The following is a 288,358-nucleotide window of genomic DNA, read 5'->3' as shown; positions in this document are numbered from 1 at the left end:
AATTGGGTGCCCCCCATGTGATTCGGTGATGTTATCAGTTTGGGGGGAGGATAGTGGTTCAAGAAGTTAGCCTTTCCACTTCATTTCCTCCATTTCCTCCCTCATTTCTGCCTCAGTGACTTTATCCAACGTGCCTCACTGCTTGCACCATCCTGAGAACATCCCCAAATTAGATCCTCCTACACAGCTTCCCACTTATCTGAGGTGGTCGTAGGATCCTGGCACCTTTCACCACCCTCCCAAGGGGTATCATCGCGCATGAGAAACTTAGTGCGCTGGTGCCAAGCGAAAGAGAAATACATCCCCAGTTGCCATGCAACCCCTTAGCAACGCGGCTCCTCTTTCCCCCCGTTTCCCGGCCTGCTTTCTTTTGCCTCATTATTTATCATAATTGTCTGTGTGAGCATAAAGTATTTTAAATGAACTGACAGATTGGGGATGGAATGAAACCAGAAATGTAGGATACATTTTTTTAAAAAGGCAAGAGAGGGAGAGAAAACCCACCCAGGCCTTGTGAACGGAAGCAGTAGTTCAAAACCGGAGCTGGTGTGATCTTTTATCAGTTCTTACTTTGGTTTGATTTGGAAAGTGTGCTTTTTGGAAGATAGAGAATGTCCTGATACTCACTGGTACACTTTGGCAGCTGATGAAATGCAAAGCCTGTGCATGCCTTGATCTGTGGAGAAATTAATGTGTGGTGGGGAACAGGAAATGATGTCACATCTGCCGACCGCCTTAATGTCCAAGTCTTCAGGGTCACCATACTGGTGGAGGCTAGACTTGTGCTTCTAAACATGCAGGGTGGTGCCATTTGTGTGTGATATGTATGTACGTAAGTGCCATCAAGTCACAGTTGACTTATGGTGACCCCAGCAAATAACGTGCACAGGAATTGTACAACTAAGAATGTCAGAAGAGTCCTGCTGGAACAAAGCAACAAATCTTCAGGTGGGGACTGGAGATCTCCTAGGACTACAACTTATCTCCAGATGACAGGGATGAATTCCTCTGGAGAAAATGGTTGCTTTGGAGGGTGGAGGCAAGGGAAAGGCAAAGATGGTTTGCCATTGCCTTCCTTGGTGGTCTCCCATCCAAGTAGCAACCCTGCTTAACTTCTGAGATCTGACAAGATGGGTCTATACCGTGCCACCATCCCTCCTGACATGATACATAATCCTGAATCAATGGGAAACACGTATCATTCCAAGTTCCCAGTGGTTGCATTTACCTGAGTGGATTCTCTTTTGAAGGTGAGAACACCAGAGGTCTATCATTTTTATTTATTTACTTCATTTGCACCCCAATTTTCTCCCCACCGAGGGTTCAAAGCAGTCTTAAATCATTTCCCTTGGGGTCAGGCAGCAAATTTTCTCCAGGCCAGTTTGGCCAGGGAACCTGGAGGTTTTTGCAATCTTCTGGGCATGGAGCAGGGGTCACTGGGGATGTATGTGTGTGACGGGAGTGGTATTTGTGAAGTTCCTGCATTGTGCAGAGGGTTGGACTAAATGATCCTGGAGGTCCCTTCCAGTTCTATGATTCTGATTCCTCTCCTTTATTCCTGTGAAGTAGCTTAGGCTGAGAGTATCTGACTGGCCTGTGGTCACCCAGCAAGTTTCCATGGCATGAGTGGGGATTTGAACCCAGGTCTCCCAGATACTAGCCCAGCACTTAGCCACTACAGCACAAGTGTATCTCATTTATCTACAAAACATGGCTATACAGCACAGGATGAGGCCCTCCTGCAGGGTGGCAGACCGGCTCTTAACCAAGTCAGTGAAAATCCAATGGACCCCATCCAAAGTAAGGGAAGGCTGAGGATGCTACATTTGGATCCATTAGTACCCGAAAGACCAACAAGATGCTCAAGAAGAAGAAGATTGGATTTATATCCCGCCCTCCACTCCGAGTCTCAGAGTGGCTCACAATCTCCTTTACCTTCTTGCCCCACAACAGACACCCTGTGAGGTAGGTGGGGCTGAGAGCTCTCCCAGATGCTGCCCTTTCAAGGACAACTCCTATGAAAGCTATGGCTGACCCAAGGCCATTCCAGCAGGTGCAAGTGGAGGAGTGGGGAATCAAACCCAGATAAGTCCGCACACTTAACCACCACACCAAAATGGCAAGGTTAGCCCTGGCCTGGATCTTGTCAGATCTCAAAAGCTAAGCAGGGCCAACTCTGGCAGGTACTTGGATAGGAGACCTCCTTGGAATACCAGCAGTCAGGAGGACAGGGGCAGGCTTTATTCAGCCACTTCCTTGAATATCCTCCTTGCCCGCAGAATCATAGAGTTGGAAGGGACCTCCAAGGTCAGTCACCAGAGGTTGCCATGACTTCCAGGTACACACATACATACAAGCACGCACATACAAACACATGTACATTTAAAAAAAAAAAAAAGATGTACACTCCTTTGTCAGACAAGTCTTGCTGTTCTATTGCAGACCAATCCAGCCGGGTGACCCTTCCAGGGTTGTCGTCAGGATAAAATGGAGGAGAGGAGAAAGCGGCAAGCTGTTCTGGGAGCCTACTGGGGAGAACAACAGGGTACAAATGAATTGAATAAATTCAACAGAGGCGAATCAAATTGAAAGCATAAACCACACTTTTCCAGGAAGCCGAGGAACAAGCAGAGCAGGAAGGCGCCAAGTTCTTCTCTGCTGTTTGACCCCCAACTCGTACGTGGAACTCAGCTGCCCTTCAAATGAAAGTTCTGTCTTGCTATTGTGGCTAGCAGTCATCCCTAGACTGATCGTCTGGCATGAATGTGCACCACTCCACTTTTGATTAGTACAAACCAGCAGCCGCCACCCCATCTGGTGCTAGTGAATTCCATAAATTAGTCATGCATCATCTGATGTGGTTAGTGTGTTGGACTGGAACCTAAGAGACCCCACACTGCCATGGAAACTGACTGGGTGACCTTGGACTAGTCACATACCCTCTCTCAGCCCAACCTCCCTCACAGAATTGTAAGGATAAAATGTAGGCGGGGAAGACCCATGCTTTGGGTCCCCACTGGAAAGAAAAGTGGGGCATAGTGGAAGGTGGTAAATAAATTTGGGGGCAGTTAAGAAGCCCTGCTTTGGTTTCTTCCATTCCTGCAAAGTGGTTCAGGAACAGAGAGCCTATGGCTAAAGGCTGATGGTATGATGGTATGTTGACTTGCCAAGAGGTTTTCAAGGCCAGTGGTTTTCCATGGCTTCTCTCCGCAGGGTCTTCCTTGTGGTAGCCTCCCATCCAACACCAACCCTGCTTAGTTTACAGGATCAGGTTCAGCCGTGCCACCTTCCCTCCCCAGGCTGACGGTAAACCACTCTAAACTTCTGGAAATGGCAAAGTTTTAAAAGACTTTGCCAGGCCACCATTTGTTTCTCACATGCAGAGTTGTTGCTTTTGCAAAAAAGAAAGCAGGGATGTCCAGTACTTTGGAGTGTGTTGTGTGTTCTTGCGATGCTGTTCCCATTTGGCGGTGATGGCAGCAGCCTCCTTGTGGGAGATGGGGAAAGCACACCCGAAACAAGGGAAGCAAATGTTTTGCCAACTGTCTGCAGTGTGTTGTTGCTCGGCTGTTGTCTGTTTCTCCGGTTGCTATGGCAATGCCAAAGAAGACAGGCCAGGAGATTGGTGTGTGATGGAGGGGGGGCGGGTAGAGATGGAGCAGATGACTCAAATCTCCCTGTTTTTAATTCTTCTGCTTCTTTCCTTGTGTTTGGTTTCTTTCTAGTAAGTCAGAAATTGACTTCCTCCTGCAGAAAGTTTTGATTTTTAAAAAGATTTTTCTTTTCAAAACGCCTATAGCACATGGCATTATTAATGTATGGAACCAGCTCGGGGGTGGGGGGGCTTTCAAAAGGAGTTAGATGAGAATAAAAGGGGGGTTGAATCGCTTTTAGCTTTGGATCACTATTAGCTTCAAGAGCAAGCTGGAACTTCCATGTCCAGAGGAGTATCCTCGGGGCAGGGTATCAGATGCTAGAAACATAGAACAGGGGAAGGCAGTTACCTTCAGACCAATGTTCCCTCTAAGTTGCAGAGTTTTGTGAGCAAAAATTCTACTTTGTGAGCTACTGGTATTAACGTTGTGAGCTACTGGAACTCTCTGTCTGGGGCAGTGATGCTCTGTATTCTTGGTGCTTGGGGGGCACAGTGGGAGGGCTTCCAGCCCCACTGGAGGACCTCCTGATTGCACTTGGGTTTTTTGGCCACTTTGTGACACAGAGTGTTGAACTGGATGGGCCATTGGCCTGATCCAACATGGCTTCTCTTATGTTCTTACTGGCATTAAAGTTGTGAGCTACTGCATAAATTATTGCCCTCTGGGGTCCTCCTTCCTGAGCTAAGACAAAAATGTGCAAGCTAGAAGCTAAAATCTGTGAGCTAGCTCACACTAACTCAACTTAAAGAGAACACTGCTTCAGACCTCTCCTATGAAGTTCCCAAAAGCATCTGACTGGCTGTTGTGAGATGCAGATCTGGGGTCCATCCATTAAGACAGCATTTATGTTCTTGATAGTCGTGATAGTTAGATGGAACCTCCATGTTCAAAGGCAGTCTACCAGTGAATACCAGCTGCTGGGGACAAACCAGAGGAGGAATGTTGCCTTCTCATCCTGCCCACAAACTTCTTGGGAGTGTCTGACTGGTGATTGTTAGAACCAGGAAATTGGATTAGATGGTCTGATCCAGCCAAGGATGTTAATGACATTTGCCTTCCCATTTGTATGCTGCTGTGAAAGCATTCAAGGTGCTTTACATAACATTAACCTGTAACTTTTTTGTCATCAGTCACTTTTGTATCGTTTCTCTGTCTGTGCACTCCAAGCTGTTGACATCTTTTTTTTTTAAAAAAAAAGCATTTTTTTTTTAAGCAAACTAGCAGAATCTCTCAAGGCACTTGATAGCATGAGCTCTGGAGCTGGTGCTGTACAACAACCCTGTAAAGTAGGCTAGAATTCTCATCCCCATTTTGTGGAAGGGGAACTGTCTTGCCTGAAGTCACATGTTCATGACGGAGATGAGACTTGAATGGAAGACAGCTTAGTTCAGACACAGGAAACGGAAGCACTCTGGAATCAAGGGAGCAGCATGTCTTTCACCCTGGCCTTTGAGGTTCAGCGGAAGAATTCCAAAGGCTGACTGGGACGCTGCTGAACTGGAGTTCGCATGAAGATACTAGATGCTATCAGATTGGACTCCACAGGGACTTGAAGTGGTTGGCTCACTGCAAAAAAAAAAAATGTTTATTGGGTTTATGTTAATCAGTTCTTTGAAACAGGACCCTCTTCTAAACTTATCGTACTTCTTGGGAGCCACTTGCAAAGTACTCCACCCTACTTCCCCCTCCACATAAAAATGCAATAATTTATTTATTTGATTTATCATTTGCCTTTCTCACTGACACTCAAGGCGGATAACAGTACAGAAAGAGGGGGGGGGAATAGTAATCAAACAGCACAGGACATCCAATGAACAAATCAAAAAGCAGAGTACAAAATTTAATAACAATCTGAGCAGCAATTATACAGTGTAAGATATGCAATAAAACATGTAAATGAGATTAAGAATAAATTTTTTTTAATGACAACATGACAACAATGCCCAGGCCAGCATAGTGCAAGCAATGCATGAGGTGTGAACAAGTTCATATTTTATTTTTCATTTACAGTATTTATAAATAGAGAGCTTTACTGAACAACAGGATATATTCCCTGGCCATTTTGCATATTACACAGAGGCAAAGCCAAATTTTCCATTGAGCCTCCTGGAGTCACCTCCTCTCCTAGCTCACCTTATCCTGCTTCTTCCCTCCCGGCCTCATGACCACCTGCAAGAGAGTCGTGACCTGCATTTGGGTTCCGAACCACAGTCTGAGAACCAATCATGTACACCAATCAGATTCATCCTGCTTTCCCCACCATTGGGAGTGGTGGACATACCCACATGGAGTGGATTCTTTATTCTTTTGACAGGTTCGTGTTTTAATCTGTGCTCCTGGGAAATGGGGCCTTCCAGTCTCTCTTTGCAACAATTGTCCCCGTTGCAGTTGTTTGTAGCTTTGTGGATATATATATCTGCCAACAGAATGTAACACTTCATCCATCCAGTAAAGTAGGTTCTGGCTTCTGCAAAACTCTCTGTTATTATCAACAGGATGACAAACAAAGTCCCCCCTCTGGAATATGCCCATCATATCTGTTGGTTGTCCTCTTTTGGTTGCTGCCTATTCCTCCCCACATAAGGATATACCGTACTTATGATGCCCCATTGTCGGAACCAGGGGTGGCCAAACTGTGACTTGGGAGCCACGTGTCTCTTTCACACATATTGTGTGGCTTTAGAAGCCCCCACTACCGCACTGGCTCCCCACTGGAGAAGGCATTTGTCTCTTTAAATCACTTCTCCAAGCCAAGCCAGTTGGTGGCTTGGAGAATGCATTTAAAGTTGCTTTATTTCCACCTCTCTCTCCCTCCCCATCTGTTTGCCTTCCTTCCTTCCTTCCTTCCTTCCTTCCTTCCTTCCTTCCTTCCTTCCTTCCTTCCTGCAGCTCTCAAACATCTGATGTTCATGTCTTGTGGTTTTCAAACATCTGATGTTTCTTCTTTGTGGCTCTTATACTGAGCAAGTTTGGCCACCCCCACACAAATGCTTCCTCCTGTTTCCCCTTTTGCATCACTGTTCGCTGTCACAGAAAGCTCAGTTGTGCTCTGTATTTACTTACTCCAATGTTGCCCTGTTATCCACAGATTTCAAAGCTGAGAAGGTGACTGGTTTTTCTGGTTCAAAAGATACTGGGGAGGAGGGATAGTCTTTCTAACAGTTTAGAACAGGTCCCAGATGTTTAAAAAGGTAAAGGTAGTCCCCATGCAAGCACCTGTCGTTTCAGACTCTGGGGTGATGTTGCATCATGATGTTTTCGTGGCAGACTTTTTACAGGGTGGTTTGCCATTGCCTTCCCCAGTCATCTACACTTTCCCCCCAGCAAGCTGGGTACTCATTTTACCGACCTCGGAAGGATGGAAGGCTGAGTCAACCTCAAGCCAACTACCTGAACCCAGCTTCTGCTGGGCTCGAACTTAGGTCGTGAGAAGAGAGTTTGACTGCAGTACTGCAGCTTTATCACTCTGTGCCATGGGGCTCTTCATGCCCCAGATGTTACAAGATGTTAAATGACCAGCTTTGCACTGCATAGCACCTCAGTGTCCATGTGCAGACTTTGGTGCGGCTGCGCACTATAGACAAGACGAATCCATTCACCACTCAGAGGGAGCTGAATCCTGAAAAAGGACAAAGTGAGAGCCTTACAACATTTTAACAAGGCATCCCTTAAAGACATCAGTGGGCCGGAAATCAGAACAGTGATTCCCAAGGGGTATTTTCCAGAAAACGTGGACTGACTTAGGGACAGTTGGAGGGTATTCTATTAATTGCTATTACTATTTAAACTTTTGAAAAAGGGGGATTGTGATTTCTTGCTTTAGTAGACATTGTAGATTTTAATGCATTTTTTTTTGAGGGGGTGGCATTGACTGCCTTGTTAATGTTTGGGAGCAAGATTCAAATCCAGTAATGCCTTAAAGAGCCAGTTTGGTGTAGTGGTTAAGTGTGCGGACTCTTACCTGGGAGAACTGGGTTTGATTCCCCACTCCTCCACTTGCAGCTGCTGGAATGGCCTTGGGTTAGCCATAGCTATCGCAGGAGTTGTCCTTCAGAGGGCAGCTTCTGGGAGAGCTCTCTCAGCCCCACCCACCTCACAGGGTGTCTGTTGTGGGGGGAGAAGATATAGGAGATTGTAAGCCGCTCTGAGTCTCTGATTCAGAGAGAAGGGCGGGGTATAAATCTGCAGTCTTCTTATTAGAGATTTGCAGAGTTAAAGCTTCCTTCTTCAGATATGTATCTCGCAACAGGAACTTGTCCTGTGAGCCGCCCTGAGCCTGCCTTGGCGGGGGAGGGTGGGATATAAAAATAAATTTATTATTATTATTATTATTATTATTATTATTATTATTATTATTATTATTATTATTATTATTATTATTAACTTTAACAAAAGCTTTCAGTACCCTGTTGGTTTCTAAGGTGGACTTGAATCCTGTCCTTCTCCTGCAGGCCAGCATGGCAACCCACCCCAAACCATATCTCGTAGGGCCTTGTAACACTGTCCTTCTGGAAGAGATGCACAGATGTGTCTTAGCAACTTGTTGGCTGAATAATCTCCCTGTTCCAGGAAATGAAATTGAAAGCCCTGCTGGATCTCCATCAACTGCCCGGGGCTCAGCCACAGTTGTGAAAGAGAAGAAGTTAAGAGTTGACCGATACCGAAAGATGAAAATGAGAAACCAGCATCCTGGACAAATCTAGGTTGTTTAGCATGCAGCAGTTCTGCAGGTGTGGCTCAGCGGAAGAGCACCTGCTTTGCATGCAGAAGGTCCCCGGTTCAATCCCTGGCATCGCCAGCAAAAAGACACCAGGTGTGCAGAAAGACCTTTTCTCTCTCTGAGTCCCTTGGAGATATGCAGCCAGTCAGAGGAGATGACAAGCGGGTTGATTAAAAAAAATTCACAATGGCAATAGGGGAAAACCCTGTAATTTGGAATTTACATTCAGCTGCCTTCTACTGAATCAGAACCTTTGATCCAGCAAAGTCAGTATTGTCCACTCAGACTGGCAGCAGCTCTCCAGGGTCTCAGATATTATCAACTCAGATTGGCAGCAGCTCTCCATGTTTCAGGTAGAGGTCTTTCACATCACCTACACCTGGTCCTTTTAAATAGAGATGCCAGGGATCAATACTCCCTCTCAGCTGTGGAGTCTTCTGAGCAAAAATTCTACTTTGTGAGTTACTGGCATTAAAGTTGTGAGCCACTCCATAAGTTAGTTTGCTCTGGGGCCATTTTTCCTGAGCTAAGACAAAAATACATGAGCCGGAAGTTAAGAAACCTGTGAACTAGCTCACACTAACTTAGCTTAGAGGGAATAGAACAAAGTAGGAGTCCAGTATCACCTTTAAGACCAACAAAGTTTTATTCAGAATGTAAGCTTTCGTGTGCTTGCACACTTCTTCAGACGAGGAATGAGGAACAGTGAACAGAGCTACATATAGCTGGTGGACAGTGGTTTAGAATGTAAAGTGGTACAAAGTTAAAATCCAATGGCAGAATAGTAAAATTAACAAATTGAGAAAACCCTTGATCTGGGTAGCATTAGTGTGGGAAAACAATAAAACAGTAACATGTCAGAATGTCTGTTAATTGTTCTATTGCTTTTAAGCCTGGGCCAAAATGAGGGCATTTCTTTCTCAGAAGTTTTCCCCATACAACTAATTTACTTTTTACCGTGTAACATACATATAAACATCATTCTAGTTTGCCATTAGAAAAAAATCAGGGCTTTTTTTGAGCAGGAATGCAGTTCCGGCTGGCTTGGTGTCAGAGGTGTTTGGCCTAATGTGCAAATAAGTTCCTGCTGGGCTTTGTCTGCAAAAAAAAAAAGTCCTTTGCAAAACAATGGCGCCATTAGGGGATGTGGTCTGATATGCAAATAAGTTCCTGCTGGGCTTTTTCTACCAAAAAAAGCCCTGAAAAAATACATTAAAATATAGTGGAAGATGGGTTCAGTATATGCCCACCTGGCTCCATCAGCTTAGAGAGAACACTGCCAAGGACTGAACCTGGGACCTTCTGCGTACAAAGCCGCAGCCTTTCCACTGAGCCACAGCCCTTCCCTGAGTCTATCTTCATGACTCAAGTTGGAACCCCTCTCTGGTTGGAAAGCACAAAATGTTCAGAACCACCCAGAGCACTGAAAGCTCCACAGAACATAGTGGGCATCCCTTCTTCCTGTATGCTCTGACTCCTGCAAAACTGAAATGATAATATTGGGATTCTTCTTCCCCAGAACTGCCTATGAGGGTTAGTTCACTTTAGCCTTTTGGTCAGAGAAGATCTGGATTCCTTTCTGACAGTGCCAAGGTTGCTGTTTAGGCCACCTTCTGCCTTCTCCCCCACCCCCCACCCCTTGCGTGTTCTTTCTGCCTTGGCGTCCTTCATTTCTCCTTCACGGATCTGAGAGTCTTCAGCGATGCATCCTTTGATCATTCAGAGCTTCAGCGGTGGATTCTCAACCTCTCCCCCCCCCCCCCCCGCTCTGTTCTCCAGTAGTCGTACGCAGAGCTTGGCCTAGTTTCTCTTTTCCTTTTAGCCTCTTGCTTTGCTGTTACAAGTGGGGCATAAGCTGATGGGAAGTAGATTGACAGAGCTCTCAAGCCAAACTCACACTAGACAGGGTTGACTCTAGAGCCACTTGTTTACTGTAAAAACTGGCTGGTGGTTACCGCATCCTTTGGGGACTCTGGATTGCTGTAGCTGGAGTTTTTGCCAGGTTTTCAGGGTGGGGTGGGCAGAAATTACCTGCCAGGGGCACAGGTGTACATGCGCACTTGCAGATTCACACATGCCCAGGGTTTTCCCCTTCCTCCTAGATAAGGGAACAGGTCACACAACAGGCATCTCCTTTGCACTCTTTTGGGGGAATGCCATGGCTCAATGGCAGAGCATCAGCTCGATATAAAGAAGGTACCAGGTTCAATCCCCAGCACCTCCAGTCTAAAGGATGAGGTATTTGGTGATGCAAAAGACCTCTAACGGTGACCCTGGAGAACCACTGTCAGTCTGAGTAGACAATACTGACTTTGATGGACCAAGGATACAGCCAGGGTTCAAACCGTGGCCTCTTGAGTACAAGCAAAAGAGTGAGTTGTGCTCAGTTCCTTGACTAGGGATGCCAGATCTCTTGGATTTACAACTGACTTCCAGACTATAGAGATTAGTTCTCCTGGAGAAAATGGCTGCTCTGGAGGGCGGAGTCCACAGCATTATACCCTGCTCAAATCCCTTCCCTCTGCAAACCTTTCCCCTGTAGGATCCACCTCCAAATCTCCAGAAATTTCCCAAACCAGAGCTGACAACCCTGGTTCCTTCCCTGGGAAGTCACACAAGGGCTTCTGGGAAAATCTCCTTGTTGGCTCAGAGAGGCACCCAGGTGGAAAGCGTGTGTTCTTTCCTCATTGGGCATGGAAGGCCCCTCCCTGAAGATATCGTCACTCTTTGTGACTAGTTGCTGTATGGCTCTTGCTTGCCTCTGTCTTGCACAGAAACGTCCCAAGCCTTCTGCTTTTACCCCTGACATTTCCCGGTCATTGGGTCCCTCTGGACATCATCCTGAAGATAAGATTTCAGGCATCTGACACAGAGGACACCTGTCTGTGACTGCTTCTGACGTAATAAACCTGTTGGTTTTGCAGGAGCCATGAGATGCCTGTAGGGCCAGCCCTGCCACTTGGCAAACTAGGCGATTGCCTAGGGCGCCAGACTTCTGGGGTTGCCAAATTGGGTGCCCCCCCATGTGATTTGGTAATGTTGCCAGGGCACCAGAAGTTAGCCTTGCTTATGGTGCCAGATGGTCTAGGGCCGGCCCTGAATGCCTGTCAGCGGGATTGGTTCTGTTCACTTAGAGCTCAGTCAAGAACGAGATTCTCTTTCCCACTCTGTGTGAAACAGAGCTGGCAAAATGAAGGAGGTTGTGTTGTTACCACTACCAGTTGTTGCTGTTGCAGGGGGTCACTGTGCTTATCTGATGAAGGGAGGGTTGACTCTTGAAAGCTCATGCCCTGAAATCTTTTTTTCCTTCCACGTTCAAAGGCCCTAAGCAGGGTATAATGCCATAGAGTCTGCCTTCCAAAGTAGATCAATTGTAATAGCAGGAGATCTCCAGGTGCCACCTGGATATTGGCAGCCTTAGCTTATCTTGTAGACTGTTGTGTCTTGCAATGAAATCCGGAAGTTCTGCACAGCGATGCGACAGAGGTGACCAGAGGAAGTCCCCTGGTCACTGGGTGTAGCGCGTGAAAGTACTCCGCCAATTAAGATCTGTGGCGGGAAGTTTGACTGGCCAGGATTGGACTGGGCCAGTTGGAGGGCTGTTCCGGGTATTGTATATAAAGCGGGACCCGGCCCGCGTTTCGTTCTCTTGTGATGTACCAGCTAATAAAGTATGTTGCCTTCAACACGTCTCGTCATCGAGTACATTACATAGACATTTGCACGAAAACATCCCAGGCAGGCCTTCTCTCTGCCTTTTGAGCCCATGGTTGGTTTTCTGCCCATCCTCCCACTGGAGGGTAATACGTCATGGATCTTTGGAACTGCATCCACAAAACCTAACATCTCTTGTTGGCTTTGATAAGCTGGGACATGCTTTGGTTTAAATGTTCACACCCAGACAACCCTAGATGTGTTTTTAATTTCCAATTAAGGCTGCCAAGCTGGGCCAGTCTGCTGGTCCATCTATTCCAGGGATGGCCAAACTGTGGCTAGGGAATCACAAATGGCTCTTTCACACATATTGTGTAGCTCTTGATGCCCCTGCTGCCCCATCAGCTGGCTTGGAGAAGGTATTTGTCTCTTTAAATCATTTCTGCAAGCCAAGCCAGCTGGCAGCTTGGAGAATGCATTTAAAGTTGTTTTCTTTCCACCTCTTCTTCCTCCTTCCCCCATCTTCCTTCCTTCCTTCCTTCCTTCCTTCCTTCCTTCCTTCCTTCCTTCCTTCCTTCCTTCCTTCCTTCCTTCCTTCCTTCCTTCCTTCCTTCCTTCCTTCCTTCCTTCCTTCCTTCCATCCATCCATCCATCCATCTCTCAAACATCTGAGGGTCATGTCTTGTGGCTCTCAAACTTCTGATGTTTATTTTATGTGCTTCTTATGTTAAGCAACATAGCTATTCATTGTGGTCTACTCTGTCTGGTAATGGATGCTGAGATTTCAACTGGTTCCAGAGGTGTGGGCATGTTTTCCAGCACCTACTTCTGGGATCCTTTGAATGGAAGCGTCAGGAATTAAAACTTGGGCTTTCTGCAAGTCCAGCAGGTACACTCTGAGCTTTGCCCCTCTAAATTGCCCCATCCAGATATGGTTGGGCTAGGGCATCTTCAACCATAGAAGCAAATCTTCCTTAGAGTGTGCTTGTTTAGAATCATAGAGTTGGAAGGGATCCCCCAGGGTCATCTAGTCCAACCCACCTTTCTCCCTAATGGGGAACCACAGTGGCTTTCATCATTCTCCTCTCCTCCATGTTATCCTCACAACAACCCTGTGAGGTAGGTTAGGCTGAGAGAATGTGTGTGACTGGCCCCAAGGTCACCCAGCCAGCTTCCATGGCAGGCTGAGGATTCGATCCAGCACTCTGAGTGTAAGTGATCCCAAACAAAGGACAGGCAGGGCTGGCCCGAGACTGTCCGGCACCCTAGGCAAAGCTAACTTCTGGTGCCCCCCCCCCACTGATAACCACTGAGTCACATGTGGGCCGCCCAGTTTGGTACTCCCAGAAGGCCAGCACCCTGGGCAATCACCTAGTTTGCCTAGCAGCAGGGCTGGCCTTGAGGACAGGACACCAAATGCTGAGGTAATTTTCAAAGGAACCAAACCACCCCCTGTGGTGATGTTTTGTTCTGTTTTCAATAGATACGTGCAGGTAGGGCTTTTTTTCTGGGGGAATGCGACATAATGGAGTTCCAGAACCGCTTTGTGGAAACAAAATTATCAAATGTTTAAAAGTTCATGTGTTTCTCCTTCATTTCCCCCTTGAGAGTTCTGGCATCTCTTTTTCCAGAAAAAAAAAGTCCTACATGCAGGGGCTGCCAGGGTTCAAGAGCAGGGTGGTCTGGAAAAGGCAGAGCCCCTTTTAGTGTGGGATGCCCTTGCTGAGATGACAAAGGCACCTGACAAAGGGGTGAAGCGCAAGCTTCAATGAATCACCGATGCCCGGGCAGCAATCCTGCCTCGTCATAAAGAGGGGCCTATAAGGTTTTCCCCTCACAACACCCTATGAGGTGGGTTAGACTAAGATGTAAGCACTGTCCCAAGGTAACCCTCTGGGCTTCATAGCTTAACAGGAGTTTGAATCCAGCTCTTTCCAGACCTAGGCTAGCCACTATACAATACTGTTTCTCAGCACCCATTTCTGATAAGGAGAATGACACCCTGAATGGGTTAAATCCAAGGCCCTGGTAACCTTGTCCTCCAGATCCGGTAAACTGGCTGATCCAGTACTTTTCCGTCCTCCCACGCCTTGGGTTTATGCTCCCTGTAGATCAGCCAGATGAGAAGCGGATGAGACCGAGCAGGGGTGACAATCAAGATGTCACAGAGTTGTCAGGCATGGCCATTTTGGACACCCAGGGAGGGGAAACCGTGCCAGTGAGTCACAGATGAAATCCCAAGGGCAGCTCTGACACCTTATCCAACCTCCCTGGCTGAGGGGAAGGTGGAACAAAGTGCCTCAGCAGAAAGACTGGTCCCCTTTGGGACAGGTGGGGTCCCTCCGGCCTTCAAATCTGTGGAACGAGTTTAACTCCATTGCTGAGGGCCATCATTCCCTCCGGCTGAGGGGAAGTGCTGGGTGGCAACCCTCAGCACAGGAAACAAAAACTTATTTCTCAAAAAGGTTGATTGTTTTTAAAGGGGGAAACATACATTTCAAAGGTTATTACAGTGTTCCCTATAAGCTGCAGAGTCTTGTGAGCAAAAATTCTACTTTGTGAGCTACTGGCATTAAAGCTGTGAGCTACTGGCATTAAAGTTGGGAGCTATTGTATAAATTAGTGTGCTCTGGGGTCATCCTTCCTGAGCTAAAACAAAAACACTAACTCAGCTTACAGGGAACACCGGCTGTGACGGATAACTCTGTTGTCTGCCCAATTTGTTACCGAGCTCAATTCAAGGGATCGACTATCACATGCAAAGCCCTTCATGGCCTGAGCCCCTGGGATCACTTCTCCCCCATGCTTTGCCACAACAGCTCCGCTCACATGAGCAGGGGCTTCTGCAGTTGCCAACCTGCAAATGGGTGCAATCAACAGCTGCCCGTACCTGTACCATCTCTGTTGTGGTCCCCCACCTCGTGGAATGGCCTGCCCAAAGAGGAGGTCAGGAAAGCGCTCACTCTTCCGGCCTTGTACAAGGTGTGTGGTCTCTTTAAATGTGATGGCCAGAACTCCCTTTGGAGTTCAATTGTGCTTGTCACAACCTTGCTCCTGGCTCCACCCCTTAAGTCTCCTGGCTCCACCCCCAAATATTTCTTAGTCAAACCTGGCAACCCTATTCCAGGCTTAGAAAATCCCAATACACTTCTTATTGACTGTCCTGTTTTATTGATTGTATTGATTCACTTGGTGTAATCTGCCTTGAGCCCCTGTGAGAAAGATGGACTATAATTACATTTGCAGTCTAATCCTGTAGGATGACCAGGAGCCCTGTGGCGCAGAGTACTAAAACTGCAGTACTGCAGTCCTAAGCTCTGCTCACGATCTGAGTTCGATCCCCGGCGGAAACTGGGTTTTCAGGTAGCCGGCCCAAGGTTGACTCAGCCTTCCATCCTTCCGAGGCCAGTAAAACGAGTACCCAGCTTGCTGGGGGGAAAGTGTAGATGACTGGGAAAGGCAATGGCAAACCACTCCGTAAAAAGTCTGCCGTGAAAACATTGTGAAAGCAACATCACCCCAGAGTTGGAAATGACTGGTGCTTGCACAGGGGACCTTTCCTTTCCTGTAGGGTGATATACGTGTCTAAGCCCATTCTTTTTGATGGACTTGCGGCGGTGGAAAGTGACATCACTTTGCAGGCAACTTATGGTGACCCTGTAGGGTTTTCAAGGGAAGAGCAGTACAGAGGTGGATTGCTATTTCCTGCCTCGGTGTAGAGGCCCTGGACTCCCTTGGGGGTTTCCCATCCAAGCACTTCTTGACGAGATCAGGCTACCCAGGTCAGGGCTCAATGGGACTGAGAAGGGGATAACTCTGTTTAGGGTTGCGCTGTCAGATGCCTTTCTTCCGTCATGGAGCTCACGGCAATTTAAATGTGATTCCCAGAGAGGCAGCTCCAGTCTTCTGCAGCACCAAAATTAAACAAGAATCTTATGTCATCTTAAAGGTGAACAGGATTGCATTCTGTCATCAGGTTTCATGGACTACTGTTCAGTCCATCCAGAGCTGTATTTATATACTAGCTAAAACTGTTTAGGACCTCAGATCATGGTGAGTGGAAAGATGCAAGAAGCGCCAATAAGTTGCCATGGACTTCTGGTGATCCTGAAGAGCTTGGGGAGTGTTATGTTCTGTCTGCAAGTGTTGGTAACTGAAGCGCTTCATTACCTGCCAGGATGCTGATGACTGTATTCTGATTGGCTGTTCTCTTGAACAGGCCAATAGGGATGCAAGGCATGTAACTATCAACATGCGAATGAAGGATCCTGGAGAGACCCATAGGTTGGATTGCCACCAACTAACGGGGGGAGTGTCATTCCTTCCCCAACTGTATATATTGCTGTTTTGTCTGCTTGTTCTCCAGTTCGGTTCTGCTTAATAGTTATGTTGGTTACCCATGATTGAACTCACTGTTTTACAGGGGGCAAGAGACATTTGGAGGTGGTTTGCCATAGCCTGTCTCTGCATAGTGACTCAGGCCTTCCTTAGCAGTCTCACATTCAAGTCCGAACCAAGGCTGACTCTGCTTAGCATCCAAGAGTTGACATTGGGCTAGTCTGGGCTGTCCATTATGAGAGGTCTCTAAATACAAAAGATTAATAAAATAACTAAATTACTTGGGGGGGAGCAATGCTACAGAGCCTTTCAAACCTGGCATGCTTTAGGGCTTAAATTGCTAAATGCATGTAGTGGGAGAGGACTCAGCAGATTTACATATGCACTCCTCTGTAGTTAAAATGAGGGGGTGGTAAACAATAGGGTCAAAGGGTCAGTGGATGTACAGCGTGGGATCTAATTTAGTAAAATTAAACTGTAATTTTTATGTAAAATACAGAGACCACAACACTAGCAGCAGCTGATGATAATACACTCCTCTCTTGTTATGCCTGAGGAATTTCAAGTCCTTGTTATATCTTTGAACAATGGTGCCAAACTTCTTGATGAATTCTATTTTCACGCTTTCACATTGGGGCCTCCCTTTGAAGTTCTTTTGTAGAGAATGGTTGTCAACTTCTAGATGGGGCCTTGAGATCTCCTGGAATTCCAACTGAGCTCCAGACTACACAGAGCAGTGCCCTAGGGTTGCCAGTTGAGTTGGGAAGTGTAAGTGCCAACAAATCACATAAGATTTCCAGGGCAAGAGACATTCAGAGGTGGTTTGCCATTGCCTGCCTCTGTGTCATGATGCGGGCATTCCTCGGCAGTCTCCCATCCAAAAAGTGAACAGGGCTGACCCTGCTTAGCTTTCTACAGCTGATGAAATCAGGCTAGCCTGGGCAGAGGTCTATCTGGCTATTAGCCACAGTGTATTGTTGGAACTCTCTGTCTGGGACAGTGATACTCTTTATTGTTGGTGCTTGGGAGGGGCACAATGGGAGGGCTTCTAGTGTCCTGGCCCCACTGATGGACCTCCTGATGGCACCTGGGGTTTTTGGCCACTGTATGACACAGAGTATTGGACTGGATGGGCCATTGGCCTGATCCAACATGGCTTCTCTTACATTCTTATGTTCTTATATAGGTCGGCACAGGTTGGGAAATACCTGAAGATTTTAGGGGTGGAGTCTGAGGAGGATGAGGTTTAAGGAGGGGAGATACTTCAATGGCGTATAGGAGTCCACCTTCCAAAGTGGCCATTTTTCCCCAGGTGAATTGATATCTCTTGTCTAGAGATCAGTTGTTATCCCAGGAGATCTCTAGCTACCACCTGGAAGTTAGCTATCCTACTGCCCCAGGAGAAAATGGCTGCATTGGAGGGTGGAATCAGTGGGATTATGCTTCCTCCCCAAATCCCACCCTCCCCAAGTTTCACCCTCAAATCTCCAAGAATTTCCCAACCTAAAGTTGGTGACTGCATATGGAGATCCATAATTTTCAAAAGTTTGGGTGGAGATCTGTGACAGGCACTGTCTGCCTCTGTGTCATGACACTGGTATTCTTTGGCGATCTCCCTTCCAAAAAGTGACCAGGGCTGACCCTGCTTAGCCTTCTACAGTTCTGCTGCTACTTGAAAATGAATGGATTCTGGGAGACAATTAAAGAAATCATGTTTATGCCAGAAGTTTTAAAATTTGGCATTCTTTACAAGAACATGTATTGCTTTTGTCTGTTACTGTACTGTATGTTTTACAATTTGGGCAGTCTTTGTGAACAGTGGTATCGAAATCTAAATACACTTGGAGCTGGAAGTGTGGCAGCTAAACTGACAGGCACCTGGGTTTAATCTTGAGTGGAAATGGGCTCCGTGGGAAGGCCTAGACCAGACAGATGTGGCAGGCCTTCGTTCTGATTATGTAGATATCGGTGCAGCCTCTGTGTGGAGCAGAAGTTTTTGATATTTTAAAAAGAAAGAACGACAAAGGAAGAAAAAAGCTGCAGGCTGGGCATCACAGTGTCTCAATGTGGAGTCTGTGACATCTGTGGGGGGGCTCTCTTGCCCTTTTTAATCAAAATTGTTATTGGGGGTCGGACACCTCTCGAGCTGCCCTCCCCGTTTGCACCCCGACATCGGCTTCTAACGTTTTTCATTTGTTAGATGGCGAACCTTCTTAAAATTAATGAACATAAGGTTGTCACGGTTGCCACAGCGACAACGCATCACCTTGGCAACCGCAGCGATGCAGAGCCGGTGGAGTTTAATAAAGGGTCACGTTAGCAAACACGGGGAGAAGCGAGAAGAGAGAGAAAGAGAGAGAGTGAGAGAGAGAGAGAGGAGAGGTGGGAGAGAGAGAAGGAGTCAGATCACTCCCACGGAAAAGTGGCAGCCGGCTCAAGGCCTGGAAACTGCCAACTGCCTCCCACATTCATCCATCCTTCCGCGCCACACTGAGAGAAGAGAGGAGGATGCGGGGTTTGCTCGAAGCGATGGACTCTCCCCACATTCAATACACATTTCCCTTTGGGGTCAGCTAATGGGTTTTGCCATCCGCAGAGATGAGGGAGAGGTGTGCATGGAGCTGAATCTTTCTTTCTTTCTTTCTTTCTTTCTTTCTTTCTTTCTTTCTTTCTTTCTTTCTTTCTTTCTTTCTTTCTTTCTTTCTTTCTTTCTTTCTTTCTTTCTTTCTTTCTCTCTCTCTCTCTTTCTCTCTCCCTCCCTCCCTTCCTTTTCTTTTCTTTTGCTCTAGCAACTCATTCACTAATCTCCACTTAAAACCAGTCCCTTCTGCAAGGAGACCGGCAGGGCCAGCCCTGCCACTAGGCAAACTAGGCGATTGCCTAGGGTGCCAATCTTCTGGGGGGCGCCTAATTGGGCACTCCCCATGTGACGGTGATGTTATCAGTGTGTGGGGGGGCACACCACAAGTTAGCCTTGCGTAGGATGCCAGACAGTCTAAGGCCGGCCCTGGAGACTGCGCTACTAGCCCTGCAGATTAAAATGAACCTCCATATGCAGAGTCAGTCAGCCTGAATACCAGTGCCAGGAGGCACCTTCAAATAAGAGGAGGAAGAAGAAGATATTGAATTTATATCCCTTCCTATACTCTGAATCTCAGAGTCTCAGAGTTGTCACAATCTCCTTTACCTTCTCTCCCCCCCCCCACACACACAATAGACACTCTGTGAGGTATGTGGGGCTGAGAGAGCTTTTACAGCAGCTGCCCTTTCAAAGACAACTCCTGTGAAAGCTATGGCTGACCCAAGACCATTCCAGCAAGTGCAAGTGGAGGAGTGGGGAATCAAACTCAGTTCTCCCAGATAAGAGTCCACACACTTAACAACTATACCAAACTGGCTCTTCTAGGGAAGCCAGCCTCTCCAGGTGGGACCTGGGGATCCCCTGGAATTGCAACTCATCTGCAGACTACACAGATCACTTCCCCTGAAGAAAATGGCTGTTTGGCGGGTGGACTCTATGGCCTTGTACCCCACTGGGGTCCCTGTCCTCCCCAGCCTCCATCCCCAAATTTCCAGGAGTTTTCCAACCTAACCTGGATCTGGCAACTTTACTCTCTCTCCCTTGCCGTGGTCAGGGGGGACCTGGAAACCCTGCCCTGCCCTATCTATGCCCTGCTTGTTGGCCCTTTGTGAGACAGGATTAGGGTTGCCAATCCCCAGGTGGGGGCAGGGGATCCCCCGGTTTGGAGGCCCTCCCCCCACTTCAAGGTCATCAGAAAGCAGGGGGAAGGGAGGGAAATGTCTGCCTGGAACTCTATTATTCCCTATGGCTACTTATTCCCATAAGAAATAATGGAGAATTGATCCACAGGTATCTGGGGCTCTGGGGTGGCTGTTTTTTGAGGTAGAGGCGCCAAATTTGCAGCATAGCATCCAACGCCACTCTTCAAAACACCCTCCAAGTTTCAAAAAGATTGGACCAGGGGGTCCAATTCTATGAGCCCCCAAAGAAGGTGCCCTTATCCTTCATTATTTCCTATGGAAGGAAGGCATTGAAAAGGTGTGTGGTCCCTTTCAATGTGATGGCCAAAACTTCCTTTGGAGTTCAATGATGCTTGTCACACCCTTGCTCCTGGTGCCACCTCCAATGTCTCCTGGCCCCACCCCCAAAGTCTCCTTGCTCCACCCCCAAAGTCCCCAGATATTTCTTGAATTGGACTTGGCAACCCTGAACAGGATAATGGACTAGATGAACCACTGGCCAGATCCAGCAGGGCTTTTAAAGTCTTAAAAACAGTGTAGAAGAAACACAGATCTCTGGACCCTTCTAATATCATTGGAAGTTGCCTTGTATGGAATCAGACTATTAGTACATCTCAGCTTGGGCTGTCCCTTTTGACTGGTGAAACAGAAATATAGAAGAAAGGACCCCAAGGGTCACCTAGACCAAGCCCCTGCACAATGCAGGAAATTCACAGCTACCTCCCTCATTCCCTCAGTGACCCCTGCAGTTGCCAGCCCCCAGGTGGGGCCTGGAGATATCCCGCTTTTACCACTGATCTCCAGCTGGCAGAGATCAGGTCCCCTGGAGAAAATGGCTGCTTTGAAGGGTGGACTCTATGGCATTCTATCATGCTGAGGCCCCTCCCCTCCCCAAACCTTGCCCTCTCCAGGATCCACCCCCAAAGTCTCCAGGTAGTTTCCAACACAGACCTGGTGGGTGGTTTGCTGGTCTTTTGACTGGGTGGGGGGCAGCCCAGGAGAGCCCCAGGCGAGACCTGCTTGGGTTGGCTGGATCTCTAGCCAGCCTAAGCAGGCCTTGCTCATCCGGGGCTCTCCTTTCTTGCATTGGGTTGCTTTTGGCTGGGGGTGGTGATGGCATATACTAATAAGTTATGCTAATGAGCTCCACCACCTATTTTTCTACAAAAGGACCCCTGCTAAACTCACAGTGAGTCACAGAACCAGCATTTCTGTCAGATGGCCATCTCGCCTCTGCTTTAAAGCCTCCAAAGATGGTGGTGGCTAGAGTCCCTCCCAAATGGCATTAGGGACTCCAGGAATGGATCTCAGGCAGAGAAAGGTCTCTCCATCCACCTGATACAGATCCTTGAACTAGCGATGGACATATATGGACATATGAAGCTGCCTTTTACTGAATCAGACCCTTGGTCCATCAAAGTCAGTATTGTCTACTCAGACTGGCAGCAGCTCTCCAGGGTCTCAAGCTGAGGTTTTTTCACACCTATTTGCCTGGACCCTTTTTTGGAGATGCCAGGGATTGAACCTGGGACCGTCTGCTTACCAAGCAGATGCTCTACCCACTGGGCCACCGTCCCTCCCCCAATTTATGCCAGGAATGAACCTCAGATCTTCTACATGAGGAGCAGGTGGCCTCTCCCTGTGCTATGAGACCTCCCACTAGGTCAGGATTAATACAAAACAGAGCCGAGGTAGCCTATAAAACCGTTGAGCCCAGCATGATGTGCTTAGACAGGTGCTCAGCCACATGTCTTCCTAACTATGCTGTGCTTGTAATTGGGGATGCTGGGGGATGAACGTTTCATCTACAAGTCGTTCTTTCGGTCCAGGAACCTGTTCCTCATTAACCTGTCTGCCACGGAACCACAGTGTGCTGCAGAGCATTCTGGGGCACGTTCCAGAGTACATGATTGGTTCGTTATCAAACACCAGCCACATCTCATGGGCGTTAGAGGTGACCTCAGAAGTCCTCTGCATTCTTCTGCAGCCGCACTCTAAGGGGAAATAACGGTGAAGCGATTTTCGGGAAGCTCGTATGATGTTCCTGACCTGTTTTCGCAGATTTTTAATTGTTGCCCGGTCTGCTGTGCATCAGCTCCCTGCTGACCTTTTCTTTACAAAGCGTGTCATGTTTGTTTTACTAGTAGGACAGCTGAGATCTTGCCAGGAGCCCCTGGCAGTGTCGATAGAGCAGTACAGGGTTCAGGGACTGGTTTTAAAAATGTATTATCCTGCACGATCCCAAGGCGGCTGACAGCAATCAGTAATAAAACAGGCATTGATGAAAAACATGAGTAAAACATAGCAGTCATGTGTAACCATCATCAAAACAAGTAACTTCCCCCATCCCCCACCCTCCCTGGAAAAAGCTACCAGCAACTAGAAGCCAAGAAATCAATGAACACAGCACCAGATCAGCAAGCAATAAAAAAAAATTGGCTGGCAGGGAAAGAGACCAAAAATTTATATTTTTCCAGCTGCAACCAATGTTCCCTCTAAGCTGCAGAGTCTTATGAGCAAAAATTCTACTTTGTGAGCTACTGGCATTAAAACTGTGCGCTGCTGCGTAAATTATTGTTCTGTGGGCCAGGGTCATCCTTCCTAAGCTAAGACAGAAATGTATGAGCTGGAGGCTAAAAATCTGTGAGCTCGCTCAACGCTAACTCAGTTTAGAGGGAACACTGCTTGCAACATAACCAATCAAGATCCAGAGTGAACTAGCCCTGGCTTGGATAGCCCAGGCAAGCCTGATCGTAGAAATTAAGCAGGGCTGATGCTGGCAAATATTTGGATGGGAGATCTCCAAGGAATACCAGGGCTGAGCCCACAGAGGCCAGCAAGCAAGCCACTTCTCTGAAATGTCCACAATCCAGTAAGGGTCACCAAAAGCCAACCATGACTTCCAGGCACACACACACACAAACAAATATTCACCAGAATAATGATAATAAAAGATCCATAAGAACATAAGAGAAGTCGTGTTGGATCAGGGCAACATGTCACACAGTGGCCAAAAAGCCCCAGGTACCATCAGGAGGTCCATCAGTGGGGCCAGGACACTAGAAGCCCTCCCACTGTGGCCCCCAAAGCACCAAGAATACAGAGCATCACTGCCCCAGACAGTTCCAACAATAGAGTTCCAATCCAGAATGAGCTAAAACAGGGGTGTCGAAGTCATTTGTTATGAGGGCCGGATCTGACATAAATGAGACCTTGTTGGCAGGCCCAGTGCTAGAGGTGCCCGCGCCTCTAACTTCCGCCCCTCCATAGTTTCTGTATTCACATATGCCCTGCGCCCGTGTGCCCGGATGACATCACAGCCACGCCCCCAAACTCTTCTGAAGCTTCCCGAGCCTCAGGAGGCTTCGGAAGGGGAGGGCAGGCACGCTCTGAGCCAGTTGTTTTGGTTTGGACTCTTCCGAAGCCTCCCGAACCTCAGGAGGCTTCAGAAGAGTTGGGGAGAGGGCAGGCACTCACTGCCATGCCCACCCCGGACTCTTCCAAAACCTCCGGAGCCTCGGGAGGCTTCGGAAGAGTTGGGGGGTGGGCATGCGGGGGAGGTGGCAGGCAAGTGCGGGGAGGTGGCAGCGCGCGGCGGTGCTCAGGGAGGCAGCGGGCGAATGCAGGGAGGCAGCGGCAAGTATGCTCAGGGAGGTGGCGGTGGCCACAAGGAGGCGGTGGGCAGGAGGAGGCAGTGGGTGCGGTGAGAGGGGGCGTCTCATGGCCCCCCTAGGCCAAGTGGCGCCAAAGGCGGCCGCCTACTTGGCCTACTCCCATGCACTGGCCCTGCTTCTTGGGCCAGGCCATGTCAGATTGGGCTGAGCCATGTCAGGCCGGGCCATGTGTGTACCTATTTAAGATTAGGTTAGGGTTGCCAAGTCCAATTCAAGAAATATCTGGGGACTTTGGGGGTGGAGCCAGGATACTTTGGGGGTGGAGCCAGGAGACATTAGGGGTGGAACCAAGATCAAGGCTGTGACAAGCATAATAGAACTCCAAAGGGAGTTCTGGCCATTTAAAGGGACGGCACACCTTTTCAATTCCTTCCTTCCATAGGAAATAATGAAGGATGGGGCACTTTCTTTTGGGGCTCATAGAATTGGACTCCCTGGTCCAATCTTTTTGAAACTTGGGGGGTATTTTGGGGAGAGGCACTAGATGCTATACTGAAAATTTGGTGCCTCTACCCCAAAAGACAGCCCCCCCAGAGCCCCAGATATCCGCGGATCAATTCTCCATGATTTTCTATGGGAATAAATCTCCATAGGGAATAATAGAGTTCCCAGAAGACATTTCCCTCTCCTCCCCCCGCTTTCTGATAACCCTGAAGCGAGAGGAGGGCCTCCAAACCGGGGGCCATCAACCCACAGGGACTTTTCTCACCCGCCTTCATGACCAATCTGTCCCAGGGCTTTTTTTGTAGCAGGAACTCCTTGCATATTAGGACGCACACTCCTGATGCAGCCAATCCCCCTGAAGCTTACTAAAAGCCCTGTAAACTCTTGGAGGATTGGCTACATCAAGGGGTGTGGCCTAATATGCAAATGAGTTCCCACTACAAAAAAAGCCCTGCCCATCTTTAATTCTGTATTCCAACTTTATTGCATGCTTTGTTGTACATAAGATAAGGCTCAATGCAATCTTGTTATCCTGTTTTACTATCTGCATTATGCTGTGTTTTAATGTACAGCTCTCTAATTTTGCTGATAGTACAGCACTTGCATTATACTGTTCTTGCTACAGTATTTTTACTTGCAATCTGCCTTCAGTCAGGTCTTCCACTATAACAGCTGAGGTCCTGCTAGCAGCCCCTGACCCCTACCACTTTTGGGTAGGTGGGGATAATAACTGTTGGTCCAAGTAGGGATGCCAGCCTCCAGATGGGACCTGGGGATCCCCTAGAATTACAACTCATCTCCAGATGATAGAGATCAGTTTTCTTGGAGAGCCAGTTTGGTGTAGTGGGGAACTGGGTTTGATTCCCCACTCCTCCACATGCAACTACTGGAGTGACCTTGGGTCAGTCATAACTCTGTGAAAGCTGTTCTGGAAAGAGCAGTTTCTGTCAGAGCTCTCAGCCCCACCTACCTCATACGGTGTCTGTTGTGGGGAGGAGAAGGAAAAGGAGATTGTAAGCCGCTCTGAGACTCCAAGTGAAGGGCAGGGTGTCAATCCAATCTCCTCCTCCTTCAGAAAATGGATGGATTGGAGGGTGAACTCTGTGGTATTGTACCTTACTTAGTACCCTGTCTTCCCTAGGCTCCATTCCCAAATGGAGTTTCCCAACCTGAACCTGGCACCTTATCCCCCCCATCCCCTGCTGGTGGCCAGGTGGGGGGCCCTAGTCCAATGACATGATGTCTCTTGTGTGAGCCTGAAAGTTATGTCATCACTCCAAGGTGACATTCTAGGATTTCAGTGGAACTCTGTGGTAAAATCTCGGCGTTGTAGTGGAACTCTAGAGCTTCACCTCCCCCCCCCCAATGCTATTATGTTACTTCTGGGTCATGTAGGAAGTGACGTGGCACCACTGAAGTGATGATGATTTGCATTCCTGCCCCCCCTCCAATAAAGTTGTCAGGTCTGTGATGGAAAACACCCGGAGACTTTGGGAGTGAATCTAAGTGGTTTGGAGAGAGGAGGGGCCTCAGCATGGTACAATGCCATAGATTCCAACCTTCAAAGCAGGAAAACTGACCTTTGCCAGCTGGAGATCAGTGGTAAAAGTGGGAGATCTCCAGGCCTCACCAGGAGGCTGGCAATCCTACCCCCAAACCTCCTGTTAGTTGCCAGTACTTAGCTGCCAATCTTAGTTTGAATAAGAAAGGCCAACTATAAATGAAGTAGGAGTGCCAGATTGCAAAACCAACATCATGCAATGCTCTAGGGATTTCCCAGATCTAGATGAGGACGATGGTGTCTACATCCGCTATCGCACCGATGGCAGCCTGTTCAACCTGAGGCGACTAAAGGCACACTCCAAGACAATGGAAAAACTCATCCGAGAGCTACTGTTTGCTGATGATGCTGCACTCGTCTCCCACTCGGTATCAGCTCTGCAGCATATGACGTCCTGCTTTGCAGAGGCTGCCAAGCTATTCGGCCTAGAAGTTAGTCTGAAGAAGACAGAAGTTCTCCACCAGCCTACACCCCAGGAAGATTATCACCCTCCCTGCATCACTGTGGGTGAATCAGTTCTGAAGACAGTCCAGCAGTTCAGCTACCTGGGGTGCATCATCTCCTCAGATGCCAAGATCGACAAGGAGATTGACAACACGCTGGCAAAGGCAAACCGTGCATTTGGCCGACTGCACAAAAGAGTGTGGAGCAACAAGCATCTGAAAAAAGGCACAAAGATCAATGTTTACAAAGCGGTTGTGATGACAACCCTCATCTATGGCTCCGAATCGTGGGTTTTATACCGTCATCACCTGCGACTTCTTGAGCGCTTTCATCAGCGCTGCCTTCGCACCATCCTCAACATCCACTGGAGTGACTTTGTGACCAACACTGAAGTCCTCAAGCGGGCAGAGGTTACCAGCATCGAGGCACTGCTTTTGAAGACGCAGCTGCGCTGGGCAGGGCATATTTCTAGGATGGAAAACCACCGCCTTCCCAAGATTGCCCTGTATGGCGAACTCTCCACCGGCCATCGAAATAGAGGGGCACCAAAGAAGAGGTACAAGGACTCCTTGAAGAAATCCCTTAGCACCTGTCACATCAACCATCACCAGTGGTCTGACCTAGCCTCAGATCGCAAAGCATGGAGGCACACCATCCACCAGGCTGTCTCTTCCTTTGAGAACACACGCATAGCTGGTCTTGAGGACAAAAGGAGATTGAGGAAGAATCGCACTGCTACAGGACCAACCCTAAATCAGACTTTTCCCTGCAGCCGCTGTGGCCGGACCTGCCTGTCCCACATTGGTCTTGTCAGCCACCAGCGAGCCTGCAGCAAACGTGGACTATTGCACCCTTCTTAAATCTTCGTTCGCAAAGCCAAGCCGAGAGAGAGAGAGAGATGTTAACATCCACAAAAATCTACAGAAAAGTGTGAATTCTTAGAGAACTAAAATTAAGTAAATGAAAAATGTACAAGGTGCCACAGCAGAAAAGGCCTTGCGTCTCATTATTGTGACCATACATCTGAGGGTACACAGAGCAGGGCTTCTGCAGTAGACCTTAACTGGAGAACAGGTTTGTATAGAAACAAATAATCATCTAAGGAGGAATGTGCCTTAAACAACAGTGCAGACAAACTGAGCATTTATGGGGCACGAAGCTGTGATGTAGCAAGTTTGGCTCTGACAAAACTGAACTTAATGGTCAGTAACTGGGGTTGAGAGATATATTGGATGAACTTCTGTGACATCACATCATAGTTTTTTCCACCAAAGGCTGCTGGCAGGTCATTTTTTTTAAAAAACCTCTGGTCTGTCTCTTGCAGTCTGCTCTGGCAGGGGTGGGGGTGGGGGGAAGGTTGGTGACTCTTAGAGCAGGCAGACATCCTGATGGACCGCTCTCGGGCGTTGACGGATCTTTCACTGTAATTAAGCCAGCAGGGAACCAAAAATAGCACAGAGATCATCTACTGAACGCGGGAAGGATATTTAAGGGGAAAGGACAGTTCTTGGAGTCTCTTTTCTTCTTTCCTTCCTTCCTTGTAATGAACCAAAAGAGCCTCTCATTTTAGAGGAATGAGCCTGCTTCGGCGGGGAGGGCGGGGTATAAATAAAAATTTATTATTACTATTATTAGGAAGGTGGTTTTTTCCGGCTAGGTCATAGACAGCAATGAGTGGAGGCTTTCAGTGTGCTGTTTTATAAAAAAAATGCAATTAATTATTGTATGCCTAATGCACCGTCCCATGAACCGTACTGCTATGGCTGACTGTCTTTATAAGGTTAATACCCCAGCATGGTCAGTTGATGTATTTGTGAGACAGAAGAGAGAAAGAGCAACAGCAGCCAGCAATTGGGGAAACAGACAGATATAGTAAGGGTTGCCAACAGTTTGGGAAATTCCTGGAGATTTGGGGGTGGTGTCTGGGGAAGGCGGGGTTTGGTGAAGAGGGATCTCAGTGAGGTATATTTCCAGAGAGCCAGCATGGCGTAGCGTTTAAGAGCGGAGGACTTCAGTCTGGAGAGCTTGGTTTGATTCCCCACTCCTCCTCCACATGAAGCCTGCTGGGTGACCTTGGATGACCTTCTCTCAGAACTCCCTCAGCCCTGCCTCCCTTACAAGGTGCCTGTTGTGGGGAGAGGAAGGGAAGGCAATTGTAAGCTGCTTTGAGGGTAGAGAAAAGTGAGGTATATAAACCAGCTCCTCCTTCTCCTCCTCCTTCTTCTCCACCCCACCAAAGCTGCCATTTTCACCAGGAACAGATCCCTGTAGTTTGGAGATTAGCTGGATTCCAGGAAGTCTCTAGGCTGTACTTGGAGATTGGCAACTCTCAATGCTGGACCAATTCACACCAGGCAAGATATACTCATCACCTGCTGGGCCTACACCTCTGGTGACCTGGGCCAAGCCAAATCCTGAGAACCATACCACGGTCAAGTGCAGGCCCAGGAGGGGATGCCATTTATGGCAGCCAACTTCCAGGTTGGGTAGGGATGGCAGTCTCCAGGAGGGACCTGGGGATCCCCTGGGATTACAGCTCATCTTCAGACTACAGACATCAGTTCCCCTGGAGGAAATGGATGCTTTGGAGGGTGGACTCTGTGGCATTGTACCTCACTGAGGTCCCTGCCCTCCCTTGGCTCCACCCCCAAATCTCCAGGTTTCCGAACTGGATCTTGCAATCCTACTCCCCCATCCTTCACCTTTGGCTGGGGAGAACCTGGCAACCGTAGACCTGGGGAAACTGGTTTCCAGACTACCCTGAAGGAAATGGATGCTTTGGAGGGTGGACACCCCATTGGGAAGAAAGGGAAGATATGGGAAGTTAAATATTTATATAAATAAATACTTACCGTTTGTGATGTTTCTTTAGATCTTTTGTCTGCTCTGGAATTCCCAAAGGGTATAATCTCTTGGTTGCTAAATCTTTTTCCTTTCTAATACATCACTGAGAAAACTACTCTTCAAGACCATGATAAGACCCTGCAAAAAGATCTTCTGTTACCCTTCACTTACCCCCCAATTATTCTTCCTTCTCTTTTGGCTCCTCCTTCAAAATCCTGCACAAATGAGCCTGCCAGTTTTCTCTGGGTTCTTCCACCTTTTAAAGTGAAAAGGAGGAGGAGGAGGAGGAGGCTGGATTTATACCTCACTCTTCACTCAGAGCGGCTTACAATCTCCTTCCCTTCCTCTCCCCACAACAGACACCCTGTGAGGTAGGTGGAGGTGCAAGAACTCTGAGAGAACAGCTCTTGAGAGGAACAGCTCTGAGAAAACCGTAACTAACCCAAGGTCACACAAGCAGCTGCATGAGGAGGAGCGGGGAATCAAATATGCTTCTCCCAGATTAGAGATAAGAACATAAGAGAAGCCATGTTGGATCAGGACAATGGCCCATCCAGTCCAACACTCTGTGTCACACAGTGGCCAAATATATATATATATATATATATATATATATATATATATACACACACACACACACACACACACACACACACACACATTATGGCTAATAGCCACTGATGGACCTCTACTCCATATTTTTATCCAATCCCCTCTTGAAGCTGCCTATGCTTGTAGCCGCCACCACTTCCTGTGGCAGTGAATTCCACATGTTAATCGCCCTTAGGGTGAAGAAGTACTTCCTTTTATCCGTTTTAACCTGACTGCTCACCAATTTCATTGAATGCTCACGAGTTCTTGTATTGTGAGAAAGGGAGAAAAGTACTTCTCTCTCTACCCTCTCCATCCCATGCATAATCTTATAACCTCTATCATGTCACCCCATGTTTCTCCAAGCTTAAGAGCCCCAAGCGTTTTAACCTTTCTTCATAGGGAAAGTGTTCCAAACCTTTAATCATTCTAGTTGCCCTTTTCTGAACTTTTTCCAATGCTATAATATCCTTTTTGAGGTGCGGTGACCAGAATTGTACACAGTATTCCAAATGAGACCGCACCATCGATTTATACAGGGGCATTATGATACTAGCTGATTTGTTTTCAATTCCCTTCCTAATAATTCCCAGCATGGCGTTGGCCTTTTTTTATTGTAATCACACACTGTCTTGACATTTTCAGTGAGTTATCTACCACGACTCCAAGATCTCGCTCTTGGTCAGTCTCTGCCAGTTCACACCCCATCAACTTGTATTTGTAGCTGGGATTCTTGGCCCCAATGTGTATTACTTTGCACTTGGCCACATTAAACCTCATCTGCCACATTGACACCCACTCACCCAGCCTCAACGGATCCCTTTGGAGTGCCTCACAATCCTCTCTGGTTCTCACCACCCTGAACAATTTAGTGTCATCTGCAAACTTAGCCACTTCACTGCTTACTCCCAACTCCAAATCATTTATGAACAAATTAAAGAGCATGGGATCCAGTGCTGAGCCCTGTGCCACCCCACTGCTTACTGTCCTCTGCTGCGAAGACTGCCCATTTATACTCACTCTCTGCTTCCTATTACTCGGTCAGTTTTTGATCCACAAGAGGACCTGTCCTTTTACTCCATGACTCTCAAGCTTACTAAGGAGCCTTTGATGTGGAACTTTATCAAAAGCTTTCTGGAAGTCAAGGTAAACAACATCTATTGGGTCTCCTTTGTCCACATGTTTGTTCACCCCCTCAAAGAAATGTAACAGGTTAGTGAGGCAAGATCTTCCCTTACAGAACCCATGCTGAGTCTTCCTCAATAACTCGTGTTCATCAATGTGCCTACTCATTCTGTCCTTGATAATGGTTTCTACCAACTTTCCTGGTATTGAAGTCAGACTGACTGGATCTTCCCCGGATCTCCTCTGGAGCCCTTTTTAAAGATGGGGGTGACATTTGCTACCTTCCAGTCCTCAGGAATGGAGGCAGATTTCAATGAAAGATTACATATTTTTGTCAGGAGATCCACAAGTTCAACTTTGAGTTCTTTCAGAACTCTTGGATGTATGCCATCTGGACCTGGTGACTTATTAGTTTTTAATTCTTCTATCAGTTGTAGGACCTCCTCTCTTGTCACCTCAATCTGACTCAGGTCTTTCAACACCCCTTCCAAAATTAGTGGTTCTGGAGCAGGCAAACGCTTCTGATCTTCCACAGTGAAGACGGAGGCAAAAAATGCATTCAGCTTCTCAGCCATTTCCCTATCCTCCTTCAGTAATCCTTTGACCCCTTGGTCATCCAAAGGCCCCACTGCCTCCCTGGCTGGTTTCCTGCTTCTAATATATTTGAAGAAATTTTTATTGTTAGTCTTTATGGTTTTTGCAATATGCTCCTCATAGTCCCTTTTTGCCTGCCTGATCACAGTCTTGCATTTGATTTGTCACAGCCTGTGTTCCCTTTTATTAATCTCACTTGGACTAGCTTTCCACCACTTAAAGGAGTCCTTCTTACCTTTTACAGCTTCTATTACTTTGTTTGTTAACCACGCAGGCCTTTTCTTATTTCTGTTTGTGACTTTCCTAACTTGTGGTATATATTTTATCTGAGCTTCTAGGATTGTGGTTTTAAATAGCCTCCAAGCTTCCCCAAGGGTTTTGACTGTATTTACCTTTCCTTTCAGTTTCCTCTTCACATGCCTCCTCATCTCAGAGAATTTACCCCTTTTAAAGTTAAACGTGGTTGTGCTGGTCTTTTGGGGCAACTCCCTATTTATACAAATGGTGAAATCAATAACGTTATGGTCACTGCTCCCAAGCGGTGCAATCACTTTTACATCTCTCCCCAAGTCTTGGGCATTACTTAGGACCAAATCTACGATCGCCCTGCCCCGGTAGGTTCAGAGACCATCTGCTCCATAGCACAGTCATTGAGAGCATCTAGAAACTCAGTCTCTTTCTCTCGACCAGAACACATATTGACCCAATCAATCTGCGGGTAGTTAAAATCACCTATTATGACGCAGTTTTCATGTTTAGCCATTATCTTTAATCTTTCCATCTATTATAATTGCCCTCTATCTTTTGATTTGGTGGGCGATAACAAATTCCCATAGTTAAATTTCCTTTTGGGCCCTCTATTTCAACCCAAAGCATTTCTAGAAGGGAATTTAATTCTCTGACCTCAGTCTTACTGGACTGTATACCCTCTCTGACATACAGAGCCACCCCTCCCTATCCTTCTGATATAACTTATATCCAGGAATCACCGCGTCCCACTGATTCTCCTCATTCCACCAAGTTTCTGAAATTCCCACAATGTCTATGTTTTCTCCCAACACTAAACATTCCAACTCACCAATTTTATTTTGAACACTTCTAGCATTTGTATATAAACATCTATAATTTCCCAGGCAACCTAGGCCCGCAACCTTCCTCCTGCCACCTCGAGACTTTGGCAGACAGTCCATACTGTTTGTCACCATCTCAGTGGAGAACTCTGATCCATTGCCCGGTAGAAAAGTAACAGCTAACCCTTCATCTCTTTGAGATGAGTCCTCCTGTACCAGAGACATTTCATCTCTGTCGGCTTTCCCCCAAGATTTAGTTTAAAACTGCTCTGCCACCTTTTTGATTTTAAGCGCCAGCAGCCTGGTTCCATCCGGGGGCAAGTGAAGACCGTCTCTTTTGTACAGCTCCCGCTTGTTCCAGAAAGCATCCCAGTGCCTAACAAACTTAAACCCTTCCTCCCTCCACCATCATCTTGTCCACACATTGAGACTTCTAATTTGTGCCTGTCTCTCCAGCCCTGCACATGGAACAGGTAGCACTTCTGAGAAGGCTACCTTGGAGGTCCTGGCCTTAAGTCTCCTGCCTAGCAGCCTAAATTTTTCCTCCAGGACCTTACGACTGCATTTCCCTACATTGTTGGTGCCAACATGCACCACGACCACTGGTTCCTCCCCAGCACTGTCTATCAGCCTATCTACTACATGCGTAATGTCCACTACCTTAGCACCAGGCAGGCAAGTCACCATACGGTCAGTATGCGGTTTTGCCACCCAGCTGTCTACTTGCCTAAGGATTGAATCACCAACTATCAAGACCTCCCCACTCTCTCCCTGCCCATGGATGGTTCCTTGGCGCGAATGGATACCCGCTCATCAACTGAAGAAGAGGTCCTTACTGAGGGCACATTCCCCTTATCCTCAGCACGGTGCCCCGTTCCCTCTCGACCCTCATGCTCCCTGGCAGCAATCGGGCTGTCATGTTCAGAGTGAGACTCATCTTATACGTCCCCAAGAGTCTTCTCCGAGTGCATAGCTGACTGTCTCTGCTTCTCCAGGTCAATCGCCTTGGCCTCAAGGGTACAGACTCGTTCCCTGAGGACCAGGAGCTCCTTGCATTGAGAACACACCCAAGACTTCTGTCCTGTGGGCAGATAGTCATACATGTGACACTCAGTGCAAAACACTAGAAAGCCCCCACACACTCCTGCTGGCATTCTACCTTCATGATAGCTTTTTAAAAAATATACAGTCCCCTTTTAAATCCTGTTTGTTTATGTGGCTCCCCTTCTGGAGGGTCAACTTACCTTATTGGGAACACAAGGAAAATAGGGATCCGGATTCCTGGCCCTTACACAGCCCCCAGGCAACGAGCCACAGGCCAAGAGCCCTTTAGCTCTCTGGCAAGGCACAGCTTAATAATGCAAAGAGGGTGGGGAACACAGCCACTCCTAATCAATCATCAACAATCACCTTCAGCCCACTCAAACCAAACAAACAACAGTTCCCCAGCAACCACAAACTCAGAATTTTCAGCAATCACACAGTCACACAAACTCAGAAATTCTCAGCAACTTCCTCAGCTGTTTAGAAAGCCAAAACTCACTGTTACAGAACTTCTTCTTTGCTCTCTCTCAGAGCTCTCTGAAATGTGCTCAGCCTCTGGCAAGGCGCAGCTTAATAATTAAGAGATCTCAGCTCTTAACCACTACGCCAAACTGGCTCCAGGTAGGACCTAGGTCAGGATCCTTGCTGAATTACAAATGACCTCCAGATTAAAGAGAATTCTTCCCAGGGTTGTCAGTTCCAGGTTGGGAAATACCTAGAGATTTTGTAGATGGATCCTGAGGAGGGCAGGGGAGGGACTACAGGGGTATAATGCCATACAGTCAACCCTCCAAAGTAGCCAGTTTCTCTAGGTGAACTTATTTTTGTCATTTGGAGATCAGTTGCAATAGCAGATCTCCAGCCACCACCTGGAGGTTGGCAAGAATAATTGCTCCCCAGGAGGAAAATGGCAGTTTTGAAAGGTGGAATCTGTGGTGTCACATCCCTGATGTTGAGCTTTCTCCTCTCCACAAACTCTGTCCTTGCAAGCATCAACCGCAAATCTCCAGGAATTTCCCAAACCACAACAGGCAACCTTAAACCAAAGGTCCATGTAGGCCAGCACCCGGTTTCAATAAGCAGGGCCTAAAGACCAAACCTTCCCAGCAATATGGAGGTACCATTTAGTCAGGATGGAGAGTAGCTGTGGATCTATGAATTTGTCTGATGTCCTTGTAAAGCCATTTTAAAATGAGTGACAGGCAGGGCTTTTTTTCTGGGGGAATGTGGTAGAACAGAGTTCCAGAACCTCTTTGTGGAAACAGAATTCTAACAAAATGTTTAAACGTTCATGAGGGGCACCTGTGTGTTTCTCCTTCATTTCCCTCTTGAGAGTTCCAGCACCTCTTTTCCCAGAAAAAAAAGCCCTGGTGACTGTCAATCACTATTTTGTTGCGGGGGGGGGGAGGGGTCACTGCTTTATGTTCCAGTTGATCATTAAGCTCCATATGTGCTGTATGACGAAATATTTCCCTTTCTCTTCCAGAATATTCTATCCAACAATTCCATTGGTTGATTCCCACATTGTAGTACTGGAAAAACAAATCTCTTTTTTCCACTTTCTCCTCTAATTTTTTATCAGCCTGTAACATGAGCTCTCCCTCTCTCTCAAGGTTTGCTTTTTCCAACTTTCTTTAGGCCACAGATGAAAACATAATTATTTCATAAGGCTTTTGATTGAATTTTGGGAGATCCATTTACTTGCCTTCTTCTCACAGTGAGACTGCCTCTCTCCGTCAGCTTTTGAAGATCAGATGGCGACTATTTTTCTCATTTTAATTTTCTTCCTAGCTTTATCTTCCGTTGAAGGTTTTTTGTTTTATCCTGGCTGTTTTTAAAATTTAGTGTAAGCTGGTTTAATCTTTAGGCAAAATTGGAGAGTTTCTTTTTAGAAAATTATTACTGTTGCTATTATTATTGCATTCATTTAAAACATTCCCTGCCCCCCCTCCACCGACAGCTCAAAGCACCTTTTAATCCATTTGAAACACTAACAAAATAAACTTCTAAAATGGAATGTTTTGTAAAGAGCCAGTGTGGAGTACTGGCTAAGAGTGTCAGGGTTTGAATCCCTGGTCAAGCCATGGAAGCTTGCTGGGTGATCTTGGGCCAGTCACACACTCTCAGCCTAATTTACCTCACAGAGTTATTAATGCAAGACCATAAGAGGAGCCCTGCTGGTTCAGACTGATAGTCCATCTAGTCCAGCATCCTATCTCACTCACACAGTGGCCAACCAGTTCCTTCGGATGACCAACAGCAGGGCACAGAGGCTGAGGCCTTCCCCTGATGTTGCCTCCTGGCTATGAGATTCAGAGGATTAGTGCCTCTGAACGTGGAGGTTCTCCTCAGTCACCATGACTAACAGCCACTGATAGATTCTATCTAATCCCCTTTTAAAGCTGTTTATTCCCATGTTTACATCCTCTGGCAGTGAACTCCACCTGTTGTGAGGATGAAATGGAGAAGAGAATGATGTAAGCCGCTTTGGGTGTCACTTGGGGACAAAGGCAGAGTACAAATGAATGAATTAAATAATCAGCTCAGGACAGACACCTTTTCATTTTGTTACAAATCAATTTGGAGATTCATACACTGCTGCTGCCACTGCCACCCTCTGTCCCTGGTATCTCAAACTCTCTCACTGTCAGACCCCTCATGCACTCAAGTAAATGTCTGCCCTAATTTTGCCGCCCTGAGCCTGCCTTGGCGGGGAGGGCGGGGTATAAATAAAAACTTATTATTATTATTATGGCATCATCTTTCCAGGGTCTCAGTCAACGTTCCTGCTAAACCAACCCCCCTGAGGGGAGCAGTTTCCTGTCCCGAGGAGAATAGAACTGTGGTAATCTTAAACTGAGCAATGGACAGTGTGGCTCCAGATCTCTGCTAAGCGGGGCTTCCTGTATTCATGAGTGGCCGCACTCATGCACACAGCTTAGAGGGAACACTGGTCTCAGCTCAACATCTTTCACATCACCTCCTATTTGACCCTTTTAATGGGAGATGTCCAAGATCAGGCCCATAACCAAGACTTTCCCCCCAGGGGCCACTGGGAAGGGCACTAATTTAATTTAATTCAAAGGCAGGCATCAGCCATTCCCATTGTATCCAATGGAGAAGTTGAGCCACTGCTGCAGCACAACTCCAGAGAGGGGGTTTAAAAGTTTAACCCCCCTCTCTGCTCAGCTGGTAGGTGGGAGTCAGAGAGGGGAAGTGCAGAGGGAGACAGTATGGGGGAGAAACCGCATGGTTGACATAGGTCACCCTGTACTCCCTCGCCCTCCAGGGAGAGGGAGGGAGAAGCAGCAGGCTGGGGTAGGGGCACTCCTAATTTGAGAAGGGGCACTGCCCCTAATGCGCACTGCTGGCTACAGCCCTGCCCAGGACTGAACCTGGGACCCCCTGAACCAAAACCCCACTCCAGTGCTACCACATTGAATCACAAAAATATTTGGCTACCAACACGTCTGACTGCACTGAGAACAGCAGTTGCCCAGCTATGTGGGACTGAGGGACTGGGAATGAGGCACAGACCAGCAGGGTGCCATGGACAGCTGGCTGAGGGAAAGCCCCTCAGTCGCCCAGAGCTGAACCTGAATCCCTTGTCCCCGTCTCCCCTTCTGACCCAGCCTCCTCCTCTCCAGCCAAAGAGCTTAGCCGCCATATTACGTAACCAAGGAGCTGTTAATCGGTCTGAGAATGGCCACCAGCCAGTGTTTGGCATTAAGCTGGTGCAAAGGATGGCGGGAGAGCAGCCTGTACAGCTAATGGGAGAATCTCATACCGGCAAATGACAAGTGGAGCAGGCTGAATCCACAGGATGGGGATATAAACAGAGAAGCTAAGGAACATGTTGAGAAATGGCTTTGGCAGACCCATGCAGGTGCCCATTCTGACTTTTCCGACCTCATCACAGGGCCCAGAATGCTTTCACAACCTATCTTGAGGGCTGGAAACTCCCCCTCCCCTTTAAAAATGAATGAAATCTCTATGAGCTGATCTCTGCCCTAATTTCTTGCTTTTTTGCACAACATGATTGCAAAGCCGCAGAGGGCACAGTGGCCAAATGGGTAATCTTAGTAGGGTTGCCGACCTCCTGGTGGAGCCTGGAGATCTCCTGAGATTACAACTGTTCTCCAATTAAGAAGTATCAGTTCCCCTGGAGAAAATGGCTGCTTTGGAAGGTGGACTCTACAGCATTATACTGTGCTCCCTCCTTTCTCCCAAGGTTCCACTCTGATCTCCAAGAATTTCCCATCCCAAAGTTGGCAACCCAGATATTATAGGTCACCAGCTGTCAAAAAGGCACAGTGGGGATTGTGCAGCTGTAACAATTGTGTAGCAGAAAGAACCCTGGGTTGTTCTGTGGGGGGCAGAGAAATGATGCACCCCCTGAAATTCCCCAGTCAGCCTGGCTATTAAAACAACAGCAGCTCTGTTTGGTGAATTTATTTCAAGATTTTATATTCCCACCCTTTCATAAAGCTTTGCATGACGACAAATTAAAACCATGTTTGTGCTGCGAAGAACAATAATAAAATACATGTCACCCGACAAATCTACCCAGAAAACCACAACTCTCAATAAAGCCATTTTTAATCATTTCCAGCATGCCACATTCAAGCCCGAAACAAAGGGCTACACCTTCCGAGTCAAATACCTCCTGCTAGTCAAACATGTTTTTATGATTGGCACAATGAAAGTCGGCAAATTGATTCGTTCCTCTGAAATTACTGTCTCTCCTGTTTATCCATTTCCCTTTTCTGTTTTAGGGCTGATATGGAACATAAACTTGAACTTGACTCTCCTTGCAGAGAGCCAGTTTGGTGTAGTGGTTGAGTGTGCAGACTCTTATCTGGGAGAACCGGGTTTGATTACCCACTCCTCTGCTGATGTGACATTGAGTCAATTTGCCAGTTTGGTGTAGTGGTTAAGTGCACGGACTCTTATCTGGGAGAACCAGGTTTGATTTCCTACTCCTCCACTTGCACCTGCTGAGATGGCCTTGGGTCAGCCATAGCTTTCATAGCTGTCCTTGAAAGGACAGCTGCTGTAAAAGCACTCAGCCCCACCTACCTCACAGGGTGTTTGTTGTGGGGGGGGGGAGGTAGAGGAGATTGTGACTGCTCTGAGATTCAGAGTATAGGGCGGGATATAAATCCAAAATCTTCTTCTTCTTCTTCAATCACACGTTCTCGCAGAGCTGTTCCTCTCAAGAGCAGTTTCTGTCAGAGCTCTCTCAGCCTCACTTACTTCACAGGGTGTCTTGTGTGGAGGGAAGGGAAAGGAGAATTGTAAGCTGCTCTGAAACTCCTTTGGGTAGTGAAGGGTGGCGTATACATCCAGTCTCCTCTTCTTCTTGCAGACAGAGTGGCCCGGCCTGCCTTCCAAAAGCCTGGTAAAGGTGCGACCCCTCAGACTGAGTCTGGGGAAGCACATTCTAGAAAGCAACAGAGTACCCTCCTGAGCAATCTGAGGCAGTACATACCACCTGCCACTAGGGGGTGCTTAACTGAAGTTAATGTACCAGACGGTACATACAAGGAGAGGCAGGCTTGTTATCTTTCCAGGGCAGCAGCAAAATTTTATTTCTTGATTTAAATATTTTTACCCCCTTTCCCTCTTTGCTCAAGGTGGCCAATAGCACACTATAACCACATTAATTTCCACTTTGTACTAATGGTCTGTCCTCCCTCATTTTATCCTCAAAATAGGCCCATGAGATAAGTTCAGATGAGATGAGAGTGTCACCTGGAAATAGGGTTGTCGACTCTGGTCTGAAATATTCCAGCAGATTTGTTGTGTTGGCGGTAGAGGGGGGGAATCTGAGAAAGGATCTCAGAATCTGGGCTATACCATAGAGTCTTCCATCTAAAACTGCCATTTTCTCCAGGGGTGGCAATCAAAGCCGGGACCACGGAGGTTACTGTAAAAGAAAACACCTCAAAGCCTCTCCTTGTAACAAAAATAATACTCCTTATTATTCCTACTTATCCAGTATTTACTAGTAACACACACAGTGCTTACAGTGATAGCCAAACATAATATAAACAAACATATTTATACAACACAAAATCCCTCCGGAACGGAAAGCACACGCTGCTCCTACTGTATGATGGGTCAATGTCCTATAGAAAAAATATGGAGCTGTAATACAAGTCCGACAATATCCAAGACCAGTCCAGTATTGTTTCGAGTGCAGAGACTCTTCTTGGGACCGTCTTATTGTTGATTCTTTTAATTTTTGTCTCACTTTCATGGCTTTATTTTCATTTCTCCTTGGAACGCCTGCAAATTATCTTCATATCCTTCTGAAATGGCATTCTGGGGAGGGGAGGGATCTTTTTCTTTGGGACACATCTAGCTGCTAGGAAGATAGAAGAGGGTGCCAAAGCGAAGTTATCTCCTTTCTGGACTTTCACAATCTATCTTGAGGGCTGGAAACTCCCCCCCCCCAAAAAAAATTAATACTATTTCTCTATGCTGATTTCTGCTGGGATTGTATGGAGAACAGGGTTAAGTCAAGATCTTTTCTTATCTATCAAAGGCCTTGTACCTCTATGTCCCAGTATTTCCTTTGGACAGCTCCTTGCTGTGTTCCACCTTAGTGTAATGTTTTGATTTAAGTCAAGGACAACTAACCCAATATAATTATTCATTTAAAAAGTTGAAATCCGGTGGCACCTTTAAGACCAACAAAGTTTTATTCTGGGTATAAGCTTTCACACATGCACATTTCTTCTGATAGGTATGTGAAGAAATGTGCGTGCATGTATGCACACGCAAGTTTATACCCTGAATGACTTTGTTCTACAGTGTGTATATATTTAGCCACAGTGTGTATGTATATGTGTGTGTGTGTATAATTTTTTTTTTTTGGCCACTGTGTGACACAGAGTGTTGGACTGGATGGGCCATTGGCCTGATCCAACATGGCTTCTCTTATGTTCTTATGTACTGCTTCAGACCAACATAGCTGCCCACCTGAAGCTAATTTATTTTTATTTTATTTTATTTTATTGGATTTATATCCCACCCTTTCCGCCGAAGCAAGCTCAGTTAGTGATTTACTTCATTACTTCACCTTTCTTGTCAATGAGAATCCAAACGGGCTTACATTGTTCTTCTTGCCTCCATTTCATCCTCACAAGAACAACTCTATGAGGTAGTTTAGATTGAGAGTGTGGGACTGGCCCAAAGTCAACACAGCAAACAAGCTCCCATGGCAGAGAGAAAACTCAAACCTAAATTTCCCAGATCCTAGACCACGGGTGGCCAAACTGCAGTTTGGGAGCCACATGTAGCTCTTCAAAGCCTCCACCATCCTGTCAGCCGGCTTGGACAAGGAATTTATCTCTCTTCTCTAAACCAGAGGTCCCCAACCCCCAGGCCATGGACCGGTACCAGTCCATGGCTGTCAGTTGTATAATTATTTCCTTATATATTACAATTTAGTAGTAGTAGTAATAATAATAATAATAATACATTGGATTTATATCCTGCCCTCCACTCCGAATTTCAGAGTTTCAGAGTGGCTCACAATCTCCTTTACCATCCTCCCCCACAACAGACACCCTGTGAGGTGCGTGGGGCTGAGAGAGCTCTCATAGAAGCTGTCCTTTTCAAGGTCAACTCTGGGACAGCTATGGCTAACCCAAGACCATTTCAGCAGCTGCAAGTGGAGGAGTGGGAAATCAAACCCTGTTTTCACAGATAAGAGTGCACACACTTAACCACCACACCAAACTAATAGAAATAAAGTGCACAATTGTATCATCCCAGTCCGTGGAAAAATTGTCTTCCACAAAACCGGTCCCTGGTGCCAAAATGGTTGGGGACCGCTGCTGTAAACCAAGCCAGTTGGTGGCTTGGAAAATGCATTTAAAGTTTTCTTTCCACCTCTCCTCATAAGAACATAAGAGAAGCCATGTTGGCTCAGGCCAGTGGCCCATCCAGTCCAACACTCTGTGTCACACAGCGGCCAAAAAAGTTATCTATCTATCTATCTATCTATCTATCTATCTATCTATCTATCTATCTATCTATCTATCTATCTATACATACATACATACATACATATGCATATATATACACACTGTGGCTAATAGCCACTGATGGACCTCTGCTCCATATTTTTATCTAACCCCCTCTTGAAGCTGGCTATGCTTGTAGCCGCCATCACCTCCTGTGGCAGTGAATTCCACATGTTAATCACCCTCCCCCCATCTATGTGCTTTCCTTCCTTCTTGTGGTTCTCAGACATCTAATGTTCATGTCTTGCAGCTCTCAAACATCTGATGCTTATTCTATTTTGGCTCTTAAGCAAGTCTGGCCACCCTTCTCCTAGACACACACATACACACACACACACACACACACACAACAAATAAAATAAATCAGTGAATGTTATGTTCTAAAGCAAATGTCCCTGATCCTTTACAGAGCAACAAGATGGCAGGTCTCTGCTCTGAAGAGCTTACAATCAATAATTTGATCCAGGGAAAACAACAAAGAGAGGAAATGACAATGGAGGTGAAGATAGGGAGAAGAATGCTGTTAGGCCTTGGACTTTCCAGTGGAAATCTTTATAGTAGCTTTACAGCTGCTTTGCAGTGCTGTGGGCAGGGCTGAATTAAACCCTTTGGCGGCCCCTAGGCAGTCAAAATCTTGGGCGGGGGGGGGGGGGGAGCCTCACAAATTATCTCAGAGTTGGAGCACCTGCCTTACCGCCTGTGGCCGCTGCTGCAGCCACCTTCTCAAAAGTCCCTTTGACAAAGCTGTAGGGGAGAGGCAGAGAGAAGCAAACTTGGTGATGATGCCAGCAGCAGCCGCACCAGGCAAATCAGGCAAAGAGCAGCTCAGTTGCTGGCTGCACAGGCTGGGAGGGCTGCAAGCAGGGGGGGAACTGCGGGGAGCAGGGAGAAAGCTAGCCCGGGGTCCCTAAAAACATGGGAGCCCATAGGTCAGTGCCTACTTGGCCTAATTGTTAATCCAGCCCTGGTTGTGGGTTGGCTGTCTGCATTCCATTTTCAGGCAATAGCTGGTTCGCTGATTTCATCTAAAGGATGCAGGAAGAATTAGGCCTGAAAAGGACAATCTGGAGAATTTTGTCATTTGTTTGCTCAGTCTTAAGGTTTTTCCTCTCTACATCTTCAAGATCCATTTTGAAAATAAATAGTTCCTAGATCAGAGTCTCCATTTTCTCGCACCACGCAACAAAACAATAAACAGTTAAGTGGATGTGTGCTTCAGTGGAGTGTGTGTGAGGACGAAGGGAACCTTGCCAAGAGCTTAGCGGAGAAGGCTCCCAGAGAGTGACACAGATGACTAAACAGGCAAGGCAAACACTGTCCCAATGAAGCATTCTGTGCGACTCAAAAGTCTGCAGACTGTAACCCCCAACAGAACCTGGCTCAGTCAATAGGGTTGCTAGCTCTGAGTAGGGGAATATCTGGAGATTTTAGGGGTGGAGCCTGGGGAGGGCACATTTTGGGAAGGGGAGGAACCTCAGCAGGGCACAATGCCACAGAGTTCACCCTCTAAAGTAGCCATTTTCTTCAGGGGAATGGATCTTGGTGAGCTAAAGATCAGTTGTAACAAAGGGGGATCTCCAGGTGGCACCTGGAGATTGGCAACTTTACATAGAACCCACCCTCCAAAGCTGCTGTTTTTTTTTCAGGGGAACTGATCTTGGTCACTGGAGATCAATGATAATAGGGAAAGACCTCCAGCTGCTACCTGGAGCTTGGCGACCCTACCAGTCAACTGCTATCTCTTTGATGGTTAAGATTTTTTTTCCTTTTAAAAGATAATAGCATTGTTGCAGAGATGTTCCTAAATGGGGCAGCGGTGGCTTCGATTTGCTGGAAGCTTTCCCCCCCCCCCCCACCCCCTACAGTTCAAGAAAAGCTGGAGAGGCAGAGGGTGGGAGAGACTTTGTTGCTCACCAAAAAAGGCAAACTCGGAGAGGCCAGACTGCAAGATGTAGCCAGCGGGAGGGAGGGAGGGAGGGAGAGCCGGTTCATTGGAGATTTAAGACGCTGTGCATTTTTATTCCGTGAGAGAGCCTTCTTTCACAGCCTCGCTCGCTGATAAGCGGCACCAGTGCTGGGCTGAAGTCCTCAAGAGTGGAACAAAACTTTCCAGGCCAATAAATACACCAGGGATAAGAGTGGTGGGAAAACAAACGGCGAAGGCCGGAAGAGTGGGAAAGGATACCATCCATGGGAGTGAGCGCTGACAGTGGTTCCGTGCAATGTGAAGCAGTTGGGGTGGGGGTGGGGGGGTGAGTGGATCAACGTTGGATCAAGGGTCTGGCCAGGGTCGTAGCCAGCGGGGTGGGGGGGGCACAGGGATGGTTCCCCCTATAGAATCTGCAGCACCCCTACTCAATCTTCCCTTTCACTGATGAGGGAAGATTGGGCGGAGTGTGCTGCAGATTCTATAAGGGAACTGCCCCTGTGCCCCCTCCACTGGCTACGGCTCTGGGTCTAGCTTTCAGCCCCAGATCATTGGGTAGGGTTGCCAAGTCTAATTCAAGAAATATCTGGGGACTTTGGGGGTGGAGCCAGGAGACATTGGGGTGGAGCCAGGAGCAAGGGTGTGACAAGCATAATTGAACTCCAAAGGGAGTTCTGGCTATCACATTTAAAGGAACCCAACACCTTTTTAAACGCCTTCCTTCCATAGGAAATAATGGATAGAAGCATCTTCTTTTGGGGCTTATAGAACTGGATCCCCTGGTCCAATCTTTATGAAACTTGGGGGGTATTTTGGGAAGAAGATCTGGATGCTATACTGAAAATTTGGTGCCTCTGCCTAAAAAAAACACAGCCCCCCCCTCCCCGAGCCCCAGATACCCGTGGATCAATTTTCCATTATTTACTATGGGAATAAGTCTCCTTGGAAATAATAGAGTTCCAGCAGACATTTCCCTCCCCTCCCCCTGCTTTCTGATGACCCTGAAGTGGGGGGAGGGTCTCCAAACCAGGGGATCCCCTGCCTCCACCCGGGGATTGGCAACCCTATCATAGGGGCTTTTTTGTTTGGGCCCCTCCATCAACTTATCCCAATTTGTGTAGTCTGCACACACAGGGCTGGCTCTGCCACAAGGCAGACTAGGTGACTGTCTAGAGTGCTGGCCTTCTGGGGGCACCAAATTGGGAGCCCTCCCCCAATGACTTGGTGATGTTATCAGTGCAGGAGGAGGGGTGCCAGAAGTTAGCCTTGCCTAGGGTGCCGGACAGTCTAGGGCTGGCCCCCCACCCCCACCCTTATATGGGTTTGCTCCAAAGTAAGTCCTACTGGACTGGAACCCAGAGCTGGGAAAGATAATTGCTCACACATCAAGCGGAGCTCGTAAAATTTTGAGCCAAAGTTGACCCTGAATTTCTCTTAAAAGAAATATCAGGGTGAGTTGGGAGGGTCTTTGTGAGGGAAAAACATCTTAGGAAATTCTGTCAGAGTTCCAAGAAGACAAACACAGTTTTGTTAAGTCATGTTCATGTCTCTTGCCCTCTCCATCTGCTAGATGACAGTGCCCAATTGGGGTCCTATGCACTCTAGACTTAGTGCACTGTCTAAAACTCATCTCCAACTTTCCTAGCATACGTCACATAAGAAAACAAATAGAGCCCTGCCAGATCATACCAGTAGTCCACCTAGTGCAGCATCCTGTCTCACAGTGGCCTCAATCGGTTCCTTGGGACAGCTAATCACAGAGGTTGAGGCCTTCCCCTGATTTGCCTCCTGACACTAGGATCCAGAGACTTAGTGCCTCTGAATGTGGAGGTTTCCCTCAGTCGCCATGACAGCCACTTTGGTGTAATGGTTAAATGTGCAGATTCTTATCTGGGAGTACCAGGCTTGATTCTCCACTTCTCCACATGCACCTGCTGATGTGACCTTAAGTCAGCCACAAGTTCTTGTAGAGCTGTTCCTCTCAAGAGCAGTTTGTGTCAGAGCTCTCTCAGCCCCACCTACCTCACAGGGTGTCTGTTGTGGAGGACGGGAAGGGAAAGGAGATTGTAAGCTGCTCTGAGACTCCTTTGGGTAGTGAAAGGTGGCACATAAATCCAATATCCTCCTCCTCCTCCTTTTCTCCTCCTCCTCCTCCTTTTCTCTTCCTCCTTTGCTAGTAGTCATGGACAGATTCATTAATCTATCTCCTGCAGCCACCATTTAAATCCTTTGGCAGCAAATTCCAAATTTTAATCACGCTCTGTAATGTAACATATTTCCTTTTGTCTATCTGAACACACCGCCCATCAGTTTCATTGGATGCCCTCAAGTTCTATTAATTTGGGAAAGGGAGAAAAAAAAATTATCTTTCTCAACTCTCTCTACCCCATGCATAATTTTATAAACCTCTATCATGCCCCCCCCAGACACCTCCTTTCTTTAAGAACATAAGAAGAGATGGTTCCAATAATTTGGTAAGAAATGCAGACAGATTCTAATTAATGCTGGCTTTTTTATTTTCAAAAGTAGAGCAACTAAGCCTGTTGGTAGGCTTGCCAAGCTCCATTTGGGACCTGGAACTCTCCCAGAATTACAACTGATCTCCAGGCTATAGAGATCTGATCCAATGGAAGAAAATTGCTGCTTTGGAGGGTGGATGAAGGGTCTATGGCATCAAACTGGAGACCCAGTTCGGTGTAGTGGTTAAGTCTGCGGACTCTTATCTGGGATAACTGGGTTTGATTCCCCACTCCTCCACTTGCACCTGCTGAAATGGCCTTGGGTCAGCCATAGCTCTGGCAGAGGTTGTCCTTGAAAGGGCAGCTGCTGTGAGAGTCCTCTCAGCCCCACCCACCTCACAGGGTGTCTGTTGTGGGGGAGGAAGATAAAGGAGATTGTGAGCCGCTCTGAGACTCTGAGTGGAGGGCAGAATATAAATCCAATGTCGTCCTCTTCATACCCAACTGAGGTCCGTCCCTTCCCCCAATCCCACTCTCTCCAGCCTTCACCTCCAAAATCTCCAGGAGTTTCCCAATTCTGAATTGGCAACCCTGCATTTAGCTAACCAAGCTTCAGGTGGTGGCTGGAGAGATCCTGGAATCTCAATTGATCTCCAGATGACAGAGACTAATTGCCTTGCAGAAAACGGCAGCTTTGGAAGACAGACTCTATGGTATTATATCCATCTAAGGTCCCCCCTGTTCCCAAAACCCACTCTCCAAAGGCTCCATCTCCAAAATCTCCAGGAATTTCCCAAACCTGGAACTGGGAACCCTACCTGTAGCTCTTGATGCAGTCAACTGATTCTGGGTTTTCCCTTCATACCCTGAAACACCCACTGACTCTGCCCATCTTGTTTAGACTTAAACATCTTGCTGGGAAAAAAGAGTTCTGTGGAACATGAATGCTTGCCCACTACCTGGGAATGTTTTAGCTGGTTTTAAATAAAAGGCTCACACTACAACTATTTTTAGAGGGTACTTTAAAAATGGCTTTAATGAGATTTTTTTTGGAACTTGGGCAGAGAGCCAGGATATAAATTGAATACATAAAGAAGTTGGCGAGAAGAGTGTTGTGGCGTCTTTAGAATGTCAGAGTAGGGCAGGGAAGAAATGTAGGGTTCAAATTTCTATTAATCAGAGTCCAATTACGTGACTCTGAAGTTGTGGGGCTGGAACTCCAGGTGGATAATCTGATACTGAAAAACTGCCAGCACCCCCTATGGGCTGGGGAATGGAAGAATTAATTAACCACCACCTCCTTCACTGCTCTTTTGAGTAAAAACGCTCTCTTAGGCTGTGTTAAACTTGAGAAGGTGAGGCACAAAACAGACCTGGTAGAGATATCTCCCCACACACATTGGGGCTTCACAGCATGAGGGAGATATTTTTGATGGGGAGGGGCTGTGGCTCAATAGTAGAGTATCTGTTTGGCATGCAGAAGGCCCCAGATTCAATCCCTCCAGTTAAAAAGATCAGGTGATATGATCCCCATCTTCAAGTACTTGAAGGGCTGTCATATAGAGCAGGGGTGGCCAACAGTAGCTCTCCAGATGTTTTTTGCCTACAACTCCCATCAGCCCCAGCCAGCATGACCAATGGCTAGGGCTGATGGGAGTTGTAGGCAAAAAAACATCTGGAGAGCTACCATTGGCCACCCCGATATAGAGGATGGTGCAGAATTGTTCTCTGTTGCCCCAGAAGGTCGGACCAGAACCAATGGGTTGAAATTAAATCAAGAGTTTCCAGCTAAACATTAGGAAGAACTTCCTGACAGTTAAAGTGGTTCCTCAGTGGAACTTCCTCAGGAGGTGGTGGGCTCTCCTTCCTTTGAGGTCTTTAAGCAAAGGCTAGATGGCCATCAGCCAGCAATGCTGATTCTGCGAATAAGGCAAATCATGAGGAGGAGGACAGGAAGGGTTGCATCGGTGCTTAGTTCTTGTCTTGTGGCCCTTTCTTACACGCCCAGGGAAATGCAGATTGACACTTTGGGGTCAATCAACAATATTTCTCCAGGCCAGTTTGGCCAAGGATTCTGGAGGTTTTTGCCATCTTCTGGTCATGGAGCAGGGGTCACTGGGTATGTACGTGTGTGGGGAAGATATGTGTGAAGTTTCTGCATTGTGTAGGGGGTTGGACTAGATGACCCTGGAGATCCCTTCCAACTCTATGATTCTAGGAGGAAGGAGGTGATGTGAAAGACCTTTGCATGAGACCCTGGAGAGCCACTGCTGTTCTGAGTAGGCAATACTAAATTTGATGGACCAATGGCCTACAGCATACATATACAGCATGTGTTTGTGTATGATTTGGGAAAATGGCATAGAAGAGTTAACTCCCTCTTCCCCAGTGCATAGGTATGCCAACCTCTAGGTGGTAGCGTTGCCAAGACCAATTCAAGAACTATCTGGGCACTTTGGGAGTGGAGGCAGGAGTCTTGGGGGGCGGGGAGCCAGGAGCAAGGTTGTTGTGACAAGCATGGCTGAACTCCAAAGCGAGTTCTAGTCATCACATTTAAAGGGACAGCACACCTTTTAAATGCCTTCCCTCCTTTGGAAATAATGATGGATAGGGGCACCTTCTTTGGGGGCTCATAGAATTGGACCCCCTGGTCTAATCCTTTTGAAATGTGGACGGTGTTTTAAGGAGAGGCACCATATGCTATGCTGCAAATTTGGTGTCTTTGTTTCAAAAAACACCCCCCCCTCGGAGCCCCTGATACCTGCAGATCAATTCTCCATTATACCCTATGGAGACCAATTCTGAGTAGGCAATACTAAATTTGATGAACAATTGAATAATGGAGTGCCCAGTAGACATTTCCCTTCCCTCCCCCGCTTTCTGATGACCCTGAAGTGGGGGGAGGGCCTCCAAACCTGGGGACCCCTGCCCTCACCTGGGGATTGGCAACCCTACTAGGTGGGGGCTGGAGATCTCCTGGAATTACAACTTTCGACTTATGGAACTCCAGCATGGAGGTTGCCATAAGCAGTGAAGCTCAGTGGGTGATGTTTTGTTTAACCGACCTCATAGGGTTGTTGTGAGGGGTCAAATTCAACCGGAAAGAACCACCCACACTACCCCGATCACCTTGGAAGGGTGGGATAAAATGTAAGGAAGGGGCGGACCTAGGGGAACCAGTGTTCCAGTATTCTGCACGTGTTGCCAGATACTGGGCTCTTGTTGCACTGGAGCGATCATCCTTCTCTTGGGTTGTCTGCACAGGAAGCCATCTTGAGGTAGGGGTTGTAGTGCCAGACTAGGATAAACCCAGGAGTCCTGGGTTCAAATTCCCACTCTGCCAGGGAAGCTCACTCAGTGACTTCGAGCCAGTCACAATCTGCCGGCCTAACCTACCTCACCGGGTTGCTGTTGAGGATAAAATGGAAGCAGGGAGAATGAGGTTGCAGGTCATTTTGGGTCCCCACTGGCCAGGAGGCAAAAAGAGGGGGAAATAAAGAAAATGTGTGTGTGTTAAGTGCGGCTTCTGACTTATGATGATTATATGAATTACTGACCTCCAATGGCATTCTATCCTTTAACAGCTTTGCTCAGGTCTTGCAAAAGGAGGGCCGTGGCTTCCTTGCTTGAGTCAACCCATCTCATGTTGGGTCTTCCTCTTTTTTTCCTGCTGCCTTCAGCTTATCCTACAATTCAAAAACTGGGAGGGGAAAAAATAAGGAAAATCTAGCTGGGAATGATGCTGTGGGGCAATGCTAGGTGCATATCCAGGTCTGAGCAAGGAGGCTTTAATCATGGCTGGTGACAAAACGGCCACCAAGCAAGCAAGCTCTCAGTCTCTCGCCTCCCCCTCCCGCGCTTGCCATTTGCAGCTGCTGCTGGAAGGCGAAACAGCTGCCTGCCTCTTTAAATCTCTCTCTCCCACGTGCTGTCTGGTTGTGCTGGAGACGGTGACGCACTTGCAACGTCAATGGATGCTATGGGAGAACTGAGACTTGGAAAGCGGGGGGGGGGAGGAGGGAGAGAGAGGGGGGGGAAGAGAGAAGCTTATTTGCATTAAAGGGCTGCATTTGGGAAGCCTGGAGCTGGCCTCGGTGGGGGAAAGGGCAGCACCCCTCTTGCCCTGTAAGCGGGCGGGGGGAAAGGGCCCCAATTTGTAAAATACCCCCCCTTCCAAGTCGAGATCCTTCCTCCTAACTATGGTCAAACTCCCTATTCCTTCCCCCTTGCTGTCTGTTCACCCTCCTCGACCTGCAGTAAACACTGTGTTCTTCCGCCCGGCAGGCTGAAAATAATCCCCGGCTGTCACTCAGTCACATGCCCCCGTTGGGCGGCAGGAGAGGGCAGGGAGGAGAGAAGAGGCACGTGAGCAGCGTGCGTGGAGGGCGCCCGGAGACTTGCCAAGCAGACCAGCTGTGCCACCCGTGTCTGCACGGTCATTCCTTTGCAAGGAGTGTCAGTGTTTTGATTCCCCTCCCCTCCACCTTGCTCCTGTTCCCTGGCTCAGTAATACAGCATCCGCTTGGCATGCAGAAGGCCCCAGATTCAATCCCCAGCATCTCCAGTTGAAAGTAGCGGAGAGGAGGTGATGTGGAAGACCTCTGCCTGAGACCCTGGAGAGCCGCTGCCAGCCTGGGTAAACAATGGACTCCTGGTCTGATTCGGTATAAGCAGGGCCTTTTTTGTAGAAAAAGCCCAGCAGGGACTCATTTGCATATTAGGCCACACCCCCTGGCATCACCATCGTTTCAGATGGTGCTTTTTTTTTTTTAGCAGTTCAGCAGGAACTCATTTGCGTATTAGGCCACACATCCTGACACCAAGCCAGCCGGAACTGCATTCCTGCTCATAAAAAGCCCTGAGTATAAGGCAGCTTCATGTTTTCATAGGATATCCCCTCAGCCACAACATCTGGATGCCCGGAAATATAACAGGTGAAGTTTCTCCATGCACAGAGCAGAATGGTGGGAGAAGCTTTCACCACTACTTCACTGCCATTAAAAAAATTGTTAAAAGGCTAAAGATCTTTCCAAAATCTTCCTCATCCGAGTTTTCTCCTTGGACTTTGCAGTTCCAAATAATGGGCTCTTACTATCATATTACAAGCAATGTTCCTTCTAAGCTGAGTTAGTGTGAGCTAGCTCTCAATTTTTAGCCTCCAGCTCACACATTTTTGTCTCAGCTCAGGGAAAACGGCCCCAGAGCAAACTAATTTATGCAGGAGCTCACAACTTTAGGGCCAGTAGCTCACAAAGTGGAATTTTTGCTCACAAGACTCCACAGCTGAGAGGGAACATTGACAAGTCTTCCATAGTTTCTGATTTCTGAATAGTGTACTGAGATCTGTGCATGCGCGGTTTCCCATAGGCTTCACTTCTTTACATTCGTTTGTGTTTCCCCCGCACACTCTGCATTCCTAAGGAGCAGGTGTGCATTAATAAAACACTGTGGAAAAGTACTGTGAGTGAACATAAGGCTGTCTATCATGGTTCTTTTGTGTAGAGTTTTACTGATGCTCAGGTGTCAATCAGTGTGGTGGTAAAAAGTGCTGTTAAATCACAGAGGTGGCTTCAGGCCTGTAGCCACAGGGGGGCCTGTGGGGGCACTGCCCCCTGACTTCTGGTCAGGAGGCCCTCTGGGGTGCGGCCTGCTCTTTTTCTTTTTTTGCCAGAAGAAAGCTTATAAAAAGCGGAGAGCCCTACAGTAGATGGGAAAGGGTGCCCCCTCACTTTTTAAAAAGCCCCCTGACTTAAAATCCTGGCTATGCCCCTGGGTGGCTTGCTGTTGCCTGCCTCCCCGTCACGACCCTGGTTTTCCTTGGAAGTCTTCCCATCCGAATACTGGCCAGGGCTGACCTTGCTGAGAGCTGATGAGATCAAGCTAGGCTGGGTTATCCAGGTCAGGATGTCCATCCATACAACATAAAAGGAATATTGATGTAGCCACTGGAGTGTAGCCACGAACAAGATTGCTTTCTTTCTAATGTTTTATCATTGTATGCATGCACACCAATAACAGCGACGGAAAGAAGAAGCAAATGAATGGAAGGAGCTGAAATCTGGCCGATGGTGCATGGTCCAGTTCTGGAATCTGATTATAAATTCTCCTTCTTAAAACACAAGATAAATTCCACAATGATACAGGCATGGAATGGATGGGAATCAACCGTTGATGTCAGTCACGTCATATATCTAAAATCAGCACAAAGTTTGAGTCCTCCTAAGTATGCGCGCACTCGAAGGCTTCTACCCGGAATAAAACTTTGTTGGTCTTAAAGGTGCCACTGGATTCAAACTTTGTTCTGCTGCTTCAGACCAACATGGCCTCTTACCTGAATCTCTCTAAAATCAGAAACCCTCACAACAACCCTGTATGGTAGACCAGGGCTAGCAATGTTTCAGTGCACAGGACAGAGAAAGCAGCATTTTCAAGACCACCTGAATAAATTTGCCAGTGTTTCAACAGGCCTCTGGTGCTGTGCCTAACCGTGAGTAGCAAAGCTGGTGTGAAATCCACTGTGGAGTAGTGGCGAGTGGAAGGAGGTCCATATTCATATTTTTGTTTAGACATGGAAGCTCTCTTGGTGAACTTGTGTGTTTATGTATTTGCACCCTGCTTTATTCCCCGTGGGGCACCCAAAGAAGCTTACAACACTGTTGTTCTCCATTTTACCTTCACTCTTTAGCCTACCTGACAGGGTTGTTGTGAGAATAAATTGGGCAGGGGAGAGTCATGTGCCATTGCTCAAAGGAAGGATGGGATACCGATGTACGGATAAAATTATCTGTGGATTTGGGCCTTTCCTGCCTTCTTAAAGGCACCAACACAGGTTTGAGTCCGTTTTCCACTGGTTGTTTGGCAACCTCATCTCGATGGAGTTAGCAGTTGGCAGTCAGAGTTAAAACTGCTCATGAGAAGAGATCTACCAGCACTGTTCCTTACATTTCTAATGATGATTGGTTGCCTCGATGGGATTGCTTAGGATGCAACTTCAAGAGAGAAGCCGGTGCTTTATCAACCTCCTCTGCTTATTTGTTGAAAACATTTCTGTGCTGCCTTTCAAGAGAGGGAAGGCAGGCAGCACAATATAGCCCAGCCTCAACAGAGCTCAGAAGTTAAGCAACATTTGGAAGGGAGAGACTACCAAGGAAGACCCCACAGAGGAAGGCAGTGGCAAACCACCTCTGCTTTTCATGTGCCTTGAGAGCCCCTTGCTGGGGTCTCCATAAACTGGCTGCTCTTCACACACACATACACTCTTCCACTCAATTCAGGGCCCCCAAGGCAGTGAACATTAAAACATTTCAAACATTAAAAGTAGTTAAAACATAAATATATCCTGAGTCTGACCTGGATAGCCCAGGCAAGCCCGATCTTGTCAGATCTCAGAAGTTAAGCAGGGCCGACTTGGACAAGAACCTCCAAAAGAATACCAGCAGTCAGGAGAACAGGGGCAGGCTATACTCAGCCACCTTCCTGAATATCCTTCGGGCCCTCAGTAGAGGTCAGTCATGAGAGGTCACCATGACTTCCATGTGCACATACACACACACAACCAACCCCCCCCCCCACAAATATGCATAAAATTTCAAACAAATAAAACAGATAAACACACAATAGCATAAAAACACACAAATAGAGGGGGTTGCAAAGGATTAGTGAGAGGACGTGAACTAAACATAAAAAATATCTTCACCCATGCGTAGAAAAAAAGATAGAGGTAGACAGACAAATCTCCCTGGAGAGGGAGTTCCAAAGTTTTGATGCCATGACCGAGAAGGCCCTCTCCTGGGTTGCTGCTCATCTATTCTTGGATGATGGGGGCACCTGAATCAGGGCCTCTAAAGATGATCAGAATGGTCCGGTTGATTCATATGGAAAGAAAGCAGTCCTTAAAGTATTCTGGCTCTGAGCCATAAGGACCTCTAAAGATCAATGCCAGCTCCTTGAATTAAGCCCAGAAGCTAACTGGGAGACAGTGTAGGTGGAAGAAAACTAGGGTGACGGTCCTGACAGCCCACTCCAGTCACTGTTCTAGCTCCAGCATTCTGTACCAACTGTAAGCTGAGGCAGCGGGCGTCCTATTCCACCAACTATTCTATCAGTCGGCCTCCCTTGTTATGACATCATGCTTTATAGCCTGTTGAGGTGCTGAATCTGATTTTAATGCCATGGCTTCTTCTTGGGCCAAAAACTGTATTTTGTGGAATGTGCCCTTTCCATCGGTGATGCACCTTATTTGGTTTTATTGTTCTGTTGTTTTGGTTTTAGTGTATTGTTTTAAATTTGACTTGTTGGTTTTATTGTCTAATCTATGTTGTGATCTGCCCTGAGCCCATTATGGGAAAGGGTGGAATATAAGTTTTCTAAATAAATAAAAATTCTGGATGTTACCAAGGTATGCATCACAAAGGGAAGATCTTTCCTGCCCAGCAAAGGTCACAGCTGGCTTTCCAGCCAAAGATGGTGAGAAGCACCCCTGGACGTTGCTGCCACCTGTTTATTCAGCAGGAGGCCAGGATCCAGCAGCATTGCCTGACTACATTGCCTTGTGAGAGTCAGTTCGGTGTAGTGGTTAAGTGTGTGGACTCTTATCTGGGAGAACCAGGTTTGATTCCCCACTCCTCCACTTGCACCTGCTGGAATGGCCTTGGGTCAGCCATAGCTCTGGCAGAGGTTGTCCTTGAAAGGGCAGCTGCTGTGAGAGCCCTCTCCAGCCCCACCCACCTCAAAGGGTGTCTGTTGTGAGGGGAGAAGACATAGGAGATTGTAAGCCACTCTGATTCAGGGAGAAGGGCGGGATATAAATCTGCAATTCTTCTTCTACAAACGTTCTTCTTTAGGGAGAGTGCAACCCCATTTAGAACAGGAAACCCCCTCAATTTCTAGTTGAATCCTTCCACCCACCAATTACACCTCCATTTTATTGGGATTAAGTGTCGCCTTGTTCTTCCACTTGCTGCCATAGACTAGCTTGAAAGGCCTTGGAGTGGAAAGGCAGTGCAAAAATGGATAAATTAAATCTATTACTATAAAAAAATCCTTGATTTTTAAAGTGCCCCCCCTTTTGGAGTAGTTCAGGCTCTCCATAACCTTCTGCTTGCCACTAGAGGGCAACAGAAAGTCACAACCTCTGTGATCATTTGCCCCCCCCCCCCTCCCATTTACTTCAGGGCTACTTTTGGAGGCTGGAGTAATGGAAGGGGGCAGGACAGCTGATGCCATGCTGTATTTGCAATTCATATAACCATTTGCATGAGGGCAACACCCTAAGGCGACAAACAGTGACACTACTTAAAATCTAGTTGTCTGTTTCTAATTTGCATTTCTCCACCTTGCCCTGAGACTTGGGTTCTTCATGGAACAAAACATGTTTCTAGTTCTTCCCCCCCCCTCCAGGAGAAAAAGTTTGGCAACTTTGTTTTCCAAGCGCAGGAGATGAAGTGGACTAATGTGTGAACATGCATAAATAACACTTGCATAAAAATGACAAATGAAGTGTTACAGATTTCTGGGACTGATTCAACAACTCCAGGGGTGGACCAACCAGGGCAAAGTGGTCAAGCCATCTGTTCCTCTCCATTTGTGATCTGTTCTTGAGTTGGATGCTTCCCAGAGAGTAGCTTCTCTGCAGGGCTTCTTTTGTAGCAGGAACTCCTTTGTATATTTAGACCACATCCCCCTGATGTAGCCAATCCTCCTGGAGCTTACAGTAGACCCTGTGCTAAGAGCCCTGTCAGCTCTTGGAAAATTGGCTACATCAGGGGTGTGTGGCCTAATATGCAAATTAGTTCCTGCTTCTCTGTATGGAAGACCATCTTGGACCGTTTAGTATTGTCTGCTCCAGCTGACAGCAGCTCTCTGTGTTCCCATGCTAAGAAAGGTTGCTCTCAACACTGGATTCAGGTCCTGTAGCACCTCAGAGACCAACACAGTTTTGGGGGTATGAACTTTCAAGGGTCAAAGCTCCCTTTGTCAGACTCTTGAACATTCATACCCTCCCCCAATCTTGTTTGGTGCTAGTGTAAGGCAGGGGTTAAAAGCAGGAACTAATTTGCATATTAGGCCACACCCCCTGATGCCAAGCCAGCCGGAACTGCATTCCTGCTCCAAAAAAGCCCCGAGAGCAGCAGATTCTAATCTGGGAAAACTGGGATTGAGTCCCCATTCCTCCACATGCAGTTGCTGGTGTGACCTTCGGTCAGTCATAACTGTCTCAGAGCTGTTCTCTCAAGAGCAGTTTGCCAGAGCTCTCTCAGCCCCATCTACCTCACAGGCAATTTTCCCTCTAAGCTGCAGAGTTTTGTGAGCAAAAATTCTATTTCGTGAGCTACTGGCATTAAAGTTGTGAGCCACTGGCATTAACGTTGTGAGCTACTGCATAAATTAGTGTGCTCTGGGGTCATCCTTCCTGAGCGAAGACAAAAATGTGTGATCTTGAGGCTAAAAATCTATGAGCTAGCTCATGCTGCAGGGACCCTGATGACATAACTCTGCTGACCCATTATCCTACACCATCTGGGAGATGTATGGGAGGAGTGGAGGCAACTGATATCACCAACTGCAGAACTGGAGTTTGTTTTTAGACTGTTATATTAGATTGTATATTGTTTTATTATATGTATCTGATTTTAACCTTGTATTATTGACTGTTGTTACCTGTCCAGAGCCCATTTGGGAAAGGTCGGGATATAAATTGAAACTAATAAATAAAATAACTCTTAGAGGGAACACTGCTCACAGGGTGTCTGTAGTGGGGAGAGGAAGGGAAGGAGATTGTAAACCACACTGAGACTTCAAGTGAAGGGCATGGTATAAATCCAACCTCCTCCTCCTCATAGAATCATAGAGTTGGAAGGGAGCTCCAGGGTCGTCTAGTCCAACCCCCTGCACAATGCAGGAAATTCACAAATACCACCCCCTAAATTCACAGGATCCTCATTGCTGTCAGATGGCCATCTCGCCTGTGTAAAAACCTCCAAGGAACGACAGCCCACCACTTCCTCAGGAAGCCTGTTCCACTGAGGAACCGATCAGGAAGTTCTTCCTAATGTTGAGCCTGAAACTTTTTTAATTTCAACCCACTGGTTCCGGTCCTACCTTCTTTGAAAACAGCACAAATTTAACTGAGCAGGGCTAACCCTAGACTGTCTCACACCTTAGGCAAGGCTAACTTCTAGCACACCCCCTGCATTGATAACATCACCGAATCACATCGGGGGGGGGTGCCCAATTTGGTGCCCCCAGAAGGCCTGCGCCCTAGGCAATCATCTAGTTTGCCTAGTGTCAGGGCCAGCCTTGTAACTGAGGCAGGTAAACTGTCAAGTGCTTGGCAGGGGGACAGTGGGAGGGCTTCTAGTGTCCTGGCCCCGTTGATGGACCTCCTGATGGCACTTGGTTTTTTTGGCCGCTGTGTGACACAAAGTGTTGGACTGGATGGGCCATTGGCCTGATCCAACATGGCTTCTCTTATGTTCTTATGTAAGCGACTGACCCAAAGTATAGAATCATCGAGTTGGAAGGGACCTCCAGAGTCACCATCAGGGTAATCCAGCAAGCTTCCACAGCAGTGTCAGGATTTGAACCTGGGTCTCTGTCTACCAGCTCTCTTGATCTGGATCAAGCCTCACCTCAACCATAAACTCCCTGGGGGGCCTAAAGTGAGCCTCTCTCTCTCAGCCTCCCATCTGCTACATGGGGATAATAATACCGGCCTACTTTACAAGGCTAAGATGTGGGATTAGATATTGGTCTAATCCAATATGACTTCTCTTATGTTCTTCTGCTATTGGACCCAAATCTAGATGTTCTACTGCCCTCATGACTACAGCTGGAACCTTCTGCAAAATATCATCTGCACAGCTCAGCTACAGGCATTCCTGAGTACTGACATACACGTCGTTACTTATTATTCTCTTCTGGGCACATGAAGCTGCCTTGTATCAAGTCGGACCATTGGTCTTCCAAGATCACTACTGTCTGCTCTGACTGGCAGCTGCTCTCCAGTGTCTCAGGCAGATGTCTTTCCTTTCAGCTCCTACCTGATCCCTGTAGTTGGTGATACTAGGGATTGAACTTGGGATCAGTGTTCCCTCTAAACTGAGTTAGTGTGAGCTAGCTCACAATTTTTTAGCCTCCAGCTGAGACCTTTTTGTCTCAGTTCAGGGAAAATGGCCCCAGAGCAAACTAATTGATGCAGTAGCTCATAACTTTAATGCCAGTTGCTCACAAAGTAGAATTTCTGCTCACAAGAGAAGTTCACAGCTTAGAGGGAACATTGCTTGGGATGCTCCACCACTGAACTGTGTCCCCACCCCCGGCACATTTCTGGGCTGCCTCTCTTGAAAAAAGCTTGTGACATGCTATGAGAACCCTTCCCCCCAATTAATATCAATTTTAAAAGCTAAATGGCAGACCAGACCAATAACTCCAGGATGCCCTTAACAGAACTGCCTGATACGTATTTATTTAATTCATTTATACCCCTCCTTTCTCCTTCAAGGGGAACCCAAAAGCAGCTTCCAACTCTCCTCCATTTTATCCTCACAATAACCCTGTGAGATAGGTTGGGTGGAGAGCTTGTAACTGGCCCAATATCACCTAGCAAATTTCCATGGCACCAGCAGGGACTTGAACCTGGGATCTCCCAACTCCCAGTCTTAACCACTATGCCACACTGCTCTACTCCATTGATCCCTCCAGGGCTGTACAGGCTGTGGCTGGCAGCATCGCAGTCAGGGTGTCAAGTGGACAGGTAGGGTGGGCAACCTACAGGTGGGGCCTGGAAACCTCCTGTAATTACAATGGACCTCCAGTCTGCAGAGATCAGTTTCCCCTGGAGAAAACAGGGTGGACTCTATGGCAACATACTCTGCAGAGATCCCTCCCTTCCCCAAACCCCATCCTCCCTAGGCTGAATGCCCAAATCTACAAGAATTTCCTAACCTGGCTGTGATCACACACACACACACACACACACACACACAAACACACTTTCAATGCACTTTCCAACTGGATTGTATGTATGTATGTATGTGTAGAGTATCGGACTCAGCGCAAGCGCCGCGCGACCTGAGGGCGCACGCAGGTCGCCGTGCGCTGCGCGGGAAAAGCCCCGCCAATCCAGACCAAGGGCGGGAAGTTTAACTGGCCAGGATTGGGCTGGCCAGCGAAGGGGATGTTCCGGGATGCATGTATAAATTAGCGGACCCGGCCGCGTCTGCCCGGTTCTGTAATGTACCAGCGAATAAAGAATAAGCTTCCACCACGACTCGTCTCCCAGTACATTACACTGGCGACGAAGGTGGGATCTAGCTAGGTCCGGCCGCCCGAGGGGAACCAGACCTGGCCGGAGACGAGGAAGGTGGGGACCGCAGGACCGCACAGCCCGCCGCCACCATGGCGAACCCGAGTGTAACGACGGGCCATCTTGCGGAATTCAACCCGGAACACCCCGAGAGATGGGAGACCTATACGGAACGAGTCGCGTGCTACCTGCGGGCGAACCTGATCGACGACGACGACCGAAAGAGAGACGTCCTGCTGAGCGTCTGTGGAGAAGAAACTTTCGAGATCGCACGCGGTCTCTCCGCTCCGGCGAAGCTGACCGAGAGGACCTACGGAGAGGTCGTGAGGCTCCTCACGGGCCACTTTTCGCCCCAACCGTCCATCGTCGCCCGCCGGTTCCTCTTCCACAAGAGGGACCAGAAGGCGGGGGAGACAGCGGCGGTCTACCTGGTGGCCCTTCGGCAGATCGCCGGAAACTGCAGTTTCGACAAGAGGGACGAAGCCCTGAGGGACCGATTTGTCTGGGGCCTCCGGGACGAGCGACTGCAGCAGAAGCTCTTCGCAAAAGAGGAGCTCACCCTACAACAAGCCTTCAACGAGGCGACGGCGTTCGAAAGGGCCACCAAGGCGTACGGCCAGCCACGAGGGGAGGCAGTCCACCAGGGAGAAACGGAGCCGGAGGACCGAGCAGAGGAAGAAGCGTTCCAGCTCCGGCGGCCTCAAAGAGCGGACACACGGGCCCCCGCGAGACAACGAGCGACGGAGAGGGCCACCGCCACCACCGGTTCCCGGTGCGCCAGCTGCGGCGACCCCCACGAGCGGAGGGACTGCCCGTACCGAAACCTGGACTGCCGCAGCTGCGGGAAGACAGGCCACATCGCCCGGGCTTGCCGGGCCAAGAACAGCCGCCGCCAACCGTCAGCGCATCACGACTCCATGGACACACACACGACGGCATCCACCAGTCTGCAGGTATTGAGCTTGCCCCTCTCGGCCCCAGACAAGGTCAAAATGTCAGTCCTAATCGAGGGCGCCCCCTGCATCATGGAAGTAGACTCGGGGTCCTCCATCTCTATCATTTCGGAGGAAACCCTCAAGAGACTATGTCCCAGCCGCCGCCTCCAAACGAGGCCAGTGGACTTCGTACTGAGGGACTTTCAGAAGAACCCAGTACACATCGTGGGGTGGGCCCGGGTGCATGTAGAAAGAGGGGGTTTTAAGGGGCCCCTAGACATCCTAGTGGTCAAGCGCCAACTGACCACACTCCTCGGGTTGGCTTGGTTCAAACCACTGGGGATCCAGCTGGTGGGGGTGGACCACGTGCAGACCAGCCATTTCGACGGGGTCTGCCGGGAGTTCCCAGAGGTTTTCGACGGGTCCTTGGGGAGCTACAAGGGCCCGCCCATCACCCTACCGATCGACCCTATGGTCAGGCCCATAAGGCTCAAAGCGAGGCGCGTTCCGTTCGCCCTCAAACAAAAAATAGAGGCAGAGCTGGACCGCCTCACAGCCCAGGGCGTCCTAGAGCCGGTAACGTATGCAGAATGGGAGACCCCCATAGTAACGCCGGTCAAGCCCAACGGGGAAGTAAGGATCTGCGCTGACTACAAGTGCACGATAAATAAGGCACTGCAAGACAACCCCTATCCAGTCCCGGTAGTCAGCCATGTCCTGGCAGCACTAGCCGGGGCGAGGGTTTTTGGGAAGCTGGACTTAGCACAAGCATACCAGCAACTGCCGGTCGACGCTAAGACAGCGGAGGCACAGACGATAGTGACCCACAGGGGTGCGTTCAGGGTTAAACGGCTGCAGTTCGGGGTTAGCGTAGCTCCGGGGATATTCCAGAGCATAATGGACTCTCTTCTCAAAGGGATCCCCGGAGTTCAACCCTTCTTTGACGACGTTTTAATCGCCGCCCCCACCGATGGAGAGTTCGGCTGCCGCCTGCGAGAGGTCCTCAGACGGTTCCAAGCGGCGGGGCTGAAAGTCAAAAAGGAGAAATGTTTGTTGGGAGTTCCGCGGGTGGAGTTCCTGGGGTTCGCCGTGGACGCGGCTGGAATTCACCCAACGGCAGACAAGACCAGGGCCATAGTTCAAGCCCCTGCCCCCAAATGCAAAGCAGAACTACAGAGTTTTTTAGGTTTATTGAACTTTTACCACGCATTCTTGCCCCACAAGGCCGCCGTGGCGGAGCCGTTACACCGTTTGTTAGATAAACAAGCCCCGTGGGTCTGGGGTAAACGCCAAGCAGCGGCGTTCCAGGCGGTGAAAGACCTCCTGGTCTCTAACGCGGTACTTCATCACTACGATGAAAACTTACCCCTGATCCTGGCTTGCGACGCCTCTCCCTACGGAGTAGGAGCGGTCTTAGGGCACCAACTCCCGGGCGGGGGAGAGGTGCCAATCGCTTACTACTCCAGGACTCTGTCCCCGACAGAGAGGAACTACGCCCAGATCGATAAGGAGGCCCTGGCGATCGTGGCGGGGGTGCATAAGTTCAACGACTACCTCTACGGTAGGCGCTTCACCATCGCTACTGACCACAAGCCGCTCCTCGGCCTCCTAGCCCCCGATCGTCAGACCCCCCAAATTCTGTCTCAAAGGGTTTTAAGGTGGAACCTGTTCCTGAATTCTTACACGTATACGCTGATACACCGCCCCGGTAAAGCTATGGGTCACGCAGACGCCCTCAGCCGCCTCCCGCTACCCGCGACGGACCCAGATCCCGCCCCGGCACACGGAGTGATGCTCATAGAGTCGCTCCCCGAGCGCCCCCTGCACGCGAGCGAGGTGGCTCGGGCGACCGGGAGAGACCGCGTCCTCGCACGGGTCAGGGACTGGGTGGGAAGGGGGTGGCCCTCGGGCAAAGCGGAAGAAGCCTTCCGGCCGTTCGCGTCCAGGAAGGACGAGCTATCGACACACAAGGGGTGCATACTCTGGGGTAGCAGGGTGGTGGTCCCCCCCCCCTTGCGCAGGCAGGTATTGGAGGATCTCCACGAGACCCACCCGGGCATCGTGAGAATGAAAGCCCTGGCACGGAGCTACGTGTGGTGGCCAGGCATGGATGAGGAAATAGAAGGGTGGGTAAGAAGGTGCCAACCATGCCAGGAGTCCAGACCCAACCCGCCGTCCGCCCCGACCCACAGGTGGGAATCGAACGGGCGGCCATGGTCCCGCCTCCATGTGGATTTCGCGGGGCCGCATCAGGGCCAGATCTTCTTTATACTGGTGGACGCATACACGAAATGGTTGGAGGTAATCCCGGTGGCCTCGACCTCCACCGCAGCAGCAGTCCGGGCGCTCAGAAGGGTCCTCTGCACACACGGGATCCCCGACACACTAGTAACGGACAATGGCACAGCATTCACCTCCCGGGAATTCCGGGAGTTCACCGACAGATACCTTATAAGGCACATAAGGTCCGCCCCATTCCATCCAGCCACCAACGGCCAGGCGGAGAGGATGGTGCGGACCACCAAGGAAGCCCTGGGCCGTATAGTACAAGGGGAATGGGACTACCGCCTCTCAGCCTTCCTGTTCCACAACAGGATCACCCCAAACCCCATAACCGGTTTCAGCCCCGCAGAACTGCTCATGGGGAGGAAACTGACCACTCGTTTAGATAGGCTACACCCGGACAGGGCGCCAGAGGTCCGCGGGACCCCCGAGGTCAGGGAGGCAGTGAGAGGGTTCTTCCCGGGCGATCCAGTATATGCGAAAAACTTTTCAAGCGGCCCCGAGTGGTTAGCGGGAAGGGTTTTGAGGGTGACAGGCTCCCGGTCCTACGAGGTAACCACCGCCGGAGGCCAGGTGCTGAGACGGCACATCGACCAGCTGCGCCGCCGCACCCCACCCGAGGAGTCAGTAGAGGGAGAAAGCAGGGAACCGCCGGTCACGGTACCGCCAGAAGAGGCGCCGCCAATACAGGAGCTACCAACGTATGATGCCCCCGGAGCCGCGGAACCAGAACCGGAGCCAGTACCCGACGCGGGCGGGCAACAGCCAGAAACGGCGCCTCCCACATCGGGATCGGGCCCCCCACCGACGGCAACCCCGAGGAGATCAACACGGGAGCGCCGAACACCAGGGTACCTAAAGGACTATGTCGTTTAAACTAGGAGGGGAGGAGTGTAGAGTATCGGACTCAGCGCAAGCGCCGCGCGACCTGAGGGCGCACGCAGGTCGCCGTGCGCTGCGCGGGAAAAGCCCCGCCAATCCAGACCAAGGGCGGGAAGTTTAACTGGCCAGGATTGGGCTGGCCAGCGAAGGGGATGTTCCGGGATGCATGTATAAATTAGCGGACCCGGCCGCGTCTGCCCGGTTCTGTAATGTACCAGCGAATAAAGAATAAGCTTCCACCACGACTCGTCTCCCAGTACATTACAGTATGCATGCATGTATTTTAGGTCATTTATAGTCTGCCGTATCCCAAGGAGCAGCCCCGTGGTGCAGAGTGGTAAAGCTGTAATACTGCCGTCCGAACTCTCTGCTCACGACCTGAGTTTGATCCCGGCGGAAGCTGAGCTCAGATAGCGGGCTCCAGGTTGACTCAGCCTTTCATCCTTCCGAGGTCAGTAATATGAATACCAGTGTAGATGACTGGGGAAGGCCATGGCAAACCACCCCGGGAAAGTCTGCCGTGAAAACGTTGTAATGCGACGTCACCCCAGAGTTGGAAGCAACTGGTGCTTGCACAGGGGACTACCTTTACCTTTTTTATCCCAAGGAGGGCTCAGGGCAGATAACAACATTATAAAAACAATATGAATAACAGTTAAAACATGTGAATAAAACAAAAGACAATTCAATCATAGACAGTTTTAGATGGTGGCTCAGTTGACACATGTACAGCCTAAGAATCAGTTTGCACATGTTGTATGGACTACGAATCAGTCCTACATTCTAAGAATCAGGCACAGCAAAGGTAATTTAATATTATGACAGGGGTGGTACTACAGCATAGGGCCAGCCAATGGAGTAGAATGCCCGATGGTGTAGGATGCCCGCTGTACAGTGTGAACTGGCAAAATCCAGTTGGGAAGTGAATTGAAAGTGGATTGAAAGTGCATTATTTAGTGTGTGTGGTTGCCTGAGTAGCAAACTCAGTTCACAGGGTCTTTTTTCAACAATGGAGCCCCTGAGAAGTGGAAGATTGAACCTGGGGGGGGGGGGGCTTCTGAACTACCTCACCATCTATGGAGTGTGAAATTCCTGTAGATTTCAGGGGTGGAGTGTGGGGTATGGCAGGGTTTGGGGAGAGGAGAGACCTCAGGGGGGTTGGAATGCCATAGATAGAGCCCACCTTCCAAAGCAGCCATTTTCTCCATGGGAATGAATCTCTGGAGACCCATTAGGGTTGCCAATCCCCAGGTGGGGGCAGGGGATCCCCCGGTTTGGAGACCCTCCCCCCCGCTTCAGGGTCGTCAGAAAGCGGGGGGAGGGGAGGGAAATGTCTGCTGGGAACTCGGTTACTCCCTATGGAGTTTTATTCCCATAGAAAATCATGGAGAATTGATCTGCGAGTATCTGGGGCTCTGGGTGGGCTGTTTTTTGGGGTAGAGGCACCAAATTTTCAGTATAGCATCTAGTGCCTCTCCCCAAAATACCCCCCCAAGTTTCAAAAGGATTAGACCAGGGGGTCCAATTCTATGAGCCCCAAAAGAAGGTGCCCCTATCCATTATTTCATATGGAAGGAAGGCACTGAAAAGGTGTGCCGTCCCTTTAAATATGATGACCAGAACTCCCTTTGGAGTTCAATGCTGCTTGTCACAGCCTTGATCTTGGCTCCACCCCTAATGTCTCCTGGCTCCACCCCCAAAGTCCCCAGATATTTCTTGAATTGGATTTGGCAACCCTAAGACCCGTAGTAATTCTGGCCGATCTCTAGCCATGATCTGGAGACTGGCAACCCTATTAAATCTGTGTGCGGTTGCAGCCTCCCAGGCCTGTGTGCCAGCACAGCTAAGCCAAAGGCCCGCACAGGAAGTTAAGCCCTTCTGAAAAGAGACTTCCGATAGTGTGGGACTTTGGGGGGGGAGCCGTCGCACGAATCTCTTTAGCCTCGAAGCTCTTGAGGGAACCGGGCTGTGTAATTGCCCAGCCTGGAGGTGATCCAAGAGATTGTGGAACACAAGAAAACAATTAGTGCAAGGAAGGGAGTCTGGGGAACATGATTGATTTGTTTTAGCTGCGTCGTGAGTCTCTTTCTCTCTTCGTGCTTTAAAATGCCGCAAAGTCGAAGCGGCCGGGCCTGGGCAGCCAGGGCCCCTCTGGGCAGAGAGCTGGCCTTTTTTTCCTGCAGCAGCGACAGTTGTCAGGATCCTGCCATGTGAAGTAGGCCTTCCTTCCTTCCTTCCTTGGACTGCTCCGTTCTCTTTCCTGCAGGAGCCCCAGAGAAGACTGACCAAGGGGGGTGGAGTGGGGATGATTTCTGGTTCCAGCAAGGAGTTTTAGGCCATGGGGGTGCATGGGGCTTGGAAGCTGTTCAACTCTGAAGTTTTGTTTTACGGTTGAATCTCCAATGGCATCTTCTGTTGCTCCAGGTTTCTAGGATAAACTTCGGGAAATATGAGCTTCTGCTGGAAAGGCTGCACAGAACTTATTCTCCAAGCTGTACATGGCTGGCGTGTGTGAATTCCTGCAAAGCTGCTTTCTCAAGCTGCAAACAGAGGATTTTTTTTTCTTTTCAGGCTCCACAGTGGTTAATGAAACTTTCCTTGCTCCAAATGACTGGGGGGTTTTGGGGAGAGGCAGGCAAGTTGTACTGTGGAGAAGATTTGTGCACATTATTATTATTTTTAAAACGAGGATAATAGGAAAGTCACACAAGGATAGGGTTGCCAGGTCTGTGCTGGAAAATACCTGGAGACTTTGGGGTGGATCCAGGAGAGGGTGGAGTTTTGAGAGGAGAGGGGCCTCAGCATGGTCCAACGCCATAAAGTCCACTCTTCAGAGCAGCCATTTTCTCCAAGGAAGCCGATCTCTGCTAGCTGGAGATCAGTTGTAAGAGCTGGGGATCTCCAGGCCCCACCTGGAGGCTGGCAACCCTATGACAAGCATTTTAATTATCACTCCAGCCTCTGATGCTGCCCCCACCACTTCAGTGCAAGGGGGTTCAGTTCAGGGGAGGAGCCATGGTTACCCACCACTTTGGCATGCAGAAGCTCCCAGGTTCAATCCCCAGCATCTCTATTTAAAAGGACCAGGCAGTAGGTGATGAAAAAGACCTCTGCCTGAGACCTGCAGAGCTGCTGCCAGTCTGAATAGACAAGGCTGGCCTTGATGGATCAAGGATCTGTTTTGGTGTAGTGGTTAAGTGTGCAGACTCTTATCCGGGAGAACCGGGTTTGATTCCCCACTCCTCCACTAGCAGCTGCTGGAATGGCCTTGGGTTAGCCATAGCTATTGCAGGAGTTGTCCTTGAAAGGGCAGCTTCTGGGAGAGCTCTTTCAGCCCCACCCACCTCACAGGGTATCTGTTGTGGGGGGAGAAGATATAGGAGATTGTGAGCCGCTCTGAGTCTCTGATTCAGAGAGAAGGGCGGGGTATAAATCTGCAGTCGTCTTCTTCTTCACATGCTCAGTGCGTATGTGGAGCCCCCATTCACAAATTATGATTTGCCCACTTGAAATATCTCTTTGTCTGCTCCACAGCCTTCTCCCTACCCTCATCTGGTTCAGCATCTTGTTTTCCAGACTGAAGCTCCTAGGAAGTCCATCGATGGTCCTGAAAGTAGCAAACCAGGGTACAGTGAAGGGTCTATGTGGAGCCTGGAGATTTCCTAGAATTACAACTGATGTCCAGATGACAGAGATCAGTAACCCTGGAGAAAACAGCTTCTTTGCCGGGGTTTGTGTGTGTAGACTTTATGGCATTATGCCCTACTGAGGTCCCTGCCCTCTGCAAACCCTGACATCCCCAGGCTCCACCCCCAGAGCTCCAAGAATTCTCCAGCTAGGAGCTGGCCACCCTAATATGATGAAGAAGAAGATATTAGATTTATACCCTGCCTGACACTCTGAATCTCAGAGCAGCTTACAATCTCCTTTACCTTCCTCCCCCACAACAGACACCCTGTGAGGTAGGTGGGGCTGAGAGAGCTCTTACAAAAGCTGCCCTATCAAGGACAACCCTGCGAGACCTATGGCTAACCAAGGCCATTCCAGCAGCTGCAAGTGGAGGAGTGGAGAATCAAACCCGGTTCTCCCAGATAAGAGCCTACATACTTAACCCCTGCACCAAACTGCTGCTTGACTGAACCTAAGAAGAAGATGACTGCAGATTTATACCCCACCCTTCTCTTTGAATCAGAGACTCAGAGCAGCTTACAGTCTCCTATATCGTCTCCCTCCACGACAGACACCCTGTGAGGTGGGTGGGGCTGAGAGGGCTCTCACAGCAGCTGCCCTTTCAAGGACAACTCCAGCAATAGCTATGGCTAACCCAAGACCATTCCAGCAGGTGTAAGTGGAGGAGTGGAGAATCAAACCTGGTTCTTCCAGGTAAGAGTCCGCACATTTAACCACTACACCAAACTGTCTCTCTACCAGAATTGGGTCTGGGATCAGGGCATAGATAGGGGGGATGTAAGTAGCCTCAAGTTTCATCAGGGAAGACAGGCAGCTCTTTCCAAGTAAGTTAAGTTTCAAGGTACACTGCTTGTGGACATGAAGGTTCTATTGAGCCATCATGGCCAATAACCAGTGATGCTGTTATCAGTACCTGTCTCTTGATCGCTTAATATTAAGAGTCAGCCAGTGTCTAGAAGCACCGGGCTGGTGACAGACATGGGTGTTCCTTGGGCCCGAAAAATAGGATTGCAGTTTACTGAAGGAAGAAGACCTCTGGCCTGCTCTTATGCGTTGAACAGCATCATTATGTAGAGATCATGCAGCGAAGCTCTTTGAGGCATTGGAAGTCAACACTATTGCACCCTGCTGTCTGCAGTATGAGCTGCTGTTAAAGACAGAGGAGCAGGGGCTGGCAAAAAAAGTTGGCACCCTTGTTTGAACTGCAGCCGCTGAAACAAACTCTCCTAAACTAGTGTTTGGCAGTTCTGGGTTGGGAAATTCCTGGAGACATGGGGGTGCAGAGTTTGGGGAGTGGATAGGCCTTAGTGGAATATAATGCTATAAAGTCAGAATATCCATTTCCTCCAGGGGAACTGATCTCTGTTGCCTGGAGACCAGTTGTCATTCTGGGAGTGTCAGGGCACAGCTACTTCAGATTAAAGAGGGAGGGCAAAACAACATAATTCTTCTGCATAGCAAACTAACATAGCAAACTAACTAGGGAGGGACGGTGGCTCAGTGGTAGAGCATCTGCTTGGGAAGCAGAAGGTCCCAGGTTCAATCCCTGGCATCTCCAAAAAAGAGTCCAGGCAAATAGGTGTGAAAAACCTCAGCTTGAGACCCTGGAGGGCTGCTGCCAGTCTGAGAAGACGATACTGACTTTGATGGACCAAGGGTCTGATTCAGTAGAAGGCAGCTTCATATGTTCAACACATCAGGGAGAAGATGAGGCCAGAACTTTTCTGCCTCGTTTTCTCCATACAGAGATTTCCTGCCACTAACATGCTAGCTTCTGCCCGCAGTAGGAGCACTGTTCCCTCTAAGCTTCAGAGTCTTGTGAGCAAAAATTCTACTTTGTGAGCTACTGGCGTTAAAGTTGCAGACATGTTGCACCTTTAAGACCAACTAAGTTTTATTCAGAATGTAAGCTTTTGCATGCTCTAAGCAGACTTCATCAGATGTCTGATGAAGTCTGCTTAGAGCATATGAAGGCTTCCATTCTGTATAAAACTTAGTTGGTCTTCAAGGTGCAACTTGTCTTCTGCTTTGTTCTGTTGCTTTAGACCAACATGGCTGCCTACTTGGATCTATGGCATTAAAGTTGTGAGCTGCTGCATAAATTAGTGTGCTCTGGGGTCATCCTTCCTGAGCTAAGACAAAAATGTGTGAGCTGGAGGCTAAAAATCTGTGAGCTAATTCAGTTTAGAGGGGACACTGGAAGTGGCTCCGATTTACCATCCATGACATTTGTGTGTGTGTTAAAGGCCATGGCACTGCTTCCAATTTAGGGTGACCCTATGAATTAATGACCTCTGTAACATCCTGTCATTAATAGCCTGGCTCAGGTCTGGTTCAGGACTTATAAACTGGGGGTCACGGCTTCCTTGATGGAGTCCATCCATCTCATGTGGGATCTTCCTCTTTTCTGGCTGCCTTCCATTTTTTCCAGCATTATTGTTTTTTCCAGTGACTCGTGTCATCTCATAATGTGGCCAATGTACAACAGCCTCCGTTCATTGGAGAGAAAGACCAGAAGAACAAAACCAAAAAGTGAGTAAGATATAAAAATAAAAACACAGCCCCTAGCCCCACAGACACTGGCCAATCTAGAAACCTGAACAGTACAAGAATGCCAAAGAAGAGTGTTCCTTCTAAGCTGTGGAGCCTTATGAGCAAAAATTGTACTTTGTGAGTTATTGACATTAAAGTTGTGAGCTACTGCATAGATTAGTTTGCTCTGGGGCTATCCTTCCTGAGCTAAGACAAAAATGTGTGAGCTGGGGTCTAAAAAATGGTTAGCTAGCTCACACTAACTCAGCTTAGAGGTAACACTGAAGAAGACTGAAGGTAATTCATGACTTCCACAGAAAGCAATTAATCATAGCAGAGCACACAAAGACCAATTGTGGATTCGATAAGACTGTAATCTTTCATCATAGTAAATTAAACCAGGGCCTCTTTGTTAATGTTGATTGTTGAGAGAAATCATATCACCATTTTTTTTTTTAAAAATGTAAGGCATTTGTTTTGTTTTCCTTCCCCTGTTGTTAACCCTGTTGTTGAGTGTTTATCAGTATTCAGGTTTCTGATGACATGAAGAAAAAGGAGTGGGATCAGGTCCATATCTACGATTTTTTTCTAGATGGGGCGCTGGGGGACACTAATTAATGAAGTATAAACAAGAGGAGGGGGCAGGGACCAGGAGAGGGTGTATCTGGCAGATCTGGGAGGGGTGCCCCCCATGGCCCCCGCCAAGTTATGGCCCTGAGTGGAATAGCAAGCACTTTTATCGGATTTCCCCCCAACTTCTGGAGAGAAAGTGGCCCCATGGCCCAGAGAGGTAAAGCAGCAGTACTGCAGTGCTGTGGTCTGAACTCTCTGATCACAACCTGAGTTCGATTCGGCGGAAGCTGGATTCAGGGAGCCGGCCCAAGGTTGACTCAGCCTTCCATCCTTCCGAGGTCCATAAAATGAGTTCCCAGCTTGCTGGGGGGGGAGTGTAAAAAGACTGGGGAAGCCAATGGCAAACCACCCCGTAAAAAGTCTGCTGTGAAAACGTTGTGAAAGCAACGTCACCCCAGAGTCAGAAATGACTGGTGCTTGCATAGGGGACCTTTCCTTTCCCTTTGGAAAGGAGCCCTTTCCCCAAATTAAAATTTCACTCAAACTTCAAAAGCTTTACCTTTTTGCATGTTGAAGAGCAGCACTTTTTTTTAATAGCAGGAACTTCTTTGCATATTAGGCCACACACCTCTGATGTAGCCAATCCTCCTGGAGCTTACAGTAGACCCTATAACTAAGAGCCCTGTAAGCTCTTGGAGGATTGGCTACATCAGGGTTATTTGGCCTAATATGCAAAGGAGCTCCTGCTACAAAAAAAAAAAAAGCCCTGTGGAAGAGTAAAAACACACCACCCTCCCTCCCTCCCCTGGTTTTTGCAAGCCTCCTCAAAGTGGGCGATTTCCTTGCATATCTACATCAGAAGCAACTGAATTATCTAAACATGCCTAGGGAGAGGAATAGTTGTTTATATACCCACACATAGATTTAGGGTGAGTGGAAGGAAGCCAACACAAAGCACTGACATGCTGAGATACTGCGGGCATCCTCCTTGGAAGGGTGCATAATTCCTGCTGTACTGCTACATCAGCATTTTGAGGCATCGAGTGCCACCTAATGCAACCGCAAGCTGAGACTGGAAGGCAACAAGGCTGCAGGAGTATCTCATGCAGAGAAGCAACAAACAGCCTCCTATCAGAACAGCAAATTCTGTTTGTTGGAAGTGATCCAGGGGAGGGTTACCAACCTCCAAGTTGTCACTAGGGATCTCCCTAAGGATGCAGGCTCTTGATTCAAAAACATCTGGAGGTTTGGGGAGTGGAGTCTGAGGAAGGGCAGGACTTCAATGCCATAGAGCCCACTTTCCAAAGTGGCCATTTTTCTCCTGGTGAACTGATCTCTATTGCTGGGAGATCAGTTGTAATGCTAGGAAATCTCCAGCCACCACCTGCAGATGGCCAGTCTTGGATCTCCCAAAATTACAACTGGTCTCCAGAGGACAAAGATCAGTTCTCCATATAGAAAATGGCTGTTTTGGACGTTGGTCTCTGTGGTATTTATACTCTGCTGAAGTCTCTCTCTCTCTCTCTCTCCCTAAGCCACACCCTCCCTAGACTCCACCCCCTAAATTTCCAGGAATTTCCCAACCCAGAGCTGGCAATTTTCACACCCAGTGCAGAGACCCATGCTTCCTAGGAGGAGGCAAGGCCAGTGCAGGAATTCATTTAGAGATACAGCAGGCAGCCTCCTCGGGATTCATCAGCACTATTTAGACTGCGTCTTTTACCATGCTAAATAAAGGCGAGTTCAAAACCATAGGAACGACCTCGATTTTAAAAGGTGGAGACCCAAAAAAGAGAGAAGAGAACCCTGAAGTCGTAACTATCCTTGTCATTCTCTCCATACACCACTTTGGCTGAAAAATATTTGCAACAGAAAAGAGGGCCTCCTTCGGTACGTGTCCCTTTAAGCACCGCTTCTGCTGGCTGATCCCCAGGCGGAAGGATATAGATCAGGGCGCGCTGCAACCTAGCTTGGATGGAAGTGGGGGGGTAAAGAGGTGGATGCGACTTTTTATTTTTTTGGAGCCTCCATTGGCTCCTCCCATTCTTTCCATGGGCCTTGCGATTGGGTACCATCTGCTCGCTTCCTCTGCCCCCCCCTTCCACTTCCCAATAGCTGGGTTGCGCTCGGGTAACGTTGTAGCTTTCCCTCCGGGTTGTGCAATATAGTTGCCTGCCTCTCTCTGTATTTATTGTTATTATTTTTTTTGGGGAAAAAAAAGCTGCCGCCAGGAAGGAGGAAGGAGAGAAAAAAGGGAAGAAATTAAAATAAAACAACCCAATAGGATTGCAACAGTCAGTGACCCAGGGGGAAGAACTTTAGCTGAGAGAGACCGAGATTGTACCTTGGTTACATTTTTGGAAGCGCCCCCCTTCTAATAATTTTTTGGGTTATTATTATTATTATTATTTTTAAAAAGAGGGCCATTAAATAGCTTTTTAAAACCCTCTTTTCTTATCCATCCTTTTCTCGGAGATCGGCTGCTCTGGGAGGTGGGGGGAGCCCAGAGAGGAAGGAAAGAGGAAAATAAAAACAAGGAGGTAAGTGAAACTTACATGGTTTCTTGGGGGGGGGGGGGGTTGTCAGTTTCTTAGTGTTGTGGATGATTTCTCTCTTCCCTCGGTTTGTGGCGGCGGTGGGGTGGGGGGAAGAAAAGCAGAAAGCAGGATGATAACCAGCCAAGCTCTTTCTCGGAGGGGAGCGGGAGATCCGGCGCACCGGGGATTTCGTTTCTCCGTGTGTTGCGGCGTGCGGGTGTGTGTGTGTATAGAAGATTGGAAAAGCAGAAAGGTGAGAATCGCCAAGGGCTCTTCGAGTTCCGCTTGTCATTGTTTGTTTGTTTGTTTCCAAAACAAAACTAGTTACCAAAATGGTGCAGGGAAAGAGGGGGGGGAATGGATCAGGAAGAAGCAGAAAGCCAAGGGGGCTCTTTTTTTCTTTTTTTTTTTGACGGGGGGAGGTCACTGATTACAAAGAGGCAAGGCAAAACACAGCAAAGGAGCGGTTTTCAAAAGGGGGTGGGGAAACTACACGTCTAGGGGGGCATATTGAGTAAAAGAACTGTACACTGGAGAGGAAGGCGCGTGTTTGTGGAAAGGGGGGGGGTGAGAAAGTGTACTGGAAAAGGGGCACAGACATCCAACTGAGTGATGCCAAGTATTAGATCAAGTATCTTGCTGTGGGGGAGGGAAGCCTGCAGGTTTGGGGTGGTTTGATTGGAGAGGGGGAGGCTTAATTTTAGGGTGTCAGGGAAGAGAAAGGAACTTTAGAGAGTGACGGGGAGAGGGCGAATTGTTGGAGAGGGTGGGGAGGAGTGCTCCTGCTCTCAGAGTTTTCCAGGGGATGGATCTTGGAGAATCTTAGGCAGGCTGAGGGACTGTAGGTGATCCCAGGAGAGCAGAAAGGTTGGGAGGGAACAGCTGCTTTGGAAGATCAGTCCCACGGAGTCAGTGGATGTGAACTGGGGAAGAAAGATGGGGTGGGGGCGCCTGTGATTTCATAGCTGTAGAGAATGGCATTTGTAGATGAAGGAAGACTGAGGGGGGGAGTGATTTATGGACCTGTCTTGAGCAGCAGGGCTTGGGAAAAGCTGGAGAAGGCATGAGAAAGAGGATGGCCAGGAAATAAGTGGGTGGGTGGGAGTTAGCACTTTAGCTAGCCTGGGAAATCAGAGGATGAGAAGTGCAGAGGAAAACTTGGGGTCTGGATGCGGCTTAGTAGCTGGTAGGAATAGTCCAGATGTGTGGGGTTTTGGGGATCAGTGTGTATGTGTATGTGCGGTGTGGGGGGGGGCGGAATCGTCAGAGAGAGCATCCTGAGAGCAAAAAGCCAGTTATTGTTTCCTTATGGAAAGTGTCCTGCTGTGCTTTTAGAAACAGGCAAGTTGACTTTGGAGGGCTTGGTTGTTCCCATTTGACAGATGGGCAACTGAGGCTGGAAAGCAGGTGACACTCGAATCCAGATCTCCTGGATCCCGCCTTTGTGTCCTGTTTTCTCTGGCTCCTGATAAGGATGCTGGCTGTCAGTTTTGTTGTGTGTTTGGGAGGCAGGAAAGATGACTGGCAACCTGTTTGCTTTGAGACGTCAGGGAAAGGAGCGGTTAGAGAGTGAAAGAAAAAGGGCTTCTGATTTTGGCACTCAAACCGCTGTTTCCAAATAATATGGGGGGGGGGGCTAAGTGTGTGTGCGGATGGTGCTGTTGAGCTGTCAGAATGGGTCAGGCCGTTAACCAGGCGGGCTGAAAATATTGTTTCAGAGGCGGCCTGTCCTGTAGCGAAATGAGAACACAGCTGCAGAGGAAATACAGATCAGCTTGGGCTGTAGGTATTGACTGAGGCATGCGTATTTGCTGGTAGCTTATAGCGTTGTCTCCAGGCCCGTTCCTTAAAAACATTACAAGTCCTGAACATTTTATCTTATGTAATGGAGTGGGAGCCCAGAAGCCTTCTGTTCAAATCTCATTTTGTCCGCTGACGAGATATCTGTTGTCAGGTCAGACTCCCCCCGCCATCTGTCCTAATTTTTCGGTTCTTTTGTATATTTTTAATGGACAGCCAAATAGAGACACCATAGTTCAAGGCAGTGTACCTTCTGGTTTGGGGAGGGGGTGACTGGGGGAAGTGACTGTTGCCTTTTTAATGTATTTAGCAGATTCAGGCCTTGTCTATGAACATCTGGCTGGCTGTTGTTGGTAAACTAGATTCTGGGCTGCACTGGCCCTTACTTTGATCCAGAAATCTTCATATCAGTCTACCTTACAGAGCTGTTGCAATAATGACCGAAATAAGAGTTTTGGGCATTTATGAGGAGGGGGAAGCCTATGCAAATGACTGCAATTTTTAATGAAGAAGGCATTCCAAAGCTGCATACAGAGGCTTGACTCCTATACAGGAAAACTTGGCTGGCTGATCTCTGAAGCAATTATACATCACTTGATTTAATTTGTAGCTTTGAATCGGTCCCTTTTTCTCTCTCCTGTTTCTCTGGTTGTACAATTGTGCAAACATCTGTTTTATACAGAGCAGGGGCCAGAATGAAGGGTTCAGTGTGACTCTGATGATTTGCAGGTTATCCCACTGTTATTTGTTGGTTCTGTAAAAGTTTTGTTACTTTGGAGGGGGGTTGGTGGTAACTCGCCTTCTGGGAGATGACCAGGGCATTTTGATGAGCCCTGACCATTATGCCCAGGAAGCTATGGCTGCTCCCCACTGGAACCCCCCCCCCCCCGCCTCCCGCTCCCAATGACATTTACTTTGATGGCTGACAGAGCCCATGACTTGGTTCCTGGCATTTAAAAACCAACTAATGAAATATAGTCTCTGTGTAAGCAATATTTCCAGAGGTGCCTCCTTTCAGGTGAGGGTGACGCATGTGGTTTATACAGTGCAGATGGGGCTGCGGACGACCGAGATGACAATATTTGGTTGTCAATGGGGTGTGTTTGTCTTGATAAACAGAGATTCCGGAGCGTGGCTGCCCCGTCCCAGTGCCTGTTGTGGAGACTGATGGCTCTTTACATCCTTCTCTAGTTAGAGAGACTGATGACTTGTTCCTTCTCTAGTTAAAGAGAAGGTAGTTGTGGGGGATTGTGGGTGGATGACAGAGAACATTCTGCCATTTGCCAGCAGCTGGAACCAGGCGCCAGGCCGAAGAGGGTGTTAGAAGGGGACTGTTCTGAGAGAGATCTCTTCCCTGGGGGCGTCAGATTCTTTTCCCCTCAAGCGTTAAGGTGTTTTTATCTCTTAGGAGGGTCTTTTTGGAAGGCAGGGGTTGGTCGAAGAACATGGTCGGCTTGTCCTGCTGGGTGCCAGCACCGTTGAGGGTGACAGCAGGGAGCGAAATAATATTTTGAGGACTGCTTGTTGTGGCAACAGGATTTGCTGTGATGGGGGAGGCCGGGCTTTGAAAAGGCTGAGCGATTGTCTCATGTCTCGGGAGCTGAACGATGGAAACCGGGGCCTGCTTTGTAGCCAATATGTCTACAGTTGTGTGCACACACACTCTGTTTCTCTTGCTCTGTTTCCCTTATGCGTGGTGTTGTCTGCCTCCCCTTTCCGTCTGCTGTCTCTGTCATGTGCTTGCGCAAATACAGATAACACACTCACACGCTCCCCTTGGTCTGATGTTGTCTGCGTGTTTTTGTTTTCAAACTGTTTCCTCTCTGTGTTGTCTGCCTATACTCATTTCCCTTGGGTGTTTGGGGCTCTCTTGCACACACAAACACACTCCACAAGCACAAATTGTTACTCGGTCAGCTGTCATTTGTCTCTGGTGTCCAGTCCTCCTTCGGTTCTTATTATCTGTCTATCTCTGAACAATTGCTGCGTTTCTGGGCACATACAGTATTCTCACCCCCACCCCAGCAGTAACCAGAGCTTGCCTTCTGCACACACTTAGCGTTCATGTTCCTGGCTGTAACTGGAGGTGCCTTTGGCCAAACTGAAACGGATTCAGGTGTGTGAAAGGGGAAACAGCCCCCAAGGCTGCTGTGTGTTTCTGTCTGTATTTAAACGCAGTAGTAACTTGAGAAGACTTTCTGCTTAGGTGCACATTCCTGGCTGCTACTGATGTCTCCCTGCCCCCCCCCCTTTGTTCAGGTGTAGAAAAGTACAACTGAGTTCCTCCAGGCCACCATTTGAACCCTACTTTGCTCCGGTGTGCTGACCTAACTTACGAGAGAAAATCCCTACCCTCAGTTTAGACTCTTAGATGGTCAAATGCTACACTTTCAGATTTATTTTGTTTTGCACCTCACATGTACCAAATTTCATTTCCCCAGGAGGCCTGGAAATCTTTTAACCATTCCAGAGTACGCTTCTTCTTCTCTCCCCCCCCCCCACCCCCAGAGTAGGCTTCTTGGTTTTTGGTGGTGGAAAGTGCCATCAAGTCACACAGCTGACTTATGTAGGAGTCAAGTTGCACCTTTAAGACCAACGTATTCAGAATGTAAGCTTTTGTGTGCTCTAAGCACACTTGGTCAGTGTGCGTAGAGCACACGAATGCTTACATTCTGAATAAAACTTCGTTGGTCTTAAAGGTGCAACTTGACTCCTATTTTGTTCCACTGCTTCAGACCAACGGCTGCCCACTTGGATCTATCTACAGCTGACTTATGGTGACCCCGTGGGGTTTTCAAGGCAAGAGATGTTCAGAGGTGGGTCGGCCATTGTCTGCCCCCATGTCCCAATTCTGGTATTCCTTGGAAGTCTTCCGTCCAAATACCAGCCAGGGCCAACGCTGCTTAACTTCTGAGATCTGACAAGATTGGAACAGTTGTTGCGTGTCCTGGACCATGTGAGTAGGCCAAAATTACAGATCTCTGGAAGCATCGTAACCAACTGAAGTACTTTTGGCTCACCTTCTTCAGAGCCCATGGTGTGCTTCTGTCCTACTGTAAGTCTCCCCAACCATCTATAAATAGGTTATATTGAGCTGTACATAGTAATGATTCAGTACTTGCACAGGGACTACCTTTACCTTTATACCCAGATTCAGGGCTCCAGCTCAGGGGGAAGTAACCATGCTGATACTTGAGAAAGGGAGATTTGATACCTGTTGTTTGCAGAATGAGGTCGTAGAATGATGGGAGGGATCACAGCTGGTGGTGACAGCTACATGCATAGATGGCTTCAAGAGGAGATTGGATAAACATGCAGAGCAGAGGTCCATCAGTGGCTATTAGCCGCAGGGTATAGATGGAACTCTCTGTCTGGGGCTAGTGATGCTCTGTATTCTGGGTTCTTGGGGAGGACAACAGTGGGAGGGCTTCTAGTGTCCTGGCCGCACTGATGGACCACCTGATGGCACCTGGTTTTTTGGCCACTATGTGACAGAGTGTTGGACTGCATGGCCTTCGGCCTGATCCAACATGGCCTCTCTTATGTTCTTATCACATTTTGGGGTGCATGTTTTGCAGAACAGTCCCTTGCAGTAGGGAGAGCCCACTCAAAAGTAACTTTCTTCCAGTTTTTATTTATTTATTGTACGTGAGTCTACCCTCCCCCCTTCTCCCCAATCAGACCTGAAGCATCTTACATTGTCACCCTCTCCTCCCTTTTATCCTCACAGCAGCTACCTGGCTAGGTAGGTTAGGCTGAGAGTATGTGACTGGTCCAAGGTCACCCAGCGAGCTTCCCTGACAGAGCAGGCATTTGAACCTGCCTCTCTCTATTCCTGGCCCAGCCCTCTAACAACTACACCACACTGACTTTTACATAGACAAGGAGTCGAAAAAATGGTATCTCCCAGGGCCAGTCTGAAGCGACATAGCCCATTCAAACTTGCCTGTGGACGTTCCTGCTTCATTCTTCTTTTGCTGATGGAGATCCAACTTGAGTGAGTGACGCCGCAAAGCATCTTAAATATGTTTAATTACACAGTTAATTGTTCAGTTGTTTGACACGTTGTGCAGTTCCCTTCCCATTCATGTTTTCCTTCAGGATTCTGGAAATGCGACTCAGCATTCATATTGAACGTCCATTGTTCAAAGCACTTGTACATCATGTACAGTAATCCCACACCTTAGCCTTGTAAAGTAGGCCGGTATTATTATCCCCATGTAGCAGATGGGAGGCTGAGAGAGAGAGGCTCACTTTAGGCCCCCCAGGGAGTTTATGGTTGAGGTGAGGCTTGATCCAGATCAAGAGAGCTGGTAGACAGAGACCCAGGTTCAAATCCTGACACTGCTGTGGAAGCTTGCTGGATTACCCTGATGGTGACTCTGAAGGTCCCTTCCAACTTGATGATTCTATACTTTGGGTCAGTCGCTTACATAAGAGAAGCCATGTTGGATCAGGCCAATGGCCCATCCAGTCCAACACTTTGTGTCACACAGCGGCCAAAAAACCCCCCAAATGCCATCAGGAGGTCCACCAGTGGGGCCAGGACACTAGAAGCCCTCCCACTGTTCCCCCTCCCCCAAGCACTTGACAGTTTACCTGCCTCAGTTACAAGGCTGGCCCTGCCACTAGGCAAACTAGATGATTGCCTAGGGCGCAGGCCTTCTGGGGGCACCAAATTGGGCACCCTCCCCCCATGTGATTCGGTGATGTTATCAGTGCAGGGGGTGTGCTAGAAGTTAGCCTTGCCTAAGGTGTCAGACAGTCTAGGGCTAGCCCTGCTCAGTTAAATTTGTGCTGTTTTCAAAACACACCTGATTGTATATTAGTGTACCAGTCATGGATTTTCCTACCAGGTCCTGGGAATTTGGGTTTCTGATTATGGATGGTAGGAGGGGTACTGTATTTTTGTTGTTGTTGTTGTTATTCTCCCCTGTGGGCAACTCAAAGCACGATGTTGTTCTCCTCTCCTCCATTTAATCTTCACAACAAGCCTGTGAGGTTGTTGAGGCTGAGAGTGTGTGACTGGCCCAAGGTTACTCAGCCAGTTTCCATGGCAGAGTGGGGATTTTAACTGGGCTTCTCAAATCCTTGTCTGACACTCCATTCACTGTGCCACGCCAGCTCTTTATTCCTTACTCTTACTAATACAGTTTCCAGGGTTCCTTGGGGAAAAGATGAATGATTAACCAATACATTTTGTATTAGGGTGACTTGTTTTGGAGACTCAAGAAGCTCCAGAAGGGTCTAACTCTGTGATGGAATGCAAGATTTGCATACAGAAGGTCTCAAGTTCAATTCTGGATGCTCCCATTGACGTATCTCAAGGAGTAGAACAGGGACAGGCCTCCTCTTCTGTTTGAGACCTTGAGGGAAGCATCTGGCTGTCAGAGCAGGCAGAGTACACAGCTTAAGAGCGCATAAACACCATGGACCTGCCTGTACTTTGTGTCAAACCATTGGTCTCTCTGCATCAACGTTGTCTACTCTGACAGGCAGTGGCTGTGTGAGGTCTCAGGTAGAGGTCCTTCACATCGCCTTCTATCGGAACTGAAGATGCTGGGGATTGAACCTGAGACCTTTTGTATGCAAAGCTGGTGCCCTACCACTGAGCCACAGGTTCTTGATAAGGACATAAGAAGAGGCCTCCTGGATCAGACCAGTGGTCTGTCTAGACCGGCACCTTGTTTTTAACAGTAGCATCATGATAGTTTCATATGCTCGAAGCAAGTTGCCGTATAACAGGGTTTGATGTGGCATCTGAATGAAGCTAGTGACCTGCTGAGGATGCGAGTAGAGCAATTTGAATTTGGGCCTCCTTCTTCTGAGTCCCATTATTCCCTATTGGCCAAATCCTTGGTGAAGGAATATAAACAGAGTCTAAAAATGCTTTGTTCCTATTCTCACTCCGACAAGCAAGCAATTCATTTGTCCTTAAGGCAGGTAAGCCAATTTTGGCTGGCTCCTCTGTTCCTGAGTGAGCACAGTTCTTGTTTATACAAGAGATGCTTTAGCTGCAAATGTGGTTTTTAAAATATAAACTTGGTATAACTCTAAATCGGGAGCGTTTGGGTTTCCTGCTGGGATGTCTGTTGCTGTCTGTCTTTTTTTTTTTGTCTTGGGCGTCAAATCTGCTGTTGTCTTTATCTCTCGATTCTTCCTTCCATCTGCAAGATTTGATGGCAGGCCTGCCTCTTGTCTCTCTAAACCTGAGCTCTGGGCTTTGGCTTCCTCTTGTTCTCTTGTGCTCCTCTTCCTGTTTCCTTTCCCCGCTGTTTTATTGTCAGCATCAAAGAATTGGTTGTAAAATATACGTAGGAGCTCGCTTGGTTTGGCACAATGGGCAATGTTGTTGTGAAGACATCCATCCGACTGCTTTTATTGAATGTTTTTCGGAGTCTTTGCTTCCTGGTGCGGTTGTAGCCTGGGCAGGCAGCAGTAAGATTTGTTGGTGAAATGCCTGACTAAATGTCCCAGCTGAGGGCTCTGCCGGGGATAAAGAAAATAAATGAAGCAGGTTTGGGGTGCATCTTTGGCAAGATCTAGTGACCAATAACCCAGGTTCCTCACCATGGTCTGTCCACCAAGAAACTCAGGTTAATGTATGTAGATTATTTTCACACTAGTCCTGTCAGGGAGGTTAGATTGAGAGACAGCCGCTTTTATGTAATTATTAGTGGAATAATCCTTAAACATTCTTGTGCAGCTCCAGAAAAAAAGACTTCCACATCCCAAACAAATAGGATTCTCAACCTCCAGGTAGTGATCTCCTACAATTACAACTGAACACAGAGATCAGTTCACCTGAAGAAAATGACTGCTTTGGAAGTTGGACTCTATGACATTCTTCTCCAAACCCTGTGATACTTGGGCTCCACCCCCAAAATCTCCTGATATTTCACAACCTGGAGCTGGCAAGCAAATCATAGTATGTTTTGGAAGAACTGGCAAACTGTGATTTGTTGTTTTTAATCCTGTTTTATGTGCAAACTGGAGTCTGTTTTTTAAAATTTTAAAATGAGGTGTGTTATACATCTGACCTGGTTAAGGCACTGTATTAAACCTTGTTTAAAGTGTGCGTAACTATTTTTTTTTTTTAAATTAGAAATCTGTCCTTTTCTAAGTTGTTTGGGGCAGAGTATGTGATCCTCTCCTCTTGTTTTATCCTCACAACAATCCTGTGAGGTAGGTTAGGCTCAGAAAAAGTGACTTGCTCATAGATGCCCAGTGAATGTCATGGGGCGGTGTGGATTTGAACTAGGGCCTCTCTGATCATAGTCCAACATAAGAAAAGCCCTGCTAGATCAGAGCAGTGGTCCATCCATTCCAGAATCCCATTCCTTACAGAGGCCAGCAAGGTGATCTAGAGGGCCAGCTGAAAGGCACAGAGTGCCTCCTAGTACTGGGATTCAGAGACGAACTGCCTGTTATAACCCTTTAACTTCTACAACACTGGCCCTGCATTGCATTGCAATGGCATGGTGTGATGACCAAGATGACTGACAGTGGTTTGTAACTGACCTGAAAACCGGGTTCTGAAGTGTGTTTGCAAATGGTGGTTTGTACTAATAATGGTATTATTGTGATGTCTGAATTGACAAGCTGCACAGACGACTGTCACTTCCTCTCAGGAGTGATTTTGATAATCTGAGAGGCTCCAAGATAGGGTTTCTTTGTCTGTTTGGAAGCTCAAACCATTGGTTTGGTTTGTAAATGGTGGTTAGCAGATGTCTTAGCTGGGCCAGTAAGTTTCGTGAAGGAAGGGGGATTCGAACTCAGCCTTCCTCACACCCAGTCCACCATTCTCGGTCCAGTAATATTGTCTAGTAGTAGTAGTGAGAATTCTTTGGTAACCAACCAGCCCTACCCTCTAAGTAGTTAGGATGACATCACCCGCAATATAATAGCAAATTTGTATGCAGCTTGACAAGTTAAAGCATTGTGGCTTAAAAATAAGCAGATTTCTTTTAATTTTTTAAAAAATTAGGATTATATATTTACTTTATTTATTTTCCATCTTTCTCCACAAAGGGGGCCTCAAAGTGCCATACGTTCTTCTGCTCTCCTCCATTTTATCCTCACAACAACCTTGTGAGGTAGGTTAGGCTGAACCCATTTATCTTTTTAGTATGCAGTTAACAGTTTAAAGTCTGTATGTGATTGCCTTTGTGAAATAGCTTATATTAAGAGTGTGTGGTGGGTTTAACTCAACAGCAGGCAGGCCTTTCAAATGTAATATCAGAGTTTCCTGTAAGCGGGAAGAAGCTAGAACTTATTTGTTTTACTAGCTTTTTTTTTTAAATTGATCCCCCTTCAAAATGTGGCATTCATGTTGCCCCCCCCCCCCCCCATTTTATCTTCACAGCAACCCTGTGGGATAGAGATCAAGCTGAAAGACAATAACTGACCCAGGATCATCCTGTGAACTTTGTATCAAAATGTGGATTTGAAGCCTGCCTGGGCCTGGTCTTAGTTTTATACTTGGACACTACATTATTCTGCCTCTCCAAATGGGAAAGTTTGGTTGAGTCTCTTGTCTGGAGTTTCCTTGCTAGGTAGTGATTTGGGGGAGGTGGGATGGCAAATGGTGATAAGTTTGGCCTGCCATTGTGAAGCGTCCTGAAACACGAAGATGGTTGCTTGAACTCGTAGGTCTTTCCGGTTTAACAGTGAAGTTCCCCTATACTGTACGCATCACTGAATTGTCCCGTTTCTCAAGGCTGCCCTCATGCCCTATCCCCTTTGAGGTCTGTCTATGGAAAACCCACAGTCCTTAGATTGCTGTTTGCTTATTACTTAATATAGAGTCAAGGTAGGCGATGTGGTTGGAGTAGAAAGGCCTGGGTTCAAACTCTTTGCTCAGTCATCATTGGATGACCTTGAGTCAGATGTTTTCTCTCAGCCTGACACTACCTGACAGGATTGTTGTGAGGGTAAAAAGGGAAATGAGAGTACACTGCTCTTTGGTGGAAGGGTGAGGTAAACATGTAACAGGTGATATATGTTTACAGTATTCACTGAGGCTTTTAGGCATCTGTGAATTGCTGACTCTAATCCTTTAAAAAGCCATCTAATCTGTTAGCCATATCTTGTGGCAGTGAATTCCATAAGATAATGACACGTTGTGTGGAGAAGTTACTTTCTTTTGCCTGTCCTGAATGCACTGCCTACCAACTTTTCAGGTTTTAGTCCCTTCTAGAAGTCTCTGAAGGAGGGGTAGAAGAGAGAAAGATATATCTTGTCTCAAGGGCATGTGTGTTTGGAAGTATGTCCATGACCCCTAAGAGTCACACATTGGACAGCCTACCTTTTGTTGCAACTGAAGAAATTAATTTTGAACAGTCAGTAATAGAAGTCAATTTTTAAAAAACATATCCTTAAGCAAAAAATAATAATCAAAAAACAAATGCTGTCTTTGCTTTTAAACTAGAACGAAGCATAGAGTAGTCTAGCAAGACTGTTGGGTTTCTCAGCTGGAACATAGAATCTTCGACACAAAGAGCTTTAATTGCCTGAATTAACATATTTACAACTTAACTACTCAAAATTAATGGCTCTATTCATTACATAACACTTCTAGCATTCAGAATGATTTACAGACCTTATGTCATCCAGTTTTCCAGCACCCCCTGCAAGGTAGGTCATGAATAATATTCCCATTTTACAGATGAGACACTGAAGCTAGAAGCTAGTGGGTTGTTCAATACCTTTTTGTTTAAGATGTGATTTCAGCCCAGGACCAGCACTGTTTGTGGGGCCCAGACATGCCAACCTCCAGGTGGGGCCTGGGGATCTCCCACTTTTACAACTGATCTCCAGCTGGCAGAGATCAGCTCCCCTGAAGAAAATGGCTGCTTTGAAAGACAGACTCTATGGCACTGGAGCCTGCTGAGGCTCTTCCCCTCCCCAAACCCCACCATCTCCCGGATCCACCCCCAAAGTCTCCAGGTATTTTCCAACACAGACATGGCAGCCCTAGCTCCTAGTAACTATCAAAATCCCTCTCAGTAAACAGCAAAGTGTGTCGGGTAGAAATATAATTGGTGCGTTTGTCAGAGCTGTGGCCTTTCTCATTGGGAAGAACAATGGAAGGCTAGATTTGGCTGATTTTGTTATTAATTTTATCTTGTAACTGCAATTTTACGTTGTTTTGTGTCTTAGAATCTGCAAGGGCTAGAGACAGGCTTGGAAAGGAAAACAGGATGCGGGAATCTGGTCTGGTTTACCCAGAATCTGAGCAAAACTGGGGCATGTGGTTCAGACGGCAACCTTTTGTCACCAGGCTTCATAGCAATTCTAATACCAGCGGCTGTCTCTTTCAAGGCAGCCCGGTCTCTTTATAAATCAGCTTCTGAGACCAATGCCATGCAGCTCCTTTCTGCTGTGTTTACATTGAGGCAGGGGCCTTTTGAGGCTGAGGAAGCTGTAAAAGGGTGCCAATGAGTCTTTTATTACAAGCGTGCATTATATAACTCTTTTGGAAAGGGGGTTAATAAAGGGTGTTTTGGAGCTAAGCATCAGCCTGAATAGATAGTTATTATAAGAACACCAGTAGTTATGAGTGACCTTTCAGCAATGGCTTGGCCATTTTATTAAAGTGCCTCCTAATCATTAATTTAACCCCTTTTTATAAGCTGTGAAATGCTCCATGACCAGAAAGGCTCCCAGCAGCTGCTTTGCGAGGCCATGTAAGCCAAAAAATCAAGCAAAACAGAATTAAAGAGGGCACTGCAAGATCATGAGGTAGAAGTTTTAAGATTCTAATTGCAATTCGGTCTTCTTCGGAGTATTAATAATTGAAATAATAGTTATGCAGCATTTTCCATATGCGTGGAACTATGCACAGGAGTGCAAGCCAAAACAAAACAAAATGATATCAAAGATTTCAGGTTTTCACGGCTGTTAACATCATTGGGGAGGAACTGTGGCTCAGTGGTTGAGCATCTGCTTGGGAAGCAGAAGGTCCCAGGTTCAATCCCTGGCATCTCCAAAAAAGGGTCCAGGCAAATAGGTGTGAAAATCCTCAGCTTGAGACCCTGGAGAGCTGCTGCCAGTCTGAGAAGACAATACTGACTTTGATGGACCCAGGGTCTGATTCAGTATAAGGCAGCTTCATATGTTCATTAGGGTTTGTAGAATCTTTCGGGCTCAAGTGGCGTGTTCTACTGGAGAAAGTTTCTCCAGTAGAACATGGCACTGGAGCCCAAAAGATTCTACAAACCCTAATAAAAACAAAATGACATAAGAAGAACTGTGCTGGATCAGTCCAAATGTCTTTCTAGCCCAGCATCCTGTTTCCAAGGGGGACAGCCAGGTGTCCCTGAAAAGCTCCCATTTCTGACGTGATGGTGGTGGCTGTCTCTGATAGTTTGCTAGAAGTGGAGGGCCAGTGGATGTACATTGCCTCTGTTTGTGGAGGTTTCATTCAGCTATAAGACTAATAGCAGATTCTTATGGAAAGGATCTAAGTACGGCCTGTTGGATCAGCATACTGTTTCTAAGAGCAACCAGATCACGCCCCTAGAAAGCCCTCAAGCATGGCAAGTAGGCAGTTGTTTTGCCCCTCATCCCTGCTGTCTAAAGTTGTACTGCCTCTGAACATGGAGGTTCCATTTAACTTTCCATTAGTAGGTCAGTTCTCCGTGCTTTCCTCTTGTCCCGTATTAAAGCTATCTAAAGCAGCCCTTAGCCTCGAAGAGCTTATGATCTACATTTAGACAAGGACAAAGGAAACATTACAGCTTCCCATTAGTAGGGTTGCCAATTCCCAGTTGGGGGTAGGAAATCCTCTGGTTTGGAGGTCCTCCCCTCACTTTAGGGTAATCAGAAAGCAGGGAGGAAGGGAGGGAAATGTTGGCTGGCACTCCATTATACCCTATGGAGATATAGGGTATAATGGAGAATCAATCCGTGGGTGTCTGGGAGGGGGCTGCTTTTTGAAATAGAGGCACCACATTTTCAGCATAGCATCTGGTGCCTCTCCTCAAAACACCTCCCAAGTTTAAAAAAGATTGGACCAGGGGATCCAGTTCTGTGAGCCCCAAAAGAAGGTGCCCCTATCCTTCATTATTTCCAAATGGAGGGGAGGCGTTTAAAAGGCACATGATCCCTTTAAATGTGATGGCCAGAAGTTGTTCAGTTGTGCTTGTCAAAACCTTGCTCCTGGCTCCACCCCCAAACTCTCTGGCTCCACCCTCAGATTCCCCAGATATTTCTTGAACTGGACCTGGCAACCCTATCCCAGTTTGACAAACCTACTTCCTGCTTACAACATCTGAAAGGATGCAGAAAGCGGAATGGAAGAAACGAAAAGATTCTTTAGGGAAACCCCAATTGTTGGGCATTTAAGCAGCACCCCCCCCCCCCCCCCGGTGTTCCTAGTCCTTATGTTTACAAAGACGAGTGGGTGGAATATTGGAAGTATTTATTTATTTCAAATATAACATTTGTATCCTGCTTTGCTGCTAGGGTTAGCAACTCCATGTTGAAAATACTTGGAGATTTGGGGGTGGAGCCTTGGAGACTGGGATTTAGGGAGGGGAGACACCTCAGTAGGATATAATGCCATGCTGTCTGTCTTCCAAAGCAGCCATTTTCTCCAGAAGTGGAATAAATGTTTTAAATAAATAAACAATTAACATAGTCTGGAGATCAGTTGGAAGTTTAAGAGACCTCCAGACCCCACCTGGAGGCTGGCAACCCTACACTTTCTGCTCTTACAAGGACCGCAAGGCAGCTAGCAATGTAAAAAAATAATAATGAAGACTTATGTGCTGTAAGATTGTCCTGGTTTTGAATGCCCAAATTCTGGGACTGAAGCTTTGGACCTTAAGTTCTGTGCTTTTCCTCTGTGTGCTTCTTGGTCAGTTGTTATCACTCCATGGTTTGAAGGCTAGATTACGATATTCTCTGCTGTAATTGCTCCTTTACGTGTGTGTAGCTAGCCTGACTCAAGATCTGGCCTTGAGTTAAGAAACAAAGCTCCACCTCCCCATGTCTTGGAAAATGTCTGGGACCTGTTTGTCTTTTTCTTATTATACAGGTTACTCCTGCTTGAGGGTGATGTCAGGAAGAGGAAAATTGGATTTCCTCTGATGAGCAGTGAGGAGAGTTTGAAGTGAAAGGATGTGTTCCCTGCAAATATTTTGCAGTTTCCGTCCTCTCTTCTTACCTAGGGGACACTGGGAATGACTTGACTGCAAACAGCCATGGTAGTTTGGAATCCGAGAATGAATTACCATTTAGCCAAGGCTGCCGTCTTGTGCAAACAGTTCCTTTGTGGGTTTGTGTTCCTTTGTGAGTTTGTGTTTTAGCACTTCTTCCCCTTTGGAATTATGAGTGTCACAAAGAAGACTTGCTGGCATGGGAAGCGTAAACTTGGAATTGGGGGTTTCTTGAAATTTTTGGTGCTCCTTCTTACGCTTCCAAGAATCGCATTTTGTTGGTAGTTGACAGGTGCCGTTTTGTAGAAAAAGAAGTGTCGGAGCTCATTAGCACAACTCATTTGCATATGGCACACACCCCGGACATCACTGGAAGATGTACTAAATTATATCAACTCTGCATCTACCTTAAAATGCTTCTTCGATTATAATTGTCCTAATAAAACCTTACTCCCATCATACTTTTAAAATTATTTTCTCCTATGTGGCCCTAATAAGAGCCCGTGGCGCAGAGCGGTAAAGCTGCAGTACTGCAGTTGGAGCCCTCTGCTCACAACCTGAGTTCGATCCCAGCGAAAGCTGTTTCAGGTAGCTGGCTCAAGGTTGACTCAGCCTTCCATTCTTCCAAGGTCGGTAAAATGAATACCCAGCTTGCTGGGGGGAAAGTGTAATGACCGGGGAAGGCAATGGCAAACCAAAGAAGTCTGCCGTGAAAATGTTGTGAAAGCAACGTCACCCCAGAGTCGAAAACAACTGCTGGTTGCACAGGGGACTACCTTTACCTTTTTATGTGGCCCTAATAAAATCTTACTCCCATCATACTTTTTAAATTACTTTCTCCTATGTGGCCCTAGAAAGCCATCTGTCCACTTTATATGTTTTGGTTATTTTCCCATTTTTTTTGTGAGGGGAAATATTAGAAAGTTTGTCAAATCTTAGAATCCAGGGAAATTCTCACCGGGACAATGAAGCCCTGAAATAAGTGTGTGTGTGTGTGTGTGTGTGTGGGGGGGGGGTTAAGAAAGAAAGAACACAATAAAAACTTGAGGTTCCGGAGCTCCGCTCCTGTGAGCTCCTGCCAAAATGAGGCCTGGTACTAGTCAACATTGTGTCAGAGGGCCATGAAGGTACTGCAGCCACAAGCCAAATGCAGTGATGCTCAAAATCTCGTGATTACTCCCACAGCTCTTGAGATTTCTGACAGGCATCGTAAACATGAGAGCCACCACTGGGAAGGTCTGAAGTCAACAATCCCAAGGTTTTCTTAATTTGACATTAATCTCAGTTTTAGATGGGCTGTGGTGCTTTCTGTGGTTAGTGTGGGAGTCTGGGATTTGTACTGTTTTTTAAATTCCCTCCCCTGCCTCTTTTCCAGGCAAGCCAGTTGTTGTGAATACTTTCCCCTCCCTGTCCTATCATAGCGGTGACTTGAGCTTAGTTGTTGCAGAGATAGTCAAATGGTGTCAGGGCTGTACCAGAATGTGGGTGGGGATTTGCATGTTTTGGATTCATCTCTAACAGATCCTCTGTTCAAACAGTTCCCTGCACAGAGAAATCTAGGTGCTAAAGGTTACTTTTATTGAAGGAGGCGGTGTTTTATGAGCGTGTGGTTGTTTTTATGCTTTTGAATTACTGTGTTATATTTTTGTAAGCTATCCATGGCTTTGAAAAGGTGACACTGAAACATTTTAATAAAGCTCAATGTCAGTGAGAAGGGTCTAGCTTTGTTTTCTCCCTGATGTGCTAATGTTCTACATGCAGGGATGTTTATTTTGTAGAGAACATCCAGCCGCGTGAATCTGCCATGTGAAGTGGTACAGCCTAGATGATCATTGATTGGCTCAGAAAAGATGAAAGCGCTTTAAGCACACTGAGCCACTTGGGGCCTTGAATATATGCTTGGTGATCATCACTGGAGCCATTGTGGTGTTTGGCAGTAGATAGCACTGCCCTGAGGAAACTTTTCCCTTCTGCTGCCAGTACATAGAGTTCCCTGGAGCAGTGGTCTTCATCCTTTCCAGACTCTCAGCGCATTGAACATGTGACTGGAAGTCATATTAGAGCCATGTGATGGGGAGACAAACTTGTGACTTCATGAGTGTTGAGGCTGGGACCATGGGCAGCAGCCCAAGAGAGACAAGGACAGGAAATGGAAACCAATAACCAGGAAGAGTACTGTACTGAGAAACAAGTGAAGGGTCAGAGTCACATAGGAGTTCTCTTTTTGTACCTCTCTTACTGGGGATGCAACGAGAAACAGAAGGAACAACTGCTTGGTCTCGGAGCCAGTTTGGTGTAGTGGTTAAGTGCGCAGACTCTTATCTGGAAGAATTAGGTTTGATTCCCCACTGATCCACCTCATTCCTCCACTTGCAGCTGCTGGAATAGCCTTGGGTCAGCCATAGCTCTTGCAGGAGTTGTCCTTGAAAAAGCAGCTTCTGTGAGAACTCTCTCAGCCCCACCTACCTCACAGGGTGTCTGTTGGGGAGGGGGAAGGTAAAGGAGATTGTGACCGCTCTGAGACTGAGATTCTGAGTATAGGGCAGGATATAAATCTAATTCTTCATCATCATCATCATCATCAAAAAAGGGGTTTGAGACACAGCAGGTTGAAATTTTAGAGTCTCCCTTAAGGGGAGGAGCCTAGAAGATAAAGGGTGGTGGGAGGCCTGAGTAAAGTCTGGTTGAATAGCAACAGATTGGAGAGCCAGTGTAGTGGTTAGATTATCATAGGTTTGCCAGCCTCCAGGTGGGGCTAGGAGATCTCCCAGAATTACCACTGATCTCCAGACAACAAAAATCAGTTCCCTTGGAGAAAACAGCTGCTTTAGAGGGTGGACTTTATGGCCTTATGACCTACTGAGGTACCACCCAAACCAAACCCCACCCTCCCTTGGCTCACCAAGAATTTCTCAACCCAGAGGTGGCAATAGCCTTGCCAGTCCCCGGGCTCCAACAGCCCCCTCCCCCCCAGTTTTGCAGGCTTCTCCCCATCACCAGCCATCTGGCAGACAGGGGAAAGCCCCACTCCAACAGCCACCATGTGCCTTTAAACCTTGCTGGGCTTAGAAGATACTTGCAACTGTTTTGGAGTGTGTGTGTGCCTTTAAATCTCAGCAGCAGGAAAACAGGGAGTGGGGTGAGCAAGCAGAGCCACCACTGTGTGAAACTGTGAGAAAGGCAAAGAGCAGAGTTCCTCTGTTTTACATTAGCTTCAGAAGTCATTTCAATAGTGAAATGGATAGGAACGAGTTAGCTAGAACCCAATTACGGGATGGAGGAAAACTTCACCCCCTAGACTGCTCTTCTTTCCTGTTCCTCCCTGAAGAAGCTGGTTGAAATACAGAGACTCCTGTGAGTAAATTGCCATAGTGAGATCACTAAAGTGTGGGCTTGCAAATTCTGTTTATTTTATTTATTTGTTTGTTTAATTTATATCCCGCCCTCCCCGCCAAAGGCAGGCTCAGGGCAGCTCACAAATTAAGGGTCACACAATCACATTATTGTGACCAATAGGATAAAATATAAAAACAATTATTAAACATTTTGGTTGTTTTGTGAGTGTGTGTGTGTCCCTTTAAAAATGCTTCTAAAGCCTTATAAGAGGACTTGTGGGGGTATGACAAATTTCACTTTCATTTAGTGGAAGTGTGGCTGCCAGGGTAGGCAAAAAAATGAGGTTGAGGAAATAAAGACTGTATTCATTCAGGGAAACTGCACTGCTGTATTTTTATTTAGGGAATGGGAAAGTCTCCTGGCTTCACCCTCAAAGTCCCTAGATATTTCCTGAGTTGGACCTGGGAACCCTACGTTGGAGTGTTGGAATGGCACCTGGGAGACCCAGATTTGAATCCCTACTCTGCTATGGAAGCTTGCTAGGCCACTCATACTCTCTCAGCCTAATCTACCTGCCAAGTAGGGCTTCCAGCTCCAGGTTGGGAAATACCTGGGGATCTGGGGGCAGAGCTTGAGGAGGGCAGGGCTTGGGGAGGAGAGGGACTTGAATGGGATATAATGCCAAAGAGAACACCTTCAAAAGCGGCCATTTTCTGCAGGAGAACTGATCTCTGTCACCGGGAGATCAGTTGTAATAGCAGGAGATCTCCAGCCATCACCTGGAAGTTGACAACCCTACGCACAAGAAGATAAAATGGAGGAGAGGAGAATGCTGTAAACCACTTTGGGTCCCCACTGGAGAGAAAGGCAGGGTATCAATGAACCTGGCCAAAGCCTGACCAAAGACTGAAAGTTCTCAAGACTAGCTGAGGGTGGCATTTCCCCTCTGATTCTGGCCCCCTCCCTGGTTTTATTATTTTGTGCAGGAGACACTGAAAAGGAAGCTAAAAATCCAGAGTCAGATCCCCAACAACTTCAAATAGAGTCTGACCCTGCTGTGATCAGTAGCACCAGCCGTGGTGGGGTCATTGCTTGTCGTGTGACCCACACAGTTGGCTTCTTGAACTGGGGATAGCAGTTTCCCAGTGTGGAGTTAGGATGTGTGTGTGTTCTTTGCATCCTACTTTGTAATTTTTTTATTTATTACATTTATACCCCCACGTCCTGATTAAATGCTCTGAGGAGGTTACAGATAATTTTAAAAGATCCAGCTGATTGTTTAGCATTTCCAGAGAGCATTTTGATTTCCAATAGGAGAGATTTACACACTTGCTTCACTCTTGTATTCATTTATAAGTAGGTTTTTAAGTTGGCCTTTCCAGGAGCCTAGAGTGAGATATGTGCTTTCCCACTCTCATTCTTGTAACAATTCTGAAATAACTTAATTTCCTAGGTGCATGGGAGGATGATTCAGATTAGGACCACAGTGTGTGGGGAGAGTGGGTTTGAGCATCCCTCGCCTGTGTCGGTTAGGGTTGCCAGCCTCCAGGTGGGACTTGGGGATTCACCAGGAATTACAGCTGACCTCCTGGCTACCAAAGTAATGTCCCCTGGAGGAAATGGCAGCTTCAGAGGGTGGACTGTATGGCATCGGGTCTCTGATGAGTTTACTCTGCTCCCCAAACACTGCCCCCTGCAGGCTGTATCCCCAGATCTCCAGGAATTTTCCGAGCTGGACTTGGCAATCCTGGTTACAGTTTCCTGACCTGAAGTGGTGCCAGGAAGTTCCTGTTTAGGAAACTTATATTTTCGAATTGGTTACGTTTTAAGTTTTTCAAATGAGGAATTAAAATTGGGGCCCTTTCAGGTTGAGAAAATGGCACAGAGGTAAGACCTTTCCCTGTGTGGTTCCAGTTGGAAACAGGCCTCTGTGCACCCGGGAAGATCTTCATATGTTGTGCATATGAAGCGATCTTATATTGAGTCAAACCATTGTTTTGGCCATCTGTCAGCAATGCTGATTCTATGAATTTAGGCAGATCGTGAGAGGGAGGGCAGGAAGGGATGAGCTAGGGCTCAGCTCTTGTAGCCCTTTCTTATATGCCCAGGGTAATGCCAGTTGCCACTGTGGGATCAGGAAGGAATTTTCCTTGAGACCAAATTGGCCCAAGGATCCTGGAGGCTTTTAACCTTCTGCTTGGTATAAAGGTAAAGGTAGTCCCCTGTGCATCCCTTGGGGTGATGTAACTTTCATGATGTTTTCACAGCAGACTTTTTACGGGGTGGTTTTGCCATTGCTTTCCCCACTCATCTACACTTTCCCCCCAGCAAGCTGGGTGCTCATTTTACCGACCTTGGAAGGATGAAAGGCTGAGTCAACCTTGAGCCGGCTACCTGAACCTTGTTTCTTCCAGGATCGAACTCAGGTAGTGAGCAGAGCTTGGACTGCAGTACTGCAGCTTACCACTTTGTGCCATGAGGCTCTCCAGCTACTTGGTGTAGAGCAAGGTTTTTAACCTTTTTCTAATTATAGTGGAGGGAAGGGAAGATTCTTGCGTTGTGTAGCAGATTGGTGACCCTTGGGGTGCCTTCGAGTTCTGTGTTTTTATATTTCATCCAGCCTTGTATTTTCTATTTTCCCAAAAGGCAGAAAAATGAGTTTCTCATCAGGTGCTAGTTTTGATTCTTACCCCCGTCCCCCCAAAACAACCACCACCACCAGGGAGGCTGGGGATTGAACCTGGGACTTTGGCATGCATACCAAGCAATCAGCCTCTGGTCCATGTGGCCCACAATCACCTGAACCTCCGATGGCAAAGGTGGTGCTCTGAGCAGGGCCAGCTCTGAAGATGCAGAAGCAATGGGGTTAGTGTGGTGATCTGAGAAATGGCCTATCGACTGCAGCAAGCTGCTTTCTGTAAATTTCAACTTCGGTGCTGATTCTTGCTGGGCTGGCAGTTTTTTTGGGATTGTAAGGCTGTGGTGTTTGGCATGTTTTGCTGGCTGGGAGTCTATGACTTGCATGCATAAGAAGGTTCTCTCATGAGGCTCTGCATATCATATCCATAAAAACGGCTTCTCACAGAACCCAGGTTGACTGGAAATTTTGATGCATTAAGTCACTAATTTACATTACCAGCTGAGGCCCTCTGAAAATTCCCAGGCGGGGGGAGGGAGATGGTGGAATTGGCACCAGGCTACCAGTGGGTTCAGCCTCATCTGTGAGAACCGTGACCTCTTCTTCCCTGCTGGACGCTTGCCCTTTCCATTTTTATTTAAAAAAGAAGAATCAACTTTTATTTCGTTTGCTGGGTCGATCACAGACGTAAATCAATCCGCAGCAATCCGTATTCTGGTTCAAATTTGATTTGGGGCACCTGGGTTTGAAATGTTTCCCTTTTTAAAAATGTATTTGTATTAATGTATCATGGAGAATTTCAAAAGGCACAAACGGAGATATCTGCATGCCATAGTGGGATGAATCTGGCACCCTCAAAACGTTGGGAAAAGCAGATGCCACATGAGCTTATAGGAAGGACAAGGGGGAGGGAAAGAGCTACTAACTTTTGGTCCATAAAGCACTGCCGTTGCTGAGTCACTCAGTGTAGGTGTGACACACTGGGCAGTCTTTATTCAGTTTCAGAAGAGGGAGAGGATTAGATTGGCTTGGCTTAATGTGGTGGCTGAGAGACTGAACCATGAATCAGGAAGCACCTTGGTTTGAATACCCCCTCTTCTTACTGAGTGCCCCTTTGTTTTATTTTATTCTTTTATAAAATTAAATGTAAACTGAAAAGACAAGCATACTGACATAGCCGTGTCTGGACCTGGCACCTATAGGCTAGCAAGAAGGGAACCAGTTGAACCTCCTGGGGCAAGGAGTTCCACAAGCTTTGTGTAAGGTTGCCCAGTCCAGGTTGGGATATTCATGGAGATTTATGGGTGGAGCCTGTGCCTTGGGGAGGGGAGAGACCTCAGCAGGGTATAATCCTATGGAGTCCACCTTTCAAAGCAGCTGTTTTCTTCAGGGGAACTGATCTCTGTAGTTTGGAGATCAGTCATGATTTCAGGAGATTTCCAGGACCTACCTGGAGGTTGGTAATCCTTGCTGGGGCATTGTTGCGAAGGCACTATCCCCACCAAACGTCTGATGACCATGGGGTACACAGCAGAGCTACTGTTGACAGGCTGTTGAATAGGGAGATACAGGTAAGGGTAAGCCTTATGCAGGCCAGTTTGATGTAGTGGTTAAGTGCACATACTCTTATCTGGGAGAACCGGGTTTGATTCCCCACTCCTCCACTTGCAGCTGTTGGAATGGCCTTGGGTCAGCGATGGCTGTCGCAGAGCTTGTCCTTGAAAAGGGCAGCTTCTGTGAGAGCTCTCTCAGCCCCACCTAACTCACAGGGTGTTTGTTGTGGGGGAGGAAGATAAAGGAGAATGTGAGCCGCTCTTGGACTGAGAGATTCAGAGTGAAGGGTGGGATATAAATCCAATAACATTTTCTTCTTGGTCCATCAAGGTCAGTATTGTCTAATCGGACTGACACAGCTCCCCAAGGTCTCAGGCAGAAGTCTTTCACATCACCTGCTACGTGATCCTTTCCACTGTAGATGCTGGGGTTGAACCTGGGACCTTCTGCATGCATAGCAGATGCTTTAGCAATAACCCATACACGCACACACACACACCCAGCTCTCCTTGGAGGGGTAAGGACACTGTCTTGCTTTGCAGGATTGTTGTATGGACAGAAACAAGATAATGCTCATGAAGGACTTAGAGCAGGGGTTTCCAAACTTGCTTAACATAAGAGCCACATAGAATAAACATAAGATATTAGAGAGCTGCAAGGAAGGAAGGAAGATGAGGGAGGGAGAGGTGGAAAGAAGGCAACTTTAAATGAATTTTCCAAGCTGATGGTTGCCTTGTCTTGGATAAGGGGTTTAAAGAGAGAAATGGCTTCTCCAAGCCGGGCAACGGGGGCTCCCGAGCCACGGTTTGGCCACCTCTGACTTAGAGCATTCTGTGGAATTACATAAATGTCAATGTATTGTTGTTACTGGTTGCAAGCAGGTAGCTGTCACACAGTTCTGTAGAATGGGGTGGACCGTCTGTGTGTGAGGGATTGGAATGTTCTAAATTTATTTTTGGACTCACAGAGTGATTAAGGAAGTATCTTCGGGGGTATTTTAAAATTACCCTCCTGTGCTGGGATAAGGCTATGCATGAGCAGGAAAAGTGGTGGTGTCCCCCAACCTTCAGTTAATACGTGTTTGTTTTGGGATTGAAATTGAGAGCATACGGTACTTGGAGTACACAAGGGTAATAATTGCCTGCCTTCAGACCATTCTGTGGATTTCTGTGTGAGCTCTGTGTGTGAATGTGGAGGAAGTGAGTTCCATTATTTGGGCTCATGAAGGAATGTAACTCTCAGCCTTCTATCTTTCAGAAGCAAATTCCTTCATCTTTCTCTATTCATCTGGAGTGATTAGATCATTCAGTTGCACATCTGCCTTTGAAGACTGATTGGAAGGAGGTCTGGCCCAAATGGTAAATCATTCAGGGAGGCAGTGGCAGCCTCCTGTGTGTTTCTGCGTGAGTCCCTGAACTGGGCACGCTTCCTTATTGGTAGAGTTAGAACAGTGGGTCATAAGACACCACAAGTGGGAAGGTAATCCTTTTGCTTTTCTGTTAGCAGAAACAATTGACGTGATCATCGTGGCTAAAGAGACTGAATTGTGAGAGGCCTACTTTTGCGATGGGTGCTTTGGGGTTTCTGGAGCCTTTAATTAGTTAACGAACTTATTTCTTATTGCTTGCAAACAGTTCTCTCGGGAATGCATTTCTGAGGAGAGAGAAAGGGAGAGGTGTGTGTCTGATTTCAGAAGCTTTTCCGGCACTGTGTGGGAACTCTTCTAGCACACTCTGGTGCTGGGCATTTGTCGGCCCCAGATCTGGACATTTTGGGTGTGGGAGAGCCAGTTTTTCCCACTCTGCCAATCTGGCAGACTCTAAGGAACTGACAGTGTTCCTGCTGCTGGAGCCACGCACCCTGCCTTAGGATACAGATTGCTCTGGGAGAAGGTTGACCTCTTTCAAGAGCTGGCGAGCTTTGCTTAGTCTGAAGTGCTTTGGGGTTGTATGGCTACCCTGGCTTGACCTTGGTGTCTTTCAGAGTGAGCTGGCAGGCACCCTTTAAGGAGAATATAATCAATAATAGGGAGCACTCACTGACTTATGTAAGTGTTGTAGTCACAGGCCTTGGAGCTGTTGAAGAGGGAGGGAAGGTTAGGGCCATGGTGACAGGTACACCTTCTGAGCTTGTAAACTGAGGCTTGGAGGAAGCAGTGAATGACCTTGGGTAAGGTCACCCCTCCAGTGGCTGTTGGGAGCTAGAATTAGAATCCCAATGGAATCTAGGCTGCTGGTTGCCCAACCATAGACAACTTTGCTTGCTTCAGAGATGCGGAAAAACGGCTTTTCTTTACAGACATGTTGGGAAATGAAAGCAGCAGAATGTATCCCTCTCCTCTCCGCCCCCCCCCCCCCAGCACTATCTGTCTTTTAGAAATTGCAATAGCTGTTTCCTTCCTTTTTGAGATGTTGGTAATTTAAGTAAAATTATCTGATTTCCACTCCCACCCCCCTCTCTAGTTACTGTCTTTCCCCTTTCCATCATCTTCAGTGCTAGAATTTCAGAGGCTGATTACTTAGCATCCTTACAGTTCCCATGGCAACTCTTTTAAAAAAAATATTCAGACAAATCGTAGGATTTTTTTATTATTATTGGGTCATCTGGCAGTAAAAGTGTGAAGAGGGAAGAATGGGCCGCCAATTCTTCACATGGTACTTAGCAAAAGTTATGAAAATAGTATCATTTCACAAGCCAGGGTTTTTTTACACAAACAGATAGACACACACACACACACATATAAAAATAAAAGACCGTCGGTTTATATACCACCCTTCTCTCTGAATCAGAGTCTCAGAGTGGCTTACAATCTCCTTTATCTTCTTCCCGCATAACAGACAGCCTGTGAGGTAGGTGGGGCTGAGAGAGCTCTCCCAGAATCTGCCCTTTCAAGGACAACTCTTGTGAGAGCTATGGCTAACTCAAGGCCATTTCAGCAGCGGCAAATGGAGGAGTGAGGAGTCCAACTCAGTTCTCCCAGAGAGTCCACACACTTAACAGCTACACCAACTACAGCTACACCAACTACGGCACACTTAACCACCATACCAAAATAATAAATCCTTTTTCCTTCAGTATCCTTTGGGGAAGGTATTACAATCAGAAGTGGGTTTTCTCTCAAGTTTTTCTTTTTAAATCTCCTCAGAACCTGCCAAAGACATTAGAAAGGCTGAGGCACAAAATAATTTGAACACTTTTGCCATCTGAATATGCTCAACTCCCAGGCCTTGGTTTGCCTCATGAAAGGGCCAGCCCCAGTTTGACTCTGCTCCTTGAGGAGGATTACAGTCAGGGGTTATTAAATTAAATGTATGCAGATGTCATTATCCTGCATCCATCACCTATGTCCATGTGCTCTGGCGTAGTTTTTTCCCCTTCTCTTCTCAGTAAGCTTTCTTTTCTCCCTCTTTTGAGGGGATAGTGCAGAGGCAAGCAACCTTTTTAACCCAAGTGCCAAAACAAATGCAGCTGCTTCTGTAAAGAGGGTCAGTGTGCTGACAAAGAAAATGATAGGCGGGAGACAAGGGCAGTACTTAGCCAGACACATTTGAAGAAAGCCAGGCCCCAGTGTGGCCAGTGTCTTGGGATTAGCGTTGCCAGAGCCATGTTTGGAGCCTCCTGGAGATTTGGAGGTGGAGCCTGAGGGGGACACAGGGACCTCAGTGGGGTACAAGGCCATAGAACCCACCCTCCAAAGCATCCATTTTCCCCAGGGGATTTGATCTCTGTCATCTGGAGATAAGATGTAATCTTGGGGGATCCCCAGGTCCCACCCGTAGCCTGGCATTTCCTACTCAGGTTTCATCTTGACTGATGGGTGTACAGGTCTGGAGGTGGGGGAATGACAGGCCTAAACCATGATTGTTGCTTTCTCCTGCACCGCTGTCCCCACAGTGCCGCCAACACCTTTGTTCAACTGAGTTGATTGCTTGGGTGGAGACGTGTTCTGAAGTGCCAAGGAAAGTGGTCTGGTGTGCAACTATTGGCACAAGCACACAGGCTACCTCTGTGCTAGAGTGATGGCAAGTGAACTGGCTGGAATGTTGTATTGAGGTGTGGGAAAATCCAGGTTAGGATCATTGCTCATCTTCCAGAGCTCATTGGATGGCTGTGCAAATAGGCCATAGTTGGTTCTGACAACGGAAATCTTGGAAATTTGGCCATGGTGTTTAGAGAGGGGAAGGAACTCTGCAGGGATGTGATTCCATACCACCTGCCCTCTGAAGCTGCATTTCCTGCAGGGGAACTGGTCTCTGGCCTGGAAATCAGCTGTAATTCTAGGAGGCCCCACCTGGGGGTTGGCAACCTTACATACAAAAGTGCTGTCTTGGGGTGTAAGGTTTATTTTATTTATTTTCAAGATTTGTGTGCTGCCGTTCTGCCAGATCAGGGCCAGCAAGGCTTCCTCCTTGTGGTCTTCAGGAGAAGGATTAACACCTTGAGATGGGCTTAAATCCATGGGGGCAGTTTCATACTATCTGCCTCTCACAGGAGGGCTTCTGTTTGTTCAGAAACAGAAAGGGTTCCAAGGTCCAAGTGTGTGCTTTCCTGAGAACCTCACAAGGCAAAATCTCAGGTTTGGATGGTGAAGTTTGAAGTTCAAGCCCGGGAGTCTTTTTTACCCTCTGCATAGTTGCCATTCCCCTAACAAGTCAATAGGGGCTTTTGTAAATTAGGCATTTCCCATTGTAGGGGAATAATGTTTCCTGTTTGGATTCTGTGCACACCTCTTATTTGGATCAATAGCTGCCCTAGAGCACCAGCTTTTATCTAACAAAAGAATGAATACCAGTCCAGAGGTAAGAGGCAAAATGTGCAGGCAGTATTCTGCCCAATCTGCGCTTATTGGTTAGGATAAATGGAAAGCAGGTAGGACTTGTTTCTCACTAAAAGCCTGGGTTTGAAGTCTTTCTTGCAGTTTTTAAAGATCGTTCTAAGTTGCCTCTCTGTTTTGTGGATGGCGCAGTTCCCCAAAATAAATACTTTTTTGCTCCACGCCCCCAGAGCTGCTGTTGTGGATGGCAAGCACCCAACTCTGTTGATTTGATTCCCTCTAACTTCACTTGTGTTTATATTTGGTCCCTGAGGAAATAAAATGGGAGGGAATTTTTAAAATTAATGTTATTGTTATTGTTTTTGTGATGGGTTTCTTCCCCTCCCCCCCTTTCAGGAAACAGCAGAACAATCTAACCTCTCCAGTAGATTTCCATTTTATGGAAATGTTGCTAATCTCTTGTGACTGAGTGTTTAGTATTGGATTAGAACACTTCACGGAGCAATAGTAATGGCGATATTTAGGAAGTACTGTTGAAGCTGTAAATACCTATGGAGATGCTGGGGAGCAGTGATGGATGATTTATTAGCATGAAGAAAATTCTATGTTCGGTTCCTGGCTCTCCAGTTAAAAGGATCAAATAACAGATGACGTGAAGGACCTCTGCCTGAGACCTTGGAGATCTGCTGCCAGTCAGAGTAGGCAATACTGACCTTCATAAACCAGTGGTCTTCGCCAATATCGCAGCCTGATTTGTCCAGTTTGTCCCTGGCTTTTGAAGGCTGCCCACAGTCAGTATTTGGATGGGAGATCAGCAAGGAAGACATGGATTGCTATGCAGAGGAAGGCAATGGCAAACCGCCTCTGTCTTTTTGTATTGAAAACCCTATGAAAAGAGATCACCATGAAACTGTTGCGGCTCAATGATACCTTCTTCTCAGTATAAAGTGGATTCTCGTGATGTGCTTCTCATATGCAAATTTCACAGCAACCCTGTAAGGGCAGGTTACCATTAGTTATCCACGTTAAAAATGTGAGCTAAGAGAAAATAGCTTTCCAAATATCACCCAATGACCACATGGCTGAACTGAGATTTGAATGTCTATTGTGCTGTTAACCACTATGCCAGCTAGCGATGCTGACAGTAATCTGGCGAGTTTGATTTCCGATGCGGATGTTGTCATTCAGATGGTTATCCTGAGGCCACCTTCTGTCTGATTCAATCTGATTTATTTTCTATTGGGAAACCAATGTTGTTGGCAGCTCGGTGTGCTAACCAATGCACAATCTAGCCAGGGGTTTACAAACAGGGATGTGCGTTTGATTAGGCATCTAATTGAAAGTGCACAACACCAACCACATTTAGTTGTGAAAAAGCATAGTGGGAAATCTGAACAAAATAGACCAAAAGGGTTGGGATATCAGAAATTAGAACCCAGAATGCTTGTAACTCAGGTAGCTTATGCATGAGCACTATCAGCAAGAACAATTCTGCTGATTCCTGCCCCTCCTCCCCCAAGTTGGGTGTTTCAGTCTCTGGCAGCTGCACACCTGGATAAAATTGTGGCTTAATTAATCTTGTGCAGTCCAACAATCTCTATTTACCAGGGACAGCCCCTATTTTTTGGTACTTGGCTCTGGTAAATCATTGTCACAGCGGTCATAGGGTATTATTTGTCTATAGAAATGCCTTGTTAAAACTATTACTAGTTGCTGGTGTCACTGGATTTCAGAATTCAGTTCTCTTTTCAGGGTCTGTAGAAGTTCATTCTGAATGCATCTTCTGACTTGAGCACCTGCGTGTAAATATGTGTGCATCATCACCTATGTGCTGTGCAATGCACAGCCTACTGGTACTGAAGTATATTATGAACTGTTGTTGACATGTGGTAGGGCAGAATTACACTTTCCTTTAACCAAACAGCATCACCCTCTTGACTTTAACATCAGCAGAAGGCTAGAGTAAACAAATACAGCAGAAAGGATAATTATCTTTGATATGATCATAGCATAGAGTTGCCAATTATTTGTTAAGAAATTCATGGATAAAATTGGAGATTTGGGGGTCAAGGTTGGGGAAGGTGAGGTTTGGGAAGCGGAGAGACTTCAGTGAGGTTTAGTGTCATAGACTCCACTTTGCAAAGCAACCATTTTCTCAAGGGGAACAGATCTTGGTCACGTGGAGATCAATTATAATAGCAGGCAGGGGTCATTTCATAGAAAAAGAGGTGCGGGAGCTCATTAGCATAACTCATTTGCATATTCCACACACCCCTGACATCACCAGAAGGTGGACTAAATTATATCAGCTCAGCATCTACCTTAAAATGCTTCTTGAATTAGAATTATCATAATAAAACCTGACTCGCATCATACTTTTAAATTACTTTCTCCAATGTGGTCACAGTGGCATGATGATTTCCATCTGTCTGCTTTATATGTTTTGGTTATTTTCCCAATTTTTTTTTTTGGGGGGGGGGGTATTAGAAAGTTTGTCAGATCTTAGAGTTCAGCAAAATTCTCACAGGGGGTTTGAACAATGGAATACAGAAGCAAGTATTTTTGGGGGGGTGGGGTAAGAAAGAAGGAGCACAATAGAGTTTAGAGGTTCCAGAGCTCCACTCCTATGAGCTCCTGCCCAAAACAAGGCCTGATGCCGGAGTTCTCCAGATGCCACCTGGAAGTTGGCCACTCTATAATAGGGGTATTTCAAATGCGTTTACTCAGTTATCCTGATGCTAACTTGTTCAAGAACATAAAAGTTGCCTTGCAGAATCAGATGAAGGTCCACCTAGTCCAGAACCCCAACAACTAGCAAACACTGAGTAGTCTACCAGAAATTGGCTTGCGGTCCATTAAATCCTGTCTTCTGTCCTCTGTGATAGAGGCTTCAAGAGTCCTGACATTTTACTTCAAGTGGTGCTCATAAATCTGACTTATTTTTCTGTTTTGCTGTTTTTCTCAAGCTCCTTTTAAGATCATGATTCTCTCTCCTTCCCCTCCTGTTAGTCAGAAGACTTTCAAGAAGCAGAAAAAAACAGTGTTTTCTCTTTTCATCTTGAAATTGATGCATCGAGCTGTATTAACTCATAGTTGTTTGTGTCCCCCCCCTAAAAAAAAAAAGAAAAGAAAAAAGACCAGTTATCTCTTGGATGACATGTTGAGCCAAATTTTTAGCAGGATTCTTGGGAAAAACTTAAAACTTCTCAAGGTCACCTGCTAGCCTGCCCAAGGCAGTGCAAAACCCTGGTTTCAGATGAGGCCTAATGGGTTGTCATGGCAACCAAGCCATTCCTCTAGTAACCAAGAGGTTTTATTATTGCTCCTGCCCAAATTTAGGACAAGTGAAGCACAAACATGCATTTATAGGCTTTGAGAGAAGCGATGAGTCTTCATGTTTTGGTTTTTTAAAAAAAGGTTAAAATAGCAACCCTAACTGGGTTGGCCAGCTCTTTCTCCCTGTGTGACCTAATGCTTTGAAAGGCTGAAATGGAATGAAGGGATTCATGGGTGGGATCTTGTGGTGAAGAGCTAGGAACAGGACAGGCTTCTGATAGAGCAGGGGAATAACTTCAAGTGCATTCTCTTAGGAGGTATAGAAATAGGTGACCAATGTTTGTGTGTATCTCAAAAATTATTATTGCAGAACTGAGAAAGGTACAAAAAAAGGCAACCGAAATAATGGTTGCAGCCTCTTCCCTTCAGTGACAAGCTAAAAGGTTGGAGGCTTTTCAGTTTAGGAACATGACATTGAGGAGGAAGACATGATAAGAAGTTTATTTAAAGTTATGCATGATATGGAGAAAGTGGATAGTGAGAATATTTTCTCCTTTCCCTACGATTAGGATTGCCAGGTCCGACTCAGGAAATATCTGGAGACTTTGGGATAGAATCAGGAGACTTCCCCATTCCCTAAATAAATAAGAATATAGAAGATGATATTGGATTTATATCCTGCCCTCCACTCTGAAGAGTCTCTGAGCGGCTCACAATCTCCTTTACCTTCCTCCCCCACAACAGACACCCTGTGAGGTGGGTGGGGCTGAGAGGGCTCTCACAGCACCTGCCCTTTCAAGGACAACCTCTGCCAGAGCTATGGCTGACCCAAAGCCATGCTAGGAGGTGCAAGTGGAGGAGCGGGGAATCAAACCCGGTACTCCCAGATAAGATTCCGCACACTTTACCACTACACCAAACTGGCGTAAAATAAAAACACAGCAATGAAGTTTCCCTGAATACAGTCTTCATTTCTCATTTTTTTTTGCCTATCCTGGCAGCAGCACTTCCACTAAATGAAAGTGAAATTTGTCATACCCCCACAAGTCCCCTTGTCAAGCTTTGGAGCATTTCCAAGCATAGCTTTTTTTAAAGGGACACACATGCACACACACTCACAAAGCAGCCAAAATAAACAGAGTTTGTAAGCCCACACTTCCGTGATTTCACAGGGGCAATTTACTCACAGGACTTGCTGAATATAACAATCTGCTGTATTTAAACCAGCTTCTTCAGACAGGAAAAGGAAAGGAGGAGCAGCCTAGGGAGTGCAGTTTTCCTCCATTCCAAAATTGGGTTCTAGCTAACTCTTTCCTATCCATTTTACTATAGAAGTTACTTCTGAAGCGAATGCAAAACAGAGGGACTCTGCTCTCTGCCTTTCTCACAGTTTCACATACTGGTGGCTCTGCCTGCTCACCTCACACCCTGTTTTCCTCCTCCTGAGTTTTAAAGGCGCACACACACTCCAAAACACAAACAGTTGTAAGTGTCTTTTAAGCCTGGTGAGGTTTAAAGGCGCATGGTGGCTGGCTGGTGGTGGGGCGGAGCCTGCAAAACTGGGGGACACACCACTGGGACCTGGGGATTGGCAATCCTACCTATGATCCTGGAGCTTGTGGGAAGCCAGTGAAGTTGAGAGACTATAGGTTGCCAAACTCCAGGTGGGGCCTGGAGATCTGGAATTACAACTGATCACGAGACCAAAGAGATTGTTACCCCAGAGAAAATGGCTGCTTTGAAGGGTGGATTCTGTGGCATTATACTCTGCTGAGGGCCCTCCCCTCCGCAAACTCCACTTTCACCAGGCTCTGCCCCATATCTCTAGGAACTCCACAGCCTGGAGTTGGGCACCCTTGTGGCAGAATGTCTTTTTTGCATGCAGATAGTCTTATCATTAACCTCCCCTGTATATTCAGAACAGACAAAAGAGTGTACTTGATGTGACACATCATGAATGTGTAGGATTCACTGCCACAGTATGTAGTGAGCTTAGATGGATGATACGTCTATTGGTTATTACACATGATAGCTAATATATATTCCAATTATCCCTGAGACATCTGGGAATAGGGCTTGGTGATGTCATGGCACTAAACCTGGTGGTGTCACTTTGAATTAAGGTTGCCAATCCCCTGAAATTACAACTAATTTCCAGACTACAGAAAGCTTCCCTGGAGGAAATGGCACAGAGGGCAGACTTTATGGCATCACATCCTTTTGTATGCTTACAACCTGTTGGTCTTCAAGCATTGATAAATGGCTCTAAATGGAAACGGCATCACATCCCTGGTGAGCTCCCTGCACCAACTTTAAATCTCCAAGAATTTCCTAAACTGGTTAGTAAATCTACATTGAATAGCAGTATTAATTTTAGAACAAAGTTTGAGTCCAGTGGCACCTTCAAGACCAAGAAAGTAAATATCAGCCTGTACCTGTGCAAGTGTCTTTGTCAGGTTGATGGAATTCCATTCCATGAGGCTTAATATGGTGCCTTCCATGAAAATCGATCCAGGTAGGCAGCCATGTTGGTCTGAAGCGATAGAACAAAGCTTGAGTCCAGTGGCACTTTTAAGACCAACACGGCTACCCATCTGAAAGTATTAAATTTAGTACTTCTACACGGACAACTAGGAACTGTATCACATGAATGTGTGTAGTTACAGTGATTCGGCCTTGAAGATCTGGTTTATTCATTTTTTCTGCCAAAAATAAAACCTTTTTTTTTTAAAAAGTGTAAATCAACTTCTCACTAAATGTAAATTGCAAATGGGAGGCAACGATCTGGCACAAAGAGCTGAAATGCATTTTACATATGCACTAAATATCACCTGCGGGTGTGAAGAATTAGCCTAATAAGAAGCCATCAAGTATGGGGGCTGCACTGAAGCTTGGAGAATGATCCTGGAAACTAGAGTCTCAAAGACAAAATCTTGAGACCTGGCAGTGTTATTGATATAGTATGGCTGCTGGCTGAGGAATCCTGAGGTAAACGGGAAGGATTTCAGGAAGCTGGGACATTCTCAGGGAAAGTGCTTGATTTTACTTCAAAAACATTTTGTGTGTATTGGGAGGAATCTTCCCTGGCAAATCTGCAGAGGACCTTCAAGGAGAGTTTCTTCATGGTGGTATTTCTCAGAGATGGCTTAGATTACTCTAATGCATTGGAAAGCAACTTCTTCCAGCTGGTTCACTCATTGGTGAGGTGCATCAAATTGCTGGTAGCTCAGATGTGATGGTGAAATCTGATTTGGAGTGGGTTGTGTATGTGTACACATATCTCTGGATAAATGTATTTATGAAGTGGCAATTTAGCCTAGTATTGGGAAATTGTTCCTAGAAGGAGAAGATTGAGGGCCACACCTTGATACTTTTTGGACACTAAGGTTCAGGTCTTGTCAGCTACACCCTATCCTTATAGTTCACTATGGTTCAGGTTTTTTCAGCTATATCCTATCCTTATAGTTTGCTGTGACCCCCATCTATATCCTTCCTCTCCTAGCTGGTAAGTGTGGGGAATGCCAAATCTCAGGAGGCCATAGAACACATGAAGCTGTGTTATACTCAGCCAGACCTTGGCCCATCAAGGCTAGTATTGTCTGTTCTAACAAGCGGTAGCCTTCCAGAGTTCAGGATGAGGCCTTCCACATGATCTGCCAATGCTGAGATTGCACCTGGAACATTCTGAATAGGTGCAGATACTCTACCTGAACCATGGCCCTCAGCCTGGACTGCGGTTCCTGAAACCTTTCTTCCTGAGACCCAATGTCCAACACATCAGAATTATGCATTACATGTCTTAGGTGGCACATAATTTTTCCCTGTTTACCAGACAGACTCTATTTCTTAGTTTCTGTTAATTTACATTAATCTCCCTATTTTTCCTCTATATTTTTGTATGATTCCTTTGAACGTTTTTGTTAATGTGTTAACCTTTAATGAGTAATTTTTAAATAGTTTTTTTTTTAAATCAGGGCTTTTTATTTTAGCAGGAACTCCTTTCCATATTAGGCCACACACCCCTGGTGTAGTCAATCACAGGGCTTAGTACAGGGCCTACTTTAAGTTCTTGGAGGATTGGCTGCATCAGATTATATGGCCTAATATGCAAAGGAGTTCCTACTTCCCAAAAAAAGCCCTGTTAAAAATTATATCCCATCTTGCCTGTCTTTATTAAAGGCAGATTGCGCTAACAGCCATAAACGCATTGCAATACAAAATGTTGATAGCCCCCCTTCATTGGCAGTCTTTTTATAATAAAAAAGGAAAATTCTGCACCAAAAGATAGTCCAGTCTTTCTCAACAGTGTGGAAAACATCTGTCGGAAAACAGTAGTTGTTCACTCGGGAAAACCCTCTAAAATAAATCATCCCGTTTCTTCCCTATGGTGTCTAGAAGTGACGTTTCAGAGTGGGGAATGGAGGTATCTTTTCTTTAGTGTGCAGCCTTGTCAACATATATGCACAAGCACGGAGCCATTTCACACCCTGTGGTGGCGAACGGTTGATGACATCATGTAGAGCAATTCCCTCCCCAATGTATATCATATCATTAACCATAATTCCCTCAGCTTTTAAATTGGCAGAACACAACCGTGGCTCAGTAAAGCTCATAGCAGGTGGAGTAGAACGTTCAGCAATGTGTAAGAGTGGCAGGGTGTGATTGTTGGTATGAAAATCGAGGTGTTAGAAGCTTGTTCCTAATTTTGGCTGTGAAATCTTGGAGGCTATTAGCTGCTGGTGTAAGCTGAGAGAGAATAGCGTTTCTCTGTCTCTGTGGTGATAAGAAGTCATGTTGCTGATTTCTCCACACTTGAAGACCGCAGTCTGCTGTAACATAGTGGTTTCTAATTGAGAGTGGGGGTAGTTCCAGTGTCATCTGCAAGTGGAATAGCAGAGTAAATGACAGAGCAGTCCTAAACAGGGATACGGCCTTCTAAACCCATTGACTCCATTGGACCTGGAAGGGTATAACTCTGCTTATGATCGCATTGTGAGACCTGTTTTCTGAGGGGCTGCAAATTCACTGGGTGGCTTTAAGCAAGGGATTTCCCCCTCCATTCGTGTTCCTGTTCGCACTGTGAGGATGAGGATGTACTGGCCTAATTTACAAGTTGTTGTATGGGTTACTTTATGCAGAGAGTGATTAAAAAGTGGAATTCACTGCCAGTCAATTTGTAATAGATTCATGGGATTGTAATAGATTTATGGAGGACAGATCTATCAGTAGCTACTAGTCATGGTGGCTGAGGAGAACCATCTTGTTCTGAGGCAGTCAGACTCTGAATCCCAGGGCCAGGAGGCAATATCAGGGAAAGGCCTCAGCCTCTGTGCCTTGTTGTTGACACTCCAAAGGAACTGTTTGAGGCCACTTAGTAAGACATGAGGTTGGACTAGATGGATCACTGGTCTGATCCAGCAGGGCTCTTCTTAATTTATTGGTCAGGTCACACCTGGAGTATTGTGTGCAGTTCTGGAGGCCTTAAGAAGGATGTGGACAGAATAGAGTGGGTGCAGAGGAGAGCAACAGGGTTGCTCAGGGGCCTGGAGGCCAAGCCCTACAAGGAAAGGCTGAGGGACTTGGGAATGTTCAGTCTGGAGAAGAGGAGGCTGAGGGGGACAAGATTACTCTTTTGAAGTATTTGAAGGGCTGTCACTTAGAAAAGGGCAGGGAGCTGTTCCTGTTGGCAGCAGAGGAGAGGACTTGCAATAATGGGTCTGCATTAGGAGCTGGAAGGTACCGGATGAGTATTAGGAAAAAACTTTTTTATAGTAAGAATTGTTCAACAGTGGAATCAGCTCCCTAGGGAGGTGTTAAGCTCCTCTTCATTGGCAGTCTTTTAGCAGAGACTGGACAAACACTTCTCAGAGATGCTCTAGCATAGAGTTTATGCCGATCCTGCATTGAGCCGAGGGTTGAACGAGAGGACCTGTATGGCCCCTACCAGCTCTGTGATTCTAATGTTCTTTTGTACTGTGATAATATGTGAATCATTGTGAGGACAGGAAGCACAATATAAATGTTGAGGCTTATGGCTGTCGTCTGATGATTTGAAGAGTTATGGAGTTTTCCAGTAGCCTCAGAATGCTAAATTTCTCTTCTAGGAATCCATCCTCCAAAGCTGATATTGCTTTTGGTCTTTAATGCCTCTTGACTGATGAGATTAGAATCTTAAATTCCTAGCAATTTGTATTTTTGCATCTGGCTATCTCGGGCTTTTATTTCTGTTTTTGTTGTGGGGTTGGTGGGAGTGAAGGAGGAACAGGCTGTTCTGGATCTTGATTTGATAAAAAAAAGGGGGGGAGATGCCTGTGTAAAAAAAATAAGACAACAACAGCCGAGATAATTATTTCTACACCCATTTGCGTCACCGGGTAAACAGCTGGACGGTCTCCAGGCGTCTTCGCTGGATTTGTTCTTAAAGGCAGATGCTTCCAACTTTGTCTCCCTCCTCCGTTTTGGTTGCACCTGTTAGTTTTACAGCAGTGTAGGCTGGAAGGGTGTGGATGTGTGTTTTGAAGGGCTTGTGGGAGTTAGAGGTTCTGAACAACCTATTTCTGCTTTGGGTGAGACACCTGGGTCTCTTTTTTAAAACGGTAGGAAATGTATGCAGTTTAATAGCCAAGATAGGGACCTGGTCAAACTGGTCTACCTGTGCTTTGAATTATACGGCCTCTTGCCTTCTTTATGACACCCCCCTGCTATGACTTTTAGAAAGCAATTAGGAGTGGGGCTTGGACATAATTAATGAAGGGTGCCTCCCCCATGGTTACCAACCTCCAGGTGGGCCTAGAGATCTCTTGGAATGATATCTCATCTCCAGATGATAGACCAAGTCCCCTAGAGAAAATGGCTGCTTTGGAAGGTGGACTCTGTGACATTATACCCTACTAGGGCTGCCAAGTGTCACTGGGGGGATCCCTGCCCCTGCAGAGCCCCATTGGCACGCGCCATCCCTGGCACGATGACATCACCCAGAAGTGACATAATGCCAGGGATGTTCTAGAACTTGTACTTAATACTCTATGGTACCATAGAGTTTTACTGTGAAATCCTAAGAGTGTTTCTGGTGTGACGCTCTAGGAATCGTGGTAAAACTCTATGATATCATAGAGTCTTTAGTGTGAGTTCTAGAGCACTTCCGGTGCAATATCCCCGGCATGATAACGTCACTTCTGGGTGACGTCATTATGCCGCGCACGAGGAGCAAGTCCTCCGCTGCAGTGGGGGAGGGACTTGGCAACCCTATCCTCCACTGAGTTATACTCCTCCCCACACCTGATCCTCCCTTGGATCCACCCCCAAATCTCCAGAAATTTCTACCAGCCCAGAGTTGGCAATCCTACTCCCCCATTATTTGAGTACTACTTTTATCAAAGAGAGTGAAAATAAAGCAAATCTACAGACATCAGGACAAAGTTCTATACATCTGTGGGGCAGTCCCGTGTGACATGTTGTATACTGTTTTGGCAAAACTGTCTCAGTAACAAGGACTAGTGTTTTGGGGTTTTCCAGTTCAGAAATGACAACCTAAAAGGGTGGGGTAGAAAACATGTGGTAAGGGAGTGCAGTTTTAGGAATGATGTAATAGGTGTACATGGGGAACCCCTTGCCTGTTCTTGATTGGAGTGGCGGGTTTAAGCTGTACTTACACAGGATGAAATTGGAGAATTCACCCCTACAAGATGCTGCTAGCTTAGTTAGAATGTAAAAATGGCTGAGGCTTGTCGCTGGATGTTTGCTATGACAAGCATCCATGATTAGAGGCAGTGTATCTTTGATTTCTGGAGGCTAATATTGCAGATTGCTGCTGACTGGCCTTACTTGTGATCTTCCTTGAGCCATTTAGCTGGTGGTTATTGGAAACAGGGCTTCACAGCTGCATCTGCTAGGCAATTCATTCTACTCTAAAATTCTGTCCTGTTGAGTTGTTATGGGAATTTGAGAGTGGATGTAAGTGAGGAATTTTGACTACTGAAGAAGAGCTTGTAAAGACATCCCGATTCTCCAAATAGCCCTTTGCATGTTACTCAGTAAACTGTTTGCTTCAGAGACCGAGCAGTTGTATGTCCCTTGGCACGAGGTTGTAGCTCTGATCTGGCCCCAGTATTGAGGTGGAGGAGCTACTAGTTCTGCCCAACATTGTATTTTTTTTCTCCCTTGGTGTGCAGCTGTGTAAGCCAGGAGTCCCTAATGTGGTGCCCATGAGTGCCATAGTGCCTGCCAGAACTTTTCCTGGCATCCACTCATTGTTTTTTTGAAAGTGGGCAGAGCCAGTTGCAGCTTTTGCCTGGCAGAGCTTCTGACTGGCCATTAGACATTTCATGGGCTGGGCAGCTTTTTTTAAAATGTAGCTCTTTGGCAGCAGCTAGCACCACAGCACAAGGATCTTCACTGTGTAACTGAGAGTAAACTGCAGCAGTCACTGTATGACCAGCTCCACTTCCTGTAGAAGCCATTTTGTGGCTGCGTCCACCACTCTGTGTCTGAATCACAATGGTGGCCACAGGCTTACAAAGGTTGGGGACTCTTCAGAACAAAGAATTCCGTGCAGCCTGATGGCTTACAGCTTCCCCACACTGTTACATGTTTCACCATAAAATTTGCATCTTTTCTTTTTTGATTTTTGCCTTATGATATGGACCAAATGCTTGGCGACTGTAGGGTTGTAACTGGTACTGCATCTGAATAATATTATACTCCATACGTACAGAGTGGCATACTGTGTTGAAAGCGCTCCAGATCCATGATCTGTGTTGTAATACAACAGCCTTGTAAAGTAGACTAGTAATTATCTCCGAATTGCAGATGGCTGAGCTGAGGGTGAACATCGAATGTGTTGCCAAGGGCCACCTCCAGAATCCATGGCTGAGGAATCTTGAAACTGCAGCTTGGCCTTCCAGTGGTTACCCCTCACCAGAGCTATCTTTCAAAGCTGAAGAGAAGGCTTTTGGTCATGGGAGCCATACTGGGCCGTTGTCTATGAGGGGCTCTGGCTCAGGGGAAGAGCCTTTGCTTTGAATGCAGAAGGACCCTGGTTCAATCCCTGGCATCTCCAGTTAAAAAGGAACCAGGTAGTATGTGATGGGAAAGACCTTTAGCTGAGACCCTGGGGATCTGCTGTCAGTCTGAGTAGACCAGGGGTAGCCAAACTGTGGCTCAGAAGCCACATGTTGCTCTTTCACACATATTGTGTGGCTGTTGAAGACCTCACTGCCCCACTGGCCAGCTTGGAGAAGACATTTGTCTCTTTAAATAATTTCTCTGAGCCAAGCCAGCCAATGGCTTGGAGAATGTATTTAAAAGTAAAGTTGCTTTCTTTCCATCTCTTGCTCCCTTCTCCCTCCAACTGTCTTCCTTCCTTCCTTCCTTCCTTCCTTCCTTCCTTCCTTCCTTCCTTCCTTCCTTCCTTCCTTCCTTCCTTCCTTCCTTCCTTCCTTCCTTCCTTCCTTCCTTCCTTCCTTCCTTCCTTCCTTCCCTCCCTCCCTCCCTCCCTCCCTCCCTCCCTCCCTCCCTCCCTCCTTCCTTCCTTCCTTCCTTCCTTCCTTCCTTCCTTCCTTCCTTCCTTCCTTCCTTCCTTCCTTCCTTCCTTCCTTCCTTCCTCCCTCCCTCCCTCCCTCCCTCCGCTCGCAAATATCCGATGTTCATGTCTTGCGGCTCTCAAACATCTGACCTTTATTCTGTTGTTAAGCAAGTCTGGCCACCCCTGGAGTAGACAATACTGACCTTGGTGGACCCAAGCGCTGATTCAGTGTAAGGGAGCTTTGTGTTTGTGTCTTCTGGTGCTTTCAGATTTCTGGTCTGACCCACTGTATCAAAAGTGTTTGAACTGTTAATCATTTTACTTGGTGTCTGGCTAATCCTTCATTAGCATCTTCCTGTAAGTTCATTATCTAGGGGTGACTTTCAGGGAGCAAGAGTCAGCATTAGGTGATTTCTGTGGGTATAAAGGCTCTTTCCAGAATCTAAATCTGAGAGAAATGGGGAGATATTCCATAAGGTTGGGTATTTGATGGGTCAAGAACTTTGAAAATGCTTTATTTAGAACCACAGTCATTTTTTAAAAGCTTTAATAACCAACAGTTTTGGGACTGATATAGACTGCAAAAAAAATTAGTGAACTGTTAGTGAAATGTGATGTTGTAGCGTGTGGATCCTTGTTGTTCGTTTAGTTATTTAATATCCTACCTTTTCCCCCAGTGGGGACCAGCTTCCAGCTTTCTTCCCTCCTCTATTTTATCCTAACAACAACCCTGTGATGCTCTGTACCTTGCTGTGGGGGGGGGGGGGACGCGGAACAGTGGGAGGACTTCTAGTGTCCTGGCCCCACTGGTGGATCTCCTGATGGCACCTGGTTTTTTTGGCCACTGTGTGACACAGAGTGTTGGACTGGATGGGCCATTGGCCTGATCCAACATGGCTTCTCTTATATTCTTATGTGAGGTAGGTTAGGCTGAGGGAAAGAGCTTAATCCAAGGCTCACCCACCCAGCTAGATTTGAGTCCAGTATCACCTTAGAGACCAGTTTGACTTTGGGGGTATAATAAGCTTTTGAGTGTCAAAGTTCCCGGTGAATTTCCATGGCATAGCTGGGATTTGAACTTGGGGAGTTTTAGACTGACCCTGTAACCAATATGAGGCATTGATGTCAAGGGACGGCTTCTCGTTGCCAGGGCAAAAAACACTGCCATTAGCGAAATGGATCTCTCCAACCCAATGAAATTAACTTTTAAAAAATACTGTAATGAATTATCATGACTTTTAACAATGTTAGGTAAGGTTTCAATCAATGCAAATGATACACTGGATGATTCTCCTTCTTGGCTTTTATCCTAGAACTCCAGGGTCAGCCTACAGTTACACAGTATGAAAGAGGGGGGTGAGGAGAGAGACTATTAGCAGGAATCCAACAAAGTAACAGCAGTGATGTCAAAAAAATTTTTTTTAAATACAGTTGTGCTTAGCAGACCAATGATGCAATCTGAAACAGAGCTGCAGCACCTAAACACACTGGGCGGAGAAAGTGTCACGCTGTTCAGGATACCTCTGCTGGGCTCCTTGTATTGGATGTTTGCAGCTGTAGAAGGAAGCCAACTGTAAAAGCTTTGTGATGCCCCCCACAGCTGCTGCAGGCCTGGGGGTGGCATGGAATTAAAAAGCTCCTGCTCCTGATCTCGCCACTGAATGGCAGCATAATTAATTCTTGGCTTTGGTTGTGGTCAAAGTTTGACAGGTTTGCCAACTCTAATCCAGAAAAGGCTTTGATATTTCCAGAGAAAGAAACGGATCCTACTGAGGGTTTGCTTCTCAAAAAAATCTGGCATTTCATGTTTGGGATTACAGTGTCACTTTGCTTCTGATTGCAGCTGTTAAGTGTGGAAACAGAAAAGGTGCAGGTCTCGACGGTCCATTTGTCTGACAAAGATGTAATGAGATGGGAGTATTAGTTTACTTCCTCCAGGGCCATCGTGGTTTAGTGGCTAGAGTTTTGAACTAGTATCTGGGTAACCTGGCATCAAATCTCAATTCTGACATAAAGTTTGACGCAAAGGTTACCTTGGAGGAAAATTGGGGTGGAAATGTGTGCTGTTTCCGCCTGGGTTATTTGCCTCGGGTTCAGCTGCTGGGATTTTTTTCTTGGTATCTGTGCATATTGCAGGGTTTCCCAGTTTTGGGAAAGATGATGGCAAAGCCTGCCATGCAAGCAGGAAAATTCGGTTTTTCCCAGTCCTCCACACATAGTAGCCATTTTCCTCTCCCTGCCACTTGGGGGGCTTTTTAAAAATCAGCAACTGAATCTCCTTACATTGATGGAGCAGTATAATGACCTGTGGAACAAGTTATATGAATTACCAGCTTTCATTCTTAAAATAGTGAATCTCTAGTTCCTTTTATTGTGGAGATTTAAGAGGAAAGGTTTTTATCTCCGCAACAAAAGTGGCTAGAGACTTAACTATTTTAAGAATGAAAACTGGTAATTCAAGGGATTGATTAAACAGATTGTTATAACAGTATAGCAATATAAAAACTTTCCATAAAAGAGTATATCAATATAAAAACATTCCATAAAAGCAAACAGGAAAAGCCCTAGTTACCTAGTGGGATATGTGTGTGAGGGTAGTTGTTTCTGGGAGACTGAGGCAGGGAATTGATAGGGAAACCTGCCATGTGGAAGTTCCATTTCTGCTGGGCTGCTCTTATGGCTGCAGCAGCAGTGGAGAAATGACACATGCCTGTCCCCATGTGGAAAATGCCCTAGATAGTAGGATTAAACTCAGAACCTGCACAGTGAATTTTTGTTAGTCTGGCCGTTTTTCTCCAGGGCCTCAGGTAGAAATGGGTCTTTTACTGGAGGTGGTATCCTAGAGATGGCATAACTGGAGACATTAAGCTTGAACCTGGGACCTTTTGCTTACAAACTGTGTGCTTTGCTGCCCCTGCAAACAGCCAGTTGGTTTGAACCAGTTGGTTTCAATAAAACAAATCAGGTGGCTCAAGTGAGTGAGACAAGCTGCGCTCTAAAACAAAAATGGGAAATGAAATCATCTTAGGTTTGCAAAAGTAATCTGCATTACCTCCTTACCCAATGAAAGAAATAAATGAATAGTTGATGATCTCTCTGTAACAGCTGCAATTGTACAATGAGCTTTAGGCTCTTTCATGACTCTTTTAATATCATTTGGTGTCGTGCCAAAGCTCTGGAACTCTCTCCCCAGGGATATTTGTCTGTCCCCTTTGGTTCCTGTCTTTTGCTACTGGGTGAATACTTCTCTTTTGTTTGACATTCCTCCAGTGAATCTCTGCTTCCTGACCAATGTTCAGTTGTTGTTTTTATGTCTTTGTATTTATTTTAGTGCTCTTTTTAATTTTTTAAAAAATGATTTTGGGGTGTGTGTGGTTCAAATAATGTTAAAATGTAATTTTAAAAAATATGTTTTAATTTGTTAGTTGCTTTGGTGGACCTTGTGAGGGCAGAAAGGCTGGATGTAAATGTTGTTAAATAAGTAATTAGTATGTTCTAGTTTACAGACAAGAAGCTGAGGCAGGGAAAGAGAGAAAGAAGGATCATTGATTGCATTCTAAATCTGCATTCTGGCAGGGATTTAGGTTCCTGAATCCTCCCTCTAAACCTCTGCTTCTTCTGTTCGCTATCTATTCAGGAAATACTGCTTGCTTGGAGCCCTGTTTTATGATTATTATAATGAATAATAATTGTATTAGACGATTCCAGGCTTTATCCAGGGAGGCGAGTACTGTGCCAGGTTTGATATAAATGGAGGAGGTGACGAAGAACACCGTTCCCTTGTGTGATGCCGATCTGGTGGCTGGATTGAGTTACTCGAGGGATGCAGCTTTCCAATTTCACACATGGAGCTTTTAATTGTACAAAGATACACAGGAGGCTTCTGATTCAGCATCTCTGTTCCTTCAAGAGCCCTTGTAACCCTTTTCCTTGCATACATAAAAGGCGCTTCACAGTAGCTGTAATCCACCACAGCAGTGTCGCTCAAGCTGGTCTAAATTCAGACACTTTGGACGAAAATCTGAGAAGTGGTGCCAGGCAGGAAAGAGATTCTCTTATCTTAGCTGTATGATGCTCTTTAATCAGATGGTTTTCAAAGGAGCTCCTCCTGCCTCCCCCTCCCCCATCATTCAGATAGTACAGATGTGTGTTACAGATTGAGCCTTTTCAGTTACAGACCGACATCTGTAGTTTGGGAAGTGAGTAACGCTGCTCTCAGGTTTATGAAAGCTATTGCTTGCTCGCCAGTAGTGAGCAGCTATAGAGTCTGGGTGACCAGGCTGGGTAACTTTTGTAAAAAGGAAAGGAGATTACCTGTCCCCACCCCTCACTAATCATTGTGACATAAATTACCATTATAGTTGGTAGATCCAGGTGGGTAGCCATGTTTGTCTGAAGCAGCAGAATAAAGTTAAGAGTCCAGTGGCACCTTTTAAGATCCACAAAGTTTTATTAAGGTATGAGCTTTCGTGTGCAAGAAGTGTGCTTGCACATGAAAGCTCATATCTTGAATAAAACTTTGTGGATCTTAAAAGGTGCCACTTGGCTCTCACTGTATTCCATTATAATCGTGTCAGTAATTTTAACTTTGATAACTTTTCTGTGGATCTGTTTTCAGGGCATACCAGTCCATTGTTTCAACGTAGATTTAGGGTCTTTCCTTACATACTGTGTTCCTAGGTGTACTTTGGGTGTCCCTAACTTTTTTTAGCCTTTGAAACTCTCACATAGTGTGGTGGGTGGAGCCACAAAATGGCTGCTGCTTCAGTGATACAGAGAAGATCCTTGTGCTGTAGGGGCAGCTACTGCCAAAGTGGCATTTAAAAAAAATCTGCCCAGCTAATAAAAATCTCCTATGGCCGCCAGAAGCCTCACTGGGTAAAAGCCCTACCCACTTTCTAAGTGGCCAGAAAGGGTAGTGATGGGCAACTTGGTGTCCCTTGTGTACATGCAAAAGGCAATTCATTATCATATGACATTGTGTGTAGAATAGCTGGGAGATCCTAAGTTGGTCTGGCAGCCAGAAGTTGTGTGTCTTTTAATGTTATGTACCAGTAGGTGGGAAGCTAGACTTGTCTTTAAGACAAGAGATGTTTCAGCAGTGGTTTGCTATTGCTTGCCTTTGTGTCATGACCTTGGTATTCCTTGGAAGTCGCCCTTCCCAATACTAGCCAAGATCAACCCTGCTTAGATTCCAAGATCTGACAAGATTGGGCTAGCCTGAGCTATCCAGGTCAGGGCCATACAAAAGATACAGGGAAGGGTGGGGGCTCAGTGGTAGAACACATTTGCTTGGGTCAGTCTCGGAGATCTCAGCAGCAGAGGGCCATTCTTGGCCTGAGACTCTGGCTGGGGGAACCTCTCCATTCAGAGACAGTTAATACCAGAGCTAGTTGGCAACTGCAGGGGCAGGCCTTGGCCTCTCTGCCCTCTGTGTTGGCCCTCCAGGGCAAACTGGTTGGCTGCTCTGTAAGGCAGAATGCAGGACTGGGTGGACCCCTGGTCTGATCCAACAAAAGAGTTCTTAGGTATTTTTGTATCTGCCAGTTGCGGTGGGCACAGTCTGACTTGGTACAAGGCAGCTTAATTTGCAGGTTCATATCTCTAACCCACACAGCCAAAATAAAGGAGAGAAGGGAATGTACGTTTGTTTCCCCAACCAGGTGGGCTGAGTAACCAGCCCCTACTTTCTCCACGCTTATCTTGGAAAACCTCCACAGTCTGTCTGGTCTCGTTTTCCCTCCCCCTCCCCAGCCTCTGGCTGAGAAAGTTTTGCTGCATTCCTCAGATTGGTGCATGCCTGCAGAAAGTTCTGACCCCTTTTCCAGGACTGTAGAGTATACGATGGCAGGGAGCCAAGGTTAAATATAGGAAAAGAAGAAGAAGGATGTGGGAAAAAAGTCTCATTTGGAAAGGCATCACCCTGTCATTGAAGCTCAGGAGTGCGGAGGCCAAGCAGGGCACGAGAAACGGCTTGAAGCCGTATGATTCACATCAAATATGCCTCTGCCTCACTGCAGAGGTCTGCACTGGGCACACACACATCATCTTCTGATGCTCCGTCACATTCTAGAACAGGGGTGGCCAAACCCGCTTAATGTAAGAGCCACACAGAATAAACGTCAATTTTTTGAGAGCTGTAAGGAAGGGAGAGAGGAAAATAGATGGGGGAGGGAGGTGGAGGTGGAAAGAAAACAACTTCAACTTGAAATGCATTCTCTAAGACGCCAACTGGTTTGACTTGGAGAAGTTATTTAAAGAGACAGATGCCTTCTCCAAGCTGGCCGATGGGGGCTTCGAAAGCCACACAATATGTGTGAAAGAGCCAGTCTGGCCACTCTGTTCTAGAATAACCAGGGAGTACCTGGGTTCAGATCCACACTCTGCCATGAAAACTTTCTGGGTGATCTTGGACCCAGCTGTGTGTGACTCTCAGCCGAACCTAACTCACAGGATTATTTTGAAAATAAAACAAGTGAAAGGGAAAGCCAGGTGCGCTGCCCTGAACTCCCTAGAGGAGGAGGGAGAAATGTACTAGACCAAGGATCCCCAACCTGATGTCCGTGGTTGTCATAGAGCCCGCCAAAACTTTCCGTAGTGCCCACAAAGTGTTTTTAGAAAGTGGTTGGGGGCTAATAGGGCTCTTGCCCAGAGGGGCTTCTGATTGGCTGTGAAGATTCAATTGGCTATGCAGATTAAAAATAGCACTGTCTCAAGGGAGCTGCCATCACAATGTATGTTTGTTTTCTCACACTCTTCTTTCCCAGTGTATTTTTTTTACCCCTCTTCTCCCCTGCAGTTGGGCTTCGCCTGTGTCTGTAGCTCCACTTCCTGCTGCAGCCATTTTTTGGTTGGTGCCACCTCCTGCAGCAGCCATTTTGTGGCTGTGCCCACCAGTCTGTGTCAGAATTCAAAAGCTGCCCAAAGGCATGAATAGGTTGGGGACCCCTGTGCTAGATAGGTAGGGAAAGCAACCTGTGATATGACTGTGCAGAAGCAGAATAGGTTTTCAGTGAACACGTGCCACTCCCCTTTACTGAGCCTGACCATTGGTCTGTCAAGATCAGTGTTGTCTGACTGGCAGCAGCTCTCCAGGGTCTCAGATGGAGACCTTTCACATCACTCTTTACTTGATCTTTTTAAACTGGAGATGCCAAGGATTGAACTTGGGACTTTCTGCATGCAAAGCAGAAGCTCCATCGCTATGGCTGCACCCAGTGACTGGAGGCATATCCTCAAGGAATTCTTGCACACAGGCCTTCCACTATGCATCTCGTCTTCACAGAGAGTGTGTAGCTTGTCTCACTTTCTCATGGGATGAGTTCACATCATAGGAGACCCCCTTCCAGGTAAATGAAGCTGAATGGGTTAAATGCCTCATCTGTTTGCAGTGTGCTGGCAAATTGGAATTAGAAACTGTGGCTTGAAATGGGTTTTTGCATACCCTCGCCGGTGATAACTGTGGTTTACTATCATGTTTGAACTGCTGGATCATAATTATGGCTGTTGCTTGGCCTGCGGAGGCTGCTGCACCATGGAGACAGGAATGAATTTGTGAGTCTGAGTTCTGAGAGGCTGAGAAAGGGAATCTGGTGAACAGTCTGAAAGCCATGGCAGATGACTGGAAACTCAAACAGTGGTTAGAGTCTAAACTCTGGTTAACATAGCAACCGTGGTTCGAGTGATATGCCTTTACTGAGCCATGGTTAGTTCCTTGCAGTTTCTGTCTGTCTGTCTGTCTCCTTCTCTCCCTCCCTCCGTCCCCCCAAAAAACCCTCATATTCAAGCAAACTCAGATCATAACACCAAGTATTGGGAGCCATTTTGGGGCTGTGTAAGTAGGCGGTGGCTTGGCTCTGGTGGGTATGGTTTGAATGCTATGGGCAAGTGATAGGCTTTTGTAGTCCGAGACACAGTGGAGGGAAGAGGGTTAATCATGTCAGCTTGACAGAAGGTGCAGATGTGAGCAGGAAAGAAAGAAAAGACTAGGCAGGGAGAACCTCTTGAGTGGTCTCAAGGACAGAAGAGGTCACATATGGTTGGTTGGAAGAGGGCTAGGGAGGCTAGGTAAATAGTGACTCAGGAGACCTAGTCCTACAAGGAAAGTTTGAAGGAGCTGGGTATGTTTAGCCTGGAGAAGAGATGACTGAGAGGTGATACGATTGTCATGTTGAAGTACTTGAAGGATTGTCATATAGAGGATGGTGCAGAATTGTTTTCTGTTGCCCCAGAAGGTCAGACCAGAATGAATGGGCTGAAATTAAATCAAAAGAGTTTCCAGCTGAACATTAGGAAGAACTTCCTGGCAGTTAAGAGTGGTTCTTCAGTGAAAGAGGCTTCCTTGGGAGGTGGTGGGTTCTTCTTCTTTGGAGGTTTTCAAACATAGACTAGATGGCCATCTGACAGCAATGCTGATTCTGTGAATTAGGCAGATCATGAGGAGGAGGGCAGGAAGGGTTACATCAGTACTTAGTTCTCGTGGCCGTTTCTTACACACCCAGGGAAATGCTGATTGCCACTTTGGGGTCAGTCAGCAATTTTTTTCGAGGTGGGTTTGGCATGGGATCCTGGATGTTTTTCTGGGCATGGAGCAGGGGTCACTGCAGGATATATGTGTGTGGGGGGAGGTATTTGTGAATTTCCTGCATTGTGTAGGGCATGCTGACTGCGGCTGATGGGAGTTGTAGGCAAAAAACATCTGGAGAGCTACCGTTGGCCACCCCTGGTGTAGGGGGTTGGACTAGATGACCCTGGAGGTCCCTTCCAACTCTATGATTCTATTCTGTGAAGGCCAAAGAGGGGCTGATTCCCCCCCCCCCCCAAGCATTGATTCTTTTGAACTAACCAGATGTGTTGTGACCTCATGATCTGGTCATTTCTCAGTCTCACTATGAGAAGAGCAGCTGTAAATCTGGTATCCAGAACAATCCCTAATCTACTTGCTGTGCTACTCATGGAAGTGTGAACAGTTCTGAGTGTTTGGCATAAGCATCATGGAAATAAGTGTGTGGTATGTTTGCATAGCCTGGACCTAGGTGGCCCAGTCTAGCCCAATCTCAGAAGCGAAGCGCGATTGGTTGGTCCTGGTTAGTATTTGAGTGGGAAACCACCAAAGAACCCCAGGCTTGCTATTTAGGGGAAGGCAATGGCTAACCATCTCTGAAAGTCCCTTGCCTTGAAAACCCTATGCAGGGCTTTTTTTTTGTAGCAGGAACTCCTTTGCGTGTTAGACCACATACCCATGATGTAGTCGATCTTCCAGGAGCTTACAGTAGGCCCTGTAATAAGAGCCCTGCAAGCTCTTGAAGGATTGGTTACGTCAGTGGTATGTGGCCTAATATGCAAAGGAGTTCCTGCTAAAAAAAAAGTCCTGACCCTATGGGTTTGCAATAAATTAATTACGACTTGATGGCACTTTATGCACACATTGTCAGTTCAGTCTGGTTTAGAGGTGGCATTCCCAGCACTGCCCCAGCAAATGCTGGGAGTCTTTGGGGATGATGAAGTTCGGGGAAGATGTGATGTAACTGCCAAGCGACTCTCTAGGCTGCCTCTCTGTGGTTTTCACCATAGCGACTAGGGGAAATTCCTCAGTTTCTTAGGTTGGGGGTGAGAAATGGGGTCTGGTTCTTTACACAAGGAGGGTAAATGGGAGGCCTCTTTAGGCATCTTGTCTGGGTACCCTAAAATCTGTAACTGCCTGCCATGATTTGTAAGAAGTGGTAACAGGTTGTATGAAAAGCTGGTCCTGAATCAACGAGTCACACAAAAAAATTAGACTTGAACTGAATTTTTGGGTGCCTCATTGATTGTCTTGTTCTCCTCTTCTTTTTTAAAAAAAATGAAATTAGAGGCCTATCATAGTATTCTGTCCTCCAGCGTACCACATGAACATATGATCCCAAGACTGAGGCTTATACTGAGTCAGACCATTGGCCTGTCTAACCCCATAGTGCCTCCTTTGACTGTCAGTGGCATTCCAAGGTTTCTGGCAAAAGTCTTCTCTTGCCCCATCGCAAGCACGAATTCCTTTTAACCAGAGATGTTGGGGGTTGAATCTGGGATCTTGTGTATGCAAAGCAGATGCTCCGCTGCTGGCCTGAATGAGGCAAGCCTTATTGCAAGAATGATGTCAACAGGAATCTGGGGGAAATTAATTATTCCCCCCCCCCCCCGCAGGCCTTAGAAGTTGAGGAAGTGGGGATAAATATAACAAGGCAGCAAGAGAAGAGACCAGAATAAACGGCGTGGGTTGTAATGCCTCCCTTCCGCTATGCCCAAGTTAGGGCTTTAGCACCAAAGCACATCTAAAGCACTCAATGTTTCTCTGCTCTCCCCCCAAGAAATGTGAATATGAAGAGTCAGTCCTTTATGGCTACATTGGTCTTGTGTCTGTCCTTGTCGTTGCAGATTCACACATTATTTTTACCGGCTCTGCTGGTTCATCTGTTTGTTCTCTAGGGTGATCTGAACATTTAAGGGTAAAGAAGAATGATATTTTGAGTCCTGACTCTGTTCTCTGCTGCCTGATTGCTAGAGGCTGTTATCTACCTATTGAATGTCAGATTGCTAGAACTCTTGAAGTCCACTCCTAACCATGTGAAAGAGAGAGTGGAACCAGGTTGCTATAGGGTGGTATCTGGGAAATCAGGAGATGGTTTGTTTGTCACTCACATTTTTGTCCTACCCTTCCTCAATTAAGCTCGAGATAAGGTTGTCAGTTCCCTCAGCCACCTGTCAGGGATGATGGGGTAGGGTTGCCGGATCCAGGCTGGAAAACTCCTGGAGGTTTGGGGATGGAACCTGGGGAAGACAGGGACCGCAGTGGGGTGCAAGGCCATAGGGTTCGCCCTTCAAAGCATCTCTTCAGGGGAATTGATCTCAGATGAGCTGTAATTCTGGGAGATCCCTAGGTCTCACCTGGAGGCTGGCATCCCTAGCTCAAAGTAACATTCATGGTTCTGTCCTCTTCTGTTTCATTCTTCCAATAACCCTGTGAGGTAGATTAGTAATAATAATAAATTTTATTTATATCCCGCCCTCCCCGCCTAGGCAGGCTCAGGGCGGCTAACAACAGTTCAATAAAATTATACAATATACAATATAAGGTGATTTAAAACAACATTTAAATTATACATTAATTTAAAACAACGATCTAAAAACCAGTTCCAACTGTCTGGGTCGTTCCATAGTTTAAACGGCGGTGATCTTCCTGATGTTATTCTGTACACTTATATTATGGCAGGGGTCACTAGATAAATCGTTGGTGGATTAAATAGCCAACCTATCAACGTCTACAAAAGCCTGCTTGAAAAGAATGGTCTTACAGGCCCTGCGGAATTGGTCCAAATTCCGCAGGGCCCGTACTTCCTCCGGAAGTTGATTCCAAAGGCACGGGGCTATAACAGAGAAGGCCCGTGCCCGTGTACTCTGTAATTTTGCCTCCTTTGGCCGAGGGATAGTCAGCATATTCTTCCCAGCTGACCTCAGTGCTCTTTGGGGCTCATATGGGGAGAGACGGTCCCTCAGGTTGGCAGGTCCCCGGCCATATAGGGCTTTAAAGGTAATAACCAGCACTTTGTATCGGACCCGGTATGTAACTGGCAGCCTGTTAGACTGAAAGAGAGAGAGCCAGTAGCCCATAAGATCCTCCTGTATGTTTCAAGGCTGGACGGGGATTTGACCTTGGGTTTCCCAGCTCACAGTAGAGTTTCCAGGTCTGCCTTGGGAAATTCCTTGCGATTTGGGAGAGATGTCTGGCCTGGGGAGGGTGGAATTTGGGGAGGTGAGGGAGCTCAATAGAGATGTGATGCCGTAGAGTCCAGCCTTTGCAGCAGCCACTTTCTGCAGGAGACCTGGGCTTCATAATCTGAAGATCAATTGTAATCCCTCCTTGAAGTTGGTAATCCCAGCTCATTGTCTGAAGTTGTAACCATTACACATTCTTAATGGTGTCTGGGGCCTTGGAGCAAACAGCAGAACTACCAAGCCTGCTTCATTCTGGTTCCTTATGGTGAGGGGTTATTCTTGCCTCTGGGGACCCCAAAGAGGGGGCTAAAAACTTTGAATACAGGTCAGACCCTGAGGCCTAGTCAGTACCTGCTGCATTTATTTACTTTGTAATAGTTAGGTCTGCACTTGGCTTCCTGAAGCAGTTAGGTATGTAGGGGAAACTGATCACAACACCTTCCTTTTAAAAAAGCTTAATAACTTAATCACATGATGACTGTCGCTGTAAAAGGTATACTACTCAGCCACTAGCCAGGGCTTTGGCATTTTGTGTCTTGCACTGGAATCAAGATGATTAAGGCTTGCACCAAGAAGCTGAAACCCAAATAATTCTTGGGGGTGCTCATGAATGTGAGTGTGGTTTTTATAAGCCCCCTCTTCCCAGTTTCCTCAAAAGTTCAAAGATTTATGTGGAACAGGAGGAATAAGAATAAGACGACATTGGATTTGTATTCTGCCCTCCACTCAGAGTCTCAGAGTGGCTCACAATCTCCTTTATCTTCCTCCCCACAACAGACACCCTGTGAGGTAGGTGGGACTGAGAGAGCTCTCTCAGAAGCTGCCCTTTCAAGGACAAGCTCTGTGATAGCTGTGGCTGATCCAAGGCCATTCCAGCAGCTACAAGTGGAGGAGTGAGGAATCAAACCCAGTTCTCCCAGATAAGAGTCCACACACTTAACCATTATACCAAACACGACAGTCCCTACAGAATTAGGAACATTTGCCGGCTCAAACGTAGCATGAAATCCAAGGGTACCTTTGGTGACAAGTGGGGGAAAGTGCTGTGGTGCTGGGAAAAGAGCTCATATGTCTGCCCCTCCACCCCACCCACTTCTTCACTGCTGTGTTTATACCCGGTAATGGTCAGCAGTTGTGGCAAGTGTGCTTTGATGCATGGCGCAGTGATGATTATAGAGTTGGTTGGGGAGCCGTGAGGTGAATCAAACAGGCCCGGCTCATTTTTGAGGCATCGGCTCCCTTCCCCAGGAGTGCCACACACCATGCAGCTGCCTCACCCGTTGGAGTGCCTTTGGGCCTAGGCTTTGAAATCTTTCGCTCCCCCCTCCCCTCTTTTAAAAGAAAAAAAACCCCAGTAGCTGAAATGACCTCGGCGCTGGGCACGTGAGGAGATGAATAAGCCGACTTGGGTGGTCCCCTTTGGCCATGTTTCAGCTGTGTGTGCCCCACCCGGAAGGTTAGAAGCCTCTTGCTTGATTCACTGTGGCTTAATTACTCGCTGGGAGGGTGACTTATAACTTGCCACTGTGTGTTGTCAGAACCAAGAGAGTTACTGCCACAGACTTATTATTATTATTATTTTTAAAGTGTGGGGGAGGGGGGGCAGACAAATGAGAGCGTGTGTGTTTGGTTTCCATGGGGAGCATGACAGGCTGCGCTGTCAGTCAACTTGAAAGCGATGTGTTTTGCGTGGGAGGCGTGGGGCGTGAGGCGGCCTCGTGGAAGTTTCAGTGTAGGCTAAGGAGCTGCTGACTCATGAGAAAGGCAGGTGTGTGTCTGTGTGTGTGAATAGGATATTTAGCCTCGCTCTCCTCTTCCCTAGTTCTCTTTGACCGTCTCTGGAAAAGGATCTGGCTTGTGCTCAGCTGGACCTGCCTGGCTGTTGCTATTGGTTCCACACCAGTACCCCCGCTGGATATTTTGCACATCAGTAGTCTTAACACCTGGCCTTAAAACACTGGCTTGATACTCTCACCTGCCAGCTCTCCCACTTTGAAAGCAAAAAGGGAGGGGAGGATGTCCTGAAGACCAGGTGTTTCCTGCCCCAATAGGATTGTCAAGTTAGTTTTGCCTGAATCTGTTGGGTTTCGTTTCCAGGGTGGGTTTGCTCAGCCAATGGTCATGGCAATCAAGAAAAACTTCCTACAGAAACACAAAACAATTCACCCACCATAGAGTTTCCGCTTTAATAGAAACGAGAGCAGGTTTCTAGTCCTCATGGGTGTGAGAGGAGGTTTCAAAGTATATAAACAATGTTGGGTGAAATCTCTGAAGGTAGAGCAGGGATGAGTAAAACTCCCAATAGATAAGGTGTGTGTATGTGGGGGAATTGCATAGTTCTTTGTGTCCCCCCCCCCCCCATGGCTTAGCACAAAGGAGAAATCATGCAAGTTAACTTGTTCTCTTTTCTAGAGCTTGCAAAATCCACACATTTGGGTCTCTTCACATAGATGTTTTGCTGTGACTTGTTTGCCTACCTGCAGAAGTTGTTCTCTCCTTGTTTGTTGCCCTCCTGTGGTTTATTGTCATTTTCCCTCCCCTGTTTTCTCAACTCGGAGGTAGTTTGAAAAAAAAAACCCACAGCAAAATGACCAGGAAAACACACACACAAAAAAATGGCAAATGGAAAAAATGAGGATGTGAGGAAACTTGGAGAAAAACCGTAGTGGATCAGCACCCTAACCTGGAAAATTGCCGCATGAAAAGACCCTCTGCTTTTCAGAATGTGGTCTATCTTCATATGTTGTTTTGATTTACAGGGCTGTTACCCTGTCAGTACCTGGGACCCCAGCTGCTTTCAGGCTTTTTTAACCTGACAAAATAAGCAGAGAAAGGAGGTTTCCTTCAGGTGCCTTCAGACCTTTTGGGAATACTCCAAATTAGCCTGCTGTTTTGCGTGTGTGTGACCTTTCGCCAACATGGGAACTGGCCATCTGTAAACCGAGCGGCTGTGGACCAGCAAACAGACCCGTTAACTGCTGCGCGTGCTCTCCTCTTCCCTGTAGGTGCCGTTGCATGGAGGATAACTACTGTATTATATAACACTGCAGCCTACCTTGGCATGCGATTAGCCAGAGGCTCCTAAATCATTCATGCCTTTGCAATATTGCCAGTAAGTAGGTCAGAATTTTTAGCCAAGAATTTGGAGGGTAACGCTGAGTGGGGCATGAGCGAGGCCTGCGAATGAGCCAGGGCTGCCTCGTTGCTTCTGACACTGTTGGACCCTGTCTGGGTTATCCAGATGTGGACTTGGGATGGGTCTCTGTTCATTTGTGCGGTGGCCAGAGTGGGGGATGGGGGCTGGGTTTTAAGGAACAAGTAGATGGAAGGGACTGCTCAGCTCAGCTTACTAGGCAAGAATCTTAGGCTGTATACCAAGCCGGACCAATCCAAACGTTTCACAGTGCTGGCCAATCACAGATGTAGATGCTGCATTCCTGCTCTCTTTTCCAGTGTGTAGGGTGCGCAGTCTAGATAGATCACTGGGTTAAGTCACAGGCTCAGCCTTGCCCTTGAGGTTCCTGATTCAAATCCTGGACAGAAAGGATGGCTTCTTATGTTTCCAGATGTGGATGGATTTTTGTGTGCATATGGTACAATTGCCAGACTCCAGGTGGGGTGTGGAGATCTCCCAGAATTACAGCTAATCTGCACACTAAGGAGATCATTTAGGGTTGCCTGCTGGGCTGTGGAAATATCTGGAGATTTTGGAGGAGGAGCCTGAGGAGGGTGAGGTTTGGGAAGAGGAGAGAGCTCAGTGGGGTATAGTGCCATAGCATCCACCCTCCAAAGCAGCCTTTTTCTCCAGGGGAGCCGAGCTCTGCTGTCTGGAAATCAGTCGTAATTCTGGAGGAATCTCCAGCTACCAGCTGGAGGCTGACAACCCTTTTTCCCTTGGAGAAAAGGACTGATGTAGAGGGTGGACTATATCGCTTTGTACCCCACCAAAGTCCCTCCCTAGGTGCCATGCACAAATCTCCAGGAATTTCCCAACTAGGGTATGGGACACTTTTTGGACTTAACCTGGGGCCAGAAGTGGTACGCATCCCAGGAGAGCCTGGGTTCTTCTAGGACTCACTTATGGACTGTTCCCCAAATTATCTCAGTGTGCAAAAATCATGTAATTGCTCAATTATGGCTCTGTGGAGCACACAAATGATGCTGTGCATGATTCAGAATTGCTGTCTTTTCCTCTCTCACGTTCCAGGCCACAGGTGATGCACCACTCAGTTTTATTATGCATAAAGTGACCCAACTCTTAGTTGGGGTAAATGACTGTGGGCCTGAAGGATTGTAGGCAGGTCCGTACCTATGCCATGAAGTGCTGAAAAAGTTCAGAATGTGTCTCGGTACAAAATTCTGCTGCCTAGCAAAATCCTGACCCTTTAAAAAAAAAAAAAAGTTTCTTGCCCTTATGGTTGAGAGAAGTTTGGATGTATTTGAGCAGCGACCTGAGAAGCACAACTAAATGGGATTTCTCGTATACGGAGGGGTGAGATTCAAGTGTCTGGATAGGTTATCTCTCCCTGTGGTAAGCAGAAGAGGATTTTTAAATGTATGCAGAAAAAAAACTAAACAAAAAAAGGACCATTCTGTACTTGCATAAAGAACTGGTGTAAGAGGTTGAGCTATGAGCTGGAAATAAAACAGAAGTGCTGAAAACTAACAAAATTCATTCCAGTTTTTAAGCTTTTGTGAGTTGATATACACTAACAAAAATGTGTGTGTGTGTGTGTGTGTTGGGCATGTTACACAGAGGCTGGTTCAAAACGAGACCCCGTATGTGTATAAATTAGCCAGATGGATTTCTACTCCCATGCATCTGATGAAGTGAGCTCTGACTCATGAATGCTTATGCTGAGGTAAATTTTGTTAAGTTGTTTCCAATGGTAAGTCTGAATCCAGTGGCACTTTTAAGACCAACAGCATTTTAGTCTGGGTATCAGCTTTCATGTGCATGCACCCCTCTGAAGAAAAAGCTTATATCCAAATAAAACTTTGTTGGCCTTAAAGGTGCCATTGGACTCAGACATTGTGCTGTTTTAGACCAACAGGGCTACCTACTGGAAAATAGATTCCAGTCTCCTGTTTTATTCTGCAGCTGTAGACTAATTCAGCTGCTCGTCTTGAATAGGGTTGTCAGGGCCCCCTTGGCCTCTGGCAAGGGATTTGGGGTGGGGGGAGAATTGCCAGATCCAGGTCGAGAAACTCCTCGAGATTTGGGATAGAGCCTGTGGAGGACAGGTACCTTAGTGGGCTAAAATACCATAGAGTTTAGGGCTGGAGCGCCCATTAAGCAACCTTAGGTGGGACCTTTCACTGGTGCAGGGAGGGCAGTGGCTGCTCCTGGGGCCCTCCCAAGAGGGCTGCAGGAAGCCTGGCACCGGCTCTGATGGAGTCCACCCTCCAAAAACATTCATTTCCCCCACAAGAACTGATCTCTGTAGTCTGGAGATGGAGCTGTAATTCCAGGAGATCTCCAGGTCCCACCTGGAGGCTGGCATCTCTGATTGGGAAGTAATTCATTTGAATCTTGACTCTGTCATGAACTTGCTAGGTCACTGTAGGTAAGATGTTTACTGTCTGATATACAGAAATGATAATCCTGGCTTCTTTTACAGGGTTGTTCTATGGGTTACAGAAAGAAAATGCATGCACCATGTTTTTAAAATGTTTCAAATGCAAAGCAGTGGTATTGAAAATGTTGTGGTGCATTGTGACTTTTGACCTGCTTGTTTGAAGGCTTCCTGTGAAGTCCTCTGACCTCCCACGCCTTCCGCTTGATGTCAGTGGAGTGACCAGATGCTAAGCAAAGGAACTGCGGTGGTGATGGGGGCACTCCTATTCCTTTTTTGACAGCTGCCTCGAACAGGGAATTTGGGCTTGTGCAGCCTGAAACGCTGCTGCTTCAAGCTGTGAATAGAGGCCCTGACCGCTGTTGCTTTGCGGCCACCCCCAAATGTTGATTATTCCCGTCCCCCCAACCATCATCACCTCTTGGCCTTCCAGCATCCCTCCATCTGTTGGTTTCACTTCTCTCTCTCCCGCTGCAATAAGGAAGTTGATCAGTGAGAGCGAAACTGGTGGTTCTAACAGTCAGTTGCTGCCTGGACCTGCTCTTCAGATGGCTTGCTCAGTCAGGCCAGGCCTGAACACTGTTGCAACACAACGAAGTTTGCTGCATCCCCTTTTCATTGCACATCCCACCCCTTCTCTTTCTCCATCTCTTCTGACCAATGTTCCCTCTAAGCTGAGTTAGTGTGGGCTAGCTCACAGTTTTTTAGCCTCCAGCTCACACATTTTTGGCTTACCTCGGGAAAAATGGCTCTAGAGCAGACTAATTTACAAGGTAGCTCACAGCTTTAATGCCATTAGCTCACAAAGTAGAATTTTTGCTCACAAGACTCCACAGTTTAGAGCAAGGGTGGCCAAACTTACTTAATGTAAGAGCCAAATAAAATCAAGTCAGATGTTTGAGAGCTGCAGCAAGACATGGACGTCAGATGTTTGAGGAAGGGAGGAAATAAATGGGGAAGGGGGAGGTAGAGGTGGAAAGAAAGCAACTTTAACTTTAAATGATTCTCCAAGCCACCAGCTGGCTTGGCTTGGAGAAGTGATTTAAAGAGACAAATGGCTTCTCCAAGCTGGCTGATGGGGGTGGTAGGGGCATCAGGAGACACACAATATGTGTGAAAGCCGCATGTGGCTCCCAAGCTACAGTTTGACTACCCCTGGTTTAGGGGGAGCATTGCTTCTGACCTGGCTGGCTGCATGCAAATTTAAAGTTGAAGTCAATGTTAGAATAATAGAGGGAATGTTAGATGCGGGTTCAAATCTCCATGCCATTTGATCTTTTAGTAATGATCATCAGAAGAGCCCTGTAGGACCAGCCCAGTGGCCCATCTTGTGCAGCATGGTGTTTTACACTGTGTCTAGCCTAGAGGGTAAAAATCGCCAAGGCATAGAGACAAAGGCCATCCCCTGAGGTTTCTTCTTAAAGTCGGATAAAGATGGACATCCTGGTAATGCCCCCATAGCAGATCAATGTCAGAGGGCCCCGTTACACACTGCTAAAAGTTGATCTCCACCCATTAAGTCTCTGAGTCCCAGAGCCAGGAGGCAACATCAGAGAAAGGCCCAGGCCCCTCTATGCCAGGGGTGTCAAACTCATTTGTTATGAGGGTCGGATCTGACATAAATGAGACCTTGTCAGGCCAGGCCGGGCTGTGTCGGGGTGGGCCATGTGTGTACCTATTTAAGATTAAGTAGCAGAGATGTAAGCTTTTTAAAGGACACCAGTATGACTAAAGTTTTTTTAAACTTAAAACATTAGCAGTTGTTTGTCTTAAAGGTGCTTTCTTTGTATTTTTCCCTTGGGATCCTCTCTCTCTCTCTCTCTCTCTCTCTCTCTCTCTCTCGGCTTGTAAAGGAAGCTCTGGCTCTTTCCTTCCTTCCCCAGGAGACCAGGAGGGAGAGAAGCCTCAGCCAACATAAGGAAGAGAGACTTGACTCAGTAGTTCTGCTGTGCAATTGAGAGAGCCTGGCAAAGCAAACTCTCTCTCTCCCCTTCCTGCCCAAGAGAGGAGCCTCAGCCAATGGAGAAAATGGAGACTTTGCTCTGTAGCTCCTGTGCAATTGAGCAAGCCTGGCAAAGCAAGCTGTGATGCAGAAGGAAGCAAGAGAGAGGGAGAAGGAAGCAGCCAAGGGCCAGTTGCTCGGGGGCCTGAGAGGAGCCCTTTGGGGGCCTAATTCGAGCCCTGGGCCGCATGTTTGACACCCCTGCTCCAGAGGAACTGATTGTCCATTGAGTGAGACAGGAAGTTCGACTCACTAGGTGGACCACTGGCCTGATCCAGCAGGGCTCTTACAGTCTCATTTTATTCTGCAGTAGCTGGTCCGGTTTTGTTTTCAAAGTTGTAAAACAGCAGGAAGATATGATGGGAAACACACACTTTCTTTTGGCACAAAGAGACATTTTTTGGTAGTGAAATGTTTGGTGCTGTTTTTATCCTCTGGCTGTTTTTAATAGCTGTGAATGGGATATTAATTTTAATGTTTTAATGCTGGTTTTTAAAATAATTTTGTTGTGTTCTGTTTTTGTGAAACTCCTCTAGCATATCTCTGCGGGGGGGGGGTGGCATGTATTTTTTCTGAACAAACTTACAGAATTACAGGATTACAGGATTACAGAATTAGTTTTGTGAAGTCCGGAAGGTTTTATGCTCATTCTCTCCCCTACCCCCCATATGCAATACATTTATGTATCAGACTGCTATTTTGAAGCCAGAAGTTTTTCAAGTGTAGTTTGTGATTTGGGGACTGAAGAGGGCGGAGAGGGAAATTTAGTTGCTTTAAAAATCCCATGGGCTTTTGCAAGCCTCTTGCATAAACCTTTGTAGCCCTTTGGAACCTAGACAGTATATACCAGAAAATGAAGGCAGAATTATTCTTCTTGTGTCTGAAGGATTCCCAACTCTGGGAAATCCCTGAAGATTTGGGAGTGGAGCTGGAGTTTGGGGATTGGAGAGGGACCTCAGCAAGGTATAATGCCATAGGTTCCACTTTGCAAAGCCGCCATTTTCTCTGGAGGGAAGTTGTCTGGAGAGAAACTGTAACCTGGAGGGATCTCCAGTCCCTACCTGGAGGTTGGCAACTTCCCTGTGCCAGTCTGAACAAAACTGGAATCAGACAGTGTTCTGGCAGGAAAAGGGGTGGGTGTTGGGGGTGTAACCTGCCATTTTAATTGGCTGTCTGCAGAGATAAGGGTGTTAATCGGCTTCCACTTGGTCAGCACCAGCCTTCTCCTGCCCCCACTGGGAAGGGAACAGCTGGCCTAGCGTGGCCTTGGTTAACCTGAGTTGTACCAAGTGTGAGGTGGTGTGAAGGAGGTTGGAGTGGTTGGCAAGGGGCATGTTTATGGATTGGCTGTTGCAATGGGGGATTTGCAGATTTCTTGCTTTTTCTCCCTCCCCTCCCCCCAACTTCAGGGGATCACTATTATGAACTGCGTAAAATTTATTTTGAAAATTATTGAACTTCATGCAGGATTTGGACTATAAACCAGCAAAACCGCACATATACACACACACACACGCACAAGGCCATGTGGGGTTAATTCTCTGTCACCTTCTACTTGACAAGTCGGATTAGAGTTGTCACTTCACCTTCCCCTGCCTTATCAATTAGAGTTAAGCAGATTACTTGCTTGCTTCAGAAACCGGGGAAACTGCAGCTAAAGCATCTGTGGGAAGGGAGCCCTAACACTTCAAGGACTGACGCTGGAGAAATTTGTTGGTTGCTTTGATGTGTGTGTGTGTGTACGCATGCTGGTGCAGTTGCAAAATCCATGGAGGGCCGCTTCAACCAAGGAACTGGCAATCCCACAAAAAAGCAACTGAGGGCCTTGCGCCATCTCAAAGGGCTATGTAGATTTATAGTGGAATGAGCTTTTTGTGGCCCCAGGGCATGTTGACAGATTGTGGCTAAGTGGCTGAGATGCATGCATTGCGTACCCGGGGGTCCTGGGTTCAGTCATGTATATCTTGAGTTAACAGGAGGTTGGGAAAGACCCGAGTCTGCCTGAGACTAGCGGATGAAATTGCATCTTCCTTCCACCAAGATGGGGTTGTAGACTGAGCTTTCATCCAGGTTTAGAACTCTGCTTGGTTTCGAAGGTGGGGAACAAGCTCAGGATCAGGGCTGGATCTAGGGGGGAGCAGAGGGGCACTTGCCCTGGGCGCTGCTGGAGGGGGGGCACCAAATCGGGTATGGAGTCCATTCTATTTTATGGGCCCACAAGGGGGCATCTTTTTTTAATTTTGCCGCCCCTCAAAAAACATGTATATACTGTCCTTCTCAGGATGGTGTGGTGCACATGCGTGCAAACATTATGGGGAATGGGAACATGTTTCTAATTGGGATCCTTTGTGCAAGGAGGGAGCTCGGCCACAAGCCGTGCTTGTACACATGCAGCTTTACAGTCTGCATTCAGATGTTGCTCGATGCTTGAGTATTGACTGCCTATCAGATGGACTCTGCATGGGTGTGTCATTGATTTCTTTTGTACTCTGGTTTAGAACTCCCTGGGGCTTTTTTTTGTAGCAGGAACTCCTTTGCATATTAGGTCACACACCCCTGATATAGCCAATCTTCCAAGAGTTTACAGGTTATTACAGGGCCTACTGTAAACTCTCGGAGGACTGGCTGCATCAGGGGGATGTGACTTAATATGCAAAGGAGTTCCTGCTACAAAAAAGGCCCAGGAACTTCCCTTTGTGCTCATCATGTAGAGTAAGGCAGGATGCAATAGTTTATGTCATCCATCCTAGGGTTGTCATGAATTGGACTGCAGGCTGCCCGTGGATCGCTGGCTAGTTTCTCAGCAGACACCTTAGTGGTGGGATTATTGAAAGAATGCTGTACTGGGTGGATCTGGTTTTGATCCAGTATGAAGGAAGACTTGGAACCTTTTTACATGTGTGAATTAGAGTGTGCATTTGTTGGATATGTTTTTAGACTACCCCACTAGGTGATGGCGGGGGTGGGGGGGGTTCTGCTGAAAGCAATAGCTGTAATCTATGCAAAGTAGGATCACTCCAACATACTTGATCCCCTCCCTTGAGATGAAGGTTTCCATTTTAGCCAGCGGGGTATACGTTGGTGAATTCCAACCTGTCAGATCTATGCTTGCATGAACATAGGAAGCTTCCTTTTGAAGTTGGACCTCCAGATTATTTGGCTTGGTCCTGCCATCTTTTCTGACTGGCAGCAGCTCTCATGGGTCTCTAGAAGAGAAAGATCTCGCTTCTACTACTCAAGATTCTTTAACTGAAGTTCCCAGGAACTGAACCTGAGACCTTTGGCTGGCAAAGCAGGTGCTCTACCGCAGTTCTTAAGCGTTTCCCCCCAGTCAAACTCTTGTCTAAATTACTTTGAGGATAAAAGTTAACTCCCTCTTTGCAGGATGAACCAGGATAATCTAGGGCATCTGCATGGAAACATTAGGGGTTACCAGAGCGTGTTTCTAGCTGGGATTATTATCAGTCTTATTTTCCCTTTCTTCTTTTTCCTAGTTCAACTGATAGCAGCTGTGTACCAATCACCTTATAAAGAGTGCCGAAGATGCAGTGACCCAGCATACAGGGTAAGGGGCACACAAATCTATCTATCTATCTATCTATCTATCTATCTATCTATCTATCTATCTATCTATCTATCTATCTATCTATCTATCTATCTATCTATCTATCTATCTATCTATCTATCTATCTATCATCTATCTATCTATCATCTATCTATCTATCATCTATCTAGCTATCATCTATCTAGCTATCATCTATCTAGCTATCATCTATCTATCTATCTATCTATCTATCTATCTATCTATCTATCTATCTATCTATCTATCTATCTATCTATCTATCTATCTATCTATCTATCTATCTATCATCTCTCTCTCTCTCTCTCTCTCTCTCTCTCTCTAGCTCTCTCTCTAGCTCTCTCTCTAGCTCTCTCTCTCTCTCTCTAGCTCTCTCTTTCTGTCTGTTTGTCTCTCTCTCTCTCTCAGAGAAGAATGTTGTTGATTTTAATGGACATTGGAATAATCCTTAACTCTATAGGAATGATGGATGTGCAGTCTCAGGTCCCAGCAAGAGAGGCAGGTGACTTCTGTTTCTTTTTTTAGCTGGAGGGAAGGTGCTACCCTATAGAGATACTCTTGGGAATCAAACCAGATAAAATGCCGGAAGACACCCTGGTTGATCTCTAGAGCATTTTAAAGCTATTAAATAGCAGCTGTGGGAGCTGCTGATTCAGATTGGGGGTGTCTCATGCATGGGAGGGGTATGTGCAAATCATCCTCCAGTGTCATTCCCCCAGTCGTAAATACATATCCCTTCCTCCCTTCAGGGTTTGGTTAATCTCTGTGTTCTCCCCTCATCCTTTCAAAGTTGAAGACAGTTCTGCGGCAGATGTGGGCTAATAAATTTGAAGCTCAATTCCAACAAGATGGAAGTGCTACTGGTGAATGGAAGGCATGACTCAGGAATTAAAGTGCATTCGCCTTGAAGGAACAGGTCCATAACTTGGGGGCACTTCTGGATATGGGCCTACTGCCAATCCAGTGGTCCAGCTGCTGGACAAGCAGGTGGCAGCTGCAGTAAGGAGTGGCTTTTATCAGCAGGGCTGGCACTTGGATTAGGCAAACCAGGTGGCTGCCTGGGGCGTGGCCCTGGTAAGTGTGCCGGTGTGAGCCCCGGGAGGGCGCTGGAATGCCCCTCCCCCCCTTGCCTCCATGACAAGGGAGATACCGGTGAAAGCGGCTGCAGGGGAGCCGTGCGCCTGTGCTGTTCCACCTTGAGTTGCTGCTGTTTACTGGCATTGATTGGTTAGCCAGCTGCAGTCTTTCCTGATCAGAAGGGTGCATGCCCTGGTAACATCTAGAATAGATTGCTGCCATTCAAACTATTTGGGGCTGCCCTTGAAAAGTGCTCTGAAACGTCAATTAATGCAGAATGCTGCCGTCAGGATGTTGACTCGAGTGGGTCACAGGGATCGTATCACTCTAGTCTTGATGGTCCAGGTCCATCTACACTGGCTTCCAGTTTCTTTCCCAACCCAATTCAAAGTGCCAGTGTTGACCTTTAGAACCCAGTGTAGCTTGGAACCAGCGTAGCTGACAGACCATATTCTCCTCTACAAACCTACCTGACTATTAAGGTCATCTTCCACAATCCTGCTTCAGGTTCCCTCACAATGTGCAATTGGATAAATGAGAAACTGAGAGAGGGCAGGGCTGCTAGCTCTGGGTTGAGAAATACTGGGGTATTTTGGGTGTGGAGCTTGGGGAGGGTGGGGTTTGGGGAGGGGAGGGACCTTAGCAGAGTACAAGTCTACCCTTCAAAGCAGCCATTTTCACCAGGATTGACTGAAGATAAATTATAATAGCAGGAGATCTCCAGGTACTACCTGGAAGTTGGCAACTCTTAACTGAGAGGGCTTCTTAGGCATGGCACCCAATCTTTGGCACCCTCTCCCCAGGGATATCGCTCTCCTTTTGTTTGTGGCTTTTGCCAGTGGGTGAAGATTTTTTTGTGTTTTATCTGGCATCCCCTCAATGATCCCTCCTTCCTGTGTTTTAATTGCTGATGTATGCACTATTAATGTGTGTGTCTTGTTACAGGGCTTTTTTTGAAGCAGGAACTCTTTTGCATATTAGGCCACATACCCCTGATGTAGCCAATCCTCCAAGAACTTACAGTAGGCCCTGTAAGAAGAGCCCTGTAAGCTCTTGGAGGATTGGCTACATCAGGGGGTGTGGCCTAATAAGCCAAGGAGTTCCTGCTACAACCCCCCCCCCCCCCAGTTTTAAGTGTTTTTATGATGCTTTAACTGTTAGTTGCCTTGGTGGCGCTGATAGCGCAGAAAGGCGGCATTGCTAATTTAGTAAATAAATAAAAGAGTAGTGCTGGAAGGTTAATCCAGTTTCCTCATATGTTGACTCTGATCTGAGACTGCAAGAGCTTGCTATTTGCATTTCACAGGCAGAGGATGAACACAGCCTTTGAGCCTTCTGAATGGCAGAGGAGCAAAACCAACAAAATGAAGTTGTCAGCCCTGTCAAAGTTTTCAAGTCTTGATTATGATAAAACAGAAAAGAGAGAAATTGTTGTCTCCACCCCCCCCCCCCCCCCTTCATGCCTATTGAGATAAGAGGCTATGGAGAGATATTTTCTTAGGTCATAGAAAGGTGAGAGGCTGTCAGGGGACAGGGCATACACATGGTTAAGTTTTGGGAAAATTAAATTTCCCCAGGCTTCCAGCGTCCATGCCTATCACATGCATGTTTGTGTGCAAAGCCAGATTATAGTGTAGTGGAGTATAGTATAGTATAGTGGAGATGGGATATGTTTGCAGAGCTAGATGAAGATACACACAGTGGAGTCAGGTTGGAAGGTAGCCCAAGAAGGTCTCATTTATGTCAGATCTGGCCCTCATAACAAATGAGTTTGACACCCATGTTCTATCCTTTGCCATTGCTGTCCAATGCTGTCTTGAACGGAATAAGCTGGAAGGGGATGGGGGTGGAGAACACAACAAACTGCTTTTGGGTGGTAGCTGTATTGATCTGAAGCTGCAGAATGAAGTCTGAGTCCAGGGGTACCTTTATGACCAACAACATTTAATTCTGGATATAAGCTGTCATGTGCATGCACACTTCTTCAAAAAGCTTACACCCAGAATAAAACTTAGTTGGTCTTGAAGTCACCACTGGACTCAAGCTTGGTTCTACAACAAAATACTGTCCTGGCCAATGTTCCCTCTTAAATAAATTTTATTTATTTATTTATTTATTACTTTGCATTTATATCCCGCCCTCTCCGCAAGCGGACTCAGAACATCATAAAAACAATCAATTCAATAAAACATATAAAACCATAATTTACTTATCAATTTAAAACTATTAGCGCTGTCTCAGTCCAATCTAGGCGGTATTGACTTCTGCCTATGCTCGCCAGCATTCTGTGGGATGTCCGGTGGCAGCCCATTTTCAATCAACCACAAAAGCCTGTTTAAACAGTTCGGTCTTACAGGCCCTGCGGAACGCTGACAAATCCCGCAGGGCCCTTATAGCTTCTGGGAGGGTGTTCCAGAGTTCTGGTGCTGCCACCGAGAAAGCCCTAGATCTTGTAAATAAATCAAAACCACTCTGTGAAAAATATATTTACAAAATGTGATTCATACAAGAAAAAAAGTGCCATTCAGCAACCTCATAATTTTACATACTGCATGTGCATATTTATGCACATATATATCAATCCAAATCATAAATAAATCCAAGACATGAATCCAAAAAGAGCTCCTCCTGGCGCAATCTTGCTTGCTTGAGATCAACTTAAAAGTATGCTTAGTTCTTTCTTTATTTCGTTTATAGTTTGTCTTTCACGTGAAAAATTAAGGCAGATGTTCACAGCAGTAATGAGAAATAAAAGCAAGCAAAGGGAGAATTTTAGAGGCGTAAACAGGAGAGCTTCATGTCTATGTATTCTTTGCCTCATAATTGATATCCATGTTTCATTGCTCTTACTGTAAAGTGTTCAGGTCATTGCTGCCTGTAATGATATTGTGGTGTGTGAAACACTAGGAAGGCTGTTCTTCCTCCCGCTTTTTAATTTAATAAAGGTTCTTGGTTTTGTGTAATGTACATTCTGCCGCTCAAAAAATCAATACAAGGAAAGATAATATTTTTTTTTTAAAAAAATTGGCTCCTGCACTAGAAGTATGGGCATTTGAGTTAATTTCGGAGAAATGGGGGGTTGCAGTAATTTCTTAAATAGGTGCAATGTGAAAAGTATTTAGATTTGAAGGACAAATTGGCTTATTCAACAGTGCAGTTAATTTGATCCTGACTTTGTAGGAGAAAAGGGCCAAAGCACTGAGTGAGAGAGAGAGGCCTAAGTTTGCCCAAGGAACTTCTTGGCCGAGTGGGGATTGGTACCCAGATCCCCCTCGTCTTTCTCACACATACAACAGTAAAGATTTGTCACTCTGCAGTTAGTGATTGTATCACTTACATATTTCTCCATTACCTGAATGGTCTAGGCTAGCCTAATGTTGTCGGAAGAAGGGTTACTAGCTCTGGACTGGAAAATACCTAGAGATTTTTGGGGGGTGGCACCTGGGGAGGGCGGGGTTTGTGGAAGGGAAGTGCCTCTGCAGGAAATAATGCCGTAGAGTTCACCCTCCAAAGCAGCTGTTTTCTTCAGGGGAACTGGTCTTGTGTAGTCTGCAGATCAATTGGAATAGCAGGCAGGGGTGGAATTCTAGTAGGAGCTCCTTTGCATATTAGGCCACACACCCCTGATGTAGCCAATCTTTCAAGAGCTTACAAGGCTCTTTTTTGTAAGCTCTTGGAGGATTGGCTACATCAGAGTGTGTGGCCTAATATGCAAAGGAGCTCCTGCTAGAATTCCACCCCTCATAGCAGGAGATCCCCAGGTACCACCTGGGAACTGGTGACCTTACTTAGAAGCTAAGCATGGTCAGCCCTGATTAGTACATGGATGGCTGCAAGAGGGGGGTTACAATCTTGAAATACAAACAGGGACAAGAGCAGAACTGGGAGGGGAACGGGCAGAGGGAAGATGATGGGTTTTGTCCAGTTGGCTTTGTTGTTTGGGAGTTGTGCAAAAAGCTTAATGGGAACAGTGGGTTTTGATGTGAGATTTGAAGGGGGGGGGGGCGGAGGGGAGAGAAAATAAGACAGCATCATATAAAGCACATTTTTCAACAATTACCAGAGTAGCCGTTGTCCTGATTTTTGTGAAGTGGAGTCAGGGGAAAAATGTTTGTTTTCTAGAAGTATACAGCCTTGAACTCCTTAGAAGAACAGTGTGTTTTTTTAAAAAACAAAACAAAACCCAACAAGGTAATTTAATTAAATAAAAGGAGAAGGTCTCTGAAGAAGTGTGGGATATAAGCAATGATTGATTTAAAAGCTAGATATTTTTTTCCATCCATGAAGTCGACTGAGGGGTGACATGATTGAGGTTTACAAGATTATGCATGGGATAGAGAAGGTAAAGAAAGAAGTATTTTTCTCCCTTTCTCACAATACGAGAACTTGTGGACATTCGTTGAAATCGCTGAGCGGTCGGGTTAGAACTGATAAAAGAAAATACTTCTTTACCCAAAGGGTGATTAAGACACGGAATTCACTGCCACAGAAGTTGACAGTGGCTACAAGCATAGCCAGCTTCAAGAGGGGAATGGGAATATGGAGCAGAGGTCCATCAGTGGCTATTAGCCATAGCGTATTGTTGGAGCTCTCTGTCTGGGTCAGTTGTGCTCTGTATTCTTGGTGCTTGGAGGGGGGCATAGTGGGAGGACTTATAGTGTCCTGGCCCCTCTGATGGATCTCCTGATGGTGCCTGGTTTTTCTGGCCACTGTGTGGCAGAGAGTGTTGGACTGGATGGGCCATTGGCCTGATCCAACATGGCTTCTCTTATGTTCCCCCACTTATACTCTGCTTCTTGGGGAGGGGCATCTCCAGGATTAACGTTTTGGGCTACCTTGGATGCGAGACCTCCAAAGGAATACCAGCAGGGTTTGGGGGTTTTTTTGAGCAGGAATGCACAGGAATGCAGTACCGGCTGGCTTAGTGTCAGGGGGTGTGGCCTAATATGCAGATGAGTTCCTGCTGGCTTTTTCTACAAAAAAGCCCTGTATGAAACAATGGTGGCATGGTGTGGCCTAGTATGCAAATAAGTTCCTGCTGGGCTTTTCCTCCCAAAATAGCCCTGAATACCAGCAGACGGCAGATGGGGATAGGTTTTATTCAGCCACCTCCCTGAATATCCTCCAGGCCACCAGTAGGGGTCAGTCACCAGAGGTTGCCATGACTTCACTGTATATACACTCACGTGCACACTCATAAAAAGGCAAAAATACCAAAGAAAGAAAGTGTGATAATATTGTGGCAGAAAGGATATATTAAGAAATAGCATGCATGCCCTGCTTGGCGAAAGACCCCAGAGACTCACAGAAGGAAGCTGTGGTCTAGGGCTTTTTTTGTAGCTGGAACTCCTTTGCATATTAGGCCACATCCCCCTGATGTAGCCAATCCTCCTGGAGCTTACAGGAGGCCCTGTAAGAAGAGCCCTGTAAGCTCCTGGAGGATTGGCTACATCAGGGATGTGTGGCCTAATATGCAAAGAAGTTCCTGCTACAAAAAAAGCCCTGCCTGAATGTATTAACTGACCTTGCACTGGGACCAGAGGTCCAGTAGCACCACATCTAGTAGGAATGCTTCGGCTTTTGTTCTCGCACTCCGTTCAAGACCTGTGCAGGCATCCCGTGATCGATGCAGATGTGCACCTTGTATTCCTGGGCCGATGCCCTCTAAAGGAAGACGTAGGTGGCTTGTTCAGTCTGCCCACATCTAATGGAGCTTCCTGGAGAGAGATTGTGGGTCAGAGTTGTGGTCTCCATCCTGCTTCCTTGACAGCGGCAGAATGCTCACTTCCTTTCTGGGCTGTTATTTTCCCAAATGGGCGTTTGTGAACGAGGCCGAATGCTTTCAGGACTTTGTGTGCTGGGATTCACTGGAAATGCTGGAAAAACACAGGATGTGGCATTGTGCACATAGGACCAAGCTTTCATTTAAAATATGGGTGGGGATGTGAAAGGGGACGTTTCCAGGTCTTATGGGTATTTTCATAAGCTAAGACTTGTATAGATGATTTGTGGTGAAACTGCAGAAGAAAAGGGCAGAATAGAATGCCCAGGGGTTGGATATGATGCTTCAGAGCACATGGGGTTAATAATACCAGCCTACTGTACAGTGTTGCTGGTGTAAGGATTGCTGCACAATAATGTTTGAAGGGCTTTGTACACCAAAAGTAATATAGAAATACTTATGCCGATAAGAGGTGCCCTGCTTGATCACACTAATGAACCATCTAGTCCAGGTGTGTCAAATATGTGGCCCGGGGGCTGAATCAGGCTCCCAGAGGGCTCCTATCAGGCCCCTGAGCAACTGGCTGTCATCTGCTTCCTTCTCCCTCTCTCTTACTTCATTCTGCATCACAGCTTGTTTCGCCAGGTCCCTCACACCTCTGTTTTCTCCATTGGCTGAGGCTCTTCCCTTGGGGAGGAAGCGGGGGGAGAGACAGAGCTTGTTTTGCCAGGCTCTCTCAGTTGCAAAGCAGAGCTACTGAGCCAAGCCTGTTTTCCTCTATTGGCTGAGGCTCCTCCCCCTCCTTGTCCCCTAGGGAGGGAAGGAAAGAGCCAGAGCTTCCTTTGCCCAGTTCCCTGGATCCCATGGGAGAAATACAAAGAAAGAACCTTTAAGACCAATGAGTTCTAATGTTTTAAGCATGTTTTATTTTACAGATTTTAAAAAAACAAAAACCTTTAATTGTGTTTGTCTGTGCCCTTTAAAAAGTTTATATCTCTGCCACCTTATCTTAAATAAGTACACATATGGCCCAGCCCGACATGGCCTGGCCTGACAAGGTCTCATTTATGTCAGATCCGGCCTTCATAATAAATGAGTTTGACATCACTGATCTAGTCCATCGTTTAATTTTCACTTCTTGCCGTTGGATAGATGTATCCAAACACATGGTAGACAGACACGCCTGGTTTGTAGCCCTGTATTATAACGTGATAGAAAAAGATGCACATGTACTTTTTGTACTTGATTGGTGCACACATTCCCTTCTGTCCCTGTTTGCCAGCAACAGGCTCTGTTTTTCTGGTCTCCGTTCCATGTAAATCACCGTCCTTGTCTTTGCCTTTGGGGGACATCTTATTAAGACTTTGTTAATGTTAAGTTGTTAGCATTCTTCAGGGTTTACTTCCCTCCCAAGGGATGCTCGAAGACAAATCTCTGAGACAGATGGATGCATCTTGTCTCTCTAGCACACATTTTTGCCAACGCATGCGTGTGCACATGCTGCAGCGCCCAGACTGCTATTTCACACGCTGCAGCTGCTGAGAAGTATTTCCAACATATTTGTAGCGCACGTGGGTTGTCAAAAATATACCTCAAACCCACAGAAGCAGACAGCAGCAGCCTCATGGCTCAGAGATGAGCTTCTTACCAAGTCATTTGTATAGAGTAAGCATAAGGGGGGTCAATGTCCCCTCTAAGCTGCAGAGTCTTGTGAGCAAAAATTCTACTTTGTGAGCTACTGGCATTAAAGTTGTGAGCTACTGCATAAATTAGTGTGCTCTGACTTCATCCTTCCTGAGCTAAGACAAAAATGTGTGAGCTGGAGACTAAAAATCTGTGAGCTAGTTCACACTAACTCAGCTTGGAGGGAACACTGAAGGGTGTGGGAGAGGGTGAAAAATCTTGAGCAGTGTCAGAAGGACATCCCTACTTCCTCTGTGGGAAGTCAGAGGGATTGGGGTTGCCAACCTCCAGGTGGGACCTGGAGATATCCTGGAATTACGACTCATTTCCAGACCATAGAGTTCAATTCCCCTGGAGAAAATGGCTCTGGAAGGTGGACTCAACAGCATGAGTGTCAGGCTCTGTAACTCTATCGTACTGAAATTATAAAATACTAACCAAATGGACTTTTCTATACTAACCCCTAGCCTTTGTGAGATAGTAGTTGCCATGCATATCAAAGGAAACGTTTGAAATGTTAACTTTGTTTAGGTTGTGAAGGGAGCAAAGGAATGTGACCGTTAATAGATACCGCTGCTGGCCAGCATCTTCCCAGAGGCTAGGAGATAAGCAGAGGCTCTCGTGTGAAAGTTTGCACCTTCACTCCCTGTTGTCTTGAGAATAATGTCTTTGTTTAGAAGTTGCTTTGATGTAGATTCCATAAAACCCAGAAACACCCCTGCCAAGGTATTAGTCTCAATTTCTGTTTCAAGCTATGAGTTTCCAATAAAAGTATTACATTGTCTCAAATGAATACAGTCTTGAGTCTCCATCGCCTGACATTTTTAGACTAATCATCTTTTAAAAGGGGTTTATCTGAACTGGCTACTTTGAAGTCGAATGGCAGAAGAAGAAGAAGATGAAGAAGATATTGGATTTATATCCCGCCCTCCACTCCGAAGAGTCTCAGAGCGGCTCACAATCTCCTTTACCTTCCTCCCCCACAACAAACACCCTGTGAGGTGGGTGGGGCTGGAGAGGGCTCTCACAGCAGCTGCCCTTTCAAGGACAACTTCTGCCAGAGCTATGGCTGACCCAAGACCATGCTAGCAGGTGCAAGTGGAGGAGTGGGGAATCAAACCCGGTTCTCCCAGATAAGAGTCCGCACACTTAACCACTACACCAAACTGGCTCTCCTGAAAAAGTTCCGGATAACGGAGAACCTCCAGGGGAACAGAAGACTCTTCCGGGGCACGTCCTTGGACATAGGCGAGCTATGGGAATCGAATCCCCGTCCTACACCCAAACCCTATTCATCAGCCCACAGCAGTGGAAGCTGAGGACATCCACCACCTTGATGGACGAAGCCCCAGCCCGACATGAGACCCTCCTCACCAAGCCCGAGACAGGAGAGCCGGGAGAAGAGGTCGATGCATCCCGCGTGCGCCTACCCGACTTGGAGGACGAGGACGAAGGAGCCGGGGCTCTGGGGAAAGAAGATGAAGCGGCCCGCCTAGAAGAGAAAATCTTTGGGAAGGTGAAAACCCAGATGAAAGGGCTGGCGAGGGACCTCCGAAGCGAGATCCAGAGCAACACCCAGGCAGTTGCCTGGGAGGTGGGGAGGCAGATCGACCGCCTGCAGGCACTATGGGAGATGGAACGCCGGCAACCCCGAGGATTGGGGACACCCGCGCCGCTGCAATCTTTGAATCCTGGCGGAGGCGGAGGAGCCCCAGCGCCACCGGCACCCCCTCCCGGAGGTCCCGCACTTCGAGAACCAGGGAAACCCCGTGAGCTGGACCTCAAGTTCGACAGGGACCCAGAAGAAGTAGAGGCCACAAGCTACATGCACTACTGGGGGGCCAGTTTCCCGGACGAACCGAACCGGATGGATTATTTGGGATCGAAACTCACGGGAGCAGTCCGAAGATGGTACGTGAGTTTGTATGAATCAAGAAGCCCGGAGCTGGGAAGTGTGCATGCCTTTCTACAAGCCATGCTGCGCCAATACAAGGACCCCCTCCGAGAGGCTCGGGCTCTCAACGCGCTGAAAGACCTGAAGCAAGGAACCTGCTCGGTGAGAGAGTACACGGCGGAATTCCAGACCCACTGCGCCCGGGTGAGGGGATGGAACGAAGTGATGAAGATCGAGGCCTACCAGAGCGGTCTCAAATCCACCCTCCTGGATCGGGCCCTCCACCAGGCACGACCAAACACGCTGGTGGGGTGGGTGCAACTGGCAGGCGAAGTGGAAACCAATATGGATAGGGTGGCCCTGCAGCGACAGTGAGAGGGGGGCGTGAGGCTCGGTCAGGGGCAAAGACTGAGTCCAAAAAACCAACAACGCTGAGCAGCTCCGCAAAAGGGTCTGCCACCTGCAGATGCTATTGATTTGGCGACCCGGGGCACCTGGTCAGGGAATGCCTGGAGAAACCTCAAGCCTCCCCCCCTGCACCGAAGACAACAGGTCCCAAGGCAAAGAAGACCCTGGGGAGACCGAAGGAGCCCAGTTGGGGCAGCACCGCACTATCGGCGGTGCTTGATGAGGATTTTACCAGGGGGAACAAGTTGGAGAAGGAAGCCGAGCTGTCGGGAAACGAGCACGACCTGCCCTAAGCGGTGCTGAAAGGCAGGTTGGCGCCACTTGCAGGTGAGAATATCGGGAGCACTATTCTTAGTCCCTTTAACGTTGTTAAATCCAAATTCCAAGCGTTTTATGCACACCCAAGCGCTAATCGACTCCGGGTGTACTAGAGAATATCATCACCCCAAGACTAGTCAAAGCACTAGGGTTAGCCAGGACACCCCTACCCCATCCGTTGCAATTTGAACAGATGGACGGGACAGTAATGAAGGGCGAACCATGCATAGAAGAAACCCAGTTCTTCCCGGTAGGAAGCAAAGAACACTGGGACATGGAAGTGTTTGTAATTGCCCCTTCCTCATCCTTCGACGTAGCAGTGGGGGTAGGGTGGCTGGCGAGACATCAACCAAACATCCAGTGGGCAGAGCAAACTATAGACTTTGACAGCAAAAAGTGCATCCATCACCACTGGTCAGTAGAATGGGGCCCCTCGCCTCCCCCTCAGAATGAGAGACTATGCTTAGCCATAGAAGAGGTACAGTCCATCCCGAAAGAATACCGAGACTTATGTAAAGTGTTTAGCGAGAAGGAAGCAGATGAACTCCCCCCCCCCACAGAAGTACAGACTGTGCTATTGAACTCATCCCGTGGCAAGAACTACCCAAAGCAAAACTGTACTCGATGGGATGGGCAGAGAAAGCGGAGCTGAGAAAATTCTTGGACAAAAACTTAAACAGGGGGTTCATCCGACCAGCTTATCCCATCCCCCTAATCAAAGACTTATTAAGCACAGTATCAGAGGGGTGCATTTTTACAAAATTAGACCTGAGGGACGCTTACTTCAGAGTCAGAATTAAGGAAGGGGACGAATGGAAGACGGCATTCAACACCCCCTTGGACAATTCGAGTACCTAGTAATGCCATTTGGACTACAGGGAGCCCTGGGAGTGTTTATGAACTTTATTAATGAAGTACTGAGGAAGTACCTGTACAAAGGGGTGGTGGTGTACCTGGATGACATCATTATCTACTCAAAGGATCTACCCTCCCACATACCCAGTTGGTGAGGAAAGTGCTCAACACCCTACTCGAGCACAAACTTTATGCTAAGTTGTCAAAGTGTGAATTTCATCAAAAAGAGCTAGACTACTTGGGGTTCAGAGTGTCGGGAAAAGGCTTAGCCATGGACCCGGTGAAAATACAAGCAGTACTAGATTGGGAACCCCCGAGAAGAAGAAGAAGAAGAAGATATTGGATTTATATCCCGCCCTCCACTCCGAAGAGTCTCAGAGCGGCTCACAATCTCCTTTACCTTCCTCCCCCACAACAAACACCCTGTGAGGTGGGTGGGGCTGAGAGGGCTCTCCCAGCAGCTGCCCTTTCAAGGACAACTTCTGCCAGAGCTATGGCTGACCCAAGGCCATTCCAGCAGGTGCAAGTGGAGGAGTGGGGAATCAAACCCGGTTCTCCCAGATAAGAGTCCACACACTTAACCACTACACCAAACTGGCTCTCACGTAGAGAACACGTAGACAGCTACAATCTTTCCTCGGATTCGCAAATTTTTACCGGGGGTTCATAGAGGGATTTAGTAAAGTGATGTTGCCACTAACAGACTTGTTAAAAACTAAGGGGCGGGGACCAGAGGCGAAAAAACCAAGCGTGAAACTAGCATGGTCCCCCAAGTGCCAGAAAGCATTTGAAAAGTTAAAACAACTGTTCACTAGTGAACCAATCTTAGCGCACCCCAATGAACTGAAACCCTTCATGGTGCAATGTGACGCTTCCAATGTAGCCGTCGGAGCAATATTGATGCAAAAAGACTCAGAGGGCAGATTAAGACCATGCGCCTATATAACCAAAAAATTTTCCAATGAACAACATAATTGGTCAGTTTGGGACAAAGAAGCATTCGCAGTGACATTCGCCCTAAAAATCTGGCAGTCCTGGCTGGAAGGAGCCAGAGTACCATTTGAAATATGGACAGATCACAAAAACCTAGAAGCGCTCAAAGCGCGCCGAAAATTAACCGCCAAACAGATTAGGTGGGCGGGGTTTTTCGCCAAATTTGATTTATCGTTACGACGCATACTGGACTCAAAGAACTTTTTAGCTGACGCCCTCTCTCGGCTACCACAACACGAGAGCCAGCAGGAGGAGACCATAGGTTCACTCATCCCGCCTTCTAACGTTGCTGGGGGCGTGACCACTCGGTCAGGGAAAAAGACCGGGAAACCCAAACCATGGGGGGGGGAGGAATGAATTAATCATAGAAACAGAGAAAGAAGGGGAGGAGCGGCTGGAAGGGCTGGTGAAGGGAGAAGGATGATTTTAGTATCGGGAAGGGAAACTATACATTCCCAAAAGCCTCCGCCAGGAAGTACTGCAGCACTGTCATAGCAGCAAATTGGCCGGGCATTTTGGCTACGTGAAAATGCTCCACCGAGTGAGCTGACAGTTCTGGTGGCCACAAATGAAAAAGGATATTTCAGAATTTGTAACATCATGCCCCACCTGCATAATGGCCAAAAGGAGGGGAGGGAAAACCCCAGGTTTACTCCGCCCGACCCCCACAGCAGGACGGCCATGGTCAGTGGTATCTATGGACTTTATAGTCGAACTACCAGCATCACAGGGATGGACAGTGATTCTAGTGGTGGTGGACTCGTTTTCAAAACAAGCCCACTTCATACCGTGCAAACAACTCCCTACAGCTAAAAAACTAGTGAGGCTGTTCTTCCAACACATTGTGAAACTAAACTCGTTCCCAGACAAGGTCATTAGTGACCGCGGCCCGCAGTTTGTTGCCAACTTCTGGCGGGAGTTTTGAAAATTGACAGAGATCGAGCAGGGACTGAGTTCTGCCTACCACCCGCAAACGGACGGACAGACAGAACATGTGAACTCTCTTCTCGAGCAATACCTAAGGTGTTTTATTAACTATCAACAAGACAATTGGGTGGAACTATTACCGTTTGCAGAATATGGCTACAACAATAGCCTACATAGTTCAACAAAGACCACCCCTTTCCAAATTGTGAATGGATATGAAGGGAAGCCTTTTCCTAATCTACCAGTGACTAACACCACCGGTTCCCCCACATCGTGTCAGCAATGGTGGGAATCACTGGCCAAAGGGTGGGAATTAATTCAAGAGAATCTAGAAGCAGCCAAAAAGGATTACAAGGCACATTTCGACAAAAAAACACTCGCCCGAGTGGGACTTCAAGGTGGGAGATACTGTATTCCTCTCAACCAAGAATCTGCCTCTACCACAGTCATCCAGGAAGCTAGCCTACAAGTATTTGGGACCATTCAAAATAAAAAGAATAATAAATACAGTGACTGTTGAATTAGAATTACCAATTTTTTTTAGTAAAATTCACCCTGTTTTCCATTGCAGTCTTCTGAAAAAAGATCCTGGAGCTACTTATTGGCATCCATGCCCTATGACGCCCACCCCTATTCAAATGAGGGGTCAGAGTCATCATGAAGTGCAAGAGATATTGGATGCGAAGCTCAAGCGGGGAACATTGCATTTCCTAGTCCGATGGAAATACTTCCCCCCCTCTTGCGACGAGTGGGTTAAGTCAACTGATCTAAGGGCACCTCTTCTTTTAAAAAGATTTTACCTACTGCACCCAGACAAACCCCGAGCATGAGCTTAGGGGGGGCAGTATGTCAGGCTCTGTAACTCTATCGTACTGAAATTATAAAATACTAACCAAATGGACTTTTCTATACTAACCCCTAGCCTTTGTGAGATTGTAGTTACCATGCATATCAAAGGAAACATTTGAAGTGTTAACTTTGTTTAGGTTGTGACGGGAGCAAAGGAATGGGACCGTTAATAGATACCGCCTCTGGCCAGCATCTTCCCAGAGGCTAGGAGATAAGCAGAGGCTCTCGTGTGAAAGTTTGCACCTTCACTCCCTGTTGTTTTGAGAATAATGTCTTTGCTTAGAAGTTGCTTTGATGTAGATTCCATAAGACCCAGAAACACCCCTGCCAAGGTATTAGTCTCAATTTCTGTTTCAAGCTATGAGTTTCCAATAAAAGTATTACATTGTCTCAAATGAATACAGTCTTTGAGTCTCCATCACCTGACATTGAGGTTCACTGAGGTTCCTCCCCTCCTCAAATGACCCCCCCAAGCTGCACCCCCAGATCTCCAGGAATTTCCCATCCCACAGCTAGCAACCTTAGTGGGTGTTATGTGTGTGTATCTCTCTCCTTTGTGCCCCAGGAAAACTGAAGGATATACAGTAATGGGGAGTAGAACTCATCTTTCTGAGAATCTTTACTATCACTTGAAACCAATGTTCCCTCTAGTTAGTGTGAGGTAACTCACAGTTTTTTAGCCTCCAGCTCACACATTTTTGTCTTAGCTCAGGAAAAATGGCCCCAGAGCAAACGTAATTTATCCACTAGCTCACAACTTAAATGCCAGTAGCTTACAAAGTAGATTTTTTGTTCACAAGACTCCACAGTTTAGAAGGAGTATTACTTGAAACCCAACTCAAGTTTCTATGCCTTAGAGCTGTAGCTTCAAAATACCTGGGGGAGACCTGCTTGAAGTCTGTGGACAACCGCCTCCCTCAAGGGGATAGTTTGAATAAGATTTTCAGCAGTTACAGACCGGGTAACTTCCTTGCCTCTCCCCATGTTTGGATCGATACTGGAAAGTCAAGTTAAAAAGTTTCAAACTGAGTTACACCAAAACGCGAGAGACCCATTTGCACGATTTTACGCAACCTACGGAATCCCAGTGTTTTTGTGGCATGGAGCAGCAGTGCCCGAAGCTCGGGGTTTGTGCGTCAGAGTACAAAGTGCTCAGCAAGACTCAGCCCCAAGGGGACCCATGCCAAAGGATTTTCCAGTCTGAAATGTCAAGATCACTTTGGTGTCTGTCCTGCCAGAGCAGGGGGGGCGGCCGGATTCCTCGCCCCCCCTCTTTGCCCATACACACCCTCCCCCCCCTCTTTCCAGCAATGGCCACAGCTTCTTTTGGCCACAAAGGAAGTGAGCCCAGGCGGCTGGCTGGCTCCTCGGGCAGCTGCTTCTAAGCAGCCACCCGGCCCTTCTCCACCCCCCTCACGCCCGCCACTGCACTGGCTTAACACCCCCCTCCCCTGCCCGGTGAGTTTTGCATCTGTTCCTGCCCTTTAGCCAGGCCGAGGGTTTCTGCTTGTCATCCCAGGATGGTGTTTGGGCAAAAGAACGGATCGGCTGGACGGTGAACAGGGATATATTCGTGGGGGAATGGGGGGAGGAGTGTAGTGGGGGAGTGAGGCTGTCGTGATCCTCAGGGGCCGTCACTGCCTGTGACATTTTAGGGACATTTGTTCAGGCGGTGAGAGGAAACGGGGGAGGTGTGGGGAGGGGGCACAGAAGTCTTTCTCCTCTCCCTCCTACCTCTCGCACTCCCAGTTTCCTTTCTGACATCCAGGGTCTTGTGTATACGTGGAAAAGGACACAGCCATCCTGTCTCCCGTAAGTACAGTTTCACTCTTTCCACCGGAGAGTTAAAATTAGCAACTCTTCTTCATCTCCCCCCCCCCCTTTCCTCCGCCTTCTAAAGGACAGGCGCTGCTTGAACGTAACCCAACAACTGCGGAGGGCTTGTTTCTTTTTAAAGAAACGGATGGTGTTATGGCTTTTTGGAACCGGTACCCAAACGGCCTGGCCCAGCTCCCCAGATTAGATCTGAGCGGGGGGGGGGGGGGGACCTTGGAATGAAACCAGGGATCTCAGGCTGCCATTGGCCACACTTTCTTTATTGTACTGTTTTCCTGTTGATATTAATACTCATTCCGGGTTTTTTTTGGAATTCCCAAAATAGATTCTGGAGGCGTGTTGGTGGGGGTAGGGCTTGTTTTCCTGCTTGTGCTATTCTGAGACGGTTGTTAGATCAGGGGGGAACTCCTTGAGGAAAGATTTCTGAGAATTTTGTAAACTTTTGGGATCACATCTGGGTTCTCATCCCTGGCCTGGATCTTGCCTTGCTAGATCCAGACCAGTTGTCTGTCTGATCTGTTGCCCTGTTTCCAGCAGAGGCTTCTGGAAAGTCCTCAAACAAAACAAGTGACAGTCCCCCTTGTATATTTTCCACTTGGCATTTGGCACTCTAAGGTGTACTGCCTCTAAACACAGAGGTTCCATTTATCCCCCCCCTCCATTTTTATGATTTTATCTAGTCCCCTTTAATGCCATCTAAACTTGTGGCTATCACTTGTTGTTGTGGCAACGAATTTCGTACGTTACTTGAGAATTGTACAAAGAAGTTCTTTTGTCTGTCCTGAGTCTATTCTCCTAAAAACCAACCCAAACATCTTGTACAGCTTCAAAGACTAATACATTTATTGCGGCGTAAATGTTTGTTGGACAGATCTCTTTTTGTCGACTGCGTGCTGTGGTATTCTTCGCTGTGCTGTAGCGGGTTAGACTGTCAGACTAGAACCTGGGAGTACCAGGTTCAAATCCTCACTCTGCAGGTGACCTTGAACCAATCACTCCCTTTCAACCTGATCTGCCCTACAGGGTGGTTGTCGTGGTGGTAAAACGGACGAGGGGGAATGAAGTCATAAAGTGTGTTGGGTCACTGCTGAGGAGAAAAGCAGTTTTAAATATCTAAACAAATAAACACAGCTCTTCCAGAGTAAATGAGTACAAGTATGCAGAAGGCAGAGAAGAGCCAAGGATATTGTGTAGAGTGTGTGTGTGTGTGAAGTTTTTAGAGCAGTGATCTCATTGGCATGAGAATTGTGGCGGTGGTAGAAAGTGCCTTCAAGTCACGGCTGGTTCATGGCGATCCCAGTGGGTTTTCAAGGCAAGAGGCTTCAGAAGTGGTTTGCCATAGGCTGCCTCTGTTTAGCAACCCTGAACGTCCTTGCTGCTTTGCTTCCAAAACCTGATGAGATCAGGCTAGCCTAATGGGGTGTTCCGAACATGTTATGTTTGAAATAGTTTTTTTCCCTCCAAAGTATAAACTGATAGGAGTTTGTTTTAAATAGTTTCTGCGTGTGTAAGGAGGAAACAACTAGTAAACCCACATGCGTGGATGCATGCCATTTGCTAATCCGTGCGTCTTCAATAGGCAAGATGTAACCCTGGATCTGGGTTCTATCCTGATTGTGCTGCTGGTGCTGTGGTCTTCATGAAAGCATCTTTAACCGCGCAATCCTAAGCAGAGCTGACACTCCAAAATCAGCGGGCTTAGAAAGGTGTAATTCTGCTGGGGGGCCTGTAGAAAGTTGATGAAAGGTCGTTCTGAGATGGCGGAAGACCCTGCCCAATGGAGCCAAAGCAGTTGATCTGCTGAGAAACACCCCCCCCCTTTGATTTTGCTCAGTCGCTTTGCATCACTGCCACAAAAAACAACTTGAGACTTTCTGTGCAAGCAAGCAGGAAGTAAACCTTCGCCGTGGCCCACCTTGTTATTTACGAGTATTTTAACGAAGCTGCGTACCAGGATTCCTTTGCGGTTGTCTTCCTCTTGACACTTTTTTTTTTTCTTCTTCTTTGAACATGGGCTTGCGTTTCATTTGAGCAAATGGGGTTGGGAGGTTTGCCGAGGGGGAAACAGATGCATCGAGAGAAGGTTGGTTTGGGACTTTTTTTTTTTGTGAACCGAGGAGACATATGATTTTGTGAGGGGGCGGCAAGCGGTGGGGGTGATGAAATTGATGGAGGTGTGTCTGCAAGATTCTGTACCCAGGGTTATGTTTTTCTGTGCTTATGCGTGGTTCCTGCTCTGGGATTTGGAGCAGTGGGCCCCTCCTGTGCTAGAAGAGGTGAGGCACTGAAGCTGAAAATTCTCCTGTGTGTTGACAGTCTGATACTGTTTAGTGGCAGCAGCTTTCCTGAGTACAGGGCCTTCTTAGCCCTGCCTTAAAAGGGAATGATTAGTGGTGGAAAGATAGGTCTGTCAGTGGCCAGTAGCCATGGTGACCAAAGGCAGACCTCTGAATTCCAGAGCCAGGAGACAATATCAGGGGAAGGCCTCAGCCTCTACGCTTTGTTACTGGCCTTCCAGAGGAACTGGTTGGCTACTCTGGGAGACAGGATGCTGGATGGCAACCACGATGAATAGGGGGCTGGATCATTTTCCCTCTGAGGAAAGAGTTTGGGACTTTTCAGGTTAGAAAAGAGATGGCTAAGGGGGGACATGATAGAAGTATATAAAATTATGCATGGGGTAGAGAGACTTGACAGATAAATTTTTCTCCCAAAATAGTAGAACTCAAGGGCATCCAATGAAGCTGACGGGCAGTAGTTTCAGGACAGACAGAAGAACACATTAGTTTACACAGAGAGTGATTAAAATGTGGAATTTGCTGCCACAGGAAATAAACAGCTTTAAAAAGGGGTTTGATAGATTCATGGAGGAGTGGTCTGTCAATGGTTACTAGCCATGGTGAATGAGTGGAACCTCCACTGAGTGGAACCTCCACTGAATCTCAGAATGGAACCTCCACTGAATCTCAGAACCAGCAGGCAACATCAGGGGAAAGCCTCGGCCTCTCTGCCCTGTTGTTGTTGTTGGTCATCCAGAGGAACTGCTTGGCCACTGTGTGAGACAGGACGCTGGACTAGATGGACCCCTGGTTTGATCCAGCAGCCTCTTCTTATGTCCTTATGACTAGATGGACCACTGGTCTGACGTAGCAGGGCTCTTATGAGATCCTTTGGTTGCAGATGCCAACCTGGACCAATCTGCATGTGTTTGCTCTGCTGTTGAGCCTTGGTTCCTTCCCGACTGGCATTGGATCTCTAGTACTTCAGACAAAGACTGTCTGAAACGCATTAACTGGAGACTAAAGCTGGAGCTTTGTGCATGAAAAAAAAAAAGCTTTTTCCTGCAGCTTTAGACCTTCTGGAATGTTCCATGCAGGGTGAAGATGGGGGTACTGTGGGGGCAGTTGACCCTACGCAGTGCCAAAGCCTCTAGAGCAAGCCCAGTTGGTGTGGAATTGCAGCATACACACAGGCACAGAAGCATATACCAAGAGAGTCCTGACCTAAGGCTACGTTGGCTTCTGGGTTATTTGCAGGCATGGGGGGGGTGGGTCTGCAGAACCTTGTCTTGCCATGAGCACTAGACAGGCCCATGAGCAGCATATCTGCCTTTTTATTTTTATTTTTTGTTTTAAACCATTGCATTTGTGTCTGTGCAGAATGAGTTCCTTGTGAGTGAGTGGCTGCAGCTGATCACCAGCTGTCCTAATTTTTGTTTTGCATTTTCAGCTGCTGTTTAAGAGCCAGCAACAGATTCTGCCATGTACACAAAAGGCTGCTTTGCTGCCCGTCTGGTGTGTGTGTGTGTGGGGGGGGGAATTGCACAGGCCCCAGGAGGGATAGGTGTCCTGATTAGCCAAGGAGTTCCCCTGCCACGCTGTCCTTCTCCTCCTTGCCGACCTTCTCTTTCATCCCTGATGGTCTTCTTCGGTTCACAAATAAAGGCTGCTTCCTTCTTTTTCAACAGGATGTTAGTGCTGCAGTCCAGTAGTTGCATGGAAAGCCAGTTTGGTGTAATGGTTAAGTGCGTGGACTCTTATCTGGGAGAACCGGGTTTGATTCCTCCCTCCTCCTCCACATACGCCTGCTGATGTGACCTTGGGTCAGCCGCAAATTCTCTCAGGGCTGTTCTGCTCAAGGGCAGTTCTGGGAGAGCTCTCTCAGTCCCACCTACCTCATAGGGTGTCTGTTGTGGGGACGAGAAGGGAAAGGAGATTGTAAGCCACTTCGAGACTCCTTTGGCTAGTGAAGGGTGGGGTATAAATCCAATCTCCTCCTCCTCCTCCTTCGCAAAAGAATGAAGCAATGACAGGATGGCCCTATGGTCTCAGCCTGATTTATGGGTTAGAGTCTCTACTCTTTGCTAAGATGTGTGTCTCTTATATTTTCCTTCCATTTCTGCCCTTTAGAATAAATTTCTGTTTTATTTTGCTATAGGAGTCTTAACAAGGTTATCCCTCTCCTTTCGAATGCTCAGAATGTGGCCGGGGTCTCATTCAGCGCTGGGTTTACGGCCCCTTTCGGGAGTGCTGAGCACAGCTTTGTTTGCATTTTGGATTCCCATTAAAGTCCCAGATGATTCTTTATTCTGTTTCCACCCCAGCTCCCCAAAGTTTGTGTTGAGGGGCAATAAAAATGTATGGTTTTCTCAGTTTTCCAGATTCTTATCTAAATTCTGCTTCCTTGGTCCAGGCTACTGTAACCTCCAGTTTGAGCTACTGTACCACTGGCTACCTGGAACTGACTTTTGAAGACTGCTTGGAAGTTTCCATTGCTACAAAATGTGTTGGCAAGGGGTCAGCCACTTTCAGCCAGTGTGATGTAGTTGTTAAGAGTGGCAGACTCTAATCTGGAGAACCAGGTTTGATACCCCACTCCTCCACATGCAGTCAGCTGGCGGGTAACCTTGAGTCAGTCACAGTGCTCCCCAAGCTGTTCTCTCATAAGTCTCTTGGCTCTGCCTACCTCACAGGGTGGCTATTGTAAATTGTAAGTCACTCTGAGATTCCTTCAGGTAGTGAAAAGTGGGGTATAAAATCCAATTCTTCTTAGGGTAGAGAAAAGCAGGATATAAACACCAACTCTTCTTCAAATCCCATGCTGCATCTACTGCATTGGCTGTCTGGTTCCAGGCCCAATCCAGCGTGCTGGTTATAATCTTTAAAGCCAATCCAGCATGCTTGCGGAGTCCACTTGCGGAGAGGGCGGGATAAAAATCTAAAGTAAGTAAGTAAATAAATAAATGCTGGTTATTACCTCTAAAGCCCATCATGGCCCTTGGGCTTTCATGTAGCAGGTAAATAACGAAGCCCTACAAGCTAACGAAGCTTGGTTTGAAGCGAGGTATTTTACTTTGACATCAAAGTAGAACTTGTCAGCATAATGACTAAGTTAAAATCATCAGCCTTCTGACCATTTTTATTCATCCCCAAAACAAGCAGACAAGCCCCCTCTTATCTAATTCAAATGCTCCACCTCCTGCTTTCCTTCCAGTAATTTCTTGTAGTTTTCCCCTGTTCTGTCCCTCTGTGTTATCAGCAAGAAGCTCCTTCTCTGCGGGGCCCCTGCTATCTTGGATTCACAACCTTAGCCTGTCTGGTTTTAACAGTTTAGCAGAAGCTCCTCTGAGGGGCCTCTTAACAGTCACTCTAAATGTTGCATCAGACATTCTCTTTTGAAGGAACAACCATATTTGCCATTATTTATTATTATTGAGGTATTCATTAATTATTCAGGGGTCCTTCTTCATTCACACTTACCAAACTACATCTCCCTGGATATTTCCCTGTCCCAGTAATGTTCTGCAGATAGCCTTCAGCTTAAGGTGCCCTTACTTTCAATTGCCCATACAACTACAGTGAGATCACAGGGTTTTCCCAGGGTGGGCCTGTCCTGCGGAATGGCCTGAAAGAGCAGGCAACCTTTCTTGGCTGCCTTTAGAAAGGTTGTCTTATTCCAGAGTGTGTTTGGTGGAGGGCGAATGATCTCAGCAGATTTAGCTGTGCTCGCTTGACTCTTGGGTGTGTTTGATTCTTGTGTGGTTTAAATTTTGACTGCTTAAGGTGTGTTTTAAACCACATTTTAATTTTGTTAATTGGGCTGTCCATAATTTGTGTCTTTGGAACCTGAGCACTGCGTTGTGAACTGCCTTGGGTTCAAGGAGATAAGATGGGCTAGGACTGGTTCCGGGAGGTTGATACAGTTTCCTTAGGAATTTGTGGACATATATATAAATGCCATCAAGCAGGGCTTTTTTGTAGCAGGAACTCCTTTGCATATTAGGGCACACACCCCCATGTAGCCAACTGTCCTGGAGTTTACAGTAGTCCCTGTACTTAGAGCCTTGTAAGCTGCAGGAGGATTGGCTACATCAGGGGTGTGTGGCCTAATATGCAAAGGAGTTCCTGCTACAAAAAAAGCCCTGCCATCGAGTCTCAGATGACCCATGGCAATCCAGACATATGAGCAGCAGAGGTGGTTTGTCATTGCCGCCCTCTGCAGAGCCTTCCTTGGTGGTCTCCTGTCCAATTTTTGACCCTGCTCAACTTCTGGTTTGGATGGCCTAGGCTAGCCCAGTCTTGTTAGATCTTGGAAGCCAAGCAGTATCAGTTCTGGCCAGTATTCGGATGGGGGACTGCTGAGGAATTCCAGGGTTGCAACACAGAGGCAGGCAATGGCAAAGCACCTCTGAATGTTTCTTGCCTCGAAAACCCTACTGGGTTGTTATAAGTCGGCTGTGACGACATTAAAAAAAAGACAAAGTTCAGAGATCAGGCTCTATCAGACCACTCCACATTCCACACCACCTCTGTTCGTCTCATGCCTTGAAAACTCTATGGGGGGGGTTGTTATAAGTCAGCTCTTTTACAAAAACCCTTGTGCTTGTCCCCTTTCCAGGACAAAGTCTTGGGACTGTTTTTATTTTTTTTAAAAGCAACACATGTAAGGCAATAATCACTTCCTTGTGTGCTTTGACACCCTTATGGGAACTTGCGTGAAGCAGGCTACTCCCTAGGCAAAAAACAAGTCGCTGCACCTCAGATAGGATGCGAGAGAGTGGTCGCCTGGGTGAGCATTGCGCTGGTGTGGTAATTACGCTGTTTGCATAAGTAGCAGCTCGGTTTAGTATGAAACACCCAGCCATGGCAAAGTCGCCCCACTAAGTGCTGGTGCCTTGTCAGCATCACCTTTGAAAAAAATCAGGCTTAAGTATTGGATGATGTGCTTCCCCGCTGAAATGGATTAGGCTGGGAGTCCCCCAAAATTGAGCCTGCAGGCACATTTGGAAGTCTGACATGGCATAGTGGGTGCAACAAAAAATGGCTTCCACAGGAGGCAGAGGCACAAAATGATTGCCACAGCTTAACAGTGCAGGTCCTTGTGCTGTGGTGGCATCTGCTGCCAAAGTATCGTAAAAAAAAAAAAAATCTGCACAGCTAAATCAAATTTCCAACAGTTGTTTAGAAACCTTTCTGGACAAAAACCTTACCTAGCCCCACCCACTTCTAAACATCCCATGTTGGGGACCCCTTGATTAGGCTCAAGTTCTTTATTCAGCTTTTTGGCGTTGAAACATAGCCAGTTTCAGGTCATGTGCCTGTTTCTGCTTTGTTGATTGTCGGACCTATCTTGTATGATGGATCATACAACTCAGCTTAAAAAAATTTTTTTTTTAAGGATAGTATGACAATCTCTGTCCTGGATGGTTCAGGGTAGCAAGATCTTGTCAGAAGCTAAGCAGGGTTAGTATCTTGAAGCTAAGCAGGGTTAGTATTTATATGGGACCATGGTCTGTGTTTATATGGGAAGCCACCAAGGAAGTCCATGGTCATTATGTAGAGGCAGGCAATGGCAAGCCAACTCTGTTCGTCTCATGCCTTGAAAACTCTGTGGGGGGTTGTTATAAGCCAGCTGTGACTTGGTAGTGCTTCCTGCTATCACCACCATAAATATTCCCTGCAGCTCCCATTCAAGTAGATTGTCCTCTTTATCTGTCCTGCATCAACTAGATGTGAAGTTGCAGCTCATTGGTCAGTGTAACTTAGCCTTGTCTCCTAGGACAGCCAGTAGCTTTGCAGGTTTCTCAAGGGGAGAAAAGTCTTTCCCAAAACCTGTTAACTGAGATCCTTTTAACTGGAGATGCCTGAGTTTCAACCTATTACTTTTTTTTTGGAACAACAATCATCTTCTGAAAACATCCCTGCAACATGGTTGCCTTTGCATCGGATCTTGGACAAAACTGTAAAGTTTCTGGAAGTTTTGAAACTGTGGGTGGGGGGAATGAAAACTGGAGGGGGGGGGAATCTGTACTTAGGCCCTGTTCACACAGTGTGTTGAGTCCGTGTTAAACTGACCCAGTTCTGTTCTGAATATCTTTGTTCCGGATATTATCGATCAGACTGCCATACTGCAATTCGAATCACTCTGCGGTGAAAACCGTCTTCTGCCTTCCACACGAAGGCACCATGCAGTTCTTTTTCCCTCCACTTTTATGCGCATTATGTGCACAGTTGCATGCAAATAGGTTATGCAGTTATGCGCATATCGCTAAGTAGTAAAAAAAATGGCTACCGTAAACTGGATGTCTGAGGCTCCTTTTGCTCCGGGACAGCCTTCAGACATTCGGAAGCTGGTCGAGAACTATCCAGACGGGGAAACTACGAGGTGAAACCGGAGAACTCAAAAAACACCGCAAAGGAGCAGGTAACAAAATACTCCGGTTCCGAGAAGGATTTTTTTTTTTGGGGGGGGGTACTACGAGTTAATACCGGGAGGCAGATGTTGCTGTTTGATCAGCCACTTTTAATCCGGTATGAAGCAGCAGCGACAACTGATTATACTGTGTGTCTGAACAGCCCCTTACTGTCTTACCAACCCCTACACTTATCTTACTGCTTTAACAGTCAAAAACTTTAAAAGGGGGAATTAGATTCATGGAGGATAGGTCTATCAGTGGCTACTGGCCATGACAACTAAAGAGAGCCTTTCGTTCAGAGACAGTCAGCCTCTGAATACCTGTGCTAGGTAGCAACATCAGGGAATGGCCTCTGTTCCCCATTGACCCTCCAGAGGAACTGGCTGGCCACAGAGCGAGACAGGATGTTGGACTAGAGATACCACTGGTCTGATAGCACGGCTCTATTTATCCCAGTAATATAACCATTTCAGGCAGGAAGTGAGGGATTAAATAAAATATCTGAATGCTCAGCTTTTAACAGAAATCCTCTGCCTATGGAAAACTAGCTTGTCGGGCAGAAGGGATGAGCCTGATTCTATCCCTGATATGCTACTTGGCGTTTACAAGGAGATTTATTTTATTGAGTCCAGTGACTCATAAGTGTAGTCTATTAAACGACATAGAAACAGGGACAGGACTGATAGCAGAATTTATTGATTTATTAGATTTTTTTTTTAGTTGCCTCTCACCCTGGGGGTCTCATGGCAACTTACAACTATTAAAATGTCTTAATATATGTGAAAAATCAAATAATACATAGCAGAACATAAGAGAAGCCATGTTGGATCAGGCCGGTGGCCATTCCAGTTCAACATTCTGTGTCACACAGTGGCCAAAAAACCCAAGTGCCATCAGGAGGTCCACCAGTGGGGCTAGAAGCCCTTCCACTGTGCCCCCCCCCCCCAAGCACCAAGAATACAGAGCATCACTGCCCCGGACAGAGAGTTCCAACAATACGCTGTGACTAGTAGCCACTGATGCAGCTCTGCTCCATATGCTTATCCAATCCCCTCTTGAAGCTGTTAATGCTTGCAGCCGCCACCACCTCCTGTGGCAGTGAATTCCACAGTTCTTCAAGCCAAGCAAAGAATAGCTTGGCATTTCAATTCAAACCTGTCATCCTGGAATGTACGTAACTTTCCCCCATGAAGCCCCTGCATGTTTGCCTGCCTCAGTCCAGCCTTATTTGATCTGGCTCCCCCCCCTTTTTTTTTCTTTCTTATCTCTCTCTTCCCCTAATCTGAATCTGGCCCCCATTCTGCTGGGAATAACCCTTCACTTTGCTGTGTAGCTCATAGCTAACAATAGTTTCCTCCTCTCCCCCTCGCCTCCAGATCTGTTGTTGGAATAGGCAGCCTCAAAATCCAGATTCTCTGAGGCTCTGGCGTAATGCTTCCTCAAGAAGGCATCTGATAAAATCGCCGCAAATACAGTTCCTCTGTTCTCACTTCTTGGTGGGGAAATGCACTTACACCCACATCCACCACCACCGCTGTGTGGATTGGAGAACACAATCCAGTCCAGGATGGGAAAAGTAACCTGGGGGGGAGCAGAGGTATTCATTTTCGTTTTGGGTAATTTTTTTAATGAGGATAGCTCTCATCTGTCACGCCGAACCCCCTCATTACCAGGAATCTGAATTTTCCCAATGACAATAGTGACAGGAAGTTAACTGATGGCACCACCTTCCATGCTGAGAGCTGGCGCTTGGTTGTTTTATGCCCTGCAGGGTGCCGAGAGGGGTATGGGCTGAAGCCGGGAGCTTAATGGTCTCTGTCTCTCTCACCTCTCTTCATTTGGATATTTTTGTTCAGGTTGGTTGTGGGGAAGGGAGTCACCTGGTGCCAGTACCTTTGATGGATGAGGAGGAAGGCAGTGTTGACTTCTCGGGGGCAAGAAGCAAATAAGTTCACTGTACGTGCTCACTCTGTTCCCTGTAACTCTTGTTTAATTTCATTTTCCATTCATTTGCCCTAGCAAAAGCGGAGCAAAGAATGAGCTGTCATCTAGGTGGTCTCCAGTTCAGGCTAAGTTAAGGTTGTCAGGGTGTGTGGGAGCTTGGGGTTTGGGGGCATGGGGTTGTGAATACAGCAGGGTGTATGACAGGGCTTTATTCTTTTGTGGTGGGAACTCCTTTGCATATTAGACCATACACCCCTGATGTAGCCAGTCCTCCAAGAGCTTTCAGGGCTCTTAGTACGGGCCTACTGTAAGCTTCAGGAGGATAGGCCATATCAGGGCTGTGTAGCCTAATATTCAAAGGAGTTCCTGCTACAAAAAAACCTCTGGTGTATGACATAATTTCCTGGAAAACCTGGAAGTGACATCTTTCACATCAGACACTGCCAGAAACTGCATGGCAAAACCATAGAGTTTCTGGCAATTCCTAGAGCAATAACGATATCATTTCCGGGTTTCCCCTGGATGTGACATTAAGTTGTATGCAGTGCCAGCATCGCTTTTTCAAAAAAAAAAAATCACGGTATTGTTGCTTGGAGTGGCAGCCGGCAAGGAGGGGTCTAGTGGGAGACTTCTTCTTCCCCTAGTGGGAGGCCAACCTTAGACTAGGTGCGCTGATATTAAGTAATTGAACAAAGCAGAAGTCAAGCTGCACTTTTAAGACCAACCAAGTTTTATTCGGAATGTAAGCTTTTGTGTGCTCTCTAAGCACACTTCATCAGACGAGGGGATCAGGCTGTCCACTTTGATATTAAGTAAGCCATGCTTGTGTCTTAGCTTCCTAGGGAACAACCCACATCTACTCAGAAGTGCCATTTGATTGCATGAGGCTTACTCCCAAGAAAGAGAGTGACCTTTACATTGAGTTTTGTTCTGTGGGGCTTACTCACAGGAAGCAGTTTTTAAGTTTGCAATCCCAGCCTCCCATGTATAGCAGTTTTAAGAACTGAGGCAATATAATGGGTCTGAAGAGCCAGTGTAGTGTAGTGGTGAGAATGTTGGACTGGGATCTGGAAGACCCAAGCTGAAATCTCCACTTTGCCATGGAAGCTTGCTGGAAGACCTTGGGCCATTCACCCACTCCTCAGCCTGGCCTACCTTTCAGGGTTGTTGTGGGCATAAAAATGGAGGAGAGATGTAGGCTTCTTTAGGCCCCCATTGGGGAGAAGGGTGAGGTATGAATTAAGTAAACAAATACCGGTAATTGCTTTTTAGACTTGGAAAATACAGTATCTGCAATTAAAACTATTGTTGATTTAGAGGTACAATTAACACATAAGCAGGCTCGTGATACTCGAAATAGTTTATGTTCTTGGTTTTATGTATTCACAGCATCAAGATGTCCCTAGGTTAACGCTCCAGAAGCTGAGAAATCTTGTCTTTAAAAATGCATTTATCAGTTATTATTTGTTCCCTCTGTCTTACACAGTGATGCTAGTTTTACTAAAATCTGTAGTTTTCCAACCTCTGTTGCCCCTTCTATAGATTATTGCCAAAATGATTGCAATTATAAGCAGTTCAGCATCCACACACTGAACTGTGTACCTTCTACATCTGTTTCATTTAATAAGATCAGCCTTGCTGGATCAGATCAGTGGTCCATTCAGTCCAGCATCTTGTCTTTCATAATGGTCAATGAGTGACTCTGGAAGGCTAACAACAGGGCACTTCTATACTTTCCTTTCATCATGGGCCTGAAGGCAGTTAACAGGATGTCTCACATCTACGCAATGACCAAACCCTACTCTGAAATTGCTGAGCAGTCAGGTTAGAATGGATAAAAGGAAGTACTTCTTCACCCAAAGGGTGATTAATACATGGAATTCACTGCCACAGGAGGTGGTGGCAGCCTCAAGCATAGATGGCTTCAAGAGGGGATTGGATAAACATATGGAGCAGAGGTCCATCAGTGACTATTAGCAACAAGGTATAGATGGAACTCTCTGTCTGGGGCAAATGATGCTCTGTATACTTGGTGCTTTGTGGGGGCAACAGTGGGAAGGCTTCTAGTGTCCTGGTCCCACTGATGAACCTCCTGATGGCACCTAGTTTTTTGGCCACCGTGTGACACAAAGTGTTGAACTGGATGGGCCATTGGCCTGATCCAACATGGCTTCTCAAGTTCTTATGTCCTTATGCTTACCTTTAGTTAAGGTTGCCTGATCATCTTGCTGTGGTATTGCATAGGAAGCCCTGGAAAAGCCTGAATTCTGTGAAGGTGCTTATACAAATTCATCTTTTTATTGTTGAACAAAATGTTGGGAGTTGAGCCTTGTTATGACATAAGTCCCATTTGTTTGAAATATTTGTCCGTTTTAGATTTTTATATCTTGCTTTTCTCCCCATTGGAGAACCTGAAACAGCATACAGTATTGTTCTCCCCTCCACTTTATCCTCTCAACAACAATCCTTTGAGGTAGGATCAGGCTAAGAGTCACTGGCCCACGATTACCCAACAGACTTCCATGGCAGAGTGGGGAATCGAAACTTGAGTCTCCCAGTTCCTAGTCTGTCAGTCTAACCACTGCATCATGCTGGCTTTCAAGGGGGGAAAAAAAAACCAGCCTTCAGTTGTGTACAAGAATATGCATTTTAAGTTGTGGTATTAGAATTTTGTTACATTTCTGTCTACAAAAGGATGTTGTAGGGCTGGGAAAGGTGTGGGAAACAGTGATCAAAATGATTGTCGGAGAGGGTCTTCTCTACGAAAGAAGAACAAAATAGATGGGCCTTTTTAATTTAGAAAAAAAAGACAGTGGAAAATGGTGGGTAGGAAATAGGATAGAAATACAGAAAATTGTGAAAGATTTGGAGTGAAAAGCATTATGGGGAGGAGCAAGATGTTCGAACTAGAGTGACCCAGGAGAAATTAATGGACAGTAAGGGAAAGATAGGTAACAAAAAGAACTCGAATGTGATTACCTTATGGCACTTCCTGCCACTGGGCAATTAGCCACTGCTTAGATGGTTTGAAAAGGGAATTAGACCAATCCATGTAGGAGAACATGTAAACACTCATCTGTTTGTGGAGAAAAAAGAAGCCTCCACATTTAGAGGCAGTGTACACTCCTAGTTATCAAGTGTCAAACATTAACAAAACAAACAGGGGAGGAGGTCTGTTCTCTTGACGTCCTGCTTGTGTGTCACCTGGAAGCATCTTCCTAGCCACTGTCATTAAAAACAATGGTATAGATGGCCTCAACAACGTGTTTGTGCTGGTTTTTCCATGCTTAACATGGCATTGTACTGGTTTGGCCTTTTCTGTGTCAAAGCTGGAGGAGGAAAACAGCTTCCATAGACCAACCGACCCTCCTCTGTAATAAGGCTTGATAGTTTCCTTACTCTCTGCTGCTCCCTTTGAAGGAGCTCGAAAGCCCTTGTTTCCTTGGGAAATTACTCTTCATAATTACTTGCAGGCCTTTGTAAGCCTGGAGACTATAAACCATATTTCTCTCTCTTCCCTCGCCTCTGCTCCCTCCGGCCTGCTTTTACATTTTCCTGGCCTAGTGCAGGGCTGAGAAAATCTACTCGCTTGGCCTTGCTTTGCTCCAGGCAGGCACTCCGGCAAGACATCCCTCCTTCCCAGAATTGCTGATGCCATGTAATCTCATTGCCTGCTGGCAGCCACCCCTCGATGCGGAAGAGGTGGAACGGCGGGCCGGCCTGCGTTCTGAGGCCTTTCGCCTCTCGAGAGCCCACTTCCAGTAAAAGCCCCTTGTAGGTCACACTGCTGTGTCAGAGAAGTGTGTCGGAGGGGTTGAAAATAATTAATAATAGCAGCCTTGAAAGAGCTATCGGTACTTGAGCGCTCAGCAGGGGGTAGAGATCATAATGTTGGACCAGGCCCAAGGAGATGTAATGTAAATTGCCACCTGTCCTATCTTGAAGGGTCAGTCTCTGTGTCTAAAATGCTTAGAAGGCGGGTGTGAGGATAAAATTGTGGTGGACGTGATCTTCTGGGAGATCGGGCAGTGGGGTTGCCAACTTTGGGCTGGGGAATTCCTGGAGATTTGGAGGTGGAGCCTGAGGAGTTTGGGGAGGGGAGGGGACTCAGCAGAGCTGAGGGGCCATAGAGTCCACCCTTTTCTCCGGAGAAGCTCATGTCTATAGACTGGAGATCAGTTGTAATTCCAGAACTCCAGGCCGCACCTGATAACCCTTTCAGGGCAGCTTAAAAGAAATTAATAAATAATTATCTCAGCAAACTCTAAAAAAACAACCCTGTGAGGCAGGACTGACAAATGGCATGAGAAGCTGTGATGGCGGTTAACAAAGTCCTTGTTTATCCCTGCAGTAGAATCCAGTGGAACAGCTTTGTACCACTTCAGGAAGGCTGCACGAGTGGAGGGACAGGGAGACCCGCTGCATGTAAGGAAATAGCTTGCCAAAAAAAAAACAACTAGGTTTAAAACCGTGATATATTTATTGCCTGCCTGGAGATTTTTGTTTTGACAGGCGAGTGTTTAGACATGTAATTTCTCTCCTGTAGTCTGATGTAGTACAACCTAGAGGAAATCGGGATGTTTATCTTGATCCTTTCAGGCCTTTTGATGGCTCTATTATGGGACTGGACAAATTTGTGGAGGACAGGCCTACCAACAGCTGTTGTCTGTGCTTGGGAATGCACAGGGGGTTTGTGAAGAGCGGCTGTCCTTGGGAAGACAAAATCTACTGGTTCCCCCATGGAGTGATGGTGCTGTTAGTTTCTTAGGAAGCCCCACTTTCCAGCTTTACATCACTACAAGCCCAAACAAAGCCTTCTAGGGTTCCAGCCTCTAAGTGGGGCTTGGAGATCTCCCGGAATTAGACCTGATCTCCATGTGGCAGAGATCAGTTCCCCTGGAGAAAATGGCTATCTTGAAGGGTGGGCTCTCTGACATTATACCCCACTGAGACTGGGCCCTTTCCCAAACACCTCTCTATCCAGTAGCGTTGCCAACCTCCAGGTGGTGGCTGGAGAGCTACCAGAGTTACAACTGGTCTCCAGCTAATAGGAATCAGTTTCCTTGGAGAAAATGGCTGCTTTGGAGGAAGAAGATGAAGATGATGGTGGTTTGGTTTTATACCCAGCCCTTCACTACCCAAAGGAGTCTTGGAGCAGCTTACAATCACCTTCCCTTTCTCTCCCTATAACAGCCACCTTGTGATGTGAGGTAGGTGGGGTTGAGAGAGCTCTGAGAGCTGTGGCTGACCCAAAGTCACCCAGCTAGCTTTACGTGGAGGACGAGTGGGGAATCAAGCCCGGTACTCCAGATCAGAGTCTGCTGCTCTTAACCATGACACCAAACTGCGTCTCAGGAAGGAATCTATGGTGTTTATACCCTAAAGTCCTTCCCTTTCCCTAACCCCAAACTACCCTGGCTCTACCCCCAAGTTCTTTGGGTATTTTCCAGCTCAGAGTTGCCTTCTGAAGTCTCTTCTGTAAGGGCCAGTCTGTTGCAATGTTTATTGTATACACTGCCTCTCTTTTTATTCCAGTGACCTCTGTTTTCATCACCTCTTTTCTTCATGATGGTATGTCATGCCTCAAGCAGTTTTTGTTGCCTTAGACAGATTTTTTTTTGTTTGCATTGTTTTCTAATTCTGTAACTCTGTAGTCCTATTGCATTGCTTGTTGAAGGTCTTTGCCATCTGACTTAATTGCTGTTCATCCACCATGAGTCTCAATGAGAGAGGTGGACTGAAAATTCAATTAGATTTGAGTCCCATAGCACTGTAGAGCCCAAGGTTTTCAGGGTATAAGCTTTCAGGAGTCAACACTCCCTTTGTCATACAACGAAGAGAGCTTTGACATCCACAAACCAATTGCCCTTTCATCACACCCCCTCCAGCCTACAAATAGCAGCTCTCCGGCAGCCCTGGCCCCACTCAATGCACAGCAGCCAAGAAGGTCAGAGCGCCTGCTCCGGCTGCAACGCCACTGAGGATGTTCTCCGCAGCTGAGAACGAAACGTCTGGAAGGAAAACTTTCTCCAGTAGAACACGGCACTTGATCCCGAAAGATTCCACAAACCCTAATGATGTCACCAGCCGTGAAAACCTGAAATCTTTGAGAGCTTTGACTCTCAAAAGTTTGTACCCTCAAAATTGTGTCAGGCTGTAAGGTGCTAAGGGACTCTAATCCAGCTCTTTTATACCAGATCAATATGGCTGCTCTCTGAAACTATAAATTAAGTAATAGTTGTAAACTAAAAAGGAGCCTCCATGGTCAAAGGTAGTATAGCTTTGAATTTCAGGTTCTGGGGATGGTGGTCCTTTGTCACAGATGGAGATTACAATGCTGAGAATTATTTTGGGTGGGGCTTTGTTTGTAGTAAAAAACCAGCAGGTAGTTATTTGCATATTAGGCCACACCCCCTACATCACCATTGTTTCGTGCAGGGCTTTTTTTTGTAGAAAAAGCCCAGCAGGAACTCATTTACATATTAGGCCACACTCCCTGATGCCAAGCCAGCTGGAATTGTGTTCCTGTGCGCTTCTGCTTGAAGAAAAGCCCTGATTTGGGGTATTACTAGAAACCAAACATCCACAGGAAAATAATTTGAAAGGGGAGGGGGGGAGGAAGAAAAGAATCAGTCCCTTCTCTTGTACGTCTCCAAAACCACACAGCAGAGATTAATTGCTCATTTGTTGATACAATCAGGGTGGCTAAAAAGTGGTGAAAGGTTAGCTTCCCCCAGATTTTTTCCTTTGTCTGTGTGTGGTGAGCTGTTGTGAAATTGACGAGATCATTGGTTACAGTTTCTGATGAAATAATCTGGTTTAGCTTTCTGAAGGAAACCAGATGAAGAAAAGGAGATTTTGGCCAAAAAGACCCTTCTTCAATTCATCTCTGTTTCTCTCCCCACATGTGTTGGGAGAGAAAAAGAGCCTCCCTCTTGCTGCAATGTGAATTTAGTAGTGTGTTTTGTTCAACTTGAAAATTCTCTACATATACAGGCATTTGTCCCCTCTAAATTGTTGCTATGGTACCTGGCTTCTTGCATATGCTTGAATGAAATGCTCTATGTTTAAATTTATCCCCTCCTTGGAGGCTAGGGTATGGATTAATAATAATCATTTTGTACTTGAAAAGGGGGGTGGGATTAGGGAAGGCAGATGAAGACAGCTACTCCCACTCCCCTGGGTTTTGAGGTTGCATATGGTTGTGTGAAAGCTAGGGGTTTTTTTGAGCAGGAATGCAGAGGAACACAGTTCTGGCTGGCTTAGCATCAGGGGTTGTGGCCGAATATGCAAATGAGTTCCTGCTGGGCTTTTTCAAAAAAAGCCCTGGCGAATCCTATAGTTAACATGCACTCATGAAGCTGCTGAATACTGAGTCAACCCATTGGTTTACCCAGGTCGGTGCTGTCCATCCTGACTGGAAATGGCTATCCTGAGATAAAAAGTCTTTTTCATTAAATGTTACCTGATTGTTTTAACTGGAGCTGCTGGGGATGGAACCTGTTGAAAGCAAAGTGGATGCCGCAGCACTGAGCCATATCCCACTTCTCGAATAAAAAAGTTCCTGCTTTAGGTTATTAAAAACAATGTTTTTCCCGCTTCCCTTGGGGGTTGGTTGTCTGCTCACTTGTGTGTAAGTTCTCCTCCCCATAGGTGAGCAGGCATGCCATTTTTGGACCAAAGGTCCAGCTTGTTTGAGAGCAGCCCGTCCGGAGCTCACAATGAAGACAAGATGGAAAGATGAGCAGCAGTACAAACCCGACCGAACGAGTCAGAACAGAAGGCCAGCAGCAGGTGGCCAATCCAGAAGTCTGCCTACTGCTTTACCAGTCATAGAGGCATCCCTTCTGCTTGGCAGGGTGGGTCACGAGTTGTGTGTGGGTCTAGATTAAAATACAGAAATCCAGTGGGGATGGACGTGAAAGGGGAAACTGCCTGAAGAAGTACGAGGCAGCAGCTGTTCCAAGCATGGGAACAGGAAAGGGAAAAAAGACAAGAGATTGTGCCGAGCTGAAAGGGTGAGAAGAGGGAGACCAGGAGGAAATAAGGGGGTTCTTTCTTTCAGCTGCCCAATTTTATTCCTCTTTCCTATTTATTTTTAAAAACGAGCTGCATCATGGATTGCTCCCAACCCCAGATGGTGTCTAACTTGGCAAGGCTCATGGAACTGCAGCTGGCATCTGATATTCTCCAGGGAATACTTCAATCTGGGTCAGGAGAATATTATATATGTATCTCTTCTCTCATCTCTTTCTCTGTCTCTTTCAAAAAAAAAATTCCTCAGGGGACCCGATGGAATCCATCCTGTATTTTTTTTTTAATCATTTCGACTTCCTGCTGGCGGTACCTGCTTGCTAACGGCAGGGTGGCTCGGGCTGCCTTCTGCCAGCAGGAGAGCCTAGCCGACAGTTCTCAAAGTTGGGGGCCAAGATTGCACCTCACCTCGCTTTCTTAAAATGGCAACTTCATCTCTAGATAAGAAGAAGGGGAACCAGATCAGAAGGGTGGTGCCAGTGGCAAAGCATCCGGGACAGGATAGGGGAATTGCACCGAATGGATTTGTGCTCCAGGTCTGAGTGGTCACAGAGGAAGGGGGTTTTCTGCTTTACTTCCAGTTGGCCAGGGTTGCATTCGCACAATTCTTCCAGGCCAGTTGCTGCAAGAACAGCACCTGCATTTGTCATATTCTTCTGGCTTTTGGTCTTCCAGCCCAGGGTGCTTTCTCACCATTTAATTCTCTCCACTTGTCTTTTTTTTTTTAAAAAAAAAATCCACTCTCCAGAAAGCAAACCCTTCTCCCCCCTCTTCAATTTGAGGCAATTTATTGGGAGTTGGGTATGAATTACAAGGCGCAGCGCTAACGAGCACCTGCTTGTATGTAATTGACTTGCCTGCTAATTGCTGGGATAATCATACTTTCTGCATAATAGTTTTCGAGGAGAGAATTCTTTGCCATTCGCCAGCAAGTCCCTTGCCTGGCTCTCAAAGGAACCTGTCAGGCTTCCTTTTTGCCACTTTGAGCCAACCACCGAGCCGGTCACAAATACTACATTGAAGGCCCGGATAATGGCTACCGGCTTGCCTACTACAGGTAACGCCTTCCTCTGCAGGAGACCAGCTGGAGAGAACGTGCTTACCCAGTTGCTAACCAGCCGGTATTTTATTGGTCTGACCAGTCAAAACCATGTCAAACAGCCAGTAGTAGGGCTTGAAAAGGCAATAAACTGCAGCTGGGATACTCAGCCTTAGAGTTTAACGATATGGAGGTGGGGCCTGGAATTCTCCTGAGATTTCAGTTCATTTCTGGACTGCATAGATCAGTTTCCGGATTGCACGGATCAGTGGCAGGTCATATGGGGCTCCTTCCTCTCCCCAGGCACTGCCTCTGGATCTCCAGGAATTTCCCCAAGCTGGAATCTGCAACCCTGCGGAACTTGTGATTTCCAGCTTCCATCAAGAGTCTCACTGCTTCACCCATAATCTTTCAGGTTGCCACTTATCACGGATCCTGAGTCACCAGATCTATCATGCTAATACCATGGGCCTTGACAGGTTGTCAGATAATAACGTATTGGTTATTGAGCCTCTATTAATTCTGAGCTCCTACTGATAAAAACTTACTGGTGATCCCTGGCCCTAGAAAGGTCCGGCTGTCCTCAACCTTTCCAGTCCTGGCCCCAACCTGTTGGAACTCTCTGTCAAATGATATCAGAGCTTTGCGGGATCTCATGCAATTCTGCAAGGCCTGTAAGGCAGAGATATTCCGGAGCCAGGTTTTTGGTTGAGGGCAGCAGTGGTTATAATCGGCAGCACCTTCCTTCCCTTTCCCCCCATAAAAAGCTTTGTCAGTTTCCTCCCCCCCTAGTATAATGCCCTGGTAGCTCAAAATGGGAAAAACCACAAAAACAAAACCCCCCTCTTAGGTTGCCCCCCCCCTTTTAAAAATTCTAGTTTTAATTTTGTAGCTGGAACTCCTTTGAACATATTTGAAGCTGCCTTATACTGAATCAGACCCTCAGTCCATCAAAGTCAGTATTGTCTACTCAGATTGGCAGCGGCTCTCCAGGAGCTCAAGCTGAGGTTTTTCATGCCTATTTGCCTGGACCCTTTTTAGTTGGAGATGCTGGAGATTGAACCTGGGACCTTCTGCTTACCAAGCAGATGCTCTACCACTGAGCCACCGTCCGACCCCATTTAAAAATTTAAAACTTTGCATATTAGGCCACAGACCCCTGATGTAGCCAATCCTCCAAGAGCTTACAGGGCTCTTAGTGCAGGTCCTACTGTAAGCTCTAGGAGGATTGGCTACATCCGGGCTGTGTGGCCTGATATGCAAAGGAGTTCCTGCTGACAAAAAAAGACCTGATAATGGCAGTAGTAGTAAACTGCACATGTGCAATTTAACCACAGCTTCGGCTGCATCCCATGCACCCCCCCAATAGTATCTCAGTGCTGTCAACTGATAGTCACCATTTCTTTCATCTGCTGAAGTAAGCTCCAACTCATGAAAACTTGCATGCCTGACAAGAGTCTTTAAGGTGTCGCTGTCTTTGTTTTGCTTCTGGTCCTCCTTGGTGAGTCATTGTGCTTGAAGAGGGCGGAGGCAATTTTGTGCCTGATAAGTTTCATCCTATAGTACTGAATGAGGAAAGGGGTGGTTTAATGTTATTTGGAGATCAGTGTGTATTTTGGTTATTTGCCAAGTTCTTTAGGAATATGGAACACAGGAAGCTGCTTTATACTGAATCAGACCCCTAGGCTGCCAAAATGGGTATTGCCTACTCAGACTGGTGGTGGCTCTCCAGGGCCTTAGGCTGAGGTCTTTCACATCACCTACTGCCTGGTCCTTTTAACTGGAGATGCCAGGGATAGAACCTGGGACCTTCTGCGTGCCAAGCAGATGCTCTGCAACTGAGCCACAGCCCTCTCCCATATACGTCTAATTAGACTTGTATCCATTTTTTGTGACTTTTTGGCTCTAAGGAAGAAGCGAGTGCTGAATCTGAAAACCCTACTCTGGAAATTTTGTTCAGTTCCCTTTGGGTTGCCTACAACTTCACCAGGTTGTCACTTGCAAGTTTCCTGGCCTGTCTTTGCCACCATAAGGGCTAGAAGCTTGAGAGCAAGCAAAGGTTCCTTGGAGGCTGAACTTGTACAGAAAGCCACATAAATCCCATGTTTGCATTGTGCAGTTTGTGGAATACCCACTAAAAGCCCCTGACAGTCAAGCCTTCTGCTTCTCTGAGCAGTTAAACGCTATCCAAGAAGTAGCTTCTGACCTGATTAAAACTTTTGCTCTCCCCACCCCCAAAATCACTTTCCATCCTCCAATTCTTTCTCCACTCAGTGAACTGAACTGAGGGGGGAAAGGGAGGAGGGAATCCAAGGAACTGTTGCATGGTAATAGTTACCATGGAGACCACTCCATCTGTATCCATGCATCCAGGATGCTAGCATCCTATTCTTTTTTGGCACCTCCTGTCTCTCTGCGAATCTGAGAGGGAGGGAGGGGAAGAGATAGGCCTTGCCTGCTGGGCTGAAGAAAGCAGATTCTTCCATGGTGGAAGCACTAGAGTTCAACGGCTGTCGCAGTCTGTTGGATAAAGCCATTTGGGATCCAGATCCCATTAAGCAATTTGCACTGGTGCACTTAGCAGGTGAAGGGTAGGAGGGGACTGTCTGTAAAGTGCATGGCATGGATATTTTTTGCAACTGGTGAAGATGGAAGTAAAAGGGACTCTCTGAGCTGTGCCAGGGCAGTATTACGTCTGTGTCTGCACTATCTGTCTCTTTCCTTAATGGTTACTTCACCCCTCAGGGCCGGCCCTTCTACTAGGCAAACTAAGCAATTGCCTAGGGCGCCAGCCTTCTGGGGGAGCCAAATTGGGTGCCCCCCGTGTGACTTGGTGATGTTATCAGTGCAGGGGGAGCAACTGAAGTTAGCCTTGTCTCAGGTGCCAGATAATCTAGGGCTGGCCCTGCATCCCCCTTTTAACACCCCCCCCCCCAAAAAAAATGTGTCACACATACCTGCAGTCTGTGTGGTTGTTAGAGTAGGTGAAAGAGACCTGGCCTTCAAATGCTAACTCTGCCTGGAAGCTCACTGGGTGACCTTGGATTGATCATGCTCGTTCTAGGCCTAACCTCCCTTGCAGGGCGGCTGTGAAGGTAAAATGGGAGAGGGAAAATTATGTACGTTGCTATGAATCTTTGAAGGATTGGGTGGGATAAAAGTGTACTCAATAAATCAAAATCATTGGTAACTTACAAAGTGTAATGTCCTTTGCTGTTTCTCACCCACCTCTTCCAATAGTAGCCCTGTGCACAAGTTAAAGTGAACACATATACAATTTGTGTACAGTATACGCTTGGTTTTTCTTTATATGCAAGTTGAGTAATTCTGACATATGAATATACATCAAGCTGCTTTATATTGAATCAGACCCTGGTCCATCAAGGGCAATATTATGCAGTCAGACTGGTAGCAGCTCTCCAGGGTCTTTGACATCCAGGGCCACATCATCTACTGCCTGCTCCTTTTAACTGGAGGTGCTGGAGACTAAACCTGAGACCTTCTGCATGCAAAGCTGAGGCTGTACCACTGAGCCGCATCCCCTTGCTACTGACTAGAACAGTGGCCAAAAGTGCTTAATGTAAGAACCATATAGAATAAACAGCAGATGTTTGAGAGCCGCAAGACATTTAAATTCATAATATTTTCTTTGTACAAAAAGATAAAATGAATGCTCTTTACAACATGGCCATGCTAGAAGGAGACTTTTATTTTAATAACAAAAGCTGGAAATAACAGTCCCCATAAGACCAGCATAGGGAAAGGTTAGGAATTATTTTTTGACACCAGTGGGAGAAGAAAACATATATGTACCATATAAATCACTGACCACAGTTTGCATCATTATGCATCTCTCTTTGCCTTGTCACCAACATTAGTAAATGCAGCTCCTTCAAGAGCTATGAAACTAAGGTGGAACCATGCATCACCTCCTTTAATTCTCTCCCTCCTTCCAGTGACTCCCTTGGCTTTTGCACTCTCTTTCCCCACTCTAGGTCTCTGAGTGTCCTCTGTGGTGGAGGAGAGGAGCTTGCAAGCCTGAATATTTCCCCCTCCTTCCCCACTTCACACATGGTGGAAATGATCACCTACCTGCGGGTCAGCACTCAGAGGCTGACTGAGGTCCTGATGCTGTGCATGCTTACTTGAGGGTAAGCCTGCATGAAGTTCCTCCTTGACTTCTGGGAGCAGTACAATATGTGTGAAAGAGCTGCAAGTGGCTCATGAGGTACAGTTTGGCCACCCCTGGTCTAGAAGAAGATAAGATGAGCCAGTGTGTTCTCTCTCTCATTGCCTCATAGGAACTGTAATTCCTTCCACCAGCCCCCTTTCTCATGTACAGTTGAAGGTGTGATCTTAAGACCAGGTACTGGCCCATACTTTAATTTGTGAAGTGAATGAGTATCGATTCATTCTTACAAGCAAAGGTGTATGCACATACGTGTGGGATGTACTTGCGTTTGCTACAACGTGAATTGGACTAGTGATAACTGGCATTTGTGCAGCATTTCAAACAGCTTTATATACTTTAGAACAAAGTTTGAGTCTAGTGGCACCTTTTGGACCAACAAATTTTAATTCTGGGTATAAGCTTTTTTTTTTTTTTAAGAAGATGATGATATTGGATTTATATCCTGCCTTCCACTCTGAATCTCAGAGTCTTAGAGCAGCTCACAATCTCCTTTATCTTCATCCCCCACACCAGACACCCTGTGAGGTAGGTGGGGCTGAGAGAGCTCACACAGAAGCTGCCCTTCAAGCAAGAGCTATGGCTGACCCAAGGCCATTCTAGCAGGTGCAAGTGGAGGAGTGGTGAATCAAACCCGGTTCTCCCAGATAAGAGTCCATGCATTTAACCACTACACCAAACTGGCTCTTTTGTGTGCTTATACCCCAAATTAAATTTTGTTGGTCTTAAAAGTGCCGCTGGACTCAAACTTTCTTTTATTGCTTCAGACCACCACGGCCACCCACCTGAGTCTATCTGCATATACTTTTAATCTTTGTAAACACTCTCCACAGTAGGACATTGCTTTCCCTCCTCCCCATTTTGTGTGTGGTGTGTTAAGGTTGACAGAGAATGGATTTTCAAAGGGCTACCATGTGAGTTTATGTGACACAGATGCATTTTGAGTGAAAACGGGGGGGACCTCTGTAGGAAACCACAAAAGGCACCGAGCACCAGAGGCCAAACAAAGGGAACAAAAAGCCTAATATACTTAACTGAGTACAAACCAAATGTTAATATATACTGGGCAAACAGTACAGTGCAATTAGTGAAAATAGTCCCTATATACAGTTCACAATACAGTGAGGTATGACCATTAGGTATAAAAATTCAATGCATGAAACAGTGAAGTATAATAATTGATGCTCTGCCAGCTAATTAAGACACTTTCGATATTTTATTCAGGATAGTTTCTGTTACAGTCTCATTGCTGTATAGTTATTGTAGACTGTTATTTGTATCAGCAAATCATAGAGGAAAAGGGGGACATTTAAATCATATATCTGTAACACATAAAATATCAACCAGTTGGTAGAAATGAAATTACAAAGGAAAAAAAGGCAGGATGCGACAAAAAAGTTAAAGAGCTCACACTTAGAATTACAAAAATAGCTGTGATCCAGTTTTTCATACATAGTTTTCATAATGTCCCTCCCACCCTTCTCATTTTGCTCTTGGCTGAGAGGGAGTGGATTGCCAAAAGGCTACCTTATGAGTTACTGACACCAGGTGAATTTTGAACCATGGACCTGTTTAATCTCCTGTTATTCCCATAGCCTCTTGGCTCTAGAAGCATTAGTCATTTACTAGGTGGGGATGCTGGGAAGTTAATCACATTATACTTTTTTTAAAAAGCCCATTAATATAGACATTGACTGAGTTCTGGCATAACGTGAAACCATGGTTTATTTTAACTCTGGTTAGTTTGTGAAGCCAGGATTCAGATCCCTCAAATCCTGGCTGGCCTCAACAAAAGCTGGTTTCTTTATGCCCTCTCTGGCCCCACTGCTTCCCCTGCAGAAACCTGGATAGTATCCCATTCTGCATTACAGTCAGGATGGCACCGGGGAAGGAGTCGAGAGGTCTGCCTTTGTATGTCAATATAGTCAGGGCTTTCTGTTTTAAAGCAGGAACGCACAGGCAGGCAGTTCCAGCTGGCTTGGTCAGGGCTCTGGCTCAAAAAAAAGGTCTCCAGCAGAGGGAAGGCACTAGGCAGTCATGCTCTCCAACACTGTGTGGTCTGTCCTCTCTGCTGCTTCTTGCCTCCAATGGGGTTGGCAAGAGATGCGGAGCTGCCCATGAGCGCCCCCTCCTGGGAGAAGCTGGGCCTGCAGCTGCCCACTCCACTGCACATAGCTCTCTCTCTCTCTGGCCATGGGTGCAAAATGGTCTCTCATTGGGCTGCGTGAGAACACATGTCCATGAAATGCAGCTGATGGCACTGTACTGTTTGTGTCAATATGTGGAATGTAACCTACTGAACAGGTGACATCACTTCCGGTGATGTCAGAGGATGTGGCCTAATATGCAAATAAGTTCCTTTTTGTAGAAAAAGCCCTGAATATAGTTATGTTAAGACTGTTGGTAGTTAATGAATCTACTTCAACCCATGGTTTTAAATCCCGGTTTAACATGCCCATGGTGATTATGGTTTAACTAAGCCATGGTTTCAGGTTATCCTTGAACCAAGCTATTATGAATCTGTAAAGAAATTAAGCAATAATCAGCAAAACAAAGACAGATAATGGATGAGGATCATTCTTTTATCTGTCATTCTAGATACATGCAGATTTTTCAGATTTCCTAATGCATAAGGGGCTTTGGCAATCGGGCAATGATATGGATTTCAGAGTAGGCAGCTTTGATTGTACTTGTGTTCCGCTGGGGATTGCATAACAAAGTTCACTGAATGTGGATACATGCAGCTGTGCTATGCCAGTCAGTTCCATGGTCCATCAAGGTCAGTTATTATCTCCTCTGACTGGCAGCGGCTCTCTGGGGTCTCAGGTTGAGGTCTTTCACATCACCTGTTATCTAATCCTTTTAATTGGAAATTCCAGGGATTGATTCACATACAAATATATTTCTGCTGTTTCCTGGCATCCATGTGTGTTTTCTCATGCACCTGTGATTGTGTTCTCATGAATTTACCATGGGTATTTGTTTATTTTTATTTCATTTTACATTTCGTAATTCACCTGAGGAGAGCTTTGTGTGGAAGGCTGGACATTTTTGAAAATCAAAATGTTTGTGTGTAGAAATAAGTAATATACTTTCTAGTGGCTTTGAAATGTAATTAGAGACATTCTCCTAGAAAAAGATGATGATGATATTGGATTTATACCCTGCCCTTCACTCTGAATCGCAGTTTCAGAGCAGCTTACAATCTCCTTTACATTCCTCCCCCACAACAAACACCTTATGAGGTAGGTGGGGCTGAGAGAGCTCTCCCAGAAGCTGCCCTTTCAAGGACAGCTCAGCAAGAGCTATAGCTGATCCAAGGCCATTCCAGCAGCTGCGAGTGGGGGAATCAAACCACGTTCTCCCAGATAAGAGTCCGCACACTTAGCCACTACACCGAAGGAGGAAACGATTATATCCTATTAGCCATGATAGATAGTTAGAATCTCCATAGACAGAGGCAGCCTACCTCTCAATACCTGTCAGTAAGGAAGGGGCATTGGATCCATACTCCACTTGTGAGTTTCCTGGAAATACCTGGTTAGTTTCTTTGAGACCTTAATTGGACTGATTCCCTGGTTTTGTGTGGCAAGAATACTTAGATTTAATAGGCCTTACAGCTCCATGGAACTTCCATGCTCCAAGGCAGTGTATCTGTATACCAGATAACTGGAATAAAACAACAGAGGAGGTCTGTTGCCTTCTTTCCTTGCTTGCAGGACTTTCTAGAGGCCATTGTGTGTGTGTGTGAGAGATGTATGCTGGATTGTATGGCCCATTGGTCTGATCCTGCACAGTTCTTCTGATGTGATCAGACTTGCAGTTGTGCAGATACAGGCCTTTTTCTTTTGCAAAGCAGTTGCTTTGGGCAGGCGTGCAGCTTTGAGAGCATTGCCTCCAGCCTTCTTGGGAATATTTCAGAGGCTGCTGGAAATGTGGGCATGAAATTTAACTTTCCCTGCTGACTTCTGGCTCTTTGGGACACATGAAGCTGATTTGTACCAAATTAGGCCATCGGTCCGTCAAAGTCAGTAATGCTTACTTGCACTAGCAGCAGCTCTCTAGGATCTCAGACACTTTATTTATTTACCTTAAATTTATATGCTGCCCACTCCGCAAGCGGACTCAGGGCGGCTAACAGCCATATTAAAACCACAATTTCAGTTACAATTATAAAACAATACAACTTAATAGCAACAATTTTAAAAGTATTTGGTGCTGTGCAAGAATTTCAACATAGGCTGATCAGATTATTTGTGATGTCACAGCTCTTCTGATTGTCTGTTAGTGGTCCTTTTGATAGTAAAACTCAGCAGCATATAAGAGGCAGCTTTCTCTCACATTAGTTTTTATAGGCCTGTTGACAGAGTTCAGTTTCAGAGTTCAGTTCTCTCCCTGCGGAACTGGGAGAGATCCTGCAGGGCTCTTACGGCCTTTGAGAGAGCATTCCATAGCATTGGTGCTGCCACTGAGAAGGCCCTAGCCCGTGTAGAGCTTAATCTGGCCTCCCTTGGTCCAGGGATGGACAGCAGATTTTGAGTTCCCGAACGCAGTGCTCTCTGGGGAACATAGGGGGAAAGGAGGTCCATAGGTAGGTTCTCGGTCATATAGGGCTTTAAAGGTCAATACCAGGACTTTGAAACGGACTTGGTACACCGTAGGCAGCCAGCGCAGCTCTCTCAGCATGGTTGAATGTGCTCCCATTGAGGAAGCCCCATTAACAACCACGCTGCAGCGTTCTGCAGTTTTCAAGTCAGGGGATTGGACATCACCCTATTACTGCGTCCTTCCAACTGGAGATGCTAGGGTTGAACCTGGGACCTTCTGCACACCAAGCAGATGCTCTGTCACTGAGCCTCAGCCTCTCCCCTCTCACGATTAGTTTTTGTGATTGATAGTTGCTTGCATTCACTGCTGCAAGAGGGGGCTTTGTGCTACTGAAGAGCAGATCTGTGGGTGACTGAAACAGATCATGCCCTCAAGCTTTGCTGGCTTCTGGAAGCCACGGTGCTGCCATAGGTTCAGCCTCTACACTGGTGCTCCCTTCCAGTTGCTGTGCCCAGGCCTGGCATTTCCCTGCCACAAAAGCTTGCTTTGAACCGCCTCCCCCAATGCTTCTGTTCCAGTGAGCAGCCAAGGCAGACTTCAGTGTTGTGTGAGATGCAGCACGTGAAATTTCAGAGCAGTGTCTGACTGAGATGGAGGCGCTGATCAGGATTTGTCAAGGGTGGGGTCTATGAGGCAATGTGGGTCCTCTTCGCTTCTCCTCATTACCCGCATGAAACATCTGCAAAAGAAAACAGGTGTGCATGCATTTTTGGCCAGCAATCAGCTTTCAGTATTCCCAGTACGCAATTCTGAGGGGGCTTTGTATTAAATATATATATATATATATATATATATATATATATATATATATATATATATATATATATATATATATATATATATATATATATATATATATATATATATATATATATATATATATATATATATATATATATATGCAGTACTCTAGTCCCTGAGTTTTCTTTGGTTTCCATCCAATTTGGGCAAAACTTTTAGGAACTGTATGTCACCTCCCAAGGGATGGAGACTCTTTCTTTCTCTGACTTGCGCTTAGTTATTCCATTAGTGTGAGACCGAATGTACATCTCTATAATGTACACGTTGAGCAGGTGGGAAGCAAGCAGATCAGAATGAATCATTGTGCTCAGCACTCAACACAGAAGTTGCTTCTGTTTCAGCTGCCCTGAAACCTCTTAGCAGGTCTGGGTGGAGTTTAACAGGGTGAGCAAACCTTTTAGAATCACAGAATAGAATAACAGAATCATAGAGTTGGAAGTGACCTCTAGGGTCACCTAATCCAACCCCTTGCTCAAATACCTCCCCTCACATCCCCAGTGACCCCTGCTCCATGCCCAGAAGATGGCCAACCCCCCCCCCCAAACCTCCAGGATCCCTGACCAAAAACAAACAAAACCTCCAGGATCCCTGGCCCACCCCCCATGCAAAAAAACCCCCCCTCCAGGATCCCTGGCCAAATTGGCCTGGAGAAAAATTGCTTCCTGACCCCGAAGTGGCAATTGGGATGGGCGTGTAAGAATGGGCCATGAGCATTGTTCCCTCTAAGCTGACTTAGCGTGAGTTAGCTCACAATTTTTTAGCCTCCAGCTCACACATTTTTGTCTTAGCTCAGGAAAAATGGCCCCAGAGCAAACTAATTTGTGCATTAGCTCACAACTTCGATGCCAGTAGCTCACAAAGTAGAATTTTTGCTCACAAGACAACACAGCTTAGAGTGAGTATTGGCCATGAGAACTAAACCAATGCAACCCTTTCTGCCCTTCTCATGAGGGTGATATTTTGGCATTAAATCCTGCTGCTGTGTTCAGTTGTGTCACGGAGAACCACAATCTCCAAAGAGTTCTGCACAATTTCTCATGCGCATGTATGCATCTGCACACTCCCCTTTTCCCCATCAGATGCTCTACTCCACCTTGCCTCTTTTTATTGGCCTTCTAACATCCAGCCACTGGTCCTAGAAAGCTCACAGCTGATTCTGCCCTCTCTGTCCTCAGTGTAGAGACCTCGAGGAGCCAGTCTCTGAAACCTCTTGATGGTTTCACCTCTCCACTGGGGAAGCTTCTTGCTCTCTCAGGTCTCTCTGTTTCACAGCTGTGTTTTGTAGCCCTTGCTGCGGCTGAACCAAAGGAAGATCTGTGTACCAACACGGTGACAGAGCAGCTGTGAAACCCATAGGCAACCTGCTCACATGCACACCTGCCGAAAGTCCTCCTTAAACCTCTTTACTGTAGAAATGAAACTGATGAGGTTTTAAAGACCCAGAATTTCTCACATTTGCTGCTCAGGTTGTATGCGTGTAGAGGGCAAGTCCCACCACTGATTTTTTTTTTCATTGTTTATATGTATGTTTTCAAGCACGTGCAAGATGTTTCTGCATCTAACAGCATCTGATATATTTTTTAAATCCCCTCCTGAGTATTTTGGGCAAAAACTGAGCATTCAGCTGCTGTTGATTCTCCCCCACTCCTGATCCAAAGCAAATCTGATAGAATAGGATATAAGAAAGGACTAAGATATTGTTCTTTGTCAGCAGAATACAATACCCCCTTCAGACGTGAAATCTGCCAAATGACTGTGGCTTTTCTGTCTCATAAGAGAGAGCAAAGCCATGATCCACGTTTTGTTATTGTTTTTTAACTTAAAAGCAGCTGCAGGGGCCTCTGATTTGGATAAGGGCTGTATCACTCACTGTTGGGGGTGAGGTGAAGTTTTTTCTTCTATGCCCTTTTTCTCTATGTGGGGCAAATTGTTCTCTCCCTCCCCTTTCCCCCCCTTTTCCTGGGGCAAATTGTAACTCTGTGGGAATGATTTTGCTTCTGTGCAGGGGGATATGATTAACTCTCTCCCTTCCTGCTGCCCTGACTGTCATCTCTGCCCCACTTCTAGGAAACTATGCAAGGAGATTCCTGGCTCTCATGCCATCCCAAGTAACGTTTTCCCCCACCCAGCTCCAAGTGTCCAAACTGTGGAGTCTCGAATCTGGCCAGAGAGACAGAAATGTCAAGTATTCTAGCCCCACCCTGGACAGGCTTGGGCGTGAGGCTCATTCCAGTGGCTTGAGGTAGCCACCGGTCCTCAAAAGGGCCACGAAGCCAGACTCTGTTCAGAGAGGCAGAGAACATTTATAGAAGACGACTGAAAAAAAACCAGAGATTCTGTGCAGGAAGGAAGTCAAGATGGAACTCTGTTCCTTATCTCAGGCTAAAGTCAGTGGCTTAATCAGCTTCATCGCTTACTACTATTACTTAAAAATCTGCTCTTTTGGGTTTTTTTGAAAGAACTGCAAAAAAGGGGAAAATGAGTCAGTTGTTATGGCTGTTTTGTCCCTGCGCTTACCCAGGTGTATAATGAGCTTTTCCTGTTTACGGCACCCGCTGTTTTGGAGGCCATTCTGAGACAAAGTGCGGCCAGTGGAAAGTTTTCCTTAAGATATCTATGTGTATGTGTGTTGAAGGGAAGCTTCCAATCTATTGGCTTCCGGAAGTTGGCTTAACACTGCTGAAGAGACAACAATGTGATGCTTTTGACTTGTCCCTTTGCTGCTTTCATTTTTTTTAAAAAAATGCATTGTGCATTTTAATGGTTTTTGTTTATTGATAGGTTGCTTTCTGCCTTTGTTAGAATGGGATAGAAATTTTTCAAAATTAGCCCCTGCTAAAACCCACATGCATGGTGGGTGGGGAGTGTGTGTGGCTGCATTGTTGCATCAAAGACAAACAGAAGTCTTGTGACCCCTTGCAGTTTTATTGCAGCATCCTGTGATTTAAGGAGGAGAGTTATGGTGACATGCCAGGTCAAGATGAGCAGCCGTACCATTAAGGGTACCTCAAATATCCAATTCTGACATATTTATTACCTATGTTATTCCACCCCGTGCCTCCCAGTTGAACCCAAATAGATGTTAACCATAAACCAAGCTTAGAGTCCAATAGCAGCTTTAACCCAGCTTGTTGTTCTTTTTATCTGTTTAAAAGCATGTTCACCATTTGCATGCTAATTTACTACTCACCCTCCACATGCACGACTGCTTTTCCTAATCCAATTTCATTGTCCGATGAAGTGCGCGTGCACCCGAAAGCTCACGCCGTGAATAAAACCATGTTGGTCTTGCCGCTGGACTCTAGCTTTGTGACATGCCAGACTAAGTTTCGGTTGCTGGGTGAGGGGGCAGGTAGGGATGCCAGCCTCCAGGTGGGGCCTGGAGATCCCCTAGAATTACACCTCATCTCCAGACTACAGAGGTCAATTCCTCTGGAAAAAATGGATGCTTTGGAGGGTGGACTCTGGCAGTGTACCCCACTGAGGTCCCTTGTAGCTTATGGTCCTTTGTAAGCAGTGGTGGGAGAAGAACCACCAGCCTGTGGCAACCTTGGGGTTCTTCAGCTTCAAGAATGCACTGGGTTGTGTGGCTCCACTGAACCTGTATTGCGAACATTTCATATTGTAAGAGTCCCTGGGATGGGAGGGAAAAAGGAGACCACAGATATTTAAATAAAGATTTTGTCATTCCAAAACCGTGTGTGTGTGGGGGGGGTGAGTATTTTAGATTGTGCAGTTGTTTGGGGCTGGAAGCTTTGGGCCTGCACTTTCTGCATAGTTCTGATCTAAAATGGGTGGTGATTGTAGTGTTTTTTTGTTTTTTGGTTAAAGATAACACTGGAGTGAGATCTTCCAGAATCCGCTGATCTGTTTTGGCTGTAAATGGGTTTTAACAGAACGTTCCGTACCTTCACTACACTATAGGTTGGATCCAACCAAGCTTTCCTACTGGTGATAGAGAAGATTGCCTTTTAACTACCAAAAAGGCTCGGCCAGGATTCATGAGAGGAGCATGGAGAAAGTTCTTGTGGGAGGGGGCTGTAATGAGGAGAGGAAATGGACAAACCTGTGCCAGAAAGTTGGCAGAATCCTATATTTCCTAGGATTCTATGGAAAAGGCTATGATGGTTAACCTGGTATAAAATCAGCAATAAAATATAACCCTTGATATAGATTTTGCAAAGATCCAAAGACCTTTTTTTTTTAAAGGAGGAGGGTGTTATGTACAGGGCTGGATCTAGGGGGGAGCAGAGGGGGCGCGTGCCTGGGCGCCACCAGAGGGGGGCGCCAATTGGGCATGGAGTCCATTCTGTTCTATGGGCCCATAATACAGAATTTTTTAATGTTGCCCTCCCCTCTCAAAAATATGTAGATCTGGTCCTTGTTATGTGTTATAGTTCTCACTAGGGTATTATGCTCAAGCCTGAAGCATGCTTCCATTACTCTCCAGGATTCTGATGCCTACATTCTGATTGGCCTTTCTCTTAGAACCAGCCAATTGGGATGCGAGGCATTTCTTCCGTGAAATGCAAATGAAGGTTCCTGGAGAGACCAATAGGAGGGATTGCTGCTAACTAACGGGAGCGTGCTTTACTTGACCACAGTGTATATATTGAGATGAGTTGCTTGTGTTGTTTGTGACTGTTTCTTCTTGAATAAACTGTTGCTGCTTACTTAAGAACTGACGGAACTCACTTTACAGTAGGAGGTATGGCTCTTGTGTATTAATAGGGACTAGGCTTCCCAAACCCCCGCCCTGGCAGGGAACCCCTGAAATTGCAGCCTCCTCCCCCGCTCTCCAAAAATCCGGAAGCGGGGGGGGGGGGGAGAGAACATACGGGTAGGCATCATGTTGTTGTAGAGCTCCCGATCTGTTTGTAAAGTGTGCGCCCCTTTAAGGCTGCGCAGGAAACAGGAAGGGCTTCATTGGAAAGGGTCGGTAACAGTTTCCATGGAGAACGGCCCCTCCCTTTCTTTTGCTTTCGTTTTCACAGCAAGTGAAGTTCTGCAGGAAGAAGACCCAGTAAGTATTTGTGTGTGTGAGAGAGGAAGGGGGCAGGGGATTCCCTGGTTTGGAGGCCCTCCCCCCCTTTATTCCCTATGGAGAACGATTCCCATAGGGAATAATAGGGAATTGATCCGTGGGTATTGGGGGCTCTGGGGGGGGCTATTTTTTGAGATAGAGGCACCACATTTTTAGTATAGCATCTAGTGCCTCTCCCCAGAATACTCCCCAAGTTTCAAAATGATTGGACCAGAGGGTCCAATTCTATGAGCCCCAAAAGATGGTGCCCCTATCCTTAATTATTTCCTATGGAAGAAAGGCATTTAAAAAGGTGTGCTGTCCCTTTAAATGTGATGGCCAGAACTCCCTTGGGGTTCAATTATGCTTGTCACATCCTTGTTCCTGGCTCCACCCCCAATGTCTCCTGGCTCCACCCCCAAAGTCTCCTGGCTCCGCCCCCCAAAGTCCCCAGGTTTTTCTTTGATTGGACTTGGCAACCCTACTAGGGACATCATAGCAAGCAACATGTGGTAGCTGGATGATTTTTACAGTATATGAAATGGCCACTCTTTTCATAGGTATATAACAATGCAGCTCTGTGACTCAGTTGTCACAGTTGTCTGAATTTAAAAGCAGCTGCCTTGGTGCTGTGTTCCTCACAAGACATTTCCCCAAGAGATCTGAAGAGGCGAGGAAGGATAACATGAAGGATGGAAGGAAGGTTCCTCTATGCAGAAATAAATGCTGTGCTGTCAGAAAAGTAGCATATCAGGTGGAAAGGGTCTATCCTAGCCTTCATCTCGACCCACTAGATCTCTGTGTGGGTGGAAATATTTGTTTTCTTTTTTTGGCATGGAGGAGTATTTCTTCCCACAAGCAAGTTGAAATAATACAGTCTAGATGCAAGTCGATCACTTCAGTGAGAATGAGACCTCATGTGTCAGTTGTGACTGGGGATACGCATTTCTAAAAACAATAACAGAATACCGTGTGTGGCGGGGGAAGCTTTTTATCGGGCAGAATTGTGATGGATAGACATAGGCAGAGTGGTGAAGTGACTGGCATGTCAGTCTAGGATCTGGGAGACCTAGGCTTGAATCACCAGCCTGCTGTGGTAGGTTGTTGGGTGATTTGGGGCCTGTCATTTTCTCTCAGCATAACCTATCTCACAAGAACAGTCAGATTTGAGTCCAGTCGCACCTCAGAGAACAATAAGATTTTTGGGATAGAAACTTTTGTCTGTTGAAACTTCTTTTCTCAGATACCTGATGAAGGCCGCTTTGACTCTTGAAAGCTTATAATGCAAACCAACATGGCTGCCTTCTGAAACTACCTCAGAAGGTTGTTGTTTTGAGGATAAAATTGAGGAGGGAAGAGCAATGTTATAAGCTGCACTGGGGGAAAAGAAATTAATACTTAGGCACCCCGGATACACGTTGTTGTTGTTGTATACACATTGTTGTTGTTGTTGTTAATGAATCACCCAATCTCTGTTACTGCAGGGCTCTAGGTGATGTACAAATCCATAAGAAAACATACAAATAAAACAATTGATATTTTAAAGCATTTCAAAATCAGATGGAGATAATTAATTCAAGTTCAGACTGCTGGCTATTTTGCAGGAAAGGGGAGGAGGGAAAACGCACCTAGAGAGCAGAGAAGGGTGCTAGCTAAGATGTCCACTCTCTGCAACCAAAAGCCTGGCAGAGCATCTCTGCCTTACAGGCCCTGCAGAATTGCATAAGGTAGAAGAACAATTTTATTTTATGCTTGACAATGTTTCATTCTTTCCCCTCCTTTCCCCCCTACAGGCCTTTTAAGATTCACACCGTTCTGATGCTGTTGGAGTGACACAGATGAAGCAGGATATCATGAACTGAAGAAGAGACCTCGGATCTTTTTTGTTTTGTTTTTTTTGTAGTTTTCTACCTTTTTAAAAAAAAAAAGAAAAAGAAAGCGAGGACTTTTAATGACAGCGCTTTGAAATACAAGGGTTTTCTTTTTTTTAATTTTTGGAAATTAAAAAAAACCCCACACAATTCTCCTCGTGCCGTGAGGATCTCCACAGAACATGGGGAGGAAAAAGATCCAAATCCAGAGGATCACGGATGAAAGGAACCGGCAGGTAAGTTGCCTGAACAAGCACCTCAGGATTCTTTCCCCTTGCCTCACCATGGCCTCCTTTGGCAGTTGCACAAAAGCCTCTAAATAACACCTTGTATTTGGTTTTGATCTCTTGCTTTCCTGACTGAAAAGTGAAGCATGTACTTTTTGAGAGATTCTTTGTGGGTTGTTCAGGAGAAGTATAGTACCAGATTCTGGATTGGGGGAGCTGTTTTGGGAACACTTGCAGTTCTTTTGAGGGTCCCACCAGTAAGGTGTAATGAAGAAGAAGAGGAGACTGGATTTATACCCCACCCTTCGCTCAGAGTGGCTTACAGTCTCCTTCCCTTCCTCTCCTCACAACAGACACCCTATGAGGTAGATGGGGCTGAGAGAGCTCTTTCAAGAACTGCTCTTGAGTGAACTGTGACTGGCCTAAGGTCACACCAGCAGCTGCATGTGGAGGAGTGGGGAATCAAACCCAGTTCTCCTGGATTAGAGTCCATGCTCTTAACTACTATACCAAACTGGCTCTTAGTGTTGCACAAAGATTTAGGAAATCCAGGTTCAAATCCCCACTCCAACATGGAAGGTGACAAGTCCAAGTTCACCTGGTGACTGTCACTCAGCTTAGCTTAATTCACGGAGGTGTTAGCATAACATGGAGAATGGGAGACCTATGATTTAAGCCACTTTGCCTTCATTAGGGAGAAAAATGGGGTATAAAGAACTAAAAATAAACAATTAGACCTGGAGATTTAAGAGCATAAGAGCTAGTGGGGAGGATCCTGAGGAGGAGATTTGGCTGAATGGGAGCCCCTTGCTTTGCATATGAAAAGTCAGGTTCAATCCCGAGCATCTCTAGTTTAAAGGATCTCAAGAATTGGGAAACCTGAAAACTAATTCCAGTAAAAAATACTAAACGACATGAATTTAGAAAGCTGATATGTTGCCTCTCCCCATCACCAGGTAGAAGCAATATAATAAAGGCAGGGTGCCACCACTAAAAAAGCCCTGTCTGTGATTCTTACCTACCTCACCTCTGCAGGCAGGCATGGTAATGGAAAGCAGACATGGACAGAGGATCTCAAGTCAACCAATGGCCAGACATGAGATAGTTTCATATGTAGATCAGCAGGTGGGACCTAGTGAGGATGGGGGAGAACTGAATGGTGCCTGGTATCAGCAGAACAACCTGATCTGATTCTTTGAGGGCAGAGCTTGATGAAGAGCAATAGAGGAGCAAAGAGGAAAAATCTCTCAAGCAGTGTAGGAAATAGCTTGTTCCCTTGATGCGTGCCCTGAGATATTACTTGTGCCCCTAGAGACTATGAGAAGATTGCTAAAAAGTCCAGGTAATTTCTGTTCAAGTCCTGTGATATAGCAATCTGGCCCAGGAGAACAGCAATTTTTTTTCCAAAGGAAGAGGGGGTAGTTTGGGGAGCAACAGTCCACCCCCGAAGATTCTCTGCTCCAGACCAGTCTGCCCTGGTTGGCCTTAACGAGGCCTCGGATTCAGTGGGAGCTCACAGGAGTGCAGCTCCTGAACCTTTCTGAGAGTTCCGCCTCTTTCTGAGAGTTCCACCTCCTTGTCCATTGAATAGTATGTGCAGATGCATAACAATCCCTGGATGAGCTCCACTACCTATTTTTCTACAAAACAACTCCTGGCCTTAACACTATGACAACATTGTGCCCTGAATTTGTGCTGATTATTTCCACAGACCATCTTGATTTAAAGTACGCTCCTGTGACCCTAATCTAAATTTCATTCTTGATGACTGTCAGGTACTGCTGGCTATAGAAATAAGGAGATTTTATTAAAATACAGGACACTTTGCCGACCCTGGGGGACCATGCATTGAGTATTTAAGGGCTTCCAAAGACTAGCTGGTAAACAGTATACCGAGCGGAACAAGAGGAAGAAGGTCAAGTATCCAGAGATACCATATTTTGTGAGTCACCAACCAGGGAGCTTGGACAGATGCCAGCAGCTGGGTTCGAGAATAGGGGAAAGTAGGACACATGCTCTAGCTTTGGGGAAAAACAGCTAGAACCCCCCATCCCTTTGGTGAATTGGTATGGGTTTTCAGGGCATCTTGAGCTGTTTCTGTCTTAATGTTTTGTGTAGGAAGTGTGCTTTGTGGGTTGATTCTGCCACTTCTCGGGGGGAAATCTATTTACATTGCTCAACTGCTGCAGTCAGGAAATAGTTCCAAAGGATTGCTGCAATGAAATAATCTTTGCTTTAGTCTGGACATTTCTTGGGTTGTTTTTTTTCTCAGTGGTCCTGGCAAATGCGTCTGTAATATAAGTATAATCCACTTTTCTTCCTAGTGGGGGCTCAAAACTTTTTCCAATATCATGCACCCCTCTTCCATTGTGTCCTCACAAGAGCCCTGTGAATTGGATAAGAGAATGCGACTGTCCCACTTCTGGGACAGAGTGGGGATTGAAACCCAGGTCTCCAAGATCCTAGGCAGCACTCTACGCACTACATCACACTGGCTCTCAGAGTAACATTTGTCTTCCTTTCCTTCCACGTATTAAAAAACAAACAACGTAGATAGCACACGAGAGAGAGAGTGTGCAACTGATTTAATGCAGCCCTGATTTGCTAATCTGTGGGTAAAAACTATGTTTTTACATGTGGAGGGTTTAAAATATGTAACACCCTATCTCACCACCACCTTCAGTCTTTAGGAATTTGGTCCAGAATTCTATCCCTCCACTTATTGCTTCATTCTGTACAGTGTGGAGCTTTGTGCGAAGCAAGACTGGTTTCTCATCTTCTACTTTGAGAAACTTGGGGAGATGATTAAGCCCTGGTGGCATTCTCAGGGCCCAGCCGCAAAATGTGAACCTTGGGTGTTTGCAAAAGAGTCTTCATGATGTCTCACAATAAGTGTGAAAACCACTGTGGGCTGTGGTGGAAAGCAGCACCGAGGCACAGCTAATTTATGGCAACCCCTTTGCGTTTTCAAGACAAGAGGCAAACAGGAATAGTTTTGCCTGCCTCTGCTTAGCTTCCGAGAGAGATGGGGGAAGACTGGGCCATCCAGGTCAGGGTACTACAGACATTGAGTAACAATAATGAACACTGGCCAGAGGATTAAGAGCAATAAGCATCATAGCTGAAATTCACAGAACAACAACAACAAAAAAAGGAATCTTGTGGCATCTTTTAAAGGCTTAACAGATTAGTTGTGGCAGGAGGTTTTTTTGACCTAGGGTTCATTTCATGCAATGTATGAAGTATGTCTCCTTAGTTGGCAGGTGCACACTCATCAGATAGTCACAATTAGAGGGGTCAAAGCCATTGATATCAAGAGATCTGGCGCATGGCGTTTCTATGCAAAGCTCAGATGTATACAAGAGCAACAGTGACCATAACAGGGACATAACATACCATAACAGGGACATTATGCGATCATGTTGGACCTACTAAGCTAATTTAATACCTGCTGTGTGACAGGAGTCCAGAATCTTTGTTGGGCCCTAATGGGATGATTATCAAGCTTCATGATTGAGCAATTTCAGGTTGGGTTCTCTCTTTCAAACTTTTTTCCTTGGAAGAACGTAGATATTTAGTTTGGCTGCAGAGCAGCTTGAGAGGCTGAAATGTTTTCCTACTGGGTTCCTGGATGTTGCCCTTTTTTTTGATGTCCAGTTTGTGCCATTTAGTCTTTTGCATAGAGATTTTAAAAAAGAGCACAGCCCAATGGAAAACCACGACCCAGAATAACGCCTCAAATACATTAAGTGCCCTCTGGAATAAAACAAGCCACGCCTGACATCTAAATGCCAACGGGGAAAGGTCTGAGCAAACTTCCCTGGGGTGGATGTTCCATTTGTGCCGTTGCTGAAAAGGACTGTCACATATATCCACCCACTGCATTTCAGTATAAGAATTTAATCCCTGTTAGGTTTCTGTAGACTTTAACTACCACATTTCAGGAACACATGAAGCTGCCTTAGACTGAATCAGACCCTTGGTCCATCAAGGTTGGTGTTGCCTATTCAGACTGGTGGCGACTCTCCAGGGTCTCAGGCAGAGGTTTTTCCCATCACCTACTGTTGCATCCTTTTAACTGGAGACACTGGGGATTGAACTCTGGACCTTCTGCTTGTGAAGCAGATTTTCTGTCACTGAGCCACACCCCTCCCCTTCCGCTTTGTGAAACTGGCCCTCTGCCCCTTCTGTATTTATGCCACATTCTGTCCCCTCCCCCAGTTTCCATTCACTACTGATTGTTCTCGGGTGGAATTCTAGCAGGAGCTCCTTTGCATATTAGGCCACACACCCCTGATGTAGCCAGTCCTCCAAGAGCTTACAAAAAAGAGCCTTGTATTCCATCCCTGAATTTGTTCTACATGGGGAAGTGTTGAGATCCTATCATGCAGTTCCATGTATACAGATGGATGCTGCATATGAGGTTTATGGATCGGGGTGGTCATCAGCTAGTCGAAACAGAGTAGAACAGGTTATCTCTGATTCACTCTTACAACCATACAAATTGGGAAACATTTATTTCTTTGATATATAACTCACACTGTCCTCAACAGAGGATTCAGGGTGGCTCACGGCATTTAAATTTCAATAGATAATAAAACCTATAAATGCAGTGAAACAGATTCTTGTTGAAAATACCAACCAGTCATCAGCTCTGGAAACCAACCTGGGTAGCCAGCCCACTCGCCCATACTCTTGATTAATTAAATGCTGCATGAAGCAAGGCAACCTTGCATGCCCTGCGGAAACCTTAATAGGGCCCAAACCTCTTCAGGGGAGCTGGTTCCAGAGGGTAGGGGCATGGTCCAGGCACCATGATGAAAGTGGTGAGGGGGGGTCATATCAGGAAGACACAAGAATAAATTGCTTGGCTTACTTCAAGGGTTCAGCACAGTTGGATAGTTTTTCAAGGCCCATGGCCTGGCAGAGGGTCTAGGAGCTATGTTCTTGCCCATTGTGGACAGATGGAGGTTTGCTGTGATAACCAAATATGGCCAGTGCTTTTGTGGGCTGCTGGATGGATAGGGATAAGCAACATTTAGTTAGTGTGACTGGGATCTAATGACTAGCATGACTCACCTCAGCTGCTTGGGACAGGCACATTATAAATCAAGGATGCTAAGTGAACTGGTTAAAACAGTTGGCTAAAAGAGGGACAGACAATATAGCTGAGACTGTAGCTTTGTGAAGTGGCTTCCTTATCTATATTCTTTCTGCAGTCATGACGGCCTGGAACTTGCATGTCTTTTTTAAAAAAAGAGAACTCTGGGCTTTTCAGGACTGTTTCAGAAAGCCTCCCAATATTTTGTGAGGTAAAAGTCCAACTTCTATTAGGCATAAGAACACCTCCCCTCTTCCTCACCCTCCTGTGTGCGGCTAATTCCATTAATACAGTCTCAGGTCCCCGCAGTTTTGTTACCAGCAAAGGGATCGTTCTGGCGAGCAGGGCGAATTTTCTGCAGCAAATATTTTCCTACCCTTCAGGGAACCACCCTCAAGGTTGCGAGGTCTTAAAATTAACCCATCGTGACAGATGGCCTAGTTAGGATTTCCAGCTACCCAGCAGGTCTGTTCTCTTGGCAACAGTCTCTTGCTGCAGACCGAGGTTGCTTCAATAAACACCTGAGAGAGCGAGAGAGCTGCGAATATCATAATGAGAAATTAAAATGCCCTCCCTGAAAAATAATCCCTCCCCTCCCCCCAGGTTAGCAAAAATGGAGGGAGGGAGAGAAGCGACGGATGCTACGTTTGCAGGAACAAGTGCCGACGTTAGCATCAGGTATTTTGATTAAGTTTTTCCCCAGGAGGTCATAGAATCAGGTATTTTCCTCTCCTTATGTTCATGGAGGAATGTTTTCCCCCCACTATGGACCCACATTCTTCTCCTGTGTATAGGTGTCTTACTTTATTTAAAGGCTTAGTATACTTCCCCTTTCCATCAGTTGGTGCTCAAGGCAGTTTAGAAACAACAGATCTATTTATTCAGTGAAATTATATGCCACCTCTCTAGACTTTTGCTTGAGGAGGCTCACAGATAAAAATTATTGACTGAGTCCAGTGCCACGTTTAAGACCAACGGAGTTTTATTCACGGTATAGGCTTTTGGCAGCCCTGTTTAAAAGAGAGGTGCCACCACTAAAAATGCCTTGTTTGTAATTGTCAGATATGACACGGCCTTCTTTCCAGCTGATCTTGGGGTTGTCAAGCTCATTGACAAAGTATCTTTCTCCTCACACAGGGGTATCTGAAGACGTGAGCGTTGAGTCACAAAAGCTTATGCCCTGTCACAGTATTTTTTGGAGGGTTGGTATTTTTGTATTTATATGTGCATGTGTGAGTGTGTGCACCCGGAAGTCATGGTGACCTCTGGTAGCTGACCCCTGATGGGGGCCTGGAGGATATTCAGGGAGGTGGCTGAATAAAGCCTGCTCCTGACTGCTGGTATTCCAAGGTGTCCCATCTAAGTACTTCCTAGAATCAACCCTGCTTAGCTTCCAAGATCTGAGGAGATCGGGCTTGCTGGGGCTATCCTGGTCAGGGCCTCTGCCACAAATTTTGTTAGTCTTAAAGGTGTTACTGTACTCTTACTCTAAACAAGGAAGTTTCAGTTAGCCACAATGGCTAATAATGATTGGTAGACTTTTCCTTCTCTGTGAATTTGCTTAGAGTCCCCCTTTTAAAAAGCTCTTTGAGACAGGGGGCATCACCATATCTTACATATGTAAATATGAAGCTCCCTTATACCAAACCAGACTCTTGCCCCATCAAGTATTGTCTCTTCAGACTAGCAGGGGCTCTCCGGTGTCACAGAGAGTATTTTTACATTACATGCGATTTTGAAAAAGAGGTTAAAACCCTTACCTGTTTTTTTTATAACAGCTTTTTAGGGTAGGCTGGTGTATTATCTTCATATTGCTGGTCAAATAGATTCTCTCATTCACTGTACCCCATTTTCTGGATAATTCCCACCCATGGAAACAAATAAAAAAGGAGGAGGGGAGAAAAATTTCAAACCAGGTAACCAAAATGGCTAAAAAAATAGATGTAAAATAACAGAGAGAGAGCGAGAAATGTAAATATCAGTTACAAGAAAGCTAAAATTACATGCCAAAAATGTTAATCAAATTGTAAATATTAAAAACTGTCCATCAGAATCCATTCATTTTTGGTTACATTTATGTATGTAACCAGGTCTTCTTTTGTAGAAAAAGCCTAGTAGGAACTCATTTGCATATTGGGCCCCTGACATCACTATTGTTTCACATGGGGCTTTTTTTTGTAGAAAAAGCCCAACATTAACTCATTTGAATATTAGGCCACATCCCCTGATGCCAAGCCAGCCAGAACTGTGTTCCTGTGCGCTCCTGCTTAAAAAAAAGCCAAAAATTGGTGGGGGTTTTGGAATAGAATTCTAGTCTTTTGTAATTGGTATTTGTATTTCCATATATATTTTTAAATCTTATGGTTGCCTAATTTCCACCCACCCCATCCGATGCACTGGACTTCAAATGCAGCACTAGGTATAATGAACAATGCCAAGCAAGCTCTGTTGGCTCATTTTCTTGCTGTTTATTGGAACAACAGAAGAACGTGCAAGTTTTCCCTATTAAAATATCCACTTGGTAAGGGGGTTGAGCAGGGGGGAGAAACAAAAAGAAATCGATTGAAAGTATCCCAGTTGTTCAAAGCGTTATTTGTTTCTGAAACTAGGAGAAAACAGCCCATTAATGATTATTAAGAAAACTGGGAGAACTTTTATTGGGGCTGCAGAGTTTTGGTAACACATGAATACCAGTGCCGGATGCCAAAGACAGGTTTTAATGTATATCTTTCCACAGTTATTTGGAGTTGTAAAAAGTGAATGGAAAATATTTTGCAACCCATATTGTTTCTTGGGGAGGGGTTGACTGAGCCCAGGTTCTAGAATCCTCCAGGAAAGGAAAAGAAGGCAGCTGTGCCAACGCACCAGTCCAAGTCCAGTTTTTTAAAAAATGTTGCTTTTCTGACTCTTTCTGTTGAGCTGCTGTGTCTAATCGCTTAGCAAAGTCTCAGGATTGTGAATGAAGGATGGTGGGAAGGAAAGGCTTTTGTCAGGAAACTGAAGGACCTGGTGCCTTTGTGCAAATCTTGGTAGCCTGTTTTTTTGCAGTATTTGGAGCGGGAGACTTTGCAAGTGGCCGGCTCTCAGTAGCCATGTCCCCCTGCCACTGCTGTGTGTGTAGGGGGGGGGGGGTATGGTTGCCAGCGCCAGGTAGGGAAACTCCTGGAGATTTAGGGAAGGATCTTGAGGAAGACAGGGCCCTCAGTGGGGTACAATGTCATAGTGTCCACCCTCCAAAGCATCCATGTTCTCCAGAGGAACTCATTTGGAGATGAGCTGTAATTTCTGGAAATCTCCAGGTCCATCAGGAGGCTGGCATCCCTACATGACTGGAAACATTCTGCAAAGTATTCTGGCTAGGTTCCTTTTTTTATAGAGCCTTTAAGGAAACTGGTATGAATTATTTGGATCAGATGAAGAGTTATATAAATTTGTCTACCTGCTATGCGTGTTCTATTCATTATCTTTGCAGTAAACGATCCTGCGCAGGTTTAACAGCAAATAGGATATATCTTATTCTTTTGGGTGAAAATTTACCAGAGGTGGAAAAAACCCTGCAAAATTGTCCCATGTTTTATTATGAGCCTCCACCACAAGTGTAAAATAAAAAAATGGTAGGGTGTGTAGTACAGGAGTACTATGGCTCAAGAGCCACGTGTGGCTCTTTCACACATATTGTGTGGCTCTTGAAGCCCCCACCGCCCCACTGGCCAGTTTGGAGAAGGCATTTCTCTCTTTCAATTGCTTCTCCAAGCCAGCTGGTGGCATTTAATGCCAGCCGGTGGCATTTAAAGTTGCTTTCTTTCCCCCTCTCCCCTCCCTCTTCCATCTATTTCCCTTCCTACCTTCATTTCTTCCCTCCCTGTCTTGTGGCTTTCAAACATCTGATGTTCATGTCTTGCAGTGCTCAAATACCTGATGGATGTTCAATGTGGCTCTTACATTAAGCAAGTTTGGCCACCCCTAGTGTAGTATATGGCATCTCAGTGCTCAGGCACAGTTTCCAAACATGGTATTTTTGAGCTAGGGTTCCCAGTCTCCAGGAGGGGGAGGATGGTGATCTCCCACTATTACAGTTCATCTCCAGATGACAGAGATCAGTTCCCCTGGAGAAAATGGCTGCCTTGAAGGGTGGAATGTGTGGCACTGTGCCCTCCTGAGGTTGTGTCCCCTACCCCCTGCTAAATCCCATGCATACAACCTTGAAAGGAAGGACTCTGTGTTTTCTGAAATTACTCTTGAGCCCTGGCAAAGTACACCTGTTTTCCTGGAGGCCATGCTCAAGTCCTATTCACTTGCCTAAGTTTAAATGTTCCTTCTCCCCAGCCGGCTTGGAGATTTAATTTCCAGCAATTCTCCAAAAGAAAGCTAAAATTTGGAGACTGCAGCTTGTGCAAATGATTTGGGTTGGCAAAATGATACTTACATTCGTTCCCCCAAAGGCAAAATTGGGGAACGTGGACTTCTGCGGCATAGGCCCTAGGACATCAGGACTGTCATGGAGAGATGAATTGGGTCTGGAATAATGTGTGCCTTGGTAGAACAAAGTTTGAGTTCAGCAGCACCTTAAAGACCAACAAAATTTTCCAGGGAATAAGCTTTCATGCGCCAAAGTGGAGCACCTTAAAGACGAACACAATTTTTCCAGGGTATAAGCTTTCATGAATCAAAGTGGAGCTTTGACTCATGAAAGCTCATATCCTGGAAAAATGTGTTGGTCTTTAAGACGCTGCTGGACTCGAGTTTTGTTCTACTGCTACACACTAACTTGGATACCCACCTGAAACCGTGCTGTGGTATGGAGTAGGCTGGCCATCTTTGGGTAGAAAAATTCCTGGAGATTTGGGGGCAGATCCTGAGGAGGGGAGGGGACCTCAGTCAGATATAATGCCACAGAGTCCACCCTTCAAAGCAACCGTTTCCTCCAGGGGAAGAGATCTCTGTAATCTGGAAGTCAATTGCAATTCTGGGGTATCTCCAGGCTGTACCTGGAGGTTGGCAACCTTGATATGGAGCCAGATCAGCCCTTTCCACAGGTGGCACAAATTGGTGGTATTCCAGCAAGTTGGGAGAAGTGGGTTAAGTCAGACTCGGGCCAAACGCAACGGTGCTGAGCCAGTAATAGCCCCTAATGACATTACAGGGATTTGAGGAGCGGATTTGCCATAGCAGATCAGGCCGCTGTTCGGTCGAGGCCTGGCCTGCCAGCCTGGGAGGCGGCTGGTACCTTAACACATCACAAGGCAGCCAGAAGTCCTCCCTGGGCCGCACCGTGCTGCACCGTACAGTAATTCTCGACCCCTGGAGCAAACGGCTTACAGCCTGGCACAGGAGATTTGATTACCCACTTAGTCTTAAAAGGTTAATACTGCCAGATGAGGGTGAGTAGGCCTGACTAAATCCAATCCTGGCCCCAAACGGAGGAAAGCCTTTTATCTTTCTCTTTGCTTTATGCCCCCCCTCCCCTTGCTGGGGTTTGCATAGACTATGGTGCAGAGGTGAACTCAATTCATTGAGTAGGGCAAAGGGACACCGTGGGTTCATGTGGGGATCTCTTGCATCACGTCAGATCATTGGTCCATGGAAAACAGCTAGCACAGTATGCTCTGTTGTGATTGGCTGTAGCTCAGGTGCCAAAAGGTCTTGTGCATCTTAGGGTTGCCAGCTCTGGGGTGGGAAATTCCTGGAGATTGGGGAGCAGAGCCTGGGAACGGCAGGGTTGATGGGGTGGTGGAGGATGGTCAGCAGGGATGTTAATTCCATAGAGTCCACCCTCCAAAGCTGCCATTTCTTGCAGATGGACTGGTCTCTATAGTTATTTATAACTCTAGGAGATCTCCTGGCCCCACCTGGAGACTGGCAACATTACGCGTGCTACTTAAGTTCTTTTAAGGGAGATGGCAGAGATTTTAACATGGGGCCCTCCATGTGCAAAGGAGGTGCACCACCGCTATGTTCCCTTTAAGCTGCAGAGTCTTCTGAGCAAAAATTCTACTTTGTGAGCTGGCATTAAAGTTGTGAGCTCCTGCATAAATTATCGTGCTTTGGGGTCATCTTTCCTGAGTTAAGACAAAAATGTGTGAGCCGGAGGCTAAAAATCTGTGAGCTAGCTCACACTAACTCGGCTTAGAGGGAACGCTGCCGCTGACCTATAGCTTCATGCTGACTCAAACTGTTGATTCACTGCTGGGGACTCTGATTGGTAGAAGCTACAAGGTCTCGGGCACTGACCCTTCCCTACCTGTGATTCGCGACGTCTTTTAGCTGGAGTTGCCAGGGTTTGAAGCCTGGAGCTTGTCTTCCTCTCTTTTACGGTGGAGTACCAGCCCCTCCCAAAACAAATGCACATGAGCAAACACGATAAGATGCTGGAAGTCTGTGATCGCATTTCCTGTCTCGTTTAAAATTCTTTTAGAAGCATCTCCAGGGGGAGAGATTGCTTGTGGAGAGGAGAGGCGTCTTTCTCCCCTGTGTTGCTTCAGTCTTGTGACTTTTTCTGAAGATCTCAGTTGAAAGGAGGAGAATCTCAAAAGGATGGGGGGTGAGAGGCTTTCTTTCCGGCCCTCTTTTTGTACATCTTCACCATTCTGAATCACAAGAGTTGCATAGAAATCTCCTCAGTAGACGTTCTGTGCTCGATGTGACTGTTATGCATTGGAGCGATATGCGAATGTGTGGACTACTTACCATTCCCTCCATGAGGAAGGTAGACTGAAATGTCCTGACCAGCTAGTGAATGACGTCAGAGGTGGTTTTGGGGAATCCAATATTAAGAGTGTTTGCACACATACATGCAGCACAAGCACTTTATTGGATTGGACAACTTTATTGGACTGGACATTTTTTCAACATCTAGGAACTTTTGTATTTGGAAGATTCAGTTGCTATAAGCATTTATTATATCGTTTGAATGATTTCCAGTACATTTGAATTATTGTCAGTTAACGGGTCAGGCTCTTTTTTCGTAATCATATAGCACCCTGCAGTCTGGCAACCCTAGCAGAGGCAGTAATAAACAATGTACTAGGACTACAAAAATCTGGATAGGCATATTAGGCTTGATACTGAGCACAGATATAATGCAGAAAAAAATGGCATTACATGAGTAGAAAACAATGCAGCAATAGCTAGGTGACATTCAGTTAATTAATCAATTTAATTAATGAATTTACAGACCACCCTCCCCTGCGTATGCAAGGCTTAGGGCAGTGAACAACAGTACAGATACTCATAAGATGGAACAACGCAAACAATTTAAATAGTAGAGAATTAAAACATTCCAAAATAGCATGAGACGGTAACAATTCCAGTTTGTGTTGCCGTATCGTGAGCGAGGTAGAGAAAAAGCAGGGGGTGGGGGTGCCGGATGAGATGGTACCCATCGCTGTCATCAACTGAAAGCAAGCAACAAACAGATAACATCCTAAACATGATGGCCTAATAGCCTGTGAAAGGCAGGGTATATAAATCCAATCTTTTCTTATACAGGGCAAAAAAAGAGATTGGATTTATACCCTGCCTTTCACTTGGCGTCTCAGAGCTCCTTCCCTTCCTCTCCCCACAGCAGACACCCTGTGAGATAGGTGGGGCTGAGGGAGCTCTGAGAGAACAGCGACTGACCCAGGGTCACCCAGCTGGCTGCATGTGGAGGAGCAGGGAATCAAACCTTGTTCTCCCAGATTAGAGTCTGCTGTTCTTAACCACTACACCAAACTGACTCTCAAATAAAGTGCCTTTCTGAGCTATTCTGTTACCTTTAAGGAAAAGCCCTCTTGAACAATTCTGCTCTACACCATTTGCAGAAAGAGAGAAGCAGCCCGTTATGAAGCATCAACTACTCAGCTGATTGAGCGTTGTTTTCATAGGGGTTTTATTTCCACATGCACCCACAAGCCAAATAAAATAAAAAAAGTTAAATCTGAAAATGCCTGGTCTACAGAGAATGAACCTCCACAATCCTTTAACATTCCTTAAAAGCATAAGAAGTGAGAGCTAGTATGGTATAGTGGTTAAAAAGTTGAACTAAGATCTGGGAAATCCAGGTTTGAATCCCCACTCATGCCATGGAAGCTTGCTGGGTGACCCTTGGGCCAGTCACACACACTCATCCTGACCTATGTCATAGGGTTGTTGTGAAGATAAAACAGGGTGAAAGGCAGGATATAAATAAAGTAAATAAAATAAGTGGGCTATTTTGGGCTGTATTAACAGAAGTATAGTGTCCAGATCGCATGAAGTGAGGGTTTTGCTTTACTCTGCTCTGATTAGGCCTCACCTGGAGTATTGTGTTCAGTTTTGGGCACCACATTTTAAGAAGGATATAGAAAAGCTGGAACAGGTCCAGAGGAGGGCAATGAAGTTGGTGAGGGGTCTGGAAACCATGTCCTATGAAGAAAGGTTGAAGGAGCTGGGCATGTTTAGCCTAGAGGGGAAGCAGCTGAGAGGTGACATGATAACCATCTTCATGTACTTGAAGGGCTGTCATATCGAGGATGGTGTGGAATTGTTTTCTTTTGCCCCAGAAAGTCAGACCAGAACCAATGGGTTGAAATTAAATCAGAAGAGCTTCCGACTCAACATTAGGAAGAACTTCTTGACAGTTAGAGCGGTGCCTCAGTGGAACAGGCTTCCTTAGGAGGTAGTGGGCTCTCCTTCCGTGGAGGTTAAACAGAGGCTAGATGGCTATCTGACATCAATGCTGATCCTGTGAACTTGGGGGGAGGTATTTGTGATTTTCCTGAATTGTGCAGAGTGTTGGACTAGATGACATTGGGGATCCCTTCCAACTCTATGATTCTAATGCTCAAAGACCAAAGGTCCATCGGGACCAGCATTCTGTTTCCAGCTCTGGTCACCCTGCTGCTTCCAGAAAACCCATAAGAAACTCTCCTGTATTGCTTTTCTACAAGCAACTAGCATTTAGAGATACACTGCCTCTGGACATGGAAGTTCCATTCAACCAAAGTGGCAGCTGATAGCCATTGATAGTTGATGAATTAATTCAGTTCCTGAAGGGAGGGGCTGTAGCTCACAGCTTTGCATGCAGGAGGCCCTAGCATCTCCAGCCAACAGAAGCCAAGGAGAGGAAGAGAATCTCCTATTACTCTTAAGCATGTAGATCCGGAACCCCTGACCTGATGATCTTTGCAAGGAAAAATGAGTGACACGGAAGAGGTGAGCCAATAATGAGGCCGGAAAGAGCAAAAGGAACTGGCCAGTTTTGCAGCGCCTTGATATCTAGCTAAACCATTCCACTAGGCATGATGTTAACTTAGATAGGCCTGTCAGGGCTGTCCCACTTTAGACAAGGTGCTAGCAAACTAAAATCTCTGCATATAGGAATCTAGCGTGACTGAGAAAATGCTAGGCTAGAACCATTCTCACTGGTAGTTTTTCTATTTGCAGGGGCTTTATTTGTATGGAGGGATGTTCAGCAGTATTAGTCCCATGCATCAGTTTAAAGTGGTACACAGCCTAGATGTGTGTCCCAAGCAATGTTCCCTCTAAGCTGCAGAGTCTTGTGAGCAAAAATTCTACTTTGTGAGCTCCTGGCATTAAAGTGGTGAGCTGCTGCATAAATTAGTGTACTCTGAGGTTATCCTTCCTGAGCTAAGACAAAAATGTGTGAGCCGGAGAGTAAAAATCTGTGAGCTAGTCATGCTTACTCAGTTTATAGGGTAGATCCAGGTGGGCAGCAGTGTTGGTCTGAAGCAGTAGAACAAAGTAGGAGTCAAGTAGCACCTTCAAGACCAACAAAGTTTTATTCAGAATGTAAGCTTTCGTATGCATGCATATTTCTTCAGACGAGGGAATGGGGTACAGCTTAGAGGAATCACTGGTTCCAAGCCACTGTTGCAGTCTGCAGGTAAAATCTTCCAGTGGGAATACTCTGTGATCTTGTGACTGGTTCAATACTTGTTTAAATCACTGGCTATTATGAGCATTGCCCTGACCGGGACAGCCCAGGTGAGCCCAAACTTGTCAGATCTCGGAAGCGAAGTAGGGTTGGCCCTGCCTAGCATTTGGATGGGAGACTTCCAAGGCATATCGGGGTCATGACACACACACAGGCAGGCAAAAGCAAATAATCTCTAAGAGTCTCTTGCCTTGAAAACTCTACAGCATCACCATAAGTCATTTGTGACTCGACCGCAAAACAAAAGAGCATTTGATTTTGTGATGCTTTATCAGTGAAGATTATTGGCATCTCAGACTGATTCTTGTCAAAATTCTGGTTGGCTTCCAAGTTCTGAATCTTGCACTTAGCAATTTCAGGGATCCTTTGCATACCCAGCGGAAGCAAGGGGTAGAGTGCATTGGGGGTGGAGTTTTGAATGCCTCACCTTCCCATGGATTAATGGCATTGAATTTGTGATGGATCTTTAGCATAAGAACAGAAGGCCCCAGGGCTCCAGGCTCCTAGATTGCCTTACTGAGCACAGCTTGGTCTACTCTGACCGACAGCAGTTCTGCAGAGTATCCGGCAGAGAAAGGTCTTTCCAAACACCTGATACCCATTAACTGGAGATGCCAGGGATTGGACCGGGGAACCTTCTGCTTGCAACACCCTCTCTACTGCTGAGCCATGAACTTGGGGGAAGGGGAGAGGATAAGAAGTGTCTTATGGCAACTACAGCAGCCCACCCACCCACCTCTCTTCTCCTTTTCTGGTGCTTAACAAGGCCTGTGAAAGAGCTAGTGGTCAGAACAGGTGAAGGGGATATGTGCCAGGGCAAAGGTTGCTGGTTTTGGACAGCTGAAGAAATGAAATTGGATGAAGCACAAGGTAATTGAGAAATGGGGCACAGGTGAACCAGGGAGAGTGTGTGCACATGCACGACCAGCTGGGCAAGAGGAGACACTAACTACCTTTCTGCTGAGAAGCTGAGGAAACAACTTATATTAATTCTGCATACCAGACCAGTGATCCTGCTAAGCTGAGTTAGCGTGAGCCAGCTCACAGATTTTTACCCTCCAGCTCACAGATTTTTGTCTTAGCTCAGGAAGGATGACCCCAGAGCACCCTAATTTATGCAGTAGCTCAAACAACTTTAATGCCAGTAGTTCACAAAGTAGAATTTTTGCTCACAAGACTCTGCAGCTTAGAGGGAACATTGGTTCAGACCTAATTTTCCAGCACCAGAATGGAACTTCCCCACTTCATCCTTTCTTTTCTATGAAGTGGTCTCCCTGCAGAGGATGGTGGAGGGGGGGTGCTTGAAGAACAAGTTAAGGGGGAAGGGAAGGAGTCTGCTGTGGAAAGGGGAATACGTGCAAATGGACCCTCCTCTTCAGTTCATTGAACTTTAATGACTTTCTGAGAAAGTCAAGGGAAGTTTTGTCTGCATTGTGCTAGCTCCTTGCACAGGCCTTATTTTTGCAGGTAGCCAACCTGCAGCATTGGGCCCAGTTGCATCGGCAACAGGTGTGTCTTTGTCAATCCTCTGTGGCACAGAGTCAGGCCAGTGTGCCCCTGTGGCTCTTCTCTGCATGACTTCTGCCTGGTTCCATCACTTGGACATAAGAAGGATTGAGAATATCTTGTCATTTGCTGCATCCTTCTGTAGATGGACCTGTGACCATTGTGCTTTGGCTCATAGCTGAGGCTCACCTCTTTGCCTGCTGCATTACTCAGCAATGGCCTGTCCTCCACTGATTTAAAACCTATGAAAGTGATGTTTGTGAATGTAGACTAGGGAAAAAATGTAGGACTTTTTTTGAACAGGAACACATGGGAATGCTGGCTTGGCTTCAGGGGATGTGGCCTAATATGCAAATTAGTTCCTTCTGGGCTTTTTCTACCCAAAAGCCCTGCGTGAAACAATGGTGATGTCAGGGGTGTGTGGCCTAATATGCAAATGAGTTCCTGCTGGGCTTTGTGTGGGACAATGGTAGTGTCGGGGGTGTGGCCTAATATGCAAACAAGTTCCTGGTGGGCTTAAAACCCCCACATGCAAAACAACGGTGATGCCAGGGGTGTGGCCTAATATGCAAATGAGTTCCTGCTGGGCTTTTTCTACAAAAGAAGCCCTGAAAAAATGTATTGTTGCACAAGATATTATCAATAGCTACAGAGTATGAAATGCTAGGCTGTATACTATATGGGGCAGTAGCATACTTAAGACAAGATGCATCATCCTGTCTCTCTCTCCTCCCCCCACCAATGCAGTTTGGAGGTTTACTTTTTAGACACCCTATTTGGGAACTGAACCCTGAAGGATAAACATGCTAGCAACTCATCGAAAAGGATGTATTTCAATCGCTGCAGTTCTTATATCCATCTCTGCCCACTATTTACACATTGTTGAAGACTCTTCTCTGCCTGGCTGCGTGCTGTGTTTTTATTTACTCCACGAGTCTGTTCTTCCACTGATCCAAAAGCCAGGAGGGTGGGGATGGCTCTTTTGGTTAAAGCTATACTGGGAAAGCAGAAAAAGTCCTACAACGTATTATCAGCCTTTCAAAATGCATCTTGGCAGCTTGCAGAGTCTGAGAAACAGCAGGCTGTGAACCGTGTTCCTCAAGGTTCATGCGCATGCGTTGGCATGTGGTAGACGCGCACGACATCTCTGTTCCTTGCTCAGAGATATCACTTTTGGAGATCTATTGTTGTTGTTGTTTGTTTCTTTCAAAAGAACAAGGGGAAAAAGCTTAAAATCTAGCAACTAAATGAAGTTAAAAAAAAGAAAGACAGACATAAATACAAAAATACAACAATGTTGGCAGATCTACAAGTCCATATGCAATCGTCATCTCTATGCCATGCAATCAAATACTGATAGAGTTCAAAGGTCCTCAATCTATACTTCTGGAGATCCAGGGGAGGGAGCCAAACTGTTGGGTGACAGCTCATGCTATGGCTATCTTAACAAGGCATCCCCAGATGATAAAAATAGAGGCAATAATTTACCAAGGACAGGGACCGGAACTGTCCCTGGGGCCAATTGAAGCATATGTTGTGTACTCTCTCATATCTCAGATTTGATATGGGGTACATTGTGTTAGATCTGCCTAGCCTTTCTGCTGAACACAAGAGGGGATTTTTACTGATTGCCCGTTCTTGCCTGTAAACTTCTGTTTTACCTTCATGCTGTCTTTGGGTGAGGAGGTCCCCCATTTCAGGGGTTCATTTTGGGCTGCAGTGGGGGGTGGGATGAAGGAATAGCATTCAGCTGATGGGAGTCTTTCTGTGGTAATTTTTGGCAAGTATCTCTGTATAGAAGTTTGTCCACTGCATAGACATATAAAAATGCCGTCAAAATGGTGCCCACTGACACCCAGTGTCCATCAAGTGTTTTTAAAAAGTGGGTTGGGCCATTCATGACTTCTGCCGAGTAGGTTTTCTGATTGGCTGTGTAGATTAAAATATTGTTTCAGCTGCAGCTGCCACCAGTGTTGGTTTTTTCCTCTCACACCCACACACTCCTCTTTCTTAGTTTATTTTTTTTTTTAACTGGTGCTCTTGTCCCCTGCACTTGGGCTTCCTCTGTGTGTTTGGCTCCACTTCCTACAACAGCCGTTTTGTGGTTGTGCTCGCCACCTTGTGACAATTCCAAAGGTGCCCGCAGGCCCAAAAAGGTTGGGGACCCCTGTACTAGACCCTGTGGCAGTCAGTATAAGTCAGCTTGAGGCTTGCGGGCACTTTCCACCACCAACCAACCATAGTTGTAGAGTGGCCAGGTGATCAGAGAGTAACCCTACTTAAATTAAACCACACTTTTGTGTAATGTCTGAATGGAATCCCTGATTCACTATAAGGTGGGTTCAGGTATATTTTGTTAATGTTTGTGATGGGGTGCTATATTTGTGTTCGGTAAGTTCTTTGCCTTCCACTGTCTTGTCTTTTATTGCTGTTAAAATAAAACTGCTGGACCAGAGCAATTGTTATGCATTGGTGTGTGTCTGTGGTTGGCAACCTCCAGCTTTGTCAGTCTGGGCTAGGATTTTCAAAGGCGACCTCCAAGGAATACCAGGGCTGCGATGCAGAGGCAAGCAATGGCAAACCACCTCTGAAATGTCTTTTGCATTAAAAAACTGGTCTAGCTCGCCACCTAGTGGTACATATTGCTAAAAGAGCTAGAACTTCTGACTGCTAGGCAGTCTTAGGATTTTCTTTTCCACACACACTGCCATATAATAATTAATCTCCACGTAGTGGCTGGAGATCTCCTAGAATTGCATCTGTTCTCCGGACTACAGAGAGAATGGACTCTGGAGAAAATGGCTGCCTTGGAGGGTGAACTCTGTGGCATTGTACCCTGCTGAGTCCCTCCCCTCCCCAAATCCAATGCTCCACCCCCAACATCTCCAGGTGTTTCCCAACACCTGGCCAAGTGCAAAATAATGCACATTGGGGCCAAGAATCCCAGCTACAAATACAAGTTGATGGGGTGTGAACTGGCAGAGACTGACCATGAGAGAGATCTTGGGGTCGTGGTAGATAATTCACTGAAAATGTCAAGACAGTGTGCGTTTGCAATAAAAAGGGCCAACGCCATGCTGGGAATTATTAGGAAGGGAATTGAAAACAAATCAGCCAGTATCATAATGTCCCTGTATAAATCGATGGTGCGGTCTCATTTGGAGTACTGTGTGCAGTTTTGGTCGCCGCACCTCAAAAAGGATATTATAGCATTGGAGAAAGTTCAGAAAAGGGCAACTAGAATGATTAAAGGGCTGGAACACCTTCCCTATGAAGAAAGGTTGAAACGCTTAGGGCTCTTTAGCTTGGAGAAACGTCGACTGAGGGGTGACATGATAGAGGTTTACAAGATAATGCATGGGATGGAGAAAGTAGAGAAAGAAGTACTTTTCTCCCTTTCTCACAATACAAGAACTCGTGGGCATTCGATGAAATTGCTGAGCAGACAGGTTAAAACGGATAAAAGGAAGTACTTCTTCACCCAAAGGGTGATCAACATGTGGAATTCACTGCCACAGGAGGTGGTGGCGGCCACAAGCATGGCCACCTTCAAGAGGGGGTTAGATAAAAATATGGAGCAGAGGTCCATCAGTGGCTATTAGCCACAGTGTGTGTGTGTGTGTGTGTGTGTGTGTGTATGTGTATTTGGCGGCTGTGTGACACAGAATGTTGGACTGGATGGGCCATTGGCCTGATCTAACATGGCTTCTCTTATGTTCTTATGTAACCCAGGCCAGACAACCCAAATGCATCCTGTTGTTTTCCTCCAGTTTATTCAGAAGTCTCATTGAATTCAAGGAGACCTACAGAGCAGTCTTAAGCAGAGTTACACTCTTCTTAAGCCGACTAACTTCAATGGATTTAGAAGGGTATAACCAGGGATGGCCAAACTTGCTTGACGCAAGAGCCACATAGCATAAACATCAGATGTTTGAGAGCTATAAGACGTGAACTAATATTACACACTACACCTTTATTAAAAGACTTAATACTTTCTTTGCACAGAAAGATAAAATATGTATGTATGCATTTTACAAGATTACCATGCTAGATGGAGACTTTTTAAAAAACAAAAGCTGGGAATAACAGTCCCCATAAGACCAGCATAGGTAAAGATTAGGGAATTATTTTTTGGCACCAGTAGGAGAAGGAAACACACATGTACTATATAAATCACTGACCACCATCTGCATTATTATGCATTTCGCTTTGCCTTGACACCAAGGTTAGCAAATATAGCTTCTACAATAGCTATGAAACGAAGGGCGAACCCTACAACACCCTCTTTAATTCCGTCCCTCCTTCTAGTGGCTCCTTTGGCTCTTGCACTCTCTTTCCCCACTCTAGGTTTCTGGATGACCTCTGTGGTGGAAGAGAAGAGCTTGCAAGCCTGCCTGTTTCCCTCTCCTTCCCCACACATTGCAGAAATATTTGCCTACTTATGGGTAAAGTGCTCAGAGGCCGACTTAGGTCCTAATGCCACGCATGCTTACTTGAGGGAGTAAGCCTACATTAAGTTGCTCCTTGACCTCTGATAGCTGCACAATATGTGTGAAAGAGCTACATGTGGCTCCCAAGCCACAGTTTGGCCATCCCCGGTTGTAACTATTTAAGATCAAACTATAAATCCTTGGTCTCCACAGAGTTTTATGGTTCAGCTTCATGTTATGCCGTTTGCATGTCTGCACTGGTTGTCTCAGGCAGTCAGTCGCTCATGTTCTCCATATCAAAATGCAACATGTCGCTGTGAGATCAACTCTCCCCCTTCTTCCTCTCCCCAATTTACATGCATGGCTTAACTCTGTCAAGCAGTGATCGCAATATATTGTTAGGGAAGAAGACGTGCGATCTTAAACTTCGCCTGCATAAGAGGACAAGTTGGCCTGGTTTTGAAGCGGAATTCAGGGTGAGCTTGGAGTGTGACCAGGGGAAGGCGTTGTGAGGGAGCCTGATAAGCAGATGGTGAGGGATAGAAGAGAAGATAAGAATGTGAGAAAGGTGATAACTGATACAGAGGAAGGGGTGCCAGCTCAGGCTTTATAAAAATTTCTGGCATGCAGGACATGCGTGTATCTGTGAAAGGAAATAAGGTTATTGCTTTGACCTAAGGGACGAAGCGCATCTGATCATATGCAGAGTGTTTTCCTAGTAAAAAGGAAGGGTTTTTTTTTTTTAAAAAACCACACACAACAGGCCAGCTGCTTCTGAGCAAGTGTAGATTGCCTTCTTTCTGTCCCTGAAGGAGAAGTCTGTCAATGGCAACTAGCCGTGATATCTTAATGAAGCCTCTCGCTTCCAAGGCAGTCTACCTCTGCATAACATGCACCAATGAAAAGCTGAATGACAGCAGAGCCCGTGATGCTTGGCTTATTGGCTGGCTGCTTGGCAACAGGATACTGCACAAGATGGATTCTTGGCCTGGTCCAGCCAAGCTAGTCTCATATTCTCACAAAGGATGAGATGAGAGCTGGAGGTGAGCTGGGAGGGGGGCAACAAGACAGCCAGAGATAGGGTTGCCAGCCTCAGGTTTGGAAATACCTGGAGACTTAGGGGGTGGAGCTCAGTGTTCCCTCTAAACTGTGGTGTCCTGTGAACAAAAATTCTACTTTGTGAGCTACTGGCATTAAATTTGTGAGCGAGCAATTTGGCTACTGCATAAATTGGCTCCTTCCTGAGCTAAGACAAAATTGTGTGAGCCCATGGCTAAAAACCTGCAAGCTAGCTCACACTTTAGACGGAACAGTGGTGGAGCCTGAGTTGGGCGAGGTTTGGGAAGGGACTTCAGTAGGGTACAATGTCACAGAAGCTGCCTTCCGAAGCAACCATTTTCTTCAGGTGAACATAAGAGAAGCCATGTTGGATCAGGCCAATGGCCCATCCAGTCCAACACTGTGTCACACAGTGGCAAAAAAGCCCCCCAGGTGCCAACTGGTCTCTGTCTCCTGGGGATCCATTGAAATCCCAGGAGACCTCGTGGAAGTTGGCAACCGTAGTTGTGTGACAGGCAATAGCGGCCATGAGAGCTGATTTGGTGCCCTCCTGTCCTAAGAGACATCCCCCCCCCCATCTGCCACAGAGACACAAGCATGCGCTTTCTCCTCAGGGCAGCTCAGCTTAATCCTGCGCCTTTGCAAAGGGAGCCAGCGGGGAGAACCACACAAGGCTTAAAGCCCCCCCCCCCCCCCCCCCCCGCCCCGCAGCCGGTGGATGGTCTGCAGAGCAGGAACATCACGCAGCACGGCTCAGCCGCCTTTCGCCGTCTGTCGGCAGGCTGGAGGAGGAGGAGGAAGAAGCAGGGGAGGGTGGGAGGGAGGTCGCCGCTGACCCTCGCCTTGCTCCTGAGATAATGCGATGCGCCGCAGCCGAGCAGGCCGGAGACCCCAGCAACGTGACTGCCGCCGGCTCCAAGGCAGCGAGCCCAGAAGACAAAGTACGACGGGCGGCTTAGTTCCCCCCCCCCTCACGTGGCGGGGAACAGCTGCGTCGTGTGCCATCCCTGCACTCCAAAGGGGTGAGGCGATTAGAGCCCAATCTTGTTAGCTGCTTTGGGCCTAGCGGGGAGGGGGAGAGTTGGGCTGGAGCTGATCTTAGTGGAAAGCTGAAGGAGGCCGAGCTAGGCCTGGGCTGCTAGCCGGGACTCAGGCAGGGTACATCTCCCCACTCGCCTCCTCCCCAACTCGGGCCTGTTTCTTAGGCACTAGGTTGTGCAGGATCTCTGAAGAGCTGAAAGCTGCTTTTCTCCAAGGTGGAACCTCTGAAAAGGTGCTCTCTTTTTTTTTAGAAAACGGCATTCCTGGATTTTCCAACTTGGTCCAGATACACTGCCAAGCTGGGTCTGGTGCAGTGTTCCCCCTGAGCTGGGTTAGTGTGAGCCAGCTCACAGTTTTTTAGCCTCCCGCTCACACATTTTTTTCTTAGCTCAGGAAAAATGGCCCCAGAGCAAAACTAATTTATGCTGTGGCTCACAACTGTAATGCCAGTAGCTCACAATGCAGAATTTTTGCTCACAGGACTCCACAGCTTAGAGGGAGTATTGGTGCGGTGGTACTTGGAGGAGCCCTAAGCTTGTTTGTGTGATCCCGTCTTTTCCTCTTTCATGGGGGAAGAGAAGTTTTGTACTTTTGGGGGTTTGGGAAACCACAGTTTGTTTATTAACTCTCAGAGTTGGAATAGCTAACATCTCAATGGTTAAACTGCGTTTCTTTCTTGCCCTGCAAACCAGGGCAAAACGTATGCAGCCCCCCCCCCCCCGGTCACCTGGAGAGCGGATGTAATTCTAGGTGTTTTCTAAGCCTCACCTGGAAACTGGCTGCCTTAGATGTAGTCCCCCCTCCTCAATTTTCCAAGGAGTTCAGTATTCCATACCTTGTCCACCCCTTTCCCAATTTATTCTCACAACAACTCTGGAAGTTAAGTTGGGCTGCAGAAACCGACTGGCTCAAGGTCACCTGGAGTGGGAATTTGAACTCGGATTTCCCACTGGTCCATGTTGTCTGCCTCGCTGTGTTCCTAGTTTGTACTCTTGTTTGTGGGGCAGATGCAACCCACGGTTTAAGCTGTCATTTGCTGAAAACCAGAAGGGAATGTATTGGTTTGTGGGGAGCAAGAGGAGGAAGGCTTGTGCAAAAGAACATGAAGTTCCTTCTAAGCTGCTTTCGCAGCAGCAAACCGTAGTTTGGGTCAGGGTGCTTTTTGTAGAAAAAGCTCAGCAGGAATTAATTTGCATATTAGGCCATGCCCACTGATGCCAAGCCAGCCAGAACTGTGTTCCTGTGCATTCCTGCTCAAAAAAAGCCCTGGTTTGTGTTGTCTCTATGATAGGCTTTCATTGGACACAGGTGGTCTTCCCCAGCTTTGTAGGTTTCACTTCCATTTCTCTCCTGTTACTGAAAAGCGTCACTGATTGGGGACAATAAAACCCATGGAGCTTGGCCAGATGCACAAAGTGAACACAGAAGATCATGCAACATTTGAATAGTTTTGAATCAAACATAGTAGATTATTGCCATAGTTTTTTTCATTCCCCCCCTTTGTCCCGCTTGTAAATAATTTGGAGAGCTTTTCAGGTGGTAAATGACAGGCTGGAGAATGGTTTGGGCAGACGCGCCAGTTCATACATCCGTCAGAATCGAGTGGTAAGACTTGGACTCTACCGCTTGAGGCTGCGGGTAGGAGTTTGTATGATTCATCTCTGCATTTGATGAAGGGAGCTCTGACTCATGAAAACTCAAGGTGAAATAACTCTTGGTCTTTCAGCCGCCGCTGGACTCCTCTGTTTTGTTTTATATGTTTCAGGGTTGTTCTGTGAAAGAGATCCATGCCCATTATATTTGTGTGTGTGTGTGTGTGTGTGGAGAGAGAGATAGAGATAGAGAGATAATATGCTAGTGAGAAACCTTAGGCCAAACCCTTCTCCCTGGCATGCTAGCTTTCTACATGCAAGCAAGTTTCTTTTCAGCAGGGCTGCGTTCAGACATGCAGACTTCTGCAGTCTGAAGCAGAGCAGCCTGGGAAATGCCTTGCTCGCTGCTGTGGTGCATAGACTAGGCCTCTGTGTGGTCAGTGGATCAGGCTTAGTGGCATCCTCTGATAACCTGGGGCATTCTCTCTCTCCCTTCCTTCCTGAGCTGCTTTGTTGATCTATTACTTTTTATAAAATACATTTCCTCTGAACGGTTTCTCAGCTGTCACTGTGGAAAAGCCTAGCCAGGAATTCATTATCTGGGCATTTAATCATCGGCAAGTCTTCTCTCTCTCTCTCTTTCTCTCTCTCTCCCTCCCTCCCTCCGTCTGTGCCAGCACCTCCCAGTCCAATAAGGAGTGAATCCTCTGAGTATTCTCAGGTTTCTGTTCTCTGTGCCCTCTGCAGAAGCAAGTGGCGCCCTGTCATGGATCAAGTGGCCTACGTCCGTAGATAAGGGCAACCAAGCCTGTCCCTGCGTTGTCAGGAGCCAAAGAGGGAGACCGGATCAGTCCTGAGAAGGATGGCTGGCTAGAGATGACATTACTCAAGGACAGAGAGGAGAAAAGGGGTCACCAGTTTAGGGTGTTCCCCCTCCCTTTGCGATGAGGGATGTGGGGAAATTTTTGGACAAGTTTATGAAGTCAGCCTCAGAGCAGAAGTTGTTATATGACAGCCCTGCCCAGGTGGGGTGAGGGGAGGAGGGAGTTTGGATGGTATTCTCAAATATCCACCACACCACCCTTGAACCCTGTGGATCAGACATGGATTCCTTGTGCCGTGGGAGCTGCAGGTTGGGGGACAGAACAGCAGATTGCTTTGACTGGGGCTCCATTACTTGCAGCCCCCAAACCCCCTGGTCTTGGAAATCTGGTGATCCAAAAGGACCAGTCCTAGTCTTTTTTCTGTGTTTACAAAATTCCCAAATTGGCTGATCTCCTGTCTGTGCAAGTCAGTGCTGATGGAAGCCACAAGGCCATCCCATCCTCTCTGTACTGGCAGGCTACCCGCCCTGCTTGCCATTTGCCTGTTTGCTCTAGGTTCTTGTCAGTCTTTGGACCTGAGCACCTGACAGGAGCCCAAGGGATCTAGCTGGCCAAGCATACCTGCGAGTCTTGAAAAATCCATGGCAAAGAGTGCGTGCCTTCCAGCATTTCACAGAAGAAAGAAGCAATGTACATGCAATACCCCTGTTGTCATACCAAGCATTGCTCGACTGTCTTCCCACCTCCCCAGCCCAGTAATTGAATGCTCTGCTCTGTACAGTGCTCATTTACTCTGCAGCATCCCATCCTCCATTAATTTAAAAGCCAAGAAAGTGTGACTGTTCTTTCGAATAAAGGTATGCTAGTGGAACGTCAGTGTCCTAGCATTTGCTGTCACTGTTTCACAATGTACCTTGGGAGCAGTGGCGTTTGAAATGGCCATGTGTGCCTTGCAGGGTGCTTTAATGCTCATGTGCATCAGGTTCCTTCCATTCCTACCCACATGCTGCTAGAGCCCTGGGAGAGGGGGCTGAATCCCAGAGAACAACAACAGGAGCAAGAAATAAAGCATGAAAGAGGTACTGCCAGGGTAGGGATAAAAAAGGTAGCACATTTTGTTTTTCAGGGACAGGGATCAAAATGTTGGGACTGCCCTGGGGAATAGGGACAGGAAAGCCTCAGCCATCTCCAAACAATCCAGCTTAGTGAAACTTCTTGCATTCCACTGTCTGCAAAGGGAAGAGAGTAGGCAGCAACACGAATGAGCCAGTTGAATTGTATGGATGGTAAAGCTTTCCCTGGACCTTGCCATTACCGATTGCAGATTTTGGGATGCCGTGTATGGGTGCTTCCCAACAAGAACTCTGTGCATGCAGAATGCTGGTGTGTCAGGCAAAAGAGTTCAGTGTATTCCACGAAAAGGAAATGGATGGGCCTGTATGATAAGTGAAACACGTAACTCCTTCTCTGCCATGCTACTTGAAGTGATATCAGCTGAGTAATACTTTACTGCCTGATCCTTCCAGTTGGTCTCTGCAGTGTAGAAAGTAGATTCCTCCCCCTCCCCCCTATTTCTTGCACGCAGTTGTCAATTACCTCTTATCCACCAAACTTCTTGATTTCCACAGTTGGGCAGATGCTACAGAAACAATCAGCCCCTTATCACAGTTGGAAGCTGCATTCTGCAGAATCAAAGGGGAGGTAAATTTCACCCGAGTCCCCAGCCGAGCTTCCATCTGTCTCCAATGCAGCACAAGAGGCCTCCTCCTCCTCCGCGTAGGCCAGAGAGCTGTGTTGCCTTGGAAGTGGGAGAAACAATGCTCTTGGGCAGAACGGGAGAATAGACGAGAGCCGTTCCTGTCTTGGACGTGCCAGGGTCCCTCTCTGCGGCTTAGAAACAACGTCCATATGCGGCTGACAGCTGAGCCCAAGGGAGCCAGCTGGGAAGACATCTCGTATGTTCTGAAGCTGCTTGTTCAAGGACCTTTGGTGTCAGGTCTTGCTTGAATCTGTTTCTGGGTCCAAATGAATCCCAGAAATCTTCCTTGCAGCGAGTTCCTGCCTCTGGGATACAAATGCAAGAGATTGTTTCAGAGGGTAGCCGTGCTGGCTGGCAGTAGAACAATTCGATTTGAGTCCAGTAGCATAGAATCATAGAGTTGGACGGGTCCTCCTGGGTCATCTACAATGTACAATGCGGGAAGTTCACAAATGCCTTCCCTCTACGCACCACCAGTGACCTCTAGTCCATGCCCGGAAGATGGCAAAACAAACAAACAACAACATCCTACAGGATCTCTTGCCAAACTGGCTGGAGGTAAATTGCTTCCTGACCCCAAACGGTGATCAGCATTTCCCTGGGTGTGTAAGAAAGGGCCACGAGACCTAAGCATAGATGCAGCCCTTCCTGCCTTCCCTCTCATGATCTGCCTAAGATCACAGAAAACAGCATTTTAGAGACCAACGAGATTTTCAAGAGTTAAAGCTACTTTCATTGGAATGCAAAAGGTTTCTCAGAGCTGGATTCCTTGGTGAGTTGGGGGCTTTCGTGCTTCCAGTGACTTTGAGGTCATTCCCATTGTGTCGCTGTCTCTCCCCCCCGCCCCATCACAGTCAGCTCTTGGAGTGAATTTATGAGTAGTTTTAACATCTTAAAAATATTTTGTGGCAAAATCGCTGTGTGGACATTCTGAATTCTACCTACGGGTTATGTTTTAGGTGGTTTTAGCGAAGGGGGTGGGGTGGATTGTGTTGAACTGAAGTCAGCATCCAATTCACTCGTGTGGAACAGCGTCAGTGGAAATGGTTAATGCTCGGCACAAAGACATCAATTGGAAAAGGCAGCCGTAAAAACTACATATTTCAGAAAGTGGTAACCTATATCAGTGCAATCCTAAGCAACGTTGCATCCTTCTAGGTCTACTGAAGTCAGTGGGTTTCAGAGGGTATAACTCTGCTTAGGACTGCACTGTCAATATGGCTAAAAGCATGCACAATCAAGTAGGACTCTTCCTGGTGCCTAACAAAGATCTGGTACAGCTAGAGAGCTGTAGCGATTAGAGCCATGTGCCTATAACAAGGGAGACTCTCCAGTTGGCCATGAAACTCACGGGTAATTTTGGGCCCAGCCTGCCTTTTTCTAACCTACCTTACAAGCTTGTAGTGGGAGTGAGTTAGAGGAGAGGAGTAACATGTACGCCACCCTAAGATACCTGGAGCAAGTGTGGGATAAAACTATCCTAGAAAGGTAGTAGCAAAGCCACCAAGGTATGAAGGGGAGGGATATAGGGGGAGGGATGCTGGCTCAGTGGTAGAGCATCTGCTTGGGAAGCAGAAGGTCCCAGGTTCAATCCCCGGCATCTCCAAAAAAGGGTCCAGGCAAATAGGTGTGAAAAACCTCAGCTTGAGACCCTGGAGAGCCGCTGCCAGTCTGAGAAGACAATACTGACTTTGATGGACCAAAGGTCTGATTCAGTATAAGGCAGCTTCATATGTTCATGAACTGGGAAGCCTCTGGCTTTAATTTCATCTTTGCTATGCATGTACTAGGCCAGGGGTTCCCAACCTTTTTGAGGGCGCACCTTTGCAATTCTGATGTGGTGGGTGCAACTGCAAAATGGCTGCCACAGGAGCGTCTTGCAAAGGAAGCTCAGGTGCAGGGGGGCAGTGGGGTAATTTTAAAAATACACTGGGGAAGAGGAGTCAGGGGAGACTAAAACATGTGGGCAGCTCCCACAGAAACAACTGGGTTTTTTAACCTGCACAGCCAGACAGAATGCCATTGGCCATTCAAAAGCCCTGCTGGGCAGGAGCCCCACATGACCACTCCCACTTTCTAAAAACAATTGACAGGCACCAGGAAAAGGTGCTGACGTGCGCCATGGCTCCCATGAGCACCGTGTTGGGGACTTCTGCATCAAATGGGCTTAAATCAAGGCAACCTGCAGCCTCAGTGCAGGAGTAATCATTCTTACCTTACCTTATAAGGCAGAAGCTGGGTTCAGGTAGCCGACTCAAGGTTGACTCAGCCTTCCATCCTTCTGAGGTCGGCAAAATGAGTACCCAGCTTGCTGGGGGGAAAGTGTAGATGACTGGGGAAGGCAATGGCAAACCAGCTCATAAAAAAGTCTGCCGTGAAAATGTGATGCAACATCACCCCAGAGTTGGGAAGGACTGGTGCTTGCATGGGGGACTACCTTTACCTTTTTTAACAATGACAACTAAACCATGTGAGAGCCATTTGAATACTTAAACCAGAAGGTGGTTATCGTGGGGCTTCCTGTAGGACTCTCTTTGTCTTTCGACAGCACAGTGGCCAGTTTCATTGTGGGCATGGAATAAGTTTGAGAGTTTTAATTCTATCAACATATGTAGGGGAACCTCCATATTCAGAGGCACTAAGTCTGAGAGTTTTAATTCTTTCAACATATCTTGGAACTTATGAATTCCAGAGCCAGGAGGCAACATCTGGCGCATGCTTTGGCCTCTGTGCTGTGTTGTTGGACCTCCAGAGAAACTGGTTGGCTACTGTGTGAGACAGGATGCTGGACTAGATGGACCACTGCTCTGACTAAGCAGGGGGTCTTCTTATGTTACTGCAACCTTTACTTCTTGCATGGGAGAAGTCAAGTAATTCCAGGTAACAGGTGCATTGATCCTCTTGCCCCCCTGCCCTATATTGAATCTAGTAATTTAAAGGTTTTTTTAAAGTAGTAATGTATCCCCTGACGTTTCTATTTATTGTTTAAAAAATTGTATCCCCCTCCTCCTGTATAGCCTATGGTGGCTTAAAAGCACAGGCCCCAGAACATAATTAAAAATATAAATTGAACCACACAGCTTTCCAAAGAAAGTGTGTGTGTGTGTGTGTGTGTATTGGGGGGGGGGGACACATTAATTGCCTGCCAGTAGAGATACATTTCAGTGTAAAAATTGCCCTTATAAAAAAGCATACTGAAGAAGAGCAATCTTTTCAATCCTATGAGAAACCAGCAGAGTTGTCATTTTCTGCACAGCCCGTATGGAAATCCATTCTACAACTGGGCAAGCAAGAAAAAAAAAATGCCGGGGAATGTGTGGGGCCACATCATATATGGAAGGGGGCCTGAGAAAAGGAACCACTGTGAGGAACCTGGCAGCCACTCAGGGTTGACAACAGGGAAATTTATGGTTGCTAGATCTGGGCAGGGAAATACCTGAAGATTTTGGAGACAGAACCTGGAGAAGGTGTGGTTTGGGGAGGGGAGGGGAGGAACCTCAGCAGGGTATATTTCTTACTTTGAAATAGAGATGGTATTCTGTGCAGACACTGTTCCTCCAGACCTGTTAGCTTTGAGAAGGTGGTCCATATCTTCTGCTTGCAGGTCACAAAGTCTTGGGACTTCCCCTTCATGGGCTGAGAACAGGAATGTGTTTGATGCCGCTGTTCTGATTAGTGCCTCTGAATGTGGAGGTCCCCCTCAGTCACCACGGCTAGTAGCCATTGACAGACTTCTCCTCCATGAATCTACCTAACTCCCTTTTAAAGCTGTTTATTCCTGTGGATGTCGCTACAGCCTTGGGCAGCAAATTCCACATTTTAATCACTCTCTGTGTAAAGAAATATTTCCTTGCTTACGTCCTGAACTACGGTACTACCATCAGTTTCATTGGATGCCCTCAAGTTCTAGTATTTTGAGGGAGGGAGAAAATTTTCTGTTTGTCAACTCTCTTCACTCCATGCATAATTTTATAAACCCATATCATGTTCCCGCCCACCCACCCCCCAACTGAAAAGTCCCAGACTCTAGCTTTTCCTTATAGGGAAGGTGCTTCAACTGCAACATCAATTTGGTTGCCCCTCTTCTACACATTTTCCAGCTCTGCAGTGTCTTTTTTTGAGATTTGGTGACCAGAACTGTACACAGTATTCCAGAGGAGGCTGCAGTATAACATTTCATTCTCAGTTCCTGGCCATTTCATTCTCAGTACCTTTCCTAATAAACCCTCAGATGAAGGCTAAGTAGACCCAGGTTCAAATCCCCGCTCTGCTGTGAAGCTCACTATGTGATCCTGAAGCCAATCGCCATCTCTCAATTTCACTAGACTTACAGGCTGTTGTGAGGATAAAACGGGGGGAGGGAGAACCAGGTATACCACCCTGAGGTGCTTGGAGAGGAAAGGTGGGCTAAAAATGGAGGAGGCTATGGTTTGTGTTAGGAAATAGTTCCCACAGGTCAGGTGATCAATGTTATGGATAATATTCAAGTTTTTGCTCTCTGGTTACTAATATGTTGAGAGTAACAAGATTTTTCTGTACAGAAACTTCACAAGAGATTTCTGGAGTCTTGTGTGGTTGACTGCCAAGCTGATGATATGTGTTTAGGTGTTATTATAATTTGACTGTTGGCATAACATTCTGTGTACTTTCCATGTTTTGTTGTTGTATGCTGGCAAAAAACTAGAGATGAGCCAATACGGTCGTCCCTGTTTCTTTTGGATTTTGTGCATTGTTGGGTTTTGCAGCTGCTGTTGATGATCTGTTTCATTTTCTTTTTACACCATTTTTGTGCCATCAGTGGAGAAATTCAACATGCAGAAAAGAGAAACAGTGCCAAACTAAGACTTGTGGATTTATTTCCCATATGGGAAAAAAAAACAAATTTGAAATTGAAAAGGGAGAATTCAGATTGAACCTGATTATTTTTGAAATTTGATCTTACCTCCTTTTCATTCAGCCTTCTGCCTTTTTTTTGGACATCAAATCACAGCTGACTTATGGCAACCCCATAGTGTTTTCATGAGAGATGAACAGAGGTGGTTTGCCGTCACCTGCCTCTGTGTAGTGACCTTGGACTTCCTTGTGGTCTCCCATCCAAATACTAACTAGCAGGGCTTTTTTGTAGTAGGAACTCATTTGCATATTAGACCACACACCCCTGATGTTGCCAGTCATCCAAGAGCTTAGGGCTGTTATTACAGGGCCTCTCTGAGCCCCCAAATGGGCGAATGGGTGGAATATAAATAAAATAATAATAATAATAGGTACGTATGTGGCCTAATATGCAAAGGAGTTCCTGCTACAAAAAAAACCCTTGCTAACAAGGGCTGACGCTGCTTAGCTTCTGAGATCGGACAAGATTGGGCCATCCAGATCTTTGAGTTGACCCATAAATCAAATCGACTGGTTTAGTGGAGAGCCATATCAGTCTGACCCTGTCTTTTGCTTCCTTGGCTGCTCTCCTGCAGGTGACGTTCACCAAACGGAAGTTTGGGTTGATGAAGAAAGCCTACGAACTCAGCGTCCTGTGCGACTGCGAGATTGCCCTGATCATTTTCAACCATTCGAACAAACTGTTCCAGTACGCCAGCACTGACATGGACAAGGTGCTTCTGAAGTACACAGAGTACAACGAACCCCACGAGAGCCGGACCAACGCAGATATCATTGAGGTAAAGAGCATTCCCCCATCCCACCTCACCCCATCCCACATTCCTCTGGCCCTCGTTCTAGCAAGCCACATGATATGAGAACACTCCAAACTCTGGTGCTGTGTCTAGATTGTACGCAACAGTCTCCAATAAAGCCCAGATATCTGTGAGCACGGAACACCTGAATGTTCCATTTAGTGGTAATGCCTGAAAGGTTATCTGATAGTATAACTTTATAAAAAAATCCAGCTTTCCATTTCCTACAGCAGTCATTGGAAGAACCCACATCTGGGGTACGAGGGCAACAAACTCTATAGGCTTGTATTCTACAAAGTGTCAGTAGAACAGGGAGTGGTTTCTCTTGCTGTCCCTTTAGACCTTCAGATTGTCGCTGGGGTTGCAGAACCTGTGTGAATGAATAGCCGAGTGGGTTGGGGTTCTGAAGTGAGGGAGGGGGAAGGGGGTTGTTGATGAAAGAGGGAATTGGAGCCATTTTACCCCTGTCTCACTGTGGCCCTCCCCCCATCTCAGCTTTGCAGCTGCTTGTCCAGGTGGGTTCATAACTCCTGAAATGATGTTTCTGGGGATCGGGGTGGGGGGGTGGGCTGCTGGGGTAGTGAATGCAGGGGAAATGAGCTTACACTTTGGCCAACAGAGGCCAATTCTTTAAGCAAGTGGTCTTTCTGTTTTGTTTCCCCCCCTGCCAGAGATAGCCTTCGAACTTTGACATTCCATTTAGCAATTGTATCCGATAGCTATCGACAGACCTTTCCTTTGTAAATTCAGTTCCTCCCCCCAGTTTTAATTAAAGTGATATTTTCACTGGGTGGAAGAAATTTTGGCAGGTACAGCAGTGTCTCCCGCCGATATACCACTGTACTCAGTGCCAATTCGATGTGATTCAGCAACTAAAGAAACCAGATCAGATGAATTTAAGGGGTGGCAGGAGTTCAAATCAAGGCTGTCCAATGATCTTAGATGGTCACTTTCAGGGAAATGGCACCACAAGGTGGGAATTGTCACCCTTTGTGGTTCTCATAACTGTGTCCCCCCCCCAACAGGATGATGAGTAAAGGATTAGGATTATGTCATGACTTCTCTGTCCTCCAGAGGTAACTTAATCTGGTTTAATTTCTGGTGAGAGTGTGGATCTTTCAGTGAAAAAGCAGACTTCTAGGAGCAATTCTGGAAGCAAGCCAGAGAGCAATCAGGAGTACAAACACAGCCGGAGATGGAGGTTGGCCAATCTCAGTCTTTAGCCTCCCAGGTATCCATCCACCCCCAGCTCCCCTCCCTCTGCTTTCCTCCTCTCCTTTCGGCAGCCACTTTGCAAAGCCACAAAAGGCTCCGCTTCCTGCATGTGCCACGTTCCAGAGAGTGGGACAGAACTGAGCCCGTAACAGCCGCTTTGTCACCTTTCAATGAAAAACTCTGTGTGGGCAGCTCCCTTTTATGCTTGGGGAAATTTAGACAAATGAAAGGGTTGGCTGGGTAATTATTGACATTACAAGAGCATAAATTAAGCCACACAGAACCTTTAGTCATTCAATTTATCTGCTCCAGACGGTGTGGAATACAAGGCCAGTAAAGGGGTGCAGGGGGGAGGGAAATGTTCTGGGGGGAAATGCATTTTTTCATGCATGGTGCGTTCTTTTCACTTAGGTTCTCTCCATGTATTTTTTTTCCTGTTTGCAATATTGAAAAAACAATATATATCATTATGTTGTCATTGGTTTGCTACAGACCTGATGGCTAAATCATTTCCAGCTTTTTAAATTCAGAGCAAAGTGCTGGGGGAAATACGGTAGAGGTTTATAAAACGAGGCATATGCAGACATGCAAACCCCTGGCTTGATTGATTTATGCCGTTTATTCCCTACCTTGCTCCCCAATGGCATCCCAAAGTAGCTTACATCATTCTTGTTTCCATTTCATCCTCACAACAACCCTGTGAGGCAAGATAAGCTGCAAGTGTGTGACAGGCTCATGGGCACCCAGCAAGCTTCCAAGGGTGATTTGAACCTGTATCCCCTGTACCATGCTAGTTAACTGTAGTTAGCAGGATCTTCTATGTGCGGGCCTCTCTGCTAACAATGGTTATTTAGCATCCATTAAACTAGGATGTAAAAGGAAGGTTTGCAGTTAGCTTATTAACCACAATTATGCCTCAATCTCATTTTTGTATGATGTGCTAAGGTGGAGATAGTGGCATAATCCTGGCTTGTTCCCAGTCCTCAACTACAGAGATGTAGTCCTCAACTTTGTCGGGACAAAGACAATGAAATGTGATTTTGCAGTATATCTGAACTGAACCATCATGGGTTCTTTTTCTCTTTCTCTCCCATAAGACAAGGATTTGGTAGGGGGTGATACCAAGCAAAGTTAATGGACAGAAGGTTAAGGAAAGATAAAAAGAGGACTCAAGCGATTCATGAAAATATAAGGGTTTTGTGTGAACTCAAAACCTGTGTAGTTGCCAAGATCCATCAGATGCCTTCCCTGGAAACTTCTCTTCCCTAAGCCACCTGCTCATTGAGGGATTTCTGAGAAGTTTCCAAGGAACCTTGAGGGTTTCCCAGAACATGTTTTGCAAAACCACCACAGCAAACCAAAGGCACAATTTGACCTCTTGCCACAAAACAGGGCATACAAAATCCCATCCATCCAGCTCTTGTTTGAGTTCTTGAAATAACGGCATGTTTGCAGTGCATAGTGGAAACATGAAGCATTGATATGCTAAATATTGTTGATTTTCTGTAAGCTTTATTTAGAGAGCTGGGATACTTGGCTATGAATCAGGAAGGATCTACTTGAATCTTTACCTCTGCAGTGATCTATAAGAGTGGCCTTGGACAAGTTAACTCTCTTTCATTCAGCTTCAGCCCTCCCCCCCCCCCCCACAATGTGGGAATAATAACATGTGCCTACTTTGCACGGTTGGTGTAAAGACTGCACCAAGGTCAGTTCAAGAAAACATCTTCACTGGATAATAGATGAACCTCCAGAGTCGCTGGGGAAATTATATACTTTATCAAGCCAATGTCCTTTCCCACTAACCATTATAGATGGTGTGATCTTTAGAGATAACCCCTTCCTGACATCCCACAGTGGGATCTTAGCCAGAACTAAAGTTAAGAACATAAGAGAAGTCATGTTGGATCAGGCCAATGGCCACCCAGTCCAACACTCTGTTTGAGTTGTTCAAAGAGTGGCTGAAGAATCTCTCCCACCCCCCATCCTTGTTTGCTGCAGTCCAATTAGGTTTTCATCTTTGAATCCCTTCAGTAGACTTCCACTTGCTCCACCTACAGCTGAATCCCCCCAAGATATTAAACTCCCAAGTTACCAGCTGTTTTTCACAGTTTACCCCTTATTTGGGCAGCATTCTGTTTTATTTTTTTCCCCCTTTACCCCTCTGCATCTTGTCAGGTTCTGTGGGGGCGAGAATCGTAAGTGCCTCAAGGTGGCTTTTATGGCTTGCTCAATTTTGGTCTCATGGCCTACTGTGATTCTTAGCTTTAGGGGCTAATTGCAGGGTGTGGGACAAGGCCTGACATTTAGCAACCAGTGTAGCATAGCAGCAAAGAGAGATTCATCTCCCTAGACCCTGCTCTTGAAGGGAAGATTAAAAATGTGAGGAATGAATAACAAAACCTTCGGGGTTGGGAAAGAATCCTGTGATGCAGGCTGAAATAGACAGTCCTGGGCTAGATTGACCAGAGCCCTGAATCTATATAAGGCAGCTTCAAATGAATTATGATGTCACGAGGGGGACCGTAGCTCAGTGAGAGATTCGATTCGGTCCCTGGCATCACCACCAGCTGAAAGGGGTCTCAGCTAACAGATATGAGGAGAGCCCTTCCTCTGCTTGAGTTCTTGGAGAAGCATTAGCTGTCAGAGTAGATAATAGGCAAGATGGTTTCGCTTGTTCCAGACATTTGGAACTGGTTTTAGATTGTTGTTTTAAATCAATGTATAACTTAAATGTTGTTTTAAATTACCTTATATTGTATATTTTATATTGTATAATTTTATCGAACTCTTGTCAGCCGCCCTGAGCCTGCCTAGGCGGGGAGGGCGGGATATAAATAAAATTTATTATTATTATTATTATTATTATTATTGTTATATGACAATCCATCTCTGCTCTTTCCTGTGATACTGAACTTGATGGACCTGTGATCTAATCTCACTGAGCTCTAGCCAAGTCTTTTTTTTGCTTTCTTACCATCGGGTATAGGGTCTTCAAGGCAAAAGACATTCGGAGGCGGTTTGCCATTGCCTGCCTCTGCATAGCAGCCCAGGTATTCCTTGGAGCGCTCCCATCCAAATTCTAGCCAGGGTAGCTACATGGAACCTTTGTGTTCAGAGCAGCATCACTCTGAATGCTGGTTGCTGGAGGACAGGAACGAGCCTTAGTACTTGGGGAGACCCAGGTTCGAATCCCAGCTTGTGATGCCTTATTAATGGACCAGTTAGTCTCTGCCAGGTTAACCTACATCATATGGCTTGTTATAAGGATAAAATGGGAATGTTGCTTTGAGCTTGTGGTACAATGGTTCGGATTCAAACAATAGATATTTTCTTCTTTTGTAAAGAAGAAGATGATGATATTGGATTTATACCTCCCCTTCACTCTGAATCTCAGAGAGGCTCACAATCTCCTTTACCTCCCCCCCACCACAACAGACACTCTGTGAGATGGGTGGGGCTGAGAGAACTCTCACAGCAGCTGCCCTTTCAAGGACAATGAGAGCTCCCATGAGAGCTACGGCTGACCCAAGGCCATTCCAGCAGCTGCAAGTGGAGGAGTGGGGAATCAAACCCGGTTCTCCCAGATAAGAGTCTGCACACTTAACCACTACATCAAACTGAAAGTTGGTTTGTTTGTCACTGCTGAGCTTCCCTTGTCATAGTATAATCATTGTGTTGTTCCAGAGTGCAGTCCCAAGTCACAGAAGGCTAATGGCAAGATCTAACAATGTATCTGTAGTGTGTCATCAAGTTGCAGCTGACTTATGCCAACCCCATAGTGTTGCAAAGGCAAGAGATGTTCATAGGCAGTTTGCCATTGCCTGCCTTAGCATAGCAATCCCAGACTTCCTCAGTGGTCTTCCATCTAAATACTAATCAGGGCTGACCCTCCTTAGCTTCCAAGAACTGACAAGATTGAGCTAGCTATCCAGGTCAGGGCAAGACCTAATAATACCCTCCAATATTTCACAGATAAAAATAGGGACATGCTTGGACACACCCATATTCTCATACCAATGATACCGTCTCTGGAACCACACACCCTTTCCGTTTATTGCATGCTCTCATCTGCCTGGATGAAGCAGCCTACAGTCCAACGGTGTAAAAGCCAAGATATGTGTGCCAAGTGTTGTCAAGTTGCCTATGACCCTACGAATTAATGACTTCACAAAAGTCTTGTCTAACAGCCTTGCTGAGGTCTTGCAAACTGAAAGCTCTGTCCAAAGATGATAGTGGTTATATCGGCTGAGGGTCTGTTAGAAAAACCAAAGTCAACCTACATCAATTCCAAATATACATCAGCAGCTGCAATGTGCAAAATGGCAGACTCGGCACTGCCTGACGCTTTAATGTTCATGTCCAATCAAACCCTTGAAGAATGGCTACTCTAGCAACTTGCAGCCACTTTGGTGTAGTCGTTAAGTGTGTGGACTCTTATCTGGAAGAACTGGGTTTGAGAACTGGGTTCCCCACTCATACCCGTGCTGATGTGACCTTGGGTCAGCCACAAGTTCTCTTAAAGGTTGTCATGTTCAAGAGCAGATCTGGGAGAACTCTCTCAGCCCCACCTACCTCACGGGGTGTCTGTTCTTGGGAGGGGAAAGGAAAAGAGATTTGTAAGCCGCTCTGAGACTCCTTTGGCTAGCAAAGGGCAGGGTATAAATCCAATCTCTTCCGCCTTCTCCTCCTCCTCCTCCTTCTGGTGGAAAGTGCCATCAAGTCACAGCTGCCTTGTGACGATTCCAGTCAGTTTTCAGGCAAGAAATGTTCAGAGGTGGTTTGCCACTCTGCCTCTGAGGTGGCCCTCTGTTCCAAATGCCACGGCTGACCCTACTTAGTTTCTGAGATCTGACAAGATCAGGCTAGCCTGGCCTCGCGCTAACCACATTGTACAGGGTGTTCCCAACAGGCAATATTTGGGACAGTTGTTTTACAAGGAGATAGGGTCTGTCCCAGGTGCAGCATATGGTTGATGCTTCATGACTCGGAAGTGTTTTGTGGCACACGGATGATGGTATTAAGAGGGCATTCTTGGTCAATCTAGGGATCTAGGTAAGGGCAGGGGTAGATTTTTCTACAGCCCGTAGATCCAAAGCTGCTTAGAGCTTTCTAGGTCAAAACCGACATCTGGATTTGTATTTGACCGGAAAAACTGTGAAAGGCAGCATAAACCTGGGAACAGTGGTGGAACGTGTTGCCAGTGATCCACAGCCGTGGGGAGATCTGGGCTCTCCTATTCCGCACCAGCTGTTTGTGTAATACTCCTCAAAAGCTGCCCTGCACTTCAGTGCGCGATGAACAGGCCGTCCTTCTGCCTAGCAGCTTATGAATGACTGGATTCAGATGGAAGAAGTTGAGCCGAAGGTAGCTTTTAAGTTCCTCTGTAATGGTCGTGCACTGAGTCAAGCTGTTGGTCCATCTTGCTCAGGGTTACCTGTTATGACTGGCAGCAGTTCTTCGGGGTCTTTTCTGTTGAATGAAATGTTTCAATTGAAAGTAAAGGGGATTGACCCTGGGGCTTTTGACATCTAGCCAGTTGGTGTAGTGGTTAAGTGTGCAGACTCTTATCTGGGAGAACCGGGTTTGATTCCCCACTCCTCCACTTGCAGCTGCTGGAATGGCCTTGGGTCAGCCATCGCTCTCGCAGGAGTTGTCCTTGAAAGAGCATCTGCTGTGAGAGCCCTCTCAGTCCCACCCACCTCACAGGATGTCTGTTGTGGGGGGAGAAGATATAGGAGATTGTAAGCCGCTCTGAGTCTTTGATTCAGAGAGAAGGGCAGGGTATAAATCTGCAGTCGTCTTCTTCTTGACTGCTATGCTGTGGATCTTCCATGGTAGTTTGTGTAGCTGTCACTTTCAAACTGCTGGCCTAGACAGCCTGCTTTAGTCAGACTGGCATTTGGCCCCCTGATTTCCAGGAGCAAAGGCCTTTCTGTGAGGCCAAGAACAGCCTATTAATGCTATTATCCATGCACCAGGTTTGAAGAAAAGTACTCAGGGAGGCCTTGAAGAGGGTGCTACAAAAGTGATGAATCTTGGAAGCACAGAGGTCTCTCCAACAGGCAGGCGTGTTACCAAGCAATCCACGTTGTGGGTGATTCTCCTGTTTGATTGGAGATGCCAGGGATTAAACCTACAATCATAAGAACATAAGAGAAGCCATGTTGGATCAGGCCAGTGGCCCATCCAGTCCAACACTCTGTGTCACACAGTGGCCAAAAAACCCAAGTGCCATCAGGAGATCCATCAGTGGGGTCAGGACACTAGAAGCTCTCACACCGTTGCCCCTCTCGAGCACCAATCATCCACAAGCAAAGTGTGTACTCTGCTACCAAGTGTGTAGAATGTCATCAAGTTGCAGCCAACATATGGTGACCCCAGCAAGGGGCTTTCGAGGCAGGAGAGAAGCAGAGGTGGTTTGCCACTGTCTTCTTCTGCAGAACCTTCTGTGGAGGTCTCCCATACAAATACTGACCCTTCTTAGATTCCGAGACCTGACGAGATTCAGCTGTGCCCATGCATCAAGCTACAGACTCTTTCAAGATTTCAGAAGTCCTATGAAACTCCCTTTATAGGGCATCAAACTGCTGTCACTGGCTCTTCAGGGGCTTTTCTCCAGCCCTGCTAACCAAGATTAGTATTGTTAGGTGTCAGAGGTTGAACCTGGGGCCTTCAGCAATGGGTAACATAAGCTCTGCCACTGAAGTAAAGCCTTTTCCCTACCCAGTTGGACACACAGTGTGAGCAAGCCTCAGATTCTCTGGCTCTTTTTGAAAAGAATTCTTGGCCCACTTTGTTACCTGTGACCTTTTGCCCTTGACTTCCCTGCACGGTTGCCCATTGTGATGGTCCTCCCCTTCAGCAGTGTTCATCAGCATGCCAACGTCAGCGACAGCCAGGAGGAGATCTCTCTGGAGCAGAGACCGCAGCCTCGTTCACGCGCGGCACGTGAAAAGGTTGAGACTGCCTTGCTTGTTCTCCATAGATAATTTACAGAGATTCGCTCTGGCCCATTTTTCTGTTCTGAGATGTAGGGCTGGCAGGAGGGAGGGGGAAAAGAAAATCTACCCGACAATGTAAAGCTTTTCTTTCTTGTGCTGAGTGCCAAGCAAATGGAAGGCTGATAAAAAATGAATGTACTTCCAAAGCGCAGGAGATTGCAAGCATTGCCATTTTAACTCTTCATTCTCCACTTGCCAGAGGAGGAACACAGGCCAGTTCCCTGTTTTGGCTTGGGGAAAGTCTTAGACTGTAGTAATTTGGAGAATTATTCCTTGCAGCCTTCTGTAGCCCATGATTAATTATCTTCAGAATAATGAGTCCTTTCCTGGCTTCGGCTTCTTGTTTGCTTACATCGGTGTTTCTCGAACTTTTGTCAAAACCATGCTCTTCTTGCTCCACTGTTAAAAGGTCTCTTTTCTTCCTCTATCTCTCCCCCTACCCCCCATGTCAGCCCAGAGAAGTGAAGTCAGATGATGACCATTTTATTATTTTTTCCCCCTCCGGACTTTGGCTTCAGTGATGTTATGAACTTCTTCTACCACTTTTGTTGAAGCTGCTTTTATTTTACCTCCCTTCTCCCATCGGATTATAAATTATGGGTGGATTGCTAGTTGTGCTAAGTGCTGTCTGTTTGTATTTTTTTAAAAATATGATACATGTTAAATATTTGTTTGGTAAGCTGCCTCCGGCATAACTGGTGGGAAAGCAGGATTTGTAGAGGCCACTACCCTTGTTCGAATGCTCCTTAGCCACTTCCAGTTTGCTTGTTGCATGCTTTATGAATAGAAGATTCCAGGTTTCAGATCCCAGGAGGTCTCAAGTAACAGGTGTTGGGAAGGATCTATCTCTGCCCTGAGGCCCTGGCATATCTGTAAACTACACAAGGACGTTGCTTAGGGAAGTTAAACAGAAGTCTAGTGGCCCTCTTCAAGACAAACAAGATGTATTCCAGAGCAAGTGTTTGAAAGTCAGAGCTCCCTTCATCAGATGTGTGGAGTGTACATCCATAGCAGATGTGTTTATACTTCAAATTAACAAGCAACAGAAAGGCAGGTTGGAGAGAGATCAAAAGGAGAGGCCAGTTTGAAACCATAACCATGAAACAAGTCGATCCTTTCAGAGAAACATCAATCAGCTGTTTAGGGAAGCCAGCCTGGTTGCTTTTCCAACATTACAGGTGAGGCTCAAAGATGGAGAGGTCAGATTTCTATCTTGTTTTTCCATCAGGTTCAAAGCAGTTTGCCTGAGGCCATGCAGTGAATTCAGGTTTAAGGGGATTTTCTGTGTCCTAATTCATTCTTGTAACCTTGGCGGAATACAGGTACACAACCCCCCATTTTGAGATGCCCTCAGCCATTTACAGGGGTTTTAAACCAATCAACCGGATGCTTGTTTGTTTATTGTGGCTGCAGGCGGCTCACCTCATGTCACAATACAGCAGCGCTTCAAAACATTAAATAGTCATTAAGAAGTCAAATATGAAGTAAAAACATGAAATAATCCAAGTGATAATCTGGGTTTCCTAACCAACAGTTTGATTAATTACATACTAAAATACACTGACCCCATGCTGAAAGGGGTGATGGATAAGGACGGATCAGGTCAACTGCTCCCAGAAACGGTCAATATACAAATGCCATGGGAGGCTGATGTTGTTGGACCATCCGATGCCTCAGCCAGAGGCCTGGTGGAATGGCTCCATTTTATAGGCCCTGTGGGATTGTAACAAGTCCTACAGGGCCCTGATCTCAGTTGATCTCAGCCCAAGATGGACATTGCTTGGGCTGGGGACTGTAAATCAGTGCTGGTCAGAAGAGCACAAGGCTCTGCAGGGCATATAGACTAGCCTACTCTTCCTTGTTTTATCCTCACATCAGACCTCTGGGCTAGGTTAGGCAGAAAGTTAAACAACCAGTCCAAGGAAATCGCTTATTGAGCATCATTGTACAACAGGGATTTGAACAGTATGGCATGGAAAACTGCATGAGCACACACTTGTAGGTGTTGTGGATGGTCCCTACATCCTGCTGAAGCCTGCATTGCCATTTAGGACTGGTTTTATGTGATCAAGCCACTTATGGGAATAACAATGGTTTTATCACCGGTGAAACTCAGCGGTGCTGGAATCAAACCATGGGCTCTCGTGCGGAAAGAATTACGTGCCTCGTTTTGTCTGAGTCGCATTTTGTCTCAAGTGTTCTTGCAATCTAAAACCCGTTGGAATGTCGGAGTATCGGTTTCTTGTCTGTGGCAGCAGAGAAGAACTGTGGAAGTCTGCTAACATTGTGTGGGATAGAGGTTGCTTTCCTATGGAGTGAATTTTAACTCCTCTCCCTTGACATGTTCTCTTCTCAGAACTACAAAGGCCGGCTCACTCCAAAGGTTTCACGTCTAACAAAAGTGAATGCACAATTAGTGCAAAGAATTCCCCATTCCCGTAATCAGATGAGGAAGGTTAAGTCCCCTTAAAGAGGCCACACCAATGACCACATGCTTTGAAGTTCCGGGCAGCTCATGCCAGATTATGTATCTTGCCGGTTTCCTTGTGGTCCTGCTGATGTTTCAGATTCTGCTAAATGATATTGGGAACTAGCTCTGTGGCCTTCAGTTTGCCTGTTCATTTTATTTACATAAGGCTGTCATGACATTTTGCAGAGTTCCATAAGCTTCAAAAGATGGGCTGCTGCCCCAGATAGCTTGCAGTTTAAGTAATTAGGTCCATCAAACTCTGTGGTTTTGGAACGGTTGTGTTGGACTCTATCGCTGTGGACAACATGGGAGGAGGGAGTTCTGATGGCACACACCAAAGCTGGAAAGGGTTCAATGTTGCCAGCCATCAGACACTAACTCCTATGATATGGTTTCATTAAGCCAGTATTGTATGCAGGGCTGATCTCAGCATACTCTCAGGTGGGCAGCTGCCAGGAACCAGAACTTCTGGCAGGACCCAATGCAGCCAAACCCATCTCCCCCCAACATCCCATTTCCCTGCCTGCTCACTTGTGAATGCTTTGTCACCCATATGTCTAGCTGCATATGCTGCCCGGTGCCATCAGGGAAAGGGCTGAAGGTAGTGCAGGTGGCTGTGAGCATGGGTAGAGGGAGGGCTTGTGAGCAGGGCAAGGGGGGATTCACATGCAGAGACAGGGGTGAGTAAGTGGGAAAGGAGCCCCTTGGCAACTCTTTACCCAGGGCCCCCAAAAATCTGGAACTGGCCCCGATTTATGACAAGGATCTTGCGATTTCCCCAGTAGATCTTAACAGTGCCAGATAATACCCGTCAGGAAAGTTTCAAACATTATCGTTCTCTCTAACCTTTCTTTAAAAGTTGGAAAATAGATTGTCCTAAGTTTGTCTTGAGTTTCACCCCCTTGTGAGTGAGGAGGATGAACAGGAGGAGGAGGAGAAAAAGAAACAATTGGATTTATACCCCATTTTTCACTACCTGAAGGAGTATCAGAGCGGCTTACACTCTCCTTTCCCTTCCTCTCCTCACAACATACACCCTGTGAGGTAGGTGGGGCTGAGAGAGCTCTGGCAGAAACTTCTCTTGAGAGGAACAGCTCTGAGAAGCTCTGCTCTTGTGACTGACCCAAGGTCACACCAGAGTCAAATCCGGTTCTCCCAGATAAGAGTCCACGCATTTAACCAGTACACCAAACTGGCTACACCAAATAAGCTGAAGTGTTGGAATTTGCTGTGTTGTGGTTAAGCAGGGATTTGAATCTGGATCTTCCCCATGTCGACCCATATCTGCTGCATCACCCAGGCTGTTACGGTTTATGCTGAACCATGGCCTCTGAATCCCAGAATCCCTGTGTGTTAGGGAGGCAGGAAATGCATGCCATCCCACTATTTTTAAAAAATTTTTCCTTCTGTCGACACTCTCCTCCGGTTACCGACATAAAAGTACTTTGTGTTTTTTTTCTGTAGTTGAAGCATGTTGTTTGTAGTGGCTGCCAGCTGGAAAGGGCTGGATCAACCCAGCCCAGACTCCCTTCCCCCGCCTCCAAGCAAGCTGCCCAGAGACCCAGCAGGCCCATGTGCACGATTAGCAAGGTCTCAGGAATCTGCAACCCACATTGCACATGGTGGTGGCGTTATTTGTTGCCCAAGGTTCGCCTTTTGAAGGGCTGGCTGCTCTCTATGCCCATAGGACAGTAGAGAAAGTTGCACTAAGATGATTAATTCACGTACCATCATGGAGGTACATGGCTCTTTACAGCAATGAGAACAAAAAAACCTCACCCCCGGAAGGTGAGCACAGCTCTGATGAGCTTACAGTCTAAATTTCAGTTGAGCAGAGGGAAATGGACAAGGATAGCCCAATCTTGTCAGCTCTTGGAAGCTTAGCAGTATTGGCCCCAGTTAGCACTTGGATGGGAGGCCACCAAGGAAGTCTGGGGCTGCTACACAGAGGCAGGCAACGGCAAACCACCTCTGAATGTCTCTTGCCTCGAAAACACTGAACAATATCATTTCGCCAAACACGGACCACTAATATTGCAAAACCCTGACTTGGATGATTCAGGCTGGCCCAATTTCATCAGATCTTGGAAGCTAAGCAGGGTTGGGCAAGAGAATGATCACCAAGGAATACCAGGGTCATGACACAGAGGCAGGCAGTGGCAAACCCACCTGTGTTAATCTCTTGCCTTGAAAACCCTACAGGGTCACCATAAGTCAATACTTGACAATACTTTACACACAGAGGGAGATGGGAAAGGAAGGGGGTACAAGGTAGGAAAGAATGGGTAATGACTGGAAGGGGGTACAAGGTAGGAAAGAATGGGTAATGACGGGATGCAACAGCATAGGTTTTGTTTGGGTCTCAGGCAAAGGGAGATTTTTCCCCCACCATCAACTTGACTAAACTTGAGATCATTTTTGTTTAACCATGAACCCCTACTGTTGAGTTACAATCTCTATACTACAAAATGTCTTGTCGAAGTTACGAACTGGACCTCAGTGGTCTGTGGTGGGTGGTGCCATGATGAGACCTGGGACAACAACATCCCTGTCTTCTCTGTCTTATCTTCAATCATCCCTATCTTCTCTGCCATCTTCAATGATGGCTCATCCTGATGGTGGCCTAGTGTTCCTGTGTAGTAACTCATTAGAGGGCATGGCTGGTTCTCTGGGTAAGCCACCAAAATGACGATTTGGGGCAACACAGTAAGGTGGGTAGTTCCAGGTGGATAGCCATGCTAGTTTACAGTTAATGAATGAGATTCAAGTCCAGTGGCACCTCACAGACCAATGAGATTTCCAGGGTATAAGGTTTTGAGAGTCTACTGCTCCCTTTGTCAATACGTTTGGTGCAGTGGTTAAGTGTGCAAACTCTTATCTGGGAGAACCGAGTTTGATTACCCACTCCTCCACTTGCAGCTGCTGAAATAGCCTTGGGTCAGCCATAGCTCTTGCAGAGCTATCCTTGAAAGGGCAGCTTTTGGGAGAGCTCTCTCAGCCCCACCTATCTTGCAGGGTGTCCGTCATGGGAGGAAGGTAAAGGAGATTGTAAGCTGCTCTGAGACTGCGATTCAGAGTGAAGGGCAGGGTATAAATCCAATATCATCTCCTTCTAAGGGGGTGGATGTCATTGCACTTCAGGGTCTTGGCTTGCTCTTGACCATCGGCAGCATGGGAGGTGTCCAGTACTGCCTCCTTGGACCTGGTGAGGCCACAAAGGTGCCTGCTTGAACCTGGGCAGTAGTAGCCTAAGAGGTGGTACCTTGATTATCTTTTTTTTCCCTGCCATCAAGTCACAGCTGATTTATTGTGACTCCGTGGGGTTTTCAAGGCAAGAGGTGTTCAGAGGTGGTTTGCCATTGCTTCTGTATAACGACCCTGTACTTCCTTGGTGGTCTCCCTTCCAAATGCCAACCAGGGCTGACCCTGCTTAGCTTCTGAGATCTGACAAGATCAGGCTAGACCGGCCTATGCGGGTCAGGGCTGATTACCCCCCCCCCCCCCCCAGCAGACGGTAATCTTTTGCCGGCAGAGCTCTGTGGGTTGCCTGTTTTGAAGCTGTCGTCCAGTTCTCTTTCCTCCAGCAATGCAAATTGTTAACCACGGTTGGGCGATTACTCTTGCTCTGTTTGTAAGGCCCCCTTGCAATTGGCCATAGATTGGTCCTGTGCTGGAGGGACCATAACGAGGACGTGCACATTCTTTGAGCCCTGGTGTTTGAACACCTTGCTTTTCTTTCCACACTCCTGTTCTCTGCCCTCTTGGTAGCTTGCTGAGAAAGAGAGATGCCAGCTGATTCTTTGCTGGGGGCGGGGGATAGTTGAAAAGCTTGGAGAAAAGACCCTTAGCTTGTTAAGGAAGAAGGGGTTGCCAACCAAGCCTGAGTTCATCACTTTGAAATATTCCTTAAAAAACGGTCACCTTTGATCTCCTATTGTTCTCCACCTGTGGGAAGAATGAGTGTAGCCTCATTTCTAAGAACAATCACTGCCCTCTGTCTCTCCTCCCTCACCCCCCTAAAAAGCACATTAGAAATAGGAAAGAACTAAGGAAGCTTGCCTCAAACAAGACATTGTTCAGTTAGAAATGTTCTTGCGCAAGAAAACTTCGTACTGGAGGTGCCTTTAAGTCGATGAGATATGAATACAATTTTTGATCTTTTGAAATGGCTGGGCTGAAAACTGCTCATGCTTCTTTCCAGTTTCATCTCTCCTGAAGCTGAAAAAATGGCTTCCTTTTTCCAGTTTTCCTTTTTTGGCACCCCACTCCACGTTTCTGATGTCCTTGTTCTGGATTTTGCAGCACTACGCAAGTGTTTGGCCATGGCATTATAAGCTATTGTCAAAACGTAACCACATGATATCTGACCAGCCATGTTGGCTGTTGTGATTTTACTTACCATTCTACCATTAAATTCTGCTTTTGGCGCGATGTTCAGTTGGCAGTTCGAAGCTTTGTGGAAATCCATTTGCTGAAAATGGAGAGAGCAGCAGGAAAGGATGTTTCGGGGGGGGGGGGGGGTGGAGCATAGAAAAATCCATTCCCTCCCTGTATAATTTTAGTGTGCTGAGTGTTGAAAAATTCCACCTCATCAAAACTGCATATTTTTAAGGTTAATGACAAAAAAGTAGATTCCCTGGTGTTTTTCTTTGATTTCCACACACTGAGGATCTCCAGCTTGGCTTTTGAGGTAAAATGCTTAACCCTGTTTGGAAAAGACCAATTTCCTCCTCTTTGCGCCCCCCCCCCCTTTTTTTACTCACACCCCTTTAAATTTCTCATTGGCACAAAAAGCGCTCAAGACTTCCAGGAAATGTTGCAGCTTTGACTTTTAAAAAGAAATTGGCAAGTGATGATCCCATAATACAGGCTAATTGCTTCTGGTATTTTGAAAATACAATGATTAAGTGTGGATGAGGAAGACAGTCTTCAAATTGGCTGCCACACGTGGAACAGAAATTTCGTAGGCATAGTATTTAACAGGAGAGAGGTTTTTTTGGTCTTGATGATACACGTCCAGTATGCATCTGAAATGTGTAATTGCTCTTTTTTCATAAATTGTAACTGACCTGAAAGAGAAAGAGGTACAGTCTTCTCTAACTAGTGCAGCAGTTATGCTGGAAATATAACTCAAACTCCGCTATTATAATCCTCAGATTCTCCAATTACACATTGTGTAGATATTTATGGCTAGATTATAGCCTTCCATTTGAGCTGGCTTTGCCACTTCAGGTGGAATACCAGATCAGGTTTAATTTATTTATTTTATTCGACTTTTAGCCCGCCTTCCCGTAGAACAGGCTCAGGGCGAGTTACATCATAAAAACAGTAAAAAACCAATTTCAAATATAAAATCTAAGATTACAAAGATTAAGATGGCAGCTTCTGCCTCACAGATGTGACCTATTGTCCAAGTCCAGCAGATCTTGTAGTGCTGGGATGGAATGAGGGGGGGAGGCTGGTAACAAGGTTTAAGGTTTTGGTGCTAACTTTCAAGGTTCTTAACAGTCGGGAACCCACGTATCCTCAGGACCATCTCTCCTGGTATATCCCCCAAAGAGCATTGTTCTTGACAGATAAGATCTTAATGGTGGTCACTGACAAAAGAGACATCCAGCTGTCCTCAATAATAGTCTTTTAAGCCCTGGCTGGCACTAACCACAGGCTTGTTTGAGACAGAAGGTCATGGTTTCCCACCCTATGAACAAGCTTAAGGAATCCTCAGGTTCTTGCAATCCCTCTTTTCCTTTCAAGGTGTCAAGATAATTAATTTCCAGACTTGCCACAGATCATAGTTGGCTGTTTCAATGCATTGTGTCCCCTGAAAGAGACAGCAACAGTAAGAAATGCAAGTTACAGTCTCTACAATATGTAAAGCTTCTACGCAACTTATATAGTCTTACTGTTTTAATGCTGTACCTTTTGGTGGTAATAACGTTGCTCCTTTTCCAGCTTTCTCTCCCTCTCTGGCTCTGGATTTAGTTTCAGGCCTGAACCTCTCCTGGTTGTGCTTTCAGACATTAAGAAAGAAAGGTTTTAACGGCTGTGACAGCCCGGAACCTGACGGCGATGACTCCATCGACCAGAGCCCGCTGATGGAGGACAAATATCGCAAAGCCAGCGAGGATCTTGATATACTGTTCAAGCGCTACGGCGTAAGTAAACGTGCTACCCCAGGCCGAAAATCCTTCATTATCTGTTCTTTTTTTTTTCTTTTCCTTTTTTTGTGTGTTTGATTTCTCCCCTCCCAATCCAAACTACCCTCCCCTCACCTTCCCCCATCCCCGGCCACGTAACAGGCGCTGAACAAGAAGCATAGAGAGTGTGAAAGCCCCGACGGGGATGATGTCTTTACGTTGACGCCACAGACGGAAGAGAAATATAAAAAAATTGATGAGGAGTTTGATAAAATGATGCAGACTTACAGGCTCGCAGTGAGTAGCAGCTGGTAGCCTGCGAACCCTCCCCCCTCTCCATGGACAGGGTTGCCAACATGCCCAGCAATTAATAAATAGTAATAATAATAATAATAATAATAATAATATCAAAACAAGCAGTGTTATGCTAGGTGCTGGTTGAGCCAGTGGGTTTGACCAGAATTTCTTGCTTAGGACTGTTTCATGGTAGGACAGAAAGGCTGAAAGCCTGGGAATTGGGGTTTTGAATTTATTTCCTTTCTTCATTTAATGACGTGTGTATGTGTATGTGTGGTTTTTCTAAAAAGAAAAGAGTTGGCACCTTCCAGGGGAGGCATTCTTCACATGCTCGAAAGCACTCTCTGCCTGGCAGTGAATTCATTTTGAAAGCTGCCTCTCAGACACAACATACCCCTGTTTTAAAAACAATTCTCTTTTCGCAAAGTCAGTCTGCACTCCTCACCCCCCCTCAAAGCACTCGGAATTTTTTCTTTGAAACAAAAAGTTGGCAATCCTTTCCATGAGGGGCAAACATTATGGAGGGGGGAATTTTTGCATGGTTTGGCTTTCACGGAGCCTCAGCTAATTTGCACCCTTAAGGCAAAGAGTATGAAACAGCCCTCTGAAGTTCAGTAGTTAGAGTGAGCCCAGTTGCTAAGGAACAGAGCTGGCAGTAGTGAGGCCTAGTTATGCCAAGGCCTTGTTAGGCCACATTGGAAGTGGTGTGCTGAACTGGGCTTTTGATTTTTGAGGACCTTTTCCTAGTATTGGACTTTGCCTGATTTTGCTCCCTTCCTTTCTGTGTAGGAATGAGGATGAAGATGTTTGACAGATGCTGAAGTTCTTGAGGTGAAAAGAAAAAAAAAACCTCAGAATTTTTTGTAGCGTTTTTTTCCTTCTTAGACTAGTGACAGATTTAAGGCCTCATAAGGCACTGCATGGATTTAGAAACATTATGTCATTAGGCCTGTTTTTTTTAAAGGCCAGAAGCTGCTAGAGTTAAATAGGCCCAAGGTCAATCAGTGTTCCCTCTAAGCTGAGTTCATGTGAGCTAACTCAGTTTTTTTAGCCTCTGGCTCACTCATTTTTGTCTTAGCTCAGCCTGCTCAGGAAAGATGGTCCCTGAGCACACTAATTTATGCAGTATATCACAACTTCAATGTCAGTAGCTCACAAAGTAGAATTTTTGCTCACAAGACTTCACAGCTTAGAGCGAACATTGGTGTCAATAGATGGGCAGGGAACCTATAAAAAGTGTGTGTATGTTTGTTTATTTATACCTTACTTTCCCCCCCAATGGAGACACAACATCATTTGCCCCTGCTCCATTTTATCCTCACAGCAACCAACTGGTAAGGAAGGTTAGGCTAAGAGATATTGACCAGCCCAAAATCACCCAGTGAATTTCCATGGCAAAGTGGGGATTTGAACCCAGGTTCCCCAGATCTATGTCCTAATGAGTCTTGAGCCCACATTCCTCTGGGTAATATCTGTTGGGAAAGAGCAGAAACACATCACAAAAATCTTAGTTTAAAATTATTAGATGAGACTAGCAACAAACGCATTCCCCAGTAATCACCTGGTAAAAATAAGAATGGGTAATAAAAGTCATAGGCACGGCATTAAAACAATTTTGCTTTCTGAAGCAAGCAGGCACAGTCCAGTCAATGTTAAATAAGTGTATTTTGAGATCCTCTGACTTCGTCTGGAAAGTTAAGCATGTGCTTCCTTGGTGGTGGTGGTGGGCTAACTCAAATTTATCAGCTGAATTAACACATAACCAACAGCTACCCCTCTTGGCCCCCACCATCCGAGTAGAGCTCTGGCATTCTAAAATGTCTTTCTTTTTGTCTTGCTGATTTTAAACCTGGTTGATGAAATTAATTCCTAACTTCTTTTTCGAGTGACAGCTTTACTGGGCAGTGCCCCCGAGTGGGTCAAATCTAAATTCTGGGTCAATCAGGAATGAAATTTGGGATTGTCAGGTTGTTCAGCTGGAAAGCCCATATTTAGTAAAAGAAAGAAATGTTATTTTGAAGGGTTTATTTAGTATAAAAGAACACATGGAAGTACAGGGTTCAGTCAAGTCATACCTACTGCCCCTGCCCCTGCCCCTGATCTCTAGCACTATCCATACCCCCCCCCCCCCCCCAGATTACTTGATCGCATATTCTACATGTGTTCAGGAGAGCCGGTTTGGTGTAGAGGTTAAGTGTGCGGACTCTTATCTGGGAGAACCGGGTTTGATTCCCCACTCCTCCACTTGCACCTGCTAGCATGGCCTTGGGTCAGCCATAGCTCTGGCAGAGGTTGTCCTTGAAAGGGCAGCTGCTGTGAGAGCCCTCTCCAGCCCCACCCACCTCACAGGGTGTCTGTTGTGGGGGAGGAAGGTAAAGGAGATTGTGAGCCGCTCTGAGACTCTTCGGAGTGAAGGGCGGGATATAAATCCAATATCTTCTTCTTCTTCTTTAGCTTTGTGCAAACTGTATCCATCAGCAAATGGAAGCTGGAAGCAGGATCAATGGGAACGCCTTCAGTCTTCCCCATTGTACCCAGTGAACCCTGAATAGGTGAAGGAATGGGTATAATTAGGGTTGCCAACCTCCAGGATGACAGTTGTCATCCTGGAGGTTGGCAATCCTAACTATCCCCATTTCTTCACCTATTCAGGGTTCCCCAAATGGCTGCTTTGGAAGTTGGACTTAACGGGATTATATCTTGCTGTGGTCCCTCCTCTCCCAAGCTAGGCTCTGTCCCCAAGTCTCCAGGAATTTTCCAACCCAGAACTGGCAGCCCTAAAGAACCACACTTGAACAACCTGTGGGTCACATATTCTGGGAGTCTTTGTTCATGTTATCTGGAGTTTATTATTGTTTCTTGAAACCAGGTTTTTTTTTTGGGGGGGGGGTGTTCATAGACATACTTTTTAGAAACATGTCCTGAATTAGTTTCATTGTGAAATGATTAACATCCTATCACCCCTTTCACTCCAGGTCTCTTTCGTTTCCCTCTTTTATTCATTCTCTTCTTTGACTTCAGTAAGCCAGGCTAACTGAAGGCATCCAGGGGGGGAGACGGTCTCCATTCTTACACTGATGGGAGTTTCAGGTCGCCTGGGAAGGGAATCTGACATGTTGATTGTAGTGAACTTTGCCACCTCCTCACAGATGTGGTCTAACTGAGCCGAGACTGTGGTTTTTGGGAGATCAAGGGGAGCCTTGACCCAGAAGCTGCTTGATTTCCCAGTGTTCAAAAGCTTCTCTTGTTCACACTTGTTGTCTTGTTTACCCCTTTTGACCTTCGGCCTGGAACCTCTTCGATGCTGAGAGCCATTTCCAACCAGCTTGTGGTACACCTTTTAAAAATAACCCAGATCCTTAACAAGAAGCAACTGAATGGCTGTCTGCCGCCCTTTGAAGGTGCTCAGGTGGACCTTTGCTGATGACAAGGAGAGAATTTTGGAACTATTAGGCCTGGTCCACAACGAGGACCAGTGTGAGAAGGGGAATAACTAGGGAGGTGGGTCAACATATTGATCCCGCCCTGAGCCTGTCCTACAGGAAGGGCAGGCTAAAAATAGAATAAAATAAATAAATAAAAGCCCACCCATTTCAAGTGGCCAGATAAATAGTGCTGTTAGTTTCTACTAACCAGTTTGGTATAGTGGTTAAGTGTGTGGACTTTTATCTGGGAGAACCAGGTTTGATTCTTCACTCCTCCACTTGCAGCTGCTGGAATGACCTTGGGTTAGTCATAGCTCTCGCAGAACTGTCCTTGAAAGGGCAACTTCTGGGAGAGTTCTCTCAGCCCTACCCACCTCACAGGGTGTCTGTTGTGCAGGAAGAAGGAGACTGTAAGCCGCTCCGAGTCTCTGATTCAGAGAGAAGGGTGGTGTATAAGTCTGCAATTCTTCCTCCTCCTCGCTCCATACAGCTTTTGCACTAAGTTGATAAAGGTGTGTCGGAGCCATGCTGCTTCAGACTACTGGTGGGATTGGCACGTTGGAATGCCCCCTCCCTGAATGAACAAACAACGAAGGCTTGTTCTTGTGGTGTTTGTTCCCCTCAGGGCTTCTCTGAAACTGCTGTGGTGCTTTCCTTTTGCTGTGGTGCTCACTTCCTCTGCCACTAGCGCTTCTTAAGGTGAGAGGGTTCCTTGAAGAATATTGATCTTGTGCATATAGTAATGCTAGCAGCAGAGGAAGTGAGTACTGCAACGGAGGAAAAAACCTCTGCAGAGGCAGGAGAGAAATGTGAGGGGAAGAAGAAGAAGATATAGGATTTATATCCTGCCCTCCACTCAGAGTCTCAGAACAGTTCACAATCTCCTTTATCTTCCTCCCTCACAACAGACACCCAGTGAGGTGGGGATGAAAGAGCTCTCATAGAAGCTGCCCTTTCAAGGACAACTCTGCAAGAGCCATGGCCATTCCAACAGCTGCAAGTGGAAGAATGGGGAATCAAACCTGGTTCTCCCAGATAAGAGTCCGCACACTTAACCACTACATCAAACAGTGTCATAGGATCCAAGACAATATCTCTGTGCGTGTAAAACTGCTATACAGCACCCCAGCTACAATCCAAAGTGGTATAGCCCAGACAGAGATTCTCAGCAAGAACTAGGCCTAAATTGGTAACGGGGAAGAGAATGCAGGCAGCAACTGTCAGTGGGCCAGATGTAGTTTGGGGCTTCTGGTTGCCAATCCTCTGGCACATACTGTTCAGATATTTTTGTATTGAACATATGAAGCTGCTTTACACTGAATCAGACCCTCGGTCCATCAAAGTCAGTATTGTCTACTCAGACTGGCAGCGGCTCTCCAGGGTCTCAGGCTGAGGTTTTTCACACCAATATGCCTGAACCCTTTTCAGTTGGAGATGCCGGGGATTGAACCTGGGACCTTCTGCTTCCCAAGCAGATGCTCTACCACTGAGCCACCGTCCCTCCCCTATTCTCCCATTTATATCTTGGCCTTCTTTCCAGGAATTCAGGACAATGGAATTGTTTTCCCGCCATGCATTTCTCACAACAGTAAGCCTGTTTCTTTGTTTCACCCTCAAGTCACAGCTGATTTACAGAGGCCCCTTAGGGTTTTCAAGGCAAGACACTTTCAGAGGTGGTTTGCCATTGCCTGCGTCTGCAGAGCGACCCTGCACTTTCTTGGTGGTCTCCCATCCAAATACTAACTGCGGCTGATCTCGCATAGCTTCCAAGATCTTTTGGAGACAGAGCTAACCTGGTCCATCTGGGTCAGGACAGTGAGCCTGTAAAAAGACTTTATTCTTCTTCTTCTTTTCAGCTGAGCACTTTCTCTTTGTGCTGCTTGACTTTGGGAGTTCTGGTAGAGCTCTTTAAATTAAAAAGCAAAATGAGGATTGGGTGTGTCTCAGAGAGAGAACACCACCAAGACGTATCTGCAACATTGCATTAACTTATTTCTTCTCTAATTGATTTTGTTAACAAAAAATATTTACTTGCCAACGTGTGGTTGCAAATCTTTTGTTCCTTTTCCTGTTTTGGGCCGAGGGTGTGAGCCTCTGAGCAGGGCATGTATTTTACATTCCCTCTGGTGCTGTGGCCACGTAGACCCGAAAGGTGAGGCAGAGTGGTGCTCTAGATTGAGTGCGGGTCTTGTTCTGCAGAAGAGACATCTGTCCTTCCCCCTGAATAACCTTGCCTTCCCAAAACCTCAATACATATTTTGGCTGAGAGCTGTACATGCACGATGCCCTCCAAATGCCAGAGAATGTCCCTGGCAGCTGAGAACATGGAGCTGTCTGGAAGTGATAGGTTTGGGGTTGAAAGTGGATGAACGTGCTCCTCCCCCCCTCCCCCCAGCCCTCACTAACAAGCCATCCCAGGAAGTGGCACAGCTCTGACTTGGAAAGATCTCAGCTCTCTGCCTTAATCTTTTGAGGCTAAGGGGGGAAAAATTCCACAATAGTCTTGAGACTGAAGGAGAGAGAAGAGGGCAAGTTCATCACTCTGCCTTATGCTCTTGAGCCTGTTGCCTGGTGAGGAATTCTTGTAGAGGCGCAGTGTCATATACAGAGAATCATATGTATGTTGTCAGGGGTCATTTTGTAGAAAAATAGGTGGTGGAGCACATTAGCATAACTCATTAGCATATGCCACCCTCCCCCCAGCCAAAAGCAACCTGATGCAAGAAAGGAGAGCCCCGGGTGAGCAAGGCCTGCTTGGGCTGGCTAGAGATTCAGCCAGCCCAAGCAGGCCTTGCTTGCCTGGGGCTCTCCTGGCCCCGCCCCCCAGTCAAAAGGCCAGCAAGCCACCCGCCACCCAAAATCACATAAGAAGTGGAGAAAGGGTGGCGCAGTCTTCTCCATGGGTTAATGAGGGCTGCTGGGGGTGTGGCAAAGCCCCTGATGGCTGGCTGGCTGCCTGCTCTCCTAATCTAGGGATTGTTATGCAGCTGCACCTACTATTCAATGGACAAGGTAGGTGGGGAAGAAGAGGGGGAACCGTCAGAAAAGTTCAGGAGCTGTGCTCCTGTGAGCTCCTGCTGAATCTGAGGCCTGTATGTTGTACTGCCCTCTTTCCTCACTGCATTGCCTGGAGCCTACCCTGAAGGTTCTCAGCTACAGTGCCTGTCTCCCTTGGGTGGGGGGAAAGACAGAATTAAAAATCTGTCTTCTCTGCTCCCCTCCCCCATCCTAAGGTCTTACGGACCCCAGCCTGTCTCCACTGCAAGCTTGCCTTCCCTGTCTCCAGTCCCGTAGATGATAAGTGCCTCCTTGCAAAAGCACCAGATGGCTCAGTTCAGACATGGCAAGATAACCAACCAGGGTTTAATTAAACTAACCATGGTTAGTATGATTATCTGGATGTGGCTGCTCTACTAACCATGGTTAGTTAAAACTTCCACCACGTCAGGGTCATACTGCATGGTTTTGAAATTGGCTTATTAATGGCAATTAGTCTTAATTATAGGTCTGACTCAAAAGCCTGCTTCCCCTCAGATGAGCCACCTCCTTTTCTGGGAGGGGATATAAGTTCCTAATGATGAGCATAAGTCAAGAAGAAAAATTTAGCTTTTAAAAAAAAGAAGTCTGAAAGGGTCCTGAGACGTTGGCTGATGTCAAAAAGCATCCGAATTGTATTGACGTGCTGGTGTGTGTACATAGGATGGTGTGATTTCTGCCTGGCAAAGCTAATCCCAGCTGTTTTCTTGTCCACTGTGCGCAGTCGTGACCCTCTCCTGTCAGCCTCCTGGGGGCTTCAAGATCTAACCCTGCGTTCTCTTTCTTTCCTTAGTCTGCAGTTCCGGCTCCCAATTTTGCCATGCCCGTGACGGTTCCAGTGACCAACCAGAACACGCTGCAGTTCAGTAACCCCGGAGGCTCCTTAGTGACTCAGTCTCTGGTGACCTCCTCGTTGACTGACCCACGGCTCCTGTCGCCGCAGCAACCAGCCCTCCAGCGGAACACCGTTTCCCCGGGCCTACCACAGCGACCAGCCAGCGCTGGTAAACTGCTTTGCTGCTGATTTTTTTTTAAAAAAAATTATAAACATAAAAAAGTATATTTAAAAAAATATACAAAACTGCAAAATGTTATTATTTATAGGCAAGTGAATCATATGATCAAGAAATATGCTGTTTTCTAGCCTTCCAGATTAATGTTTTGGAGGGTCTTTGTTATGAAGAGAGTTTTTTTCTGTCTTTTTGAGTATATTTTTAGCTTCCCCTGTCTCCAAGGAGCTTAAGGCAATGGCTGTACGCAGGTCTCTTTTCTCCTGCTTTTATCCTCACAAACAATCCGCTGTGATAGGTTAAACAGAGAGAAACGATTGGCTCAAAATGAGTCAGTGAGCTTCAGGGCAGTGCAGGGATTTGAACCTGGGTTTCCCTGATCCTAGCTCAAGGATCCAGCTGCTACACCACATTGGCTCTCTTAATTCTTGGTTGTTAGCACTGCTGTTTATAGCTCAAGATGGGCAGCTGTGTTAGTCTGTAGCAGCAGATAAGAGCAGGAGTGCAGTGGCACCTTGAAGACTAACAAAAGTTGTGCCAGGGGGGGAGGGGTGAGCTTTCATGAATCACTGCTCACTTCTTCAGAGCTGTGCCTGACTCACAAAAGTTCATCCCCTGCCACAAATTTTATTAGTTTTAAAGTGCTACTGGATTCTTGCTCCTTTCTATTGCTATGTATCGTTCAGATTTTAGAATTGCAGCTTCTGTTAGTTTTATTTTATATGCTGTTCTAAAATGGTTTATCAGTGGTGTTTTATTCTGTTTTGATTTGTTAGACTGCAGTCCACCTCGGGTGCTTTTGAGAGAAATCATAAACAGGTCTACTTAGAATGCTACTCAGGTCTAATCAGTGGGGCTTACTTCCAGGAAAGTGTTCTTCAGATTGCGCTATTAGTAAAGCAGAGCAGTAGGGGGTATAAATCCTCTGCAATGAATAGTACTGTAATTTTGGCTGTAACGTTTAGTCAGTCATTCAGGTAAATTAGTTACTTTTCTTCTGATAGGCTAAAAAGTAATACCCCCAATTAACTGGACAGCAGACTTTTAAAAATAAATTTATTACAACTTTTTAATACTAGTGCTTTCCAAAAAATCTGTAGCTGGCAGGAGATAGGGGGAATGCCTCTTCTAAAATGACACCTGCTGTATACTTAATCTAAAAACAGAGCATGTTTTTTCCTGCAGACGTTGAGTTTTTATTCAGGCACAAATTTATGCAAAAGTAATCAATTAATTGACAAATTAGCTGAAACTCATATGGTTGCTTGATTAAGAGGGTTTTTTAAAAAATTAATATTCTGGGGAGATGCCTACTCCATAGTCATAATGCCAGGCCAATAAATAAGCATTTAAAGGAGATTTCTTCTTTTGCGGGAGACTCCTCGCTTAGCAGATCCATGTAGTCTTCACAACAACCTAGTGAGGTGGGCCAGTTGTCATTTTCAGGAGTTAAATGGAAAAAGCAAAATGAGAGGTGTTAGCCTTTCCCCCCCAGATTTCATACCTGGAAAGGCTGCTCAAGAGGTTGAGAGCAGAATCACAATTCTGGGCCCCACCCTGACCAACGTGTTTGTTGGAAGACATGCACACAGGATCTAAGGCAACACAGTGGTTTGTGTTTAGACTTCTGTCTGTGCCATCAGAAACCCAGAAAAGCCTAGGTTCCTGATCACAGGGAGAAAGCCCTGTATGCATAAGAGTGGCACTCACCTTCCAGTAGATAAGCATAGTTTAGGGGTACAGCCTGACACTGCAGTCATGTCACCATATCCAGTTCTTTCCAGAATGTTTTCTGAAGAGGGGTAAATTGCCTAGTGATGACCCAAATGCCTGACATATCCTGCAGTCCACAAGGCAGCTAACGTAATTCTATTTAAAATATAATTCTAAATACTATATAAAACATGTTTATACACCAGAAGAATAAATAAAACGGCAGCCAGATAGTTTCAAAGGACAAAATCTAGAAGGAAAAGCTACCTCAGTTGAAATCTGTCAAATACAACAGCTTTGATTTGGTGCTGAAACTGGAATCTGTGCTAACAGCCTGGAAGCCACCACTAAGATGGAGCAGTCTTTTCGTAGTTGCCTTTCTGACCTCCGAAGATAAGATTACCTGAAGCAGATTTTCCAGCAATAAGCTCCATATAAAGGCAGGCTCTTAGGGGTAAAGACAGTCTTTCAGATACATTGGCCTTGTGCTATTTGTTCCCAACGCTGGCATTGTGCTGGGAACAAACTGGAAGCTCGTGCAGAGTCTTAAACGTGTGGTGTAGGACTGCAGCTCTCCTGGTTTGGGGTATGGGAGGTGACATGTCTGAATGCCACCCTAGATAAAACCTAACTCCTTCCACCAATTGTGTCTTTGTAGGGGCAATGCTTGGAGGAGATTTGAACAACACAAACGGCGCCTGCCCAAGCCCAGTGGGTAAGTGGATGTGAAAAGCCAAGTTAGCATTTTTTGGCAACCAGGCTTTATTGCATTTGGAAAATATTGATTTGTGTATCCAGAAGAGAGGGATCTTTTACAAGGTTTCAGAAGTGTTACTTTTATGATGCGGGCTACGAAGGGTGCTCACACTCCTGGAGAGTTGTGTGCTTGTAATGCGGCTGTGACAACTCTGAGCTACCTGATTTCTCCTGGGCCAGGCCTGGCTTATAGAACCATAGAATCACAGAGTTGGAAGAAGCCATCTAGGCCAACCCTCTGCTCAATGCAGGGTCAGCCTACGGCATCCCTGACAAGTGTTTGTCCGGCTGCTTCTTGAAGACTGCCAGTGATGGGGAGCCCACTACCTCCCTAGGTAGCTAATTCCACTGTTAAACAACTCTTACTTTTAAAAAATTACCCAACTGGTACCTTCCTGCCCTTAATTTAGACCCATTATTGTGCATCCTCTCCTTTGCTGCCAACAGGAACAGCTCCCTGCCTCTTTTAAGTGGCAGCCCTTCAAATACTTCAAGAGAGCAGTCATGTCCCCCATTAGCCTCTTCTACTCCAGACTGAACATTCTCAAGCCCCACAACCTTTCCTCATAGAGCTTGCTCTCCAGGCCCCAGTGTTTTTGGGTGCCCTTGGCTTATCTAACTATCTAGAACAGGGGCCCCCAACTTTTTTTTAGACCAAGGGCACCTTCGGAATTCTGACAGTGTGGTGGTTGCAGCCACAAAAAGACTGCCACAGGAGTCAGAGCCATCCACAAAATCGCTGCCACAGCTTGCCTCCCACTACAGAGTGAAGACTCTTGTGTGGTGGTGGCAGCTGCTGCCAAAGCAATGTTGTTAAAAATCTGCACAGCCAATCAGATCTCCAGTGGTCAATGAGAAGCCTGGCTGGGCAAAAGACTCACTTACTTTCTAAAAATACTTGGACATCAGGAAAGGTATTGGTGGGGGCCATAGCCGCTAAGGACGCCGTGTCGGGGACCCCTGATCTAGAATGTACTAGAGGTGGAAAGGAGTGGGGTAGATGAACTTCCCCAGAGACATTTGTATCTTCAGAGAACACACTGGGGTTTGTTTTCTGATAGTCCAGGGCCACTGGACAGGTTGGAGATAACATGCAGCACCTCTGACAAGGTTGGATCAATACCAAGTTAGCCACGCTGGGTCTCGGCTAGTGAACCCTTTTAATAGATCTGAGCCCCCGCCAGCTGCCCAAACTGCTGGCTTTTGATGCCGCCTTCTGTTGATCTGGCCAGCAGCACTAGAGCGACTGACAAGTAATTGACCATTGGGTACTAGGCACTTACTCTTTTAAATGTGACTCATGTTATTTGATATATTAAGTGGCTTTTAAAGTAAATGCATCGGACTCTTTGTGTGTTGGTTTCTACCATTTGGCCTTAGACCTTTGGTCCCACTGCTGTCTCAAAACATCTTACAGTGCTCCTGTTGTTTCTGTTATGGCTGTTAGGCTGCCCAGATGCAAAAGGGGACATCAGGGTTTTGGTAGCTTTTTGATGCCGATGCAGAGAGATAGAATTTTTGAATTTTTGCAGGTGTGGTTTCTCCTACAAGATTGGTATATTTTAAAAAAACCTTAAAGGTGCTCTGGCTCTCCTTGCACCTGGTCACCTGTCCATTTGTCCATTCATATGTTCGTTCTTCCTAGGCTGAGGTTTCAAATGGACAGACAAGGAATGTGATGCAGCTATGTTGATCCATTAGTCAAACATTTCACAGGGATAGTAAAACAATTTGATTGCAGTTGATCCTCAAATATTCCAAAGCTGTTGGTTGCCTTTTGCTGCAAGTTTTTGATTTCAACAGGTCTCTTTGACAGGGTGAGTGATAGAAACGAAGGGGAGGGGAGAGAGGAAAGAGTTGCTGGGTGCTGTGGCAGCTCCCATCTGCAGGCAGGCAGCGAAGGATGCACTTTACATATGCGTATGGTGCTTTTGCTGTGGAATATACAGAGCAGCTTACCAAAAGAACTCCCAGCAACGTAGCTCAAGCACCCAACGTTTAAAAACATTAAAACGGCAGCTGAAAAGATAGCAAAGAAACAGCTTCACCAAGCACAGTTGGGAAATACTTTCTAAAAAAAAAACTTATCTGGGAGGCTGACATAATTACACACTGTAAAAAACTACCCCTAGAGAGCAGGGGAGTGGAACCCGCATTGTAGGGCCACAACTGGAGAGTCCCAGATGAGCTGGTTTTTCAGCCCCAATTTTAATTAGAGACTGAGCTTCACCCGAGATTGCTTCTTCGACCCTGTCAGTTTCCAAACCAACCCCTTTTATTTTTTAAAAAAAGCTCTTGTTAAAACTCATAGTTCTGGGTTGCTTCAGAAATGTTGCCCGAATCCTTTTTTTAAAAAAAATGCCTCTTTGATTTATTTAATTACCGCATGGCGGTGGGTGGTTACGGTTCTAATTTGGCTGCTGAGACATCCTGGCCTTGGGCTGAGATGCTAGAGTAGTCAGGCCTCTGGTTAACTTTTTAAAATAATTGTGCACACGGAAGAATTCAGGGAGGCATAGCTTTTCCGGTTCCAGCTGTACAGTGACGGGACAAGCCACACCTGCCCCTCCTGAGTTCTGTCTCCTTGCACTGCTATCCAGTCTTTCTTTGTCCTGAACCTCCACATTCAGAGGCAGTTAGCATCTGAATCCCAGTGCCAGGAGGCAACATTGGGGAAGGCCTCAGCCTCCATGTCCCATTGTTGGCTGTCCAGAGAAACTGGTTGTGTGAAATGGGGTGCTGAGCTAGATGAACCATTGATCTGGTCCAGCAGGGCTCTTCTTACATTCTGTAACGTCAAGAAACAAGGGAGATGAGCACGTTTGTCTCAGCTGGTCATGACCTGGGGACTTGTGTGGGATAGGCTGGAGACTCCAGGGGGCCTGGCCTCAACAGGCATCTGTGTGTGCCAAAGGCAGGAGAGACCCCTTTTACATTTCAGTTAAGGTACTGAAATGCCGAAGACCAGCCTTGCCCGAGACTCCTGTGCCCACTTGCTGTCTCTGTCAATCACAGGCACGCACGGCCTCCACCATCCTCTCCCCCCCCCCACTCAGCTCCTCTCCCATCTCCAAAGCAGCCCCCATGTCAGCTGTTGTGAGCGGCTGTTCCAGCTTGTAACTTGGCAGGGTCTGTGAATGTCAGCATTGACGTCACCGAAACATTCCCCTCATTCCAGGAAACAGGAGCAGGGAAGCGAGAGGAGGGTGGGGAGGGCAGACCCTCGCAGAGACCTCGGACGTTCTCAGGACCTCGGCTTCTTTGCTCTGGCCTCTTTCTTCCCATCTTGCGAGTGAGATGGTCTCAGAGAGGAACCAGACTAGCCGGAGCAGGGTTAGTCACCTGGAGCGTGGAAACGGGGGTTCAGATGCCCTGTTTATACCCCTTGGCATAGTTGTGACATTACATCTGCAACTGATTTCCCCTCCCACATTGGTCTGAAAATCTACTGCTAAGGACTGATTAGGAGATTTACTTGGGATGAGCAACAAGGAACTGTATGTGAACCACAATCAGCAGGCATATGAGAAGAGCCCTGCAGGATCAGACCAGTAGTCCATCTAGCCCAGCATTCTATCTCACAAAGCAGTCAGCCAGTTCCGCTGGAGGGCCAACAACAGGGAACAGAGTCTGAGGCCTTCCCTTGATGTTGCCTCCTGGCCCTGGTATTCATACGTTTACTGCCTCAGAATATGGAGGTTCCCTTTGGTCACCATGGCTAGTAGTAGCCACTGTCCTTCCTGAATCTGTGTAATCACTTTTTAAAGCTATCTGTGCTCCCCCCTTCATTACATCCTCTCACTGACTAAAGATATGAAGCGGACAGCATCTGACTTGGAATAAAAGCTATTAAGGTGTTACAGCACAAACACAAGCTGGAGCTTTGTGGCACCTTAAAGATCACCAAACTTGAACTGTGGTAGAGCCACAACTACCTCCTTCACATGTGTGTGTTGTTGATTGGCAGAAGTGTGTACGTACAGGGATTGGATCCAACCAACATTTCCATTGGAGGGGAAAAAAGGAGGGGGTCCACCTGGACTCCCCTCAGACCCCGCCCCCCACCTCTGCTGAGGGACATGGAACAGGCATGGCCAAATGCCATGTGGAACAGGGCTGTAATAAGAGGGGGATTGGACAAGATTGAGAGGGAAAGCTGGCTGAGTCCAACTCAATTATATTTGTATGTGTGTATGCAAAAACCAGGGTGATGTTGAATTATTGTTATAAAGCGAGGCTAAAAAGCCAGGTAATTGAAAATAGATATTGCTAGGTTATTACATTACTCCACAGAACATAACAGAAGGTGGATAGTCTAAAGAAGCCCTGTTCCGACCTGTGATGAGTTACTAATTCCCAGTCTCTTTTGTCTAACCTACCAATGAGCTCCAACTCAGAAGCTTCAGGCAGGAGACCCCTTTCAAACTTTTCTTTTTGAAGGCATGTCAGCTTTCAGATTTGAATGTCCAGGAAGATCAAAATTCCTCAGGGAGTTACAACAAAATTATGAACAAGAACTGGTGCTAAAAGCCGTCAAAAACAGAGACCACCAATACTGGCTTCCTCCCCCCAACCCTGTAACGTGTCCCTAATTTGCAGTGGAAGGGGAGGAGGTTTTCCAGATCCTATAACTCTGCCCCTTTTTGCTGTAATTCATTAGCTTTAAGTGTTGAACAGTAACTGGCTGGATCCTGCACTTTTTTCCTCTTGGACATTTTGTTTCTGCCCAGTGGACACGTAGACTCAAAGCAACGAAGAGCCATTCTGTGACATATATGGGACTGCTACATGCAACAATATGCAACAGCAGAACTTTAAAAAATAATTTCTCTCTTCTTTCCCTTTAGGGAATGGTTATGTCAGTGCCAGAGCCTCCCCTGGCCTCCTCCCTGTGTCCAACGGCAACAGCATGGGCAAGGTCATCCCTGCAAAGTCGCCACCTCCTCCTCCGCCACCCTCCCACGGCACCCAGTTGGCCGCCAACAACCGCAAACCAGACTTGCGCGTCATCACCTCACAGAGCGGGAAAGGACTCATGCATCATTTGGTGAGTCCTGCTTATGACAAAGGAATGTGAATGTGATGCTGTGGCTAATGTTAAAGTATTGGCCTGACTTGGGAGCAGACTGTGTTGCCCACCCGCACCTTCTAGGGGTTTGAGCCGACACTAGTCATTGGTAGATTTTGGCTTGGGTTAGATCAGCACTGGGACCCATCTCTTCCGTTCTTGCAGATAAGCAGGGCTTTTTTTGAGCAGGAACAAACAGGAATGCAGTTCCGGCTGACTTGGCATCAGGGGGTGTGGCCTGATATGCAAATAGTTCCCGCTGGGCTTTTTCTACAGAAAAGCCTGTGTGAAACAATGGTGCCATCAGGGGGTGTTGCCTAATATGCAAATGAGTTCCTGCTGGGCTTCTATAAAACAAGACCTGCAGATAAGTATCTCAAACATACAGCGTGCAGCCACAGATAGATGGAGGGTTGTTTTGCTTATCAAGATTGTTCCCAGTGGGCCATTGCCTTGTGCATGCGTAAAGAGCCGTCAAGCTGCACCCACTTTATTTTGACCCTAACCAGGGACTTTCAAGGCAAGAGAGAAGCAGAGGTGTTTTGCCATGGCCTTCCTCTGCAGAGTCTTCCTTGCTTCTGGGCCTTTACTTTCCCAATCCACCTCTGGTGCAACACCTCTGATTTCAGCCCTTGAGGTGTCACCCAGGCAGAGACTTGCTGAAGATTTCATTGGACTAATACTCAAAGGGGAAGCACATTGTAAAAAGCTCCATTTACACATACTCTTGTGTGCAGAAAAGTTTCAAAGATGGCCCTTGTATAATAGCCAGGTAGGCAATAGATGTGTCACATTGTGGATGTTTCCCCACAGTTTGAACACTCTGTTCCTTCACAGTTGTTTCTAGAATTTTTCAACTGGTGTCACAACAAGGCTTTTTAATGTGTCCTCATAGGTAGAGAAAGGGCTTCCCAGCTAGAGCCAGGAGTGGGATCGGCATTAGGGGTTAAATTTAATTGTCTCCCTTGGTTTTATTTCTGTTCTGCTCCCAGACAGAGGATCATTTGGATTTGGTGAGTTTCCTGCCTTCTGTTTGTGCGTGTGTGTGCACTTGTGTGTTTAAAGTGTTTTGTCCCATTTAACAAAAAGTGTGTTTTCAAATGGCGAGGCAGGCCTCTGAAAAGGGGAACCATGAGGGGGATTCATGAGGGGAATCTGAACCTTCTTTGTGCCCAGGTTTTGAAAACCCTGATGGTCCAGAAGGTGGGTTGGCAGCGTGCCCTCTCGCCAGTTGGTGTAATCCTGACAGCTGCATGGACTTTGCGTGCTGTCCTGCTTTGGTCAGACTGTAGTCCATGAGGGGGACGATTCCTAAATTTTAAACAACTTTTAGCTTTCCTCTTTCCTTTTTAAGGAGGAGGAGGGATGGCCTCTTTTGAACTGGGCCAGAAATCAGAAACTATAGTTTCTCCCTTTTGGCAATGATTACTGTAGGTTGGACCTCTTTGGTGAATCTCCCTCCCTCATTCCCCACTCCTTGTGCTGACCTCATATGTACCTATATATTTTGGAAGAAAAATAAATAATATGCCACATAAAAAACTCTCAATCTGCCCTCCCCACAGCTTCGAAGGCAGCTTGCTCTCAATAGCTGTCACTGAAACACCCGGTATGATTCATCAAGAATTAACAGTGACTAGCCACATTTTGAAAAAATCAATTAAAATATCATTAATCAGTAAAAGCAACAGCTAGCGGAGAAAACCAATCATATTAAGGTTAATCAAGGAATATGGGCTGTCTCCAACTCCAACCCTTACGTCAGTTCTTAGCCAAAGCCTGCATGAAGAGAAAAAGTTTTCACTGAATGTCGAAAGCTAATCAAACTTAAGTGCTGGGAAAGCAGCTAAAGGGATGGAGTTTTGTAGTCAAGGTGCTACCACAGAGAAGGCTGTTCTGTGATAATTCTTCTCAGTTTTGAAGGCGAACGAGGCCTCTAGAAAATCATTTGACATGCTGCTTCCTAAGGATCTCCTTCGCATTGTGTTCCTCCCCTCTGTTGGTTTGGGCTGTCCCTGAAACAGTCATTCCCGCAGCATTTTTTCCAGACCACTGTGCAACTTTAAGAGCATGTGGTTCTTTCAGGTCAAGGGAGAAAGCTGGCACTAGGCATGTTGCATTAGCCTATCCAGGGCTATTCTCTATGTGATTTGACAGAACTGCACCTTGGAATTCATGGGGCAAAACTTGCTGATGTCGTGTGGCAGCAGCCTGCTTACATATTACTTTCACCACACTGGGCCCCCCTTCATTCCAGTCAAGGTTGATGTGGGTTCATGTAGGGAAGGTGGGACGAAGGCCTGGACATGGGGTGTGTGCAGTGCCGCTGATGTCACTGTGTCACTTCTGGGCACAACCGGGAAGTAACAATGGGTGGCTCTAGGAACTGCCAGGAATTCCCTCTTGCAGGGAGAGCAGAATCTGAATAATGAAATAAAAATAAATAAATTTCATCATAGAGTTTCTGATGCTAAAGCTACCCTTTATCACTTGTGGGTCGTACCTGGAAGTGATGCAACCATTGCTGGTGGGCGATTCTCCCCCCTGTTGCCACTCCTGGGTAACAGAACTTGCCAGCAGGAGGCAGTTCTGATCTAGAGGGACCAAAGGCAAGACAAGGCATCTTCAGAAATCAGGTAGAGCCCAAGCCTCGCATGCAGAAGGCTCTGTCCAGATCCCAACCACAGCCAGCAGAAGATGGCACTGAGCAGCCATTTTGTGGCAAGCGGAATTGTCTTGGCAGTTTCAGGCCTTGTGGTGAGCTGCTTTCCCACCCGTGCTTCAATTGCCCCCTGCTAAATTCTGCCCTAAGCAGCAACCCAGCATGCCTGACATGAGGCTGGCCTTGGGTCACGTACAAAGAAGCCTGGGAGTGGGGATGCCTTTCATGAACCAGATTGCATGGGCAAAAGGGGTCACTCCTGTGTGCTTCTCCTGCATGCTTCGAGTGTGCGGTGTTTGTGCTGTTCTTTCTTCCATGCTCTTAAAGTCTCTGCTTCACCTGTCCTGGGTAATGTTCGGTGCTGTGTGAATCACACGCTTGATGAGGGGAGGGAGATACTAAGAAAAAAAAAGAGCTAAGTTTGTAGAGAGGTACCTTATGCAGTGAGAAAAGTCTGGGGGGGGGACTTGTTGAAGAATGGGCAGGTGTAAGAGAATGGGGAGGGGTGGTGGCTCAGTGGTAGAGCATCTGCTTGGTAAGCAGAAGAAGGTCCCAGGTTCAGTCCCCAGCATCTCCAACTAAAAAGGGTCCAGGCAAGCAGGCGTGAAAAATCTCAGCTTGAGACTCTGGAGAGCTGCTGCCAGTCTGAGTAGACAGTCCTGACTTTGATGGACACAGGGTCTGATTCAGTATAAGGCAGCTTCATATGTTCAGTGGTGAGGAGAGAGCAGCCTGGAAGCACAGGAAGAAGCCAGAGAAAGCCGCCCAAGACAAGAGAACCAGCTGGCTCTGGGAGAAGCTTGCTTGACGTGACTGTGGATCAACCATCTTTTTCTCAGCTTAACTTGCCATCTGGGGTTATTGTCAAGATAAAACAGGAAACCATGTCAGCCATCCTGAGTGCTTTGGAGGAAGGGCAGGATGGAGAAACGATGGCCAGTTCACACAGTCAAGGAGTGTAACTTCAAGGCATTCCTTTTCCGCTTGTAAATGGTCTATCAAAGATCAGACAATGGAGCCTGCTTCGGTGGGGAGGGCGGGAGACAAATCAAATAAGCAAATAAACAAATAATCCCCTGAGTTACAGTTCTTTTCAACGGAGACTGTTCCATACATTCAGTGATGGGGTTTAAAATAAACAGGAGTACGGTGGCATCTTAAAGACGAACAAAATTTCATTCTAGCTTTAAGCTTTTGTGAACTGGAGCCCATTTCTTTGGATGTAATGAGTGGATTCTCACTATGTAGGCATCTTACGCTAAAGTTAGGCAAAAACATAAAATACCAAAGCTGAGAGAGACTCTTGACCCCATACACAGAGAACCGCTGGCAGAGAAGCACTAGTACTCAGAAAGGGTAACTTTGCCTGCAGCACTCTGGCCCTTCAGGTTTCTACCACTTGATGTGTTGGTAAAGCCTGAGGGAATGGATGACTGCCATCAGTACTCCCTCTAAGCTGTGGGGTCTTGTGTGCAAAAATTCTACCTCATCAGCTACTGGCATTAAAGTTGCAAGCTGCTGCATATATTAGCTTGCTCTGGGGCCATTTTTCCTGAGCTAAGACAAAAATATGTGAGCTGGAGGATTAAAAACTGTGAGCTAGCTCACACTAACTCAGCTTAGGGGGAACATTAACTGCCATGTAATCTCTCTGGTGCGCCTTCAAGAGGGAGCCATTCCAGAGTACCAAACGCAGACAAAGTGATCTATGACTGACAAAAAACTTGGTCTCTTAAAATGCAACTGGACTCGCATTTTGTCCATTCTGAATTGTTCCCAAGTGGATCAAGACTTTGGAGGGTAGTGTAAGGAGAAGGCAATGAATTCTCAGAAAGTCACAGGGGCTCAAAAATATGCAGGGGCTCAAGAATTTGTTCTCCTCAGAGTTCCCAGTCTGTGTCTAGTGGCTTGCCTGTTGTCTTTCCCTCCACCCTTTCTCCCTCGTGCCATTTAAAGGACCTGAGATGACCTGAGTGAAGAAAAGGGAGGGAGCGGACATCCCAGCCTCACCATGAAAAGAATTTGGTCTCAAATTCTCTGAAGAGGATGGGGACAGTGGTCACAGCCCCAGCTCATGTCAGCTGCAGGCGCCTGCCAGAAAAACCGGCTTCCCCTGGCTCGATGGCTTAATAATTATCTCCCTGGGCTTAGTCTGGGATTCATGATTTGGAGTCGACTCATGCTTCGGAGGGGCACAACCACAGTCCGTGCAGCAGAGTGCCTCTGTACTTGCCTTGGGAAAGATTGCATCTGAGTCTGGAATTCTCTCAGGGGTACTGTGGGTGTTCAGGCACGAAGGTTTTGCATTACCCCTGATTTTTACCTTTTCTTTATAGGATGGTTTTCAAACCCTTAAAATTGTGGGTTCCCCCCACCCCCCAGTGCTTTCTGCTCCCCAGGGTTTGTTGTACACAATACTTAAAAAAAAAAAAACCTTAACAGATTTATGTGACTTGTATAATTGTGGAAATGAGACCCCTTTGCCTCTATTTGCATGCACGTGTCTGCACTTGGTATTCCTACAAAAGGGCAGAGGGCTGTAAAAGGCGCTGAAATAGTTCTCCTGGCTATTGGAAAGACCTAACTTGGGTGAGAAGCACATACTGGCTGCATTCAGACAGAACACAGAGCCATGATTTAGCTGGTGAAACCAAGATTTGGTTCCGGATAACCATTCAAATCCTGACTTGCCTGAACAAATGCTGGCTTCGCCACCTTCCCTCTTTCCGCCACAGAGACCCACCTGCTCTCCTGGCCCTGCCTTGTGAGAAGGGGGATGAGCTAGGATTGAGCCAGGATGTCTATAGTCATGTATCATGCCAAACCATAGTTAGTCCTAAGGCTGGTTAATAAAACAATTTCAAACTATCCTTCAGGATTCTGGTTTGACAGAGAGAACGTTCTGCTTTCAAAGCCTGCACAAAAGGACGCTGTTGTGTTTTCTGCTATAACCACCTTCCCTTTCACTCGTTTGCTTTCTCTAGCAGAACACTCAGAGGCTCGTCGTGTCTCAAGCAACACATTCTTTGACCACACCAGTCGTTTCCGTGGCTACTCCGAGTCTCCTGACACAGGGCTTGCCCTTCTCGGCTATGCCCACGGCATACAACACAGGTAAGCCCCGCAGAGCTCTGTCTGCATGAGTTGAGGACAGAGGAACGGGTCATTTCCCCCCTCTCCACTTTGAAATCGAGGCACATCCTTGGCTACACATCATGCAGTGAGCCTCGGCCTCTATTCCCTGTTGTTGGACCCACAGGAGAACTGCGTGGCCCCTGTTTGAGGAAATACAAACAGACACTGTGATATGCTGGCTAACACATTTAGTAAAACTTCTATCAAGAATACTTTTATCCAGGGGTGGAATTCTAGGAACTCCTTTGCATATTAGGCCACATTCCCCTGACATAGCCAATCCTCCAAGGGCTTACAAGGCTCTTTTTTGTAAGCTTTTGGAGGATTGGCTACTTCAGGGGTGTTTGGTCTAATATGCAAAGGAGCTCCTGCTAGAATTCTACCCCTGCTTTTATCAAGAATCTTACAAATCTTTTGTCACATTATAAAGAAGGACAACATTACAATATTACAAAGAAAAGCCCATCCCAATGAGCAACCAGATATAGGCTCATTTTGTCAAAATCTTCCTATATATTTTGAAGTTATCAGCCTCTTGTACAATTCATAAGAACATAAGAGAAGCCATGTTGGACCAGGCTAGTAGCCTATCCAATTCAACCCTGTGTGTCACACAGTGGCCAAAAATACCAAGTGCCATCAGGAGGCCCACCAGTGTGGCCAGGACACAAGAAGCCCTCCCACTGTGCCCCCCAAGCACCTAGAATACAGAACATCACTGCCTAGACAAAGAATTTCAATGATAAACTGTGGCTAATAGCCACTGATGGACCTCTGCTCCATATGCTTATCCAATCCCCTCTTGAAGCTGTCTGTGCTTGTAGACAGCATTTTGCCAGTAATATTCAGTTTGAGCAAGCCAAACCGATTGGCACAGTTTGCCTGCTATTGCGGGCTCACCTGGGGAAGAGTTTTCTCTGCCCAAGACCCTGGAGAGCTGCCGCCAGTCAAGATATCAGTGGGTTTGATCGGTCATTGGTCTGACATCTAGGATGTTTCCTAATGTGTGGTTCTAATGAGAAATTAGTGTAGTTCTGAATCGGCAGTCAAGGAAAGAAAGAAAACCACTGGGAAAAAACAGCAAGTCCCATTGCCACACACATCCTTCTTTTTACTTGTGTTGTGGCACCCCTCAAAATATCTGGGGGGCGGAATCTTGAAGTCTCACCCCTGGATTGCCCCTGGATGTTCCATAGCAAGGAGGGGAATGCACCCTTCATAAACATTTAGAGCAGGAGCTCCCAGCCTTTTTGAGCCTATGAGCACCTTTGGAATGCTGGCAAAGCGTGGTGGGAGCAGCTGCAAAATGACCGCCAGAAAATAGCTGCCACAGTCACATGGTGAAGATCCTTGTGCAGTGGTGATAGCTGCTACCAAAGCAGTGTTTTTAAAAATGTGTGCAGTCATTCAAATCTCCCAGCAGCCTGTCAGAAGCCTTACTGGGCAAAAGGCCTACCTTGCCTTGCCCGCTTTCTTAAAAACACTTGGCAGCCACAAGGAAAGGCATCGGTGAGCACCATGGCACCCACAGGCCATGGTTTAGAGGCAGCTTCTTGTTTGAGAAGTTCAAGAGAGTGTCAGTGTGCAGAATTGCTGATCTGGCCAGCTAGGGGTAAAGAAAGTTGTGATTACTTAGTGGGAGGAGGAAGAGTAAAAAAGGTAGTCCCCCTGTGCAAGCACTGGGGTGATGTCACATCACAATGTTTTCATGGCAGACTTTTTACAGGGTAGTTTGCTATTGCCTTCCTCAGTCATCTGCACTTCCTTCCCAGCAAGCAGGGTACTCATTTTACCAACCCTGGAAGGATGGAAGCCTGAGTCAACCTTGAGCTGGCTACCGGAACCCAGCTTCTGCCGGGATTGAACTCAGGTCATGAGCAGAAAGCTTGAACTGCAGTACTGCAGCTTTACCACTCTGCACTACAGGACTCTGGTTAGGAGGAAGAGAGGGATGCCCAAAAGCCTGTAGGTGAAGATGCAGAGGAAATGCACAGGTTTAGTGCAGCAGCTCATGTGAATGAGGAATGAATATTTAGACCCAGCGTCTCCCAAATACTCCAGCAACCTGTGTGCAAGTTCTGCAGTTTCCTTAGGAAACCACAGTTGACTTTGAGCATATGGCAGCTTCATAAATGTGTGGCTTTTGGTTTCCAGGTAAATAATTCAGGCAACAATCCCTACCTGGGCGGTAGAGCAGACATTCTGCATTCAGAGAGTCCTGGCTTTAACTCTGGTTAAAGGATCTCACACAGCAGGACTGGGAAAGAACTGTTTGCTAACTGAAACAGACAGTTGTGTGTGAGAGAGACCAATGGCCTATGTTATGTAGAGCACCTGCCGTGCTCGTGGAGGGTCTTGGTTCAGTCGTGGCAGCTTTAGGATCTCAGAGCCTAGGGTCACAGGTCTCTGTTGGCCTGTCAAGGCAAATGGCAAATGCAGTTTCCATTCGCATTAGGGATGAGCAGGGAGAAAGAAGGGATTTAACCCTTCACTGCCTGCTTGGTTCCACTGATCTGAATTGGGCTCCCTGCCAAGATCTGTCATTCAAAACTTATTTCTTTCCCACCCTTCCCTTTAAAATACACTTGGAGCCCCATTTAGATCAGTGAAGCTGAGAAGGTATTGAAAAGGTTAAATCCCTCCTTTTCTTCAGCTTGGCCACAATCCAAATCATAGCCACGCCACACCATTTCCTTTTTATAGACTGAGGGGGATCCTTAGTACTTCATCACAGTCTCTTTTAGCTCTTAAATATGTGGATTTGGAAGGACTCTGTAGAGCTACTGCCATTGGTTTTGGACCAGTGGTCTGTCTGACTATGCAAATATAATCTTCTTAGCAGAAAAACCAATGATGGGAGAAGGGAGAGAAGGGGACATAATAGGTTTGTCCCACATGGAGGGAACAGGAAGAGGTGTAATGGGGGCTGATGGGTGGGGGTAGAGGATAGTTCAGAGCAGAGAAAAAAAAATCAAAGCACCTCAGAATTTACTGATCATCCCTGGCACAAGATAGAGGATGTTTCACGAGGCTTATGGTTGAGGATAGCAATGGTTACCTCCATATCCAGCTCCATTATCTCCCCTCCCCCACCAGAGGGAAGGAATATATACTGTTTAACACCATCTATACACTCTCCTCTCTATACAGCAAGTCCTTTTCCAAAAGACACAGGGATGGAAAGGGCAGCTCTGTAGGAGCTCATAACCCAGCAGGAGGGCTTCCGTGGCCTACCTGCCAGTTATAGCCTTAAAGGGCTTTGAAATGTATCTGCCGCATGAATATAGGAGACATTCATTTAGTTATAACAGGTCAGCAAAACCTCCACATACAGTGGCAGTCTACCCACAAGCCCTCAATGGAAGAAGGAAGTGTTCTCAGTAGTGTTGTGTCTCTGCTTTTCATTGCCTCAAAAGCTGGAAGCGAAGAAGAGAACTAAATAAGTCCTTGGCCCTCTCCAATATAAAGACTGATTTATTTATTTATTTGTAAGGAGGGAGAGGGAAGAGTCTTTAGCATTCAGGACTAGAAGCCTGAAGTGGACACAGAGCATGACAGAGATCCAGCAGAAAGTCTTAAGGAGCAGACTGATGTTCAGGAATGGAATGAGGCGTGAGGACAAACACACCTTGCTTAATTAGCAGATGTGGCCCGGCATCCGTCTGCTTGCGAGCGTGTCTTTCTCGGGGCGGTGTTGGATCGTGCCGGTGCTCTTGGTCATTGTTGCCATAACTTGCAAATTGATGCTTGGAGCAGGGGTCGGGGGGCAAGGCTCAGTCTTTGGGTTTGCAATGGATTCCTATTCTTTGCAAGGGAGCCATCTGCCAAAACAGGTACCTGGAGACTTCTCAGCACCTGACTGTTGGGCTCTGTTTTGTTTTGCAGGGAGCGTTGATGCAATAGGAGGTGATGGAAATTCAACAGGGGCAGGAGGCACATTTATTGAGATGTACTTAAAGGGTTCAAACAGCTCATTGGAGAATAACAATGCCTAGCATGCCTTGGTCTGAAGAAAGCTGCTAACCAGCCAGCTCCAGCATTGATCACTGCTCTTGTTGGATTTCCATTGTTTCCTACTTCGGTGTTTCCTAGCCTGTGGGTCAGGAACCAAAAGTGGGTCTGCAAATGAATTACAGGCCATCCACAGTGGTCGAGGGACCTTTCCATTGCTTTTTTTTTTGTATCTTGGAAACCAAGATCTGACCCTGTAAACAGTATCTTCCATGTTGTACATTAGTTGGTGTTTTTTCTCCACTCCATACGCATGTTGACCAAGTAAAATGTGTCTTGAGGGTCAGTAGAGTGAATGAGAATCTTAGAGAAGATTAGAGTGAGTCATGGGGAAGGATAGGGTGGTCAACGACTGGAATGTAACCTCCATGTGCAAAGGCTGTGTATGTTGGAATGCTACTTAGTTGTGATTAGAAGATAAGAGAAGTCATGTTGGACAGGGCCAATGGCCCCATCCAATCCAGCACCCTGTCACACAGTGGCCCAAACCTAGGTGCCATCAGGAGGTTGACCAGTGGGGCCAGAACCCCAAAAGCCCTTCCACTGTTGCCCCCCAAGCACCAAGAGTACAGAGTATCACTGCCCCAGACAAAGTGTTCCATCTCTACCTTGTGGCTAGCAGCTATTGATGAACCTCTGCTTCAGACACTTATCCAGTCCCCTCCTGAAGCCATGTATGCTTGTAGCTGACACTACTTCCTGCATAAGAACATAAGAGAAGCCAAGTTCTTAGTGGGACAGCTGCACCCTTTGTGTGATATTTTTCTGTTTCTCAAAACCATCTGGTTAGCCACTGTACAAAACAGAAGGCTGAACTAGGTGGGGAGCCCAAGTCACAGTTTGCCTAGGTTGCTAAAAACCCTTGGGCTCCCCAGACCAAGTAAATTTGGACTTGGGGGGCACCATATTGAAAGTTTGGGAACTGCTATCCTACTTTAGGGTGGAGATCACTTGCCCTCCGGGATTGTTTGTATTACAGACATCCTCTCTATGCAGAAGCTGATGTTCACCTACAGAGGCTGTTTCTATTGCTCACACACAATCTGAGGCAGGTCAAGAGAGTGCATGAGACTTAAATGTCTCTTAATGTCACCTAAATGAGGCCTATGGCTGAATTTGAACTTGGGTTTCCTACTCCTAAGCTTATACCACTGTCCACTATACTCAAGTGGGTTATTATGACTCAGATGTTCTTTTTATCCCAAAAGTAGGTCGGCCAATGGCTTATTAGTCACGATGGCTAAACTGAACTCCCTTGTTCAGTGGCAGTCTACCTCTGAATGCCAGTCGTTGGCAGGGGGCAACACTGGGAGTGCAACCATGACTTCTGTGTTCTGCTTTTGGGTATCCTGAAAGCATCTGATTTCTTTCTGTGAGAAACAGGATGCTGGACTACGAGATGGACCTTTGGTCTGATCCAGCAGGGCCCTTCTGAAGATCTGTTTTTCTTAACAACAATCCAGGGGGTGTGACCCACATTTTCCCAGTGAGTTTCGCAGCTGTTCAGTCTTTGCTTTTGACAGCTGAGGGTGTGTGTGTATGTGTGTGTTTTGGGGGAAGGGGGCCTGACAGAAACTGCAGACACCCAAAGCAAGAATGGGAAAGGACCAGACAGCTGAGCCCCCCCCCCCTGCAAAGTATTTGGGTTTCATTGTGTTCATGTCAAACCCAAAGGGACAATATGACGGAGCCGCCTTCAGGGGAGGGGAAAAAAAAAATCTGTGGAGGCTGACAGTTTCTGGTGAAAAAAGAATTAATTCCCTCCTCCCATCAGAAATGCACAGCTTTGTCTCTTGAGGTTTTTATTACAAATGTTCAGGGGGCTCTCATTCTCTCCTTGTTCTGGGCACCTCAGTTTCTGTTGCACTAAAGCTCTTTTTAAGGTGGCCGAGAGAGACTTTCGGTGTTGAAACACGTACAGAGTAAAGCAACAGAAGTTCTTACGGTTGAGTTCCCTTTCCCACCCTGAAAAAGGAGATGGATGATACAAGTAATTGTAAAATAAATTATGCAGAAAAACCAGCCTGAAACTTAGGACTCCCCCCCCCCCACCCGTCAGAGATTCTATTATTTTATCAGTGGCTTGGGAGACTATTCTTTTCTCCATGAAAGTCTAATATTCTTTTTAACTAACCAGTGAGTGGCCTCCAAGAAGCCCATAACACTCTAGCCCAGGGGTGACCAAACTTGCTTAAGGTAAAAGCCACATAGAATGAATGTCAGATGTTTGAAAGCCACAAGACATGAACGTCAGATGTTTGAGAGCTGAAAGATATGCAAGAAGGAAGGACAGAAGGAACGGTGGAAGAAAAGCAAATAGATGGAGGGAGGAAGACGTGGAAAGAAAGTAATTTTAACTTTAAATGCATTCTTCAAGTCACCAGCAGACTTAGTGTGGAGAAGTAATTTAAAGAGAGAAATGCCTTCTCCAAGATGGCCAACGGGGTGGTGGGGGCTTTGAGAGCCACAGGATATGTGTGAAAGAGTCACATGTGGCTCCTGAACCTCAGTTTGGCCACCCCTGCTCTAGCCACTACACCACACTCTTCCTTTTGTCTTCTAGTTCCCCTAGTAATTGGCATTCCGCAATAGCCTGTCTCTATACATTGAAGTAAACATTATACATGCCATAAAACCTCCATGTTCAGAGGCAGTTGGCCTCAGAGTCCCAGTGCCAGGAGGCAACATCAGGGGAAGGCCTTGGCCTCTATGTCCTCTTGGTGGCTGTCCAGAGGAACTGGTTGAGGCCACTGTGTGAGACAGGATGCTGGACTACATGGACCACTGGTCTGATCCAGCAGGGCTCTTCTGATGTCCTTCTGAGGGGAAAGTCTTGGTCTTTTGTGCCCTGTTGTTGGCCCTCCAGAGGAAGGCCAAAAAACTCCCAAACTACATTTCTGCATGTGAATGTATATGTGTATACAGAAAACATCCACAAGCTTGTCTTCAGAAAATAAGAATTCTGAGTCCCTGCTTCCCTCAAAGAAATTTGTTCTTTTTCCTCTTTTGTTATCCTGTGGCTACAAATTCAGTGGGGAGGATCCTGTCTTTGTGTTTGAAACTGTAGAGCGTCATTCTTTACCAATAGCAGCAGTCCATGAATAAGACTAATCCTGGCCTTCCGCTGTTTGTGTGTGTCTTATTCCCAGTCAGCGGCTGTGGAACTATGCCCACAAGCTTTTTATCTGCTTACTACATGTGGCACCAGTTCCCCCCATGTTTGTGGCCCCCCCCCACACCATGATGAAGTCTTCTGCTAAACTGGCACCTAATGGTTGCACTTACATCCTAGCTCACCCTGTTCCATTGGCCTAAAAATGTGTGGACATGGATCTCACAAATATTACTGCTGTACACTGACACCGATTTCCCACTAGCCTTATGCCGCTCTCACGCTCTTCTCCGCAAGCCCAGCAGGAGCTCATTTGCATATTAGGCCACATCCCCTGTCATCACCATTGTTTTATATGGGGCTTTTTTGTAGAAGCCCAGCAAGTACTCGTTGCGTGTTAGGCCACACACTTCCGGCGCCAAGCCAGCCAGAACTGCGTTCCTGTGCATTCCAGCTCAAAAAAAGGCCCTGGGAAAGACCTTTCTCTGCTGGAGAGCCACACTCAGTCTGAAGAGACAGGAGAAAACTAAGGCCCTGCCACCTTCATTGGATTGCGTACGTTACGTTGCCGCAGGCAGGGTCCAGCTTTTAGCACACTTTCCCAGTTCTTCCAAAACCTTTTGCTTTTAATATGTGAATCTTGGCACCTGACCCTTTGGAAAGCAGATGGCCTTGTGAGGTGGACCCTTGGTCTGAGACAGTAGAGCAGTTTGTTTCCCGCTCATTAGCCGGCATCACAGAATGGACGGAGACAGTGAACCTTTGCTGTGGACAAATGATAGGAGAAAGTAGGGAGGCCAGCCTCCAGGTGGGACCAGGGGATTCCCCAGAATCACAGCTCCTCTCCAGAATGCAGAGATCGCTCCCCCTGGAGAAAATGGAGGCTTTGGGGGGTGGGCTCTGGAGCATGGTGCCCCACTGATGTCCCTGCCTGCCCCAGGCTCCACCCCCAAATTTCTGGGAGTCTCCCAATCTGGATCTGGCAAGTCTACCTCTCCATCCCTTGCTGGAGTACAGGGGGGACATGGCAACCCTAGAAGAAAGCCATCGTCAATGCTACCTTGCTCGGGAGCTTTCCAGTAGCATTTGGCTTGGGTGTGTTTGGAAATAGGATGCTGGACTATACAGTCTGATGTAGGAGGGCAGTTTGCTGTGTTTTTATGAGTGCGACGTTGCAGGTGTGCAGGACTGGCTCGCCACCACAGCCCTGGGGACAGCAGCGTGCAGGTTTCTTTGGTGGCAGCCATGCGGCCAGGCAGGCATGTGACTAGCCCCCAAGGAACACGTCCCCCTCCCTTCCGTTCAATGTAAAGCAAAGCCTATTTTTCTTCCTGATGTTGGTGGGGTGTGCAACAGCCCCATCTAGTGGTGCACAATTTTATAAACATTTCCCCTTCTGTCATTTCCTTCCCCCTCCCCCCCAACCCCCCCCCCCAAACCAACAATCCTGTAACCTTTTAGGCTTTCTTTTGTGCTATATTCATGTGGTGTGGCTTATTTGGTGACAGGCATTAGGGCTCTTGGGGGGAAGGCATGTGTGTTCATACATGCCTGTGTGTGCACATGAGCAATTTGAGGGTGCTTTTGACCCAAAGTTCACTTTCCTTTGTTGTGCAGCATGCTCCTCTTTGCCCTGAAGCTGCCGTACCAATGAGGTCTTTGTAGGTGTGTGTTTGTTTCTAAAATAACAGAAGAGTTGAGGGCACCCTTAAGGCTAAAATACGTGTTATGAACCCACGCTGTTGTGAGACAGAGTCCACTTTGCAGAGACTTAAAACCCTTTTCCCCTTTCAGACTATCAGCTGACCAGCGCAGAGCTGTCATCCCTCCCAGCTTTCAGCTCACCGGGAGGACTGTCTCTTGGCAACATCTCTGCTTGGCAACAGCAGCAGCAGCAGCAGCAGCAACAACAACAGCAGCAACAACAGCAGCAGCAGCATCTTGTTCCTGTATCGCTAAGTAACTTAATGTAAGTGCATTATAACAGGTTTTTAATGGCACTGGGTGATACAGATTACCTTGCACCGTGCTTGGGAGCAACTCTGGAATCATGACTCAACCCAAAAAACCGATCTGGGATCCTGTTCCCAACGGAGGCTGGCCAGATGCATCTGAGGAGATCTCCCTCCTCCAAGCAGGGCATGTCACTGAGAGTCCCGTGTTGTTTTCTGCAAAGCAGTGTTCCCTCTAAGCTGAGTTAGCGTGAGCAAGCTCAGTTTTTTAGCCTCCAGCTCACACATTTTTCTCTTCGCTCAGGAAGGATGACTGCAGAGCACATTAATGTATGCAGCAGCTCACAACTTTAATGCCAGTAGCTCACAAAAGTAGAATTTTTGCTCACAAGACTGCCGCTTCGAGGGAACATTGCTCCCAAGTGAGCAGTGTTCTGACGTATACTGTCTGAACATGGAGGTTTCCATATAACATTTGTGGCTCTTCATGACATGAGAAGAACTCTGTGATGTGTGAACAAGGGCTCATTTAGGGTCCTATTTTTCAAGATTGGCCATCCAGTATATTTTGGGATGCCCACAAAAGAGGGTCTGAGGGTAACAGCTCTCCCTCACACCTGCTATTCAGAGGTACATAGCCTCTGGACGTGGAAGTCTTATTTATTTATTTTCTTCTCCCATTCTTAGGTGTGCACCCCTGAATGCAAGTTGCAGGGAGACAACCAGATAGGCCTTTTGCTGTCATGTTTCCCTTACTGGGCTTTCCAGAAGCATCCTTTGGTGGGGGGAGAAACGACACTGGACTGTGCTGGACTGCATAGCCAGCTTCGAGAGGGGATTGGATAAACTTATGGAGCAGAGGTCCATCAGTGGTTATTAGCCACAGTGTATTGATGGAACTCTGGGGCAAGTGGTGCTCTGTATTCTTGGTGTGTGGGAGGGGCAACAGTGGGAGGGTTTCTAGTGCCCTGGCCCCACTAATGGACCTCCTGATGGCACCTGGATTTTTGGCCGCTGTGTGACACAGGGTGTTGGACTGGATGGACCATTGGTCTGATCCAACATGGCTTCTCTTATGTTCTTATGACTGGAATGGACCTTTGGGTTCAGTCTTTGTTTTTCTGATGTTCTTCCCAGCTGCAGTAGCTAAGTGAAACCTCCATGTTCCTATGCAGTCTACCTCTGAATGCCAGTGACTGCAAGCAATGGGGAGGGTTGTTGACTTCGTGCCATTAGGCTCTGGCAGGGCTCCAGATATGGTGATCTAGACACAGATCATTGGGCTGGTCCAGAGGTCTGATTTTCTAACGCGCATTCCGAAATTCCCCAGTAAAACTGTGTGGATCGTGCCTGAATTTACAAAATGATCTCTCTTCCCGCTTCATCAGTGTAAGTTGCTCTGTACCCAAGAATTCCAGACTTTCTTTTCTAGCCAAAAGAGTCACCTTCAAATCCTAGCACAGCAAGAGAAAATACAGGCAGAAGCCTGAGGCTTAAAAGGCATTTTTGAACACTGAGATCAATTTCACACTAGACCTTTAATGCTGGTTTAGCCCTGTCCGCAAACTGAAATTCTACACTAGAATAATAGAATCAGAGAAACCAACTCTGTGATTCTATGACTTTAGTATAGAATGTCAGCTTAGTGACAGGTTTAAACCAGGTTTAAAGGTCTGTGTGAAATTAGTCTGACTTTTTGAACCCCTTTAGCTGAGACATTCACATCTCCACATAATGTTTTACAGAAGAAAATTGGGGTCCTGTTTGCCGCTAGTCCTGTTTCTGCTCCACAGATGGCTCCCTAAACAATCTCTTTCTCAGTTGCCAAAGGATTTAGTCTGGCTCCTGTACTGCTTTCCATATGCAAAAGTCTGTCTCTGAATGATTTAAAAGCTGAGAGGGCAATTTTGATAAAGCGGTACTAGGAAAATGGAAGAGCCTGACAGAATATTACCAGCTTCTAAAGCACCCTGGGAGGAAGTAGCTCCTGAAGAATCTCTCGTACTTTATCTTGTCCTTCTTCCAAGTAATTGAGGGTGGCACTTGTTATTCTCCTCTTCTCTGTTTTATGATCCCCCAAAATCCTGTGTCGTAGGTTAAGCCCACGGTCTTCCAGTGAGCAGAGCTGGGGGGGAGGGTTAACCTGTGTTTCCCAAATCTTAGAGCAGTGCTCCAATCATAACACTATACCAGCAAATAATTATACTACACCAGGGGTGGCCAAACTTGCTTAATGTAAGAACCACATAGAATAAATGTCAGATGTTTGAGAGCTGCAAGACATGAGCATTAAATGTTTGAGAGGGTCTCAAGGAAGGCAGGAAGAAGGCAGGCAGGAAGGCAAATAGATAGGAGGGGAGAGATGGAAAGAAAGCAACTTCAACGTTAAATGCATTCTCCAAGCTGCCATCTAGCTTGGTTTGAAGAAGTATTTTAAAGCGAGAAATGCCTTCTCCAAGCCAGCAGATGGGGCAGTGGGGACTTCAGGAGCCAGGTGATATGTGTGAAGGAGCCACATGTGACTCCCAAGCCACAGTTTGGCCACCTGTGCACTACACCAGCAATTTGTCTCCCCAGATGGGCAAAAACAAGGCAAAGACTAGAGACTGGCATGGTGGAACAGTTAGAATCTTGCTGTTGCAGGATTTAAAGTTGGCTCATTTAACTAGAAAAGAAAGTCTGGGCTTCCTGGGTGTAGAGCAACTTCTTTTGGTTGGGAGGGGAGGCGGGCAGTAGAAAAAGAACCTGACCAAGGAGAAATTTTGGAGTTGAGCTGCCTTTCTGCACGCTCTCAGCTGTCATGGCTTGTGCTGTTGCCGGCAGACATTTCTGAATGTGCCCCTGGCTGGAGAAGCTGACATGAAGCTGTCACTAGAGCAAATCAGCCACCAAGGCCACCAGGCCCAGCTTCTGACCTGCAAAGGGGTGACGGATCGGGTGCTTATATAAGCAGCCCAACAAAACTACCAGGCTGACTTTAACTTTGTGGCAAAGGCACCCCTTACTGTCCTTAAAAGAGGGGCGGGGTGGATTATTCCATCACCAAGGGGTGAGTCAGAAGTGCATCTGTAGCCAGGAGGATTGCAGGGCATTTGTGGGTTTCATAGATCAGCAGCAGAACAAAGTAGGAGTCAATTTCACCCTTAAGACCAACAAAGTTTTATTCGGAATGTAAGCTTTCGTGTGCTCCAAGCACACTTCATCAGACGAGGAATCAGGTACAGTGGGCAGAGCTACATAGAGCTGGTAGGCAGTGGTTTAGAATGCAAAATGGTACAAATTTAAGATCCAATGACAGAAAAGTAAAATTAACAAATTGAGCAAACCTTTGATCTGGGTATCACAAGTATGAGAAAGCAATAAAACAGTAACATGTCAGAATGTGAGAATGTCAATCACTGGATCATAAATGTGTACCGTTTTGCATTCTAAACCATTGCTTACCAGCTCTATGTAGCCTTGCTCACTGTACCTGATTCCTCGTCTGATGAAGTGTGCTTGGAGCACACAAAAACTTATGTTCTGAATAAAACTTTGTTGGTCTTAATGGTGAAATTGACTCCTACTTTGTTCTACTGCTGCCCACTGTGGCTGCCCACTTGGATAGATCAGCAGGGTTGATGATGGAAAGTGCCGTCAAGCCCAACTGATCTATGGCAACTTGTAGGGTTTTCAAGGCAGGAGATATCAGAGGCGGCTTGCCATCGCCGGCCTCTGAATAGTGACTCCGGACTTCTTTGGTGGTCTCCCATCCAAATACCAGGGCTGACCCTGCTTAGCTTCTGAGATCTGATGAGATTGGGCTACCCCAGGCCATCCAGATGAGAATACACTTTTTATGGATAGAAAATCCCAGGTTCATTCCATAGCATCTCCAGTTGATGGGGAGGACAAAGACCTTTGATGGCCTCTGTCCATTAAAATAGGCTACAAGATTCTGGGTAGACCAGAGGGCTGATTCCGGATAAGACAGATGCATCTTCCAAATTAATGCAGCTAACGTCAAGTTCCTGGACTCGACACGCATCATGCACAGTTGCAGTGGATGTAGAGAGCCAGTTTGGTGCAGACTCTAATCTGGGAGACCAAAGTTTGATTTCCCCATGCAGCTGCTGGGTGACCTTGGGTCAGTCACAAGTTCTCACAGAGCTGTTCTCTCGAGAGCAGTTCTCTCAGAGCCCTCTCAGCCTCACCTGCTTTACGGGGTGTCTGTTGTGGGGAGGGGAAGGGAAAGGAGATTGTAAGCAGCTGAGACTCCAAGTGAAGGGTGGGGTATAAATCTAATCTCCTCCTCCTCTTCTAATTCCTCCTCCTGACTTCTACTGAGAACAAGATGATTGGGGTATAAGCTTTAGTGGGGGGAGCTTTGACTCTTGAAAGTTTATGTCCCCCCACACCCCACCCCAATTTTGTTTGTCTCTAGGGTGCTACTAGCTTTGATTCTTAACTGTTCTACTGCAGACTGACATGGCTACCCTCTCTGAAACTATTGCGGCGGGGTTCAGTCTCATTCTAACACTGTCTCTCTCTTTGTGTGTGTTCACGTCCCTTTTGTGTCTCCCCTCCCCAGACAAGGAAGCCACTTGTCTCATGCCACCACATTGACCATCAACACCAACCCAAACATCAGTATCAAGTCAGAGCCCGTTTCGCCCAACCGGGAACGCAACACGGCCACGCCGCTCTCCTCCTTTCCTCACCAGGCCCGCCATGAGCCCACGGGACGTTCGCCCGTCGACAGCCTCAGCAGCAACGCCAGCTCCTACGAGGGCAACGAGCGGGAAGACCAGTCCCGGGCTGAATTCGGCTCCTCTCTCGGCCTCTTGAGATCCACCACCGAGGCTGAGGGGGAGAACCCGTCCGTAAAGCGCATGCGCCTGGACGCTTGGGTAACATAACTGCCTCCCCTTGTGGCCCAGCTCCCTTCTCCTCCCAGGGCTGCTTTTGGCCCTCACGTTATATTGTGTGCGTGGGGGGAGGGAGGAGGCAGGAGCCGGGGGAAACAAGGAAGGGAGTCGGGAGAGGGAGGGGGTGGCACGGGGAGGTGCGGGTGGGGGGGCGGGAAGGGGGCTTATTATAAACTGCCTGAGAAATAGCTTTAGGATTTTGTAGGCGTCCGTTCTAGCGCAGCAGGTGACATTATGCAGTACAAAGAGACTCCGGCGGACCCTCCGGGGCGTCCCGAAAAGTCGGACTTCAATCCCTCACCAATAACCAGACACTCTCAGAGACGCTGGGCCCCGCTTGACAAACTGACGCACGCTGGCCCTGTGCTAGCCCGGAACCGATAAAATAAAAAACTTCTAGCGTGGGAAGGGGAAGGGAATCAGACACTGACGGCGATGGCAGACGGACTGGGCGGGGGGGAGTGGTTGTTGCAGGGAAGGGGGGGGGCTGGGTGAGAGATTGGACTAGAACAAGCCAGTTATATGGTTAGTTCTAATTTTGGAAGAAGAGTGCCTTTGGATGTCAGAGAGGTTTAAAAGAACTGGAAGAGAGCTTTTCTCCAGAGGCTTTTTTTGGGCGGCGGCAGGGGTGGGTCACATCAGGGCTGCCTCCAGAATCCAGGGTTCAAGGAGCGTTGCTTTAAGCCGGGGAAGGGGAGGTTTTCTTCTAGTTCAGCCCTGTGTGGTGGGAGGAAGGGTCAAAGCCCTCAGTGGAATTAACCTAACCTGCTTTGTGTCTCATTTGGTGGCGTCTGGGGCGGGATGGGGTGTGCGGGGAGAAGGGGGGGATGTAGGTTTGAATTAGTTGATCCAGGTCAGCCCAGGCTGAAGACATGCAATAGCTTTAAGAGATTTGAATCTCTAACACAGCATCTCCCAAACTTTTCATCCCTTTTCCTGGAATACAGTCGGAGGCCACCATTCATTCCGATGCTCAAAAAGACATCTCTGTACTTTCATGACCAGCTCCCCTTATAACGGGCAGGCAGGTCTTCGTCTTTTCTTCCCAGCTCCCGCATAGCCCCCCCCCCCCCACTGCTGTTGCTTCCCGGCACTGCGCTTCTGCTTTCCCCCCTCAACCAGGGCTTAGGGTTTTGACCTGTGGCTTCCAGGTGATGGGAATGTTCCCGGGATTTGTTTCCCCTTGCATCTGTCAGCTGTAGTGAGGGCTGCCTCAGGGAATCCTGGTTTATCTTCCCATCCAAGGGGATGGTGCCATGCAACCCTACATCGTCAGGACAAGGAGGGACACGCAGCGCCAGACCTCTTTGCTCCTAAGGACAGCGTTTTGGGTGCATCGAACACGGCAGCTCAGTTCATCAAGGTACTCTTGTGCCTTTCTCATAGGGCGCTAGTGTGCTTCAGCCCACAGTGAGAGCGGCGGATCTCATTGCTGGGTAGTTTAAACCCAGTTGCCTCTGGGCAACAAAGAGCGGGATGCCCATGGAAGAAAATACCAACAGATGAAGGGGAGCAGGGCAGTGGAGGAATGGTTTTGAGCAGGGCTTTTTTGTAGGCAGGAGCTCCTTTGCATATTAGGCCACAGACCCCTGATGTAGCCAATCCCCCTGGAGCTTACAGTAGGCCCTGTACTAAGAGCCCTGTAAGCTCTTGGAGGATTGGCTACATCAGGGGTTTGTGGCCTAATATCTAAAGGACTTGCTGCTACAAAAAAAAAAAAAAAGTCCTGGTTTTGAGAGTCCATTCTGACTCTTGTGATCTTTATTGGAGGGTTTTTTTTCCCTCCCAACACTTAACTGGGTTTGTGCAGTTGGTTCTTTACTGTAGCGCTGCAGCATGTGTCCCATTCACAAGGCAGTATATCCTCGGATGTTTCCAGAACTTAGATAAATGAGGACCGTGATGACTTGCATCTTGGAACAGTGACGCTACAGAGACATGGTCCTCTTTAGCACGTGGAGATCTTTACTTGAGGCAGTTGAGGGCCCATTCAGGCTTGCTGCTGTGTGTACACTTGTCAGAAAGCTGTAGTGGATCCTGGCGCTCTGCGTCATGCATTTATGTCATGGACAATCCTCCCTCTAAGCTGCAGAGTCTTGTGAGCAAAAATTCTACCCTGAGCTCCTGGCATTAAAGTTGTGAGCTCCTGCATACATTAGCTTGCTCTGGGGCCATTTTTCCTGAGCTAAGACAAAAATGCGTGAGCCTAAAAAACTGAGTTAGCTCCCACTAACTCAGCTTAGAGGGAACACTGGTCACCGAACTGTTTGTCACATTATGTTTTCTGTAGGGCTGTGATCCAGCTAAGGGAATATTAGTCAGTTGTGTGTGGTTTAGTCAATTCATTGATTAATTGATTCAATATGCATAAATTTGCGTGTGAGCAATAGTTCTGAAGGGGGGGGGGAAGCTTGCTTCCTTAATTTTTAGATGAAGCATACATGGGTTGAAATAAGCATCCACTTTAGAAGAGGCATTCCCCCTTGTGTGGGAAGAGGCTTTCGTGACCCTAAGGGGGCATCTCCCCGTCTGTCTCCCTCTTTCTTTTATGCAGGAAGAGGCGTCTTAGAAGAGGCATTCGACTTCTGTCTCTGAGTTGCACATAAGGGAACACCTCCTCTAAGACTGGCGGCTTGGACTTCTGCAACTAAGCACTTGTAACGATTTTTTTTAAAAAACTAACTTTAAAATTGCCAGTTGGGAGCACCCTTCTAAGTCAGTCAGTCTTACAGATTGACGAAACACCATTTTTGAGGTTAGATAAACCTTTTGTGTATGGAAAGCCTTTATGTGACATAAAAGCTGGAAATGGATGAGTCTGTTTGAGCACAATTGCACAATCTCCAGGGCTACTTTTTCCCCAGTTTGCATGGTAAGAGAACACTAGCTCACAAACTTCCTTCTTTCTCTGATCAGCCATATAAGATTATACCCTTGTGCTGTGGTCTTGTCTGTCTATTTCACTTTAATCTGGCTCTTCCTTGAAGGAGCTTATGGCAGGATACACGGTTCTCCCCTTCTCTCTGATGTGAGGGTGGCTCGTGTTCAATCTTCCGTTCTTCTAAAGCCGTCCAGCTTTTTGCTTTTGCAGAATCTTGCTTGCCTTGACCTGCCCCTTCCCCTTTCTGTCTGCATGTTCATGGTGCTCCCGGGACATAGCCAAGAGGTAGGATGTCCCTTGCAGCTTTGGAGCACTCAGAATCTTATGTTGGTCAAATCAGGGCTTTTTTTGTAGCAGGAACTCCTTTGCATATTAGGCCACACAGCCCTGATGCAGCCAGTCCTCCAAGAGCTTACAGTAGGCTCTGGAATAAGAGCCCTGTAAGCTCTTGGAGGATTGGCTACATAAGAGGGGTGTGGCCTAATATGCAAAGGAGTTCCTGCTACAAAAAAAAAGCCCTGGATCAAATGAACCAATACTGGCAAAGCCTGTAGAAAGGAGTGCCATAGCCTTGGCAACCTCCCTTACCACTGAAAAAATTGTGTACTCCACCGTGGAGATTTAAAAGAAGAAAAGAAAAGAAGATAGGAGGCATTCATAGTTAGCTCAGGAATCATGTACTGAAGGGCTGCATGGGAGCTCTGGAGGGGATTTGCGAGGCATCGAAGGACAGGTGTTCGGTCCCTTCACTCGAGAGCTGCCGGGCTTAGAGCATCAGGGCTCAGTTTGTAAATTTTATGGGGCTTCGTTTTGCTCATATTCATTATTGGCAAGAGGGTTTTTGTGGGTTCCCAAGCAACATGCACCTGCACGTTGGCTTCTTCGGCTGTATTCACTGGATTCCCCCCCCCTCCCCCCCCACTCCCGGTGCAAAAGACCACGGGCATCCTCAGAATTAATTTCCCTGTCACTTTAGCTATAATCATGGCTGGAATTCTTGTAGCGTTCCTTTTGGGGGTGGGTGGGGAGAGAAACCATTGCTCCCAGCCACCGAGTTGTCGTTTGGGGAAGGGCAGAGAGGCAAGGTGAAAACGGAAGTTGTGGTTGGAGTTGTAACAGCCTTCCGGACAGAAATGGGCCAGCTGGAGGAAGAGAGGAGGGCATGTCCTCAGGGACTAATTGGTCAAGCCAGACCAGCTCTGCACCTCTCCAAGGACGTGCGCTCCATCATCCATTAGGCACATGTTCTTGACTATCACAGCAGGATGTTCCAGCTTTTGCTGCTGCTTCTGGACTTCACAAGTCAGCCACATTGGTTCTGTCTCCCTCAGTTAGCCTTCCTTCCCTGACCACCCAAAACAAAGACAAACCCTTCTTTTTATGGTGCCCATCCAACCTTTGACCACTCTGCACATCCTTGCGTTGAAATATTTCTCACCAACATGGCGACAGGTTCCCTGACATCCTGCAAAGAAATGGTTTTTCTCCCCTTCCCAACAGGAGACTTAACAGTAGTAACCGTGGACCTGTATCTCAGCGCATCCTTCACAAGAGGCATTCCTCCAATCCCCCCCCCCCTCCAACAGTAGTTCACAGGTATTAACCAAGGATATCTTGTAATCATATAAATGCTGCATGAACATTGCTGTAGACAAACTTTGGGTGGAGGGAAAGAGGCTTTGGCCTTCTCCTCTGGGTCCTTTTTTTAAAAAACAAAAACAAAACTTCCTCAGTTGTTCTATAAAAGAAAATCTACCAGGATCTGGAGGACAGAAATTTACAAAAAGGAAGGGTTGAGAGCTGAGTTCCAAACATCATGCACAGTTCAGGGGTGGATCTGGGTACAGAGACAACTTCTGTCGACTGATCAGGCTTTCAGTATGGCTGACGTACCATTGTGGGTGGCGAGGGCATCAACGAAATGCCCGCAGTTGTATCATTGTTTACTCAGATAAGGTCTTTGTTGTGTTTCTCACTATCTGGGTTAATAACTGTCCATTGTTCCTCACTGGGACTTATATATACTTCTTCCCCCTTTCCCCTTCTTCCTCCACCTCCTCATTTTTGAGAGACAAGCAAAAGAATGACAATCTATGAAATCAACACCCTTGTTTGTATTTCTATAAATATATTTCTTGAGATCTTTTTAATTTTATTTCTCGTGTTCATCCGTACTGTTGACAGTTACATTGTGTATAATTTTTTTTAATTTGGAAAAAAAAAAGATTTTTTTTGGCGTTTGTATAGGGTTTTAGTTTTAAAAAGTTATCTATATATAAATATAAATATATATATTATATATATTTTCCATTTTTAAAAAGGGGTGTTGCAAAGAAACACAAAAATTGCACGATTTAAAAATGACTTTAGTTGAAAATGCTGCAGTTTTTAGAGATGTGGGGGGGAAAATGGAGCTTATTTATTCTCAAAGGCTACAACGTGTACAATTGCATGAAGAGATGACAAAAAACATTTACAAAAAAGACAAAAAAAGACAAAAAAGTGTAACCTGAACAAAGTGTAGCGTTTAAAAAAACACACAAAAAAATTTAAACAACAACAGAAATGGCTAATATATTGTGTTTTTGGCTGGTTCGCTTTTGTTTTTAAATGTTTTCCTTTTTTTTCTTTGAGAATGAAATACAATAGTGTATATTTTCATATAAGAAGTATGCACTGATATGTTTTAAAAAATGATATATTACTTTCTAAAAGCGTGGTTAATTAACCAAAGTCTGTTTCTGCTCTTTTCCTTTAAAACAAAAGATTTTCATAGATGTGCAAACATGCCCATTGTGGTGGCGGGGGTCAAACGCCAACTGCCTGATTGGTAGCTACTGTATGCTGACTGGAAATTACAGAGGTGCCTTGCTTTTCTTTTTAAAAAGTCCTCATGGTGAACAAAAACTCAAAAAATGTGCCACCCTAGAGCTGGAAGTTGCCCCTCTCCATTTGCCACTGGTTCTGTTGTTTGACATGCAGTTTAAACCCCTGGATTATACCTTCTTCCTTCTACCCCTTCCATGTTTCCAGAAGAGAATATAGGCTGGAGCCTCTTCCCTGGACGCTGGGCTCTCCAGTCTCTTGACACTGCAGCAAAGGAAACTGCTGGTCTGTTTTGGATATGCAGTCATCTGCCCAGCCTGGCCCAAGCTAGCCTGATGTCAGAAGCTAAGCAGAGTCAATCCTGGCTCACCTTCAGATGGGATATCCGGGCCGTGACGCAAAGGCAGGCAGTGGCAAACCACCTCTGAATGTCTCTTGCCTTGAAAACCCCACAAGGTTGCCATAAGTCAGCTGGGACTTGACAGCAAAAAAAAAAAAAATGTCATCCACCCCAGGGTGTTAATTTACAGTGAAAACAAAGAACATGAAATGTGATACACCATATTTATACTGGAGAGTTACCAGAATAGCCTGTCGTGTAAATATTACAAGATGCATAAAGATTAAGTATACCACTCACAGGTCTTGTCATTCCATATAGAACCAATAGGTGTTCTGGACGCTGGAAGAAATATTGTGGCACCAACTTTGGTGGAACAGAATCCACTTCATCAGATGCATGAAGTGTATCCTTAACTGGCAGATACATGAGGCCTGTTGACTGGGAGAAAAGTAGTGCAAACACTAAAATGAGAGAAACTGGGCACAAAACACAGTGAAATGCAAAAGGTCTCACCTGTGTCTCCACTTTTACTTCTCGAAATATATACACTCTGCCTTTTCTATAGCCTTGCCTTTCTGAGTAAAGCTTAAGTTTCCTAGAAGAATGACCATTCACAACAGCAGTAATAGGTGTGAACCCAGCCTTCCTAGACATGTCAAACTAATTTAACCAGTTCCAATGTGAAACTTGATTGCGGCCTAAAGGAACGGAATCAAGTTTCCTGTTTGTTAATCTGTTAGTCTCTCAAGTGCCCGAAGACTCGGCCCAGTTTCATAAGATCCAAGAAGCCAAGCTGGATCAGCCCTGGTCACTAATTTGGATGGGAGAACACCAAGAAAGTCCAAGGTTGCTATGCAGAAGCAGGCAATGACAAACCAGCTGTGTTCATCTCTTGCCTTGAAAAACCTACCTGGGTCACCAGAAGTCAGCTGTGACTTGTCAGGACTTTCTACCACCAAGACGTGCTTGCTTTTTTTGGGCTATGACAGCCTAACCTATCTTCTGTCATTCCAAGTGAAATGTGGAGCCCCATGGCACAGAGTGATAAAGCTGCAGTACTGCAGTCCAAGCTCTGCTCATGACCTGAGTTTGGTCCTGGCAGAAGCTGGGTTAAGGTAGCTGGCTCAAGATTGACTCAGCCTTCCATCCTTCTGAGGTCCATAGAACGGGGATAAAGTGTAGATCAGGGGTGTCAGACTTGCTGCCCAGGGGCCTGATGAGGCCCCCAAGCAACTGGCTGTCATCTGCTTCCTTCTCCGTATCTCTTCCTTCTGCATTACAGCTTTCTTTGCAAGGCTTGCTCGGTCACACAGGAGCTACAGAACAAAGCCTCTATTTTCTCCATTGGCTGAGGCTCCTCCCTTGGGGAGGAAGGGGGGGAGGGATATCTTGCTTTGTCAGGCTCTCTCAATTGCACTGCTGAGCTACTGAGCCAAACCTCTCCTATTGGCTGAGGCTCCTCCCCTTCTGGTCCCCTGGGAAAGGAAGGAAAGAGCTTCCTTTGCCCAGTCCCCTGGATCTCACGGGAGAAATACAAAGAAAGCACCATTAAAAGCAAAGAATGCTACTGTTTGAAGCATGTTTTATTTTAAGGTGTTGTTTTTTTTAAAAAAAAACCCTTTTATTGTGTTTGTATCCTTCATAAAGTTTATATCTCTGCTACCTGGCATTACATTTTATGACACACATGGCCTGGCCCAACAAGGTCTCATTTATGAGTTTGACACCCCTGGTGTTGATGACAGGCAGGCAATGACAAACCACCCTGTAACAAAAAGTCTGCCAAGAAAACATCGTGATGTGATGTCACCCCGTGGGTTGGTAACAACTTAGTGCTTGCACAGGGGACTACCTTTACCTTTTGTAAGTGAAATACAGGCACCAAGTCCTTCTTCCCTCAATTGCTCATGGGGAGCGTGTTGAGTCCCAGCAGAGGAACAGTGGAATTTATTTATTATATTTAATTTCTCGCCTCCTCTCCCCTGCACAGCAAGGCTCAGGGAGTGTTACAACAATACAGATAATAACAAGCCTAACTATAAAATGGTAAAACCTATAACAACATTAACAACACTAACAATCAGATGGCAGTCAGTGGCGCAAATTAACACTTCTGCTCCCAATAGAAAACTCTACATATGTGCGTCAATAGGTGCTGATTTAAATACTGGAACAAAGAGGATGGATCAGGGCAGAGCAGAAGATGATGATATTGGATTTATACCCTGCCCTTCACTCTGAGTCTCAGAGCAGCTCACACAATCTCCTTGACCTCCCCCCACCCACAACAGACACCTTGTGAGGTGGGTGGGGCTGAGAGAGCTCTCCCAGAAGCTGCCCTTTCAAGGACAACCTATGCTAGAGCTATGGCTGACCCAAGACCATTCCAGCAGCTGCAAGTGGAGGAGGGGGGGGGGAATCAAACCCGGTTCTCCCAGGTAAGAGTCCTCACACTTAACCACTATACCTAACTGGCAGGGGGAGGCTGATATTAATGAACTACCACTGCCTCAACCATAGGCCTGGCAGAACATCTCTGTTTTAAAGGCTCTGTGGAACTGCATGAAGTCCGGCAGGCAGAGCTCCCTTTTACCTTACAGTGGAAAAGATGCTTCAGGGCTCTGCTTGTGACAGCTGCTGGCTGAGGTTCCCGGTGGACTTTTCCCGCTGGAGACAAAGTATAACTATACCATCAGCTACTGGGGAAAGGGGTTTAGCTCTGTGATAGAGTGCATGCTTGGCATGCAGGGGTGGAATTCTAGCAGGAGCTCCTTTGCATAATAGGCCACACACCCTTGTAAGGTCTTGGAGGACTGGCTACATCATGGGGTGTGGCCTAATATGCAAAGGAACTCCTGCTAGAATTCCACCTTTGTTGGCATGTAAAAGGCCCTGAGTTCAATCCTTGGAGGTTCTGGTTGAAAGACCTTGGAGAGCAAACAGTGGGAAACCACCTTTTTGGGCTTGAGATCCTTGAGAGCCCTTGCCAGTTATACAAAGCTGCCCAGACCTATAAAGGACATCTTCATTTGCTGTCGACTTGGGGCCTTTGCTCAGTGGTAGAGCACGTGCTTTTTATGCAGAAGACCGTAAGTCCAATTTCCATTTAAAAAAAAAAAAGATCTTAGACAGCCCTTCCTGGGAAAAAAGGCCTTTCTCTGCTTCCAATCCTGGAGAATCATGGCCAGTCAGAACAGACAAAACTGAGCTCAATAGACAAGGTATGAGGCAGCTAAATGAGATCTGCTGGTGTGTTGTGTTCACATCGACTGAGGGGTGACATGATAGAGGTTTACAAGATTATGCATGGGCTAGAGAAGGTAGAGAAGTACTCTTCTCTGTTTCTCACAATACAAGAACTCGTGGACATTCAATGAAATTTTTGAGCAGTCGGGTTAGAATGGATAAAGGAAGTACTTCTTCACCCAAAGGATGATTAACACGTGGAATTCACTGCCACGGGAAGTGGTGGCGGCTACAAGCATAGCCAGCTTCAAGAGGGGATTGAATAAGCATATGGAGCCAGAGGTCCATCAGTGGCTATTAGCCACAGCGTATGATTGGAACTCTCTGTCTTGGGCAATTGATGCTCTGTATAAGAATATACAGTGTATAAGAGAGACAACAGTGTGAGGATTTCTAGTGTCCTGGCCCTGCTGGTGGACCTCCTGATGGCATTTGGAATTTTTTTGGCCACTGTGTGACACAGAGTGTTGGTCTGGATGGGCCACTGGTCTGATCCAGCATGGCTTCTCTTATGTTCTTACATATCCTCTGTCATTTTCAAGTACAAATACTTTATACATTCTCTGGCTTTGGCAGATACTTTTTGGGGTGGGTTTTTGAAACCTGGGGACTATATTCACTCAGATCATGGCAGCTGCGAGACAGTCTGCAGCTCTCTGCAAACATAGGAAGATATCATACACCCAATTTGACTGTTGGGCTGGACAGTGTAAGATCTTCCTTGCAGATGTCCTTTCTTGTCTTGTCACCTTTCCTTTAAGGAGCTCAGAGTGGCATATATAATTTTACTAATCCACTAATAGAAATTGATAGTTCATCCAGTCCAAAATCCTGTTTTGCACTGTGGCTATCTAGAAGAGGATATTGGATTTATATCCTGCCCTTCACTTGGAATCTCAGAGCGGTTTACAATCTCCTTCCCTTCCTCTCCCCACAACAGACATCCTGTGAGGTAGGTAAGGCTGAGAGAACTGTGACTGACCCAAGGTCACCCAGCTGGCTTTTTATACAGATGAGGGGGGAATCAAACCCAGTTCTCCCAGATTAGAGTCCATGCACTTAACCACAACACCAAACTGGCTACACCAGTTACCCTGGAAGGCCAACAAACAGGGCATAGAGGCAATGGTGCCTCCTAGCACTAGAATGCAGAGGCATACTGCCACTAAATTGGAGGCTCCCATTAGCAGCCATTAACGTATCTCTCCTCCATGAATTTCACCCGCTTTTAAAGCCATCTATGCTCTTGACCATCACTACATAAGAAGAGACCAGTGGTCCACCTAGTCCAGCATCCTGTCTCACCCAATGGCCAACCAGTTCCTCTGGCCAACAACAGGGCACAGAGCCCAATACCTTCCCCTGTTGTTGCCTCCTGGCTCTGGGCTTCATGGCATTATCCTGCTTGGAACCGCTAGGCCACACTAAGGCTCCTTTCTCTGGGAACAGTCAGTTCTTCATAGCTGATTAAAGAGAAAGACTTGCTTAGGTTTCCTGCTCATGATCTTGGCATTTGTGACTTGGTGCCTTGCCAAAGGGTGATGAAGTTCACTTCCACCCAGTCTAAAAGAGCAACGTGGAAGGCATCTTTGTGTAATGGAGAATTCTGGGGCATAAGTGATCCTTCAGGGACATTTTTCACCAGGGCCTCGGCCCTGATACTTTCTCCCCAGTGGATCCCAAGGAAGCAAAGCATTCATGAGGAAGACATATACGCAGTTGGATCCTGCAAATCTATTCTACCTAAAGCTTTCCCCCTTGCACTAGGAGCCTTTTTTCTGATGCAAGGGGCTCTCATCTCAAGGGAGATCTCCACAATTCATGGAAGAGATCTGCAGGCTCCAACTCATAGAAACGGAACCTCGTGGAGAAAAGAGTGGAGTATGTCACACGGCTCAGAAAATACACAGAGAGGTTTGTGCATCTTTTTAAATAGAAAACCCCATTAAAATTTGTGCGTTGCATTTGTCCCCAGAAAATTCTGAAGAGGGAGAAAAACCCAACGACATTAAGGCCAGCTGCCAATGTGTCCAATTTTGACCAGCATCTATCATCCTCTTGAAATGAACATTCCTTGTCATCCTTTGGAAGAAACAGTTATGGGCCTGAGGTTGGAGTTGAGGAGAAAGCGGCCCAGAAATATCAGAAGCGAGTACTGCTGCTCTGCTCCGTAAGCAAGCCTGACCCAGAAATTTCTGAATGGTGTCTCAGCTGATCCACTCAGGCCAGAAGGCTTCCACGACTGGCAGCACTAGTTCCAGGTCGAGGAAGACTCATGAGGCACACTTCAGCTACTCAGAGGGAGCTCTTGGACTCCCACAGTGTGCTCCACAAGGCTGGGTAAGCAAACAGCAGCTGCTTCTAGCCCCCATAGATCACCTTAGGGTTGCCAATGCTCAGGTGGGGGCAGGGGATCCCCTGGTTTAGAGGCCCTCCCCCTGCTTCAGGGTCATCAGAGAGCAGGGCAGGGGGGGGAGGAAATGTCTGCTGCGCACTGCATTGTTTCCTATGGAGACCAATTCCCATAGGGTACAATGGAGAATTGATCCACGGGTATTTGGAGCTCTGCGGGGGGTGGGCTGTTCTTTGAGGTAGAGCATAGCATACGGTGCCTCTCCTTAAAACACCCTCTGAGTTTAACATAATAAGAACATAAGAGAAGCCATGTTGGATCAGGCCAGTGGCCCATCCAGTCCAACACTCTGTGTCACATAGTGCCCAAAATTTATATATATATATATATATATATATATATATATATATATATATATATATATATATATATATATATATATATATATATATATATATATATATATATATATACACACACACACACACACATATACACACTGTAGCTAATAGCCACTGATGGACCTCTGCTCCATATTTTTATCTAACCCCCTCTTGAAGCTGTCTATGCCTGTAGCCGCCACCACCTTCTGTGGCAGTGAATTCCACATGTTAATCACCCTTTGGATGAAGAAGTACTTCCTTTTATCCGTTTTAACCTGTCTGCTCAGCAATTTCATCGAATGCCCACGAGTTCTTGTATTGTGAGAAAGGGAGAAAAGTACTTCTTTCTCTACTTTCTCCATCCCATGCATTATCTTGTAAACCTCTATCATGTCACCCCGCAGTCGACGTTTCTCCAAGCTAAAGAGCCCCAAGCGTTTTAACCTTTCTTCATAGGGAAAGTGTTCCAACCCTTTAATCATTCTAGTTGCCCTTTTCTGGACTTTTTTCCAATGCTATAATATCCTTTTTGAGGTGCGGTGACCAGAATTGTACACAGCATTCCAAATGAGACCGCACCATCGATTTATACAGGGGCATTATGATACTGGCTGATTTGTTTTCAATTCCCTTCCTAATAATTCCCAGCATGGCGTTGGCCTTTTTTATTGCAATCGCACACTGTCTTGACATTTTCAGTGAGTTATCTACCACGACCCCAAGATCTCTCTCTTGGCCAGTCTCTGCCAGTTCACACCCCATCAACTTGTATTTGTAGCTGAGATTCTTGGCCCCAATGTGCATTACTTTGCACTTGACCACATTAAACCTCATCTGCAACATTGACACCCACTCACAGATCCCTTTGGAGTGCCTCACAATCCTCTCTGGTTCTCACCACCCTGAACAATTTAGTGTCATCTGCAAACTTAGCCACTTCACTGCTCACTCCCAACTCCAAATCATTTATGAACAAATTAAAGAGCATGGGACCCAATACCGAGCCGTGCGGCACCCCACTGCTTACCGTCCTCCACTGCGAAGACTGCCCATTTATACTCACTCTCTGTTTCCTATTAATTAGCCAGTTTTTGATCCACGAGAGGACCTGTCCTTTTACTCCATGACTCTCGAGCTTATTAAGGAGCCTTTGATTAGGAACTTTATCAAAAGCTTTCTGGAAGTCAAGGTAAACAACATCTATTGGAGAATTCGGGTTTTCACGGCTGGTAACATCATTAGGGTTTGTAGAATCTTTAGGGATCAAGTGCTGTGTTCTACTGGAGAAAGTTTTCCTTCCAGACGTTTCGTTCTCAGCTGCGGAGAACATCCTCAGTGGCGTTGCAGCCGGAGCAGGCGCTCAGACTTCAATGCACAGCAGCCAAGAAGGTCTGAGCGCCTGCTCCGGCTGCAACGCCACTGAGGATGTTATCCGCAGCTGAGAACGAAACGTCTGGAAGGAAAACTTTCTCCAGTAGAACGTGGCACTTGATCCCGAAAGATTCTACAAACCCTAACATCTATTGGGTCTCCTTTGTCCACATGTTTGTTCGCCCCCTCAAAGAACTGTAACAGGTTAGTGAGGCAAGATCTTCCCTTACAGAACCCATGCTGAGTCTTCCTCAATAACTTGTGTTCATCAATGTGCCTACTCATTCTGTCCTTGATAATGGTTTCTACCAACTTTCCCGGTATTGAAGCCAGACTGATTGGCCTGTAATTTCCCGGATCTCCTCTGGAACCCTTTTTAAAGATGGGGTGACATTTGCTACCTTTCAGTCCTCAGGAATGGAGGCAGATTTCAATGAAAGATTACATATTTTTGTCAGGAGATCCACAAGTTCAACTTTGAGTTCTTTCAGAACTCTTGGATGTATGCCATCTTGACCTGGTGACTTATTAGTTTCTGATTTGTCTATCAGTTGTAGGATCTCCTCTCTCGTCACCTCAATCTGACTCAGGTCCTTCAAGGCCCCTCCTGAAATCAGCGGTTTTGGAGTGGGCAAACACTTCTCATCTTCCACAGTGAAGACGGAGGCAAAAAATGCATTCAGCTTCTCAGCCATTTCCTTATCCTCCTTCAGTAATCCTTTTACCCCTTGGTCATCCAAGGGCCCCACTGCCTCCCTGGCTGGTTTCCTGCTTCTAATATATTTGAAGAAATTTTTATTGTTGGTCTTTATGGTTTTTGCAATATGCTTCTCATAGTCCCTTTTTGCCTGCCTGATCACCGTCTTGCATTTGATTTGCCACAGCCTGTGTTCTTTTTTATTAATATCACTTGGACTAGCTTTCCACCGCTTAAAGGAGTCCTTCTTACCTTTTACAGCTTCCATTACTTTGTTTGTTAACCATGTAGGTCTTTTCTTATACCTGTTTGTGCCTTTCCTAACTTGTGGTATATATTTTATCTGAGCTTCTAGGATTGTAGTTTTAAATAGCCTCCAAGCTTCCCCAAGGGTTTGGACTGTATTTACCTTTCCTTTCAGTTTCCTCTTCACATGCCTCCTCATCTCAGAGAATTTACCCCTTTTAAAGTTAAACGTGGTCGTGCCGGTCTTTTGGGGCAACTCTCTATTTATACAAATGGTGCAATCAATAACGTTATGGTCACTGCTCCCAAGTGGTGCGATCACTTTTACATCTCTCACCAAGTCTTGGGCATTACTTAGGACCAAATGCAGGATCGCCCTACCCCTGGTAGATTCTGTGACCATCTGCTCCATAGCACAGTCATTGAGAGCATCTAGAAACTCAATCTCTTTCTCTCGACCAGAACACATATTGATCCAATCAATCTGCGGGTAGTTAAAATCACCTATTATGACACAGTTTTTACATTTAGCCACTATCTTTA

General features: G+C 46.6%; 1 protein-coding gene across 2 annotated transcripts; it reads left to right on the top strand.

Moving 5' to 3' along the window:
• Nucleotides 1-72,245: 72,245 nt before the first annotated feature.
• Nucleotides 72,246-273,579, top strand: MEF2D (myocyte enhancer factor 2D). 2 transcript variants are annotated; one of them, XM_060253752.1, is made up of 12 exons: nucleotides 72,246-72,684; nucleotides 135,566-135,636; nucleotides 188,340-188,653; nucleotides 221,341-221,544; nucleotides 238,266-238,403; nucleotides 238,548-238,682; nucleotides 245,937-246,147; nucleotides 248,525-248,581; nucleotides 253,470-253,669; nucleotides 259,340-259,466; nucleotides 268,405-268,579; nucleotides 273,133-273,579. In XM_060253752.1, exons 3-12 carry the CDS (start codon nucleotides 188,600-188,602, stop codon nucleotides 273,458-273,460), a joined length of 1,629 nt encoding a protein of 542 aa, XP_060109735.1. In that variant the 5' UTR covers nucleotides 72,246-72,684; nucleotides 135,566-135,636; nucleotides 188,340-188,599; the 3' UTR covers nucleotides 273,461-273,579. The 2 variants fall into 2 exon arrangements, with proteins under 2 accessions (XP_060109735.1, XP_060109726.1); XM_060253743.1 differs by lacking the exons at nucleotides 72,246-72,684; nucleotides 135,566-135,636; nucleotides 238,548-238,682 and adding exons at nucleotides 152,073-152,189; nucleotides 254,683-254,703 and having other exon boundaries at nucleotides 259,337-259,466; nucleotides 273,133-273,577.
• The last annotated feature ends 14,779 nt before the right edge of the window (nucleotides 273,580-288,358 follow it).

Source organism: Heteronotia binoei, chromosome 1 (assembly GCF_032191835.1).
Source record: "Heteronotia binoei isolate CCM8104 ecotype False Entrance Well chromosome 1, APGP_CSIRO_Hbin_v1, whole genome shotgun sequence".
In the NCBI taxonomy this organism is placed as follows: domain Eukaryota; kingdom Metazoa; phylum Chordata; class Lepidosauria; order Squamata; family Gekkonidae; genus Heteronotia; species Heteronotia binoei.
This window is presented reverse-complemented; position numbering and strand designations above follow the sequence as displayed.

Excerpts from the sequence above, each read along its gene's own strand:
- MEF2D (XM_060253752.1), top strand. The coding sequence starts at position 188,600 with ATGGGGAGGAAAAAGATCCAAATCCAGAGGATCACGGATGAAAGGAAC. Across the intron at positions 221,545-238,265 it reads CCAACGCAGATATCATTGAG|ACATTAAGAAAGAAAGGTTT; the intron begins GTAAAGAGCATT and ends TTGTGCTTTCAG. Across the intron at positions 246,148-248,524 it reads ACAGCGACCAGCCAGCGCTG|GGGCAATGCTTGGAGGAGAT; the intron begins GTAAACTGCTTT and ends GTGTCTTTGTAG.